Genomic DNA, 288,358 nt, shown 5'->3' with positions numbered 1-288,358 from the left:
GATTGCCTTTATTATGTGGAGATATATCCCCTGTGTTCCTAGATTCTATAGGAATTTTATCACTAAGGGAAGTTAGACTTTTGTCACAGACCTTTTCTGTTCTAATGAGCTGACCATATGGTTTCTGTCTGTGACTCTATTCATGTGGTGGATTACCCTTGTGGATTTATATATGTTGAATCACCCCTGCATCTCTGGGATGAAGCTGACTTGATCATTGTGGTAGTTTGAATGAGAATGTCCCCCATAGGCTCATATGTTTGAATGATTGGCTCCCAGTTAATGGAACTGTTTGGGAAGGATTAGGAAGTGTGGCCCCATTAGAGTATGCATGGCCTTGTTAGAGGAAGTGTGTCAATGGGGGTGGGCTTTGAGGATTCAAAAGCCCAGGTCAGCCCCAGTCTTTCTCTCATACTTGAGTTTGAGGATCAGGATGTATGTTCTTGACCACTGTTCCAGTGCCATGTCTTTCTACGGCCATGCTCCCCTCCATGATGGATTAACTCTTTGAAACTGTAAGCAAGGCCCCAATTAAATGCTTTCTTTTATAATTTGCTTTGGTGTCTCTTCACAGCAAGAGAACAGTAACTAAGACAATAATGATGAATTATTTTTTTCATGTGTTCTTGAATTGTGTTTGCAAGTATTTTATTAAGAACTTTTTCATTTATGTTTATCACAGATATTGACCAATAATTTTCTTTTTTTGGTTGGGTCTTTGTCTTGTTTTTATATCAGGGTGATACTAGCTTCATAAAAATAATTTAGAAATGTCATATTTTTTTCTATTTTGTGAAATAATTTGAGGAGTATTTGTGTTAGTTCTCTGAAGGTCTGGTAGAATTCTGTGCTGGATCTATCTGGCCCTGTGCCCTTTTTTTGGTTAGAAGATTTTAAATTGCTGCTTCTATTTCATTGGATGACACAGACCTATTCAAATTATTTATTTCATCTTGATTTAGCTTTGATTGTCCATATAAGTCTAGAGGTTTATACATTTCTTTTATTTTTCCAAGTTTGGTTTGGTGGAGTATGGATTTTAAAGTATGTCCTTATGATTCTTTGAATTTCTTTAGTGTCTGTTGTAATACCTCACTTTTTGTCTTTAATGTTATAAATTTGGATCAATTTCCTCTTTCTTATGGCTAATTTGGTTAAATATTTGAGAAGCTTGTTAATCTTTTCAAAGAACAAACTCTATTCCATTGAGTTTTTCTTATATTTTTTCATTTCTGTTTCATTAATTTCAACCTTTATTTTTATTATTTGCTCCTATCTACTTTGGGGAGTGTTGTTTTCTCTTATTTTTCCAAGGCCTCAGGTGTGTCATTGATTTATTTATTTGAGATCCTTAAATCATTTTGAAGCAGGCACTCAGTCATATGAGAAAGTTTACAGCAGTGTTTTTATTGTGATTTTGGTATATTGTATTTTCATTTTCTTTCGATTCTTAATAAAATTCTTGATTTTATTATTGATTCAATTATTATCCAGTAGTGTGTTGTTTAGTTTGCATGAGTTTGTATACTTTCTATAGATTCTGTTGCTGTTGAAATTAAGCTTTATTCAATTGTGATCAGTTAGAATGCAGGATGTGATTATAATTTTCCTATATTTGTTGCTTTTTGTTCTAATATGTGGTCTATTTTGGAGAAAGATCCATGGGCTAGTGAGAAGCATTGCATTCTTCAATACTTGGGTGAAAAGTTCTGTAGATAACTGTTAAGTACACGTGATTTGTGAGGATTTTTAATTCTAGGGTGTCTTTGTATATTGCTGGATGACCTATCTATTGTTGAGAGAGAGTTAACTGAAATCATTGTGCTGGGATCAATCTTGGATTGACTTCCTTATTTCATTCATCTTTTTGTCTTCTTTGTTTGACTATAGTTATGTTGAATTCATTTACATTAGAGGTTGTTACTATGGGATTTGCATTTTTGGAAGGTGATGTATCTGTTTTTTGTGTTTACTTCTGTATTGGAATTTGTGTATTTCAAGTTACTTTGTTGCTTGAATTTTTTCCCTGTCTGTTAAAGTCTCCTTTCCTCTTTCAGCAGAGGTGTTTACAATGTTCATAATGAGACTAATTCATAGTCTGGTTGAAATTTTGACTTCCTCTGTCTAGTATTTGGAGATGTATCCTGATTTTCTGTTTCTCTGCTACAGCCTGATGTCATCAGCAATTTGGTCAAGAAGCCCTGGAACAAGTTTCTCCTGGCATTGTGGACTGGTTCTGGGTCTCAAAGATGGACAAGGCAACTGGAAAATCCCAGTTGGGCAACTAGCAGGGCTGTAGGACTCTGGGTCATGTGTGATGGCTGGAGGGTCCACAGTGGAGATTAGGCTGGGATGAGGTGAGCCTTGGAGGAAGAACCTAGAGGAGGTGTGCTGTGGAATAATATTGTTGTATACTGGAAAGATTTGTCACTTAAATTGGTTTAATAAAACACTCATGGGCCAGGCAGGAAGTATAGGTAGAGCGACCAAACTAAGAATGCTGGGAAGAGGAAGGGCAGAGTCAGTAATGATTAGTCAGATGCAGAGGAAGCAAGATGAGAATGTTGTACTTAGAAAAGTTATCAAGCCACATGGCTAAACATAGATAAGAATTACGGGTTAATTTAAGTGTAAGAGCTAGTTAGTAATAAGCTTAAGCCATCAGCCAAGCATTTATAATTAATATAAACCTCTGAGTGATTATTTGGAAGTGGCTATGGGACAGGGCAGGACAGAGAATCTCTGGTTACAGAGGTATGCATCCCTGAATAGCAGTCAAGAAAATTGGCAACCTGAATGGAGGGTGGCAGTGCAGGAGAGTGCTGGGTAGCTTACCTGGGTCTACAACATGTGTGGTGGCTATAGGATCCCTGATAGAAAATGGGACTGGTATAAGGAGAGTCCCAGAAGGAGGGAGACTTGCTGAGATGATGTATGTACTTAGATAACCCAAATGAAGGGTGGTATAGAAGGGGAGTTGTAACACAAATTTCTAAAATGGTCTTTTAATAAAAAACCTGTTGCCTGATATGGGGGTAATTGCTGAAAGATCAGAGAGACAAAAGAACAAGCCACTGCCACCTCTTACCTCTAGGACTCCTCAGCCTGAAAAAACATTAGTTCCTGTCTCCTCACGCCTTATATACCTTTCTCTGCCCAGCCATCACTTCCTTCCTAGTGCTGGGATTAATGGTGTATGTGCTTCTCAACTACTGGGATTAAAGGCATGTGATTCCCAAGTAGTGGGATTAAAGGTGTGTGCCACCACTGCCTGGCTTCTGTGTTTAATCTAGTGGCTTGTTCTTTAGGCAAATTTTATTGGGGCACACAATATATCACCACATTTCCCCCTTTTGTCTAAAATAATAAAAGAAGATTATAACTAATATAAGTAAAACTATTAAATAAGTATATACAATATATACAGTCAAGAATTACATTAACAATGTCCAGTTGACAGAGTTGACAGATTCATAGAAAATACTCCATTATTTATCCTATTTTGGTGATTCCAAAATGTACCTAATTCATTTTCTATCCTAATGTATATTACTAACCCCAAACTATTTTTGATGTCTTTCAAACTTATACACTTTACACCTTCTTTAGTGAGATTCTTTTCTGAATTTGTTAACAAGGAAAATTATAACTATAACTATCTAATCTGAAACTCCCTCAGAAACCTGAGTAGGAAATAATATTTACTGAAAAGGCAGGAAGTGCAAACAAGCAACTTCCAAAAAATGTGAGAAATGAAATAAACAGCTGGCTTCTTAGACAGTCACCCAAGTTTCCTCTGCAATGTTGGGGCATCTGTTTTCAGCCTATGTGATTAGCATATTTGACAGACTCATCTGTGAAGCAGGATTTTCTAAAGGGACTCCTTACCTTGTCTTGGCAAAGTTCGACGGTTCTTTCTTTTGTGTCCTGCTTCTCCATTTAGACAGCATACTGTCAGCAGTCGAGGCAAGTACACTTTCTCGCCCAGTGGCTAACTTTTGCCACAAAGAAAGTAAACTCTATAAGGAGTTTCTTTGATGCCCATCATCTTCTCTGAAGTAGATTGGTGCTGCCAGAAGCAGATATGTATCATTATAAAAAAAGAACCTATGTTATTAAAACATTTTAAATGCCATATTCTGTAGATCTCTGAAGTGTTTGAAGATGACTGTTTATATAAAATATATATGTTTAAACTTGAAATATGCCTAACCTGACAAGTTCCATTGTAATAGGTGACTAACAACTAACCTGCATTTCTTTATAATCCTAAATATTTGGTAATAATATTTTTCAAGGATTAGCAATTTACATTACATTGTTAAATGAGTTATATAGGTACAATACCTTGAACAAGATTTGAAACATATGTACAGTATGTTCTAATAAATTTAATCTCAAATTTGTATCAACATACAAAATTTGTATACAATATACAAAAATATTTAAAACTAGTAGTTGCTTTTTAAAATTAGATTCAATAATCTACCTTTTAAACTTACCATATCTATATCCTTTTTTTCTTTTCAGAGCAGATTCAATAATCTACCCTTTTATCCTATTATTTGTATATAGTATATTTCTATATCATATCCCCCTTTCTCTCTCTTCTTTTAGAAAGAGATTGACTATGCCCAATAACAATTTTTAACCAACCCTTAAACAAAGACAAACATCCATAATCCATTTTTTTGGTAATGTGAGTATAGCTTTCTAGGCTACTTCCTGCTGATTGGGGGTACTGGTAGATTTATGGGGACACAAAGAAAATTTATGATTATGGTCAAGTCCTGATTTGAGTAGTCTGTGAGGCTGTATCATCTCATCTAGCCATCTCGATATTGTCCTGAGCAGTTTGTAGTCCAAAGGTGATCTTTGTGTGGTGTTTGTTGGCTTTGTGGCTCTATCATAGTCCATGTGGAGACATCCTTGTGGGATTGCATCATCTTTTTGGATACTTCAAAGTCACTGTTAGTCATGGTCATGGTTCACTGCAGAAAATCTTTTTTGTGGGAAATTTTTTTTCTGGATGATTTGTCCTTTTTCTTCAGATGTCTCATTTGTACAGTGTTCTTCATATTCCTTAGACTTTATTCTCCTGAAAGTCAAAAACAAAACCCTTCCCTAACCCTAACTTTGGGGAGGCTTCCAAATCTAATCTTTACCATATTTGGAGTTATGGTTTCTCCTGATTTTTTTGTTCTCTCTTCTATTTTGTTCTATCATCTAGAGCAGTATAGTCAATAGGCATTAGGTTTTTAATTGCTCTGAGAAGTAGTTTCTTCCATGATTACAGGAAGGACTAAACAGAATTTGACATGGGGACTGGCAAGAGACCCCTCAGGGCATTTTCTGACAGCAAAGGAAAGGGATTACCTTGTCTGTCCCTTGTTGATCTACATTCGTTAGTCCAATGTCTGCCTTTGCCATAACTTCTGAATAATCCAGAAGGGAGGAGTGTTCTATTGGGATTATTCCTTGAAAAAATATTGTTTCTAGGAATGCCCTGTATACAATACCTTCTTAGGTGACCTTGTTTACTGCAATTGAAACATCTGGCATTACTATTTTTCTTCAAACCTTTGGAAATCACCTCTCCTATCCAAGCATCACCATGGTCGTGAGATTCAATATTAATTGTATCCCAGATGCATTCCTCCAAGGGTGCTAATCATGCCTTTAATGGCCTAATTACCCCTTTGCATTCTACATTAGCCTTTTAAAAAGCCAGAGATTCAATTATTATCTGTCTAGCTTCTGAATTTGGTATCATTCTATTTACTGCTGAAGTCAGTATTTGTAAGAAATCAGCGAAGGTTTCTTTTGGACCCTATTACAAGTTGACCAGGAGTTTAAGATCTGCTTTACAAAAGATGAGTGGATGCCATATGAGATTATTGCTTCTTTGAATTTCCTCAAATATAACATTTGCACAGGAGTACACAATCAGCTCATACACAGCCTTGAGGATATCTATCATTTGGTAGTTCCTGGATAAGTTAAGGTTGGCTGTTTGAAAACCTTAGGCTGTTTCTCTGTAACTTTATAATGCAATGTTGAGATTGAGTCTCCCTTAGATTCTTCTGTCTGGTTCTGAATATCTCTATGATCTGTTTTCACAGATTTTCCTAAAACTTTTATCTTGGCACTAATATTAAACAATTTTTTTTTTGTTTTTCGAGACAGGGTTTCTCTGTGTAGCTTTGTGCCTTTCCTGGAACTCACTTGGTAGCCCAGGCTGGCCTCAAACTCACAGAGATCCGCCTGGCTCTGCCTCCCGAGTGCTGGGATTAAAGGTGTGCGCCACCTCCGCCCGGCTTAAACAATTTTTTAAATGATAAAAACAGACATGATCAAAAAATAATATTTATGATTGACATTACATAAATCCCATCAACATTAATTATCCTCCCATTTAATTGTTCCATTTTCAGACTGTCAATCATATTATCAGAGACCAATTTCCATCCATTGTAGAAATGTTTCCCATTTTTTTCTTTTTTTAAATTTTATTTTCTAATTTTTCATTGGTGTTTTGCCATGGGTGTTGGGTCTCAGGAACTGGAGTTACAGACAGTTGTAAGCTGCCATGTGGGTGCTGGGAATTGAACCTGGGTCCTCTGGAAGAGCAGTCAGTGCTCTTAACCACTAAGCCATCTCTCCAGCCCCCCCCCCCCATTTTTTAATATGAGAAAAAATCCCTCTTTTAAATAATTTCTTCCTTTAAGATATCCCAATTGACTTACCAAATCTGCTGACTGACAATTCAGATGATGATGTGGCAGAAGCCCAAGAAGGGGGCCCACAGAAAGCCAAAACTCATCAGGAGAGAAAAGAAGCAAAATATCCAGCGGTCTGCACAGGGCAACATATGAAAGTGGTTAACTCCTGTGGGTTTGGGAGCCCCAAAGCCTATGGAGTTTGCTGCAGAGAAGCTGCAACAAACACTTAGCCAGCAGGTTAGGGAGTCCGGCTCAGGCTGGGTGGAGATTCTGGACATGTGTAGCTCCAGCATGAGCAACAGGCAAGCAGCTTTTTCATGAATTTGTGCCCCATGTTGGGCCCAGATGTAACAAGAATTTCTAAAATGGTCTTTTAATAAAAAAAAGAAAACCTGTTGCCTGATATGGGGGTAATTGCTAAAAGTTCAGAGAGACAGAAGAACAAGCCACTGCCACCTCTTACCTCTAGGACTCCTCAGCCTGAAAAGACATTAATTCCTGTCTCCTCACGCCTTATATACCTTTCTCTGCCCAGCCATCACTTCCTTCCTAGTGCTGGGATTAATGGTGTGTGTGCTTCCCAAACACTGGAATTAAAGGTGTGAGATCTCAAGTGCTGGGATTAAAGGCATGTGATTCCCAAGTAGTGGGATTAAAGGTGTGTGCCACCACTGTCTGGTTTCTATGTTTAATCTAGTGGCTTGTTCTGTCCTCTGATTTTCAGGCAAATTTTATTAAGACACAATATATCACCACACAGAGTGCTGGGGATCAGGATGTAAACTCTCAGCTACTGCCCCTGGGTCTCTACCACATGTGGTGCCCACCCTGACTTATTTAACACAATATTCTCAATATTTTATCTATGTTGTTACATATCTTACTATAGTTATTAATACCTTTCTCATTGCTGTGAAAAAATACTTGACCAAACCAACTTAGAGGATGAAAGGGTTCTTTTGGCTTACAGGCCATCAGGGCTATGAAAGCAGCTCTACAAGTGGCAGCAGGTGCGTGAGGAGGCTGAGCACACTTTGTATGCAGTGAGGAAACAGAGAGACGGATTCCACACCATTTAGTATCCACACAAAAGGTGCAACTAGGGTTCCAGTTTTTGAAGGTCTGCAGCAATGCTGCTTGCCTTTCGGTTTCTGGTTAATGGCTATTCTGACCAAGGTGAGGCAATATTTCATTGTGGTTTTGATTTGCATTTCTCTGTGGTGATTTAGAGCATCTCTTCCCATATCTGCTGGTCATTTCTATGTCCTCTCTGAAGGAATGTCCCCTCGAATTCTTAGAGCAGTAAGAATTAAAGTATTACTTTGTTTTGCTACTGAATTATAGGAGGTGCTTATGTATTAAATGTATCATGTCAGTTCTGGTTCAGTTATCACTGAGTGATACTTCTTTTCATTATCTATCATATACAATGTTATTTTTGGATTACCGGATATTTGGGTGCTGATACCTTTTATTTCTGTGTATATAATTTATCTTTATTCTGGGAGAAAGTTAATAAGGAAATGCTTAATTATTTGAACTGTAGAACATACTTCATTTGTTGCTCATTTTTGAGGATACTTGTCTTTTGCTGCCTGATAACTGAGATCTTCAAACCTGTTGTTCCATTAATTTTGACCTTTGGGGTCTTCATTCAGGTGGTAGAACAGATCAAATTATTGCTTTTTCATGTTTTCCAGAAGCAATACCATGAACAAGTATTCTTAAGCCCTGAGTTATAAATGGAAACGCCTATTAAAATCTAAAAGCTAAGGATAGAAACTATCCTATAGGAATAAAACAACAAAGACTTCTGGAAGGAAGGAAGCCCAGGGAATGTATGTGAGCAGGCGCCTCAGAGCATGGGGGCTCGGTTTGCCCCTAAGCTTCCTGACAGCTGTAGCAGGAAGGAGGGGGGAGCAGAATTCCCAGGTCTCCATTTTCTGGAGAAAAGGAGGCCCCGAGACATTTCTAAATGGACACTTGTCTTGGACTAAAATTCCAGAGGAGTTGATCTTGCAGCCGGTTCAGCAAATGTCCAGAAGCAAAAGTTGTGAGTGATTTCACGAGACTCTGAAGGGCTCATTCACACACATGATTCTGGGTGACAGGGGGAAGAGGGAGAAGAAGAGCCAGGCGGTTGTGTCCCAGAGGAGATCCCTGCTAGCCTGGCCTGTCCCAGAGCAGGAAGGACAGGAGAGGAGCCCAGCCCTGCCACTGTGTCTGTCTCTGTCCTCACCACCCACTACACTGCCCCTCTGGAGGAGGACACTGAGGCTCCTGGGGGAGCTGGGGACATGCGAGTCCTCAGAGACAGGCCATGGGTTGGGTGGGAAGTGAGGCAGGGTGAGGTCATGAGTGAAGGACAGACCCTCTACCTCCAGTGCGGGGAGCTGAGGGAGGACGGGGTCTGGCAGCAGGGTGTGATGAGCGGGGCAGGGTGGGAGCTGCCACAAGGCTCCTGACAGAGTGGCCATGGGGCAGCTGGAAGGGCATGCTAGGCTGGTGGAGCTCCTGGGAGTGCGGGGACTGCACCTCTCACTCTCCCCACACATGGCCCCGTCACTGTCTCCATCCATGGCTTTTCTCTCCACTGAGCCTCCCTCCCACCTCAACACCCATACAGGTGAGGGTGACGCGCCCCCATCCACCAGAATACAGAGGGGAGAGACCTGTGTCCGCATCACCTTCTCCCCAACACTGCACGACCAGTCTGCCTTCTCCAGATCAGGCATCATGGCCGACTTCACGGTCCACTATGTGGGAGGCAACAAGCAGTGCTGTGGGATGTCTTTCTGTATGCTGTGAATATGTGTGGCTCCCACTGGATAATGAAAAAGCTGTTTTGGCATATGGCAAGAAAGCTTACAGCCAGTCAGTAAATCCAAGCAGAGATATAGAGAGAAGAAGACAGAGTCGGGAGAGAAACTAGCTGCTGCCCAAGGACAACAACATGCCAGCAGACCAATAATGCAATGGCCACATCGCAACATATAGATTAATAGGAATGGGTTAATTTAAGATGAAAGAGCTAGCTAGCCAAAAGCTGAAGCCATAGGATATACAGTTTATAATTAATATAAACCTCTGAGTATTTTATGTGACTGTGGGACTGCAGGGCCAGGTGGGACCAAGAAATTTCTGGTTACATCTGTCATTCCAATGTGGGACAAGAATTTCCACCTAAAACCTGAGAGGGCTTTAAAAAGGGGTTCTAAAATGGAGCCAAGAGCATCTTTCTAGCTGTGTCTCTCATGTGAGCCATGATATAGAGATGCCTCAGCATGTGGGCTTGAGCTACAGCATGGCAGATTGCCACCACAGTACACAGAGGCATCTCAAAGCAACACAGCACGTTATGTGGTGGATTCAGCTTTTCCTAATACAAAGAAAGGTTTCTGGGCTACATGCTGCCTAATGGAGACATAGACCCACTGCTTCCCAGAGTTGGTGGTGAGCATGGCTCCCAGAGCTGGCAGTCAACATACCTCCATCATGTTGGTAAGCTGAATGGGGTGGAGCCGGCAGCCAAAGCTACAGATTTGATCCTAGTCATGCAGCTTAGCAATTTAAAATCTCTCCTGGCCAGAAAAGGATTATAGATACACAATAAGACAGATTCAGATGGAATAAAGATTTCATAACTGGATGTCAATATGTAAAAGATTACAAACAGATCCATATCTGTCATCATGCACAAAACTCAAGTCCAAGTGGGTCAAAGACCTCACCATAAATCCAGGGACACTAAACTTAATAGAAGAGCAAATAGGAAGTACTCTGGAACGCATCGGCACACCAGCAGCACAGACACCGAGCACAACAATTGATAAACGGGACCTCTTGCAGGGCAAAAGACACGATCAGTAAGACAAAAAGACAGCCTACAGAATGGGAAAAGACCTTCACCAACACCATATCTGACAGAGGATTGATCTCCACAGTATATAAAGAACTCAAGAAACTAGACATCAAAATACTGAACAATCCAATTTAAAAAAAATGGGCTGAAGAGCTCTTCAGAGAATTCTCAAAAGAAGAATCACAAATGGCTGGAAGACATTGAAAGAAATGCTCAACATCCTTAGGTGGATCTCTGTGAGTTCGAGGCCAGCCTGGTCTACAGAGCTAGTCCGGGACAGGCTCCAAAGCTACAGAGAAACCCTGTCTTGAAAAAACCCAAAAAATTAATCAAGAAATCAAAAAACGAAATAAAATAAAACTCCAGGAGCAACATTTTTTCTCTCTGTCTGTTTTTATTTTCTTCTCCTGTTAACTTTTTAACATTTTACATTTAGTTTAATTTCAAAATGTGTTTATTTATGTGTCTCTGGGTGTGCCTCTCTGGGTGTGTGTGCATACATGCCTGGGGTGGGGTGGTGGTCATAGCTCTAAACTTTTCAGGTACACTGCTCTTTTCTTGGCTATTGACCTCACCAACATGGAAGCATTCACGATGATGTCAGCCATCTTGGCCGGGGACCTCACCGAGATGGAAGCTACCATGTGACATGCTAGGCAAGGTCCTTTTTGTTCTCTTTGTTTCCTAGCCTCTAGAGGGCCAGAACTGAAAACAGAAGGTCACAAAGCCCTTCTCTCTGCCTCCTGAATGCTGGAATGAAAGGCATTCACCACCACCTCCCTGCAGGCAAGAAATGCGTATTTACAGACCTGGGAAAACAACAACAACAACAACAACAACACACACACAAAAAAAAAAAAAAAAAAAAAAAGAGGAAGAAGAAGATAGATCCAGAGACCCTAAGGAGCTGAAAAGATGGAGTGAGATCAACCTCACTCCCACCCACCAGCAGTTTTCCAGCTACTAAAGAGTCTTGCAAACTGTGGCTAAATATGATTCTCTGCTCATTTTATGTGCCCTCGGTGTCCTGTCTTTTTCTTTCATGATGACAGAACTCAACTTAGGAACTTATTATACTCCTGTATGCAGACAGACAGACAGACACATAGACACAGAGGGACACACACACACACACACACACACACACACACACACACACACACACACTCACTCACACGGAGAGAGACAGAGACATCCAGAAGAATCAGGATGACACAGCTAGACCCTGTCTCTCAAAAAAAGAGCAACAACCACCAAAAAGTTAAAATTAAATAAATAGACATAAACACAAATATATCACTTGGGATCAAACAAACAACAGACAGTAGTGCTGGGGGACTGATTTATGAGGGGAAGGGTAAGTCCCGGGCTCCAGGCAACTTCATGCCATTCAGGCCTCTTTTTTTTTTTTTTTTTTAACTCAGAGATCCAGCAAGTTGCTGGGGAGGTGGCTTGAGAGGGTTAGGGTTAGGCTCCTTTCCCAGAGATCTTTCTTGAGTCAATTCCCTGCAACCACACAGTGTCTCACAACCAACTATATTTTTTTTAAAAATACACAATGAGTCCAACATTCCTTACACAAGAGACTCAGCACCCATCTATATAAAATGCCCCCACCCCCATTCCCCACCAGAGAAGTCCCATTTGCTCTTTGAGAAAGCAGCGTTTTTGTGCTTGTCTCCCTGTTTGTGGTATGTAATAACAGCAGCAGCAGTTTACATTGTGAACAGTTTACATTGTGTGTAAAACTCTGAACAGTTTACATTGTGTGTAAAATGGTATATAGGCTTGAAAGAGACATGAGAACGGATATAGATAGTCATAAAAGAGTTGGCTTGCATTGTCTTTGGGATTTTTAACTTGAGAGGGACATGTGATTGTAAAGGCTGTGAACTAAACCAATAGAGATATTTTAAAGTTATCTTGACTTCAAAATTTGGGTATATAGTGGCTGTGGAGCCCCCATGGGACTGGACTAGGCCCTCTGGATACGGAAGATGGTTGTTTGGCTTGAACTGTTTGGGGGGCACCCAGGCAGGGGGATCAGGATCTGTCCCTGGTGCATGAGCAGGCTTCTGGGTATCCGGTGTGACGGCTTGCACAGCCTTGGTGCAGTGGGAAGGGGCTTGGACCTGCCTAGGCTCAGTGTGCTGGGCTCTGCTGACTCCCCATGGGAGACCTCAATTTGGGGGATGTGGGGATGCACAGTGGCTTGGGAGGGAGGGCTGGGGGTGGGAGGAGGGAGGAGATGGGATCTGCGGGTGGTATGTAGAGTGAGTAGAAAATTTCTTAATAAAGAAAAATGAAAAAAAGAACTAGCTGCAACACAGATGAAAAACCTCATCCTAGCATAATGGCTTTCTGTGATGACAGAGATAAATTTCGCCTTCAGTTAACCTTCTACCTCCTATATACATGGGTTCCTTCTATGAATAACATTTCAATAAAGGCACAAATTAAGTCATTTCATAAGCACTGAAGAACATACTTAATGGGATACACACAGGAGAAAGATATTCTTGATTATGATAGTACAGAGCCTTCATCCAGTAACTGATAGAAGCAGATGAAGAGATCCATAGCCAAGCACCAGGCTGAGCTAAGGGAGTTCAGTTGAAGAGAGGGAAGAGGGATTATATGAGCAAGGGGAGTCAAGATCATGATGGGAGAAACCTACAGAGACAACTGAATGAAGCTCGTGGAAACTCACAAACTATAAACCCACAGCAACAGCTATGGAGCATGCATGGGACTGGACTAGGCCCTCTGCATACACAAGACAGTTGTGTAGTTTGGTTTGTTTAAGTGGCCCCTGGCAGTAGGATCAGTATGTAACCCTGGTGCATGAGCTGGCTTTTTGGAGCCCATTCCCTATGGTGGGATGCCTTGCTCAGTCCTGAGGGAGGCATCTGCAGGAGGGAGGGGCTTATTCCTGCCTTAACTGAATGTACTAGGCTTTGCTGACTCCCCATGGGAGGCCTTATCCTCTTCAAGGAGGGGGTGGGGGTGGGCCGAGGGGGGCAGGAAGGCTGTGGGGGGAGCAGGAGAAGGGATGAGACAGGGATCTGTGGTTTGTATGTAAAATGAATAAAAAAATTCTTAAATAAAAAAAGAAAAGACAAAAAATTTGGGTCTAAGGATATGTTGCTTTAGAAAGGAGGCTCTGCTTTTATTTCCACAGGAAGCAAGAGGATGTGGATTTTTTCCAGGTTATGATGGATCGGATTTGATCAAGCAAGCCCTCCTGAACCTTGAAAGATGGTATTTATCAATAAAAGTTATAGCTGGTCTTCCCAGGACTTGACCATTATCTTGAATTTTCTCAGGATCACCATAAGATTAAAAGTGTCCCCAATCAGCATTAAGTAGCCTTGAACACTAAACCCAAATTCCCCAAAATGGATTATGGATATTTGTCTTTTGTAGCCAGAAGTTATTCTGTGTCCTGCCCGGTCCACAGCCGCTCAGACCCAAGGAAACACAGAGGCTTATATTAATTAAAACTGCTCAGCCATTAGCTCAGGCTTACTACTGATTAGCTCTTACACTTAAACTCAGCCCATTTCTGTTAATCTGTATGTTGCCACATGTTCCATGGTTTTACCTATGTGCCATTAAATGCTGATCCCTGCATGGCAGGCTGGCATCTCCTGACTCAGCCTTCCTCTTTGCAGAATTCTCCTTGTCTGCTTATCCTGCCTATACTTCCTGCCTGGCTACTGGCCAGTCAGCATTTTATTTATCAACAAATCAGAGCAACACATATTCACAGCATACAGAACATCCCACAGCAGTCTTTGTTTAGGGTGTTGGTTACAAATTGTTATTGGTCATAGTCAATCTCTTTCTAAAAGAATGGGGATATGATATAGAAATGAAGGATATAGATATGATAGGATAAAAGGGTAGATTATTAAATCTACTTTTAAGAAGCAATAACTCATTTGAAATATTTTACATTGCTATAGATTTTAGTTTATTGATACAAATGTAAGGTTAATTGTTATACTGTATGTATATTTCTACTCTTGTTTAAGGTATTATGTTTATGTAATTCATTTAAAATTGTAAAATATAATTAAGAAACACAGATTAATAGTCATCTATGATAATCAAAATTAGTCATGTTAGTTAAGTTTTTTTAGGTATAAAGAGGTATAGTTCAATTAGGTAAGTAATCTTTAAACACTTCAAAGACCTACAGAATATGGCATTTAAAATGTTTTAAGAACTTATACTTTTCTGGACAGTGAGACATGTCTGCTCCTGGCAGTACCAATTACTCCAAAGAGGATGATGGGCATTGAAGAAACTCATTATGGAGTTTGCTTTCTTTGTGGCAAGGGTTGGCCACTGGGCAAAAAAGTGCCCTTGCCTCGACTGCTTGACAGGATGCTATATAAACTGGACATGCAGGACCCACAGGAAGGTGACCACTAAACTTTGCAAGGCAAGATGGTCCTTCAGGTTCCTGCTTTGCAGAACAAACTGCCAGACATTCTACAGGACACAGAGAAGTGACTGATGAATTTTTTCAGAATGGGCAGAACAGTTCTTAACATTTCGTGCTTCACTGAAAGCTATACCAAGAGTCTAGGCTTGTAGGCTGAAGATAGATGCCCCAATGTTACAGAGGAAATTTAGATGACTGTCCAGGCAGTCAGATAAATCTGTCATTTCTAGAATTGTGGAAGTTGTTTGCACTGCACTTCCTGTTTACTCAGGTAATATATTCTTCTGGGGTCTTTGATGTAGTTGAAGACTACATAGTTATAATTATAGTTTTCCTTAGTTATGATAAAAGGTAAATTAGATACAAAACATTAGATTCACAAAAATAGGATAAATGATAGAATATTTTCTTTAATTTTGCCAAATATAAATAGGCTAGATATTGTAACTATAATTCTTGCTTGATAACTGTTTTGTTATATATAATTTTACTATGTTAAAGTTAAAACCTTCCTTTTTGATTAGAAAAGAGGAAGTACAGTGGGATGTCTTTTTGTATGCTGGGAATATGTGTTTCTTCCATTGGATAATAAATAAAGTTGTTTTGGCCTATGGCAAGAAAGCTTACATTCAGTCAGGAAATCCAAGCAGAGATACAGAGAGAAGAAGGACAGAGTTGGGAGAGATGTCAGCCACTGCCCAAGGAGCAACAAGATGCCAGCAGACCAGTAATGCCATGGCCACTTGGCAACATATAGATTAGTAGGAATGGGTTAATTTAAGATGAAAGAGCTAGCTAGCCAGAAGCTGAAGCCATAGGCCATACATTTTGTAATTAATATAAGTCTATGAGTGATTATTTTATAAGTGGCTGTGGGATCTCAGGGTTGGGCCAGACCGAGATATTTCCAGCTACAGTCAGGATTCAACTTCTCACCATCTCATATATTATTCCTCTTGATGTTTCTATTTCTGCCTTTATAAAAATCTATACATAAAAACAAAAAATCTGTACTTATTAACAGGATATCATCTAATGTTTCAATAGGTACACACTCTATAATACTTAATATATCTTAAAAATTTATCATTTCTTCATGATAAAAAATTTCAAAATTCTTTCTTTCCTCTTATAGAAATGTCTTGTATATTATCTCTGTTCACCCACCTGTTGCATGATTTTTAAATGGTCTTTTAATAAAAAAAACAAAAACAAAAAACAGCAACTAGTTATTGGGGTAAATGCTGAAAGATCAGAGAGACAAAGGAACAAGCCACTGCCACATCTCACCTCACCTACTCCACAAATCCTCTGACTGAATGTCTCTATGTCCTCAGCCCCAAGGGCTTCTGCCAAAAAAGTTTCTCAGCTGGAAAGGGCTTTAGTTCCTGTCTCCTCACAGCTTATATACCTTTCCCTGCCCAGTCATCACTTCCTTCTTAGTGCTGGGATTAAAGGTATGTGATTCCCAAGTACTGAGATTAAAGGTGTGTGCCACCACTGCCTGGCCTCTATGTTTAATCGAGTCGCTTGTTCTGTCCTCTGATCTTCAGGCAAATTTTATTAGGATTCACGATATATCACCCACCATGTTTCTTGCTCTAGTCTACCTATATGTTAAGATTCCCTTCCCTCCACACCCCCTTTCCTTGTCTTTTGTGTCTACTGAGTCCCCCCTTCACAATCACTCTAACCACCACTACATGCAGCTGAAACTGACTGGCTCCCATCTAATAAGACTGGGAAGGGAGAAGCCTATATTATATCATCTACCATTTACCACTTCAAGGCTCATGACTTTCACCAAATGAGACATCTTGGAAAACTTTAAGGTCCATCATTGGAGATATGTAGTTGAAGAGATCTGGAGAAATAGTGAGAGAATCGGCTCCGGAATTGATGTTTGTTCTCTGTTCTCTAGCTACATAAGTATAGCCAAGTCCCATAAAGGTCTCTAGATTCACGGGTGATTAGAATATTTAACATGAAAAGAAAACATATATTTGGTTGTGAGCCTAGCCTTTAACGGCTGAGCCATATCTCCAGCCCAAATATATAGTGGTGGCGCACGCCTTTAATCCCAGCACTTGAGAGGCAGAGACAGGCTGATCTCTGTGAGTTCAAGGCCAGCCTGGAGTGAGTTCCAGGAAAGGTGCAAAGCTACACAGAGAAACCCTGTCTTGAAAAACCAAAGGAAAAAAAAGAAAACATATAAAGCCACATTTGTACTAAACAAAGTGTAAGCTTCATATTACTGAATGGTATGAAGAATGTTGCCAATGATGACATCATGTTCTGTTTTTTTTCTGGCAGAATTATAGTAACATAAGGGCCAAATTCCAACCACCACAAGCATTAGAACAGAAAGTAGAAACATGCATTTATTGTAGACATTTATATTCTGTGATATCAAAACAGAGCACATCTAGCAGGAGAAATAGAATTGAATTAACCTTTATGTATAAAGTATAAATATATAAGTACATCTTTCTAATAAAGGACATTGATTTTTCTTTACATATCCATAAAAACATGTTCTTGAACAATCCTTGAGCTTTCGAAATCTTCCTGGCCTCTGCTTTCTAATTTGGAAACCTCAAGATTAGTTGGACTTAACTTCATGCCCTTGATGAGCTAACCGGTTATCTTTGAGAAGGCAGATATGGAAAACCAAGTGACAGCAATATTTGATCTGGATGACACTAAGACACCAATATTAACTTAATAGAATACAAGGGAGAAATTGTACCTACGCTGAAGGTGTGGAACCATAGATGGGGAAGCAAAAGGGGTCTCGCTTTCATTCGATGGACATAATTCTTCAAGGATGGTTCTAGTCAGAAAGGTTAATATATGAGAAACATACCACTTATAGAGGACCATGAAACAACATGGCAAGTAGAAAGAAGCCTTTCACCCCTCAAAACCGAACAGAGTATACTGCCACCAGGTGGCTGGAAGAGTCTTTTTCTTCCTCTCAGGCACATGTGATTATTCAACCTAGAAATGTTTGAGCTTCACCCCTGGCACTGCCTGGAGTGCCAGGATCCAGAGGCTGGATGACCCAGAGACCTAGGATACAACCAAGCATGACTGGAGAAAAAAGTCATTGTACTGATGCCTAATGATAGTCTGCCATACTCATTGATTGTGCCTAGCTAAATTATCACCAGAGAGGCTTCATCTAGCAACAGATGGAAATAGATGCAGACCCACAGCCAAACATTAGATTGAACTTGGGGCATCCTGCTGAAGAGAGGAAGGAAGGATTGTAGGATCCAGAGTGGTCAAGAATATCACAAGAAAACCCACAGAATCAACTAACCTGGGCTCGTAGGAGCTCGCTGTGACTGAACCAACAACTAGGGATCCTGCATGGGACTGACCTAGGCACTCTACATACACCTGACAGTTGTGTAGCTTGGTCTTCTTATGAGACTCCTAACAGTGGGAGCAGGGGATGTCCCTAATGCTTTGGTTGACTCTTGGAAACCTATTCCTCATACTGAGTTGCCTTGCTCAACCTTAATACATGGGGAGGTGCCTAGTCCTACCATAACTTGATATGCCATATTTTGTTGATAGCCATGGAAGGCCTGCCCCATTCTGACAAGAAACAGAGGAGAAGTGGATGGAGGGGGGGCATAAGGGAAGTGGGAAGGGGGGAATGGGAGGAGAGGAGGGAGCAGAAACTATGGTTGGGATGTAAAATAAATATTATTTAAAAAGTAAAAAGAAAGAAATATTTGGGCTTTTCCATTTATAACCATTTCTAAACTTACTTCTATCAACACTATTTCTAAACTTACCTATATTAACAGTACAAAATCATATCCATCATGTTAAAGGTATAAGATGTACTTCCTTTTCTTTCTAATGCTGATCCTTTCTTTTACTATCACATTGGATGGCAGACACTTAATTGTATCTACTTGTTGACCCTCGGCTGTTCATATTTAAAATCTGGAGTGGAAGTGTGGAGTTGAGGATCTAATAATCCATGTTCTTTATCTGCCAATGCTGGCATCATTGAGATATTTTCTTATGTGGCTTTTGGTCATTTGTTTGTGCTAATCTCTCATGTATCTTCTTTTTCTGATTATAGACTTCAGTTTCCTTTCCTAGGAAATATACCATTGTTTGTGTGCTGCTCTCAACTACAGGAAATATGAATAGGGTTTTTTTTTTTTTTTTTTTTTTTTTTTTTTTTTTTTTTTTGCTGAAATCCTACACAATTCTTTACTCTTGTAAAGTATGTTGCAACTGGATTTTGGAATCTTGCCAGATACTTGTGCTATATACTTGGGGGTGGGGTGGGAAAGGACTGTATTTTATTCTCTTTTCTGATGTTCAGACCAATATATAAGCTTGACATCTCAGCCCAGTTTTTACCAAGCTTATCGTTTCTCTCTTTAGAATCCATAGTGACACATAAACATTCTCTCTCTCTCTCTCTCTCTCTCTCTCTCTCTCTCTCTAGTTTTGTTATGAATTAATAAGGATTAAATTATTTTAAATAGTTTACCTCTATCTACTTTCTATCATTTTTCTAAATCTAAATGTTTCTTGGCTTCTTGGGCTAAAATACGGCTTAAATCTATATCCCCCTTCTTACACTGAAAAAAATGTAATCCAATGTTAAAGGAAAAGTGACTGACTGTGGGGGAGAGGATGCCTCACTGCTGGATCAAGGCTTTCCAGAATCAGAATTCAATAATTGACTTTGCTATTTTCTTACTTCGTCTTCAACATACTGGCTGAGATACAGCAAAGGCAGAATACATTCTAAATAGGGATATATCTAATAGAGCTATGTATCAGAATGGGACAAAAAGAAATCAAAAGAGAGGTATGGATGTGGAGAATATAAGGAGTTGTTAAGCAAAGAATTACTACTAAATTCCAGGGCATGCATATGAGGCCTCAGGAAAGTCTGAGACAATGGATAGGCATTGGAGTCATTCCAGGGAGGTGAGTGGTTCCAGGCAAAAGAATTGAGGGACAGCTAGCTGAAGAACTAGTATAAGATTGGGCTGTTTGGGGGGTATTTCTAAGGCCTATGGAGAATACTGCTAACATTATTGAAGACAGAGTACAGTAATTTATGTTTATCTTCAGAACAATGAGCCAGTTCAGATTCAAGCTGTTTATTATTTATATGGGCAATAAATGGAAGCATAATAAAACATGCCAATTCCTCACAGTTCTTGTCTCCTACATTAAGAAGAATGACATCACTACAAAAGTGGTCAGATTATGACAACACAAAGTGCGGTATATCCCAGTACTGAGGGGCCAGTTTTATACTTGAGCTACACAGTTTTCTTCATTACAGTTCTGAAGAAGGCAATGCCAGACACTCCACACCTTTTCAGAACCAGGAGAAAAGCAATTATTTCATGCACAGTCTCTCAGGAGAGTCAGGAAAGCACGTGGGAAATGGCTTTGTTTTATGCACCTCATAGGCCTCCCATCAATTCATATTTGGGAAAGATGGCTATTCAACCAAGACTCAGATTAAATAAAGTTAGACAGATATGTGGTATATAGGTTTGAGGCCAGTCTGAGCTTCATATGGAGCCCCAGTTTCAAACACCTACAATTTAAGCCTTTGCTTATACGAAAGGATGTCAGAGTGCCATGGCAGAGACTCTTCCCTACTGTCCTTCCATCTGTTTTCTTCTGAAAAAGGAAAAAGCAAGATCTAGCTCTGAAGTCACAGAGTACCCTAGAGCAGGGAATAACATGGAGTACTTTCCCAAGGAAGTCCTAGGACTTCCGGCCTCAGACTTAACACTACAGGGTGGTCTCAGCCATCAGGTAGCCGTGGATCCCCTGGCCTGAGTAGGTAGTGGACCTGAGAGGCAGCAGGGATGGTAGTGCTGCTGGCCTTTCCCTCTCCCTTCCCTCCACTAACCTAGCCCTCTGGCTCTGCAGAGGGAGAGATGGAGGGAGACCAGAGACCAGCAGCCAATCATATCAGGACAGCCCAAGGCATCCACACTTTATACAACCAATCCCCCCAGCACAGACAACTCACTTGTCCTTGACTGTCTCCCCAACCCCTGCTCTGTCCTGGAACTGCAGGAAGTGGGAAAAGGGATCTCTGCAGACTCCTAGCCCCTGCTAAAGACTCAAGTTGTACTCAAGACTTATATTTTTCTTTTAGTCAAATCTTGCTGTGTAGCCCGGCCTGTCCTCAAACTCACAATCTTTGGCCTTAGTCTCCTAAGTAGAATTACAGGCATATGCCACTATGTATGGCTTCCAGGCTCATTCCTTGGCAGAAAGAACATATTTGCTAGTAGTTCCTAGAGCCCAAGATCATTGTGGTAACATATTCATGGGGACAGTCGTGCATTCTTAACTCTGATAGCTTGTAGGAAGGACTGAAGAGTAGTGGGAAGAGTGAAGCATAAAAGAACCTCTATTCAAGGCCCACTAGCCTCCACGTAGCTGGAGAGACAGGAGTGTAAAACTGGAGAGGAACACATTTTCCATGTAGAGCCCTTGCCTTGCCTCAAAGAGTGATGATACTTCTCCACTACTGTGATGACCTGTACACTAACTCTCATTTCACCATTATAGCTCCAACTTGGGTTTGTAATAGAGAACATGTGCTATCAAAGGATAAGACAACCGGGAGGTGGTGCCACACACCTTTAATCCCAGAACTCGAGAGGCAGAGGCAGGTGGATCTCTGAGTTTGAGGCCAGCCTGGTGGTCTACAGAGTGAGTTCCAGGACAGTCAGAGTTGTTACATAAAGAAACCCAGTCTCAAAAAGGCTTAGAAATATGTCAAAATGTGTTCATCATCCATCAAAATTAGGAAAATGCAAATTAAAACTACCTTGAACGGGGAGGGCCTGGGAGGAGAGGAGAGGGAAAACTGTGGTCAGGACATAGTATATGAAAGAATTAAATAAATAAAAATTTCACCAGGTGGTGGTGGCAGTGCACGCCTTTAATCCCAGCACTCATGAGGCAGAGGCAGGCAGATCTCTGAGGTTGAGGCCAGCCTGGGCTACAGAGAGAGTTCCAGGACAGTCAGGGCTACACAGAGAAACCCTCTTTCAAACAAACAAACAATAAAAACAAACAATAAAAACAAAGAAAAAAGGACAAGACAGCCACACAGGGCCTGATGCAATGGGTTTTTTAGTTGGCACCACCAGGCTAGAAGGGATAATAAAATCTCTTGTGCCCCTGAGATGGCCCCTAGAAAGTACTTAGCTTGGGAGAAACACACTTCCAGAATGGGAGCCTGGATACAGGACTAGGAAAAAGTACCTTGGGATAAAGAAGAAAATGAAACCAATTAAAGGTTCTGTGGACTTGGCTACTGTACAGGAGGGTCCCAAAGATATATTGATAATTTTTCCATGAGAAAAAGAAAAAGCATGTCTTATTGTCAGGCCATGAAAGGGCTAAAAAATGGAAAGCAGAATCCCTGGTGAGCTTTTGTATTTACTATGGACAAATGGGGAACTAAGAGGAACCAGAACCTCTCACTGAGGTCTGTGATAGTAACACTGTGATAGTATTTACTGATTTCAATGCAGTCTTGACCTAGATCATCCTCCCCCTTCAAGAAAAAGCAAAATCAGGACACTTTAGTCAGGAATTGTTAGGGATTTTATAACTACATCATCAAAATTTCTCATCTTTGGGGCTAGAGGCTCAGCAGTTAAGAAAACTTGTTCTTGCAGACGATCCGGGTTCAATTCCCAGCAGCCACATACTTCTCAAAACTGACAATTAACTACAGTTCCAGGAGACTTGATCCCCTGACCTCTAGGAGCACCAGGCACCCATGTGGTGGTTCACAGACATACATTTGAGCAAAACACTCATACACATAAAATAAATAAATCCAACAACAACACCTCAGCTCTTTTGGAAATTGAGAAACAAGCTACTCTGGCATTGAGCTAAACCCATGGGCATGCTGGGAAAATGACTTTAACTAGATTTGGAACTGACTCAGAATGTACAATGGAATGATGAAATTTTTGAGTAGGTCCTCTGGGGCCAATGCATGTTCAAGTGCTGCTAAATGAACTAATGCTGCTAAATGAATTGCAGGAAGAAATGTGTTAAGTATGTATAATACTTCTCTTGCTTCTTGGGGATATTCCAAATGGGGAGCATTCACAATTATAATAGCGCTAGACGGATAAGTACACCATTGAGAGCCTACCTAGCTTCCCCAGCCCAGTCACACAGTATCAGTAAAACAGGTTAGGATAGCCAAAAAATGTAAGGTAATAGGGAGACACATCTCAGTCCATGGGCAAGAGCTATCACAGGCAGCAATTTCCAATCCCAATTCTGTTGTCTCTCTCAAAGAATAACGGACTCAACAACAAAATTGAGAGTCACAATGAAGGAAAGGTTATTCTTTGGACAGAGAATAAGGAGAAACTTGGAGGATTGGCTCACAGGTCAACTTCTAATCTGAACAAAGAACAGAAGTCCTTTTAAGAGCAAGGGGTTAGAGGGAAACACCCAGGAATCTACAAGGTGACCCCAGCTAAGACTCCTAGCAATAGTGGATACATAGGCTGAACTGGCCACCTCCTATGACCAGGAAAGATTCCCAGTGGAGGGATTAGGATACCAACCCAGATATATAACCTTTGACCTACAGTCTATCCTGACTATGGGATGTGCTGGGGTAAAGGTGGAGCAGAAATCATGGGAATGGCCAACCGATGACTGGTCCAGCCTAAGACCCATGCTATGTGAGTGAGCCCACCACTGACACTGCCTGGAGTGCCAGAACCCACAGGCTGGATGGATAGAACCAAATATGACTGGAAAAAAATGTCAATGTGATGATGCCTAACAATATTCTGCTACACTCATAGATTGATGCCTAGCCCAGTTGTCATCAGAGAGCCTTCATCCAGCAACTGATGGAAACAGATGCAGAGACCCACAGCCAAACATTAGGCTGTGCTCGGGGAATCCTGCTGGAGGAAGGAAGGATTATAGGAGTCAGAGGGGTCAAGGACATCACAAGAAAACCCACAGAATCAACTAACCTGGGATCATAGAGGCTCACAGAGACTGAACTGACAACCAGGGAGCCTGCATGGGACTGAGTCAGGTCCTCTATTTATATGTGACAGTTGTGTAGTTTGGTCTACTTGTGGGACTCCCAACGGTGGGAGCAAGAGCTGTCCCTAATGCTTTGGCTGGCTCTTAGAACCCTATTCTTTATACTGGGTTGCCTTGCCCAACCTTAATTCAAGGAGAGGTGCTTAGTCTTACTGCAACTCGATATGCCATGTTTTCTTGATATCCATGGGAGGCCTGCACTTTTCTAAATAGAAATAGAGGAGGAGTGGATGTGGGCGGAGATGGAGAGAGGGGATGGGAGGAGAGGAGGAATCGGTTGAGATGTAAAATAAATAAATTTTATAAAAAGTTATAAAAATACAGCAAGGGTTTGGTAATAAAGGAGAGGGTTATACATGACTTCTTCATGGAAGGTGTGAATATAAGGTCAATTTGACATTGTCATGTCTCAAGTCCATTTTGTCTGGCTCAATTCAGCATCTGGCTTTGCAGCAGTAGCAGCAGCAGCAGCGGACACAGCTCCAAATGCCTGTTTGGTTGGCTAGGTAGCATCTTGTCAGAAACAGAACACTGGTTAGTAAAAGGGATTGTCCCTCAGGGTTTGAGAGGGTGTTTTTCTAGTGACAGCAGAGACAAACATACTTAAGAAAATGCTTCTGCAGACTGCATAGACTACCTTCCAAGTTGCATCCATCATCCTCAAGGAGCCATTTAAGCTCCCAGTGTCAGTGACTAAAATGGTGACAGTACCTTGTGGCCAGTAGGCTATAGTGCTTCCTGGAGTACTGGACACAGAACCTGTCATATATGACCACATTATATACACCCCATTTAGCAGACCACTACTAGTTGTCATTAGAAGATATAAGACTATAGAGTCTAACAAAGTAATAACCAGTATTGTGACCCTTAGATAGTACTACCATAACATAAGTCATAAATGAGAACACCAACAAAGTGGTGGCTGCCCAGCAAGTGATTGCTATTAAGCAGAAGTGACATATCAAGAAAGAAAGGTGGGTGTCTTAGGGTTTCTATTGCTGTGAAGAGACACCATGACTATGGCAACTCTTATAAAGGAAAACATTTAATTGAGGTGGCAGCTTACAGTTCAGAGGGTCAGTGCATTATCGTCATGGTGGGGAGCATGGCAGTGTGCAGGTAGAGATGATGCTGGCTACATCATGATCAGAAAGCTACAGGAAGTGGACTCAGTATGTGAAATAGAGACCTCTGTTCAGCTGTGTAATTTCCATGGTTTTTATCCTAGACAGTGAGCCCGGTTGCACCTTCACTGATTCATGGGCAGAAGTGCAGAGGCTGACAGTGTAGTGCTTGGTAGTAAGAAGCATAAATGATGAAGCATCCTCCTGCATGGATGCACACATTACTGCAGAAAATTACACAAGACCCACAACCTCTGGTTATGACCTACATGAACATCCAGTACAAAGGAACTCTTTAAGGATGAACATCAAGGGCAATAACATGATAATCAAATCAGCACTACACAGAAGAGGACATCTGGACATGGCATTACACAAGATATGGTAATTGATCTGAAATTCAGAACTGGGCCCCCAAACCAAGATGTAGTGATTCCAGAACACAAAGCCTGAAAGTCTGGCAAATACATCTACACTAACAGCACATAGCCAGGTGAGAAAGGGAGAGTGAGAACACATATTCAAAGGTACAAGACCTAGCCAGTTATGGAAAACGGGGTAGCTATTCACAGCCTACTCTTTGGTTTTGTGGTGCTGGAGTTGGAACCCAGGGCCTCAAATGCTTAGCCATACGGAGCCACACCCCCAGCCTCCCTGCCTCTTGAAGATACTACTAGCTTCTACACTGACTTGTATAGATAACTATAAATGGTACATTGCTGCCATCTCCATATGCTTAGCAAATGTATAAAATTGTTCTAAACATAAGGTCAGACACTGGCACTGCCTTTATAGCAAAAGCTGTTCAATAGAAAGAAGGACCACAGATATGTTTTCATCTTTTAATAGTGTGTATCATCCTAAGTAGAACTTAAAGACAGGGTAGACACTTTTTAAAAATTGTGTATATAGTATGTGTGCACCTGAGTTCAGTGCACCCTGAGACCAGAAGAGGATATTGGCTTCCCTGGAGCTGAAGTTAAAGGCAGTTGCAGGCTACCTGACATGGATGCTTTATAAGAGCAACAAAAGTCTTAACCACTGACCCATCTCTCCAGCTCCTAGGTAAACTCTTAAAGGAGAAAATCAAACCTTGAGGATGACCATGACATATCCATCAGTGGAACATACACTCAATAGAAACAGTTTGGTTTGTGACCCAATAGGGGACATGCATTTAAATTGAATGTTAAATTATGAAGTTAGGCAGAGTAAAAAGGTCCCGACTATTTTCAAGAGAATGAATTCTTCCTCTAGTTTTCCCTGCCATATCTACCCATGTGGAAAATGGTCATTGAAATTTGCAAACATCAGACACAAGTGATGAACAAGTAGGTGATACTTCTAATTTTTTAAAATATTTTTATCAACACACATTAATAGGGGTTCTATGTAATATTTGACACATTCATATAATGTACACTTATCAAATCTGGTGTTTATCAACCATCTGCTTACCTTCCTAACCTCTACTGAGGACCATTCTACAGTAGAATACTTGTCTTCTTGTTTCTGATTTGTTTAATAAAACTTAATGTTTTCCAGTTCCATTTGGCTGAAAATATCCGAATTTCATTCTCTTATGGCTAATATATCTATGTCTATATGATCACATTTTTCATTACTCATTCATCCAAACACCTAGATTAATGCCATTTTCTTAGCTATTGTGAGTAGTGCTGGAATAAACATATAGGTAGCACTTATAGCATCATTTGATGAATACTTACTAGTTCTTATACAAAAAGAATGCAGATAAAACCTTATATATTTATTACAGTGTATTATTCTTATATAAATGGGAAAATAAGCTTAACATTTCTAAACCAAAATGGCTACTTACTTTTATACAATACCAACTCCATACAAGAAACTGGGATATTTTCCTAAAGTTGATAGTATAGATAAATTTTCTTCCTAAATCAAACTATATGCATATATGCCATTTATATGTATATAAATATATTTTAATGTTTTTATTTATTCTTTGATAATTTAACATAATATATTTTGATCATATTCTGTTCTCTCCCCAGCTCCTCTCAGATCCTGCACTGTGTATTAGGCAGGGTTCTCTAGAGGAACAGAATTACTGAGGCACACAGGGATAACATCAGAGAATTAGTAGATGCAAGACATGGGAAGATTACAAAAAGTAATGAAGTGACTGCTATGGGGACTAATCATATTGATCATGTGAGTGTAGAAAGAGAAAAGCATCCTTGAATAACATTAAGAGAACATTTCTTTAACTTGGGGTGATGGTGGGTCCATTTATGAGTTCACAGATGTTTGCACCATTAGGAAATGTGACCTAGTTAGAGGAATATGTCACTACATACATCCTTGGCTCTTTTTTTCTCTCCATCTCTGGCCATCCATAAGGACTACAAGCACTCACTATCATGACTTGCCTTGCCTCAAGTCTAAAAGAAATGGAGCCATCTGATAATGGACTAAAACTACTGAAAACATGAGCCGAAATAAATGTCTCCTCCTTTGAGTTGTTTTTCTCCAGTGTTTTGTCACAGTGATAAAAACTAAGGGCAGAGTATAAGTGTCAATGGAGTGCTCATCCACAAATGGGGCATCTATATTACCCCCTTCCAAGGCTCAGGACCATCACCGAAAAGGAGACAGAAAGATTTTAAGAGCCAGAGGCAAGGGAGGACTGGAGTGAAATAGTGTGTTTGTTGTGCTCAGGAACTCACAGCAGCGGAGGTGATCTGCATGAGACCTGTATAAGATCAAGCCAATCAAGATGCTAGCATGGGGAGGGGAGGGAGCATCCCCTCATAACTGAAGGGCTATTGATGGTTAATGGCCTCTGGGGGAGGTAGAGTCTATTTTCTTTAAGGGTGTGACCCCTAGTAGGTTGACCAAACTCCAGATGATGGCCCTACACCCATGAATAGGTATACAAATTGGACTTCATTTTTTTAAAGAAGAATGTAAGAAATCACAGGTAGATCTTGGAGGAGTTACAAGGAGGAGAAAGAAGTAAATATGATAAAAAATATTGTGTGAAATTCTCAAAGAATTAATAAAATATTACATCACACACTCCTTTAATCCCAGCACTCAAGAGGCAAAGGCAGATGGATCTCTGTGAGGTCAAGACTAACTTGGTCTCCATTTAGAAAGCTTTAGGCCAGCTAGGGCAATATAGTGATACTCTGTTTCAAAATACAAATAAACAACCATCTCATTAATACAGTTAGTTACCCACAGGTTAGCATTTAAAAAAAACCAACTCAATATTAACTTTCAATAAGGATTAACCTCTATCTAAAACAACAGAACAACTATATATAAAACAACTGAATTTCTGAACATTGATATATTATCTTTAGCCTTATGCTGTTGTCAGATACTTTTGTTTACATAACATTATTTTAAAGTCTTTAGAATAACTAATAACAGAAATTATATTGCTAAGGAGGGCTTTGATCAAGATGGGGAGTATGCAATTTTCAATTCTTGCTGTGCCTAGGTGACATACGTAACAATCCTGGCTCTGATTTATTTACAAAGTAGACCTGAGTGTCCTAAGGAGGGATCTAAGGGATCTAATCTAGTTACCCTATGTAATATATATATATATATATATATATATATGTAAAACCTAGGGCCTAGTGTATGCTACACTGTACTTTGAATTATTAACAATTTGCACCGAGTGTAGGTAAAAAAATATAGTACTAGCTCAGGCTATACTACAGTTATTGATCAATCTACTGCCCCTTGTAGTGTACTCAATAAACGATTATTCCTTAAAAAATAAGGAAGAAAAAGATAGCACATATTTTTGGGGGATTATGATTGATGCAGTCAATTGTTTTTTTTTTTAATGAATCTAAATGTTTACCGTGGTTAAAAACACAAGCCTGTGGAGCTCATTAAAAATATAGTGGTGCACTTTTTCCTAGGGAGGACTATTTCTTCCATTCTCAACATTCCTTAGTTGCTTATAGTTTATTGTCTAGGCTCCAAGAGCTTACCCCATCCATACTAGCATGTCTATTGGTGTCTGGCCTTGTTCTGGTTGGGGAGACTTGCATTGGTTATGCAATACCAAATGGTCATCCCTGAAAATATTTACAGACAAGTAACATCATATAGACTTAACAGGATATGTGTGTGTATGTGTGTATAAAACAACAATGAAAGAAAAAGAAGCCATGAATTTGAAGGAGAGTAAGGGAGTTGGTACATAGAAGGGGTTGGAAGAAGGAAAGGGAAGGGGGAAATGATGTAATTATATTAAAATTTCAAAAATATATTTAAATTTAGGGAAAGAATACATAGTGCTATTTTTTAATGTATCCAAATGGTTAAAAACAGAGGCCCGTGGGAATGGAGAAATGAATGGCTCAGCAATTCAAAAATACATACCATTTTTGCAAAGGACCTGAGTTTGGTTTCCTGCACTCATGTCAGACAGCTTACAAACACTGTAACTCCAAGTGAAAGGGATCTGATGACCTCTTGTGGCCTGCAAAGGCACTATACTCATATATGTGTGCGTGCACATGCATACACACACATTCAAATAAAATCTTTGAAAAATGTGACTAGGACTCACTTAAAAGCTGGACCTTCTGTTTGTTGAATTCAGGCTAATCAAATTTAACTTCATCTTTTTTTTTGATACAGGATTTCTCTGTGTAACAGTCCTTGCTGTCCTGGAACTCAATTTGTAGACTAGGCTGGCCTCAAACTCACAGAGATCTGCCTGCTTCTGCCTTCCGAGTGTTGGGATTAAAGGCGTGCACCACCATGCCCAGCTTAACTTCATCTTTAAGTTGTAGGAAAAATATCTTTTATAAGATTGGATTTTGTGTTGGGGATTTAACTCAGTGGTAGAGCGCTTGCCTAGCAAGTGCAAGGCCCTGGGTTCTGTCCTCAGCTCAAAAAAAAAAAAGATTGGATTTCAAAGTGATAATCTATGTGAAAAGTGAAGTTACTTTACCAGAAGCAAATCTGTATCAATGTTTAGTGCAGTATTATAATTTTTCATGATACAAAATTGTCAGCTGTGGTGGGTGGTTCATGCCTTTAATCCAGCACTCAGGAGGTAGAGACAGGTGGATCTCTGTGAGTTCAAGGCCCCCCTGATCTACATGGTGATTTCCAGGACTATACAGTGAAGATTTTGTCTCAAAACAAAACAAACAACTCAAAGCACAATCTTGAATTGATTATGTTGGCAAAGGTTAGTTTGGAGGACCATGCTAAGATGTTTAAGAGTGAATAAATTTATCTTACTATTTGGGTGAACAATATTCCAGTTTCCTGATTTTTAGTACTAAAAACCATAAATCCCAGGATAGATGTCTAGACCGAATAGGATGAAGACTGGTAATCATACCTATAAGCTACATTTCTAGCTGGAGTTGTTGTTTGTTAATATTATTTCCATGTCTATAATTTTTAGATGTGATTTTTTTCCTTTTTTTAACTGAAAAATTTTCATACAACATATTCTGACCATAGTTTCCCCTCCTCCAACTCTTTCCAGATCCACCCTCAACTCCCTATCCACCCAACTCCATGCCTTTTCTTTCTGGATGTCTATAATTTTTAATGGAGCAACTCCTGCATTATGGTATTCAATTTTCAAAACACACAACATCTCTCAATATGTTTACTTCAAGAATGTAAATATTTATCTTATTGGGATGGGCATAATAAAACGTCTGAGGCTGAATATTTTTCTTACCATAACTTATTTAATTTCGAGTATTTTGTATAAGTACAAGAAAAGGCTTTTGCCTATAGCTTAGTCTCAGTTGAACGTCTCTCAGAATGCAAGATGATGGAAGGTCTATAGAAGACTTTCATAAGGCCATATCACATGCCACACAGCCAGGCTTTATAAACTGCTCAGCTGAACTCTCAAGTTAGTTCTCAACACTGGTGTGTCTCATAGTTTGTGATATAATGATCTGCCCCCTTTTGTTTTGATATTCTTTTTAGTATACAGGCATACTGAGCTGGTACCTTTGGGTCTTCTTCCTACCATTGTCTGTGTGTTTAATAAATCATAAATCTAAAAGTAGCTATTTCAATCTATTGGTCAAATAAACCAAGCCTTTGCTTAGGCTCTTGTCTTCTGTTTTCTTTATCATTTTTTCTGACAGCACTGAAGGATTAGGGGCAGCTGGTTCTTTATCACATTCCATTCTAGCACTGTTTTCTGCGGGTGGCTCTTGTATGTTCTGGCCCTGGACTGCTAGGAATGTATGTTTATGTTTTAGTAAAACGTAGCCTACTTGCAACCTTTTAGTGCCTCCAGAACAACTGATCTAGACACGCCTCACCTCAGTGAGAAAATCAGGTAACAGGAAAACCCATTCATCTCACAAGGACCCTGTGAGACAATATTCAGTGACTGAAAAATATTTGGTAGTAAAATGGTAAGAAATATCTGTATACTTTACACAGTAGCAATTCTATGCCTAATTCCAATATAATAGGATTTTTTATGCATCCCATCATAACAAGAATATTACAGCAGTATTATTTTGGAATAGCAGAAAGAAATGCAAATAGCAGAAAGAATGTAAAAAATGTAGTGTTTTCACATAATACGAATTTCAATTCTTTTTTTTTCTTTTTAAGAAATATTTATTCATTTTACATACTAACCACAGAGCTCCCTCTCATCCCTCCTCCCACTCCCCTCCCCAGGCTTCCTCCACCCACCCATCCCTCATCCCCTCCTCAGAAAGGGTAAGGCTTCCCATGGGTATCAGCAAGACCTGTTATGTTCAGTTGAGGCAGGACCAAGTTCCTCCCCCTGTATCAAGGCTGGAATTTCAATTCTTACTGCCAATTCTGGAGTTTGAATCCCTATGAGTATTAATTTTCTATGGAAAATGTAAGATTGTAATAATATGTATATAAACATATTTTAAAAACAAAGAACACACATGTGAGGGCAGATTACCCTGAGCTTGAAATTTCTGTAATTTTTTGAAAGACTTTGTATTTTGGGATGAGTTCAGATTTACAGGAAAGTTGCAAAGACAGTACAGATATTTCCTGTATACCCTTCACTAAATTGTGACTAATATTATTACTTTGTATCACCAGGGTGCATTTGTGAAAGCTAAGAAACCAACACGGGTATATATTTTATGGTGGTTTGAAAGAAAATGGCCCTCAAAGGGAGTGGCACTATTAGGAGGTGTGGCCTTGTTGGAGTAGGTGTGTTCTTCTTTGAGGAAGTGTGTCACTGTGGGGGTGGGCTTTGAGGTCTCATACATGTTCAAGCCACACCCAGTGTCTCAGACCACTTCCTGTTGCCTGTAAGTCAAGATGTAAGAACTCCCAGCTTCTTCTCTAGCACTATGTCTGCCTGCATGCTGCCTTGCTTCCCACCACGATGATAATGGACTAAACCTCTGAAACTGTAAGCAAGCAACCACAATTAAATATTTTCCTTTATAAGAGCTGATGTGGTCCTGGTGTCTCTTCACAGCAATAGAAACCCTAACTAAAAATATCCCTAATTAAATTCTAGCCTTTTGTTTTTGCCAATTAGTGTGTTTTCATGTTTTAGAACCCAAACCAGGATATCATATTGTATTTATTAGCTATGTCTCCCAGTTTCCTTATGTCTGTAACTGTCTTTCCTTGTTCCTCATGATACTGACAATTATGAAGAGTACTAGACTTAAGAGTTATGAAGAGTTTGTTGACTGCCCTTTGATTTGGGTTTATCTGATTTCTTTCTTAGTTAATTAGACTATAGTTAAGAGATTTCATATTGGAAGTGCATGGTAGCTATATTAGTGGTGTTAGCCTTCTTCACTTGTGGTAGTATTTGTTAAGTTTATGTATTGTAAAGTTATTATTTTCCTTTTTTGGTGTATTCTTTTTAGAGTGAGCTCACTAAATGCAACCCAATTTTAAATGTGGGGGTGAGATTAGCACCACTTCCTGTAAGAGGGGACATCTGCATATTTTACTTTAAATTCTTCACCAAGAAGGGCTTCTACATTTAGTCATTCAGTTATTTACTTTCTATTGGTAAGGACATGTGGATGTTTGAAACTTTGTATATGCATTTTTTTATAATCTAATACTGTATCATTTACTTTCTCACTAAGAGATCTTGTGGATAGGCTGTAGTGTTCTTCTGATGTAACCCTTTTTGTGTTATAGTTTGGGTGGTGGAGGAAAGCATTTTAAACAGCTTTATTGAGATTTAAGCCCCATTTCAAATTTTTTCCCTCTTCCCACCTATTTTTCCCTCCTTACCTTTGACAAAAATAATTATTTACATTTTGCCTATTCAGGCTCATTGTTTATATATATATTTCCCTGTTCTGAATTTTTTTCTTTTTTATATAATTGTCATTGTATATTCTTGGACTAACATCTCTTTCCCAACTACATAACCCTTTAGAAACCATCATTGTATACTATCCTATAAGAACAGCTAATTTAGTTTCCACATGAGTGACATTATGTGGTACTAATTTTTTTGTGCCTGGCTAATTTCATTTAATGTAATATCTTCCATGTTCACCTATGTTGTTTCATATGACAGAATTTTATTTCATGTTGATATATGTATGTATTTATGCATGTGTATGCATATATGTATACACACATATTTCCTTATCTATTCATCTGTTGCTAAATACCAAAATTAATTCTCTGCCTTGGCTATTGTGAATCGCATGGTAATGAACATGGGAGTATGAGTATCTCTTCAACATGCTGATTTAATTTTCTTTGGCTATATAAACATTAGTTTATATAGCCAAATGGGTTATACAGTAGCTCTATTTTTAATTATGCAAGAAAGCTCCATATTTGTTGTTCTTGATACTATGCTGATTTATAATCCTATTAACTGGCTATGAGAGTTCCTTTACTCCACACATCATTGCCAGCATTTTTTTAAAAAGTACTGTTGTAGTAAGTACAGGATTAAAACTTACTCTGGTTTAATTTCCCGGATGATTAGTGATATTCAGCATTTTATTATATACCTGTTGGCCATTTGTGTGTTTTCCTTTCAGAAATGTCTATTCAGATCTTTTAGCCAATTTAATACAGCTGTTTGATTTCTTGCTATTGAGTGGTTGGAGTTCATTATATATTGTGGAAATTAACCCCTAATCATATGTATAGTTGGCAAATTCTGTCTTCCATTTCTAAGGTTGTATCTTTACTCTGTTAATTGCTTCCTTTGCTGAACAGAACCTTTTCTGTTTCAAGTAATTCCATTTGTCTATTTGTCTTTTTGTCTACTCTTTGGAGGCAATATTCCCCCCTCCAAAATCATTACTCAGACCAATAGCACAGACCATTCTATCATATTTTCTTCTAGTAATTTCAGCATTTAATCCATTTTGAGTTGTTTTCTCTATATGATAGTAGATGTGTCTAATTTTATTATTCTGTGTGTAGATATCTAGCTTTACAATATTCTTTCTTTTTTTTTTTTTTTTTAATTTTTCGAGACAGGGTTTCTCTGTGTAGCTTTGCGCCTTTCCTGGAACTCACTTGGTAGCCCAGGCTGGCTTCGAACTCACAGAGATCCGCCTGCCTCTGCCTCCCGAGTGCTGGGATTAAAGGCGTGCGCCACCACCGCCCGGCCACAATATTATTTCTTAATGAGATTATTTTTCCTCATCGTGTGTTCCTGTTATCAAGGTCAAACATCAGTTTTCTAAATGTTGTTTATGTATGGCATGAAAGTAGAAGGGAGAAAGAAGTGGTCTAAAAGGATGGGGAACAAGAGAGTTATAGGGGTAAGAAAGACAATATCACATTTGTTTTTTTGCTGAATCTGAGTCTATACTATCTATGACATGGAAACAGAGGAGAGGTCGTTTCATGAAGGAAAGGACCTAACAGGAGATGGGGGAACAGACAAGGAAAATGAGGGTGAATATGAGCAAATGACATATGTGTGTGGAAATATCAGAATGAAACCCACTATTTTGCATAAGCAGAAGTTAAATAAAAAGCATTTGGCTATAGAGGTGTGGGTTTATTTCTAAGCTTTTTATATTGTTTAAAATTTGTTCTATGTTTTATACCAGTACCATGCTGTCTTGCTCTATGTTACTTTGTAGTATATTTTGAAATCAGGTAAGAGTAATGTCTACAATTTTGTTAAACAGTGTTTGACTATTTAGGGCATTTTGTGGTTTAAAACAATTTTGGTTTTCTTTTTTCTATTTTTTTATGGAAAGCACATTTGGCATTTTAATTGGGGTTATATTGAATATGTACATTACTTTGGTTAGTATGGACAGTTTAGTAATCTTGGCTCTTCCAAGTGTTGAGCAACAAACAATCTGTTTATTTACTGCAATTTCTTTCATTCATGTTTGAGAGTTTTCAGTTCTTACATATAGTATGATATATAGTTTCTGATATTACATCTCTTCAGTCAGCGTTATCCTTAATTATTTTATTTTTATAGTTATTGTGAATGGGATTTTCAAACTTTTTCATTAATTCGTGTTGACCTTCAAGCCTGCAGCCATCTCTATTTATCTATTAGATCTAGCCATTTCAACAGATTCTTAGGTGTTTTTTTCTATAAGATCATGTTGTCTACAATCATGAACAATTTAAAATTTTCATTTCTAATTTGAAAGTCTTTTATTTTTCTCTCTTGCTTAATTACTCCGGCTAGTACATCCAGTAGTACGGTGTTAAATAAAGTCACAAAAATGAGCATGGCTGGGTTATTCCTCATAGGAAAGACAAAACATCTCCCCATTCAGTTTTCCCCCACTGGTATAATGTTGACAGTGGGTTATGTTATACATGGCCTTTATTTTGTTGAGGTGTATTTCTAGTGTCATGTTTTGAATATGGTTTGTTCCCGAGACGTTTGTGCTCAGCATGTTTGGTTCCAAGGTAATAGTATTGAGAAGCCTTCAGGGGTGTGGTCTAGTGGAAAGTTCTCATCACTTTTGGAGTAAATTAATATAGTTACTTTCCATGAGAGCATGTTCCTGTAAAGTGAGATTATTCCTTATGTATGTCCTATTTTTCTTATCTTCAGTTCCCTACCAGCTTCCACACTACGTTGTAACACAGTCATTATACTCATCAAGATGATAGCACCACACTACTTAGGCTCTCCAGTCATCATAATCATAAGCCAAATAAAGCTCTCTACTTTACAAGTTACTCAGATTAGGGTACTTGGCTGAAACAATGCAAAGCCGACTAAAATGAAAAATTGGTATTGAGAAGTGGAATGATGTTATGAAACTTGAAATTATAAAGACAGATTTGGAAGTGGATAATGATCAGAGACTGGAAGAATTTAAAGGAAGAGGCTTCAAAAGACATCTATTGCTTTACATGGGGAATTATAACAATTACGATGAGAACTCAGAAAATGAATACCTAGAATTTCTTAGAGATTGGCTAAGTCACTGTTATCAAAGTGATGAACGGAAATCAGACAGTAAGAGACATGCTGATAAAGTCTCAAGTGAAAATGAGGACTATCTTGTCGGAAATTGGAGGTAAAGCCATTCTTAGCACATCTTTGTAAAGAACACAGTGCATGTACTAGTCCATGTCCTGGGACATCGTGGAAGACTGAAATTTAAAATGATGAAAGTTCTGAACATCAAAGCACTCAGGCTGTTACTTAGTTACCTTTACCCAGAAAAAAAAAGAAGAGAAAGAATACAAGGACAAACTTTTAATAAAAGAATAGCAGAGCATTCGAATTTGAAAAATTCACAGCCTCTCTAGAGAAATAACAAAAGGTGGTTTGGTGACTAAATGCAAAAAATCATTAATAAAAGGGAGACAGGTGGAGAGGAAGGGACTTAGGTCATGGGGATCATCCACATGTATGGACCTTCTTTCATGTAGCCAGTTTCTTCTCTGCTTCAGTAGCATTTGTGGTGCAGTTTGGGGACCATTGTTTTACAGTGAAGGTTTCATGCTACTTGGGCCCTCCAACCAACAAGAATCATGAGCCAAAAACAGTGTCTTTCCTCTTTAAGTTATCTAGCCTCTTGTGTAATAGAATCACAAAACAAAGTCACATTATATATGTGATTTGCTAGGAACATACACACAACAATGAAGGGGTATAGAATTTTGTAAACTGCCTTTTCCACATCTATTGAAGAGATTAAAAAAAAAAAACATTTTAGTCCTTCATTTTGTTGATTTGATGTCGAATCATCCTTGTATGCCCAACATGCATCCTACTGAATTGTGCTGAATAATCTTTTTACATCTGGTTGAATTTGATTTACTAGTAGTTTGTCAAGGCATTTTGTAAATATGTTGATCGGACAGTGTCCTAGTAGTTTCCATTTTTGTTACTGTTGTGTCCTGAACTGGTTGAACTTATAAACATAATGCTGTCACTTTCCAGTGACTTTGGAATTATTTTTACCTCTTCAGTTCTTTGAAATAGTTTGAGAATAATTTGTATTAACTTCCTAAATATTAGGTAGAACTCAGCAGTGAAACCCTGATGTTACAGACATTTCTTTAATGAATGACTTTTTATTACTGAGTTAATATCTTTCATTACTAATCTGTTCAGATTCTCTCTCTCTCTCTCTCTCTCTCTCTCTCTCTCTCTCTCTCTCTCTCTCTCTCTCTCTCTCTCTCTCTCTCTCTTTCTCTCTCTCTCCAGGGTAGTTTTGGTGTGTAGTTTTTTTGGTGCCTATCCTGGATCTCACTCTGTAGACCAGGCTGGCCTCAAATGCACAGAGATCTGCCTGGCTCTGCCTCCCGAGTGCTGGGATTAAAGGCGTGTGCCACCACCGCCCGGCAGATTTTCTCTTTCTTAATAATTAAATCTTAGTAGGTGTGTCCAGAAATGTCTTCGATGTTATCCAACTTGTTGGCATATAATTGTTTGCTGTAGTGTCCTATGTTCCTTTCTCTTTCTGTGGTTACAGTTGTAATGTCTCATTTTCCACCTCTGATTTGATTTGGCTCTGAGTCTACCTAAAAGTTTGTCAGTTTTGTTTAATTTTTCAAAACCCATAGTGGTAGTTTGAATGTAATTGGCCCCCATAATCACACAGAGAGTGGCACTATTAGGAGGTATGGCTTTATTGGAGTGGGTATGACCTTGTTAGAGAAAGTGTGTCATTGTGGGGGTGGACTTTGAGGTTTTCTATGCTCAGGATACCACCCAGGGTCTCAGTTGACTTCCTGTTGCCTGCAAAATGTGGCACTCTCTCTCCAGCACATGTGCCTAAACACTGCCATGCTCCCCACCATAATGATAATGGACTAAACTTCTGAAACTGTAAGCCAGACCCAATTAAATGTTTTCTTTTAAGAAACATAAGAGTTGCCATGGTCATGGTGTCTCTTCACAGCAATGAAAATCCTAAGACACCCACTCTTTAACAGCTCACTTGAGTTCATGATGGGACTGTGAGACAGCAGCTTGGATCAGAGCACCTCACTGTGGGTTTTTCCTCTTAAGTAAAGCAGCTTTGTGTAGTCCAGACAATTCTATAAATTATGCTCAAGACCTATGAGGACATCAGAGGTGTACCTTGGCAGAGACCATAGGTGTCCACAGCAATAAAGAAGACTTCAGTGAGTCTCCTTTTTACCTTTCCCTCACAGAGAGAAGCCATTTGCACTCATGTTTCACCTGTGAAGACAGGGAAAAAGGCAGGCTGTTTTGATCCCGGATTCACATTGATGTGCTTGTGGAGTTCCTGCCGTTGCAGTCTCCTTTCACTAGTGTAGTCAACCTGTAGTTGTTTATTCATTGTTTCTTAATCCTTTTTGTGTATGAGCAATGAGTGTTAGGCATATCTAGTTAGCCATCTTGTTAATGATCTTTTTTTTTGGGGGGGGGAATGTTGAGACAGGGTTTCTCTGTGTAGCTTTGGTGGCTGTCCTGGATCTCACTCTGTAGACCAGGCTGGCCTTGAACTCACAGAGATCCACCTGCCTCTGCCTCCTGAGTGCTGGGATTAAAGGCATGTGCCACTACCACCCGGCTTGTGAATGATATTTCCTTGGTGTATTTTTGTTATTTTGTTCTCATTATTTTATTCTTCTTTTTAAAAGGCGTACAAAGCAGGGTCAGCCAGTAAAAGTGCCTGCTGCCAACTCTGACCACTTGAGTTTGAGCCTACATGGTGGAAGGATAGAACCAGCTTTCACAAATGGTTCTCCAACCTACCTGCATGCTGTGGCACTTTCACACACACACACACACACACACACACACACACACACACACACACACACACACACTTAACAATTTTTAGAATTAATTTACAAAGTAACAGTTTCCTATGACATTTCTATACATATTCAGCTTCGTTGATTCCCCTACTGGTTTCCTCCCATTTTGCTGTCCCCTTCCTTTCACACATGTATCCATCTGGCCTCAGTAATCCTCCCTGCAGTTTCATATTTTATGTGCTCTATGATCCTTCGCATCACCTTCCCTAACAGCTCATTTTTCCAGCCACATGGTGCCCTTCCTAGGTTCCTAGTAGTCTTTACTTATATTTACTGCCACCTAGATACATATATTTAATAATTAGAAGTTAGAATCCACACATGAGAGACAACATGGATTAGCATTATTTGTCTTTCTGAGCCTCACATAATAAAATGTTTGCAAGTTCCATCAATTTTCTTGAAAATTTCATTGTTCTTTATAAATTAATAAAATTCCATTGTGTTTATGTACCACATTTTCACTCTTGTTCATGTGTTGATGGATACCTAAACTTAATTCCCTTTCATTGTAACTGGGAAAATAGTAGCAACAACTATGGGTGTGTGAGTATCTCTGTGCTAAGATGTAGAGTTCTTTGGGTAGAGAAACTGTTAACAGAACGTACAGCAGCCTACAGAATGGTAGAAAAATTTTGCCACATTTCCCTCAGACAAGGAGTTAATATCTAGAATACATAAAGAACTTTAAAAATTAAACATGCACACACAAACCAGTGCCAACTAATAAAAAGGGGCCAATGTACTGAACAGTTGTCAAAAGAAAAACACAAATGGCTAGTAAATATTTTTTTTAAGTGTTCAACATCTTTAGCCATTAAAGAAATGAAAATTAAAACTACTTTGAGATTTCATCTCACCCTGGTCAGAATGACTATAGTCAGGAATCAAATGACAACAAATGCTGGAGGATGTGAGAAAAGGGGAAGCTTTATACATTGCTTTTGGGAGAATACGCCATTGTAGCCACTACAGAAATTAGGGTGAAAGCATCTTAAAAATTAAAAACTATTGTCTTCCCAATCCATAGCCCCCTCCCTCACCACATCTAACATCTCCACCCAGACAGATCCTGTATATCCTTCTCAAGGGTCTAGCCTGTTGACTCTGCCTGACCCTCCCAACCCACCAGATCTAGCCCAGGTCCCACAGCCAGCAACCTAGCCAAGGTAGGTCACCCCTGCCTTCACCATAGACAATATTTAGGCTTTGGCCAGGATCTACCCTACCTACTCCCCCAACCCATGGGCCCCTTTTATGCCACATACAACCTATCAACCCAAATCTATCACCACCAGCACGGTCCCCTCTGTCCACCAGACTTCATTCCACATAAGCCATTTCCAACTCAGAGGTCCAACATGCCCACACATCTTCTCTTCTGCAATAACCTGCTCTGTCAATGTCAGACACAGAACTAAAATAAGAACTCCACATGCCTAGATTGCATCACAAAAATATGAACCATATGAAAGGTCAAGCTAGTATCTCCTCTCTAAAGCATACCAATTCCTTAGAAATTTTTGTCAATGAGAACTACTTAGACTAACACTAGGACATGGAATTTAAAAGAAAGCCATAAACTTCATCAAGTAATTCAATGAGTTTAAAGAATATGTAAAGAATCATCATAATAAAATCAAAGAGAAAGAGCTGCTCTCTCAAGTCCTATTCTGCCATCCCGCCCCACCCCCACCCCCAGTTTACCCAGGAGATCTTTTCTATTTCCTCTTCCCAGGAAAATCCACGCATCCCTCTTTGGGCCCTCTTTGTTATCTAGTCTCTCTGAAGCTGTGGATTGTAGGTTGGTTATCCTGTACTTTGTTCCTAATATCCACTTATGAGTGAGTATATACCATGACTGTCTTTGTGTGTATGTGTTACCTCATTCAGAATGATTTTTTTTCTAGATCCATCCATTTGGCTGCAAATTTCATGAGGTCATTGTTTTTTAAAGCTGAGTAATACTCCATTGTGTAAATGTACCACATTTTCCTTATCCACTCTTCAGTTGAGGGGCATCTAGGTTGTTTCCAGGTTCTGGCTATTATGAATAAAATGGCTATGAACATAGTTGAGCAAGTGTCCATGTGATATGATTGAGCACCTTTGGGACTATGCCCAAGACTGGTATTGCTGGGTCGTGAGGTAGATTGATTCCCATTTTTCTGAGAAACCACCATATTGATTTCCAATGTAGCTGTACAAGTTTGCACTCCCACTAGCAGTGGAAGAGTGTTCCCCTTACCATACATTCTCTTCAACACAGGCTCTCAATGTTATTTTTGATCTTAGCCATTCTGACAGGTGTAAGATGGTATCTCAGAGTCAGTTTGATTTACATTTCCTGATGACTAAGGATGTTCAACAATTGCTTAAATGTCTTTTGCCATTTGAAATTCTTCTGTTGAGAATTATCTGTTTAGATCTGCATGCCATTTTTAATTAGATTATTTGGTATTTTGATGTCTAGTTTCTTGAGTTCTTTATATATTTTGGAAATCAGTCCTCTGTCAGATGCGGGGGGTGGTGAAGATCTTTTTTTCCATTCTGTAGGCTGCCATTTTGTCTTGCTAACAGTATCCTTTGCCTTATAGAAGTCTTTCAGTTTCATGAGGTCCCATTTACTAATCGACAATCCCAGTGTCTGTGCTATTGGTGTTATATTCAGGAAGTAGTCTCCTGTGCCAATGTGTTCAAGGCTACTTCTCATTTTCTCTTCTGAATCAGGTTCAGTGTAACTGGATTTATGTTGAGGTCTTTGATCCACTTGGGCTTCAGTTTTGTGCATGGAGATATATATGGGTCTATTTGCATTCTTCTACATGTCAACATCTAGTGATGCCAGCACAATTTGTTGAAGACATTTTGTTTTTCCCATTGTATATTTTGGCTTCTTTGTAAAAAATCAGGTGTTCATAGGTGTATGGATTTATGTAAAGGTATTCACTTTGATTCCATTAACCCACATGTCTGTTTTTATTACTATGGCTCTATAGTAAAGATTGATGTCTGGGATGGTGATACCTCCAGAAGTTCCTTTATTGTACAGGATTGTTTTAGTTATCCTGTTTTTTTCCATGTAAAATGGAGACTTTCTTTTGAGGTTTGTGTAGAACTGTGTTGGGATTTTGATGGGGATTGCAATGAATCTGTAGCTTGCTTTTGGTAAGATTGCCATTTTTACTATGTTAATCCTACCTATCCATGAGCATGGGAGATCTTTCCATTTTCTGATATCTTCTTCAATTTCTTTCTTCAGAGACTTAAAGTTCTTGTCATATAGGTCTTTCACCTGCTTAGTTAGAGCTACCCCAAGGTATTTTATATTATTTGTGGCTACTGTAAAGGGTGATGTTTCTCTGATTTCCTTCTCAGCCTGTTTATCATTTGTATATAGGAGGGCTATTGATTTTTTTAAGTTAGTCGTGTATCCTGCCACATTACTGAAGGTGTTTATCAGCTGTAGGAGTGCCCTGGTGGAATTTTTGGGGTCACTTATGTATACTATCATATCATCTGCAAATAGTGAAAGTTTGACTTCTTCCTTTCCAATTTGTATTCCCTTGGTCTCCTTTTGTTGTCTTATTGCTCTAGCTAGAACTTTGAGAATAAATATGAGAGTGGACAGCCTTATCTTATTCCTGATTTTAGTAGAATCACTTTGAATTTCTCTCCATTTAATTTGATGTTGGCTGTTGCCTTGCTGTAAATTGCCTTTATTATGTTTAGGTATGTTCCTTGTATTCCTGATCTCTCCAAGTCCTTTATCATGACGGGGTGTTGGACTTCGTCACCGGCTTTTTCAGCATTCAATGAGACGATCATGTGGTTTTTTTTTTTCAGTTTGTTTATATGATGGATTACATTGACAGATTTTCATATGTTGAACCATCATTGCATCTCTAGGATGAAGCCTACTTGGTCATGGTGGATAATTTTTTTGATGTGTTCTTGGATTAGGTTTGCCAATATTTTATTGAGTATTTTTGCAATAGTGTTCATGAGAGAGATTGGTCTGTAATTCTCATTCTTTGTTGAGTCTTTGTGTGGTTTGGGTATCAGGGTAATAGTAGCCTCATAGAAGGAGTTTGGTAATGTTCCTTCTGTTTCTATTGTGTGGAACAATTTGAAGAGCATTGGTATTATCTCTTCTTTGAAAATCTGGTAGAATTCTGTGCTGAAACCATCTGGTCCTGGGCTTTTTTTGGTTGGGAGACTTTTAATGACTGTTTCTATTTCCTTAGGGGTTATTGGTCTATTGAAATAGTTTATCTGGTCTTGATTTAACTTTGGTATGTGGTACTTATCCAGAAAAGTGTCGATTTCCCTTAGATTTTCCAATTTTCTGGAGTAGATGTTTTTGAAGTATGACCTGATGATTCTCTGGATTTCCTCATTGTCTGTTGTTATGTCTCCCTTTTCATTTCTGATTTTGTTACTTTGGATGCTCTCTCTCTGCCTTTTGGTTAGTTTGGATAAGGGCTTGTCTATCTTGTTAATTTTCATTGAATTCCAGGAAAACTTTAATTTCTTTATTTTTCTTACTTGACCCATTGGTGATTCAGTTGAGCATTATTCAGTTTCCATGAGATTGTAGGGTCTCTGTAATTTTTGTTGTTGAAATCTAACTTTAAGCCATGGCGGTCTGATAAAATATAAGAGGTTATTCCAGGTTTATTTATTTATTTATTTTTTATTTTTTTGTATCTGTTGAGGTTTGCTTTGTGACTGAGTATGTGGTCAACTTTAGAGATGCTTCCATGGGGTGCTGAGAAGGTATATTCTTTTGTGTTAGAATGGAATATTCTGTGGGTATCTATTAAGTTCATTTGAGTCATAACTTCTGTTAGGTCTCTTATTTCTCTGTTAAGTTTCAGTCTGGCAGACCAGTCCAGTGGTGACAGTTGGGTGTTGAAGTCTCCCACTACTAGTGTGTGGGGTTTGATGTGTGATTTAAGCTTTAGTAATGTTTCTTTTACAAATGTGGGTGCCCTTGTATTTGGGGCATAGATGTTCAGAACTGAGACTTTATCTTGGTGGATTTTCCACGTGATGAATATGTAATATCCTTCCCGACCTCTTTTAATTAATTTCAGTTTGAAGTCTATTTTGTTAGATATTAGGATAGCTACACCAGCTTGCTTCTTAAAACCATTTGATTGGAAAGTCTTTTCCCAGCCTTTTATTCTGAGGTAGCGTCTTTCTTTGAAGTTGAGGTGTGTTTCTTGTATGCAGAAGGATGGATTCTGCTTCGTATCCATTCTGTTAACCTGCGCTTTTTTTTTTTTTTTTTTTTTTTTTTTTTTTTTTGGTTTTTCGAGACAGGGTTTCTCTGTGTAGCTTTGCACCTTTCCTGGAACTCACTTGGTAGCCCAGGCTGGCCTCGAACTCACAGAGATCCGCCTGGCTCTGCCTCCCGAGTGCTGGGATTAAAGGCATGAGCCACCACCGCCCAGCTAGCCTGTGCTTTTTTATAGGCGAATTGAGTCCATTGATATTAATGGATATTAATGACCAGTGATTGTTAATTCCTGTTATTTTTTGTTGGTAGTGTTGTGTGTTTCTCTTCTTTGGTATTTGTTGGTGTAGGACTATTTATTGCCTGTGTTTTCATGAGTGCATCTAACTTCCTTAGGTTGGATTTTTTCCTTCTACTGCTTTCTGTAGGGCTGGATTTGTGGATAGGTATTGTTTAAATCTGGTTTTATCATGGAATATTTTGTTTACTTCATCTATAGTGATTGAGAGTTTTGCTGGATATAATAGCCTGGGTTGGCATCCATGGTCTCTTAGTGTCTGCATAACATCTGTCCAGGACCTTCTCGCTTTCAGAGTCTCCACTGAGAAGTCAGGTGTTATTCTGATGGGTCTGCCTTTATATGTTACTTGGCATTTTTCCTTTGCAGCTCTTAATATTCTTTCTTTATTCTGCTTAGTGGTTTGATTGTTATGTGGTGATGGGACTTTATTTTGGAGTCCAGTCTATTTAGTGTTCTGTAAGCTTTTTGTATCTTTATAGGCGTTTCTTTCATTATGTTAGTTTTCTTCTATGATTTTGTTGAGTATATTCTCTGTGCCTTTGAGCTGGTATTCTTCTCCTTCTTCTATCCCTATTATTCTTACGTTTGGTCTTTTCATTTTTCCCAGATCTCCTGGACATTTTGTGTTATGACTTTGTCAGCTTTAATGTTTTCTTTGACTAATGAATCTATTTCCTCTATCATATCTTCAGTGCCAGAGATTGTCTCTTTCATCTCTTGCATTCTATTGGTTATGCTTGCATCTGTTCATTTACTCATAGTTTCCATTTCCAGCATTCCCTGTTTCTGTCTTCTTTATTGCCTCTATTTCAGTTTTCAAGTCTTGAACTGTTTCCTTCACCTGTTTGATTGCTTTTTCTTGGTTTTCTTTAAGGGATTTATTGATTTCTTCCAAATTTTTATGTCTTTTTCTCGATTTCTTTAAGGGAATTTTTAATTTCCTCTTTTAAGTCTGCTATCATCTTCTTAACGTCATTTTTTAACGATTTATTTATTTGTTTATTTATTCATTTATTATGTATACATTGTTCTGCCTGTTCACCAAAAGAGGGAGCCAGATCTCAGTACAGATGTTTGTGAGCTGCCATGTGGTTGCTGGGAATTGAACTCAGGACCTCTGGAAGAACAGCCAGTGCTCTTAACCTCTGAGCCATCTCTCCAGTCCCTTAATGTCATTTTTAAGGTTGATTTCTTCTGCTTCTTCAGTGTTGGGATTTTCAGGTCTTGCGATGTAGAACCACTAGGTTCTGGTGGTACCATATTGCTCTTTATGTTGTTAAATGTATTTTTGCACTGGCGTCTGCCCATCTCTTCCTCCAATGGGTGAAAATGGTGTCTGTGTCTGAGGGAGCCTCTTTAGGTCCAATCGGCACTCTTGTTCCAACTAGAGCTCTTGGTCCAATTGGAGCTCTTGGTCCACTCAGAGCTGGCAGAGTCTGTGTCTCAGGGAGCAGCTGTGATCTTGGAGGATGGGTAGGTTTGGAGTGTGGGGTTGGGCTTGTGGTTACAGGGTCTGGTGGGGCATGGTAGTAGTCCAGCCTGCCTGGAGAAGTCCTGCCTGCTGGCCTGCAACTGAGACTGCAGTGGGTGGGGTGTGAGGGCACAGGTTGTGCCCCTGGGCCTAAAGACTAGAGGCTGGGGATATCAGCTAGAAGAACAAAGACTCACCTCTTGGTCCACTTGGAGCTGGCAGAGTCTGTCCAAATTCTTTATGTAGGTATTTAGTGCTATGAACTTTCCTCTTAGCAATGCTTTCATAGTGTTCCATAAGTTTGGGTATGTTATGCATTAATTTTCATTGAAATCTAGGAAGTCTTTAATTCCTTTCTTTATTTTTTTTTCCTTGTCCTACTGGTAATTCAGTTGAGACTTGTTCAGTTTCCATGAGTTTGTAGGTTTTCTGTAGTTTGTGTTGTTGAATTCTAACTTTAAGCCATGGTGATCTGATAAGATACAGGGGGTTATTCCAATTTTTTTTGCATCTGTTGAGATTTGCTTTTTGACTGAGTATGTGGTCAATTTTAGAGAAGGTTCCATGAGGTGCTGAGAAGGTATATTCTTTTGTGTTTGGGTGAAATGTTATATAGATGTCTGTTGAGTCCATTTGAGTCACAACATCTGTTAGTTCCCTTATTTCTTTGTTAAGTTTCTGTCTGGCAGACCTGTCCATTGGTGAGAGTGGGGTATTGAAGTCTCTATTAATGTGTGGGGTTTTATGTGTGATTTAAGCTTTAGTAATGTTTCTTTTACAAATGTGGGTGCTCTTGTATTTGGGCACAGATGTTCAGAATTGAGACTTCATCTTGATGGATTTTTTTCCTTTGATGAATGTGAAATGTTCTTCTCCATCTTTTTGATTAATTTTAGTTTGAAGTCTATTTTGTTAGATATTAGGATAGCTACACCAGCTTGTTTCTTAAGTCTATTTGATTGGAAAATCTTTTCCCAAACCTTTACTCTGAGGTAATGCCTGTCTTTGAAGTTGAGGTGTGTTTCTTGTGTGCAGCAGAAGGATGGACCCTGTGTCTTTTTTTTTTTTTTTTTAAGATTTTATTATGTATACAGTGTTCTGCCTGCATGCCAAAAGAGGGCACCAGATCTCATTGCAGATGGTTGGGAGCCACCATGTAGTTGCTGGGAATTGAACTCAGGACCTCTAGAAGAACAGCCAGTGCTCTTATCCACTGAGCCATCTCTCCAGCCCGACCCTGTGTCTTTTTATAGGTGAATTGAGTCCATTGATATTAAGGGATATTAATGACCAGTGATTGATAATTCCTGTTATTTTTTTTATTTTATTTTTGGTGTTGGTAGTGTGTATTTCCCTTCTTTGGGTTTTGCTGGTGTGAAATTATCTATTGCCTGTGTTTTCATGGGTGCAGCTAACTTCCTTGGGTAGGAGTTTTCTTTCTAGCACTTATTGTAGGGCTGGATTTGTGGATAGATATTGTTTAAATCTGGTTTTGTCATGGAATATCTTGTTTTCTTGGTGTATGGTAACTGAAAGTTTTGCTGGGTATAGTAGTCTGGGCTGGTATCTGTGGTCTCTTAGTGTCTGCAAAACATCTGTCTAGGACCTTCTGACCGTCAGAGTCTCCATTGAAAAATCAGGTGTAGGCCTGGCAGTGGTGGCACACGCCTTTAATCCCAGCACTCAGGAGGCAGAGGCAGGCAGATCTTTGTGAGTTCAAGGCCAGCCTGGGTTACAGAGCGAGATCCAGGAAAGGCACAAAGCTACACAGAGAAACCCTGTCTCCAAAACCCAAAAACCAAAAACAAACAAACAAAAAAGTTAAAAAAAAATCAGGTGTAATTCTGATAGTTCTGCCTTTATATATTATTTGGCCTTTTTCCTTTGCAGCTCTTAATATTATTTCTTTATTGTTTGTGTTTGATGTTTTGATTATTATGTGGCTAGGGGACTTTTTTTCTGGTCCAGTCTATTTGATGTTCTTTAAGCTTCTTGTACCATCATTAGCATATCCTTCTTTAGGTTGGGAAAGTTTTCTTCTATTTTGTTTAATATATTTCCTGTGCCTTTGAGCTGGAATTCTCCTTTTTCTATCCCTATTATTCTTAGATTTGGTCTTTTCATAGTGTTCCAGATTTCCTGGATGTTTTATGCTATGAATTTTTTAAATTTAACATTATCTTTTTACCGATGAATCTATTTCCTCTATAATATCTTCAATGCCTGATATTCTCTCTTCTGTCTCTTGTAATTTATTGGAGATGCTTGCATCTGTAGCTCCTGTTCACTTACCCAGATTTTCCATTTCTAGAATTCCCTAGGTTTCTGTTTTCTTTATTGCCTCTATTTCAATTTTGAAGTCATGAACTGTTACTTTTACCTGTTTTTTCTTTGCTTTCTTTAAATGATTTATTGATTTCTTCCAATTTTTTTGTTTATCTTTTCCTCAATTTCTTTAAAGAAATTTTTCATTTCCTCTGTAAGGGCCTCTATCATCTTCATAAAGTTATTTTTAAGGTCATTTTCTTTTGCTTCATCTGCGTTGGGATGTTCAGGTCTTGCTGTTGTGGGATTACTGGGTTCTGGTGGTGTCATATTGACTTTTATGTTGTTGAATGTATTCTTATATTGGCATTTACTCATCTGTTCTTCCAACTAGTGTAGATGGTGCTTGTGCCTATAGGGGCTGCTGTTCTTCCAATTGGTGTGGGTGGCACTTGTGCTTATAGGGTCTGCTGATGTTGCTGGAGAGGGCTGTCCATGGGGAGGATGCTGGGGTAGGTGTGGTTGCGTGGTGGAATGGGTCTTGTGGGAACAGAGTCCAGTAGGTGGCAGTGGGGGTGGTGCAGCCTCCCTTCAGGTCTCTCACCTGCTGGCCTGCTGCTGGGGTCTGCACCAGAGCAGTGGGGTTCCACCTGAGTTGGGGTCAGGGCCCAGCTGCCTTGCTGGGGCTGAGATGGGAGGGGGGTCATGGGATGTACCCTGGGGTTTAGGGTCTAGAGATCAGGGCAGTTTATCTTGGAGACCAGTCACTTACCTGTTCTTCCAACTGGTATAGGTGGTGCTTATCTAAAATTTTTAAAGAAACAGAATGCATACTCCAAAACTCCTTCTATGAAGCCAGGATCACTCTAATGCCAAAACCAGATAAAGAAATCTGTAAGTCAATATCCCTATTAAGTATAGAGTTAAAAAAGGCTCAATAAAATACTTGCAAACAGAATACAGACATACACCAAAAAGATTATACACCATGACCAAGTTGGTTTTATCTCTGAAACGCAGGAATGGTTTGCTAACATATGCAAGTGAAAAAAATGTAATAAACCACACGATTATTTCAATAGATGCAAAAATGCCTTAGACAAAATCCAACATGATAAAAATCCTAGGGAATGTTGGACTAGTGGGAATATACCTTAACATAAAAAAGGCTATATATGTGAAACAAACAGCCAAAATAATCCTAAATGTGGAAAAAATGAAGGAATTCCTTTGAAATCAGGAAGGAAAAAGGACTGTCTGTTAGCACCACTTCTTTTCAATACTGTGATCAAAGCAGGAGCTGGAGCAATAAGGCAAGAGAAAGAAATTACAGGGATATAAATAGGGAAAAAATAAATAAAATTATCCCTATTTGCAGATGGCATTATACTTCATAAATGTCAAAAATTCAACCAGGAAACTTTTAGGAATGTTAAAAAAATTCAGCAAAGTGGTAGGATACACAATCAACCTGCACAAATCAATATCTTTTCTATATACCAAAAACAAATAGACTGAGAAGGAGACCATAGGCACTCATATTCACAACAGCCTTAAGGAAAATAAAATATATTAAGAATGTATCTAACAAAGGAAGTGATGGTCCTCTAGAATAAAAACTTTAACCCTCTGAAGAAAGATATAAAGACATTAGACAATCGAAAGACAGCGCATGTTCATGAACTGATAGAATTAGTATTAGGAAAATGACCATTTTACCAAAAGCCATTTATAGATCCAATGGAATCACAACCAAAATGTCTATTTCATTCTTCACAGACACATATTTAAAAAAAAAAACACAACTATCCTAGAATTCATATGGAACCACCAAAACCAAAACAAACCAAAACAAACCAAAACAAAACAAAAAGCTTAGGTAGCCAAACAGTTCTGAGCAAAAAGAACAATGGTAGAAAGGTTACCATTCCAGATCTTAATATATATTATAGAGCCATGGTAATAAAAACAATACATTACTGGCATAAACACAAAAACATAGACCAATGGAACAAAATTGAAGATCCAGTCAGGTATGGTGACACATGACTTTAGTACCAGCACAGGAGGCAGAGCAGGAGAATCTCTGTGAGTTTGAGGTCAACTAGGCCATGTAGTGAGAATTTGTCTCCAAGAATAAGAATAAGGAGGAGGAGGAGGAGGAGAAAAATAAGCAAAAACTGTGTTTGCAGATAACAAGACTCTGTAAATGGAGATTACCCCCAATTTCATATGGTTAATTTCAGCAACATTTCAGGATATGTAAGATAGACATGTAAGATAACCTGTATTTTTTTAAATTGAAGATCTAAACATGAGTATACATTACTTCAGCCACTTAATATTTGAAAGATGCCAAAAACATAAGCTGAAGAAAAGTATCAAAACTGGATGTCCACATGCAGAATGAAATTAAACCCCTTATATGTAACCTTGCACAAAAATTAACTCCAAATGGATCAAAGACTTAAATGTGAAACCCAAAACACTGAACTGCTAGAAGAAAACATAGGCTGTACCCTACATAATATAGGTGTAAGAAAGGACTTCCTAAACAGGACTCCATTTGTCCCAAAATTAAGGCCAACAATAGACAGTGGGACTTCATAAAACTAAAAAGATTCTGTATAGAAACAACCAATTGGGTGAAGAGGAATCCCACATAATGAAAGAAAATCTTGTCATCTATGTGTCTGTCAGAGTATTAGTATCTAGACTATATAAAGAACTCAAAAAAAAAAGAAGAAGAAGAAAAAACCCTAACAACCCATTTGAAGAATGGGCCTGAACAGAGAGTTCTCAAAAGAAGAAAAACAATGGCTAAGAAATATCTCAAAAAAAAATGTTCATTGTAGCAATTAGGAAAATGCAAATCAAAACAACTTTGAGATTTCATCTTCACCCAATAAGAATGGCAAAGATCAATGGAACAACTGACAACAAATACTGGAGGGGGTTGAGGAAAATGTAATCCTCATTAACTGTTTGTGCGATTGCCAACGGGTACAGCCACTCTGGAAATCAGTGTGGAGACTTCTCAAAGAGCTAAAAATAAACCTACCACATAACCCAGCCATACCTTTCCTTGGCATATGTCTGAAGGACTTGATATCCTACTCCACAGATACTTGCTTAGCCATGTTCATTGTTGCCCTGTTCACAACAGTGAGGAAATGAAAACAACCTAAACGTCCTTTGACTGATGACTGGATAAAGAAAATGTGGTACATATATACTATGGGATACTACTTGAATTGCTGTAAGGAAAAATGAAATCATGAATTTTGTAGGTAAAAGGATGGAACTAGAAAATATCATATTGAGTGAGAAAACACAGACTCTGAAAGACAAATGTCACATGTTCTCTTTTATTTGAGGTCCCCTAACTATGAATTGTCAGATGTGAGTACATAGCCTGGAGTAACTGCAGAAACTAGGAAAGTGAAAAGGGACCATTGCCAGGATATGGTGGGCTGGAGATCAATAGAGAAGGGAATAGATGGGTACAAGATGGGTGCATGAGAATGGGAAATGGGGGGCTCTAATTAAGGAGGATGTAGGAAGATAAATATAGAGGAAGGAGACAAGGGTAACACGCCAGTAAGGATGTCTGAAAAACTCATAAGGAATAATACTACTAAAAAGAACTAAAATACACATTTGTCACTATATAAATATAGCTATATAGTTTAAATGCAATTTTTCCATCTGGGTAGACAATGCTCCTTTCAAACAACACTAACAAAACTGCAACACCAGGCATGAGAAGTCCTCTTTTGGGTTGTTGGTCAGACTTGTCCAAGAGATTCCCCAAGCATATAGGCTATTGCTATTGCCCTTAGGTGCTCCCAGAGGTAGAAGGTAAGTCCCTATTGCTGAAGACACTAGGCACTTCAGATGCAGGGTCCAGAGGCTCCTGAGCTAGAATTGGCTTGAAATCCTCCTTCTTGAAGACTAGCTTTCATGGTACCAGAAGGCACCATGCAAGTTCCCAAAGGAGGGAAGCAACCAACAGCAATAACCAGCTATAATGCTGATGAACCACAACAGAAACCAGCATATACCATAACTCTAAGGTGCAGTAATGGCACACATACCTTGGTGGTAGCCAACAGCTCTTTAATTGAACTTAAGACCCTCTCAACAAGAGGGAAACCATGGCTGGTACTAGAAACCTAGCCAACTACATAGAAAGGTTATAAGATCAGGGAGTTTGCTGTGATTTTTTTGTCTCTTAGTAATGTCAGAAGCCACACTCATAAAGTCTCACCAATTGGCTGCCTAAACATGAGCTGAACTGTGGAGGCCCACAGAGGCTTCCTAGAAAGACCTTATTCAAGGTCAGAGAATCTGAGCTTGCCTTACCCAGCAGGGCTGCATAAAAATAGGATGATCTGACCACGGGCATGGTTACCAGGTATTTTGAAGGGTCTGCACTTGACTATATGTAGTGCTTTGATATTGAAAGGGGGAGGTCTTTTGCCTCTCCCCTTGGCATTGTATAAAAAGCCCTTTGGAATAAACCTTGAGGCGATTGGGTATTGACCCAGGGCCCTCCCCAAGTTACCCTGCGTCTCTGTCTTTCTTTATTGTCTCTTTCTACCTTTCTATCATTTCCTCATTCCTCTCTCCTCCCCACAAGAATCCTTCAACAGGTAGGAGCTGGACTCTGGCAGACTGAACGAGGACAGAAATGGCAAAGTGGACAGTGGAAAGCCCATAAGATCTCAACCTACACAAAGAACTACAGGCAGATAAGGAACATTGAAAGTGGGAAAACTGTCCTCCCCAGTTAAAAGCACAGGGATTAGTTATCCAATACTAACGGTCAACTCTGAAAACATACATACAAGTAACATTATGCAGACCGAGCAGCATATATTTAGGAATGTGTGTGCGTGCATGCGTGCGTGCGTGCGTGCGTGCGTGCGTGTGTGTGTGTGTGTGTGTGTGTGTGTGTGTGTATACATATATATGAATGTAGCAACAATAAATGAATAAAGAGGCCATTCATTTGAAAGACAGCAAAGGAGGGTGGGAGGGGGTAAAGGGAAGGTGAACATGATATAATTATAAAGTGAAAAAATAAAAGCAATATTTTTTTTTTGGTTTTTTTGAGACAGGGTTTCTCTGTGTAGTTTTGGTGCCTGTCCTGGATCTTGGTCTGTAGCCCAGGCTGGCCTCGAACTCACAGAGATCCACCTGGCTCTGCCTCCCGAGTGCTGGGATTAAAGGCGTGCGCCACCGCCGCCGCCGCCGCCGCCGCCGCCGCCGCCACCCGGCTAAAAGCAATATTTTTAATATAAAACAAGAACTACCATATATCCAAGCTATACCACTCCCTTTATTTTTTGAGCAGTTCCTTACTTTCTAGTACTCTTAAGTTGTCTTAGGGTCATACTACGTTTTTCTCAGATGATCCCTGGAATTAGTGATTTCTCCACAATTTTGGCTCTTTTATTTGAGATTATTATTTAAGAACCAAGACCTAGATATCAGGGTTGTTTAATATTACGAACTTATCTTGAGAGAAAGATCAAGAAAATGCATTTTATGAATTAACTTGTATATATACACATATCATTGTTTTTATTCATACATCTTTGTATGAAGTAAGGTAAACATGATTTCTTCTAGAAGTTCCTAATTCCAATTCAAGAATACATTTATGTCTGTCTTTCTTGATTATCTGTAATTTCCCTTTCTGATGGCTTTCAGAAAGTTTGACCATCATCCACCACTCATTTACTCATTTGTTCCATCCTAGCATGTTTGTATAGGGGCTTCTGTTAACTGTTAATCCATGTTGTGATAATAAAGAAATGTATACTCTCTGTTCTCCCAGACCCAATACCACAGTCTCATCTCTAGCAGTGTAGCCTTCCCTTACCACTGCCCATATCTCCTGTGGATCCCACAAACCATTTCCTCCTAACTCCTTCCCCCCACTACTGCTTTGTCCCAGACCCCAACTCCAGCAAGGCACCTCTTCCCAGGGCAACAAGTAGGCTGAAGTCAGACCCAGACCTCTCTTACTGCTTGCTCCCGAGATTCAATTTCCCCAGTCTCATCCCCAGCTCTGTAGCTGGAAACCTGCTGTGGTTTCCCTTTCCTTTCTGACCTCATCTCCAAGGGATCACAGAGACATCCTCCTCCTCCTCTAACCTTCCTGCCCCCAACTCACTGCAGTACCCCAGCCTCCAACACCAGCAGGCTTTCCCTGTGGACACACCAGCAGGCTTTCCCTGTGGACACACCAGCTGAACAGGCCAGAAAAACAGGTAACACACTGCAACCACACCCTTGGAAAATCCAGAGAGGAAACAGAAACAAAGGAACAAAACACTCACCCAACAAAGACCAATATAGAAATCAGCACCTAGACCTTTAATCATCCCAAGCCCAGATGCTAGTGTAAAAACACAATCAACAAAAGCCAGGGTAATATGTCTCCACTAGAGCCCAGATACCCTACAATAGTAGGACTTGAATATAAGAACATAGCTGAAAAAGAACATAGCACAAGAAAAAGACCTTAAAACCAGCTATATGAAGATGATAGACGTACTTAAATAGGAAATTAATAAGTCCCTTAAAGAAATCCAGGAAAACACAAACAATTGGAGGAAATGAATGAATCTCTTAAAGAAAGCCAAGAAAACACAAGCAAACAGTTGAAGAAGATAAATAAAACTGTGCAAGACTGAAAATTGAAATAGAAGTAACAAAGAAAACCCAAACTAAGATAAAACTGGAAATAAAAAATTTAGGAGCTCAAACAGGAATGACATCTTCACCAACAAAATACAAGAGATGGAAGAGAGAATCTCAGGTGCTGATGACACATTAGAAGAAATGGATACATTGATTAAAAAAATGTTAATTCTAAAAAACTCCTGACACAAAACATCAAGGAAATCTGGGACACTATTAAAAGACCAAACTTTAGAATAATAGATACAGAAGAGGGAGAAGAAACTCAGATCAAAGTCCCAGAAAATGTTATCAATAAAACCATGGAAGAAAAATTTCCTAACCCAAAGAAGGAGATGCCTGTAAGGTACAAGAAGCATTCAGGACACCAAATAGGTTGAAAGTAGAAAAGAAAGTCCCCTCACCACATAATAATCAAACACTAAAAGTATAGAACAAAGAAAGCATATTAAAAATTGCAAGGGAAAGAGACCCAGTAACATATAAAAGCAAACCTATTAGAATTATACCTGACTTCCCAATGGAGACTCTAAAAGCCAAAAGGGCCTGAACAGATGTGCTGCAGACTCTAAGAGACCTCAGATGCCAGGTCAAACTATTATACCCAACAAAATTTTAATAACCACAGATGGAGAAAAAGAGATTCCATGATAAACTCAAATTTAAACAACATCTGTCTACAAATCAAGCCCTACAGAAGGTGATAAAAGGAAAATTCCAACCTAAGGAGGTTAACTATATACATTAAAACACAGGAAATAAATAATCTCACACCAGCAAAATTAAAAGGAGGGAAGCACATACCCACCACCACCACCACCACCACCACCACCACCACCAATACTGCCACTACCAACAACAAAATAACAGGAATCAACAATCATTGGTCATTGATATCTCTCAATATCAATGGTCCCAATTCCCCAATAAAAAGACACAGACTAACAGAATGAATGCAAAACAGGATCTATTCTGATGCATGCAAGAAACACACCTAAACATCAAAGACAGACATTACCTCAGGCTCAGTAGTTGGAAAAAGATATCCCAAGCAAATGGACCTAAGAAGCAAGATGGTGTAGTCACTTTAATATCTGACCAAATAGACATCAAACCAAAACTAATCATAAGAGATAGGGAAGCACACTACATACATATCAAACAAAAAAATCCACCAAGAGGACATTGCATTTCTTAAACCTATACCCAAACATCATGGCACCAAAGTTTGTGAAAGAAACACTACCACAGTATAAATCACATATTGACTCTCATACCCTGACAGTGATGGACTTGAATACCTCACTCTCACCAACAGACAAGTCATCTAGACAAAACCAGAGAAATACTGTATCTAACAAATGTTATAAAACAATGGACTTAACATATATTTACAGGACATTTTACCCAAACACAAAAGAATATACCCTCTTCTCGGCACCACATGGAACTTTATCCAAAATTGATCACATACTCAGATACAAAACTAGTCTCAACAGATACAAGAAAATTGAAATAACTCCCTGTATTCTGTCAGAACACCACAGACAAAAGATGGATATCAACAACAGAAACAACAGAAAGATTACAAACTCATAGAAACCAAGCATCTCTCTACTGAATGAAAAATGGGTCAAGACAAAATAAAGAAAAAATAAGACTGTCAAGAATTCAATGAAAATGAATACACAGCATACCCAATCTTATGGGACACAATGGAAAACAGTGTTAAGAGGAAAGGTCATAGCACTAGTCACTAGTCACTTAACAGCACACCTGAAAGCTCTAGAACAAAAAGAAAAAAATCACACCCAAGAGTAGACGGCAAGAAATGACCAAACTCAAGGCTGAAATCAATTAAATAGAAACAAAGAACAATACAAAGAATCAATGAAACAAAGAGTTGGTTCTTTGAGAAATCAGCAAGATAAATAAACCCTTATCCAAACTACCTAGAAGGCAGAGAGAATAGCCAATTTAACAAAACCAGAAATGAAAAAGAAGGCATGACAACAGATACTGAGGAAATCCAGAGAATCATCAGATCATACTTCAAAAACCTGTACTCCTACAAGTTGGAAAATCTAAAAAAAAAAAAAGGGATAATTTTCTGGATACATACCACTTACTAAATTTAAGGAAACTTATAACCCCTAGTAAAATAGAAACAGTCATTAAAAGTCTCCCAACCAGTTTGGAGAGATGGCTCAGAGGTTAAGAGCACTGGCTGCTCTTCCAGAGGTCCTGAGTTCAATTCCCAGCAACCACATGTTGGCTTACAACCATCTGTAATGAGATCTGGTGCCCTCTTCTAACCTGCAGGGATACATGCAGACAGAACACTATATGCATAACAAATAAATAAATAAATAAATAAATAAATAAATAAATAAATAAATAAATAAATCTTTTAAAAAAGTCTCCTAACCAAAAAAGTCCAGGGCCAGATGGTTTTATTGCAAAATTCTACCAGACTTTTAAAGATGACTTAAGGCCAATACTCCTCAAATTATTCCACAAAATAGAAACAGAAGGAACATTGCTCAATTCATTTTATAGGGCCACATTCACACTGATATCCAAACCACATAATGACTCAACAAAGAAAATTACAGCCCAATTTCCCTTATGATTACAGATGCAAAACTACTCAATGCAATACTTGCAAACAGAATCCAAGAACTCATTCAAGAGATCATCTACCATGATCAAGTAGACTTCATCCCAGAGATGCAGGGATGGTACAATATATGAAAATCAGTCAATGTAATCCACCATATAAACAAACTGAAAGAAAAACCTCATTAGATGCTGAAAAAATGTTAATGACAACATCCAACACTCCTTCATGATAAAAGTTCTGGAGAGAATAGGGATACAAGGGCTACTTACAGCAAACCCATCACCAATATCAAATTAAATAAAGAGAAACTCCAAGTATTTACACTAAAATCAGAAACAAAAGGTTATCCACTCACTTCATATCTATTCAATATAGTACTTAAAATTTTATCTAGAGCAACAAGACCACTGAAGGAGATCAAGGGGATACAAATTGGAAAGAAAGAAATCAAAGTATTGTATTTTGCAGATAATATGGTAATATACATAAGTGAACCTAAAAATTCCACCAGGGAACTACTACAGCTGATCAGCACTTTCAGCAAAAAGGCTAGGTACAAGATTAACTCAAAATATCAGTAGCCCTCCTATATACAAATAGAAACAGACTGAGAAAGAAATCAGGGAAATAGCACCTTTCATAAAAGTCCCCTATAATATAAAGTATCCTGGGGTAACTCTAACCAAGCAAGTGAAGGACTTTTATGATTAAAAACTTCAGGTCTTTGAAGAAAGAAACTGAAGAAGATATCAGAAGATGGAAAGATCTCACATGCTCATGGATCGGTAGGATTAGCATAGTAAAAATGACCATCCCACCAAAAGCAATCTACAGATCCAATGCAGTCCCCATCATAGTTCTAACACAATTCTTTACAGACCTTGAAAGGACTATTCTCAGCTTCATATGGAAAATAAAAAAAAACAGGATAGCTAAAACAATCCTGAATAATAAAAAAATTTCCAGAAGTATCACCATCCATGATTTCAAGGTGTACTACAGAGCTATAGTAATAAAAATAGCATGATATTGGTATAAAAACAGACATGTTGTCAATGTAATTGAATTGAAGACCCAGGCATAAATCAACATATATATGTTTTTGATAAACAGTCCAGAAATACACATTGGAAAAAAAACATAGCATCTTCAACAAATGGTGCTGGTCAAACTGGATGTCTGAATGTAGAAGAATGCAAATAGATCCATATTTAACAGCCTGCACAAAACTCAAGTCCAACTGGGTCAAGAGAACTCAACATAAACCCAGATACCTGATAGAAGAGAAAGTGGGGAATAGCCTTGCATTCTTTGGCACAGTAGAAGACTTTCTAAACAGAACACTGTTAGCATAGACACTAAGATCAACAACAAATGAATGGGACTTCATGAAACTGAGAAGCTTCTGTATGGTAAAGGTAAATGTCATTTGGATAAAACAGCAGCCTACGGAATGGGAAAAGATTTTTTTTTTACCCACTCCACTTCCAATAGAGGACTAATATCCAAAATACATAAAGAAGTCAAGAAACTAGATATAAAAATACTATAAATAATCCAATTTAAACATGGGGAATAGATAACCCCAAGTAAAAAATGGGGTATAGATCTAAACAGAGAATTTTAATAGAGGAATCTCAAATGGATGAGAAGCACTTAAAGTAATGCTCAACATCCTTAGCCATCAGGGAAATGTAAATAAAAAAGGCTGAGATTTCATCTGTAAGAATGGCTAAGATCAACATAACGTGATATAGCTCATGCTGGTGAGGATGTGAAATAAGGGAATACTCCTCCATTGCTGGCGGGAGTGAAAACTTGTACAGCCACTATGGAAATTAATACAGTGGTTCCTCAGAAAGTTGGGAATTGATCTACCTCAAGACACAGCTATACTACCCCTGGCTATATACTCCAAAGACATTCCATCCTACCACAAGTATACTTGCTCAACTATGTTCATTCTGGCTTTATTCATAATAGCCAGAAACTGGAAACAACTTAGATGTCACTCAATAGAAGAATGAATGAAAAAGTGGTACATTTACATAATGAAGTATCACTCAGTTGTTAAAACAATGACATCATGAAATTTGCAGGCAAATGGATGGGACTAGAAAAAATAATCCAAAATGAGGTAACCCAGACCCAGAAAGACAAATATTGTATGTACTCACTTATAAGTGGATATTAGCTGTTAAGTAAATGATAACCAAGCTACAGTCCATAGACCCAGAGAGGTTAGGTAACAAGGAGGGGTTTAGGGGTGATGTAGAGATCTCCCTGGGAGGGATAAATAGATTTCATGGGCAAACTGTGGGCAGATGGGGATAGGAGTGATAGGTGGGGTGGATGGCATCAAAGGAGTGTGGGGAGTGCCAGCTGGAATTGAGGGGGGCATTTGGGGTGGTATGGAAACCTAGTGCAGTGGAAACTTCCTGGAACCTATGAAGATGATTCTAATAAAAAGTCCTAGTAATGGGGGATAGAGAGTCTCAACTAGCCATCCGTTGTCACCAGGAGAGGCTGCCAGTAGCAGGACTAGGTTGCAGTCAATTGAGTTGTTGGCCAAATGGGGTCCCATGGAAATCCCCAAACAACCCAGGCTGTTGCTAAGACAGAAGAGTGCTCTCTGCAAACTAACAGCAGGGCCTCATTGCTGAGGACAACAACCACACAGCTCACTGTGAAGCCCTCACCCTATGTTCTAGTCTCCTTGGTGTGGGAAGGTATTCTGCAGGCTACCACAAATAGAAATATAGACAGCAACTGAGACACAAAACCTCTGACCTACAATATGTCCTGCCTGGAAAATAGAGTAGGGCAATGGTAGCACAGAACATGTGGGAGTAGCCACCCAATGTCTGATTAGATCTAAGGTCTCCTTCATGAGAAGGAACTCACACCCAGCACTGCTTTGGTAACCAAGAACCAGAGACTAGATAGCCCAGAGACCTATGGTAAAACCAAACACTACTGGTCAAAAAATTAATGAAATGATTTCTAATGATATTCTGCTATACTCATAGATCAGTGCCTTATCCAGTCATCATAAGAGAGGCTTCCTCTGGCAGCAGATGGGAACAGATGTAGAGACCCACAGCCAGACATTATGCAGAGTCTAAGTTCGATGTTTCCATCATATCCCTCCCCCTAGAGCTCAGGGAATCCCATGGAAGAGGAGGTTGAAGATTGTAAGAGCCACAGGAGATGGAGGACACCAGCAGACTAAGGTCCTCTGAATCAACTAAGAAAGGTGAGTATGAGCTCACAGAGACTGAGGCAGCAAGCCTAGGGCCTACACAGGTCTGCACCAGATCCTCTCTGAAGGAATGGGTCTCTGATTCTTGTAAGTATAATTGGGAGTCTCTTCCTTTTGTTGGCTTGCTGTGTCCAGCTTCAATGTGGTGTTTTTTTTGTTTTATCTTGTTATATTTTATTTGTTATGTTTGGTTATCTCTTAGGAGCCCATTCTTTTGTAATGAAAGACACAAATGGAGTGGATCCAGAGGGCAGGGAAAGTCAAGAGGAACTGGGTAGAGGGAGGGGAAACTATAATCAGGATATATTGTGTGAGAAAAAAATCTATTTTCAATAAACGAACAATAAGGGAAAAAGTAAAGAAATGTCCTACCTAGAGACAGTATTTAAAAGGTTTCCTTTGCCCTCATTTTATAGTTTCCAGTCAATCAGCTGTCCAATATAGTAAGGTAAATTGTTCCTTTTTTCACCTTTTGCAACATTACTTAGGTTCTTTCAATCTTCAGTTCCTTTTTCCTTTTTCATCATAAAAATGTGTAATTTCAGGATACTTTTTTAATAAAGTTAGATTTACTTGTCACAGATTTTATTTCACCAAGGGATCACTGTATGCTGTGGCTAATTTTGTTGTATATATTAAAGTTCACATTTTGTGATGTTCAGTTCTATGTGTTTTAACAAATACTCTCTTCTTAGATTTGTTAAGACTTCATTTGTGGCCCTACTTAGGATTTGCACTGGAGAATGCTGCATGTATATTTGAGAAGAATGTGTGTTCTGCAGCTGTTGGTTGGAATGTTCTGTAGATGTCTGTTAAGTTCATTTAGCCTAAAGTGAAATTCAAATCCATCTCTTCTTTACTGATTTTCCATCCAGATAATCCCTACATCGTTGGAAGATGGGTACTGAAGTTCTTTACTATTCTTCTACTGCACTCCATCCCTCCATTCATTATTAACATTGTTTCACATATCCAGGTACTTCAATGTGAATTCATATATATTTGTAATTTTTATGTGGTCCTTGTGAAATGTCTCTTATTATATAGTCTTTTGTTGTTTTGGGGGTTTTTTTGTTGGTTTTTTTTGTTTTGTTTTGATAGAGGATCTCACTCTGTAGCCCTGGCTAGGCTCTGAACTCAGAGTTCTGCCTGTCTCTGCCTCTGAGTACTGGGATTAAAAGCATGGACCACCATCCCCAAGCTGTAATGTCATTCTTTTTATAATGTGTCATTTTAGTTTTTGACTTCATATCTTTTTTATCTGACATAATCATCTCTACTCACTTTAACATAATTGAATGAAAAAGTGAATGCCACAAAATGTTTCTTGTACTGGGAATAGTGCACTATATCACAAGAGACAGCCTAAGTCCTTGCTCAGTGCATCAGTAAAAGAAGAACATGAAAAAAAAGACATTCATGTATATCTGTATGTCTATATAATACAGATGTACATGTGTATATATGCATTACATGTATACAATTTTTATTTATAGTTTCACTGTAGAAGGCTATACTTGAAATCAAGATCCTTTCACATCTTCCTCCGAAGTAGTTCTGGAATTACATCAGTGCTTTGTTAAATGCCCACTCCAATATTTTTCAAATAATTTGCTTTTTAAAAAGGCATCAATGCAATTATTTTGAAATAAATTGAAACATCCAGGGATTTCATTACATTTTTATTTGTAATAAATAATGTGTTTGTGTGCAAACAGAACTGCGAGGACAACTTGTGGGAGTAAGGTTCTCTCCCTCCACCATGTGGGTTCAGGGAATAGAATTCATGTCCTCAGGCTTAGTGGCAAGTGCTTTTACCCGCCGAATCATCTGACTGGCCCTAATTGATTTTTCTTACATCTACTTTTAAAAAATATATATGAAATATATATTTAATTTATATATTATATAATATATATGAATTATTTGGGAACATCCTGTTAATGTTTAGAGACTCTAAATATCTTAATCTGGTCGTATTTGAAAGTCAGCAATGAATGTGACATAATCCTCTGCTCTCACAGTGTATTATGCTATGTAATTAGTGTTGTCGGGGCAGGCGTGGGAGCTCTGAAGTCATTCTCTTCAGGAGAAACAGAAAAATCAAATAGAGCAGGGACACAGAATGGGGAACAGAGAAATGAAATGGAGAATAGGTGTGATGCTGAACAAGAGGTAGTAAACAGAAAAGAGGAGCTGCACTGAGGAGATCGGGAAGTCCTTAAGCAGGGAGGGGGTGGGGCGGGCCGGTAGGGACAGAGACCCCCCTCTGGAGGCGGAAAGAGGCAGGACCACTTCCGGCCAGGCGAGGGGGGGTAACAAGCTCAGACCTGAGCAGAGGCTTGGAGAGAGCAGACGTCCTCTGGACTCACGAGGGCGAGGTGAGCTGAGGTGGCTAGCTTTGGTACAGACCCTGTGGGGCCTTCAAAGCTGCGGCTTCGGGGTGACTGGCTTCACACAACATTAAGGTTTGAAGAAAATCTGCCGGGGTTTGGGATCTAGCGGTTTCGATGTGGTGGGTTTAGAGGTGCCTGGACCCAATTCTCAGGGGGAAAGGCGGAGGCGGGATCTCTGGGCTACGGGAAGGTCTGGACTCAGTTTGGGGATGGAAAGAAGGGATGCAGACCTGTTTGGGGTTGTGGAAAGGAAACGTTGAGAAGTCGTTCTGGCTGTAGCAAAAAGGGAGGAGTACCAAGTTCAAGAGGGAGGTAAGGGACGGATTAAGGACCCGGATTAAGCTGAAGAAAGACCCCCTTTGGGCTACGGAGGATGGATCGGATCGGGACCAAGAAAGGAGTGACAGAAGCCTTTTTAAACGGCCAAAGGACCAGGCTTGGAATGGAGAAAGGGCGGGCTAGGATCCGGTTAGCACTGGTTTGAAAGGGGGAATGACCTGGTAGGGTTAGGGAGCTGGGAATCCACCAAGGGTATCCCTGTTGAATTTGGGGGTGGGGTATCCATGTTGCAGAAAGGGCGGGGCTGGGCCCTTGCAGACGTGGACCAAGGTGGGGGGGCAGTGTCAGCAGAGGCGACTGCGGCGCGGGGGGAGGGGGCTTGCGGAGGGGTGGGAGGTGCAGAGGACTGCGCAACCAAAGCGAGGGTGAGTGGCTGACAGGCAGCGCGGACGCAAAGGAATGGGGGGGCTGCTGGGGGAGGGAGGAAGAGGGGGAGGCGCGAAGTGACCCTGCGAAGCCTGAGCCACTTCTGAAGGGAAAGGGTGGACTAGAAATGGTGTAGTTAGGAGGAGGCGGGTGGGACCGAGATGTTCTTTAGCTCAGAGGGGGAGGGTGGGCATAAGTGGAAACGAGATGGTGAGAGATGGTCCTGTCCACCAAAGCGCATGCGTACTGAGGGCCCTTAGGACCAAGCTCATTTGGGAAACCTGTGAGCATGCGGCATGCGTGTTGTGTGTGTGTGTGTGTGTGTGTGTGTGTGTGTGTGTGTGTGTGTGTGTTTCTGTGCGCATGCGCACTGTCAGGTTGCGGTGTGGTTGAGGGTATTTAGGTGTAGGTCGTAGAACTGATTTGCCATCTTGGAAGTGCTGGAACTCAGAAACCAGATACCCTGAGCTTCTAGATAGGCAAACCCAGAAGGGTTTGATGCCCAAAATTAGGTAAATTCTTTCACCATTCAGATTTAGCGAGACTTCTGATGAATCTCCCTGCTCCCTTATTTTCCTCTAACTCAGCCCTATTTCTTTCAGGCTCAGCTACTAGCCTCTCAGGAAGATGGATAGAAGAAATGACTATGGTTATCGGATGCCCACATTCCAGGTGAGACCTCTCTGTATTCTTACCAGACCATCTGCCCTGCCCCAAATTCACTTACCACTCTGGAGTCCACTACCACTGTGTAGTTCCACAATTCCCTACCTAACCTCCCTACCTAACCTGGCTCAATCTTCCTTTGCATGGGGCTGGGAAGAGGGAAATTTGCCCGATTATCTCCTGCTTCCTCCTTGTTTTCCCACCCCCTTTCAATCAAACTGCCCAGGAGGAGAGTCCACTGTAAAGAGGGGTGGTTGTAGGGAGGCCAGATGGCCCATAGGATCATAATCCTAAGTATGTAGGGCCCTCTGCCTCCCTCTGGGAGCCTAGGGCTTCCTTTCTCTCCAGATGTACAGACTGAGACCACAGAGAAGGACAATGTCCTGATGATGCATACCCTGTTGTCGGCATCCAAGGACCCCCCTGTTGCCAGCCGGCCTAAGAAAAACAAGACCAAGAAGACTTCTATTAAAGCTATTACTAAGACCACACCCACTCCCCCTCCAGTCCCATCTGCCAATGACATTGCTAGCAACAAGCCTAAAGTAACTCTGCAGGCTTTAAACCTACCAATGTTCTCCCAGATCAGCCAGGCTTCAGCTACTACTGAGGCAGCCAATATCCAGGCTTCAGTTACTGCTCAGACCAAGAAAGCCAAGACAAAGAGAGTTACACCTAAGGTATCCCTAACTGGCACTGAGGATGTCACTACACAGCTCAAGTCACCCTTACATGCCCTAAACCTGCCAGGTACCTCACCCACTATCCAGTCACCAATTGCCAATGAGTCAGCTAATTCCCTGGCCTTGATAGCTGTCAGCAAACCCAAGAAAGCTAAGGCTAAGAAGGCTGCCAATAAGACCATACCTAGTGCCACTGAGATCTCACTGGCTTCGACTGCTACACACACAGCTACAACCCAAGGCCAAACTGCTAAGGAGACAGCTAGTATCCAGGCCACAGCAGCTACTATCCGAACCAAGAAAACTTGCAAAGCTAAAAGAACAACTGCTAAGACCACTAATACTGACACTGAATATGTAGAGTCCTCAAATGCTGTCGAGGGATCTGGCAGACAGATTGAGGCCTCAACTGTAGTTCTAAGGCCCAAAAAGCCCAAGGGGAAGAAGGTTGCCAATAAGGGCCCAACTTCTGCTTCTGAGTTCTCTGAGGCTCCACCTGCCATTCAAATGGTCACAAACCATGCCCTATCAGTCACTGTACGGATCAGGAGAGGGTCCAGGGCTCGAAAGGCTGCCACTAAGACTCGGGCAACTGAAAGCCATGCTCAAATCACTGAACAAGGAGCTCAGGCCAAGATGGCTACCTCTCAGGCCAGCATTAGTGCCCTTGAGACTCAGGTTGCCGCTGCTGTCCAGGCCTTGGCAGATGACTATCTGGCTCAGTTGAGTTTAGAGCCCACAACCAGAACCCGGGGCAAGAGGAATCGCAAGGTGAGATCTCTGACATTATCCTTAACTTTTTGCTGCTTTCTCATTCCTATACTGGGTTGTTTATTTGTCTTATTTTTCCTGAGTCACTTAACTTCAAGAGTGACCCTGTGTTCACATAGGGTATAGGATAATGCTGAGAAGAATGTGATACAGTTGTGTCCACTAGTAGTTCATAGATTGGTAGGGAAATACATTTGTGTATTTGGTTAAGACCTATGTGTAACTCACTTTGTATTTACATCATATTTAACCATGTGCCATACTTTGTGTCATATACATTTACCCAGGTTATATGTGGATTTTTTGAAAAGAACTCTTACTAACTGGGGACTGTAAGTCCCAGTTTTACAGAGAAGAAAACAAAGTCCTGGAATGAAGTGATCCATCTAAGGCCTATAGCTAGCGGAGTATGGCGGTGGCCAAATCAAAGGGAAAACCCCCAGGCCATGGCCTTGTTTGGCTGTGTCCTTGAGGTTGAAATACAATGTTACCTAGAAGCCAGTGAAAGAAAAGCATGGGAGTCAGGGTAGCCAGTGATAGGGCCACACCCCTCTGTAGGAGAGAGTCTAGGCTTGCTAGACTCCAGGGGGACTTTCTGGAAGAAACAGCAATCTTTTTCATTTGGTAACTCCAGAAATTTTGTCCATTGATAAAGTCTAAGCATCTCAATGGAGAAGAAAGAACTGGGAATAATTTCAGGCGGATCCCATGGGGCCGGAGGCCTCCACCACCCCGAGATGTGGCCATTTTGCAGGAAAGGGTAAGAATCCAGTTTGCTCATGTCCTGCTTTTCTTTCTCTTCATTCTCTGAGATTCTTCCAAGTGGTTTGCCACTGTATTGATACCCCCTCAACTGTTCCTTTTTTTAGGCAAATAAGCTGGTGAAATACCTGTTGGTTAAAGACCAGACAAAGATCCCCATCAAGCGCTCAGGTAGCCTTCTTGAGCTCTCTTCACTTCTTTCCCCATGGCCTGTGGCTGTTTACTCATCACCTCCTCTCATACCACCCCAGCAGCCACACTCATATTTCACCATAGCTACCCTGACCACATCGGGCTTGTAAAAGACCACAGTCATCTGGCCTCTGTACAGTTTAGCATCTTCTGTCTCCCCTTTCTTGCAGACATGCTGAAGGATGTCATCCAAGAATATGATGAGTATTTCCCAGAGATCATTGAACGAGCAAGCTACGCTCTGGAGAAGGTGAAGGGGCAGCCCTGGGGGATGGGTGCACTGGGGAAACCTTAAACAGAAGAAAGGTATATGATCACCCTCCTGGGAGGAAGCACAGAGACCTAATACGTTCTCATTACTGTGCTGATGAGCACACAGTGGCCTAGGGAGGGGCAGCCACTGATCACTCAGCAAGTCAGCGGTGGAAACACAGCCAGTACTAAAGCTATGTAGCTCAGTCCTAGCTTGTGTCTGTTGCTGGATACACCGTCTCATGTATTGCAGATGCTCAATATCACAAAGATGCTGTGGATGACTATCTTATGTTTGTTACATGTTTAATATGTACTTGGTACTGAACTATGTGCTTTACAGTCATTTTCTATTTCATACAAAACTCTTTTCTGCAGAATGCCCAACATGCTAATTGATACCTAAGATATGTTTTGCAATCTCACAGGCTATTCTTTTACTTGGCAGATGTTTCGAGTCAATCTGAAGGAAATTGATAAGCAAAGTAGCTTGTATATTCTTATCAGCACTCAGGAGTCCTCTGCAGGCATACTGGGAACGTAAGCTGGGAAAGTGCTAGGGTGGGAAGGGGCTTCTGCTTCCTCTGAGAAGCTCAGGAAAGATGGTCTAAATGCCCATGTCCCAGCTCCCACACATGACTGGATCCCTGTAAGTGACAGTGGTACCAGATTATGACAGAAGGGTTTCAGAGCCTGGACTGGGGCATTCCTGCTGCCACATTTGCTTTCTCACAGGCTCCCAGGAAATCAGCCTCTTGTTACTTGTCTCTTCTACTGAGTGCCTGGCCTGGCTGTGGAAGGGTGGCTCTCAGAGGGACTTCTGGTGTGGATCACGATGCTTGAGGGCAGGGGTGTCACTGGGGTTCCATCTAGAACTTCTCGGGGCCAGGGGCTTTAGGAAAGGAAGAAAAGACTCCCATTAACTGAGCGCCTGTGTGGTTGACAGGGATTCGTCCATGTCTTGCTAACCCTGGGTAAGGATAGTATGTGGCTTCCCATTTTACTGGAGACCTTGACTCAAGAGTGAAAGCACCTTGCCTTGGGCCATAGATAGCTGGGACCACAGAGTAGGCCGAATTCTCTGTATCTGAGGAATCTAGGAGAGGCTGGCCTAATGAACTGTGTTGGATAGATGATGACTTATGATCATAAACTTTCTCTTTGTCCTGTTATCCTCTTAGGACCAAGGACACACCTAAGCTTGGCCTCCTCATGGTGATTCTGAGTGTCATTTTCATGAATGGCAACAAGGCCAGTGAGGGTGAGTGGCTGGGCGTGCAGTTGAATAGGTGGCTATTGTCTGAATTCCAGATGCTCATTTTCTCTCCTTGCCTCCTCTTATAGCTGTCATCTGGGAGGTGCTGCGCAAGTTGGGGCTGCGTCCTGGGTATGATTGGGCTCTCTCAGCGCTTGCTGTCCGTGTTGTCTTTTGGCAAGAGAGGACGGTCCCAGGATTGCATCAACCTGGTGGTCTGGGGAGCGTGGGGTGGGGGTGGGGATTGAGGGGTTTCTTACCCGGATGAATGACGAAATTGTTCTGAACTCTGCTTCTTTTCTCCTTTATGTCTTCTGTCTGTTCTGAGATGAGGTGTAAGGTGGACCTTCAGGCATCCCTGACAAAGTGCCATCTGGCCTCCACCGTTTTCTTCTAGTGGCCATATGCTCACTACTATCTTCACTTCGTTGAGACTGCCTCATTGGCTATAGAATCTGTTCCATGTTGGGAAATACCTCTACCTTCATCTGGGAAGTTCTGATCTGTATTCACTGATTATGTTTTCCTTTGCTAGGGTAAGACATTCACTTTTTGGAGAAGTGAGGAAACTCATCACAGATGAATTCGTGAAGCAGAAGTAAGTAGTGTTCAAGGTTTTGTGTACCTCTGAAGTGCTCTGGGTGTGGCAATTTGGTTCAAAAAATACTTAATGCCTTTCTCACACTCTTTATAGACAGATGGGCATCCTGTGGCCTAGACTCAAGTCCTATATAAAATTCTTGTGGCCAAGCCCCATTAGGACCCTTGCAATGGCATGTACTCATAGCAGGGGCCCCAAATGGCCCATTTATTAACAGCATACCCAAATGCAATCTGGGGTTAGTCTTCATAGCAGACAAAACACATGTCTTTTGTGGTATCATGTCCTGTATATGAATCACCATGGCTTTACATGGAACCATGTTTCCATGGGAATGAGTCTGGGGGGGGGGCTTGAAAATTTTTCTCCAGATTGTTGGTTTAGAGGAAATTGCTTCATCTGAGGCCTAGTGGTTAAACAATAGTTTTGCTTGTTTAGAAGCAAGTTTCATTTCCTTTCTCCAAGGTATCTGGAATACAAGAGGGTCCCCAACAGCAGACCACCTGAATATGAATTCTTCTGGGGCCTGCGGTCTTACCATGAGACTAGCAAGATGAAAGTCCTAAAATTTGCATGCAAGGTAATGAACTTCCTGAGCTTGGCACATTAAGGGAATGGGATTCTCCAGGCTGAGGTGGGCTGTGTGCAGTGAGACAGGTATGGGGCAACATATGCTTTGTATATAAATATATAAATCTACATTAATGTCCCAGATATATACTGCAAGATGTACATCTTTCATTGTCTAGTTAATTTTTACATTGCATCATCAGTCAGTTCAGGCTGCCATTAGAAAATATTAATAACTGGATGGCTTTAGATACAGAAATTGATACACTCCCAAAATGTATCAGAGATAAAAAACCTGAAAATAAAAACCCTATATCAACATCTAGTACAGTCAGTTTCTGGTGTAGGCTTTTTCTGACTTATAGATGCTAACTTTTTCTGCAACTTCACATAGAATAGAGCAAGCCTGAATTCATTTTCATGCCTTTTCTTATAAGGGCATTAATCCTATTTGATCAAGGCTTCACTCATTTCACTTAAGTTATACCCATAAAAGACCCTGTTTGCAAATACAGTCATGATTAGGGGGCGGGTGTTCAACATAAGAATTCTGGGAAAATACAGTGTATAACATACTTAGTCTCTTATCGTTTCCCGCATTACAAATGGGGACATTTAGGTCAGTGATATAAAGTAACTTGTCCAAGGACATAACTTGGGTGCCTGAGTTATCAGAGCTGAAGTTTGATATCAAGCCTTACTCATTAGAATTCTAGAAAGATTTTTATTTTTTAAATTTACCCTTTTAGTTTTGTGTGGATCCCATAAATGGGTGCTTCACACATAACTATAAAGGCTATTTTTCTTATAATAATTATAATTTCCATTTTAGGTACAGAAGAAAGATCCTAAAGACTGGGCTGCTCAGTACCGGGAGGCAGTAGAGATGGACGTTCAGGCTGCAGCTGTGGCTGTGGCTGAGGCTGAGGCCAGGGCTGAGGCAAGAGCCCAAATGGGGATTGGAGAGGAAGCTGTGGCTGGGCCCTGGAATTGGGATGACATGGATATTGACTGCTTAACACGGGAAGAGTTGGGTGATGATGCTCAGGCTTGGAACAGATTTTCCTTTGAAATTGACTCCAGAGCCCAAGAAAATGCAGATCCCACCAATAATGTCAACTTCAATCAAGGAGCTAGTACCAGAAATAGCTTCAGTGATGGTGCTAGTATTAGCTTTGGTGGTATAACCAACCCCAGTGGTGGCTTTGGTGGCATGCCCAGCCCCAGTGGTGGCTTTGGTGGCATGCCCAGCCCCGGTGGTGGCTTTGGTGGCAGAAATGGCATTACCTTTGGTAGTGTACCCAACACCTCTGCCAACTTCAGCAGTGCAGCCAGCATCAGCTTTGGTGACACATCCAACACTAGCACTAGTTTCAGTGGTGGAGCCAGCATTAGCTTCAGTGGTACACCCAGTACTAGTGCCACTTTTTGCAACACAGCCAGCATCAGCTTCGGTGGTGCACCCAACACTAGCACTAGTTTCAGCAGCGGAGCCAGCATCAGCTTCGGTGGTGCACCCAACACCAGCACCAGTTTCAGCAGCACAGCCAGCATCAGCTTTGGTGGTGCATCCAGCATTGGCAGTAGTTTCAGTGGTGGATCCAGCATTAGCTTTGGTGGTTCTCCTACCACCAGTACCAGTTTCAGTGGTGGAGCCAGTATTAGTTTTGGTGGTGCACCTTGTACCAGTGCCAGTTTCAATGGTGGAGCCAGCTGTGGCTTTGGAGGCACACTTAGCAGTACCACAGCTAGCTTTAGTGGTGCGCTCAGCACCAGCACCAGCTTTGGCAGCGCACCTACCACAAGCACTGTCTTCAGTGGTGCAATTAGCACCACCACTGGTTTTGGAGGCACACTTAGCACCAGTGTCTGCTTTGGTAGCTCTCCCTGTTCTGGTGCCGGCTTTGGAGGCACACTCAGTACCAGTATCTGCTTTGGTGGTTCTCCTAGCACCAATACTGGTTTTGGTGGTACACTCAGCACCAGTGTTTCCTTTGGTGCTTCTTCTAGCACCAGCTCTGACTTTGGTGGCACACTAAGCACTAGTGTCAGTTTTGGTGGCTCTTCTGGCACTAGTGCTGGCTTTGGCAGTACACTCAACAGCAGTACCGGCTTTGGTGGTGCCATCAGCACCAGTGCTGGCTTTGGCAGTGCACTCAATAGCAGTGCCAGCTTTGGTGGTGCCATAAATACTGGCTTCGGCAATGCACTCAACAGCAGTGCCAGCTTTGGCGGTGCCATCAACACCAGCACCGGCTTTGGCAATGCACTCAACAGCAGTGCCAGCTTTGGTGGTGCCATTAGCACCAGTTCTGGCTTTGGCAGTGCACTCAGCACCAGTGCCAGCTTTGGTAGTGTACTCAATGGCAGTACTGGCTTCGGCAGTGCCATTAGCACCAGTGCCAGCTTCGGTGGTGCGCTCAGTAACAGTGCTGGTTTTGGCGGTGCCATCAGCACCAGTGCCAGCTTCGGTGGTGCGCTCAACGGCAGTGCCGGCTTTGGTGGTGCCATCAGTACCAGTGCCAGCTTTGATGGTGCACTCAGTGGCAGTGCCGGCTTTGGTGGTGCCATCAGCACCAGTGCCAGCTTTAGTGGTACACTCAATGGCAGTGCTGGCTTTGGCGGTGCCATCAGCACCAGTGCCAGCTTTAGTGGTACACTCAATGGCAGTGCTGGCTTTGGCGGTGCCATCAGCACCAGTGCCAGCTTTGATGGTGCGCTCAGTGGCAGTGCCGGCTTTGGCGGTGCCATCAGCACCAGTGCCAGCTTTGGCGGTGCCATCAGCACCACCCCCGACTTTGGTGGTGCATTCAGTACCAGCGTTGGCTTTGGTGGGGCACTTAGTACCACTGACTTTGGTAGTACGCATAGCAACAGTATTAGCTTTGGCAGTGCTCCCACTACCAGCGGCAGCTTTGGTGGTTCTCACAGCACTAATCTCTGTTTTGGTGGAGCACCCAGCACCAGTCTCTGTTTTGGCAGTGCATCTAACACCAACCTATGCTTTGGAGGCTCTTCCAGCACCAACTCCTGCTTTAGTGGTGCTACCAGTGCCAATTACAGCGAGGGGCACAGCACCAGTGCCATTTTCAGTTTTGGGAATGGGCTAAGTACCAGTGCTGGCTTTGGAAATGGATTGGGCACCAGTACTGGCTTTGGCAGCAGCCTAGGTACCAGCACCGGCTTTGGTGGAAGCTTAGGCCCCAGTGCTAGCTTCAATGGTGGCCTGGGCACCAGCACTGGCTTTGGTGGTGGACTAGGCACCAGCACTGATTTTGGTGGTGGACTAAGTTCTAATGCTGACTTCAGTGCGGGACTGGGTACCAGTGCTGGCTTCGATGGTGGACTAAACACTAGCACTGATTTTGGTGGTGGACTGGGCACTGGCGCTGGCTTTGGTGATGGACTTGGCAGCAGCACTGGCTTTGGCGGTGGACTGGTCACTAATGGCTTTGCTGGTGACCTGAGTACCAATAATGGTTTTGGCGGCACACTTGGCACTGGTGCAGGCTTTAGTGTAAGCCTCAGCACTGGCGATGGCTTTGGCAGTGGGCCTAATGCCAGCTTCGACAGAGGACTGAATACCATCATTGGCTTTGGCAGTGATTCCAACACCAGCAGTGGCTTTACTGGTGAGCCCAGCGCCGGCTCCAGCTTCAGTAATGGACCCAGTTCTATTGTTGGCTTTAGTGGTGGACCAAGCACTGGTGCTGGCTTCTGCAGTGGACCAAGCACTGGTGGCTTTGGTGGTGGACCAAGTACAGGAGCTGGCTTCGGCGGACCAAGCGCTGGAGGTGGCTTCGGAGGACCAAGCACTGCACCTGGCTTCGGTGGGGGACTGAGTACCAGTACTGGCTTCGGTGGTGGACTGAGCAGCAGTGCCGGCTTTGGTGGTGGACTGAACAGCAGTGCTGGATTTGGCGGTGGACCAAGCACCGGCACTGGCTTCGGTGGTGGAGCCACTAACCTGGGTGCCTGTGGCTTCTCTTACGGCTAATGAAGTTTCAGGTAACTGCAATATTCCCATAGCCGGGACCCATGGGGAAGCTAGGATAGTTGGGAGCTACTAGACAGGAGGACCAAGGGAGAAGATGAAGACAAGAAGGGAAATGGGAGGAAATGGGCTTGGCGCTAACATGTCTCTGGGTATTCTGCTCTGTTTTTCAGGTTTGTTACCCATGTTTACAGATAACGCTAACGCAGCAGTACTTCCCATGGAGCCAATGTGCAGCTTTGGAATCTCTGTCCACGCAGCAGCATAAGCAGCTACTACCCATTAGCTGAGTGAAACACTATGAAAAATCTGCTGTTCCTGCTTTGTGTTTGCTTCCTGTGTTGTTGTCATATTTTGGTATCAGAGTTACATTAAATTTGCCAAAGGAATCTGAGTTTATTCCATCTTTTGATATGGCTAGGTGTGATGTTCAGGGTTTGTAGAACAACTAGAATTCAAGTTAGTTTTTTGGGGACTCTGGGGCTCCAGCTAAAAGGCAGGTATTTCTCAGGGTCAGAGAGCTCTGGGAAAGTATGGCAGGCCAATGGATAATAGCTTGAGCAAAGATATAGAAGGGGAAAGCCCAAGGTAGAATGCAAACAGAAAGAGCTATGGATAGTAAATTCACATTAACTTGGTGTAATTGTCTAAGAATAGAGGGTAAGAAGGGAAGGAATTAGGAGTTGACGTGGGAGCAAGAAGACATTCTCTTGGGATAGGAAAGAAAAATAAAAATGGACTGTAGGGACAAAGCCAAATGAGAGGCAGGGGATTGATATGTAAGAGTCAGGAATTGACTGAAGCAGTATGAGACAGTGGAAAGGGACAGAGTGCCAGAAAACACAGGGTGACCCCGACTTTGAACAGGATTCAAGGGTGGCTGTAGGAGTAGATAATAGACCTGTTTCAAGTAGTGATCTACAACCCTAGTAGATCCCAGAAAGAAAAAAAAAAGGTGTGGATGATTCAAGTCTTGGCTCTTACTGGGTGGTTGTGATGAAAGGACTAGGGAACAAAGGCGGCAGCAGCCAGGTTATGAGTCTGTTTATCACACGGACACTAGAACCTGGCCCATAATGATTAGTGTATGGCTAGTGGCTGAAGAAGTAGGTCCAAGTTGGTTAGGGATTACAAGAATATTGAGAGACTAAAGAACTAGGAGACAAAGGAGAGCTCAAAAGGAACATACTGATGAACCAGGGCAGATATTGTTCATTTAGGAAATACTACATGAATGCCTATGGTGTGGAGGCATACTGCTAAAGTCTTAAGGATGATAAAATTTTACAGACTTGAATGAACTGGAAGCTTCCAGCTAGTAAGTTAGCCCAGAGAGAGGATCCCACAAATGAAAACAGATAACCACTGAAGTTGAGGGGGTCACATGCCTAGGAGGGAGAGAGGGTGTTAATGGCATCATTAACATAGGCAATGAAATTATTCAGGATAGTAGCAAGAGTTGGAGGAGACTGAAGCTCTTCGCCCAAGAGCTAGATTCTTCTCTGAGTATAATGATGAATACATCTTGTCCCTGAGTACTTTGACTGCCAAGGGACAAAACCAACAGGAACTCACAAGGACCTATCTTTTTCATCTTTGAGAAGTGCTACCCCAGGACTCTTTGATCTCAGACGTCCTCACCCATTCTTCACCAACAGTACCAGAGTTGGGTTAGAATCAAGCTCTTCAGAACAATGGGAGAAGCCATATAGCCTCTTCCTGTCCTATAGGTAGTAAGACATGTCTTTATTCATTAGAAAATAGTTATTTAAGAAGAACTTTGTCCACGACTAAGTAGGCTCCTTAGGAATTGAGACTTGTTTGGGAGCTGCTACGGACTTCTTCACTGGAGGTAGGGCACTCTCAGGACAAAGCCAGAGTCTGCTTAGGGAGAACAAGGGCAGCAGTTCCTACAGGAGGAAAGCAACGAGGACAGAGGCAATCTGACCACTTGGAAAGGATTCAGTAATGGGCAGGGACAGTGTCCAGGGCTTCCTCAGGTTCACGGGTGATGTCCACATTCTAAGGAGAGAGCCCAGGGTTAGTAGGAGGTATAGGGTCCCAGTTCCTGCCTTGTCTCTTGTCCTCACTGCCAGGCATCCCTCTTTCAGCAGGGGATGGGTCCTGGTACTCTCCTTAGGCATGCCTGGGGAATCATGCCTGAGGCCTGTTTAGCAGGGATTGTCACAGCCTTGGCTGGGTCTCTATAGGCCTAGACTATGGTTCTTGCCATTTCTGAGTGCTGATTGATTTGAAACATCTGGGATGTCTGGGGCTGCAGACAGCCTTTCCATGTGTGAGGGTATTTTCAGAATGTACCTTGTTAATAGCCAGCTTGGGTACAGAGTACTCCACCTACCTCAGGCTTGTCCCGGTGTGTGTTCACAGCTTCCACATTCAGGTAGATGGACTCCACTCTGCAGCCTCAGAAAAGAAGAACTCATGTGTCCATCAACACTCAGGATAAGCACAGGTCTTCCCTAAGGTGTTATTTTCCCCTTTCCCGTCATCACTGCCCACACCCCAGGCCCATACTCTCTAGATCAGCAGTTCTCAATCTATGGGTCACGACCTTTTGGGGGGTTGCATATCAGGATCCTGAATATCAGGTATTGACATTACGATTCATAACAGTAGCAAAATTAGTTATGAAGTAGTGACAATAATTTTATGGTTGGAGGTCACCACAACATGAGGAACTGTATTAAAGGGTCACAGCATTAGGAAGGTTGAGAACCACTGCCCTAGATTATATCTCCCCTGAAGACAGGGGAGTTCAGAGGAGCTGTAGGATGTGTGGGAAAGATTTCGGGGCCAAAGCCCAGTTCTTTGTGTGTCTGTTTGCTTGGCTTCGATTGCTCATTTGTATATGGGGAAAGAAATGAGAGGAGATGATCTTTATGATCTCCCCCAACTTCTGCGACCTATAAGCCAGTGGTCTTAATCCATGTATGACTGACAGAGTCCTGTGAGTCCTCCAAGCCATGCTAAGTGGAAGAGCCCTAGGCTGTGGTACTGGGTACTTAAACCCAGGCAAGGTTTATTCAGAAGACAATTATAGCAATACTAAAGTTGTGACTCCTGGGAAGTTCTCGGGAACCCGCAGAAGAAGGTGCGTGGGGCTGACACAGGAGCTCCACTGTTCAGTGGTAACCCCTTCAGCACCATTCCTGTAGACTACCCTATCACAGGTCTCAGTTGGTCCTTTTATCCTGTTCACATCCTGGACTACATTTGATTTCCTTTCCTTGCTTAGGAACCTTTCATAAGTAACTAATGCCCCCATTCTTCGATATGGCCCCATCCTATAATTTTCCTGAGGTATCTGTTGGGGACACAGATAGAACAATGTTCTGTACTCAGTACCCAAGCAGAGACAGAAAGAACCAGGCTCTGGATCTGGATGCTAGCCTCCTCCTTCCCTCTTACCCTACTGTCACCAGCTGCACCTTTACCAGGACATCCTGCCAGCCACCTAGGGAACCTCACCCAGGCACCTTCTAGAGCAAATGGTAGGCACTGGAGGCATGGTCCTGGCTTCTATGTGCCCTTCCTTAGATGAGAGTGAGGGTACTTACCATAAGCCACAGGTGTGAGTTTGAGCACTGTGTGCAGAGGACACTTGAGATAGGGCAGCTCATCTGGAAAGGAGGAAGAAACAGCCTTGAGAGGCGCAGTACTGGGCAGAGGACCACATCCAGGCTGCTGGGTGCTCCTTCTTCTACCTCTGCTTCCTACTTGAGTCCCAGTACAGACTTACAGCTGGTATTCTATAGGGTGGGTAGTCACAAGAGCAAGCTAAGCAGGGCAAAAGAGAGCAACCTAGCTGCCTGGAAACAGGAGAAAGACAGCCTTGGGAAAGGTGGACAGAGTGTGAGTCCCATGGTACGGCTAGGTACCCACCTAGGGGCCTCAATTCTTTACTCAGAATCAGCAGGAGATGAAAACAAGCCTCCCTCCTGCCCTAGGCCGCCTTTCCACAGCCTCTTTACACCCTCTACCCCCAGCAGAGTCCACAAATCTGACACCTTTCTAAGTACTACTTCTGTGGCAGAGGCACATGTACTAGTTGACTACTCCTATACTCTTTCCTCCAGCTCAGGCAGCAACCCCCACTTCCCATCTGTCTCCCTGTCTTTGTCTCTCCCTCTTTCTCTGTGCGATTCCTACAACTTGTTTATAGACAATAACTGTGATTCACTGGTTTCCTGTTATTGACGATTACGCAGAAAGTGACTCTGAACATTTATGTACAATTTCCTTTCAAGACCAGTGTTTCTACTTTTCAGACAGACAGAAAGGAAGGGTGATCTGGCTCATTCCATAGATAAGGAAATGGGCTTCAAGGGGAAATGTACCATGGCTAGGAAGGGTACTCTGAAGACAAGATGCCTACTCTGCCCTTGGAGTTTCTAACTGCCACCATGGAGAGCCTCACAGAGTACTGGGGATGTCCACCTTTTGGGGCACTTTGTCTTGATATCCCCCTCACCACTCTCCAGGCTGCATTACATATCCTTACTTCCCTTGTTTAGCTGGAGTACCATCTCTGGAAATGACTTCTTGTCCCTTAGGTTAAGTATAGGCTTTAAAGCATGCCACCATCCTCTCAATCTCCTGCTATATCAAAAGAGGGCATTTTCCTGGAAATTGACTCTCTTCCTCCTCACTGTCAATCATTATAATTAAGCTCTGGGCCAGCAACATTTTTTGTGTGTATGACCACACTGTACCCTCATTGATGATCTGAGTCCTGTCCACTGTTACTTTCCATATGAACAAACAGCTTTGGAGAACAGAAGTAACTTATCTACAGTCTCTGACCCAGCTCTACCACTGTCTCCTCTCTCTGGCCCTCAGTGTCCCCATTTTACAGAACAAGATTAGATTAGGTACAATCTGAAGATGCCCTAGCCCTGCAGTCTGCGGGTATGCATTCTAACTCATATAATTTCTCTGCGCATTCTTTATCTCTCTCCTGACTAAGGGTAAAACTATCTGCCTAGCTCTGTGTAACCTTGCTCCCAGGAGAAGTGAGCAGCTAGAATGGCCTCTGTGTGAAAGATGGTAAGAAATGGAGACATTGGGAAGTAACTGCAAGGCCCCTGTGTATATTTGAGAGGGCAGGGCCTCTGATAAGCATCTGGAATTAACTCCTATACCATGAACTTGGGCAAGTCATTTCACTGCTCCAAGCCTTGGTTTTCTCATCTGAGCAATGGGAACAGTGCTCACAATCTCAAAGAAATGCTCTGAAAAGCAGAGATGTAAACATATCAGAATTCTAAGACTAAAAGGACCTCCATCACATTGTCCATCACCTATTTCAAGTAAGGACATTTTTAAGGGAGGATGTTGAAGACCAGGTAGAAAATAGGACTTATCCAATGTCAAGTTCTCAAGTTCCTTGGATTCCAATCTTGAATTATTCCATAGTTTACATATTCCTTATTTTGAAATTAGCATAACAGAATTGACTCAAGAGTTTGGGACACTGTAGGCATTAAAAAATAGCATTTAGCATTGCTCCCAAATATTTTCAAAATATTTTGGATATGCCAACATTTCAGCATCCACATTAGAAATGGATTGTCATATGAAGGTGGTACCAAGCCACCTGAGAATTAGATGTAGTATATATATATACTTTGTATACATATATATGGCAGGATTTGAAGTCTGTGTATACATATGTATGGCAGCATATATAGTCTCTCTCTCTCTACACACACACACACACACACACACACACACACACACACACACACATATGGCTATATATGAAGTCTGTATGGTAATATATGAAGTCTTAGTGTGTGTGTGTACATATATAATATATATATATATATATATATATATATATATATACACATATGGCAGTATATGAAGCCTGTGTATATATGTATGACAGCATAGCATAAGTAGTCTGTGTATATATATGTACAGCAATATATAAAGTCTGTGTATACATACTTTCATAAATACAGGGTCTAGATAGTTTTTAAAAATAAATTACCACTTGAAAAAATTAAATTATAGACACTGCTATCTTGGAGAAATTATTCCTGAGTGTGCTTCAGAGACATACTGGCTCAGCATGTGAAGCTGTGGCAGACTGTTTCTGCTGGCTTTCAGTATGCAGATTCTACAGATTAGCTAAGAGTATACTAATAATGGCAATATAGCCCATAAATGCATCATCTGTTATTGGCTTTTAACATGTTTATTTCAATTTTACCATTAATTCTTTCCATTTTATAGTTGAGAAAACAGGCTGGTGGGGGGTGGGATAACAGTACTTACTGAAGGTAGCACAGACACGTGTAACAAGCCTGAACCTAGATATCCTTGTTTTAAATATTGTGCTTTTAACCACTAAGATATAAACTCCTAATTGCTGACATCAGCATCTCAAATCATATCCAGCTCTTCACCCAGGAACGGGGGTGGGGGGTGGGGTGGGGTGGAGTGTTACCTGAACTTTTATCCAGGAAGTATGCCAGGAGACATCGCATGACAGCCTGGTGACAGATCACTAGTACATTTTCTTGTCGTTCTAGCTCCATTATAACTGGCTCAAGACGCTGAACCAGATCCTCATAGGACTAAACAAAAAAGAAATACTTGGTGAGAAGTGGGAGTGGGGGTGAAGCATATTTACCCAGAGAAAAAAACTTGGTTTGGGAGCCAGTTGAATTGTTGACCCAACAGTATGACTAAGGCAAATCACTTGTTTCCTAGGGTTTTAGTTTCTTGTCTATTAAATGAACCAATCAATAAGTGTGGGCTAAAAGACAACACTATACCCCTCACTATGAAATGTGTACTTAACTGTACAACTGGAATTTCAAAAAATAAGGAAAATTCTGACCTGTAGTATTCCAAAATGAAAACAAAATAAGTGGGTGTAGACGCCACAGCTCTACTGGGATATTTGGCAATCTCATTAACAAGAAGCTGGGATTTCAAAAACCTTATAGAAATAGCAGTTAAGCTAGGAGTTGGGACTCAACACAAATCTGAGACTCTCTGAGGACAAATCCTTATATTGATGCAAGCCGCAGGAAAATGTAATGGACTTCGGCTATTATCACAAAAGCTACTACTAAGGTCAAGCCATGGCTTAAGAAGTCTTGGTGATATTTTAGCTTTTGTATAGATATTGTCCGATTCCCACAATGATTTTCTTGTATGCTTGTGTGGTTCCAAGAACTCCTAACAGTGTATTTATCTAAAATACCTATCAAGCATCCAAGGCCAAACGATTTCCTAAACTAAGGTAACACCCTTGTGGAAAGTGCCTGTTTCCTAGGTCAGGCAATAGCTTTATTTCTTGTGCAATTTAAGGTGAGACCCTCCTTTCTTATACAGCCTTACTAACATTATAGACTCCTGACTTCTTACCTAACCACTTCCAGGGATGTAGACTGAGCACATAAATTCCCCTCTTGATATACTAACCGATCATTAGTTCTCAGTTGACCTCCTCCTTTACCACTCCCCTATGGGGTGGTAAAAGAAAGCCTGGTGGTTATTGCCTGAGGAAAACTCTTATCTGCCTTTATGACCCTGTAAGAATTCAAGCCTGGTGACCTTGCTCTGCCAGAGGATTGCTATTGCTTGAGTTTATAGCTGAATAGCTTAGAGAACTTGAGGATGGAGAACAGAGAGGTATAAGGACACTTAGAGGAGGATTTGACATATAGAACTTGAAGATGAGATGAAGAAGACAAAAGAGAATGGAAGAACTAGATAGGTAAGAACTGGAGAGGAACTAGATTGAAGGGCTAGAAGAGAGTACTAGAGGAACGAGATGGAAGATGAAGGAGAGCCAGATGGGGAAGAACAAGATGAAGAAGATCAAGATGAGAAAGAAGGAGATGAGAGAAGAGCTAAAATGGGAAAGAACTAGATGGATGAGAACCTACAAGGGACAGAACTAAGATGAGAGAATTACGATAGAACATAGAGGGGACAGCACATAAATGTAGAGAGAAATCAGGCAAGAAAGGAGCTAGGCATGAGAGCAGAATAGAAGCTGTGTAGAGAGAGAACTGACACAGAAGAATAAAGTGTATGGACTAAGGAGTTTCATGTACATAGATTCGTTTCTTTTCATCAAGGATTAAATTATCAGCTGGTTGTAGATTCTTCCCAGACCCCCATAGTTCTCGATATTATAGCCTCAGTAAAAGTTTAAATAGAAAAAGTCCATCTACAGGAAAAAGGGAAATAGTAAGAAAATGTATCTGCCTCTCTGATTCTGATGGGAAAACATGAAAAGCTTCCTGTAACAATTTATTTTAAAAGGCTGCTGGCATAAAGAACATGTAGGAAGTTTTGTAACCTCAGTACCAGAAAAGAAGAAAGAAAGAGAGAAAGAAAGAAAGAGAGAAAGAAAGAAAGAAAGAAAGAAAGAAAGAAAGAAAGAAAGAAAGAAAGAGAGAAAGAAAAAGGAAGGAGTGGAGGGATGTTGAGGAGAGGGGAGGAGAGTGGAAAGGAAAAGGGGAACTAAGGAAATAGAGGAGAGAAGTGGAGGGGAGAGTGGGAAGGAAAGGAGAAGAAAAGGGGAGAAAGAAGAGGAGATGAAAGGAGAGGAGGGGAGAGAGATGAAGGGAAGTGAGGGGAGGAGGTGGGGAGGGTAAATCAAGTAAGTATCTAGACATAGAAGAGTGAAGCTTAAAGGTAACAAAGATATAAAGGCTTTTTTTCACTTAGCCAATGAGCAAAGAAACAATAATGAAACTGAACAATTTCTTAGCCATACTGGAAACAATAAAACAATGAGAGAAATATCTTTAAAGTGCTGAGAAAATGATAATCAACTGGGAGTTTCATATGTAACCAATTAACATTGAGGATTGAGGATCCACTCCCAAGATAGTTTTAGATAATATGAAGGGTGAAAGTACTAATGACAGAATTTCAGTAGAGAAACTTCCATAACAAAATGGAAAAATGGAACTTGAGATAGAAGCAAAAATGATCAAAGGATCAGTAAATATTTAGTTAAATGACTTATAAAGTAATAATAACAGTTACAATGACAGCAGGGATTAAGAGATTGAGGCTACATGAAAATATAAGACACATAAGTAAGGAGAGGAAGTTACTGAAGCTTGAAAGATCCTATACTACTTAGGCGGATAGCAGAGACATTGGTTTTTAGATCATTAGTCATGTATATTCAAATACTAATTGCTCCTATTCTAGTTTCACCTTTGTGTCTCCCTAACACTATGTTCTATTTCCTCTTCCTTGGGGAGGGGTATGAGAGAGTAGGGTAAAGGAGGGAATATGGGGAGGGACAACTAACTATAAAGGCCTTTTGAAAAGCCACATGGAACCCTTCTACTGTAGAAGCTTCCTAAAATATACACATACATGAAAGGAATTTAAATGGAGTCGCCGTATAATAAGAGAGACAATGTCCCAATTAGACATCTTATGTTACCAAGTAAAAACTCCAGTCCCAGGAATGGGTTACATCTTGTTGAATCATTGGCCAAAGGGGTCCCACAGAAGGCCACAAAACAATGCAGGCTATTGATTTTTCTCTACAATCTGATAGTAAGGCCCTATTTCTGAAAACAAAACTTACTTATGTCATCAAACACAGAGAAGTTGAGTTGGTGCCCAACTAAGCTTTACCCCTACTGACTAGCATTCATGGTGCTGGAAGGTACTCTGCCCACTACCAGAGGAGAAAGGTAACTGTCAATGTTATTCAGCTACAAAACCTGTGCCTTATAACAGTGACCTACCCGCAAGATATACTAGTGCAATGGTGGCACAAACATTAGGGGAATAACAAACCAGTTTTTAATTGCATTTAAGCCTAATTCTATGAGATGAAACCTATACCTGACACTGCTAAAGTGTCCAAGAACCTGACACTAGATAGGTCATTGGCCTATGGGATAAAAAATCTAACACTATTATTCTGCTAAAGGGGCATAACTATAAATGACTCCTAGTGACATATTGCTATACTCATAGATCAGTGCCTCATTCAACTCTCATCAGAGACGCTTCCTCTTGTAGTAGATGGAAATAAACACAGAGACCCACAACTGGACAATGTGTGGGTGTGAGAAACTTTGGAACACTCAATCCTCAATGGGATGTCTTCATCAAACCCCTCCCTTCAAGACTCAGGGATCTTATGTTGAAGAGGAGGCAGAGAGATTGTTAAGAGTCAGGGGTGATGGATGACTTCCAGAAAATAGTGTCTCCCAGATACAACAGGACTGATGCACATATCAATCTATGGTAGCATGCACAAGACCTACATGGATTCAAGTCACTCAGGGTCTCAGCACTGAGAGGAGGAAGTGGACACGGAGTCCCACCCCCTAACCAAGAAGCTATTTGCAACTGATACCCACGGGCAAAATCGAAAATCAATTTTCTCCAATGTATTGTCACTGGTATATCAAGCACACTTCGGAGCAGACCCTATGCTCAAGAGTAGCTGGCCAATGCAAAATTAACTCCATGTTTTATTTGTTTTGTTTTTGTGAGCTTTTTGTTTTGTTTTGGCATTTTCTGTCTTACTGGTTTTTTGTTTGATTTTCATTGTGTTTTTTTTTTTCTGAAAGAGACAGAGAGGAGAGAGATAGAATGAACAACATAAAGTTGGGCAAGAGGGAAGGTAGGGAGGATCCGGGAGGAGTTGTAGGAGGGGGAAACATAATCAAAATATATTATATGAAAAAATTAATTAAAAAAGAAATATAAAAAGTTAAATGTTCAAGTTGATTGTATAGCAATACACAACAGATTATTCGGAGTGACTTTAAAGTACAATATTTTGACCTCATACCCTTAGTGGGATATCTTCAAAAACAGAAAGAACCATGATGGATTTTTTTTAAAGTTAGCGTAACCTCCATAAGAATCTGGAAACAGATTATAACACATACTGATGAAAAACTCAATCCTAAGGAAAGCAAGAGAAAAATAAAGTAAGCATAGAAAGTTCAAGACAATAGAAACAAATGTTAAAAAGTCAGTAATACCAAGAAAAATATATGTACCACGCTTAGTATTCAAAAGACATATTTCAGTTTGGATTAAAAACAACAAAATTCAACTATAAACTGCTTATAAGAGACATAAATAAAAGTACTCAGAGAAGTTGAAAGTGAATAAATAAAGATGAACTCAGAAAATGGTTAGAAGATACCATGTAGAGCTAGATTTGTGTTAGGTAAATAGCATTAGTAAGGGAAAAATAGCTAAGTCATTCTTAATAAAAATATGTAATTCAGTGAGAAGACAACACTGCTTTTAATTTGTATGCCTCTAATAACACAGCCTAAAATATATATAAAGGAAATGAGAACAAATTAACATTAACTTAATAAAGTCCCTTCTGAGAATGAAGATGAAAATATTAAAGTAATTTGTGACTGAACATAACATCTACTGTTTCATCTTCCCAGATGTCCTTATTTTCAGATAACTGTTCATAGGGTTTTGGATCAGAGATGGAGTATGACTAATAATAAATTAAAATGCAGAACTGGCTAAGTAGAGGCTGTACTGAAAGCAATAAGCATTCATCTCATATAGAGACAGGAAAATTATGGTCTGGCTCACATGGTAGCCAAGAAGTTGATTAAACTAATAGCTTTTGTTCCTTGCCAACTGCTGAGAGAGCCTGGAACTTTAGGCAAGTTGGCAATAAAATATTACAGAATTAGAGTATATTGAGCTACTTCAAGTTGTCCAATGAGGACATGACAAATACAAGGCATTGGATAAAGTGTATTCTTCTACAAGTACATAATACCTATAAGCTTTAAAAAAAAAAAAGGAGTAGCAGGTCATACATAGCAACTGTCACTGAGCCTGACGACCTGAGTTTGATGCTCAGGATCACATGGTAGAAGGAGAGAATTGAGTCCCATGGGTTCTCTGACCTTCACAAGTACACAGGGCATGGCATGCATGCACGCACACACTGAATGAATGAATGAATGAATGAATGAATGAATGAATGAATTTTTTAAAAGAAGAGAGCTAGGTTGCCTAACCACTAAGGATCAGATGATCATGTACGTTGACCAGTGGCAGCTACTGAAAACATGCTTTGCCTTGTTTCTAAAGCTATTTACAAAACTCTGGCAATTGGAATGAAGATACAGGGAAGAATCCTAGGAGTGAGACCACCCCTTCAACTTTACCTCTCCCTTTGGATAGCGGTAACGATATTTATCTTGGTCCCGTAGTGCAAATTCTTCAGGGTAGTGTTCTTGGATTTCTTCATAGGTCATCTCCTCACAGACACCCTATTAAAAAGTATTTGTGAACAATATAATCACCAAGGGAAATCCACATAGCTTTTCACACAGTTCATAGACCAATGATTATAGAATAATATAACACCTGGGTTTCTGTGAGTGTAGCTCTTGAGTTGTACCTGTTGCCTGTGAGGTGTGTTGGCATGTGTGTGTGAAGACAAATGGAAGGGTGTGTTCAGACTGAGTATATGGTATTTTCCTATGATTGCCTCAACAGTTCTGTATGTGTACATTATATATAGGAATGTATACAATAGGGACTTGCTACTGTGTTTGTAAGCATGTGCAGCATGCTTATTATGTGTGCTGTTGTGTAATATTGTGATCGCATTCTGATGATAAAGTTTGCTTTGAGTCAGAGGGCGGAGCTAGCCACTAGCTGACCAAATTAACCAGGGAGGTCTTCAACTGAGGACAGAGAGGAGACAGGAAGTAGTAAGGTGGGGCTGAGAGAGGATCTCAGGCCTTTTGGATGGAGGAACTGAGGAGAGAGGAGGTGACTGGTGGCTTCTCTGCTTCTCTGATCACTCAAGTTCTTACCCCGATATCTGACTCCTGATTTTTTTATTGATAATTAGATAAACACATCAGTGTGCTTGAGATATGTTCAAAGCCTTGTGTTTGTGTATATATTGTATATCTATTTTTGCATATGTAGTGCACTTGTATTCTCTGTGTGTATGTACAGAGTGTCTAAGTATCTGAGAATATGCCATGTGGGTGATTCTGTGGCATGTGTCTTCATGTGTATTGTTGGCATATATCCATGAATATGTGCATTCTGCATTATATTTCTGCTATATATTTATATCTGTGTGACTATGTCTGACATCTATGAATTTGGGTACTATGCCTGAAGCTATGTATTAGTGCTGTGTACATGTCAATGGCTTGCTCATCTGTATCCGTATGAAATGCATATATGTATATGATGTGCCTCTATTTATTTCTAGATGTGTGTGCATATATGGTGCAGACATGATTGGCAGAAGAGGGTTGCTGTGACTGTGAAGTGCATGTGTATACCTGTAAGCATACTTGTGGCAGATGTCTGAAACTCTGTATGCAAGTACACGTTACAGTACAACTCTCCCATTGGATAGCCTTCCTTAACCTTCCTGTCCTGCCCTCTATTTTAATATCTCTGGGAAAAATCTATCCACAGATACTTCAGAAGGCAAAAACTAGGAAATTTTTAATGGTTTCAGAGTGGGTCTAGGAAGATAAATTCTGAGAGCTTCCAAGTCTACTGAGAAATCCCCATAGGCAAGGCTGCTGGTGCTGGTGGTAAAAAGTGATATTGTTTCTGACATTTCCTTCAAAGTGTGTGAGTTTTAATTAAACTCTGTTTGTTTGGTGCCTGGGGTCACCAGACTCGGCTGTTGTCATTTTGGACTATCTACCAGGCTTCCTTCAGGGACAGGGAATAGAACACTTACAAATTACAAACAGCTCTGCAGTATCAGGCTTTCTGAATGGACATTACTCACAGGAAATAAAGTGCACAAAGATCCTTTTAGACTGTTTTAAGCTTCTATTCTGAGGCTTATTGTGAGGCTTTTGCCTATGGAAATGACAATTGCCTTCTTATTTTGATTTTAGGCAACATGTTTAACCTCTCTGACTTTCATTTTCCTCATCTGCAAAATGTAGAAAATAACAACTACCTTATCTAAGTTGTCTATTTGGTTCTCTTGCCATGATAAATCATGACCAAAAGCATTTGGGGTAGGATGACAGTCCATCATCAAGGGAAGTCAGGGCAAGAACTCAAGCAGGAACAGAGGCAAGAACCATGGAGGAAACATGATTACTTGCTTGTTGCCTTTAGGCTCACATTAATATGCCTTTCTTATACAGCCCAGATCTACCTGTGTAGGGATGATACTGCCATGTGAGCTGGCCCCACTATATAAATTGAAAATCATGAAAATGCCCCACAGACGTCCCCACAGGCCAATCCCATGCTGAACTTCACAAGATCTCCAAGACACAAAATGCTCTCTTATACATGGCTGGTTGACAAAACACAAAACAAGGTTTGATGAACTAATTAGCTCCCTGGAATAGAGGTAACCCGTGAGATAATCTTAGAATTAATTACCACCTCCATACATACATGCCAGGACATTAACCCTTTCCATCTTACCGCATCAATCTCATTCAGGGCTTTCCACTGTTCATAGGGGACACCTAGGGCCTCAGCAGTCTGAATGGTCCTCTTCATATGGCTAGTCCACACCTTCAGGGAGCTGATGCCTTGAGACTGAATGAAGTTGGCCAGGGCATAGGCATACTAGGGGTACAAAGGAAAGAAAGGGAAAAAAAGTGAGAAGGGAAAGACCATGGGAGCCATAAGAACAAGTTTAAATCTCTCGTGAATGGTGAAGTACTGAAGGACAAGCAAGAAAACGAGGATTAAATTTATATAAAGATAAGTCTGGGACTATAGCTCAGAGGTAGAACATTTGCCTAACAGATATTGAGGTGCTGGGTTCTATTCTTAGCACCACAAAAAAAATTACACAAAGACATACTCTTGAGAAGGTGTGATACAGAGAGGCTGATCAAAGGATACAAAGTTATGGTTAGAGAGTGATCAATGGGTACAAAGTTATAGTTAAGAGAACAAGTTCTAATATTCCAATGCACAGTAAGGTGGCTATTGTTAAAAATTGGTGCTGTATATATCCAAACCCTTAGAAGATTTTGAACATTCTCATCACATACAATATTAAACACATAAGATGATGGGCCAATATACAATTATCCTGGAAATAGTAAATTGTATCTAACAAATATGTGCAGTCATAAAGGGTCAAAAATAAAAGCCCTATCTTTTCCTGAACCACTAAGGATAAAAGAAAGTGAAAAAGAGTATCTATGCTTAGGGTAGGGGATACTGATGCTTGTTCATTGAGTCCCCTAATAGGTGAATCATTCATTCAAAGAGGCCCACCTCTAACATGTGGAGGCTAAGAACAAATGGAACACCCTGTGGTCTGAATCCTTTCTCCTTCCATTTCTGATGACATCCAGCACTTCTAGGTATCTTTACTACATGTCCGAGGTTAATCAAATCATATCACAGAGTTCTGGTTATGCTCCATCTCCAGTGGTCCTCTTCCACACAAAGAGTAACCTTGGGGCTACACTTGGGCCTGAAAGTTAATATTCCTGTGACCATAGCCTGTCCTCAGTTGGAGACTGGAGGAAACTATCAGCTAGTTAGTTGCACTGAAGCAGATTTCAGGCCATTACAATGGGGTTCTAAGGTTATAAGTGCCCACAATACAGTCTGGAAGTATGGATTGAAGGATCTGAAAGACAGTGCTCTGATGCTGTGAATTCCTATTGCTTGAATGGGGATCCTGGTACCCAGCTAAAAGGCATTTACACATGCATTGAGTATTCAAAGCCCTGTTTTGGATGCTGGAGTGTTAATCCCTCCAGATCCAGCCACTTAGGGAGAGAAACAATGGCAGTGCAGAAGGGAACCACAAAGGGCCATGGGAGCCCTGTGTACAAGGTGCTAATCAAACATGGCATGTCCTAGGTAAATCTGCACAAATGGTCATAGGCACAAATTTGTGTGATAGATGCAAGTCAGCAGTCAGTGTTTATGGGTAGAAGAAGCCCTTGCCTGAGAGAGTAAGAGAAAGGCAAATCCCTAATAGCTCCCTTACACAGTGCCCATCTCTGACCTCATATCATACCTATATAATGTAAACATCATGCACTTATCCAGCCTTGTCTCTGAGCTATTTCCTGGTACACAGTAGGTACTAGTTAAGTGAAAGTTATAGAGATTAGATTAGGGTGGCTGGCCTTTAAAACCAGGCCTGGTGCAGGTGGGCTGAAGAATGTAAAGGTTTAGGTCTGACGTGTGCATAAACACACACACACACACACACACACATACACACACACACACACACACAATTTGTGTGTGCAGGAGGTACTCATGTGGACATGGCCACTTTTCCAATGAGCTGTGCAAGTAAGAAATGGACTAACTATAGCAAAGAAGTCCTGGAGATGAAAAAAAATACCTCAAGTGATCTCAGCCTCTGTTCTGGAGAGCATGAGAAGTAAGAGTCAGGTCAGAGGCAACTTCCAGAGGGAAGTTTCCAGTCCACAGGGATCAGAAAGGTTCTGAAAACAGGGCTTCAGGGACAGACCCAGTTTAGGACATCTCCCACCTATCAAGCGGGGGTGCTGAAGTAAGGCAGGAAGGCCTGGTTTTCAGTCCTGCCTATGTTATCTTATACTGACCATGTGACCTGAGGCTGCTTTCTGTCTCTGTTGCTCAGCTTCCTCATCCATAAACAATGACAGTTACGCTCAGTTCACACTGCTGATGGTATTCAAAAAATACATGTGGAAGTTGATGATACTGTGGCTGTATATAGGTGTCTAATAAAAAACAGTAAGGGGCTGTAGAGTTGGCTCAGCAGTTAAGAGCACTCGCTGTTATTGCTCCCAGCACCCATATGATGGCTCACAACAATCTATAACTCCAGGGGATCTGATGCCCTCTTCTGGCCTTTTTGGACACCAGGCATGCACAGGGAATACAGACACACATGCAGGCAAAACATATATACACATAAAATAAAAGTAAATAAAACTTAAAAAAAAGACACTAAGAACCACTAATGCCTCTCCTGTACTTCATTTCCTCCCTATGCTATCCCTAAGTGGTTTTCCCCAGCAACATTTGTGATAACAAGCCTGGGTAAAGGACCAGAAGCTGAGAAGTAAATCCCTTTATAAAACCAGTACCCAGAATGGAAAGGTTTCTATATCAGGCTGGGAACAGGGAGAGTAATGACCAGACAGAGTCAGTAATAGACCACAATTAGGAGAGATGTTCCCAAAGACCAGTGACCCATGAGATAAGGAGTGAATAGGGAGGAATTCCAGGATGACTAGATCTTAGAGCAGGAGCAGGGCCTTGGAAGGAAATGGAGTGATGAGAAGCAGTAGGGTGGGGGCAGTGTGATTTGTCAAATGAGGTAGGGAAGAACATCAACACTGAGTCATAAAGAAGAGGGATTCAGGCTGAGACCCTCAGATCACCTATCTATGTCCTTGACAGTTACCAGCTGACAGAAGGACCAAAAGGGACAGCAAGGTGAGCATGAGCAAAGGACACAGTGGTGAGGATGATGAGGGGAGACATCAAGTATGGGAAGGGTGGTCTCTGTGATAGAGCTTGAGAAGCAGCTAGATTTGAGTAGCCTTGGAGGACCATGCTACTGATTTTGCAGAAGCAGTAGGCATATGGGAACCATTCAATGTCTGTGACAGGATTCAGTGACTAATGGTAGAAGAAAAGGATCGATCATAATTTGCTCCTTTCCCATCAAAGGATACTTCTCTTCAAAACCCAGGCATTGGTCACCCCACCTAGTCTACCCACCTGAGTCTTTGGAGCCCTCCTTACCTGTTTGCCCCGAGCGGAGAGGCCAGAGTCACCTCCAATGCGGCCTCTGAGGTTGAGTTCACTCTCACCATGCCGGCATAGGTAGATGGATCGAGGTGTGACATGGATGTTCATGAGGTAGTAGGCTGTGCGGCTCTGAACATGGTCCTGCACTCGATTTACCATGTAGCGTGTGCCCACATCGAAGATCTTGATGTAGGACAGATGACTGGGCCAGACCCAAGCAGAAACAAACATCTTAGGTGCTGATGGTAGGGAGAGTTGATCTCAAGAGAAATTCCCACTCACACATCCTGCTTCCAATCCTCCTCTGGAGTTCAGCTTCTACTTAACAAGATGTTATATCTAGTCTTGTTCTAGGTATATGTCCTAGAGATTTTGTTCCTGACTACCCCAAGGACCTCATCACTGTGGGCTACCATTTCCTTTCTTCAGCTTGAGTCAACCTGCCTTTTTACCTTTCCTAATCACAATGCAATTGGCTGTGGTTCTTCTCTATAGTCTACACCTGCAATTCACAAGTACTTTCATCTGAATTTAGGCACTGTGCTTTGGGTAGAAGTTATCTGCCCTTTGGGAACACTTAGAGCAGTCAGAAACATACACTTGAAAACACGTGGATAATAGTCAACATTCTTGTCACAAACAGCACAGTATGCCAAGTATTGGTGTGAAGGGATACAGAAATGGTGCAGAACATCATTAGCAAACTTGTGGTCATGGCCCCAAGTTCCTGGTGGTCCCCTTAGTTATGTGTTCAGTTCTAGTAACTATATACTGAGTAATAATCAAATACAACAACCTATCTGGGAGGCAGGGTGAAGATCCAACAGATTGGAAGACTTAGAGCCATGAAGTAAGACTTCTACAGCTTCTGTACAGCCATAAATTTGACTGTAAGAATCTGAGAGAGCTCCATGGGAAGAGAGAGGTGTGGAAAATGGAGTCATAGGGTGACACAAGCAACCCAGGGCCCATAAGGCTGTTGATGGTTTTGGTTTCAGAGAGCTGCTTCCTTGATCTTCTAGAGAAGTCCTTTACATCTACAGTCTCATCCTTCACAGCTCTGGGATCCATATGCAGTGGCTCCCACAGAACACTTGCATTTGTTGAATATTTTCTGTGTATCTTGCAGAGACTGGGAGATTTTAAGATGTATGAATCCTCACAGCCATCATTCAGAGAAGAGATCATCATGTAGAAAACTAAAGCACAGAGAGAAGCAATGTGCCACAGAATGTGTCCCACTTCAGTGATCTCTTTAGGATCCTCAGAGCCTAAAAGCAGAAGATCTCTGATGTAATCATGTTGCCTGGCTATTGTCTGTTCCTAATACTAGACTCTATGTATTTCGAAGGGAATTCTCAAATTCCATAGCTTTGTCTGTCTGACATCCTAAGTGATTTCACACGCTATCTACTATTGGTCTCACCATTCTCAGCACCACACTTTACCCATGACTTTTTAATTCTTGTACTGCTGTTATACTTGGAATACTCTCAGTACTCCTCTCCTCTTTTCATACTAAGAGCTAATTAGGCCGGCTGTCTCAAAGTACTTTTCGTTTTACTTGAAATGATGTACCCTGCTGATTTCCAAAGTTGAGCTCCTATGCATACATCTTTCAAAAGCTAGGAATTTACTCTCTCCAAGAAATCTTGGAGTTTAGAGCTATATAAAGTTATTTATAATTGCTCAATAACAAATTATTATAAAAGTTCATGTTCATCTCATAACATGTGCAATTTAATATAAAATACATAAACTATACTAATGAGGAGGCCTTGGTTTTATTTTTGCCTACTTTTTGTTGCTGCTTTTAAATATTAATTGTCAAATGGTTGTAGAATAGTTTTCTTTTTATTTTTGCAAGATCCAACATTGCTGATGCCCGGAACACATGGTTAGCTTGCCTATTGAATAATCCAGTTCTTCCAGGCATTCTTCCTTCAAGGTGGGCCAAGTTCCCTGTTCTGAGTTCTTTCAATCATCTGGCTTACTGTTCCCACACTTGGGGTCAACTGTATATACACCACCTTCTCCACATTACTGGGCATTAAAGCAAAACAGGGACAGCCTTGCTTCTTTGTCTTCCTTAGGCACTGCTAAAGCTGGTCATGATGCATGAGCTATAAATGTCTATTAATTGCATAAATTAATAACTAATTTTATTAACAATAATTAAACAAAAGTGGCCTTCTACATCTATCTTCTTCAGGCTCAATGGGCTTATCAAAAGAATAACAGAAACAGACAAAACCCAACAGTGCCCCTCTAGGTGTCTGGACTTAGGTCTATGGGTTACCTTAATGTCATTCTTTCCCTTCAGCCCTCTTTCTGCTTATGATGTTAGCCTACACAGTGCCTTTGTGGAATCTGAAAAAGCCCCTTTTCTCAAAGCATAAACAACCAAGTTCCATTACATGTCTTCCTGAGAGAAACAAGTGTATCTTTGATTCAGGGAGCATGCACAGTGAGTAATCTGTAAAATTACACATGAAGGCCATGCCCCTTACACTGAATTTTTAAGTCTCATTTGATATTTCTTGTAATAGAAGGATGTGGAGGGGTGAAATCAGGCTGAAATTTGGGAAATACAGGCTTCATTCAGTATAGACTGTATTGCTGACAGTATAGACTGTATAGCCTCAGGCAAGTGTTTGACCTGATCAATCCCTAGTTGTCTGTTTCCCAAACTATAAAGTGATAATACCCATTTTTCTTACATTTTCATTGGATAAGACTGAAAGGATGCTTTTAAACTTCTTAGAGTAATAATGACCATTTACAGCCTTTTTACACTTCATACTTGGGTCTCAAAGAGTATGGGTAGCCAGACTCTCTTTTCATAAGAACCCATTTTGAAAGAAAGAGAGTTTCTTTGAACATTTTATATCTAAACTCACATCTGCTTTAAACTGCGAACCAATACTTCCCTATCTGTAGCTGGTATTATGAAAGCAAATTTTCTTATTTTATTGCTTTATAGACTTTTCATATGTTGAGCCTCTGTAAAAGCTACCTAAGGACAGAACCTGTCTCATTTGGCTCTATTTACACCTTCAACATGCAAAGTTTCCAAAGACTTGCTGATTGAAGAGATATATGATAGTTATGAGAGGAGAAACAATAGGAGACAGACTATGTGATTAGACTTCTAGCCTCACCTATGACTTATGGTAACAGTTTGGGAAGTAGCTTCAGCTCCCTAAGACTCAGTTTCCTCTTTTTGGAAATTTATGATCTCAGCTCTACCACAGCCTCTTTTATGGAGGTACTATGGGAATGTGATGGAAAAAAAAAAGCAAATCTGTTTAGATACTGAGGTGACAGTCATGTGACTAGTATTTCTGCAATAACAACACAATATCCACAGAAGGGAGGCATTTGTTCTGGGAGCAAGTCTCGATCTGTGCCTATTACATAGGAAGGCACAACTTTAGTCACCTTATGAATACATCCCACATCAAGGAATCACTGCTTCATGGAAAATTGGACTACAGGGGGTCATAAAGACCTATCAATCCCACTTCTGATATTATGGATAGAAAAATTAAGGTCCCCAAAAGGTGGACATTTCCTTAGGTCCCATAAGACATCAAAACTGGGCTAAGGCTCTAGTCCTTGACTTTGGGGTGTTGTTGGGTTCTTACCTGTCCAATTCCTCATCCAAGGGTTGGTAGTTGATCTCATAGCACTCGATTCTCTTAAGAAAGTCTTCCAAAACCTTTTCTTGATCACAGTCAATGTAATCAGGACTGCCTAGTTTCACTTGCTGTGAGAAGGTGGGAAGAAGATAAATGTGGAGAAACAGAGACCCTAACATTGTACTTGGAAAGGGCTCTTACAGACAAATGACTACCACACACCCCATTATAAAGGCATGGAAACTTAGAGTTTGACAAAATTAGGCAACCAAAGAGAAGCTGGGCTATATTTTACCATGTATTTACTCCCAGAGCACACACTGCTTAAAAACATCTGTAAGAGAACAGGAAACTGTGTTGCAGAAGAGTTGCTTGCTTGCTATCTTGACTTGCTATCATAAAGGCTGTCCTGTATTTAGTCACTGCTGAGAAAATAGGCATATGTTGTCATTGGCTTTCTCAAAGACTGGCCCTTCCTAATCCTTCAGTATCCATCTTCTCCTCCTTTATTCCCCACCCCTCCACTCAATCATTTGAGCCTACATGGAATCTCACTCACTAGCAGAAACTACGCCTCTCTAATCTCTTTTCTAAATAGCCAATCTCTTTGGCCTATGCTCACTAGAGCTTTGTGACTGATTGCTGGTAGTCAGAAAGGTATTCCTTTTTAAATTTGACATCATTATTTTATTATGGTTATTGTGTGCATGTATATGTGTATGATGTGGTATTGGGGGACACATGCATGCCACGGGGAGTGTGAGGACAACTTTGTGGAGTTGGTTCTCTCCTTTCACCTTTATGTGAGTTCTGGGGATTGAACTCAGGTCATCCAGCTTTTGTGTTGAGCATTTTGACCCATTGAGCCATCTCACTGTTCCCAGAAGGATATTTATTTATTTATTTTTCCCAAAAGGATATTTATAACATGCACATTTGACAATGGGACTCTCCTATTTCTTCACCATTTCCAAGTGTCTTTTAGGACAAAGTATAAACTATTTTAGCAAGTGGATTGTGACAGATCCAATTGCCTTTTCACTACCATCCCTTACTGTTCTCCTATTTGGACACACATTCTGCTTTATCAGATCCAAACTACTTAGTTCCCTGGATGTATCATATTTAGTATATGTTATTCCTCATTTCAATTCTTTACCTGTAAAAACTCCTGTGCACACATCAGGATATTGCTGTTATCTCTACTAGGAGGCTTTCCATTGCATCCCCTGACATGCAAGATTGGCCCTTACCACTGTGTTCCTACAACCCCTTTCCCCTTACCTTATCTCTAATCTCAAGGGCTCTATCTATATATCTGTCAGTGTCCCTAACTAGACTGTGAGTTCAAGAGAAGGGTTTTCACTGTTTCTATATCTTTAATGCCCACAATGGCAATCCAGGTGTACAGTTTCTCCTGAATCAATACATGGATGGATAATTGTGTGGATGAAGAGGATAAAGATTTGAACATACTATATATCCCAAGAGATAAAAATAGGACAAATGTGTAGCAGTTACAGGGAGATAAATTTCACTTTGATTGGGCTACATTTTTTTAAGGACAATGAGTATTGCTACTATAGGTGTGAACAGAAATGTAGACAAATACTCAGCTGAAAATTTAAGTACTTGATGAAAGGTTGAAAGAGATGGCCTTTAAGGTCTCTTATGCTCCTGAGCACCAATAATCAGAAGGGGCAGGGAACAACAAAAGTTTGTTAGTGATCTAATTCTAGACCATGCAGTTAAGAGGTTAAAAGTAGCAATGATTCTGATGTGCAATGTGGGGCACAATACAGAATATGGGTCTGTGAGAAAGACAGCCAAGCTGGGGTGCATTCCTACTTCCATTTTTTTTTTTTGAGTTGTACCAGTCTTTGCCAACTCAAATTTGCCAAAACAAACATGTAGGTTTGTTGTGAAAAAAAACTGAGAGAGTCAAGCTTAGTGCTTGATGCATTCTAAGGGCTCTATAGATGCTGGCTTCATCTAACTTTACAGGAACACTGTGGGCAAGGATGGTCAGGGGAGTGCTTCTTATGCAAAGTGGGAGGAGCACCTCGGAGAGGAACACTTTCTTTAAGTTTATAGTGGTCTAGGTATGAGACAAACCTAAGACAGAATCAGGAGGATTGAGGGTTAGGGAGATGACTTAATGGGTAGTTTGCCACACAAGGATGAATACCTAAGTTTGAATCACCGAAACCCACTGGATGTAGTGGTATGCATCTGTATTCCCAGTGCTTCTATTGTGAAATAAGAAGTGGAGACAGGAGGATGCCTTAAAAGCTTAAGGGCCAGCTAGCTTGGAAAATGGAACAGAGAACAAGAAGAGACCCTATCTCAAATAAGGTAGAAGGTGAGGACTGACACCTGAAATTATCTTCTGACCTCCACATACACACCACAGCATGTGCATTCCACATTTCACACATTTCTCTCTCTCTCTCTCTCTCTCTCTCTCTCTCTCTCTCTCTCTCTCTCTCTCTCTCTCTCTCACACACACACACACACACACACACACACGCTCGTATAATGTATGCGTGCATATATAAAGATACATACATGAGGATTTAAATGTAAATTAAATTAAAACTTTTTTAAAAAGACTAAGGAAGAAAGGCAATTGGTGTTCCTTACCTTGATGTTTTCTGCAATGATGTCAGGGTCATTACAAATAGACTCAATAAAGAAGACCTAGAAGAGAAAAGAGAGCTTTTTGGCAAGCCAAATAAGCATACCCATTCTTGATACCCCCAAGTCATCCCTAAGGACATTCCTAAAAAGAAAGCTTTCACACAATGGTGCTTACAGGATTCTGACTCCTATGAGGCAGCCTGGCTCTAACTGAATCGCCACCGATTTCTGCTGGGTTTTGGTTCTTACATGTTTCTCATGACTCCTTCATCATTGCCACCTCACTATCCCCAGTATCAGCCTGTCAGTAACCAGCTTCCACTGCCTAACCTGGATATCCCCCTGTTCTGTACTGCTCAGTTGTTTCTGAATTTACCAGGAAAGCTAGATGTTGAGCCCATGGGTCCAAACCGGCTGCTCTAAGAGCCCTAATTTGTACTTCCCTGGGATTTGCTCTAGGTAAGCATGGATGTGTCACTCTACCTTGTAACCATGCTCTTTAGCAAACTGCAGAATCAATGATCGTCGCTCTCTGGTAGTGTTGGTGGCATCAAAAACCTAGAGACATGTAATAAGATTGGTTTACTCTCAATCTAGTGTTGATAGAATACCATTCTTCATTCATCTTTGTTCCAAGTGGAGGGCTTCCAGAAGGGGGCAGAACTTAAAGAGAGTCTTAAAGAAAAAGAAGGGTTTGAAATTGGCTTGTGTCGCTTTCAAAAGCATTCATTGAGCCCTTACTGTCTGCTCAGAAATGTCCTCCACCCTACACATGTAATAAGGCACGAGAAAAGTTTGGGGATTTTTCTTAGGATCATGTTATAGGTGAAGTAACAGGCCTAGAAGAAGGACTTGCTCTGATAACAGCCATGAATTAGCGATAGAGCAATTATACAGCTGCTTCTCCAGATGAGACTTGTCCTTCCTAAAAAGCCTTAGAAAAGCTCAGGAACAGGAAAATTTCCCTATCCTTAGCATCCACATATTTGAGGACCTCTAACCCAAGGATTTAAGTAAGACATTAAATTGCCAAGATGTTTGGGCAAATCTTTCTGTAAAAAAGAAAAGAAAAAACAACAACAACAAAAGACATGCTTCACAGCTTATGTTCTACACTGTATGGAAGTCCATGGAGTTGTATGGACTTTGGGTCTTATTATTTTGGTATGGTATGTTTGTAATTGTTTGCAAGGATTTTTAATAAGAAAGTTTAAAACATTTTGATAGAAGAAAAGACAGTAATGTTTGTACTGCAGTCTAAAATTTTTATACTGCTAAATCTTGAGGACAAATCAATGAAGCATGGGGCTTGAGAGTATGGATTCTACAAATACTGCACCAACCTGGGAAACAACTAAATTTTTCTATGGTAATTCTTTTGGAATCTAAAATACAGCATAATAATGACAACTCTCTCATGGAGCAATGTGAATTAAATTATTAATATAAACAAAATACTTGGAATAATGTATGGCATAAATAAATGCTTAGTACATATTATCTATTTTCCATAATGACAGCTTGAGGGGGAAAAATGGAAGATTATTTACCGCAACATGACCCTCCTCACGGCTGAGATATTTATGGACGTCCTTTAGGGCAGCCAGAGCACACTGCCTGAAAAACAGAGAAAGAAGCAGACAATCCCCATTCTCAGGATGAGTTCCCCTCACCACTGTTCTCTTATGGACCATCTCTCATATGTTTTACACTAAATTATTCATCTGTTAAACATCTACACAGCCCCTTTTGTTCTAGGCATCATGTTAAGTACAGAGGGGTCACAGTTGAAACTGGCTCTGTGTGTACAGCTTAAGATGATGTATAAGATGACATGCACAAGAAAAGTTGAGCAATCAAAGCATCCTAGTTTTAGGGCTCTGTGTGCTACTGGAGCTCAAACTGAATTGGTTGATGAACACAGGTAAGGCCTAGGGATGTGGTATTTGAGTTAATGAATTTCCAGCATAGGCAACATTGTAAACACAGGTATGATAGGCATAACATAATATACTTAGGCTTTCAGCAAAAAATCTCTTTACTGGTTTTTGGTTACTGGGTCTATAGTGCGGACTCAGTTGAGAGCCAGGTTGCACCTAGGAGTATTTACATCCATATAGGTAAAAGAGACTTTAAAGTTGAAATGATGACACTGAAGAGACTGAAGAGGGCTGAGCTACTGAAACACTCAATCTCAGATGCTAGGGTAAGAAATTTCTATGTTCTCTTACCAGAAACAGAAGACTGTAAATGCTTCTTGAGAGAGAATGGCTATTACTAGAGCAGACTTCAAGTAGGCTGGCAGAAAGACTGGACACAAGGGTGTTCAGCTCATGGCATAGGATAATTATGAAATGTGGCCCAACACAAATTGTAAGCTTACCTAAAACACTGAGACTGCATTTTTTCCTATTTTTTCATAACTTGACTGAGTAATTCTCAAGCATGAACATTGTAGATGACCACACTATGCAATGTCAAAAGCTTGGACACCCATGGAAGAGCAGGTTACTCTATCCTACCCCCCTAGGAGGATATGAAGAAAGGTCCCCCTCAGGTGAAGGGCAGCACAGGTCCTTAAATGTTGGGCACTTACTTCCTGATAAGCTGGGCCTCCATGTTGTCTGGGAGAAAGAATTCATAGTTCCTGTAGCTCACTGCCTCTCGTCGATACTGGCCTAAATTAAACACTGAAAACAGGAAACCCTAGTGAAGAGGTTGGGAAGATTGGAGTGGCCAAAAATATGTTCTTGCTGGAAGGAACCTCAGAGGTAGATGGCAGAATTTATAGGAAATTGTACATATAAAAGGAAAATATACATATAAAACTTCAAATTATGGGTACCAACTCATTTTCTTCCTCATATTAGTCCTGCAAAGTAGGGTTAAACATTTCATCTTTACAAATGAGGAAAGTAAAGCTCAGAGGTACAAACCAGCTTTCAAGTTAGTAACTGGCAATCTGGAATTGAAACTCAAGTCTGTTTGATTGTAAGCTATGTTACTTTATTATAAATTCCAATGTTTAAATGTCCTATCCAATAGGGAAGATAAAGAAGTGAGATACAGAGAATAAAATCAGTTATCCAAGGTCAAACCAAGAGTGAATTGATAACATATACAGTCTGGGTCTCCTGACTCCCAGTTACCAAGGTTATTTTACCATTTTATATCATAAGGGATAATCTAAATGTAAATCTCTAAAAAGCACTTTCCCACTTGTGATGGGGAAAAAAAACAGAGAAGGAATGGAGAAAGAGGATAAACAGCTAAAGAAATCACATTTCATTAATTCATGCATCCAAGAAATAAATTTAGGATACTGTGGTGGTTTGAATAAAAGTGGCTCCAATAAGCTCATATATTTGATTTATTAGTCATCATGGAGTGGCACTATTTGAGAAGGATTAGGAGGTATGGCCTTGTTGGAGGTGTGGCCATACTGGAGGGAGTATGTCACTGGGGATGGGCTTTGAGGTTTCAGAAGCCCATGCCAAGTCCATAGTCACTTTCTCTTCTACCTGCTTGTCGATCCAGATGTAGAACTCTCAGCTACTTTTCCAGGCCATGTCTGCCTTGCTTCCCACCATGATGATAATGGACTAAACCTCTGAATCTGTACACCAGCCACAATTAAAAGTTTTCCTTTATAAGAGTGCCTTGGTCATAGTGTCTCTTCACAGCAATAGAACAGTGACAAAGAAAGGGCGCCTAGTATTGCTATGATGGGCCTAATCATGTTGTTATTTGGAGGAATATGAAAGATTTTGGGTCTTTGAACTAGAAAAGTGGTTAGATGCTTTAAGCAAGGCTTAATGGGCCATCCTAGCAGGAGTATAGAAGGCAGTGCTGAGGGTGATTTGAATTGTTGGGGCCCAGCTCAAGTTTCAGAGGGGAAGATATTTAGCAAGTGACATAGAGACCATTCTTGTGATATTTTGGCAAAGAAATGTGGTGGGTTTTTGCCCTTGTCCTAAAAATCTGCCTGTGGAGGCATACAGAGGTTTCCTAGTGAGATCTGAGCTTGCTTTACCCAGCAGGACTGCATTAGAGGATGGATTAACCATGTGCATGTTTACCAGGTGACGGGAAGAATCTGCACTTGGTCATGCTAGGGGGAGGTCTTTTGCTCCACCCCTTGGCATACCTATAAAAAGCCCTTTAGAAGAGAAAGAAGGGGCTAGTGAATATTGCCCTAGGCCCTCCTGAGGCTATCCTGTGTTTCTATCGGTTTCTCTCTCCTCTATCTTTCTATCTAAATATTTCTCCCTCCTCCCTCCTCAAGAGTACTCTGGGGAAAAGTAGGAGTGGGCCTCCCAGAGAGAAATGGGTAGGTCTCTCACATCTGCCTCAGGATAAACTGAAGAATTTTAGATTAATGAACCCAGCAGAGGAGATTTCAAGGCAGGCTAGTATTGACTGTGTCATGTAGTTATTACTAATTAGTCTTATGTAAATCTATAATGAAAAGGAACAAGCTGAGCAAGGAAAATCACAAAATGTATAGTTTGAGGAGAAAGGGGGCACCAGGAAGTGTAATGGAGCTAAGTTTTGTGCTCAAAGAGATAAAAAGTTTAAAGAAAAGCCTGATGCTAGATGAAATAAAGGGAGTGGTGACCTCAGGGAAAGGCCCCAGCAAGTTAAGCTTCCAAATTGTGAAAAGGAATTAAGAAAAGCTTAAGCAGTGGAGAAAATGATCAAAAACAGAAAGAAAATGAAAATGTATTTGAATGAGGGACCATGTTCCAGCTCCAATAAGCATAAAAACTTGGCAGCTTTGGCCATGTGGTTCTGGCTATAGAGTCCAGGATACAAGAAAAGGGATATAGAATTTCCCTTTGTGGCTAAGGAAAGTAGCTGAGGGTAGGCCTGTAGCAGGAGAGCCCCGGCATGGAAGCCCAGAGAGGCCATTGTGTAAAGCTGTAAAGGTAAAGCAAGGATTGTACTGCAAACCCCAAGATGTTGGTGATGTCACAGTTGTAGGATACCTGCTAAGGAGAACTGCAGAGCAGGTATGGAACCAGCCCAAGAGATAGAGAGAGGGGTGTTACAGTTGACAGGAATTGGAGATCTGAAGAACACTTTGACATGTTGATGTAGAATCTGGAGTTTGCCCTGCTAGGTTTTGGTCTTGCTTTGGTCCAGTACTTCCTCACTATGCTCTCTTTTGAAATGACAATACATAGTCTATGCCACAGTACACTGGAATTATATGACCTGCTTTTTTATTTTGATTTTACAGGGGGTTAAAATTAAGAGATTACCATGAGTCACAGAAGTCTTTGAATTTTGAACTTTTAAACAGTGTTGAGACTGTGATAGATATGGGGACTTTTGAATTTGGACTGAATGCACTTTTGCATTATGATATGTCTACAAGGCTATTGGGACCAGGGAATGGAATATGGTGGTATGAATAAGAATAACCCCCATAAGCTCATATATTTGAAAGCTTAGTCATCAGGGATTAGGAGGTATGGAATTTGTTGGAGTAGGTATGGCCTTGTTGGAAGAAGTGTGTTACTGGGGTGGGCTTTGAGATTTCAAAATTTAAGCCAGGCTCAGTCTCTCTCTCTATCTCTGTACCTGTGGATCAAAATGTAGAAGTCTCAGCTACTTCTCCAGCACCATGTCTGCCTGCATGCTGCCATGCTCCTTGCCATGATGATAATGGACTAAACCTCTGAAACTGTAAGCCAGCCCCAATTAAATGTTTTGTCTTATAATAGTTGTTGTGGGCATTGTGTCTCTTCACAGCAATAGAACAGTGGCCAAGAGAGACACCTACTCTGTAAAGAGTGGTATGACTTTTGGGACGGACGGATGGAGGGATAGGGACACACACACACACACACACACACACACACACACACACACACACACACACACACCCCTACCTAGATTTTTGTGTTTGGGCTCTCAAGCAGCTTATAAACTAAAAAGTTAGACAGTAACCAAATCAGGCAACAGTGGAGCTCCTACAGAATCCTTTAAGTGCCCCAATAGAGACAATAATGAACTATGAAGAAGAGTGAGGGGGAAGGAAAAGGTTACATTTTGGGTTAGCACTATTTGAACAAGGCCTTTTGGGGTAGGTATCTTTTACTGGTGGGTCAGAGGGTGATGGTGGAGAGCAAGGACATTATAGGTAGATTACAAGTAGTTAGACACTCCTTCAAAAAAGGTATAACTTTTGCAGAAAGCAAAGTATGTTTGGGGGAAAGGGGTCAACCACTGTGGCTGGGGCCTGAAAATCTGGAATAGGTGAAGTGTGGATGGTCTTGAACAGAAGTAAAAGGACATGGTTTCAAAACTTCAGACCAAGGAGAACTTTGGAGATCACAAGTGTTATCAGTCTTGTACTTTGGAATATGACTCTGAAGACCTATTTGAGCAGTTAAGTTGAAGAAACAGAATAAAAGGGGGATCAGGACAGAGGCACATCTGCTACTATGTCATGTGCTTCTTCATTCAGTAGAAGCTCCTCAGGCTTGCAATTCTGTAGACAATGGCTCTTTCCTACCTTCCTTGCCTCATCAAAGTTTCCCCTCCTCCCACAGGACCCATGTTAGATATATTCTTACCCATGAAGGTTTTGATGCCTGTCAGTCAGCAATTCCCTCTGTGAGCACCCTCAGCATGCATCTGAGAAGCCCTTGTCCAGCCTAGGACTTGTTATGTATACCATTCAGGGTTAGAATTCTTCAAGGACAGAACTTGAGTCTCACCCATTTTTATTTCTTTCCTAATGCTTGGCATGGGTTTTGGCACATGGAAAACTTTAGTGAATTAATTAGAGAAAGTGGGTGAAAGGCAAGGAAGGATAAATGGGGGGTGGGGTAGGGAAGAGAAGATTTGGTGCCAGGTATAACTTGGTAGTAGAGTATATGCTTATTATAAACAAAGCTCTGAATTCAATCCCTAGCACACAAAAAAGAGGAGAAACAGAGAGAAGGCTTGATGGGAATAAGGGAAGGGTGACTGGATAGATGGAGTAGATACAATGATGGGACAAACAAGAGAAAGGATAAGAGGAAAATCATGATTGAAAGGAGAGTACAGGATCCCTCTCTTCCCTTCAATAGAGTCATGCATTAGACCTAGCAGTCAGATTTGAAATCAATTGTATCTTGATCCTGTCACTTATAACTGTGTCCCTTTAGAAAGGATATTTCACCTCTTTGGCCTTATTTTTTTTAACTATGAAATAGTGAAAAACTATAATGATAAAAAGTGTTATTGGGGACTGGAGAGATGGCTCAATGGTTAAGAGAACTGACTGCTCTTCTCAGAAGATCTGGGTTCAATTCCCAGCACCTACATGGCAGCTCACAACTATCTTTAACTCCAGTTCCAGGGGACCCGACATCCATGGCAAAACACCAATGCACATAAAACAATAGTAATATTGATGGGATAATGTAGTTGTGATAAAAAAAATACTTGAAGTACTCAGAGGATTGCTTTGAGTTTGCGAGCCTTCTGAAGAGCAGATTTAGTCTTAATACTAGTTTTTCTATGCCTAAAACACAGCATAGTATTAGACACAGAACATAGTCTCATGAAATGATATAATTTATAAGACTGCTGTGACAGTGGTAATAGCAGTGGTAGAAGATGTTCTAATCCTGGAAACAAGGGTGTGCAGCATTTTCTGTACTGAAAGGTATGGCCTTCTACCTTCCTCAGTTTTCAGTTAGTGGCCTGTGGTGGGGATGTATAGCAAATGATTTCTGAGACATACCTTTAGTTGGTGTTCCTATCCAGTTGAGATAGCGTGTGAGCTTCGTAGAGATGTAGGTCTTGCCTCGAGCTGGTAAGCCCACCATGATCACCATTGTGGGAGAATTGGTGAACTGTGGTATGGATGCTGGAAGACAAACAGATCCTCAAAAGCTTATCCCTACACTTAGAGGCTCATCTGCTATTAGCTTAGAGATGTAGAGTTGGAAACCACACTACTTCCATCATTATGAGAAAAAAGGGGGTGTTTAAATGGGCATCACAACTTTTCTTAGAATCATCAGAAAATTGAGGTTGCAGTGCAGATAGTCAACTTAAACTTGTAAAAAAAAGGCATCTGCAGAGGGCAATAGAGCTCTGGCATTTCTTAGTTGATACAGACACTGCTGAACAACATACAAACTCATAAGAAGATCCAGCTAAAATGACTAACGAATTGCTAGGACATTGCTAATGTGACATTCATAAGGACTGCAGACAAACAGCTTTAAATACTTTTTTCAATTTTCCTCTAGGTGCTGGCAGAGAAGAGTGAGAGAAATCCTGAGAAAAGTATTGTATAGTTCTGGCTTGGGGAAGACAACAGAACAATAAACATTGCTCACATTCTGCCCAAAATATTTGCTCCATATTCCTGTGGGGAAAGCCTTACTATTCCAAGGGAAAGGCAAGAGAAACTGTAGCTTGAGAGCACTGGTGGTATCTTACTGAACCTGAAAGCCAATCCTGATCAATCTACCCCTTCTCTCCTGGAACTCGGGCCAGACCAATTTACCTTCTCTTACCTGGGAGGGAAAATATTTCAATCTGCAGAAGGAGGCGAAACAAAAGTTAAGGGCACCGATGAAACTCTCTGAAGTGGAAAGAAATACAGAAAATATACCTGCCAAGCAGGGTGCTAGGCCTACTCATTACATTGGGAGTACAAAAACACTTGTGATGGTCACACCTTCCATACTCAAGGGAAGCCTGCCCAGGACTGAGACTTAATAACAGAACATCTTAGTTCCCCATTCTTCACTACCAAACTAAATAGCTTCAGGAAAAGTAGTAGTGAAGGGGGCTGGAGAGATGGTTCAGCAGTTGAGAGCGTTTGCTGCTCTTGCAGAAGCCCCAGGTTTAGTTCCTAGCAACCATGTGTCAGCCAAAACCCACCTGTAATTCCAGTTCCAGGGACTCTGTTGCCCTCTGCTGCCCTCTACTGCCCTGCACAAGCACATACACATGCAGCAAAGCACGCATACATGACAGCCATATCTGAATGGAATGGCAGAAGTCATAAAGCCAGCATAGCTGCCTAGCAAAAGATCCAGCAAAGCTGAGTCACATGATGGCCGTCATGCCACCTTTGGTTTCATCCCCACCTGTTGCATACTCGAGGGACTTTTAATATTTGTACAATTTGGGGATGTTGGATTGATGGAAAACTTCTTATGAATCATTTATGCCTTCTCCCAGGAATGCTGCTTCTAAGCTTCCCCAGGACAGCCCTGAACATACTATTCCCCCCACTTTTAAAAAGATATCCTTATCTACTTGAAGGTCTTCCTTACACCTTGGAGGTTGTGACACATAAAGAAGCCAGAGGTCTCTTCATGAAGCTATGAGACATTCTTGAAACATCTGTCCGTGTACTTACACAGGAACAAGATATCAAAACAAAGTAAACTCAAAAAGTCAACAAGATTCGGTGGGCTAAAGAAGTTGGCCACAGTTCAGATTACAAGCCTCTTCCCACTATACAACTCAGACACTTATGTGGCATATACCTCTGCCCTACACAGAGACATATTGAGCAAAGTATGAAGTGGGAAGATGATGTAAGAATGAGATGTCAAAACCTCCCTCTCTTAGGACAGTTAGCACATGCAGAGCCACTGTGGTGGAATATGACCAAGGAACAACAGAATGCCAGGATTAGACATATAGACAAATTCTATAAAGATATAAAATATAAACATTGTATTATGTCAGAATTTGAATGATAACTGCAGCAGCTTTAGCCTGAGGATTTTTCCTGGGCACTCTGACCATTAAGAGTTAATAATATACCGGGTGGTGATGGCGCACACCTTTAATCACAGCACTTGGGAGACAGAGCCAGGTGGATCTCTGTGATTTGAGGCCAGCCAGGTCTACAGAGTGAGATCCAGGACAGCCACCAAAACAACAAAGAGAAACCCTGTCTCGAAAAACAAAAACAAAAACAAACAAACAAAAGAGTTAATAATACACTGCTTGGGGCATGGCAATATGCCTGGCTGTTTTGAAGATTTTGTTTTGGTCTAGCATCCTGGAAACAACCAAAGCTACCAGCCGGAGAACAGGCTGTCATATGCCTCTACATTCTTAAAAATTGGGTTATAGGGTTAATGCATAAACTCTGTTTATTAGTGATGTCAAAATTTGAGGAAAAATGTTTGGAAATGATAACTGTTCTGTCATAGTTTATTAATGATGACTAAAAGATGAGCAAAAGGAAGTGAAACACATGTCTAAAACAAAAAATGATATGATCTACGTTTTGGAACATCATGAATGTATCCCTGCTTACTAAATCCTGTATAAATAAAGAAGCACCCTGGCTGCTAGTCAGTCAGGCTGCAAGATTCTCCTGACCACCATGGCCTGGCTCACCCCCTTCCCTCACCAACTCCTTACATCCTCCCTGGGACCTGTCCTGCAGGGGATGGTTCCTGTCAGAGTAGGACAATCCATACCGAGATGTGCCTCCTCTCTGTCCATCTCTCCTAAAATGAAACTAAGAAGTGTCCTGTATCTGATTCCTCCCATTGCCGGCCACTCTTGCATCTACCCATCTTCAGACCCTGCTGTCATCTGGAGCTGGACTCTGGCACATACACATAAAATGTTTAAAGAAATCTAAAAAAAAAAAAAAAAAAAACCAACAAAACAAAAAAACCCAAGATGAAACAGTAGTGAAAATATCTTTATGAGATAAAAGAGGTGGACTGTTTCTAGGGGGCAACACAAAAGGACAAGAATCAAGACCATATAAAAAGTCTGAAGAGAGAGAAAGCATCAGAAACAGTTATGACACTGATGCTGGAATCATCAGACTGAGGATTTAAACTGGCTATGACATCATGTTAAATGCTTTATTTGAAAGGTAATCACATAAGATGAGAGAGCTATCTACTACTACTTTACTACACCAGCATAATCTCTAACAACAATCTAAACATTTGCCCTTATATTCACAGGTAAGTACAGTCCTCTCCCTTCATCAAGGGAGCTTATCTCTGCAACGTACAAAGACCACTACAGAAAAACACAACCAACCAAAATGTAGAATTGTGGACCCCAGTTCCAATGAATACAGCTACAAAGTAACTCTCTCACTCAAGGCTTGGGAAACAGTGAGGAAAAGTGGGCAGAAAGAAAGTAAGAGCCAGAGGATCAGGATGTCTGCAGTGAGACTGTGCCTCCTAGTAATGTCAGGAGCTATACTCATTGTATGTCTCCATTACAACCCAGTAACCCAATCACAGCAGAGAATTCCAACATAGTTGGAGCACAAGTAAAAGACCTTAAAACAGCCTTTATGCATATGATAGAGTTCTTAAAGAAGGAATGAACAAATCCCTTGAAACCTGAAAGTAGAAATAGAATCAATAAGAAAAACCCAAGCTGGAGGAAATCTGCAAAAGAAAATTTCAGGTATTCAAACAGGAACCATAAAGGCAAAATTTACTGAAGAGTGAAAGAAAGAATCTGAGGCACTGGAGCCACGATCAAAGAAATGGATACCTCAGTCAAAGAAAAGATTAAATATAAAAAAAACTCGGCACAAAACACCCAGGAAATCTAGAATACCATGAAAAGACCACATCTATGTATAATAGGAATAGAAGAAGGAGAAATAGCCCAATTCAAAGGCACAGAAAATACTTTTAACAAAATCATAGAAGAAAGTTCCCCTAACTTAAAGAAGGAGTTTCCTACCAAAGTACAAAAAGCATACAGAACACCAAATAGACTGGACTAGAAAAGAAAGTTCCCTCAGAACAAAATAATCAGAACACTAAACATACAGAACAAAGAAAGAATATTAAAAGCTGAAAGGGAAAAGATCAAGTAACATATAAAGGCAGAGCTATTAGAATCACTCCCGACTTCTCAATGGAGACCTTAAAGCCAAAGGAGCCTGGACAGATGTGATGCAGACTCTAAGAGACCACTGATGCCAGGCGAGAATACTATACCCAATAAAACTTTCAATCACCATAGATGTAGAAAATAAGACAGTCCTGAAAAAAAAAAAACAAATTTAAGCAATATTTATCTACAAATTCTACAGAAGGGGGGCTAGAAGGTAAACTCCAACCTAAGAGGGTAACTACATCCAAGAAAACAGAGGGAATAAATAATTCCAGACCAGCAAATCAAAAGAGGGGAAACATGCGGGCAAGCACTATACACATATACACACACCACCACCACCCCCACACCACTAAATAACAGAAATCAAAAATCATTGGTCATTGATATCTCTCAGCACCAATGGTCTCAATTCCCTAATAAAATGACATGGACTACCAGAATGGATGTGAAAACAGGTCCATCCTTCTGATGCATCAAAGAAACACATGTTAACATCAAGGACAGACATCACTTCAGGGTAAAGGGTTGGAAAAACACATTTCAAGCAACTGGACCTAATAAACAGGCTGGTGGAGCCATTTTCATATCTGGCAATATAGACTTCAAACAAAAACTAATCAGAAGAGATGGGGAAGCACACTACATATTCATCAAAGGAAAAATCCACCTAGAGGACATTGCAATCCTTAACATCTATGCACCAAACACAAGGGCACCCAAATTTGTAAAAGAAATACTTCTACAGCTTAAATCATATATTGACCCTCACACACTAAGGGGGAGAATTCAATACACCACTCATACCAATAGACAGGTCATCCAGACAAAACATAAAGCATAAAAATGTTAGAGCTAACTGACACCATAAACAAAATGGATGTAACAGATCTATACAGAACATTTCACCCAAACACAAAAGAATATAACTTCTACTCAGGTCCTCATGGAACTTTCTCCAAAACTGCCACATACTTGGACACAAAGCAAGTCTCAACATATACAAAAGAACTGAAATAACACCCTGATTCCTATCTGACTACCACGGATTAAAGCTGGATATTAGAAACAACAGAAAGCTTACAAACTCATGGAAACTGAATAACTCTCTACTGAATGAAAATGGGTCAAGAAATAAAGAAAAGAAACATGACTTTCTAAAATCCAATGAAAATGAATACACAAAATCTCCAAACTTATGGGACACATTGAAAGCAGTGCTAAGAGGAAAGTTCACAGCACTAAGTGGTGACATAAAAAAAAATCAGAGAGATCTCCAACTAGCCACTTAACAGCACACATGAAATCTCTAGAACAAAAAGAATCCAACACACACAGGAGGAGTAGACGGCAAGAAATGATCAAACTCCGGGCTGAAATCAATAAAATAGAAACAAAGAGAACAATACAAAGAATCAATGAAACAAAGAGTTGATTCTTTGATAAATCAACAAGATAAACAAACCCTTATCCAAACTAACTAAAAGGCCGAGAGAATATCCAAATTAACAAAATCAGAAATGAAAATGGGGACGTAACAGGAGACACTGAGGAAATCCAGAAAATCATAAGGACATACTTTAAAAACCTCTACTCCAACAAAATTGGAAACTCTAAAAGAAATGGATACTTTTCTCAATACATACCACCTACCAAAGTTAAATCAAGACAAAATAAACAATTTAAACATTTATAACTCATAGTAAAATAGAAGCAGTCACATGTCTGCCAACCAGGGGGGGAAAAAGATCCCAGGGCCAGGTTTTAGCACATAATTCCACCAGACTTTTATAGGAGAGTGTCTTAGTTAGGGTTTCTATTGCTGCAACAAAACACCAAGACCAAAAGGCAAGTTGGGGAGGAAATGGTTTATTTGGCTTACACATTGCTGTTCATCACTGAAGGAAGTCAGAAAAGGAATTCAAACAGGGCAGGGTCCTGGAGGCAGAAGCTTATGCAGAGGCCATGAAGGGGAGCTGCTTACTGGCTTGCTCAGCCCACCTTCTTATAGAACCCAGGACCAGCAGCCCAGAGATGGCACCACCCACCATGGGCTGGATGCTCCCCCACTGATCGCTAATTAAGAAAATGCCTTACAGCTGGATCTCATGGAGGCATTTCCTCAGTAGAGGCTCCTCCCTCTCTGATGACTCTAGCTTGTGTCAAATTGACAAAAAAAAAAAAAAACCCAGCCAGTACAAAGAGTTAATACTCCTCAAATTGTTTCAAAAAATAAAAACAGAAGGGACATTCCTCAATTCATTTACAAGGCCACAGTTACCCTGACATCTAAACCACATAAATACCCAACACACAAAGAGAATTAAAGAACAATTTCCCTTATGATCATAAATGAAAAAAATACTCAATAAAATATTTGGAAACCAAATCCAAGAACACATCACAAAGATCATCCACCATGATCAAGTAGGCTTCACCTCAGAGATGCAGGGATGGTTCAACATATTTAAATCTATAACTGTAATCCACCATATAAAAACTGAAAGGTGAAAACCACATGATCTGAGATACCATCTTACATCTGTCAGAATGGCTAAGATCAGAAACACTGAAGACAGCTTATGTTGGAGAGGATGTGGCATAAGGGGAACACTATTCCACTGTTGGTGCGAGTGCAAACTTGTACAGCCATTTTGGAAATCAGTATGGTGGTTTCTCAGAAAATTGGGTATCAATCTACCTCAAGACCCAGCAATACCACTCTTGGGTATATACCCAAGGAATGCTCAATTATACCACAAAGACACATGCTCAACTATGTTCACAGCAGCATTATTCATCATAGCTAGAACCTGGAAACAACCTAGATGCCTCTCAACTGAAGAATGGATTAAGAATATGTGGTATATACACACAATGGAGTACTACACAGCAGAGAAAAACAATGACATCATGAAATTTGCAGGCAAATGGATGGAACTAGAAAATATCATCTTGAGTGAAGTAACCCAGACTCAGAAGGACAAACATGGTATGTACCCACTCATAAGTGGATACTAGAAGTAAAGCAAAGGATAACCAGACAACAACACACAACTCCAAAGAAGCTAGCTAACAATGATGATCCAAAGAGGGATGCATGGATCACCCTGGCAAGGGGAAATAGATGAGATCTCCATGAGTGAACTGGGGGTGAAGGGGTGGGCAATGAAGGGTAGGGGATGGGGGATGAGAACATAAGGGAATGGGATGGTCAAGCTGGAACAGGGATGGAGTAGGAAAGCAATGAGAGAGATACCATGATGGAGGGAGATATCATGGGCATAGAGAGAAACCTGGTGCTAGCTAAGTTACCAGGAATCCCCAAGGATGACCCCAGCTTGGACTACTAGAAATAGTGGAGAGGGTGCCTGAACTGAACTGGCTTGCCCCAGAGATCAGATTGGTGAATGCCCTAACTGTCATCACAGAACTTTTCTCCAATGACTGATGGAGGCAGATGCAGAGATCCACAGCCAAACACCAGGCTGAGCTCCAGGAGTCCAGTAGAAGACAGAGAAGTTATTCTATGAGCAAGTGCATCAGGATCATAATGGGGAAACCTGCAGAGACCACCAAAGCAAACTAGTGAGAACTCATGAAAGTTGGATCAATGGCTGTGGAGCCTGCATGGGACTGGACTAGGCCCTCTGCATAGCAAGACAATTGTATAGCTTGATCTGCTTCGGGGGCCCCCAGCAGTATACTCAGAATCCATCTCTGGTACATGAGAGGGCTTTTTGGAGCCCATTATCTATGATGGGCTACCTCGTGCAGCCTTGAGGCAAGGGGAAGGGCTTGCACTTGCCTCTACTGGATGTGCCTCCCCATGGGAGGCCTTGCCTTCTTGTGGGGGGAGTGGGGAGTGAGTTGGGGGAGCCTGGGGGATGGGAGGAGAGAAGAGGGGAGTCTTTGATTGGTGTGTAAAATGAATGAAAAAATTTTCTTAATAAAAAATTTAAAGTAGTTAAATATAATAAGGAAAAGTAGGAAAATAGAAAAACAAAAACAAACATGTGAATAGGAAATGTAATACATGTATACTTAATATGTACATATGGAAGAAAGAATGGGCAGAAGAAATATTTGAAGACATAATGAAGAAAAGTGAATATATACTATGAAGAGGAAATAGCAAGAACAAATATAATGAACAGACAATGCTTCACAAGATGCGAGGATTTTGCAAAGAAAGTTATGTATATTTTGAAATAGGTTCTTGCCAGGTACCCCAGGCTGGCCTGAAACTTATGAAACTCTTGCCTTAGACTTCTGGGTGTTGGCTTTACATGTAGGCACCCCAATATCCACCAAGATGGTGAGTTTTAATCCAAGTATATGAATAATGAGTTTCAATATAAATTGCCTACCTACATCAAAGAGAGAGATTCCAATACCAGATAAAGAAATAATAACCAAATATGTGCTTTCTACAAAACACATACAGCCCAGTCTTATTTGGTATCTTTTATCTATCAGTAACTAAAATATAAAACCCTAAAAGAATGTCTGAACCTCTGCATGAATATTGAAAATAGGCATAGAAAGTGAATTAGGAAAAAATACCAGAGTTTGAAGGAATAATTAAACATGTCTAATGGCACATACCTGTAACACCAGCACTTGATAACTAAGGAAGGAAGATCATGATCTTGAGACTTGCCTGTCAAGACTTCACTTGGGCTACACAGTGAAACCCTGTCTCAAACAAGGGTTAGTGAGAGGGCTGAGCAAAGAGACACTTGTCATCAAGTTCAATTCTGACCTGAATTCAAACCCCAAAGCCACATGGTGAATGAAAAGAACTCTCACTAGATGTTGTCTTACTTCCCCTTACAGACCATGGTATACATCTCACCCCTAAATAAACAAATGAAAAAACAAACAAACAAACAAGCAGGAACATCTAGAGAGTTACACAATTAACACTATTTTTATAGCCTTCACTATCCTGAGCCTGAATTCAATATCACATGAAACACAGAAATGGGCACTGTTTAATGGACAGAGTAAGTCATAGAATAAAGCTTGTAGTTTGGGCTTGAGCAAAGAATCCCATAACTTTGTATAAATAAATACATATTAATATACTTTAAAAAAACAGAAACAGAAGTGAGAAATAATGTTCAGAGACAATGGGAGAAATCCTTTGAGCTTATTTTCTTTTCTTTTTGTTTTGTTTTTTTGAGATAGGGTTTCTCTGTGTAGCTTTGCGCCTTTCCTAGAACTCACTCTGTAGCCCAGGCTGGCCTCGAACTCGCAGAGATCCATCTGCCTCTGCCTCCTGAGTGCTGGGATTAAAGTTGTGCACTGCCACTGCCCGGTGAGGTTATTTTGTGTGTGTGTTGGGGGGTGGTGGTGGGTTAGCTACTAGAGACTGAATCAAGTGCTCCATCACTGAGCTACATCCCAGTCTCCTTTGGGTTTTTATTTACTCTATTGTTGTAGAATATTATTTTAAGGGGTGTTACTTTTGTTTATTTTGCATTTGTTTAACTCTGTGAAGCTGTGTTACTTTGCCTGTCTAAAACATCTGACTAGTCTAATAAAGAGCTGAACGGCCAATAGCAAGGCAGGAGAGAGATAGGCAGGGCTGGCAGGCAGAGAATATAAATAGAAGGAGAAATCTGGGAGGAGAGAGAAAAAGATGGAAGAGTAAAGGGAGCAGCCAGAGAAGGAGGAGGACTCCAGGCCAGCCACCCAGCTACACAAACAGCAAGCCACAGAGTAAGAATAAGGTAAGAGAAAGATAAAAGTCCAGAGGCACAAGGTAGTTGGAATAATTTAAGTTAAGAAAAGCTGGCTAGAAACTAAGGCAAGTTAAGGTTGGGCATTTATAATTAAGCATAAGCTTCTGTGTGTGATTTATTTGGGAGCTTGGTGGCAGGCCCCCTAAAAGAGCAGAAATAAACAACAAGACTCTACAATTTAGTTCTATAGTGAGGGAAGCAACCTCAAGGGCATCTCAGAAGTAGAAGTGGTCCAGAATGGGAGCTTATAGGAATCAAAACGCTATGGGTTGAGAATCTTTCTGGAGTTTGAGACAGTGTCAGCAGGACACAAGCAGATTTCGTTGCTGTGGGATGAGTGCTGTGGGATGTCTTTCTGTATGCTGTGAATATGTGTTGCTATGATTGGTTAATAAAGAAGCTGCTCTGGCCTATGGTGAGTCAGGATATAGCCAGGCAAGAAATCCAAGAGAGAGACAGGAAGAAGAAAGGCAGAGGCAGTGGAGATGCCATCCCGCTGTCCAGGGAACAGCATGTAATGGCACACAGTAAAGCCACGGAACATGTGGCAACATACAGATTAATAGAAATGGGCTGAGTATAGTTATAAGAGCTAGCTAGCAAGAAGCTTGAGCCATAGGTCATGGCCATACAGTTCATAATTAATATAAGCCTGTGTATATTTACTGGGCAGGACACAGAAAAACTTCTGACTACACTTCATAGGCGTTTTCCCTCTTTCCTTTCCTTCTACATTGCTTCTAGAAGGAGTACAACCATTACAGTGAGTAGTTTCTGAACAGAGGACAGAAAATGGTAGCCTAAAAAACTGGAAAGCACTGAAAAGAAACAAAAGAAGAACGAGTTTATTTATGACTTGCTAGTGTTTTGGTGCTAATTAGAATACCAATTCAGAAGCTCAACTAACTACCTTTTAAGACTTCTATCCAAGACCCAGATAGACCACTGGAGGGGTACACAGAAGACAGGTCTAAATAGTATTTCTGAAAAAGCTCTGAAAATATTATATATAGAAAACTAAAAGAGAAACATTAATATTTCCCAAAAGAGTTAAATAAGATTTGGAATCTCTAAACAACTTTTAAGAGATCCACTACACAAAACCCTATGAGAAACAAATTCACCAACGACAGTAGTATCTATGCACTGATACTTTCTGTTATTAGTCTTATAGTATCAATCAAACCATTAACAATAGTTATTTATTTCTAGCTCCATCCCATTTGGTAAGGCTGTTCTATATACTTGTAATACAGTTCAGATTTGTATGTCACAAACTATATTCAATGCTAGATTATCCAAATACTTTACATGATTTGTTTAAAAAAACCAAAACACTGGCCGGGCGGTGGTGGCGCACGCCTTTAATCCCAGCACTCGGGAGACAGAGCCAGGCGGATCTCTGTGAGTTCGAGGCCATCCCGGTCTACGGAGCAAGATCCAGGAAAGGCACAAAACTACACAGAGAAACCCTGTCTCGAAAAACCAAAAAAAAAAAAAAAAAAAAAAAAAAAAAAACCAAAACACAAATTCAGCCCTCTGAGTTTTTACAAGTATATAAAGTCAAATATTCACTTCCATAACACCATACAGAACAATTCCATTCCTATAATTTTCCCTTACATAGCTGATTGTAATTAGAACTAATGACATCCCACCCTCAAGCCCAGATAACTATGATCTATATTCTATTCCGATAACCTTGCTTTTCCCAGGATTTCAAATAGATTGAATTATATTCTATGTCAACCTTTGATTCAGGCTTTTTTTCTTAGTACAATAGATTTTAGTTTGTAAGGCATTTGAGATATATTCTAATTGTTGTATGACTCAACAGTTCTCTTCATTCCTGAGTGGTATTTTAGTTTGTTAATCCAGCATCAATTGAAGGCATCTTGGTTATTTCTAGTTTTTTCATGAATTTTTAATAAAGCTATATATTGTAATATATATTTGGTATAAATATTTTTTCAATTTTCTTTATGAGAAATGAAGTGAATTATTATATCTAGGAGTAAAAATGCTAGCTCCTATGCCAAATGTATAGTAAATAAAAGTACTAATTGAACTGTTTTCTGGTTTCTAAAATGCTGTTGGGAGGCAAGATCTACTGGGAGATCCCTCGGTCAAACAGAGCACATGCAGTAGTTTGTATGGTAGTTCTCATGTGAACTCTTGTGCTTTGTAAATAGATCATGACCCTTGTCTCAATCTTGCTGGTTCTCTCTTGCTCTCTACTTGGTTCACTTTATTAAAAGCCAGTTGTCCCATTGGGACTCAGGGACAACAAATGAAGGCCCTAAATGCCAAAAAGCTAGTAAGAATTCTTCAATAATGATTTTGACAAACTTTAGCACAAGAGTAAGAAGGCCCTATAGGAACCTTTGGAACTCTTTGGAGTCGCCACACTTTTATTAAATATTTTTACAGGAATCTCACATGCTTTTTACAGAGCAGTTAAAAGGGCACTGGACAGAAGAACATGTGGCACTGGACAGAAGAACATAAGCATAGCGACTGTGAGTCTCTCTCTAGCTCTTTTCTCTAACAGAGGTCTGAGATTGAAAAGGAAGGACTTTGTAATGTTAGCATTTTTGAACAGTTAGAGGAAGGTAAATTTGTCCCATAACAATCCTGTTCCAGCCTTCATGTCTCATCTAAGGAAAAAATTAAAGTCTATCATCAGTGGGAAAGAGAGTTTTAAGAAAATACGTTGCAAATGCTTTGGACAGAGAAGGGAGAGGAATACTCATGATGGCCAGAGCTGCAAGAAACAGGCCCACTGCGCTAATCAATTATATAATTTTAACTTAAAGGACAAGAGAACAGTCATCTGTCCCCATACCCTAGCAATATGCCAATAAACATTCAGTGCTGTGATTACAACTGGGAAAGCTGCAAGAGAGAGAAGAGACTCTCTCTGAAATGTGACCAAAAGGGAAGCCCAAAATAAGTGACTGAACAATTTTCCAATCTTTGGCAATTATAATTCTAACTAATTTCACAAAAAGCAAGAAAAAGATAATCTTGAAGGAGGTCATAAAGAGAGTAGGGAGAGGCACTTAATCAATAAAAGAACAATGATGGAGACTTCAGAGACTTATTAGAAGACAGAAGACAGTGAAAGGGAATTAAAAAAATAAACTGTCAACCTAGAATTCAATATTTAGCAATATGTTCTTAAAAATAAATTCAGTGTTAACAGGTCTGTCCTATAATCAACACTGAGGGTGCTTTAGACAATGCTGAAGGCTCTTTAGCTCATTAGATAGAGCTCAGAAATCTGGATCTATATAAAAAAGGAAAAGAGTTGGAAAAGGATTTAATAAAGGGATTTTTCACAGTTTTAATGAAGGAAAATAGAATTCTATGTTTTAAAATTTGGGCTATTCTAATAGGCATATAGTAATATATCACTATTGTTATGATTTGTATTTTCCTGAAGACTAATCCCTTTGAACAGAGGTCTTTTTTGCATGTGTGTGTGTGGATGAGTATGCCTATGCCTGTGCATATGGAAGTTAGAGTACAATGTATTGGGTGATTATAGCATATAGATAAATGGAATGATTAATGATTAATGGCAAAGCCCAAGGGTAAAGTCAGAGGAATTAGGAATCCTTGGGCAAAAGGTATCTATGCTATGCATGAAGTGATATTTGAAGATAAACTTGTCATTTGAATATAAACTTAAATATTTAAATGTACACTGTAAATCCTAGGGCAAATGCTACAACTTGAATATGCTGCTTCCAAAACGGACACATTGAAATTGTGTGGCCAGTGGGATGGAATAAAAAGAAATGAAAATATTTCTGAAATACCAAAGCCAGACAAAGATATTAGAAGAAAATTACAGATCAATATGTGACCTCAACAAAATACTAGCAAATTGGTTCCAGAGAAGCATTAAAAAATATTACATACTGTGACCAAATTTGATGTTTATAGGAATGCAAAGTTGGTATAATTTCTGAAAATTGGGAAAAGTAATACTGCATAACAAAAATTGAAAATGAAAAGCCACACAATCATGCCACATGACAAAGAACAGAAGGTTCAGTTTCATAAAGGATACTGTGTTGATCAGACTTTCTGTTCCTGTAGCAAATACCTGAGGAAAACAACTAAGATAGGAGAGACTGACTGACTTTGGCTCACAGGTTCAGTCCATCATGGCAGAGAGCATAGGGAAGAGCAAAGCAGCTCACACTGTAATATGAAGCAGAGAGAGGTCTGAACTAGGGAGCTTCTCCTCTGCCTCTTTTATTCTACCTGGGTCCTTAGCCTATGGGATGGTGTCATCCCATTCAGGGAAGAACTCTGATTGGTTAATCCTCCCTGCATGTGCTCTCATAGCCAGACGCAATGCTGTACTTTATTAATCTCCTAGGTGTTTTTCAATCCAATCCAGTCGCCAATCAAGGTAATCATCACAGGCTTCTACAAAAAATTCACAATAGCTTTTCTCTCTCCTCCAGCCAAGCAAGATGCCCAAGGGAAAGAAGGCCAAGGGGAAGAAGGTGGCCCTGGCCCCCGCTGTCGTGAAGAAACAGGAGGCCAAAAAGGTGGTGAACCCTTTGTTTGAGAAAAGGCCTAAGAACTTCAGCATTGGGCAGGACATCCAGCCCAAAAGAGATCTCACACGCTTAGTCAAATGGCTACATTAGGCTGCAGCGGCAAAGAACCATCCTCTATAAGCGGCTCAAGGTACCTCCTGCCATTAACCAGTTCACACAGGCCCTGGACCGGCAAACAGCTACCCAGCTGCTTAAGCTTGCTCACAAGTACAGGCCAGAGACAAAGCAGGAGAAGCAGCAAAGGCTGTTGGCCCGTGCTGAGAAGAAAGCTGCTGGCAAAGGGGACGTCCCAACTAAGAGACCACCTGTCCTCCGAGCAGGGGTCAATACAGTCACCACCTTGGTGGAGAACAAGAAGGCTCAGCTGGTGGTGATTGCCCACGATGTAGACCCCATTGAGCTGGTGGTCTGCCTGCCTGCCCTGTGTCGAAAGATGGGGGTCCCCTACTGCATCATCAAGGGAAAGGCCAGGCTGGGGCGGCTGGTCCACAGGAAGACATGCACCACTGTTGCCTTCACACAGGTTAACTCGGAAGACAAGGGTGCTCTGGCTAAGCTGGTGGAAGCTATTAGGACCAATTACAACAACAGATATGATGAGATCTGCCACCACTGGGGAGACAATGTCCTGGGTCCTAAATCTGTGGCTCGGATTGCCAAGCTGGAAAAGGCAAAGGGCAAAGAACTCGCCACTATATTGGGTTAAATGTACACTGCTAAGTTTTCTGTACATAAATATAATCACAAACTTCAAAAACAAATTCACAATAATATCACACTTAATGGTGAATGATTGAATGTTTAGTTACCTAAGATTAGGGCAAAAGCAGGGTGTTTGTTTTAACCTCATCTGTTTCTCTCTTTCAAAAAGTAAGATAAATTTATTTTCTCACAGTTCTGGAGGCTATACATATGAAGAGGATACATTTTTTCCCCTCTTCTAGAATGTGGTGGCTGCTGACATTGTTGGACTTGAGTCTGCATTACCCCAGTCTCTGTGTCTGTGGCCACACGTTTCTGTCTTAACATCCAACTAGAGGTTCTAGACAACATAATTACCCAAGAAAAATAAATTTTAGTAATCCAGATTGAAAGGAAGAAATAAAACTATCTCTGTTGCAGATAACATAATCTTATATACAAAAAAAGCTAAAGGAATACAATAAACTATGGAACATGATTACTTCAGCAATGTCACAGGAAACAAGATCAGTACATAAAAATCAGTTACACTTCAATAAAGTAGAAATGAGGTAAAAAAAAATTTTTTTAGGTAAATGGGTGGAACTAGAAAAGATCATCTGGTTGCATGAGGCAACCCAGACTCAGAAATAGAAATATCACATGCTCTTATCCATGGTCCCTAACTCCAAATCTTCATATACGATCACATAACCTAGAGCAAATGCAGAAATCAGAAACATAATAATGGGCCATTGCTGGGGTTTGGGAGCAATAGAGAGGGGAACAGCAGGGTACAATTGATCTGACTGTGAAAAGTGAGAAAAATGGGGGGGGGGCTTTCCTTAGAGACTAAGAGGGAGATAAATACAAAAGAAGGTGGGAAGAGGATAAACTAACAGTAAGGATGTTTGAAGAGTCATAAGGAATCATACTATTAACTACCTAAAAATACTATAATATACATAAGTTGGTATATAAACATACATATGTAGTTTAAATGAAAATTTCCCATTTTGACTGACAATGCTCCTGCCAAGACCCAACGACCATCTAACAAAACCCCAACACCAGGCATGAGAAACCCTCTTTTAAGTTATTCATCAAGATTGTCCAAGGGACTCCCAAAACATTATAGGGTATTGTTAATGCCCTTGATTGCCCTCATAAGTGGGCATACACACTACTGTTGAAGATGCCATGCACTTCAGAAAAAGTACCCAGAGGCTCCTGGGCTGGAACTGATCCAAACGCCTCTTCACTGAGGACTAGCTTTTATGGTATCAGAAGAAGGGAAGCAACCAACAAGGGAAGCAACCATCTTACCCACCTATGATGCCTATGAACCACAACAATGGCCAGCATGGCACAATAACCCTAAGGGTGCAGTAGTGGTACTCATACCTTGGTGGTAACCAACAGCTCTCTAATTGGACCTACATCCCAAACAATGAGAGGGAAATCATGCCTGGTACTGGAAACTTAGCCAACTACACAGAGCTAGTGAAGTCATGGATCTTAGAGGAGAACCTATGAAGTGTCACTTTACTAAACAAGTACAATCCCTAAGCACATAATAAATAGCTGTCCTTATACCAATAGATAAGTGTAGTTCTCATCCCTCATCAGGGAAACTTACCTTTGCAATAGAGACCATTACAAAAAACCACAACCAAATGAAACAGAGCTGTGGAGCCCAGTCTCAACAGATACACCTACAATAAAAAATCCCACACCTAAGGCTCAGGGATTGTTGAGAAATAGGGGTGGGGGAAAAGATTGTAAAAGTAAGAGGAATAGAGTTTTCTCTGAGATTGTGTCTCTTAGGGATGACAGAAGGTATACCATAAAGTCTTACCAACACAACAGGATTAGCTGTGAACTAATCCTCTTGTATACTGTAAAGTTCTGTCACTTGAACTGGTTTAATAAAATGCTGATTGGCCAGTAGCCAGGCGGGAAGTATAGGCGGGGTGACTAAACTAAGAATGCTGAGAAGAGAAAGGGCAGAGTCAGGAGTCACCAGCCAGACACAGAGGAAACAAGATAAGAATGCCATACTGAGAAAAGGTACCAAGCCACATGGCTAAACATAGATAAGAATTATGGGTTAATTTAAGGTAAGAGCCAGTTAGTAATAAGCCTGAGCATTTATAATTAATATAAACCTCTGTGTGGTGATTTGGGAAGTGGCTGCTGGGTATTTGGGAGTTGCTGCTGGGACAGAAACTTCCGCCTATACAACAGCCTAAACATGAGCTGAATATGGACAGCAGCAGATATGCTAACATGGATGAGGGGAAGCCCACAAGACCTCAACCCCACACAAAGGACTACAGGCAAATAAAGAAAGCTGAGAGTGGTAAAAAAACAGTCTTCCCCAGGAAAGATCACATCAATTGACTGTCCAGTAGCAAAAGTTCAGCCCTGAAAACATATACAGAAGTAACAGTATACAGACTGAGCAGACTGTATTAATGTATTTAGGAATATATACATATATGCATATATATCAATTAATGAAAAAGGAGACCATTGAATTTGAGAGAGAGCAAGGAGGGGTACATGGGAGGGTTTGAAGGGAGGAAAGGGAAGGAGGAAATGATGTAATTATAATCTAAAAAATAAAATAAATATTTTTAAATGTAGCAATAAGAAAAAAATTGAAATTAAGAAAACCAATTCCATTTATTCTGCCATAAAAATTAAATCTATAAACATGAAAGTGTACTTTGAAAATTACAAAGAAGTTCAAAACAACCCAAGTAAATGAAACAGCTCAAAAGCCAAGATTCAATATTGTTAAGATGGCAATACTCCCAGGCTGATCTACAGATCAAAGGCAGCCCCTTTGCAGAAATAGACCAATGCATCCCCCAAATACATATGAAAATGCAAAAGATGAATAAAGTAGCCAAAATGATTTTAAAGAACAAAATTGAAGGACTCATGTTTCAAAGTTTCAAAATTTATTATATGTAAATTTTACTATGTGCTAAAAGTATAGTAATGAAGACTGTGTAATTAATGGGGGCTCAGTATAATTAAAAGCCCAGAAATAAATCCTTTCTTTAATTTATGGTCAACTGAATTTCATTAATGGTCTCAAAATAATTCAGTGTGGAAAGAAATCTTTTCAGTAAATGCAGTTGGGATGACCAGGCATTCACTTGTAAAGACAAAATGAAGTTATGTTACTGTTTCATTCCATATGATAAAATTATTTCAAAATGGACTAAAGATCTAGATATAGGAACCCAAACTACAAAATTCTTAAAGTAAAACCTAGGTATAAATCTTTATAGCATTCAATTAGTTTCTTAGAAATGATACTTAAACTACTAGCAAGAAAAGAAAGTAAGTATGTTGGACTTATCAAAATTAAAACAATTGTCTTTTTGAGACACAGTATTATAACCAAGACTGACCTGAAAGATGCTATGTAGCCAAAGCTAGCCTCAAACTTGTGATCCTTCTGCTTCTATACTGTTCAAAATTAAAAATGTTTGTACTTACAAAGACACTGTAAAAGCTAGGCATGGTGGTACATACCTGTCAACCTAGCACTAGGAAGGTAGAGACAGAAGGATCAGAAATTCAAGGCCAGTCTAAACTACCTGACACCTTATCTCATTAAAGAGAGAGAGAGAAAGGAAGGATACTATAAAAGAAGTGAAGAAGCCAGGCAGTGGTGGTGCATGTCTTTAATCCCAGGACTCGGGAGGCAGAAGCAGGTGGATCCTATGAGTTCGAGGCCAGCCTGGTCTACATAGTGAATTCCAAGACAGTCAAAGCTACTTAATAGAGAGACTCTGTCTCAAACAAAATAAAACAAATTTTAAAAAGGAAAATATACCTGGCATATATTAAACTTAGAACAACTGAGCGTAGGTATATTAATATCAAAGGAAAATAAGATTGTAGGGCAATATGACAACAATAATCAACTATTTGATATTGCCAAAGATATAGTAGTTTAAAAAAAAGAAATAAAGAGGAAAGAAAAGGATATGGCTGCTCCTAGGTATGGTGGAGAAGCAAGTTTATTATAGATATGTGGGAAAGCATAGTCAGAGGCAGGAATATCTGGAGGAATCTAGAGTGGACATGACCAGACCGAACTGGGCTATGCGGGAGAGGAGGAATATATGGGAAAAGGGAGAGAGGGGAACCAGGTTCAGCAGCCAGGAGGCCAAACATACAAAAGGGCAGGTAACCAAAATGTCTAGATCATATAGAGAAAAGCCTCTGGGGGAAGGGTAGCCCATCCCCGGGGCTGGAGAGTTCAGGGCAGAGGGCATGGTATGCTAACCATACCCTGTAACAAGTCTGGACTGAGGGATGCTAGGAGAACCTGGCTGTCAGGTCCAGCTTTGATATGTTAAAGGCACCTCAGCCATTTTTCCAAGGTTGGAAACTTAACCAGCAGTCTAAATATATTTGTAACTATCAAAATTATTTGTAACAAGCTGGCAAATTTGGCAAATTATTAGGATACTTTAACAAATTTTCCACAATGATAGGCAGCCCAAACTCCAGTAGAATAGTGGGACATTTCAACCATATTAACAAGCAAGATTTAATTAAGATAAACACAACACAAAGGTAAAATATACAGTCTTCTCAAGTGCTCAAAGAACAGTCACCAAATGCTCCATAAAGTATATCTCAAGGACCTGGGATCATCCAAAGTTTGTTTTCTGGCAGGAATGGAATTTGAGTGGATATGACCTATCTAAACAGAAGCTGGCTCAAGGGCTGGCACGAAGTAGAAGAGGTGTCCTGCTGTTCTAGCAGTCCTGAAATAGAGACTAAGACAATGAGGGCAACTGGTAAGTGATAGACTAAGCAAATCTATGGTAGTGTCTGGTTATCAAATGGTCTAGAAAGATTTATGCATACATAGAACACAAGCCCTGTTTAGTAGGCCAATTATATATCAGAAAAGAAAAAAGCCTGAAAATAAATGAGACGAACATCTAACTCAGTTTAAAAAATATTCAAAGAGAATAAGATATGAATAGCTACTAGAAAGCTGATTAAGCAAAAAATAAAGATACAGAAGGAGCAAACAAAAAAATGAAGCTTAAAAAACAAAACCCAAAGCTGATTTTTTACTTTAAAAAGAACCATACAGTTTATAAACTGTTCACAAGATTTGTCAAGGGAAAAAAACACAAAGGTACAAGTAAACAATGTTGTTAGAGAATACAGTGTGTGAAAAAAAGGTTTTTAAATACAGAAATAATAAATGAATCTTAGAAAAAAAGAACATATAAAAAGAAAACACCTTTTAAAAGATGCACACACACAAACTTTCAATAAACTTGAAAACATGTGAAAGGGAAAATTCCCAGAAAACCGTAACTTAGCAAGTCTTACACAAGGACAGCAGCAAGCAAAACAAACACCATAACTTTCACAGAAACTGGAGCCGTTGAAAGGTTTAAAAGACACACGAGGACTAGACTGTTTGATCTGGAAGTTCTGCCAAATATTTGAGGAACAGATAGTTCGGGGACAAACTCTGTCAGAGATGGAATGAAAGAAAATAGTTCTCACCTCATTGCATGATGTTAGTATAACCTTGACACCAAAACCAGAAAACGACAACATGAAAACAGAATCTCTCCTGAAGAAAATACTAAAGTACTGAACAAAATTTTACTGAACTAAATTTAGAAGTACTTTTATGTCCTAGGACTGCAAGATTAGCTCATAATAAGAAAAAACATGTAGCACAAAAAAGTTGAAAGTAAAATAATCATGCTGTATTTCAATAGATACAGAAATACAACTCATAAATTTCAACACCAACTCACTTTTAAAGAACTATGTCGTTAGGAATAAAAAAGAACTTCCTTACCTTCTTAATAGGTATCTGCCAAAAAACATTTAATTACTTGATGGTCAAACTTTCAAAAACAGTCCCTTTAAAAACAGGATCAACCTATAAATGCATATTATTAACATACTTTTTAACATTGCACTGTGTTGTATGTGTGTTTGTATGTTTTGGAGGTAGGGAGGGTCTTAGTAAATTATTAATATAAAAAAGATATTTAAGAATCATAAGGATAAGGATTGCTGGGGGAAAAAATGAAAGCTGTAATTTGCACAAAAATTGCCAAAACTAATAAGAAAACTTAGGTTTGTCAGTTATAAATTCACCATATAAAACTAATTGTGTGTGTGTATATATATATATATATAATCAAACTACTATAAAACACAACTTTCTACAAAGGTACTCTTTATAGTAACAATAAAAATAAACAAGAAAAAATCCTTAAAATGATGTGCAAACCCTTCCTAGAATAAATTATAAAATGTCACTCCAAATAACATGAAAAAAGTCAAAATTTGTCAAGAGATATAGCATGTTCAAGGATAATTAAATATCACAAGATGGTTATTCTCCCCATATTGATTTACAGATTGAGTGTGATTCCAAACAAATCTTTAAAATATTGCCTCTCTGTGTGTATAACTTGAAAAGATGATTCCAAAGTTTATGAGAAGAGCAGTTGGCCAAGAATAGCCAAGATACTCCCTAAGAAGGGCAAGATACAAGAATTTACTAAGATAAATGACCACTTCACTATTGTTTAAAGCTAAAATTTCAAAATTATCTAATGGGCATCAATAGTAAAATAGGTTAACTACAAGATAGTCAGTCACAAAATATAATTGCACACAAAAAGGAAAAATAAGCTAGGAAGACACAACAATAATATGTGTAGCTCATCTACATATAATGTTGGTAGGAAAGTGCAGCTATCTAAGGACTCTATACATGGCTATACATTTTAATAGTCAGGACAAAATTATTGATTCTATCTTCCAGAGAGGATGCTATAAGCAAAAGGTGAGTCAGACCTTTCTGGGGACAATAGCCTGCCTACCTAGCCTGGGAGGAAAGGCGGACATTGCTGAAGGCCCTGGCCACAAAATTCAGTTAATCATTAAGGAGTGTCTTGTGAAAACGGCAATGATAAAAGTAAAAGTAAAAAGTTAAGTGATCACTTAGAGAGCATCTGTCCTGGGCCAGGCTCAGGATTTAACACAGGGTATGATATTGAATAAGAGTAGGCAACCATGTTTTTGTTTAATAACATTTACTGAGTGCATACTATGTGCTGGACATTCTTCTAAGCACGTTACCCACTTCAGCTTATCTAACCTTTGCAAAAGCACTGTTAGCAACATCAGTCTACAGGTGAGAGAACAGAAGCAAAAAGAGGCTTGTCTACATTTACTAACACAGGAGGTGGGACTCAATGCTACACAGCCTTGCATCTGGTAAGTGTTACTCTTATGAAAAATTAAGGAATGTGGAGCTCATAATTAAAATAAACACATATTTTTCTGTTTTGTGCGGGGTTTGTTCTTACATTGTTTTGGAGATGGAGTTTTTGAGATATAGCTTTGGCTGGTTAAGAACTTACAGTGTAGCTAAGACTAGCTCTCAAACTTACAGCAATCCTCCTGAATCTGCCTCCTGAGTATTGGTCAGATTTCTTAGGAATATAAGGGTTTTCACTCTGGAAGAGTTTTGTATGCAGAATGGCTTCACTGTTTTTCAGCTAAACCCAACAGGATCAAGAGTGGTTGGATGGGTAAGGATGGAATGAGGTTCTATCTCATATAGACTCCTACATTGCCAGATGAGTAATTGGGATTGCTGATGGAGAGACCAATGGAGAACATGACACTGGGTTTTATTCTCCAGTCTGCTTCTTGTATACATATCCTATATCCTATGCACTAATCTAATATTGTACATCTCCCTGGAACTGCTATGATGAAGTATTGCCCCTAGTATGCCTTAGGCCTACCCTCCTCTAACATTAAGAGTCTGGAAGCTTCCTCAGCGGCTGCTTGAGCTGTCCGAGTCCTGCAGTTCACAGATGTCTTATCTCTAACCCCCTTCTGCTCTCTCAAGCTGGGCTGCAAACACCTTGTTGCATGATTATCCTTGGTTATCTATGAGAAATGGCATACTTCGGTTTCAAAGCTTATTTCCAAGCTTTGCTTACTTCCCCTTAGTCCCTGTTCCTTAAAATTTCAAAGTGAATAATACACCAGCAGACTTGGCATTGCAATACTGTCTTTCCCCTCAACTCCTGAAAACAGCAAGACTGTCTAGAAATGTCAAGGCCAGAGAGGCACTACAGGAGCCCAGTGTTCGGTCTTTCCTAGCGCAGGCAGGTACAGACTTATTTCGAAAAGGACAGTGAAAGAGGAAGGGCAATGCTGGCCAGTGACATGGTAGTGCTGTGGACTCAGCACCTCTCCTCTGAGACACCATGCCAGGAACCATCACCTTAGTTCACCCTGGCATGAATTAAACAAAATTCATTTCCAGATCCTTCATAAAAGACGCCAAAATAAAATATTCTGAATAGTACTATACTAGAATGCTCATATTCTAAACAAGAAGCATTCTAAACAAGCTCCCGATTCAAGGGGGAAAGCCCTTAGTCAGGGGTCCCTGTAGTTTCGGTGCTCTTTATCTAATCCTCATTCTTTGTCTTCTTCTCTACCTGCCTTTCTCTCTTACCTCCTTACCCTTTCTCATATTAGCCTCTTGCTATGCTCTAGCTATTTTATTCCATTGCTCATCTATTCCAACTTCTATGTGGGGGCAGCAGTGGACAGGGAGTAGCGTTTGTTCTTCTAACCCCACCTACCCCCACCACCCGCAAATGTAAACCCCACTTACAGCCCCTTCGCCGTTGCAGCCCGCTGCTACTGCTGCTGTGTGGAATCCAGATCTTCTGCAACCTGGTTTGAGTGAGCTCTCCCATCTCTTGAGCCATCTTAGTCGTTGCAGCTAATGATAGCACTGCCCACAAGGTATTGGACCTCTCTTCCTATGTTCCTAGTTGTCCTTTCTGTTGTCGTGGCCACAGCAGCAGGTGGCAGGGCTGGGCCAGGGGGATGCACTGGGTTTCTAAGCCTCTCACAGACTATCTCCAGCTCCCTCTTTTCCTTCTGCTCCTGTATGTACAAGTGGGGACGTGGGTGCTGAAAGCCAGAGGCTAGGCAGAAGTCAGCAGAGGCCTCTGAACTCTAAGGGCTATGTACATAGAAGATAAGTTGGAGCCCAGCAAGGAAGGCAGCCAGCAAGACAGCCCAGGTCTGACCAGCTACTTCCCGCCAATGAAGACAGGACTAGTAGAGTATGCAAATGAAAAACCAAAGATCATGTGCTTACATCCTGTGTGGTGTGGCATGGCAAAGGTGATGGAGATAGGTCTCAGCTTTGAAATAAAAAAGCAGGCGTAATAAAAATGTGAAGCTCCAACTCAGAAACAGACTCAGGGCCCGCAAAACAAACACACAAACATAATGTCCCTAACTCAAAATGCAATGTTTGGAGCTAACAATTTAAGACCTAAACTGGAAGCAGACTTTCACTACCTCACTGCTCACCCTACTCAACAAGACATTGCAAAACTGTCCTTCCCTGGAGTCTGCTGCCTCCCTCTCCACAGGCCCTCTCCCTCTTAAAATGAGCTGTCCAGGGCACTCCAAAGAGATTGGCACTATCTGATCATCTTTATACTCTCCAGCCAAGGTTAAATAAATCAGAGTAAATCTGACACCTTGGGAATAGGAGTGAGTGCAGCCATTGCTAGGCAGAGAGCCGATAAATAAGCACCGTTCACATGGCTGCCAATGCTATGAGATGATCCAGCAATAAAGGCAACCCAATCTAATCCAAACCCCAGCTAAAGCTCTTCATGCCAAGATGTTGGGATGGGGGCTTAGGAGAGTGGAAACTGCACTGAGGACAGTATGTATGAGGGACAAGAGGCAATGGCCTCTAGCTAACTAGCACACATCCACAGGCCAGGGCCACCTCATCCGCATGTCTCCCTTTCACTTGTCCCCACTCTTCTTGCCATTCCCCTGGTTATTTTGAGACTTTTATCTGTAGAATTCATGCAGCTGCACAGCTTGCCTGGAAGATGTCCAAGTGCCCTTTTACTTCATTCTTTGTAACCTTCCCACCCCCAACAAACCTCCAGTGATTGGGTATTAGGACGCTCAACTTTCTTCCACTGAGCTGGACTACGACAGGGCAATCTCTCAGGAAAAGAAATCTCTAGGTCCTGCCCTCAAATGCTCCCAGCTCCACTCTGCCATTTAAGAAGCTTCCTAAAATATCTTCTCAGAACCTTAGTCTATACAAGGGTTAGAGTCACTCCAGTTGCTGTGTATACATCATATAAGACTTTCAATACCAAAGCCTACCTATGTCAATGCACCTACTGTGGCAGTGGATCACAACAGTTAAGAACAATGGAATCGGAAGCCATACTGCCTGGATGGAATCTCACTTTGCCCATTGCTGGATCTGAGAAACTGGGCAGAAGGCTAACTTTCCAATGACTCAGTTGTTTCTGTTTTGTTTTGCTCTTTCATTTGGTATATAGGGAAGGGAAGTAGTGTTTATTCCTTCAGCGTTAGTGAAGATCCAATGTATTGATATACATAAAGAAACCCAGGGAATGCTGAATATATATTATCGAACATTGATGTTTCCTTTGTGCAGTAAATGAGTCGTCTTTTTTTTTTCAAGTAATCTATAAGCTCTATCATGATATTATGATGCCGAATTAACACTTACACTGTAAGGAGTTCCTGAGAATCAATTAGAGAGGTAAACTTACTTTTGGTTTCTGTTAACTAAGTCTGGCATAGAAAGTCAAATACTACATGTGGTCACTTACTGCAGAACCTAGAAGATGTTGGTAAGAAGCTGAGTATAGACTAGTGGGGAAGGGAGAGGGGAAAAGAGAACAACAGGTATAGGAGGAATAACTTCGGATGTTCTAGAGCACAGCAGGATAACTACGGTTGACAACAGATAATTATATACTTCAAAGTAGCTGGCAGAGAGGAGAAATGATAAATATTTGAGGTGATACATATGCCAATTAATCACTGCACATTATATGCATGTAATAAAATGTCATACAGTACCACACAAGTATGTACAATTATGTGTCAATTTAAAGTGAAAAAATACTAGGTCTTTCAGATTAGCAGAGAACCCCTAAAGTCTCAGAAATAGACTTTGCAAGACATAAGTTTCTTAACCCTAACAAGTCACATGAGTAGTGTAAGTCTGTCTGAAGCATCTTACCATGTCTCTGTGGTTTCCAATTCCCACAAAGCACTATTTCATTTATCTCACTTGTTCCTTGCAAACATCCACAGTAAGAACAGGGAAATGAGGCTGAGGAGGGGATGGTTTGTCCAAGGTAATCTAGCCAGTAACAGGAACATATCTTTTGTGTTTACAAATTTGTCCTTATGACACTGCCAAGTATCAAGAAGATAATTTTAGTAGCAGGAAATCTGAGCTAGGTGGCTAGAGGGCCTCTGACAAGGTCTGAAGGGGTAAAACTCAGGTCTGGGTTTGATAACCTAATTTAAATCTGCCTATGAAACTTTTTACCACTGTTATCAATTCTGAGCCCAGAAACAGAAAAAAAAATCAAATCTTCTAGAAATGCCTCAGACTAGCATTCAAACTTCTTCTAAATCAGTCTCAATCTACCTATTCAGTCTCCTATCCCCAGACCCCCATGTTTAACTGCACTGGCTGATTCACAGGGCCCCAAACCGCAGCATTTTCCTATCTTTGGGCTTTTGCTCATTCTGGAGCATCCTCTATTCTTACTGAGCTCTGTCTTGCTCATCAAGACCCGTTTTAGGGTTTACCATCTCTGAAAGTCAGCCTTGTAGCCTTGAGAGAGGCTTTGCCTTTGGTTCTCATATTGCCCACATGCCTCCATGCGAGCAAGGGTTTCTCTTTACCTAACTAGAATGTGGGACCCTTGAAGGTGGGGCCTAGATCCCTGTGATCTACTGACTCTTCATCTCAGGCTCTGGTATGGAGGACACTTGTTCAGTGACCATGTTCACAGTCTACATCTCTCTGCTGCAAATGAGATAAACATGCAATAAGAAACCCCAGTTCACTGTGGTAGTTATTATAACAGCTTTCAGGGAAATGGATGGGGGAACTGATTTGTCTGAGGTAAAAAGTGGCATCTAAGAAAGTTTTAAAATTTTGGGATAGACTAGAATAAATAAAATTATGAAATTCCCTGAGAAGGTTTATGTATTGGTTATAGACACGGGGTTCACTCAGCATCAGATTAATATTCAAGGCTAAAGGTTGAACCATAAATTTTAAACTGGGACTATTTCTAGGGAAGAAAACTATGAATTTTGACTTTTGAAGACCTGTAGAGTTTGCTCCTACCTCCAATTACTGAGTGTGGAGAGGAATCTCATTTAAAGCATCAAAGTAGTACATATGGGCAATAAAATCATAAATGGGATCTTATTGGTAAGCCTTGAAATGCGTGGTTGTGAATGCATTTGTGACAGGCTAGAAGGCTGACAGATGGTTGATCATATGCTTACGGGCTAGATTCATGGATGAGCACATATCAGGACTTCTCTGACAGTAGCCACCCTAGCCTATTGTTCCACTATTTTCAGACTCATGTCTGGTCTGCAAAGCTCACTGTATTCTAGTCATAGGAGTGGCTCTTCATTAACCATAGTCAGTCAGGAAGGAGCGCATGTGGGTGGTACTACCTGTGGATGCCACATAAAAGCCAAGAGTACTAATCTCAGACACAGCAGAAAAGTCCTGAAGTGTCTCCAGAGAGCTCTGGATTCTGCCTCCCCCACCCCCACCCTTGCTTGATCATCAGGTTAGACCTCTGTGGGAAGTAGGCTAGGATCTTTAATTTATATTTTACTAAGGTGTCTATTGACACCCAGAGAAACTAAAGAACTTGTCAAAATTTCATAGCAGATCAACCCTACTTTATACACTAGAGGAGAGGTCAGAGATCTGGTCTCTATTGTACACTGAATTAAAAATATACTACGTAGCTGGAAGGTAGGCTGGGAGGATCACACAATCACAGCCAGTCTGGGATACACAAAAAGTTTCAGGCCAGCATGGGAAACATAGTTAGACCCTGTTTCCAAAATTAAAGAAAATAAAATGAAAATTGGAATTTCAAAGATAGCAGGGGATTGTCCTTTAGGCCAGTATCCTACAAAGTCAAGTACAACTGGATTTTAAAATACTGACAGATAGATTAGATATACATATCATCTTTTCCCAGTTCTCCCACACCCTTTAATATAGCCCAATCAAACGCCTATGCAAAGAAAACTTTCCCAAGAGCCTGAAGCAAGGATTTTGACCTGTGAAATACCTGTCTACTTTTCCTTTTTTCTCACCTACCTGTTCTCTTAGAGGCTTTTTCTTCCATCACTAATTATCCGATGGCTCTCCTGCATTTACAGACCCCCAAAGCAGGTCCAGTGGGTGGCATCAAATAGGAAACCCGGAGACATCCGTTGGTTCCTGGGAAGGCTGAGGAAGCGCCCTTGTTAAGGGGTGTGTGCAGTGTTGAAATGTTAGCTGCTGTATCTGCCAAAGAAGTTCCTGAGCCACCCAGAGCCTTTTCTCTTCAGTCCAACCATGTGTTCACCTTGCCCCAAAGGTCAGTACTAATATTAACAAGTCACTGGAGAATGAGGAAATTAAAACCAGCTATTGAGGTGAGCAAGAACTGGATTTCCTTGGAGCTGAGCTCCATATCTGACTTCAGTGCAGGATGGGCAAAATCTCTTGTTTAAAAGAAATCTGGCAATATGAAGAAAATGTTCATTTCCCTTGTCCTAGTTAACCCACTCCTGGGATTCAATCCTTAGCCAGCAACTCCCAAAGCATGGAAAAGCTCAAGGCACAGACTTTTCTTAATTACAGAGCTATTTTCTGCCGGCACTAACTAGCAACCTTTAAGTCCCCTGGGAGTGGGGGAGCAGCCCACTGTGGCTCTTTCTCTAGCCATAGAGGATGCTGGCTCTAAGGTTGTGAAATTCTGAGGGTGTCTGTGCTTGCGTGCAAATAACTCTGCAGCCATTTCCAGTGAAAAACCTTAGGGTGGAAAGTTATACTTTCCCCTGGAAATTGGCCTATGCCTGTTAATTCTGTTTCTGTGCACTCAAAAATAAGTCAGGAAGCCATTGACCTGTTTATATCCATCTGCTAAATACTTACTCCCTTATCGTATATGCTAGGCAGAGAAGGCCACTGAGGCTGTTGGCAGTCTAGTGACAACAGAAATCAATGGGAGTTGTGCGCTGTGGTAAATGCTGTGACAGACTGGATCATAAAGTGCAGCGGTGCCCACAGGAAAATACCTTAAATGCAGAGGTGCGTGGACAGAAAATATTAACTCACAATAAATCAATCGTTTACCTGATTAAGAAGGGTTTAAATCTTGGCTCTACCACTTCTGTGAGACTGAGACGAATTTACTCAACTTCTACTTAGCTTCAGCGCCTTTTCCTGGTTTTTCCTAAGAATGAAATGACACAATGTAGACCGGAAAACCACAGCTGCATTGGGAGACAATAATACTATTCTGAAGTATAAATTCTCCAGGCCTCAATTTTGCTCATCTGAGAAATGGAGCCAAATGCCACGTTATGTTTTCTGTCTCATCTTTTACATGCTATGAGAGCCAAGACAAATATGGCTATACAGGGAGGATTTGAGGCAGTCTCCTGCCTCCAGACTCAATCTTAACTGCTCTATCTTTCGACTGAGAAAGTTCCCTTTGCCACTGCCCAAAGGACTCCGGGGACAGAGGCCCCTCAACCACCGCCAGAGGCCGCTCACTTAAACTGGAGTTCGGGCTCCATGTGGGGGAGGGGAGGGCAGGGCTTGGGCAGAGTTTCTTTCCCCAGCGGTCCAACCCTTGGCAAAGTGACAAAATCCCATTTGTAAGTAACCTGACGCATCACGGGGACTTTTGTGTCGACAAAAGGAGTCAGAATCGGGCGTCCAGGCCAGCGTGCGGCCAGAAGGAAAGGAGCCCAACCAGGGACGCGCTTCTCACCAGTCACTCTTCCCAGGTTTTGGACTGGGTCTCGTTATGTAGCCCAGGCTGGACATGAATTCATGACTGCCCCTGCCTCAGTTGCCTGAGTACTGGGGTTGCAAGCGTGTACCACCACGCCCGATTTTCCTACAGCTTCTCCACCTCAGTTCCGTCTCCCGCCTGTGAGAACTGAACTCGAAGCCCCGCCCTACGTGCGTCCCGCACGTCCGAGGGGGCGGAGGAACCAGATGAGAGGACGCCTGCGCAAACGCGTGAGGAAGGCGGGGGAGCTAGCTCACTTCCGGGCGGCGCTGAATTTCCGCGCCTAAGCTTGCTTCCTGAAACCGGCCCGCTTACCAAAATGTTGCGCGTGGTAAGCTGGAACATCAATGGGATCCGGAGTCCCCTGCAGGGGCTGACATGCCAGGAACCCAGCAACTGTCCCACGGCCTTGCGACGCATTTTGGACAAGTTGAATGCCGATATTGTCTGTCTCCAGGAGACCAAAGTGACCAGTAAGCGTTTGAGAATCCAACATTTTTACCGTGTTTTCCTTCTGCTAACTTTCGCTCCCTGCTCCACCTCATTTCACTTTTCCGTTTACTCGTACTTAGAATCCTGCCCCTTATACCCACCTGAAAGTACTGATCCCTTTACTCTTAAACACCCCCACCCCAGCTAGAGCCCCCAATTCCCACTCCTGGCCTGCTTTCCCAGTTGAAACCCGCAGGCACAGATTCCCGCCCATTCTACCGCCCCACCTCGGTGCCTTGAACTTGCTCCTAGGCCAGATTCCTCCGTTCTCCATCTCTCCTCCCACTTCAGTCCTTTAGTTCCCACCTAATCTTGGTCCTCAACCCAGACTCCCAATTTCTCTTTTCCATATCCCCGATTCCTCTTTATTCTTCCACCTCAGAGCCCCAGATTTCCTGTTTCGTGTCTTACCCCAAACTTGGAACTCCTAATTTCTTCTCCTATCATCCCCAACTCATATTCCTAATTCCCTCTCCTGCCTCCTACCCTCACTTCAGATCCCCGGTCCACTGCCGCCATCCTCCCACCAGTCCTCCCATCACCTGGACCACAAGACTTAGCTCTGATTCGCTCTCCTCAGCTTTCCCTGCTTCCCCTTTTAATTCGAATATCAGTTCCCGTTCTGACCTTTCCATCTTTCTACCTCCTGTCATCATAAATACATAAATCTCTCTCCCCTCCCCCTGCTAGTTATGGCTCTGATGTATGCTAGTAATTAGCCTATAACTGTAATTCCAGCCTTTCATGGGTCCACAGTACTAGTTTTACCTCTAACTTTCTATTACATTTTTTCCCCCAGGAGATGCACTGACAGAGCCCCTGGCTGTTGTTGAGGGCTATAACTCCTATTTCAGCTTCAGCCGCAGCCGCAGTGGCTATTCTGGTAAATGGGGTCTTCTGGGGTATTTAAGTTAGTATTGGTGATGGAGGCAAGTAGCAGAAAAGTGTTTTGGTATTTAATGAGAAGGTAATATATTCCAACTTTTCATCTCCAGAGCTAAAGCTGCATAATGTGAGGTTATATAAAACCTAATATTTATGTACCAAATTATCCTTTTGGCCCTCAGAAGTACAGTAATGTCACGGTTAATTGTGTGAGCTCTGGGGCTGAAGTGCTAGGGTTCAAGACATGGCTCACTTCCTAGCTATGTGTTCTCTGGCAAGTTACTTGACCTTTGTATCTCAGGTTTGTCACCGCTAAAATGAGGATAATGCTTACTTTCTAGGTTCTTACAAGACTTTAGATATTCAAGCATGTGATAATACTAATAGCCAATATTTTATCAGCATTTGTCATGTATCTGTGGAAAATACATTATTACTGTTGTTATTATTTTTTTTTTAGATGAAACTGAGGCCTCGGGGTATGGGTTTACTTGTTTTAGGAATTTAGCAGAGTTGCTGTATCTGGGGTAGACATTAGAATGAATAGTTGTTTTCTAGAAGTACTTTGACCTTGAAGAATCATTGTGCAATACAGTAAAGAATCTTTGTGGAAATCAGTGATTGTTTTCCATGATTTGTAGAATTGTTTTTCTGAAGGGGTGTTGCAGCTTTGCAGGATTTTGGTCACAAGATGCCTCTGGCACACCTGAGGCTCTTGGAGTGTTGTGTATTGCAAATGATACACAATAAAGGAAAGTCAGGAGGGCATGTGATGCTTTCCTTTAGTGAGACATATAGATTAGATTATGGACCTTGGTATGAGGAAATGCTTTACCCCCAAAACAACTTTGTGTAACACTCAGTAAATACGCCTTTGTATGGCTGTTCAAGGTTTAGTCCATCAGAGAGGCTGAACCTTCCTCCTGCCATAAAGGCCTTAAAAGTTCATCTTGGAGTACCTTCTTTCTGCAACTGACCCACGCTACACAGAACACCCCGGCATTTCTCATCCAAGTTGCTTTGGATTCTACAGAGCCATATATGGCCCATGAATTAGGAGGATTGTTAAAAACAGTTACATTTAACAAAGATAACCAAAACTATTCCTTGTATGGGGATATTTGGAGTTGAACAGGCTGTACAGTAGTGTTTGGGCTGCCAATCCCATTCAGGATACTTTGTCTGTCCCCAGGTGTGGCTACCTTTTGTAAGGATAGTGCTACCCCAGTAGCCGCTGAAGAAGGCCTGAGTGGTGTCTTTGCCACCCTAAATGGGGATGTTGGTTGCTATGGAAACATGGATGAGTTCACCCAAGAAGAACTCCGGGTTCTGGATAGTGAGGGCCGGGCCCTCCTTACACAGCATAAGATCCGGTAATAGCCCATATCCTCCTCCTACAGACCATCTCTGGTTCTAGTTTTAGTGTCCAGGATATAAGGCCCCCATTATGGGTATTCAATTGCTATAGTACTGGCTGTGCTAAGTGATGCTGGCAAATCATGCTTCCTTCTGAGCATTGTGTTCCCCTTTCTACTGTGGGAGACTAGCCTGGGAGTACAGCTCTCTAATTACCACAGGCTACTCAAAAGCAGCTTAGCCAGCACAGAACTCATGGCCCCAATTTGGTTTCTTTCTGGGTAACTTATCTTCATAAATGGCAGCATTATCACCCAGTTTCCCTGGGTACTATGCTCTCCTTGCCTCACCTAGAGTCCATTCCTAAGACGTGCTTGTGCCTGCTCATTAGTGTCTCCCAAACCCTTTTTCTTCCATCCCGTGAACAACCATTAACTGGAAGCTGCATGGTGTGAGTATGGAAGGGGAGTCTTGAAACTGACCTCTTTTGGGGGGTGCTCTTTTCTCCCCAGTACATTGGAAGGGAAGGAGAAGACCTTGACCCTGATCAACGTGTACTGTCCACATGTGGATCCTGGGAAGCCTGAGCGATTGACTTTCAAGATGCGTTTCTATCGCCTGCTGCAGATCCGAGCAGAAGCACTCTTGGCAGCTGGCAGGTATTGTTAAGTCTAGGCAGCCAGACTGGTTGAGCTCATCTTGGTGACTAACCTTATGTCGTGCTCCATAAAAGAACATAGAATTTTGTCTTTGAGTTCCTTTACAGTCTAGTTTCGAACATTGTCGTCCTGACCTGAACAAGCCTTGCCGGCTTAAGAGGTATGAGGACAGAGTAAAGTGACATGAACACAGGCTTTGTACTCTGAGCACTTGTTCAGGCTCTTGACTTACCATAAGCCTCAAGGGCAGCTCTGCTCCATGTTCTCTTTTGTCAGATGCCTGTGTGAATCCCTACCCCATAGAAGAGTTTTGAGGACAAAATGAGGCGAGGGTAGTAAAGTACCTAGTTCCAAGGACAGACAGGAAAAAGTGGGAGTAACCATGGAGCGCTTCCTCTCGGCAGGGCTGTCCGAGCTCAGCTTTGAAGGATGAGAATGATGGATTAGATAGAGGTCATTGAAGCATTCATGTCATACGGAGCAGTGTCAACTTTGCCACTCAGAATTTGGTTCCTACTGTATGAGAAGAAGCATCCAGAATGTGTCAAAATGGGAGAATGGAAGAGGCACACCGCTATGAGTAATTGGTAGCAAGGGCTCTAGCTGGAAGGTTGCTCCTCTGAGCTCTCGGTGTGGGGAAGAGAAAGTATGTGGGACTCCTCATTCTGGAATGTCCAGCTGACAGTCCCACATTGTGTTTTTCAGTCATGTGATAATCCTGGGAGACCTAAATACAGCCCATCGACCCATTGACCACTGTGATGCAGGCAGTCTGGTAAGGCTCCCTCTAAACCCTACACCCCACTCTGGTTTACCCAGCCAGCCAGTACTGGAAGTTTGGCACTGGAGGTCACTTCCTTTATGGAAAAATAGTGCTTGGTTTGAATATATTCTTTTTTCATTTTGAAATTACATGTAATAATTGTACATATTTATGGAGTATGATGTAATATTTTGACATGTATAATGGTCAAATGGGGTAAATTACCTTATCTGTCACTTCAAACATTTGTCTTTCTGTGTGGGCAAACATTCAAAATACTACCTGGTTTGAAATATAAAATAATTTCTTGCTAGTTATTACTATATTATAGAACACTAGGCCTTTATCTTCCTGTCACACTGTTCACATTAAGCAATCACTCTATCCCTTTCTTCCTCCCTCTCCTGGACTCTGGTAACAACTGTTCTACTCTGCTCCATGACATCAGCCTTTCAGACTTCCATACATGAGTGAGATCACATGGCATCTATCTTTCTGGGCTTGCCTTGTTTTCATGAGTCTTCCAGTTCCGTTCATTTTGCTGCAAATGACTTATATATAGTCTTCTTTTTGGCTAAGTCATATTATATTCTGTATGCATGTTATATTTTCCTTATTTGTTCATTAATGAATGTGTAGGTTGCCTGTGTATCTTGGTTGTTGTAAATGCTACTGTAGTGAACATGGTAGGTTATCTGGATCACGTGGTAGTTTCATTTTAAACGTTTTCAGTAACTTTCATACTAGTTTACATTCGTACCATCAGTGTATGAGAGTTCTTCTTTCCCTGTATCCTTGCCAGCATTTATTTCTTGTCTTTGATAATAGCCATTCTAACAAGACTGAGAGGGAGATGCTATCTATTACACTGGATTTGGTTCACATTTCTCTGACAGTTATGTTCAACATTTTGTCATATATATATTCGTTACTTCCATATCTTTTTGAAAATAATTTATTCAGATTATTTGCAAGTTTTTTTTTTTTTGGTTGGTTGGTTGTTTCGTGTTTTTGTTTTTGTTTTTTTTTGGAGACAGGGTTTCTCTGTATAGACCTGGCTAGTCTGAAACTCACTCTAGAGACTAGGCTGGCCTCAAACTTAGAGATCCACCTGCCTGTGCCTCCCAGAATCTCTTAGGTATAGACCCGTGGTAATGGTTTGTTTCAAAAATTCCTACAGGAGACTTTATTATACGCACAAGCTTGAGAAGCACTATCTTAGAATGTATATGAAACTTACCATCTTGACCATCCTCACAGAAAGGACTGCTATGCTAGAAAAGCAAGCTGCCTGTTTTTCCTCTGCTCTCATATTCTGATAACCAACAGAAGACTCCTGTGAGCTAAAAGATGTGGGGATTTCTCTTTACCTCCATGCAAGCAAGCTGCTCTTCATATGTGCGTATCAGCTAGTTGTCCTTTAATGCTGTTCAGTTATGACTTGTCTGCCCCAAACATGGTCAGATCCCACATGTTGAGGACTACTCTCCAAGACTGTCACTTCAGACCCAGTCACAGTTGGAGCTTCTGAGCTAGAAATTGAGGTTCACACGACCTCATCCAGGGGTTAAGTTAATTTGCTAGAGCAAAGCAAGTACTCAGGCAGCCACTATAACTTATGTCCAATGATTAGCCATAAAGATTATTGGAAATGATGTAAATAGACAGATGAAGAAGTACATGCAGAGGAAGGTCTGGAAGGGTCATCAGTGCCAAGCTTCCATTGCTGTGGAGGTGGGTAGGCCATTCTGCCAACACATGGACGAGCCATCCTTTGCTGCCTTGTGCCTCCAAGGCATGTTGAGCTGTCCAGAAGGTCTCCGAACCTTGCTTTGGGGTTTCATGGAGACTTCACTGCATGAGCATAAATGCCGCAGTGGGATAGGAAAACCATGAAGGCCTGTGGCAGGTTTTCATCCTTCCTCAGTGGTTCAGACGCGGATCCTCTGGAAGGAAGCGCTTTTATTTTATTGAAAATAGATTTGTTTATGCAATATATTCTTATCATGATTTCCCCTCCCTCATCTCCCACATAACCTCCCCTCTTCCCCACCCATTCAAATCTACGCCTTCCTTCTTTCTCGCTCTCTTTAGAAAACAAAAAAAATAGAATAGAACAAAACAAAGAGCTGTAGAAGCTCACGTGCATACACACACACACACACACACACACACACACACACACACACATACAGAAAGAGAGAAAGAGAGAGAGAGGAACCATAAAAAACACAAAATTGGAAACCATAATATGTAAGCAAAAGACCAGTAAGGTAAAAAAAAAAAAAAAAAAAAAAAAAAAAAAAAGGCTTAGACAAAGAGCTACAAAAGTACCATGGTGTTTGTTTTGTATTGGCTACCCGCTGCTTGGCATATGGTTAACATATCCAGGGAGACTCCATTGGAGAAAACTAATTTTCCCTTTGTGAGCAATTGTCTATTGTAAGTAGCTTTGTGTTAGGGATGGGAGATCACGTCCATTTCCCACTTTCAGTGTTGGACGCCATCAGGCTCAGACCTGTGTAGGCCCTGTGCAAGGTGCTCCAGTGTCCAGGAATTCGTGTGTGTGTCTGGATGGCATTGTTTTCTTGCTGTCTTCCATCCCCTCTGGCTCTTACAGTCTTTCCTCTTCCTCCTCCACATTATCTCCCTGAGCCCCAGGGGAAGAGTTTGATGAAGACACCCCCTTTAGGATTGAGTGTTCCAAGGTCTGTCACTCTCTATACATTGTCCAGATGTGGGTCTCTATATTTGCTCCCATTTTCTGCAGGTGGAAGCTCCTCTGATGATGGCTGAGCAAGGCACTGATGGGTATAACAGAATATAAGAGTCATTATATTGCTACATTCCTTTAGCGGAACAATGGTATTTGGTTTTCCCTAAGTCCCTGACCATCTAGTCGCAGGTCCTTGGCCACCAAGGTAGTGTCAGGCATGGGTTCCATCTCATAGAGTGTAACTGAAATCCAGTCAGAGTGGTTGCTCCCTCCCAGGACTTTGGTGCCACTTGAGCACACGTGTATCATGCATTCAGGTTACCACCGTTTACCAAAGGGTTTATAGCTGAGTTGATGATTATCTCTGTCCTTTGGTATTGTGCGGAGTACTGGCTCTGGTTAGGCACCAGCTTGACTTTTTTTGTGTTCAATAAGATATGTTTGTGTTATCTTTGGCAATAGGGCTTTACCATCAATTTGTAGAGAGCAATCAATAGCCTTGGAAATAGCCTGAATTGTTTGAGGGTTTCCATGGGGCTCCTTTGGCCAACAATTCAATTATATGTAACTTATTCCTGGTACTGGAGGTTTCGGTTGGTAGCAAGAGATGTCTAGTTGGAGCTTTGTTTCCCCCATTATTTGGTGATTTCATTTATATTTCTTTTGGTTGTGTGTATATATATTAATAAGCTTCTACTGTAGTAGGTTTAATGTGGCCCCTTGGATGGCCTTTAGTTTTAGCTGTCACCGTATTCTTTCTTATCCTCCTCTTCCCTCCCTGTCTCTATTTAATCCTCTCATTTCAGGTCCCACCCACCCATCACTGCATTGCCGTAATTGTATTCTATTTCCCCTTCCTCAGGAAATCCTCCCATCCCTCCTAGTCCCTTACTCTATATCTATCATGGACATTGAAAGCTTTAAAACTAACATACACTTATAAGTGAATACCTGCTGTATTTGTCTTTTTAGGTCTGGGTTACTTTGCTCCAAATGACTTTTTTTCTAGCTTCATGCATTTAACTGCGAATTTTATGATTTCATTTTTTAAATATCTGAGTAATATTCCATTGTGTGAATATATCACATTTTCATTATCCATTCATCTGTTGATGGACATTAGGCTGTTTCCAATTTCTGACTGTTATGAATTGAGCAAAATTGAGCATGGATAAGCAGTGTCTCTGTAGTAGGGTGTAGAGTACTTTGGGTATATTCCCAAGAGTGATGTAGCTGGATCTTTTTTTTTTTAATTTTTATTTAACTTTATTTTATGTGCATTAGTGTAAAGTATCAGATCCCTTGGAACTGGAGTTACAGACAGGTATAAACTGCCATGTGGGTGCTGGGAATTGAACCTGGGTCCTCTAGAAGAACAGCCAGTGCTTTTAACTGCTGAGCCATCTCTCCAGCCTCTGTAGCTGGATCTTGATGTAGATCTATTCCCAATTTCCCAAGGAACTGCCACACTAATTTCCATAGTGACTGGACAGTTTGCAAACCTACCAGCCATGGATGAGTATTCCCCTTTTTCATACCTCTCCAGCATGAGCTGTCATTTGTTTTATTCATTTTGGCCATCCTGACTAGTGTAAGATGGAATCTCAAAATGGTTTGGATTTGCGTTTCCTTAATGACTAAGGATGTTGAACATTTCTTTAAGTGTTTCTCGGCCATTTGTATTTCATCTTTTTGAGAACTCTCTGTTTAAGTCTGTACCGCATTTTTTAAATGGGTTATTTTCTTGACGTCCACTTTTTTTTTTTAGTTCTTTATATATTTTAGCTATTTGCCCTTTGTTGATTATGTATTTGGTAAAAGTCTTTTCCCGTTTTGTAGGCTGCCGCTTTGTCAGAATGATGGTATCCATACAGAAGCTTTCAGTTTGATGAGTCCCTATTTATTAATTGTTCTTAGTTCCTGTGCTGTTGGTGTTCTGTTTAGAAAGTCTTCTCCTGTGCCATTGAGTTCAAAGCTGTTCCCCACTTTATTTTCTATGACAGTGATGGATTCTGGCCTTATATTAAGGTCTTTGATTCATTTGGAGTTGAGTTTTACGCAGGTTGATAAGTATGGATCTATTTGTATCTTCTACATGCAGCCATCCAGTTTGATCAGCATTTGTTGAAGATGTTCTTTTTTTCTGGTGTGTAGTTCTGGCTTCTTTATCAAAGATCAGATGTCCATTGGTGTGTGGATTTATGTCAGGGTCTTCAATTCTATTCCATTGATCAACATGCCTGTTTTTATGCCGATGCCATGCTGATTTTATTACAATAGTACAATTTGAGATCAGGAGTGGGCAAGTCCTTCAGTAGTTTTTTTTGTTTTTGTTTTTTTGTTATTCAGGATTGTTTTAGCTATCCTGGGTGTTTTGTATTTCCATATGAAGCTGAATATTGTAGTTATAATTTCTATGAAAAATTTATTTGGAATTTTGATGAAAGTGCATTGAATCTGTAGATTGCTTTTGGTAACATAGCCATTTTTACTATATTAATCCTATTGATCCATGAGCATGGGAAATCTAATAATCTTCAGTTTCTTTAGTGACTGGAAGTTTTTATCACACAATACTTTCACTTGCTTGGTTAGAGTTACCCCAAGATACTTTACATTATTTGAGGCTATTATGAAAGGTATTGTTTCCCTGGTTTCTTTCTCAGTCCATTTGACATTTGTATATGGGAGGGCTACTGATTTTTGTCTGTTGATTTTATATCCTGCCACTTTTCTGAAAGTATTTATCAGCTGTAGAATTTTTCTGGTGGAATTTTTAGGGTCACTTATGTATACTATCGTATCATCTGCAAATAAAGATACTTTGACTTCTTCCTTTCTTATTTACATGCCCTTGATCTCCTTCAGTTGTCTTATTGCTCTAGCTAAGACTTTAGGTACTATATTGAATAGGTATGGAGAGAGTGGACAGGCTTGTCTTGTTCCTGATTTATTAGAATTGCTTTGAGTTTCATTCTGTTTAGGTTGGTGTTGGCTGTGGACTTGCTGTAAACTGTCTTTATTGTGTTTAGGTATGTCTCTTGTATTCCTGATCTCTCCAATACTTTTATTATGAAGGGGTGTTGAATTTTGTTAGTGACCTTTTCTGCATCTAATGAGATGATCATGTGGTTTTTGTCTTTCAGCATGTTTATGTGGTGGATTACATTTATTGATTTACATATATTGAATCATCCCTTCATCTCTGGGCTGAAGCTCACTTGATCGTGGTGGATAATCTTTTCAATTATCTTGGATTCACTTTGAAAATATTTTATTGAGAATTTTTGCATCTGTGTTCATAAGGGAAAATGGCCTGTGTAATTTTCTTTCTTTGTTGGATCTTTGTGTGGTTTAGGTGTCAGAATAACTGTGACTCTTAAAAAGAATTAGGCATTGTTCCTTCTGTTTCAATATTGTAGAATAATATAAGAAGTATTTATACTAATTCTTTGAATATCTGGTAGAATTCTATGCTGAATCCATCTTGCCCTGGGCTTGCCTTGGTTTGGGAACTTTTAATTGCTGCTTCTATAGGTTTCACCAGAGGTTATGTGTATGTTTAAATTGCTTATCTAGTTTAGATTTAACTTTGGTAAGTGGTATATATCAAGAAATTTATCTATTTCTTTTACGTTTTCCAGTTTGGTCCAGTATAGATTTATGTCCTTATGATTCTCTGGATATCCTCAGTATCTGTTGTTATATCCCCATTTTCATCTATAATTTTATTTATTTAGATCTTCTTGCTCATCTTTTGGTTAACTTGGGTAATGGTTTCTCAGTCTTACTGATTTTCTCAAAGAACCCACTCTTTGTTTTATTTGTTCTTTGTTTCTATTGATTTCGTCCTTGGTTTGGTTATTTCTTGCCATCTATTCCCTTTATGTGTGCTTTCTTTATTCTTGAGCTTTCAGGTACGCTGCTAAGTTATTAGTATGAGATCTCTCCAGTTTTTGTTTGTTTGATGTAGGCAGTTAGTCCTATGAACTTGCCTCTTAGAAACACATTCATTGTGTCCCATAAGTTTGGGCATATTATGTATTCATTTTCATCCAATTTTAGAATTTTTAAAATTTTTTTAAAAATTTTCTCTCTTGACCCATTTTTTTTATTCAATAGAGAGATGTTCAGTTTCCATAAGTTTGTAAGCTTCCTGCTGTTTCTATTTATTGATATCCAACTTTACTTCATGGTAGTCTGATAAGATGCAGGATATTATTTCAATTTTCATGTTTCTGTTGATACTTGCTTTGTGTCTGAAATGTGGTCAGCTTTGGAGAAAGTCCCATGAGATGCTGAGAAGGTATATTCTTTTGTGTTTGGATGAAATGTCCTGTAAATGTCTGTTAGGTCCATTTGATTGTGATGTTATTTAGCGCCAGCATTATTTTTCTGTTTAGTTGTGTGGAGGACGTGTCTGCTGGTGAGAGTATGCTATTGAAGTTTCCCACTATCACCGTGCGAGGATCAGTACATGATTTAAGCTGTAGTTGCATTTCTTTTATGAACTTGGGCACCTTTGTGTTTGATGCATAAATGTTTAGAATTGCATTACCCTCTCAGTGCATTTTTCCTTTGAGTATGTAGCTCCCTTCACTATCACTTCTGATTAGTTTTGATTTGAGGTCTGTTTTGTCAGCCAATCAAATAGCTCTACCTGTTTGCTTCTTAGGTCCATTTGCTTAGACTCTTTTCCAACCCTTTCCCTGAGGCAATGTCTATCCTTGATGGTAAAGTATGTTTCTTGGATGCAGCAGAAAGATGGATTGAGTTTTCAAATCCAATCTGTTAGTCTGTTTTTTTATTGTAGAATTGAGACCAATAATGTTGAGAGTTACCAATGAGCAATTAGTTACCAGTGGTTATTGATTCCTGTTATTTTGTTACTATGGTGTGGGTTCCCCCCCCCCTTTGATTTACTGGTCAGGGATTATGTATTCCTTATGTTTTCATGGGTATAGTTAGCCTCTTAAGATTTCAAGATTTCCTTTTTAACAGCGTCTGTTGTGTTAGTTTGTTGATACATACTTTTTAAATTTGGTTTTATTATAGAATGTCTTTATCTGTTGTGAGTGAAAGTTTTGCTGAGTATAGTAGTTTGGGCTGGCATCTGTGATCTCTCAGAGTTTGTAGAACATCTGTCCAGGTTCTTCTGGTTTTAGAGTCTCCCTTGAGAAGTCAGGTGTAATTCTAATGGGTCTGCCTTTATATATTACTTGGTCTTTTTCCCTTGAAACTTATTTTTTTTTCTTTTCGAGAGGTTTTCTCTGTTGTTTTGGTCCCTGTCCTGGATCTCACTCTGTAAACCAGGCTGGCCTCGAACTCACAGAGATCTGCCTGGCTCTGCTTCCCAAGTGCTGGGATTAAGCATGTGCCACCACCAGCCACAAATTTCTTCATTTTATTTAACCTGAAACTAGATCTCTGTAACTTTGATACTGGGATTAAAGGCGTGTACCACCACTGCCCGGCTCCCTTGCAACTTTTAATAGTCTTTCTTTGTTCTATATGTTTAGTGTTTTGATTATTACGTGTTGAGGGGACTTTCTGTTTTTTCTTTTTCTTTTTTTTTTTTTTTTTTATTTTTCGAGACAGGGTTTTCTGTGTAGCTTTGCGCCTTTCCTGGAACTCACTCTGTAGCCCAGGCTGGCCTCGAACTCACAGAGATCCACCTGCCTCTGCCTCCCGAGTGCTGGGATTAAAGGCATGTGCCACCGCTGCCCGGTGAGGGGACTTTCTTTTCTGGTCTAGTCTGTTTGGTGTTCTGTATGCTTCTTGGACTTTGGGCATCTCTTTCTTTAGGATGAGGAAATTTTTTTCTATGATTTTGTTGATAATCTTTTCTGTGCCCCTGATCTGGGTTTCTTCCCCTTCTCTAGTCCTGTTATTCTTAGATTTGGTTTTTTCATAGTGTCCCAGATTTCCTGGATGTTTTGTGTCAGAAGTTTTGTTTGTTTGTTTGTTTTTTGTTTTTTGAGACAAAGTTTCTCTGTGTAGCTTTGCGCCTTTCCTGGAACTCACTCTGTGGCCCAGACTGGCCTCGAACTCAGAGAGATCTGCCTGCCTCTTGAATGCTGGGATTAAAGGCGTGTGTCACCACTGCTCAGCATGTCAGGATTTTTTTATATTTAACTTTTTTCTTTCCAGAGCTGAGGACCGAACCCAGGGCCTTCCGCTTGCTAGGCAAGCGCTCTACCACTGAGCTAAATCCCCAGCCCCTGGAATTAACTTTTTTTTTTTTTGACTGAGGTATCCATTACAATGGAAATTATATCTTCAGTGCCTGAGATTCTCTCTTCCATTTCTTGTATTCTGTTGGTGAGGTTTGTTTCTGTGTTTCCTGCTGGAGTTCCTAAGTTTTTCATTTCCAGTTTTATCTCAGTTTGGCTTTTTTTAGTGATTCTAGTTCTACTTTCAGGTCTATATTCATTATTTGATTTTATTGTTTGTTTGTGTTTTCACAGACTTCAGTAGGGGATTGATTTATACCTTTTTTAAGGTCCTTGGACATATTCATAATAGCTATTTTGAAGTCTTTGTTTGGTTTGTGCTTCAGTTATATTACATTTCTCAGGGTCTACTGTAGTAGGGTTGCTGGATTCTGGTGGAGCCACACTCTCCTGGCTGTTATTGATTGTGTGGTTTTGTTGGTGTCTAGGCACCTAGGATTAGGAAGATTGTAATTCTGTGTGCTGCTATCTGGTCCTGTCTTTGTTGGGTGGGAAACCATTCCTTGGTTTCCGTTGCCATTTCTGGATCTTCGGAAAGTGTGGTGGCTGTGCATTGCCTGATAGAGTTTCCTCAGGCACTCTGCCACAGTGGGTGGCAGAGAGGAGTAGTGGTGGGCTAGGAGAAAAGACAGAGAGAGGCTTCAGGAAAAAGCCAGGGGATGCTAGCCACACTCCACAAGTAGAGTTCACAGGGAGTTAGGAGGTGTGGTGTGAAGAGGCGATCTATCAAGTAGGTTGCAGTATGGCAAAGAATTATCTAGAAAGACAGGCATGAGTGGGCTGGCTTGACTCTGGGTCTGAACCAAGAGTTGGAGTCTCCAGTGGATGGAGTTGACTAAGAGGAGGAGCACTGTCAGTAAGTTGTTCCAGACTAAGGCTGAGAATGAAGCGCTCACAGTGGAGGACAGGAGCTACAGAGTGGGTCACCTAATTGAGTCCCTCCCAAGTGTGGCCACTGCAGTTTCCAGTAGAAGGTGCGTTTAGGTATTGGGGGCTGACACATAGGAAGGGGTGATGAAAGGGTCCACAGGAAGGGGACAAACCGGGTCTGCAGCAAGGTTTGGTGGAGTCCCCAGGGACCTGAGGCAGAGTGGGAGGATAGACCCCTGCAGGTGGTCTGCTACAGGGCTGAGGATGGGACCGGAAGAATTGCAGTGGAGGACAGGTTGGAGGGAAGATGGCCTACCTGCTTCCCAGGCCAGTGTGGACTCTGGGTTACCAAGTAGAGAGTGTTTGGAGGTATGTATCAGCAGTTGATACAAAGGAGCGGTAATGGGTTTGAAGGGGTGGGGAGCTGAGAGGGTCCACAGGAAGTAGTAAAGCTAGAATCGCCTTGAGGTTTGCTGGAGTCTACAGGGAATGAAAGTAGGGTGGGAGGACCATCCCCTGCAAGCACTCTGCCACAGGCCTGGGGATGAGGCTGAGGAATTGCAGTGTAGGACAGGAAGGAGAATGAAGATGGCCTACCTGCTTTCCGGGCCAGCATGGCCACTGGGTTCCCAGGTGGAGAGTCTGGAGTGAGGGTCTTGTGCCCTAAGATAATACAAGGGTCAGTTTCATTGGCTACCTAAAATGTGGGGAAGGGTTAGTTTATGTGGTCTGCCTTCCTGGGAAGAAAAGTTGTAGTTTCTAGGATTTTCTGTGAGGAGGAATTATGATCTAGAAAGCATGAATGAAAACAAAAACTGTATATCAACATCAAAGGCATGGTCAGTGTTGACACAGTACTAATCATCCCTGGAGGTGCTTCAGAACGGGGGCAGGGCAGGGCTCCTTGATTGGTGTTTAGGAGAGCCCCAGAAGTGTAGGTGTGGCTCCTAGCAGAACTTGGCTACTCTGAAGTGGTGGCAGTGTGTCGAAGATGATAAACTCCACGACGTGCAAGCTTCTCCCAGAGCGCTCTTCTAATCTTCTTGTCCTTCTCTACCCTTCCCCAGAGCCAGCCAGGCAGCAGTGTTTGTTCTAGCTCGCATTATCTCATGTTTGCATCTTATGGCCTCTTTGGCACCATGCTAGTCAGAGTAGCCATCACCTTTTATTTGATGGACAGTGGCAGTCTTACCCTACTGGAATCTTCAGTCTGGTGTCCCTTCGGGTCATTTAGCTATTTTGCACAAACCTATCACAAAAGCTGTTCTTTGAGTTTGGAGTGTCCTCTCCTGAAGTTAGTACCACATGGGCTTCACATCTTGTTCCCAAATCATTTCCCCAAAGTAAGCATCCTTTGTTCCCAAGACTGTATCTACTTGGCCCCAGCATCAGTTCTGTCACAGAACAGGTGTTGTGTGAATATGTTGTTGCACTAAATCAATGGGTGTGCAAGTAGGTGAACTGGATAAAGACATGGGTGGATGGATCAGGGATCGGAGACAAAGGCCACACACACACACAGACTTGGATGCCGGAATTCCCCAACCTCCTAAGGAAGGAGGGATGTCACTGAGGACATTGACACACCTGAGATAAACCAATCAGCATGGAGTGGGGATCTTAAAGGAAAAGTAGCATTCTTCCAACTCCTGATTTTGGCTTACTACTCTGTAGAGGCAACCACTTTTCTTGTTTATTTATTGCAATGGGGTCTTACAATATACCCAAGGAGGCAATCATCCTGCCTCAGCCTCCCAAGTACTGGAATTCCAGGTGTAACTACCATGCTTAGGTTTTTTTTTTTTTGAATCTTTTGTAAAGCATTTCTGGGAACTACTTTGATTAAGCAAACAACAGGCCTTTAGATTTGGCATTTATGTCAAGGTAAGCATAATGTGGGATGGAGAGAGACAAATAGGAACTTCTTTAATGATTTATTTTTATTTTAAATTATATGCTTGTGTGAGGGGATCTGCACATGAGTGCAGGTGTCCACAGAGGCCAAGGGGCACTGGATTCCCCGGAGTTACAGTGGTTTTGAGATGTCTGTATGGGTGCTGGAACCAAACTCAAATTCTCTGCAAGAGTAGTACACATTTTAACCACTGAGCCTTCTCTCCAACCCCAGGCTTTGATTTCTAACACTATTCATTTCAAAGCTCATGCTTGTCAGAGCTGGAGAGATGGTTCAGCTGTGATGAGTGCTTAGTCCTCTTGCAGTGGACCTGGGTTAGATTCCCAGCACCCACATGGCAGCTAAGAACCATCTTTAACACCAGTTTCTGAGAACCTGACAACTTCTGACCTCCGTGGGTACTGCATGCACATGATACACAGATACACAGGGAGGCAAAACACCCTTTCACAAAAATAAATAAAGGGAGGAAGGAAGGGAGGGAAGAAAAGAAAAGAACAGAATAGAACACCAAAACCTAGTTCTGCATGGCCTGGGTTATATGGCCTTGAACAGGAATCTTCTTTAGAACAACCAAATTTTCTTACTTGTAAAATGAAGCAGTTAGTCTCAATTTCTTTCTGTTCTAAGGATCTAGTTTTGGCTTTTCATTCCCTTTCCCTTCCCCAGGAGTGCTTTGAAGAGGACCCAGGGCGTAAGTGGATGGATGGCTTGCTCAGTAACCTGGGGATGGAGGCTGGATCCCACACAGGGCTCTTCATGGATAGCTACCGCTACTTCCATCCAAAACAGGAGAGGGCCTTCACCTGCTGGTCAGTGGTCAGTGGTGCACGCCCTCTCAACTATGGCACTCGAATTGACTATGTACTGGGGGATAGGACCTTGGTCATGGACACCTTCCAGTCCTCCTTCCTACTCCCCGAAGTGATGGGCTCTGACCATTGCCCTGTGGGAGCTGTCTTGAATGTATCCTGTGTGCCAGCAAAACAGTGCCCAGCTCTGTGTACCCGCTTCCTCCCTGAGTTTGCAGGCACCCAGCTCAAGATTCTTCGCTTCCTAGTTCCTCTTGAACAAGAACCTGTACGAGTTCAGCCAGTACTGCAGCCCAGCCATCAAATCCAGGTACAGAAACACCCAAGTAAAGCTCGCATGCATTCCACCAGGCCTCGGAAAAGTCAAGGTGGCTCCAAAAGAAACCAGAAAAACCTGATGAGTTACTTCCAGCCTTCCTCTAACCTTCCCCAACCAGCTCCTGTTGTGGAACTACCTAGCGTACCTCTGGTGGGCACTCTTACCATCCCAGAGACTCCAGAAGAGGTCACAGTGGCCACAGTGGTGGAAGAGAAGGCCAAGGTTTCAGAGGCCAAAGATGAGAAAGAACTACGGACCTCCTTCTGGAAGTCTATGCTGAGTGGGCCCTCACCCATGCCCCTCTGTGGAGGCCATAAGGAGCCATGTGTGATGCGTACTGTGAAAAAGGCAGGACCCAACTTGGGCCGCCATTTCTACATGTGTGCTAGGCCCCGAGGTCCTCCCAGCGACCCCTCTTCCCGCTGTAACTTTTTCCTCTGGAGCAGGCCCAGCTGAAACAACTGAGTCCTAGGGACGTCAGGGACGTCTGGCATGGTTACCTCATGCACGGGGTCTGATGCCAGGTCCTTGCCTCTGAATTTGCCTCCTCCCCTGAGGCTTCCTTTCTTTCTCTGCTTTCTCTTCTCTCATTTCCCTCCCTTTCTTCCCTTCTTCTCACATCTCTGTTCCTTCCTCTTTGTACTGCATAGGAACCAGGAACTAGTTTAAATCCCTTCTGCCCTTGCTGAACACTGTATTCGTTCATAAATAAAGTCCGACCTTTGTTTCAGTGTGCTGTGTTGAGTAGATATTTTGATGCCCTCTAGAAAGTTGAGTCAGGCTTTGTCAGTACTAGGCTTTCTAGCCTCCCATAGCCCAGTGTCATACTGCCAAGGCAGCATGTTGGAGGGAGGAGCTGTGTGCCTCGTGAAGGAGTCTGCTGAGCTCCAGGGATTATCCGAGACTCTGAGATTGGATCAGTGAGGAAGGTGGGTGTGGTGTGGGTGTGTATACTTAAGCAAGAGCTTCCCAAGTTGTGGGTTCTTCAGATGTAATAGGTAGCTCATCAGAGAGAGAGAGAAGTGGTGTTTTAACCCTCCACGTCACAGGGCCTGAGATACCTTAAGTCTCGGGAGATGACCACCTCAGCCAGTAGAGTTATAGTTCCCTGTTGGAAACCTTGTGTGAAGACATTGTGTACTATAGCCAAGCCTCTTCCTTTACCTTGAGAAAGGCTTGTAAACCCTGTAACATGCTTTTGGAAGAAAAGAGGATAGTGGATCAAGAAAGAAATTTGTTCCTCATTCTGGAAGATTTCTTGGTGTGGGAAAGCCATCATTTCCAAAGGACAGTCCATCTTTAGTTGAGACCTACTTGGTGTTCTGATGTCAGAGGCTACCTGCGGCTCAACTTTCCAGGTGTACCAGTGAAGGGGAGAGCCCTGTATTTTTGTTGAAACCATTGAGAAAGCCACTTCAAGTCTGCTAAGGGGTTTAGCTCTTTGTACAACTTCCAATGCTGTTTAGGAGCATTTCTCTCCTCTTCCTAAATGTGGCTTTTTCTGTCAGTAAAATAGAGTGGTCAGACCACCAAGTAATCTGTGGTTTCCTTGTGGGGCTGGGACTTGTCTGAATGAGTCAGTATAGTACAGTTTCCTGTCTTTGTCCACCAAAGGGCTACGAATGCTTCAGGTTGCTCTTTATTTTCAGAATCAAATCAGCTAGAAGCACACAACAAAGCAGAGACTAGAAGAAGGCCAGCCCTAAATGGAGTGCAGGTGGTGTGGGCATTCAAGGCAGCTGCTGCTTAGGCATAGGTGGTAACATATTGGGGCCCCATGTTCCCAAAGTAGGATCGCTCCCACTCACTCATAAGCTCAAAGTGTACAGGACGATGACAGAAATTGCATGCAGCCACAGACACATCCTGGAGGGGCAGCCCCACCTCAGTCCAGGCTAGCAGCAGCTTCTCTGCAAGGGGATAAAAGAAGAGGGAAAGAATTAGTTAAACGTGGTCTGCCAAAACCCTTGTTGCTGCAAAATGCACCAAGATCTTGACTCCCACAATCCTTTGAGGGAACTTGGGTCCAGAAGTGAATTTGTTTGTTTGTTTCAGTGTGATTCATGAATACCACCATTTGTCTATTGATGCTGAGATGTATAAAAGACAGGAAGTCATGCCTATGACAGGATTTAAAACCATGCTGTACTAGCCTGTACCACTCCCTACATAAAGGACACGTATAAGCTCAACTGTGAATCTCTCTGCTTAGAAAATCCTAACCTGATTAAGATGGCACTAAAAGTAATCATACTGTGATATCGGTGTTGTGAGGCAGGGTAGAGGCCGCATTCCTGGGGTGTGTAGGGACCCAGAGGAGGGACTGTGACCCAACTGTAGGAAGTACTTAAGGTGTGTGACTGGTCTCTGTTTTAAACCCCCTTTTTCCCCCATCCCTTGCTGGTACGATCTAGTCTTAGGTTCTTAAACACCGTCTGTGTGCTGATGGTTCTGAAATTTTTATTTCCAGCTTTCCTAGAACTCTGTGTCAGTTCCCAGACTTGTATATCCAATAGCATTTCTGCATTTCTGCTTGGCTGCCTAATAGCTATATCTAACAACATGGACACACCTGAACTATTCATATCTCTGTCCTCCATATGACTGTTCTGCTCACTTTTTGGCTCACTTACGTATACCATCCATCCACACCCATCTTCTTGTTCTCCCAATATAGGAGGACTATTTCTGTCTTTGGGTATTTGCCTTGGACTGTTCTCTGGGATGTCCATTGGATATTTACCCAGCTAACCTCTTTGTCTCCATCAAATCTTTGCTCTAGTGTCACCTCGATGTTTTCTGCCCTTGCCATTTCAAACCTATGGCTCTTCTCTGAGCCAGTGCCTGCCTGCAGGACATATTGTCACCCTTTTCTGCTTTTTGTTTTCCCTTAACACTTTGAACTAGAGTGCTGATTGATTGATTGATTTTTTTAAAATTAAACATCCCTTTCGACTCGAGTTAAGCTCCGGAAGGGTAGAATTTTGTGTTTTGTCTATTAGTAGGTCCCTAGCACAATGTCTAGCCCATAGTAAGTACACAATAGATATCTGTTGACAGGATAAATTAAGACTAGAAGATGCAGAGAAGGAAGCCACTGCTCTTGACTGAGTCAAGAGAGCAAAGCCCAGTAGGGGAACTTGAATTCATTGGACGTAGCTAGAGAAGTAAAATGCACATGGCAGGAGAAGAGGGAACAAGACAGGGCACAAACAGCACCACGTACAACGCCCTGACTGTCATACTGAGGAGCTTCAACTCTGGTCTGTAGTCTAGGGGTCTCTACAAATGTGGGGCTACACATCCGCAGCAGTATAAATGGTTTAGCAGGTCCCTCCAACCTGTATTTACTTGTATATTATGGACATTTGTTGTTGTCATCTTGCATATTAAATGGTGATATATTTTCTCAGCCTGTGGGTCATCTCGAGTCCCTTACTTTAGATAGAGGTCACTGTTCCAGAGGATAGATTCTAAGAGCTTAGAAAATGTTAACAACAGGCAATGAAGAGGTTTAGAAAGTGGAGCAATATTTTGGGGTTTTAGAAAAACCCCAAAGAGACGCAAGGAAATGGGGGGGGGGAGTATATTGATATATTTTTAAGAAATAGCAACAGAGAAAGGAAACTAGGCTTGAAAGAAGTTAAAGAGAAGATGTGCAGGATTTCAGGATGAGTTGGCTATGAGATTGAGTAGTGGAAGACGTCTCTAGTATGTCTTTCCTGCAAAAGTGAGCACTCAGAGACCGAAGCACTGAGAGCTCTCTGACTAAATCCCAGAGCTAGAGCAGAGACTGAAGCATCCACTCATAGAAGCCTAGTAGCGGCTGGGTGGTGGCGGTGGTGCACACACCTTTAATCCCAGCACTCGGGAGGCAGAGGCAGGTGGATCTCTGTGAGTTTGAGGCCAGCCTGGGCTGCAGAGTGAGTTCCAGGACAGGCTCCAAAGCTACACAGAAGACACCCTGTCTTGAAAAATTAAAAAAAAAGCCTAGTAGCTATGACCACAGAGGTAAGTCAGGACCCTAGTGTCTATGTGAACCAGTAACTTTTTATACTTCGACTTGTACATAGTACAAAATGAAAACTATAAAAGTATCTCTAGTCTGTGTATCAAGTGGGTTAATACATTTAAAACAGTGCTTGGCATAGGTTAATAATGGATATTAGACAGCTTTATTTGATGTTTTTAAGTGAATGAATGGATTAATAGCACCTAACTATCTTCTTCAGATTATCCTGCCTATGTGCTAGACAGAATGACTTGTCAGTACATGTCTTCTGCTTTCCTATCTACTTAGTGCTCCTGGAATTCTTTTATTCTAGAATCTTAGCACTGTGTCCACATATAGTTCAATGTGGACCGCAAAGACTTGCTCAACTATAAATCCTTTGTAGTTTTGCTCGTATTCCATAGCCCCCCAGCTGATATCAGACTAGTCTGTATCTGTCTCCTCTGCCATTGATTGCTTGCATATATTTCACAGAGCAACTTGTATGTGCTAGGTTCTATGTTAAAAAATATACCCTGCCAGCATGCATACAAGTAACATTATATATATATGTATATGCATGTATGTATGCAGTAACAATTGATGAAAAAGGAGGCCATGAATTTGAAGGCCAGTGAGGAAGGGTAAATGGGAGGGTGTGTAGGGGGGAAATGAAGGGAGAAATGTCATAATTAAATTGCAGTCTCAAAAATACACCCCAAAGAAATACAGTAAACATTGGGTGAATATACCAAAATGTCATCTTTCAGGATAAAACCCAAAGTACTCAACTCAGCTCTACCAGCCTCTAAACCTAGTCCTTGTTTATGTTGTCTTTGTAGCTCATACATCAACACCCTCTCATCCTACTATCCTCCATTCCAGCAACTCCTTTTTTCATTGGTGCTTTTGAGACCTGGCCTCCTTAGTCCATACACTGGCCTCAAACTAGCTGTGGTCAAGAATGACCTCGAACTCTTGATCTTTCCACTTCCAGCTCCAAAGTGCTGGGGTTTGGGGCATGTTCAGGCAAGCTCAGCTGTTACTGTTCTTCACATGAGGCGCCTCCTCACCTTCCTCCTTGCCTTTCTTTGTGTTCCTTCCTCCTCTAGGAATACTCCTTATCAACCCTCTTCTTTTGGTTCAAAACCACTCACTAGTAAGGTTCCGGTCAGAGGTCCTGTCCCCTAGGAAGTCTATCTTGAATCCTGACGGTTAGGTTAGTGCCCTCCTCTTTGCTTCCACAATTTCCCCAGGTACTCTATTTCTTAATCTTTGATGTCACCTGATATCATTGTTTGTGTCCACTATTATTTGTGTCTCTATGATCTCCCCAACCAAACTAGAACCCAGTGAATCTGTGGACTGTTTCCCATTCGTGACCCTGGTATAGAGCCTGGTAGGAAAGTGTAGACACCCATGCTGCCTACTTACCCACAAAGTTTTCCATCATCTGAGGGCTGTGGTGGGGGGAGGGTGCCAAGCGCAGCAGCTCCTCACCCCGAGGCACAGTTGGGTAGTTGATGGCCTGCACATAGATGCTGTGCTTGGAGAGCAGGAGATCACAGATCTTGCTGTTGAGTGCCGCATCACCTACCTGGGCTCAAAAGAAAGGCCTTTCAGTACCACTCACCCTGGGCCACCATTGCACACTAGCTCCATTAAGGAGGTGGAGGGAACCAGATCAAGGCACACCACTGAATTTGGGGGACAGATTGTTTTTTCATAAAGGGCTTAGGCAGTAACAGCTCCAGAATCTCTATCACATGGAGACCAGAGCCAGCAATGAGATTTGAAGGAGGGGTAGACCTGGTATCTTTGTCTTGATACTCTTTGTACAACAAGCATGTTGGTTAAGTTGGGGTGGTTGGAAAGCCAGGGTACCTCTGGGCTGCTGTCACTAGGTTAATTTAAAAATTAGACAGTTAAACAGAGTGACTCCAGTTGGTCCTCTGTATCTCTGTATTCTTCATTCAAGTATTCACCCAGCCTCAGATTAAAAAGAAAAAATTCAAATATCTAATTTATGGATTCTCTTTGTTGATACTTCCCAGACAATACAGTTTAGTGGCTAAGTAGTTTTTGTTTGAATTTGGTATTGGTGATCTAGAGAAGATTAAATGTATCTTGAAGGACTGAGTAGATTATATGGAAATGTAACACTGTTTTATACAAACTGATGAGAACATTTATGGATTATGATATGGGCCGTGGGCAAGGCTGGAACCAATCCTTCATGGATACTAAGAGGTTACTATTCTTTCCTTCTCATCCACAAAATTGTCACAAGGAGTGTCCTTTTTACACCCTGACTTAACGTAAAAGGACATAAATAGATGTCCTTTAAGAAAGGAGCAGTGGTTGATTTTAGAAGTAGGAAACATTTAAACACAGCTAGGGATCCAAAGTACCAGCTATTTCTGTGGCTGGTTTTTTTTAACCTCAATTGTTAGTAACAAGTATGTTTTACAGTATAATCAGGGGTGAGTATATATAAGCCTGAACAAATTGGCAATCTTGACTGTGTGTTGTATGCTCCAACATTTTCTATTCTGTATGTCCCTATTTTTAGTGCTTAGTATAACCCACTAAACTGATTTTATGATCCACTAACAGTTTTTATAAGCAACTTAAAAAAGACTAAATTATAAGCTCAATATTGTGAGGATCAGAGCAGTTTAGTAATAGTGGGGCAATGATTGGTGCAAAAAAGACAGGTTAATCTATAATGGCTAAGTTTTCAAAACGGAGCAAAGTATATTTGTCGGGGAGGGTCATAAGAAAGCAAAGTGTTGATTGAAGGGGTAGGAAGCAGTCTATTGGAAATAGGAAGGCTCCAGGAAAGGGAGGTGAGGAAGGCAGGGGGCATGATGGGTTTCTTACCCTGATGGGGATGATGTGGCTGGGGCAGGGGATGACGGGAAAGCCCCTGTCCATTAGTAGCTGGCGCATATGCTTGACATTGCGCTGGTGTGCCCGCCTCAGGGCTTGCCCCTCCTCTCCCTTGAGTAGACGCACAGATTCTAGAGCCCCAGAGAGCACCATTGGAGGCAGTGAAGTGGTGAAGATGAAGCCTGCCGCATAGGAGCGCACCATGTCCACCAAGTCCCGAGTGCTGGCGATATAGCCACCGACGCAGCCGAAGGCCTTGCCTACAAACAAGCAATACAAGTTAGGCATAGACCGGATGATCAGACCTCAGAGAGGCAGGGTAAAGCCCCAGGTAACACAGGCAGGTACATCATAAGCTGGGGCTCTCGACTCCCTTCCCAGTCCACTGTGCATCTCTCCTGTGCGTGTCAGAGTTGATAGTTCTGTGGTCTGAGATAGGACTGCCTCATACTGCCATATGTGGTGACGAGATAGGCAGGAGCAGGGTGGGGACCTTTAGTTGGTTAGGGCCTGGAGACTAACTAGGATGAGACTTAGGGCTGGTGTTGGGAGGGAAACAGTTTTCTTCTTATTCTAGCTGAATCCAGCTGTTTGGTCCATTTCAGGAACCTTTTAGAAAAACTTTTCCAGAATTTCTCAGTGACTGTACAATGCAATGGGAAAGAGATGATTTGGTAGGATAAAAGCCTGGGATAATAAATTCTTTCCAAACAACCCCTGTAGCTGTAAACAGGAAGAAGAAATAGGTCTGCTGGAGGCCATTCTCTAGATTACATCTAGGGGAGGCCCAAAGTATTTGCTCACTGCTGGCTAGTTTTATGTCAACTTGACGCAAGCAAGAGTCATCTGAGAGGAGGGGCCCTCAATTGGGAAAATGCCTCCATAAGACTGGGCTGCAGGTAAGTCTATAGGGCAGTTTCCTAATCAGTGATTGATGTGGGAGGACCCAGCCCATTTTGGATAATGCTACCCTGGGCTAGTGGTCCCGGGTGAGAAAGCAGGCTAAGGAAGCCATGAGGAGCAAGCCAGTAAGCAACACCCCTCCATGGCTTCTGCATGAACTCCTGCCTCTACGTTTTCACCTGGTTTGAATTCCTGCTCTGGCTTCCCTCTTCCTGCCTTGGCCTGCCTCAGTGGACTGATTCGGGATATGTAAGCCCAGTAAACCCTTTCCTCCCCAAGTTGCTTTTGGTCATAGTGTTTCATCACAGTAACAGTAACCCTGACTAAGACACTCACCAAGAGTTCCAGAGATGATGTCAAGCTTGTGCATAATTCCATCACGCTCCCCAATCCCTGCACCTCGGGTTCCATACAGTCCTACAGCATGGACTTCATCCACGAAGGTCAGGGCCCCATACTGGTGGGCCACATCACACAGTTCCTCCAGAGGACAGATGGCACCTGAGAAAGACCCAGGGAAAGGAGTGGGAAATCATAACCCTTCCCCAGCTCCATTTCCTATATGGAATTAATTGTCTTCTCATTTAAGCCTACTTTGACTTTGAAAAAGGTGTTGTAGACAAGGAGGAAGGTGTCTGCCCTCATTTGGGAGTGTTCCAAGCATCAACCATTTGAACCCCACTCACACCCCAGTTCTTCGTGATTGTGTTCACCCCCTCCCTGTGTATTTCCCCATTCTGTCATTATTTTTACTTCATTTTGACAATTTTGTTTCTATCATTTGTAGCCTCTCTGCTGCCCGCATCACTTCCGGGGTTATACATTTCTATCTAGAGGTAGCAGTCACCTATATTATACCTGTGTTTAACGTAAAAAACACCATGTTCTGCTCGAATTTACCACCGCCCTCACTTCAGAGCCGCTCGCCCCCTTGGCCAGCTACAGTTGGTAACCTATCAACATTAGTATTCGTCACTGGCCCTCTTCTGTCTGTTTGGATTTCTGTCACTGTCTTCTTTTGTGTCCATGCTTGTTTCTGTGTCTCTGTCTCTCCCTCTGCTCTATCTCCTTACTTTCTCATCTTTTCCTCACTGTGTTCCTTTCTTCTGAATGCTTTCTCTGTACCCTTGTGTTTCATTCCAAGTTCCTTTATGTTTCTGCTTTATTGAGTTTTTTGGGTCTCTGTAAGGGTGGTTTTTCTCCAAGGAACCTCTTCCTCAGGTTCTGTCACAATGTATCAAATTAGAAGCTACGTCATACTCTTCCATTTTCCATACCTATTTAGTATTTTTCATGCTATTTTAGATGTCATCTGAATAGACTTTGTGGCCATTCTAAGACCATACAACTTCTACTATCCCTCTGCTTCCTGGAAATTGCTGAGGTAAAGAAAATTGGAATATAGAAGAAACTTTTTCAGATGGAAACAGAGGCCCTGGACCAGAATAAAACCTATAATGGGGGAAAAGGTAGCAAATGATAAGGACAACCAACAACAGAAGATGGAACTTGAGACAAGACAGTTGTGATGATTCTGGTATCATTTCAGAAGCAGAAATCCACCTCTAGACTTGACAGGTTAGGCACTTTCCACCAGGAAAATAAGGAGCAGTTCATTTGCAAGCAGAACTAGTGTGATTGCAGCCATAACTTCCACTAGGAAAACTAATAGTTGTTCCATGTTAAAAATATGCAGATGTGCTGGTTTCCCTTTCCTTATGATTGTAGAAGTGTGCTGATGGGCACGACAGTGAGTACCTTATGTGTGTGAATTCATGTAGTGTTCAGGGATATTCTACCATTAATACCAGCATTTTGCAAATCACCTAACTGCAACATAAGGCAGCTTTAAAAACTGGCACTAGGAGCTGTAAAGTAGCTGAGCAGGCGACAGTGCCTGCAGTACAGCCTGGTGACATTTCCAGAACCTGATAGATTTCCACAGCCAAGATGGAAGGAGTGAACCAACTTCACAGAGTTGTGCTGGGTCATGGGTGCCCACATACAAATCATACATAATAATAGATACGTCTTTTTTAAAACTTGCCCAAGCTAATAGTTATGCTAGTATTTGAACATGGACAGTTTGTGATTGCATGATATTTATGGTGCTTGTGGTTATATAAATCAGGGAATACCAAGGATCCTCTTGGAAAAGTGGCACCTTGACGCAAAATGAGGACCTCTTCCCTTAAGTAAATCCAGAAACAAATACCTAAACACATGACTTCTGATGCACAGAACCATTAATAGACAGCTCTGGGCATCATTTCAGTTGTATAAGAAAGGAGGGGAGAATAAAGTCATTCATTTCTGTCAAAGTGTAATAAATGAAATGACTTCCATCACCTATAATTCTACAACCAGACATTTTATCCTGGAGAAAACTGGGGCTCAGAGAGTTTGAAAATTCCCCAAGTTCACACAGATAATATATATCAAAGGTGGGAGTTAAATCCAAATCTGTCTGGCTTGAAAACCTGTTCTGACTGTAGTGTTTCCTAGTGGACCATGGAATCCTAGGCAGGAGTTTGTAAACCTTGCCACTGTAGAGAGCAGACACTGCCATGACTAACTTGCATATCCCTCCTTATGGAAAGAGTGTCATGCAGGGAAATAGAGTTATTTATGTAGCCTACTAAGAAAAGAATCATTTTGCCATCAACTTGATAAGGCACTAAAACAAACTTTGATGCTCTTTGTGGACTTCAGTTTCTTTGTGTATAAGAATGTAATAGCTTGTGCAATCCTTCCTCCCAAAAGAAAACCCACAGAATCAACTAACCTGGCCTCATAGGAGCTCACAGAGACTGAACTAACCTCCAGGGAGCCTGCATAGGACTGAATTAGGCATTCTGCATGTATGTGACAAGTTATGTAGCTTGCTCTATGTGTAGGACTCCTAAGAGTGGGAGCAGGGGCTGTCTGTAATGCTTTGACTGGCTCTGGGGAACCTATTTCTCATACTGGGTTGCCTTTCCCAGCCTTAATACAAGGGGAGGTGCTTAGTCTTACTGCAACTTGATATGCCATATCTTGTCCATACCCATGGGAGGCCTGCCTCTTTCTGATCAGAAATGGAGGAGGAGTAGATTGGTGGAGGCAGAGGGAAAGTAAAAGGAGGGAATGAGAGGAGAGGGGGGTGGGAAACTGTGGTTGGGATGTAAAATAAATAAATAAATTTAATTAATAAAAAAAGAATGTAATAACTGCCTCTCCTTTGGCATTTGCTACATGTATGACCTATGACTCCACTTGTTCATGTCTCAGTTTCTTCATGCAATAATAATAATAATAATAATAATAATAATAATAATAATAGAACCTACTTCATAGACTCATCATGAGGATTTAGTGAATTAATACATGTAAACTAATGAATAATTGCATAGCATACTAAACATTATATAAATGTTAGTTGTTATTATCTTCATGTTTTTGTGAGATATCAATAATAGTCAACATGCACTCAAACACATATATACATACCATCCATGGAGTGAACAGTCTCAAAGGCCACAATTTTGGGTGTCTTGGGATTAGACTTCTCAAGAAGTTTCTTCAGGTGGTCTGGGTCATTGTGCCTGAAGACAAACTTGGCTACACCACTATTGCGAATGCCTTGGATCATGGAAGCATGATTGCCTGCATCAGAGTAGATCTCGCACCCTGAGGAAACAGAGGTGTAATTGTTAAGCTTCTGTCTCAGTACTCCCACTTTACACTCCGGGTGTGGCCTGGCAGGAGAAGAAAGACTAATAACCCCTTTCCCCTCCGAAGACCTGCTCTTCTTCCTCCTCCTGTGTTAACCTTTGTGACACACCTCTTCCTCCCTTGTCTGTCACAACTCCCCTGCCCAGGCACTCTTATACTCCTCCCTCCAAGGACGCCTAGCCATGACCTCTGACTATCTTTAGGGGAAAGAAAATTAAATTTCCCAGGCTTCTTAAGTTTCTCAGTGACAGGGTTTAGATCATTCTCCTCGATACTTGGAAAGTCAAAGCTTGGAAAAGGATTCACAGAGAAAGCTTATAGACTTGGACTGACGCTGCTAGGTTCTCCCTGAACTCCTTGACACTCCATCTTTTCCAGGTAGCACCCATGTATTTATATTACAGGGAAGGATGCTTATCAGGTTTCACTGGTAGACTCATTCACAGCAAAAAGAGCAGAGAATGACCAATGACAAGCTCAGCACCACAAAAGGGTTTTCTTCAGAACAGGAGTGCAGAGATTCTTACAAGGCTACACTGGGAGGGTAGGAAGGTCTGGAATGTGGGGAAGGGTTTTATCTGTACTATAGAACCTTCAAATTTCACAGACACCAAGGATCTGTGGTCTTTAATAAAATAAGGAACAACTTCTATTTGAGAAAAATGAATCATGGTTTCTTCCAGGACTTGGCTTGCCTAGCTAGAAGTTACTTGAGAGCAAAGCCCAAACATTTTTATCTTTATATCCCTTGTTCCCAGTATAAGGTACATATAATGCTAAGGAAACATTTTTAGTGAGTGAATGCATAAACAAATGAATAATTTATAAATGGGTGAAAGAGTAAGAGAGGGATGTCAAAAGATGAGGTTTAAAAGATATATGTATGATAGAATTCAGTTTTTGAGTTAGAGTCTCATTCTGTAACCCAGACTAGCCTGTAATCCACTATGTAGTCCTTGGGACTCAGCCTTCCAAGTACCATGATTACAGATGTAGATCCATGCCCTTCTTAAAATTTGGGTTAGTTAGAAGCCATCATGTAGAGTTTACATTTGATCCTAGGGGCAAGAGGGGTCCATTAAAGAATTTTAAACAGGGAAAGGACAGAGATAGATTTATATAATGAAACATTGTTCTGAAGGTGACTTGGCAAAATTGTCCCAGAGACTTGAAAAGCTCTGAGTAGAGGTTAAGGCATGTGGCAATTTAGTGGCTTCTCTCTGAGCACTTAGATGAGCCCAGGATTGACATAGATGTGGAGCAGTGGATCCATCTAAGATTCAGACTGATGGAAGGCATATGACGGGATGACATGAACTGGAGAGTGGAAAATTGGGAAGAAAGGCTCTAGTGCATAGTTGAAGGGATGCCTTTAGCAAAAGGGAGTATTTCACGGTAAAGGGAAACAGTGAAGAAATGTCGATGAACAGATAGATTCAGAGGTTACATGTCGATAAGTAAGGAAAAGCTATCCAGTGGTTTCTGTAGTATTTGTGTAAGACCTGGGTTTTTTGTTAAGAGAGAAGGATGCAGGTAAAGGTTTCAGAGAAAAGTATTTTTAGATCTCATGGAGACAAAAGACTGTGTATTAGAAATGAAGAATTTATGGTGTTACCGTTCTGTGAGGTTAGGCGCTGTTCCCTTGGTGCTGGCCCTCAGCCTAGTGTGGTAGGAGTGAAAGCAGAGGGATGTACTCATCCACTGTTAAGACCATGCATGGCAAGCGAAAGGGAAGAGCAGAGGAAGCAAGGGAACTCAATAGAGGGGCCGCAAGTGAGGCTGGAGGCTCTACTGCAGGAAAGCAGCCTTGCTCACCTGGCAGAAGCTTGGCCAGTGTGAAGAGAGTAGAATCGTTGGCCACAAAACAGGAGGAGAAGAGCAGGGCCGAGTCCTTCCGGTGCAGTTCAGCCAGCTCCTGTTCAAGTTCGACATGAAACTTGCTGGTACCTGAGATATTGCGAGTACCACCAGCTCCAGCTCCATGATTCTGCAGGGTCTCCCTGGCCCCAAGAAGACAGAAGACAAGGAAGAACAAAAACAAAAACAAAACCTTGTTAGGCACTGAGCGAATATGAAATCCCTCCTTAATGTGATCAGTGCTAACTTAAGTAGTCCTGTGTAAATGGTGTCCTGGGTAATGGGTTCTTAACCTTCCTAATGCTGAGACCCCTTAATACCCAACCATAAAATTATTTTCATTCCTTCATAACTGTAATTTTGCTGCCGTTATAAATTGCAATATAAATATCTGATATGGAGGATGGTTATAGGCGACACCTGTAAAAGGGTCGTTCAAGCCCCAAAGGAGTCATGACCCACAGGTTGAGAAGCACAGAAGTAGGGGAAAAAATGAGAAAGGTAGAGATGGAAGTAGAAACTAGATATAGCCTGGTGGGGATGGTGCATGCCTTTAACCCCAGCACTCAGGAGGCAGAGGCAGGCGGATCTCTGTGAGTTTGAGGCCAGCCTGGGCTACAGAACAAGATCCAGGACAGCCAGGGCCGTTACACAGAGAAACCCTGGCCAACCCCTCTCCCCAAAAAAATCAAACTAGATATAGCTTCAGTGGTTTGGAAAAGCTAAAGGACGTCCTGTCTCTCTTGCCCCCTGCCCCCTCCCACACCACTCTATACTTTGGTTTCTGGCCCATGGAATCAGGGGGCCTTCCTTGATTTCCATTATCGTCATGCACAGCAAACACAGTAGTTGAGAAACTGTGATGTGTTGACTGATTTAGTTTGCATCTGAGGACTAGATATATTGGGGAGACCTTGTACAGAAGAGATGGTGGTCAGACTAACGAGTCCACTGATAGCGTGGTTCTCGATCTTTAGATGTGCCCCACAGCTCTTAGTGCACACTCTACTACTCACTGTATGGCCTGCAAGACACGAGGGTGCCTGCTTATGCCCAAATAGTCATTACTACACCAGACTGAAACATCCTTGGAGGCCATAGATGCCTCGGAGAAGTGTTGGGCAAAGGGGTAGGCATCAGCCCAGCGATTCACAGTCTTGAACACACGGTAGGTGTGGTCCTTTTTCTTCTCCATGATCTTGTCTCTGAAAAATTGATCATAACCAAAGGCCTGGCTTTCTGCAGGAATAGAAATAGAGATAATAATTCAATTCAAATCTCTTCCTGACTAGTCTTTATTTTACTCATGTTGTTGATTTTGAGTTTTCTAATTCTCTTCCCATGTATTATCATTTATTTGCTCAACAAATACCTTACTGGTTCTCATTAATTCTCCTTTTTCTTCTATTGTTTAATATGATATACGTATATGGCTGTGTGTATGCAAACCTTCAGGTGTGTTCATGCCATGGTGCATGTGTGGAATTCAGAGAACAGCTGCAAATGTCAGTCCCTCTTTCCACTCTGTTTGAGACAGGGTCTCTGGTTCATAATGGCATGCAGCAGCCTAGCTGGTCCTTCAGCTTCTAAGGATTTTCCTGTCTCTGCCTTCCATCTCTCCCCAGGACCATGCAGAGATTATTATGGGTTGTGGGTACTCAAATGCAGGTTGTTGTGCTTGCACAGCAGGCATTTTACCCATGGAGCTATCACCCAGCCCTGGTTCCCACTATTTCATTCAACCATCCCTTACTCACTCATTGACTCAATAAGTCATTCACAGATTTAGTCATGCTTTCCACTCTTAGCTTGGCCTCATCTTTCTTTCCAGAGTTAGTGTGGAAGATGCCTTCCAGGAGTGACTATTTCAGTCTCAGAGAAGGAAATATTGCTAGATCTACTTTTTGCTCATGTCTCCTCACCTGATAGCTATGTGACTCTAAGCCAGCAAAGAATCTTCTCCACTGCAAAAATTAAACACAAAAAACCCCCACAAATCTTCCAGTTGGTAAATGGGCTGGTAAACTGAATAGACAATTCTCAAAAGAAAAATTCAAATGGATACTAAATACTTTCCATCCTTAGCCACCAGGAAGATGCAGATTTAACCTACTTTTCAATTCCATCTCACTTCAGTCAGAATGACTAATGTCAGGAAAACAAATGACAACAAATTTTGGCAAGTGTGCAGTCAAAGAGGAACTTTTATACACTAAGGGTGGGCATATAAGCTGGTACAGCAACTATGGAAATCAGTGTGGAAGTTTCTCTGAAAAGTAACAGGGGTTAGAGAGATGACTCAGCAGCTCATGCTGCTCTTGTAGAGGACCCTACATCAAGTGTTCAGCAACCACATCAAAAGTGGCTCACAACTTCCTGTAACTCCAGCTCCAGGGGATCCCACATATCTGGCTTCCAAGGGCACTATCACATAGGTGCATGCACATGTAAATGCATGCATGCATGCATGCATGGTTTAAAAATGATAAAAATAAAACTTCAAAAGAATCAATTAAAAATAGGACTACTATATGACTTATCACTCCTGAGCATAAACCCAAATGACTCTAAGTCAGCATACCACAAACATCCTTGCACATCCATGTTATAGCTACACTGTGCACAATCACTAGCAAATAGAACCAGCCATCAACAAATGAATGGTAATGAAGATATGGTACATATAAAACTATATAATTTTGTGCAGCTATAAAAAATGAAATTATGATATTTGCTAGAAAATAGAGCTGAAAATCATTATGTTAAACAATATAAGCCAGACAGAATGAAAAATGTTCCATATGTTCTCTCATATATATGTGGGCCCTAAATTTAAAATTGTGTATATAGTGTATGTGTTTGTATATGTTTATTTGTAGGTCAAAAGCTGGAAAGGGGACCATAGGTGGAGGAACAGATCTTAAGGGAAGTAGGAAGTAGAGAAGGCAATAGAATACATGTAATAGGAAAGCAAAAAGAGAGGGCCAACTAGTAAAAAGGGGGAACATGGTAAGGGAGGAACAAAGGAGAATGAAATATAATAACACATATGTATGATGATGCCGTGCAAAACCCATTACTTGGTATGCCAGCCAAAAGAACTCAATTTTAAAAAATCTTTTTGAAAGAATCCTTTTTTGTTTTAATATCCTCATATGTAGAATGGAGCTTAGAATTCTTTCCTTGCTTAGTTGTGAGAATCCTATGACAACACTATTTTGTATATGGTAATAATTGTGTCAAAAGTATAATAATACTGGTTGTAATTAAAAATAGCTAGTATTTTATTATATTATCATAGCCAGCATGAATGGATGCCTAAAACATGTAAAACTTACTTCCAGGAGCCTTAAAAATGTTATTTCGTTGATTTCTCACATCAACACTATATGGAAAGTTCTAATAGTCTCTCTATTTTCCATTTGAAGGAACTCAGGTATGAAAAGATCAGCTAAATTGACCAAGGTTATATAGCAATTAAATGCCCAGCAAGTAAGTGACGCATTGGTTTAAATAATGAAAAAGGTAAAACCATGAATTGTCTTTGGGTATATTCATATGGATGTAAAATTAGCATGCAGTTTAATTGGAAGAATACAAAAGCAATAGAAACAACCTGAATTATAGGTTCTTGATGAAATGAATAATGATACAGTCACATTACAAAACACACTTCAGCCATTAATAATTGTTATGCAGCTCTGTGTTGATGGCCATGAAGTAATAAGTGATATGAAGTCACATAGTTAAGTGAACAGAGCAGCACAATACACTCTGGAGGTAATAAGGCCATATTTCTGAAAAATCACGAGTGTGATTAAGAGAGTGCATGGGAAATTCTCTCTCTCTGTCTCTGTCATTCTTTCTGTCTATCTGTCTCTCTGTGTGTGTGCGTGTGCGTGCGTGCATGCGTGTGTGTGTGTGTGTGTGTGTGTGTGTGTGTGTGTGTGTGTGTGTGTAGCCATAGGAAGGTGTGCCTGGGAGAAAATACAACAAAAGGTTAATGGGAGATGGTAATTTACTCTTTATTTTCCTATATCACTTAAAGATAATTCCTTATTCCTATATTAGAAAAATGAATCAAATTCCATTATGAAAAAATGGATATTGGAGATGGAAAGGGAATCTGTGAAGGGTGAGAAACTTTGAGGGAAATATGGAAAAGAAATAATGGAGGTAAGCCTAATTTTTAATGAGACCTCATAATAAGCTAGGAATACTATATTACTATAAGTGTAATTTTATTTTTCCTTATAAACAATTGAGGTAAGTGTTGAATGAAGTGACTTAGTTACGAAAGCCATGGATCCAGCAACACCAGCACTGAAGCTTAGTTTTAAAGTCTCTTTGGTTTAAAATCTTCCCATTTCCTATGCTGTCCTGTGCCATACACCCTTTCAGTGGCTACTTCCTGTTCCCAAGCCCTTTATTTCCATCTTGGCAAACTCACCAGTCATGTTGTTCTGAATCAGGTGTGTAATCGCCCCTTCAATCTCCTCTGGATCCTGGAAACTAGGCAATGGTTGGCTTGGGATGGTTGAATCCAAGGAGCTCAGCAGGTCTGAGAGGGAATATGGAATTCATTGGCATGAAGAGAGAAAAAAGTATTTGTTGTCCTCTTTAGGTTCAGTGTGATGTATAGAAATTCAAGTTTAGGAAGTATAGAAGCCTCCTGGAGAATGTTTCTGCAGAGTAAGCTTTCACTCATCTCTACAAGTAGCAACTCCTAGAATGTCCAGAACCTTCTATAAGGTGACTCACACTTGCCACTGAGAGTTCCCTTTGTATAAGGTAACCAGGAAAGGCCCCCTGGGCCCTGCACTTGAGAGATTGGTGCATTTTGGTCTTCTGAACATCATTCAGTTTTCATCTTGAACTTTTTTGTTCTTAGTGATAACTCGAAGTGGCCTGTGAAAGATGTCAATAGGACGGCCGTCCCTTAAGTGTGATTGTCTTTGATGTTCTCTCTGGCCAGGTTGTCCTTGAACTCTATACCCTTACAAAGAATAACTTATTGGCAACCAAAGTTTATTTGAATTTGTTTTAATAAAATTGATAATTCAAAGTACTTTTCAGGGAATAAAGGCTGGACTTAAATTACTGGTCTATATTGTGTGAAAGCTAAAGGATGTATCTATTCTCTAGCTCTTTCCTTCATAGGACTCTCATAATATGGTCCTTCTAAATTTGGGGTTCCAGCCTTTTGGATTCCATTTAGCTGCCTGGGAGAGAGGAGGGCCCATTTTAGACTGACAGCTAAAAGTTATGGGAGTTTGCATGTGTACGTGTTGAGGTGGATGCACTTCAGTGCCTGGTCTAATCAACTGCCTATTACGGCTCCCATGCAAAAGGCTCAGAGTGCCCATCCTAGAATGTCTACTAGCTTCCCTTGGATTTGCTTAGCTCAGGAGTATGATAAAGTGGGATCAGTATTTGGGAACAGAGGTTGGATAGGGTGGAGGTTGACTCCAACCTGTCTTGAAAGTCTTGACATCCTCTTGGACTTCTGGAGCTGCCTTCTGCACAATCTTGCTCTTCCCATCTTGGAGTTCTGACATCATGAAAGGACAATGGCTCTTGGCCCAAGATGGAGAGTCTAACAAAGGTAAGAGAGTAATTGGAGGTTCATTCTTAGCTATACATTGTACTTAGCAATGATTCCTGGGACTTACTGAATCCCAGAGTCCTATTACAGGCAAGGTTATTAGAGACAAGGAGTTAAATAAATCTGGTCTTATTGCTGGCAAAATTCCTAAGCAGGGAGAAGTAGCACACACTAACAGCACCTTGGGAACTGTGGAATGGGAGAAAGGGCAGGACAAATGAAATCCAGACCATATAAAGGATGAGACCAAGAGTTGGTACTGGATAGGCTGGGGGTCTAGGCAGTCTTTGCAGAAGCAATGATGCCCAAATTCAGTTTTAAATGAGAGGTATGAGAGGAGATAATAGTATAGGAGAAGGTCATATGTCAAATGCAAACTCAAGGAATCATAGGCCAAGAAAATTGATTTGAGCAATTTTAATCTCTTTCAGCATGGATGAAGTATAGTGTGTGAAGAACATGGAAATAAGACTATAGCAGTGGTTCTCAACCTGTGGGTCACAACCCTTTGTGGGCATATCAGATATCTTGTATATCGGGTATTTACATTATAATTCATTGGCACTTTTGTGTGACTCCTAACAGTGGGAACAGGGGCTCTCTGACTCTTACTGGCTTTGGGGACCCTACTCCTCATCCTGGGTCACCTTGCCTACCTTAATACAAGGGGAGGTGCTTAGTCTTACTGCAACTTGATATGTCATGCTTTATTTATATCCATGCAAGACCTGCCCTTTCCTAAACAGAAACAGGGAGGAGGAGTAGATTGAGGGTGGGAACAGAGGGGTGGGGGGGGGAGGGACATGGAGGAGAAGAGGGAGGGGAAACTGCAGCTGGGATTTAAAATAAATTTATTAATAAAAATTCATAACAGTAATAAAATTATTACTGCTACTGTTATGAAGTAGCAACAAAGATAATTTTATGATTGGGGTTATCACGACATGTTATAGTTGGGGGTCACCATGACATCAGGAGCTGTATTAAAGGGTCACAGCATTAGGAAGGTTGAGAACCCCTGCTTTAGAAAGACCCTGGCAGAAGACACAGCCTGGGTATCTTTTTTTAGGTCTATTCATTCTGTCTTGACATTTTTCACACTAACTCTCCAAGCTCTTAAGGAATGATATCAGACCTGGACCCTTGTCTTTATGACCCAGACATTTGCTTTTGCCAATAACCTCTTCTTACCTCCTCCAGCCTTGGTTGCCTTAAGGTGGATTTGAGAGCAGGTTGGTCCATGGGTGGCCAGGATGGGGCAGCGTCCAATACCAAATAGAAACTGGTAAGTCTTAGCCGCTTTGCCTAGGACGCCTGTGGGGCCCCGAGAGAGCACTGGGCAGGACCGTAGCAACACAGCTGCTGCCACCATCTTGAGCCCAAAGTCCTGTAGAAATTGTGGAAGAGATGAGATTTCGTCATGAGGGCCTGGCCAAAAGCCAGGTAACTCATGCCTGTGGTTAATTCTTTGCTTTAGTTTCCCACTCAAAGTTTGCTGCCTTCCTCAGAGGCCCTCTTGTTACCCTTCTCAGAAAGGACTCCTGCTGTTAAAATGGGAGGGAGAAATGAGAAACACCCTAGATGAAGGGACAAGGGAGAGACTTCTAAACAGAGGCCAGAAAGCCTGGATTCTGACTCACTCTGCCACCAGCTGCTCAGGGATCCTGAGCATCATTGACATGCCTCTGGGAATGGCAGAATGACATCTGACAATCAACCTTTGATCCACACTTGAAATATTATCCTCAGCAAGGTGTGGTGGCACACACCTTTAATCCCAGAAGTTGGGAGGCAGAGGCAGGCCCATCTCTGTGAATTCAAGACCAGCCTGGTCTACAGATTGGGTTCCAGGACAACCAGGGCGACACAGAGAAACCCACTCAAAACATAAAACAAACAAGCAAACAAAAGACTATTATCCTGAACCAAATCAAACTTTGGCCTGCTAATGCAAACAGATCCCATTCACCAGAGCTCCTTGAGGATGGATATTCCTGCTGTGTCCTGAGAATATTCTACCAATGAGGGAGAAGGAGCTGGAAGCCAGCTGTCAACTTAAAGAGATCCAGGAAACAGGAAAGCACAGGCATGCACCCAACGGATTGTGTACCACCAGGTTGGTATTTTTATATATTTGAATTTTCTCCTGACTTTTGGTTAAACACAGATAAAGGTAGAGGTGAAAATAAGACCCAAGAAGGTTGAAAGACATAATCTGTATAGGTCAATGAAGAAGACAGAGGCCAAGGTAAAGAAAGATAGGGGGAAATGACAAAGCAAGTGACATGCAACTGTCCGGGAGCATTGTCTGAATTTTGGAGTAAGTTAATGAACAGGTATGATCTTCAGTAGAGAGAGAAGGGACATAGGGACGAATCAAGACTACTTCAGAAAGATAGACGAAGAAAGGTAGTGGAGGAGGAAGACCAGAAACTGAGGAAGAGAAAGCCTTCAAAGCTTGAAGGAAGGGCACAGGGTAGAGATAAAAACAATGGAGACGAAGACTGATACTGAAAGACAAGACAAGAGGATGATGGGCAATCCAGGAAACAGGGAGCGATAAGAAGACAAGAGAAAGAGAAGCAGGGAATGTACCCGTAGGGACAAACAGGGACACAAAGGGGCGGTCACGTAGCAGGAGAGGGGAACCGAGCAAGGGCAGAGTGGGACACCAAGATAAAGGCGGAGGGTTAGACAATACAGACTTAGGGGAAGGAAGGGGACCATGGCCCTACTGGGGCTGGGGGGAGAAAATGAATGAAAAAGAGAAGTGGGCTTGTTAAAAACTCCAAAGATCAAGAGACAGTGGTAGGGGCAGAAGAGACGGCTCAGTGCTTAAGGTTTGATCCTCAGCACTCATGTTGTGTGGCTCACAACTGCCTGTCACTCCAGCTCCAGGAAGTCTGATGCCTCTGGCTTCCACAGGCCTGGCATTCACATATACACACCTCTGCACAGATCCACACGCGCGCGCGCGCACACACACACACACACACACACACACATACACACACACACATCGAAAATAATAAATCTATATTTAAAAAGGAAACAGGTAGGTATAGGGGAGGAAGAAGCCTATAAGGAGGTAAGATTGAGAGATACCAAAAAGAAAGACATAGAACAAGAGTGAGAAATAGATTGAAAGAAAAGGGCCAGTTGGAGAGCCAAGATCAAAGGGTGGACAAGATGAAGACCAGTACAATAGGAGAGATAGGAGGGAAAGTGGGAAGACTGAGGCCCAGCCCTGCCAAGAAAGCTACTGAGTACAACCCAGCAGCCCCTGCAGTGTATAGAGCCTTACTATGTGAGGGACAAGGGAGTACGAGGAACTCACGGCCTAGCCTGTCGGTAACTTCCTTCATCTCCCGAATCTCACAGAGCAAGCACCCACCTCTAGCAACCCAGTCATCTTATCCCGCCTTAGAACATCCTCCCTGTCTCCCAGGCTTGTCACAGCAGCCTGAGTTAGTCTGTGGGCCTGGGCATATGGACCCGGGAGGGGTAAAAAGCAGGAAGCCGCTTGGAAGGATTAAATGAAAAAACAAAAACTCAACTAAATACATGCGAACCCTTGAGCATAAAAAGTTTGATTTTCTTCTTTAAATTCTGGCTTCCTAGCTTCTTTGTTCAATGTTTTGGGGTAAGGCACTCCTCCTTTCTAGGTCTTGCCTTTGATGAGTTGTCAAATGTGAGGTAATTATGCCTCCATCATATGGTAGGCCATTGATTGGATCCAGTGCCTACCTCACTCATATTTGGAAATAAGAGTCTCCCTTCTGCAGGCTAAAGCACCCAAGCCTGAGCCTGCAGACCATAGATAAAGCCCCCAGAGTTTATCACCCCTGGGGTCTGGCCACTCCCTAAGATGAGCCCAGGGTGTGGGAGAGAAGAAGAAACCCTTCCTGGAATCACGTCTGAGCATCTGGCCAAGGCTGGCTCTGGCAATCTGTAGTGAGTAAAGATGGATGGCCTAGGTCCTTGCAAGTTCCTACAAATGTCTCCGACATCAATACTGACAACAACAATTGCAACAATGTTGAAGTATGTAGTGAGAAGGAAAGCCCTTGAGATTAGAGGCAAAGTACAGTCCTGCCCTGAAATGATGGTGGATTGAGGCCTGCTTCCCATGTAAAAAAACTGAAAAGGTCAAGTATATTTATCATCTCTATGGAGCTATTGGCCATAATGTACTGAGGGTCCTGGGGAAAATACAGAGTCCTTCTTGACGTGGATTGAATTCTTGATTTATTTTAACGCTTCAATTACAACTTCTCTTGTCCCATCCTGATCTTCCTGAACATCATTATGACTTATAACTTTGTAGTGCAGTTACTTTGGACTCTGTGTCTTGTCCACTGCAGAATACTACTTAGTATGAAATGGGAATGACTGAAATTAAATGGAGGAAGCATTTTAAACCATTGAGAGTATTAGGAACATAGACTCTTAGCTGGGCATCTTGACACACACAGGAAGCTGAGACAGGAGGATCCTGAATCCCATGCCAGCCTAGGCTGCAGAGTTCCAAGCCAGTAAGGACTTAGTAGCAGATCTTTTCTCAATAGCAAAACATACACTGTGGAGCCAAGGAGTCACATCATGAATATATCAGTCACATCATACATATATATAAGGCCAAGAATGGAAAGTTGGAGATGAGATTTTTGTCTCACTTTTAATACAATCTACTGTGTGTAAACTTGGGCTCCCGCTTCAACCTCCGCCACACCTTCTGGACCTTAGTTTCTCCACAGACATTGGATTAGATAGGAAATTTCATAATTTCCCTTCTGGCTCTGATATTCAAATATTAACAGAGCTCTCACTGTTACAAATGCCCTACATACATTGACTTATTCAGTCCTCAGGACAGTGCTGTGAAACTGAGGCCCCCAAAGGGCTAATGACTCATCCAGGTCCCAGAACTGGTAAATGAAAGAAGCAGGCTTTCAACCTAGGCAGTCTGCCTCAAGAGAACCCTAGCTTAGCCACTGTGGATCTGCGATCCAAACATTACATATTTTTTTAGCTGAAAGCTCGACTCTAGACACCAAGGCACTCTGCTACACCAGTACGGGCCCCTTTACTGTGCATTTATCTTTTATGACAAATGCTTTCCTCAAATGTTCTAAAGTAGAATTTGAGGTACTATTGAACATTTATTAATTCATTCCATCATTTAATGATTTCTACAACCCACTGCATAGAAAAGATTGCCAAGTATTCTTAAAACAAAATCAAAGAGATTATGGTGAATTTTCAGGCCAAGTGGCATCGTTACTCAAAGGTTTTCCCTGCATGTCTCCAATTCTACAATTTTATGTCAGCACTCCATTTACAGCCCCATAGACCAGAAAGACCAGCTACAACTCTGTCCCTGCGGAAAGCCAGAAGCCACTCATGAGCTTTTCTTTCCCATCTCCCATTACTTGTGGCCTGCTTTTAAGATCATTTCATCTGAAGGAAAGTCCGCTACTTCTTCCAGGAGCTGGAAGCATCAGGCCTTGCCTCCCCTCCTAGCAACCCTCTTTCCTACCACTGGAGAGTCAGAAGAGAATAGAAACTGAATTTAGATCACAAAGCCAAGCCAAGAGATTGGTGGAAATTGTGGGCAGCCCCTTTGCCAACTTGCCTGGGGTCTCACAGTGAAGTAAGACTGAGGCAATCCAAGTCTCTTGCCTTTCTGCACACTGACAGCGTTCCTCTTCACCTTCTTCCCTTTATTTCTGCTGATTTGTCAACCTCTCAGTTTCTCCCATCCTGCCTTACCATTCTTAACCACCGCCACCAAACCCTCCATTTTTCCTTCCCTAGGTCTGACCCCCACCCCACCCCCGCCCCCAAGGCTCTGAAACCTTGAGCTCTGCTCTAGGGCAAGCAGACAGAAAAGGGTCAAGTGGGGGCGGGGGTGTGGAGAATTTTGGAAGAAATGTTAAGATGCCTTCTAGAGAGACAGGAGAGGAAGAGAAAGAAAAGACAGAAACAGAAGGAGACTAGTCGGGAGAGTTGAGGAAGGGGACAGAAAGGGAGTGGGTACAGAGAAACGTCCATTGAGGAGAAAGTAGGAGAAAGCATGAATGTCAAGGAGTAAGTGAAGTGAGATGAATGATACTGAAGACTAACAAAAGAGAGGGGAAGGAAGAAAACCCAAACCAGAAGAGAGAGTTTGAGTGAAACTCCAGAGTCAGGTCTAGTCAACCAAAGTCACCATGCGGCAGTGTGGGTGGGAGCCCTGCAAGCCCTGCATGCAGCTCTTACCTGTTGCCCTGCACTGAGGACGAAGCAAAGACGGTGAGTGCTGTGGGCTAGGACACCCGCCCGGTTTACCCCAGCCTCTGGCTCGGCCCCGCCCACCCCGCCTTCTGCCTTGGCCCTAAGGTGTCTGGTCTCTGCTAAAGATAAAAAACCAAGTAGTCTCCTTTCACTTTCTCACTCCCGGTATCCTTTCCCCTTTCCATTTTCTTCCTCTTCTCCCTCATACAGAGCCATACAGAGCCAGGGCACCTTCAGCAGAATCACACCTCTGAACCTTCCCTTCCCTCAGCCATAGAGTGCGGCAGTAAAGGCCAGAAAGGCTAGTAAGTGGAGAGGGTCCTGAAGTCAGACCTAAAATACATTGGCCCTTAAGAGTTCTAGCTGCCAGCCTCCGTGGGGAGCCATGCCAATTCAAAAGATGTTGCATCACTTCAGTAAATGTATGAACATTTGGCACAGTGCCTAGTCACTAATAACAGTAAGTGTTGATTTAGTGCCATTACTCTGTACCCCACGCTGTTAATTGCTTTACATCGATTACGTAGCCACATAAAAACCTTAAGACAGAGGCACTGTTATCTCTATGTTACAGATAAAGAAACTAAGGCTTGGGAGGGGGAAGAAAACCTACTGATAATTACCCAACCAGCAAGTACATAGCCCAGCTACAAACTTAGAATGTACAGTTAAAATTTTGGACTTCTCTGTTTCCTAATACCTCTTCCTTATCCCTTTTAATTTTTTCTCTCATTTCTTATTCTCCATTCCTTTCTCAAGCCTAGAGCAATGGGACTATGTTATAACTAGGTAATTTCATCTCTGTAGCAAGTTGTTATCATTAATAGTATATACATAAATAAGATGATGTTCAACATATTATGTGCCATTCCTTTTTCCACATGGCCATATGCCAATAAACAATGGAGGTCTTTCCATATAACTCCACTGTTCAGTGGAGTTGTCATACTAAGGCATCCAAAGGTGTGGTAATTCATTTAAACATTCCCTCATTGATGGAAATGTAGAAGAGTCCCAGGGATTCCCCCTCTGCTTTTGGAATAACATTGCAATACATAACTTGGAATATTGATGAAACTGTTCTCCTGGGCCTGTGAAACGGCGCATCAAGTAAAAGTGCTTGCAACGCAAGCCTGCTCACCCGAGTTCAGTTCTGGGAAACCATGTCAAGTTAGAGGAGAGAACCAACTCCACAAAGTTTCCTATGACCTCCACATGTTCTGTGTTGCCCCTCTCCTACACACATATAAAATAAATAGAATTTTAAATAATTTCTGCTACAAAAGCATAAAGAGATTTCGATGTTGATATGACAGTTTGCCCTATACATATGGTATATTTCCCCACCACACACACACGGGGCAGGGAGAAAATTTACCAGTTCTATTATCAGATGCATAAATCATTGTTAAAACTATACATACTACAAGTACCTATTGTCTCTGTGTTACTTTCATTGTTTTTCTTTGATTATTAATAAGATTGGACATCTTTTCACACATTTCTTGTTCATTTGCCTGTTCCCCATCTGAACCACTCAATTTACTTTTTCCCCATTTTGGGGATGACTTGGCAGTATAAAAGTATGTGTGCTGGAGTCAAACTCACCCACATTCTAGATTATTAGCTATAGCAGTCCTGTATGTAGTAATATTGTCTTAATTAGGGTTTCTGTTGCTGTGATAAAACTCAAAGGCAACTTGGGAAGGAAAGGATTTATTTCATCTTACACTTCCACATCACAGTCCATCACTGAGGGAAGTCAGGAAAGGAACCCAAGACAGAACCTGATGCAGAGGTCATGGAGGAGCACTGATTACTGGCTTGTTCCTCGTGGCTTGCTCAGCCTGCTTTCTTACGGCACCCAGAACCACCAGCTCAGGAGTGGCACTGCCCACATTGAGCTCCACCCTCCATCAATCATCAGTCAGAAAATATACCACAGGTTTTCCCACAGGCCAGTCTGGTAGCATTTTCTCAGTTGAGGTTCCCTCTTTCAGAATGACTCTAGCTTATGTCAAATTGTCATAAAACTAGCCAGTACATCTATTAAACCTTTTTTCGGTGCTATTTGTTACCCAGTCTGGATTCATTCATTCATTCATTCATTCATTCATTCATTCATTCATTCATTCACTCAGTAAATGTTTATTGATTGCCAACTAGTGTAACATTGTGGAGTTGGTGTGCTAAGTGCTAAAAATCGTGTTGCATAGAATTGGAAAGTGTGGGTATGTTGTGGTATAGTTAACCATCTTTTAACAATTGAAGATGGTTCCCAATTCTTCTAGAAAGTATCTAAAATAGAGATACAGTGGGCAGGTTAAGTGGGTAAAGGTGCTAGCCACCAAGCCTGACGTCCTGAGTTCAATCCCTGAGAGCCCTATGGTAGAAAGAGAAAAACAACTCCTGCAAATTTTCCTCCCTCCTCCTCCCATGTGCTGGGGCACACATACTCTTTCCCCACACAAAATCAGTCAGTCAGTCAGTGGACTAAGCAGAACTATAGTAAGTCCAACCTCCAGTGCTTTATCTAGCCAACCATTTGCTGCATTGGCTATTGAGTTCAGATTATCACCCTTGAGAAACCCACCCTAACCCCACACAGGATATGGTCCCTCTTTTGTAATATCTCCCCTTCCAGAATTTTATCACATTGTGTACTAGTTAAATTACTTTATGTCTTTCCCCCCATCAGACCCTAAGAAACTAGAGAGGGATCTAAAATTATTAACAAAAGTGTCTCATAGAAGAGTTTGTTGTATTCAGTTGTATTTTTTTCTAATCTTCTCACCCTATTCTGCCCCTGCTCAGGAAAGGACTGGAAGAATAAAACCCACCCAGACTGGCATACCTCCAGTAGAGAAGAGGAAGAATGTTATATGACCTCGTGGGAGAGCTGGAGCTTCCCAGGTTATTGGGAAGGATGAGTAAGTTGAAACTAAGGTGTTGTGTGGCAGGCTGAGAAAGAACACTTTCTGTTGTAATTTATATACCTAATGAAATATCTTACAAGCCCAGTATGGTAGTGCGTGCCTCTAATCCCAGAACTCAGGAGACAGAGGCAGGAAGACCTCTCTGAGTTCAAAGCCAGCTTGGTCTACATAGCAAGTTTCCGGATATCTAGTCCTATGTAGTAATGCCATGTCTCATATAAAGATATTGGGGGCCTAGAGCAATGGTTCTGTTGGTCAGGTCACTTAATGCTCTTGAAGAGGACCCAGATTCAATTCCCAGCACCCACAGGGTAGCTCAAGACCTCCTTGGTACTTTTCCTGCTTCATGCGAGTGCTTGCTTGAGAATGGGTGGCTTCCTCCCTCCCCTCACCTCCCCTCTCACTCCCTCTCCTCCTTTTTGTCCTCCTTCTCTGGTGGTTATGTGGTTCTCATCTCCCTCAGAGACCAGGCTATTTGGGAAACAGACCACATTCTAGTCCCAGATCTCTGTGTGCCAGGTGCTCAGGGAATGCTTCTCTAACTCCTTTCCACAATTCCTGCTCTACTTGAATTAACTTGTTCTGTGTTTTGGTTGATGTCCTACCAGCCTGGGAATTCCTCCAGATTCAGAGTCAGGGTGCCATTCCCGGCTGCATTTCTGGTACCAGCATGACAAACGGTAGCTCTTCAGATGATGTGTAGTTGAATAGACGTTAGTGATCTGGCTCTTGCAACTCTTCACAGTGCAGTTAGCTGTGCAGCAGTGACTATCATAGTACTCAAAGCATCGTCTGCATTTTATGTTATTTTTACTATGAAATTTCCATAGTTCATGAACCATAAGGTAGACTCATGATAGAGAAAAGGAGGCTTCAAGAGGTGGGGTGTAGAAGACAAGAGAACACGTGAGATAGTAAAGTGGAAGGCGAAGATTGAGAGGGAAAGGATACAGTGGGGAAACAGAGGGTCAGAGAGATGGGCAAGAGTGGAGAATCAATCAAAACAAAGTCTTGTGTTAATGAATAAGCTAATTTAAAAAACTTTAACTCTTGTTAAATACACAATTCAATGATTATTTGTATATTTACATAGTTGCACAATCACTGCCTCCAATGCACAACTGTTACTGTTGGTTTTTAGAAATGGTGTTATTTGTTTAAGGTATATGAACAGTTCAGAAATGAAATGCGTTCTTTAACAATTTCATACGTATATGCCATGCATTCTGACTGCTCTCAGCCCCTGCACTCTTATCTCCCTCCCTCCCCCGTCCACCCCTGCTTCACAACTAATCTCCTTCCCACATTGATGTCTTTGTTTTGTGTCCCTCTGGATATGAACTTCTTCAAGAATCTTATACACGTTATCTGCTATTTCTTTTAAGAGCTGCAGCAGCTAATGATAGTCACTATAGTATATGACAAATCAGAGTTGAGAAAGATACATGGAGCTTTGTTGAGCACTCTGGTGGGTCAGACTCACCATTATCTTTCTCTTGTGTTGGCTGGAATGCCTACCCAGATTCTAGAGTGAATGTCAACAAGTAGTCGCTATCCTCATGAATCCTTATGATCTTGTTTCAGATGTGCTATAGTTTCTGATTCTTGTGAAATTAGTCTGTGGTTTCTAGGTGAATTTAAATAATATACTTGTAAGATTTGATAGAACAAGCCAGTAAAGTTATTTAATATCCCGGCCATTTGGTATTGGCAGTTAGGTCACTTTTTAACAGCTTTCCCCATGAGTCCCTTGATTGTTTATGTATTTACCTCTTTACTTATAAGTTTTGGTAATTGATGTTCTTAAAGTGCTATAGAGTAATATTGGGAGTTCATTTTTGATATTTGGTTAAGTATATATGGCATTTCAGAGTACAACACTCCCACTCAGAGTGTTGTAAATATTGTTTCATGAGTATATAAACTTGGTATTACAGCTAAAGTGTTCTATGACATGCTAAGAATGAATAATTTCTTCTGTAAGTAATTTATATACCTAATAAAAATATCAACCAGGCTTGGTGGCCCATACCTTTAATGCCAGCACTCAGGAGGCAGAGGCAGGCAGGCCAGCCTGGTCTACAAAACAGCATCCAGGACAGCTAGGCTGTTACACAGAGAAACCTTGTCTAGAAGAAAATAACAAAACTGAAAACAATTTACCTAGTCCAGTGTAGTGACACATGCCTTTAATCTCAGAACATGTGAGGTAGAGGCAGGAAGATGTCTCTGTGTCCAAGGCCAGCCTGGTCTACATAGCAAGGTTTGGGATGTCTGGCGTTACATTGTGAGATCATGTCTCATAAAAATATGGGGGGGCCAAAGAGATGGTTCAGTGGTTAATGGCACTTGTTGCTCTTATACAGGACCCAGATTCAGTCCCCACGTGATAGCTCAAGACAGTCTGTATCTAGAGTTCCAGAGGATCCAATGCCACCTTCTGACCTCCACAGGCATTGCACACATGTGATAGGCAGACATACTTGCAGGCAAAACACCTATACACATAAAATAAAAATAATCTAAAACTCATTTTTAAAAACTGTTACTTTCAAGCCAGAGATAGCTCAGTGGGCAAAGGCATTAGCTGTGCAAGCTGAATGACTGGAGTTTGATTATATATATCTGCTTTGCCAGCACCGTGATATTTTTATCACAATAGATCTATAATATAACTTGAAGACTGGTATGGTAATCCCTCAAGTACAGCCATCTGATATTTGACAAAGATGCCAAAAATACACACTGAAGGAAAGAGTGCATCTCAACAAATGGTATGGCAAAAGGTTTACTCCCAGCACTGAGGAGGCAGAGGCAGGCGGATCTCTGTGAATTTGAGACCTGCCTGATGTACAGAGTGTAGTGCCTTTCCTGTGGAAATCCTTCCCTCTCTTACTCACTAACTATACCCAACCTTTCTGGATATGCAGATTGAGCATGCCCATCTAAGCCCTAAAAGCTAATACTCAGATATAATATGAGAATAAATATAATTCACAAACTGTGAAGTCCATTACATGTTGGTCTACTACTCCTGAACAAAAGGCCTGCCCCGGGTATACCCAGTGCCACTCCACCGGGGGAAAATGGTGCTCCTCCTCTCTCAGCAGGTAAAAGTGATAGTTGAGTTGTTAACCTTCGCCCCAGTGGTTAGCTTTTCATTCATTCAGTCTTAAAAATATAACAAAGTAAGTATAAGATAAAAACAAAAGCTATCACATTGAAGTTGGACAAAAAGAACCAACAGAAGGAAGAGGTTCCATCTAGAGTGCCCCGTAAGTCAAATCAGTTCTTAGTTGGTTTCTCCCACAAGCTTTGTGCCTCCATTGCACTAGCACATCTGCAGGCAGGACACATTGTAGACAGAGGGTTGGTGGCTGGCTTGGAGTTTACATTTCTCTTGTGAGAGCCTGCAGAGTACATTTCTGTACCACAGATGCTGGAACGTAGTGGGGAAGGCTCCATGTAATCACCAGCTTGACTTCTCCGTGTTCAGTGAGTTGTGTGGGTGTTGTCTTCAGCAATGAGGCCTTGCTGTCCAGATGTGGAGAGCAACCTATAGTCCTGGCAACAGCCTGGGTTGTTTGGGGGTTCTCATGGGTCCCCTTTAGCCAATAACTCAATTAGATGTAATCCAGTCTCAGTACTGGAAGCTTTGTTCTGTGACAACAGATGTCCAGTTGAGACTCTTGTCTCTCCCATTATTTGGTGATTCCATTTCATTATAAGTAAATATTTTAGGAAGTTTCTACCATATTAGATTTCAATACTATCCCTCAAATGCCCTTTAATTTTAGCTGTCTCTCCTGTATTCTCTCCTCCCACCTCTTCTTCCCTCCCAAGCCCCACTTGATCCTCCCTTTCAAGCACCCCTGATTGATCCATAACCATCTATTCTGTTCCCTTTCCTAATGAGATCTGTCTGTTCCTTCTAGTCCCTTATTCTATACCTACTATCTGTGGTTCTATGGATTATAGCTTGGTTATCATTGACTTAACAGTTAACATCCACATACAATCTATCACATACCATATTTGCCCTTCTGAACCTGGTATACCACACTCAGAATAATTTATTCTAGTTTTATCCATTTCTCTGCAAATTTAATTGTCATTTTTTTTTTTTTTTGGTTTGTCGAGACAGGGTTTCTCTGTGTAGCTTTGCACCTTTCCTGGGACTCACTTGGTAGCCCAGGCTGGCCTTGAACTCACAGAGATCCACCTGCCTCTGCCTCCCGAGTGCTGGGATTAAAGGCATGCGCCACCACCGCCCAGCTTATGTCATTTTTTAACAGCTAAATAATATGGCATTGTATACATGTAACAAATTTTATTTATTTGTTCTTCTCTTGAGGGACAACTAGGGTGTTTCCAATCTGGCTATTATGAATAGAGTAGCAAAGAACATGGTTGAACAAGTATCTCTGTGGTAGGAAGAAGCATCCTCTAGGTATATGCCCAAGAGTGGTATAGCTGGATCTTCCTAAGCAACTGTCATACTGATTTCTATAGTGACTTTGCAAGTTTAGACTCCCACCGACAAAATTTGAGTGTTCCTCTTACTCCACATCCTCAGCAGCATGAGCTATTATGAATTTTATTGGTCTTACCCATTCTGATAAGTTTAAAATGAAATCTTAAAGTGGTTTGGATTTGTATTTCCCTGATGGCTAAGAATGAGCATTTTGTTGAGTGTTTATTAGCCATTTGAGTTTCCTCTATTTAGAATTCTCTGTTTAGGGGTTGGGGATTTAGCTCGGTGGTAGAGCGCTTGCCTAGCAAGCACAAGACCCTGGGTTTGGTCCTCAGCTCTGAAAAAAAAAAAAGAATTCTCTGTTTAGATCTGTACCTATATTTTAAATAGGTTATTTGTTTTCATAATATGTAGTTTCTTGAGTTCTTTATCTATTTTGGAATTTAACCCTCTGTCAGATGTATTCTTGGTAAAAATATTTTCCTGTAGGCTGCCACTTTGTCTGAATGACAGTGTCCATTGCCATAGAGAAGCTTCTCAGTTTCATGAGGTCCCATTTTTTTTTAAAGATTTATTTATTTATTATGTATACAATGTTCTGCCTGCATGTATGCCTGCAGTCCAGAAGAGGGTACCAGATCTCATTACAGATGGTTGTGAGTCACTAAGTAGTTGCTGGGAATTGAACTCAAGACCTCTGAAAGTGCAGCCAGTGCTCTTAACCTCTGAGCCATCTCTCCAGCCCAGAGGTCCCATTTATTAATTGTTGATCTTAGTGCCTGTGTTAATGATGTTCTGTTCAGAAAGTCTTTTCCTGTGCCAGTGTGTTCAAGGCCATTGTCTACTTTCTATGTGGTTCACTGTATCTGGTTTTATGCTCTAGTCTCTGATACATTTGGAGTTGAGTTTTGTGCAGGATTATAAGTATGAAACTATTTGGATTCTTCTACATGCAGCCACCAAGTTTGACAAGATTCATTTATTGAAGATGCTGTCTTTTTTACTGGCTTCTATATCAAAACTCAGGTGTCATAGGTGTGTGGATTTATGTCTGCGTCTTCTATTCGATTGATCAATATGTCTGTTTTTGTGCTGATACAATGCTGTTTTTATTACTATAGCTTTATAGTACAACTTAAATTGGGGCAGGTAACACCTCCTGCAGATGTTTTATTATTTAGGATTCTTTTAATTATCCTGTTTTTTTGTTTGTTTCCGTATGAAGATGAAAACTTCTTTTCAAGGTCTGTGAAGAATTGTGTTGGAATTTGGGTGGATATTGCATTGAATCTGTAGATTGCTTTTGGTAAGCTGGCCATTTTTACTATGTTAATCCTACTGATCCATGAGCTTGGGAGATCTTTCCATCTTTTGATATCTTCTCCAATTTCTTACTTCAAAGACTTGAAGATTATCATACAAATCTTTCACTTGCTTGGTTAGAGCAAGATATTTTATAGTATTTGGGGATATTGTAAAAGTTATTTATTTCCCTAATTTCTTTCTCAATCCATTTGTCATTTGAATATAGGAGGGCTACTGATTTTTGTGGGTTAATTTTGTGTCCAGCTACTTTGCTGAAAGTGTTTATTAGCTGTAGACATTTCCTGTTGGAATTGTTCAGGTCACTTATGTATACTATCATGTCATCTGCATACAGAGACTCTTTGACTTCTTTCTTCCCAATTTGTATCTCCTTGATGTCCTTCAGTCATCTTACTGTGCTATCTAAGACTTCAAGTAGCACATTGAATCAGTATGGGAAATGTGGACAACCTTGTCTTAGTCCTGATTTTATTGGAATTGTGCTGAGTTTGGTTCCATTTAAGTTGATGTTATCTATGGGCTTGCTGTAAGCTGCTTCCTCAATTAGGGTTTCATTGCCATGAAGAGACACCATGGCCACAGTAACTCTTAGAAATGAAAACATTTCATTGGGACTGGCCTACAGTTCAGAGGTTTGGTCCATTATCATCATGGTGGGAAGCATGGCAGCATGCAGGCAGACATGGTTCTGGAGAGGAGCTGAGAGTTCTACATCTGGATCCACAGGTAGCAGGAAGAGACAGTGACACGGGGCCTGGCTTGGACATTTGAAGCCTCAAACCCCATCCCCAGTGTCACATGTCCTCCAACAAGGCCACACCTCCTATTAGTGCCACTCTCTATGGGCATATGGGGCCATTTTCATTGAAACAATCATAGCTGCTTTTATTTTTGTCCTTTTTACTGAATATAGATTCTTTTCTCAAACAATTTATCCTGGTTACAGTTTCCCCTCCTTCTATTCCTCCCAGTTCCTCCCCACTTCTCCTGCCATCTGGATCCACTCCCTTTCTGTCTCTCATTAGAGAAGAACAGGCTGCTAAGAGATAAAAAACCAAACATGACAAAAGAAAATATAACAAGATAAAACAAAAACCATCACATTGAGGCTGGAAAAGGCAACCCAACACAAGGAAAAAAGCAGGGCCTGAGAATCAGAGATGTACTCCTTCACACACTCAGGAGTCCCATAAAAGTACTGAACTGAAAGCTTTAAGGTACATGGAGGACCTGGTGCAGACCCGTGCAGGCCCCATGCATACTGCTTCAGTCCCTGTGAGTTCATATGAGCTTTGCTCAGTTGATTCAGAGGGCCATGTTCTTCTGGTGTCCTCCATCCCCTCTGGCTCTTATATCACACTCTTTCTGCCTCCTCTTCTCTGGGGTTCCCTGAACCCTGTGTAATGTCTGGCTATGGGTCTCTGTATTTGTTCCCATAAGCTGCAGGAAGAAGCCTCTCTGATGATGGCTGGATAAGGCACTGATCTATGAGTATAGCAGAATATCATAGGAGTCATTTTATTGATACCCCTTTTTTTAGACCAGAAGTGTTTGGTTTTATCCTAACACTTTTATCCCAATACTGGGCTGTGTAGTCTCAGGTTCCTGGTCACCCACGCAGTGTCAGGTCTGGTTCTGTCTCGTGGAGTGAGCCTTCACAGCAGACATTGGTTGGCTACTCTCACATGTTCTCTGCCACCAATGCCCTGGCATATTTGTGGGCAGGACAGGTTGTAGGTCAAAGGGTTTGTGGCTGGGCTGGTGTTTACATTTCTCTTTTGGGAGCCTGCAAGCTACCTTCCTCCACTAAAGACACTAGACTATAGTGGTGAAGGCGTCCTATAGTCACGAGCTCCAATTCTCCATGTTCAGTGAGTTGTGTGGGTGTTGTCTTCAGCAGTGGGGCCCCACTGTGAGATTACAGAGAGCAACCCATTGTCGTGGCAACAGCCTAGATTGTATAGGGATTTCCATGGGACCCCTTTGGATGACAACTCAATTGGACATAACCCAGTCCTGGTACTGGAAGCTTCCTTTGTGATAAGAGATGGCCAGTTGGGACTCTGTCTCCTCCATTATTAGGAGACCTCATATATTCTAGGAACTTTCCACTGGACTCAATTTCCTTAAAAATCCCTCAAATGCCCTGCAATTCTCTCCCCACATTCCCTCTGTCAACCCTATCTTCCCACTTCCTCCCCACCTGATCCCGCCATTTCTATCCCTCCTGCCCCTAGTTCTCCTGGAAAATCGATTTCTCTCTCCCAGGAAGATCCATAAGGTCCTAGTCCCTTCCCCTATACCTAACCTCTCTTGGTCTCTGGATTTTAGGTGGGTTATCACTTATTTAATGGATAATATCCACATATGAGTGAATACATACCATATTAATCTTTCTGGGTTCAGGTTACCTCACTCCGGATGATTTTCTTTTCTAGTTCCATCCATTTACCTGCAAATTTCATGATTTTATTTTTTAAACAGCTGGGTAATACTTCATTGTGTAAATGTTCCACAGTTGCCTTGTCCATTCTTTAGTTGAGGAACATCTAGGTTGTTTCCAGTTCCTGGCAATATTATGAATAGACCACCAGTGAACATGCTTGAGTAAGTGTCTTTGTGGTAGGTGGAAGGTGTATGCCCAAAAGTGTTATAGCTGGATCTTGAGGTAGATCGATTCCCAACTGTCTGAGGAACCACCTATTGATTTCCATGGTGGCTGTACAAGTTTGCAACCCCCACAAGCAATAGATGAGTGCTTCCTCACTCCCCACCATCACCAGCATGAGCTGTCTTATAAAACTTACATTTTTTTAACTTAGCCATTCTGACAGGTATAAAAGGGAATCTCAAAGTGCTTTTGATTTTAATTTCCTTGATGGCTAAGGATGATGAACATTTGTTTAAGTGTTTCTCAGCCATTTGACTGTCCTCTATTGAGAATTCTATTTAGATCTGTTCCCCACTCTTAATTGGATTATTTGTTTTTTTGCTATCTAGTTTTTTTGAGTTCTTTATATATTTTGGATATTAGTCTTCTATTGGATGTGTAATTGGTAAAAATATTTTCCCATTCTGTAGACTGGGGCTTTTTCCAAATAACAGCATCCTTTGCCTTACAGAAGCTTTTCAGTTTCATGAGGTCCCATTTATTAATTCTTACTCTTTTTAAAATATTTTTATTTTATAATTAATTTAACTTTACATATCAGCCACAGATTCCCCTGTCCTCCCTCCTCCCACCCCCCAGCCTTCCCTCCCAATCTACCCCCCATTCCCACCTCCTCCAAGGCAAGGTCTCCCCTGGGGAGTCAGCCCAGCCTGGTAGACTCAGTTGAGGCAGGTCCAGTCCCCTCCTCCCTACACCAAGGCTGAGCAAAGTGTCTCAGCATAGGCCCTAGGTTCCAAAAAGCCAGCTCATGCACCAAGGGCAGGTCCCGGTTCCACTGTCTGGGGGCCTCCTAAACAGTTCAAGCTAATTAACTGTCTCACTTAGCCATAGGGACTGGTGCAGTTCCATGGGGGCTCCTCAGCTATTGGTTCACAGTTCATGTGTTTCCACTAGTTTGGCTGTTTGTCCCTGTACTTTTTCCTATCATGGTCTCAATATCTCTTGCTCATATAATCCATCCTCTCTCTCGCCGAGTGGCTATGCTATCAGTGTCCTGTTTAGGAAGTCTCCTGTGCTATTGAGTTCAGAGATATTTCCCACTTTCTCTTCTATCAGGTTCAGTGTATCTGGTTTTATGTTGAGATTCCTGTTATTTTGTTGTTGTTGTTTGTGTGTGTGTGTGTGTGTTTCTCTTCTTTTGACTTTTCTGATTTGGAATTATTTCCTGTGTTTTCTTGGATGTAGTTAACCTTTTTCGGTTGGAGTTTTCCTTCTAGCACTTTCTGTAGGGCTTGATTTGTGGATAAGTATTGATTAAATTTGGTTTTTATTATGGAATGTTTTATTTTCTACATCTATGGTGATTGAAGATTTCCTGGGTATAGTAGTCTGGGCTAGCATCTGTGGTCACTTAGAGTCTGCAGCACGCCTGTCCAGGCCTTTCTAGCTTTTAGCGTCTCCATTGAGAAGTCAGACATAATCCTTATTGGTCTGCATTTATTTGTGGCTTGGTCTTTTTTCCTTGCAGCTTTTAATATTATTTCTTTGTTCTGTATGTTTAGTGTTTGATTATTATGTGCTGATGGAACTTCCTTTTCTGATCCAGTCTATTTTATTTTCTGTATGCTTCTTGTACTTTGATGTGCATCTCCTTCTTTAGGTTAAGGAAATTTTCTTCTATGATTTTGTTGAAAACATTTTCTGTAACTTTGACCTGGATTTCTTCTCCTTCCTCTATTCCTATTACTCTTAGATATTGTCTTTTTAGTGTGTTTCAGATTTCCTTGATGTTTTGTGCTAGGAGTTTTTTGGATTTAGCGTTTTTCTTTGACCAATGTATTCATTTCTTCTAATGTGTCTTCAACATCTGAGATTCTCTCTTCCATCTCTTGTATTCTGTTGATGAAGTGCAGTGATATGTAAGTAAAGCCTTTATGTCTGGCTTTAATTGAAATGTATAGTAAAGCCTTTGTGTCTGGCTTTAAGTGAAATATATAAAGCCTTTGTGTCTGGCTTTGAGAGAAATATTTCAGCAAAGTCTTTGTTATGTTTGGGTTAATCAGTAGAGGCTGAGAAATTGTTTTGAGACTGTTAAGATCTTGAAGAAATGTCTCTGGAAAATCTGCACTTGGTGTTACTGCTACGTGAGAGCTTACAGATGCACTGACCTTGGTCCTAAGATACTCCTGGCAAACCTGGAGTTCTTATATTTGATTATGGCTTGCCATGATCAAAAGGGACTGAGATTTGTTTGGGTTGTCTGCTCTCATGGCCAGCAGGAACAAGATGGCTTTGGTGGTTGGAACCTTTCCCAGCCCCAGTTAACCTTGTACATGTTTGCTTAAAGGAACTGGAGTGAGCTAGCTGGGTGTCAGTCTTTTCCAAGAAGGCTGTGTCCCTCTGCTCCTTCGGAAGATGAAGACTTGACATCTTGGTGAGCTCCTAAAGTTTTCATTTCCAGTTTTATCTCAGTTTGGGTTTTCTTTATTGATTCTATTTCCACTTTCAAGTTTTACACAGTTTCCTTCCTTTCCTCCCACTGTGTTTCCCTGGGTTTCTTGAAGCAATTTATTATTGTTCTCTTTAAGGACCTCTATCATATTCATAAAGGCTGTTTGACAGTCTTCCTTCTGTGCTTCAGCTATGTGGAATATTTAGGGTCTGCTGCAGTAGGGTTGCTGGGCTCTGTTGGAGACATGTTGTCCTAGATGGTATTGATGTATTTTTATGCTGGCGTCTAGGCATCTGGGCTTTTGAAGATTGTAATTCTAGGTGCTGAATTGTCTTTGTTGAATTTTCTTGTTTTTGTCGGATGGGTGTTTCATTCCTTGGTTTCTGTTTCCTCTCTGGTTCTTGGAGAAGTGTGGTGGCTGTGTATTGCCTGTAAGAAAATATTCTGGGGTCCTGATAGATATCGACACTGGGGGTTCCAAGTAAAGTGAGTTTCTGGATATTGTACTCAGAGACTTATCGATGGGGGTGGACTTGGGTTGGTGGAGGAACTTCACAAGAAGCAGGGTGTTCCACTAGGATCGTCTTAGTTTGTCCCCTGGGAAGGAGAACAGAGTGTGAGGAGTGGCTACAGCAGCAGTCTGCTAGGGAGCTGGGCATGAGACTGGGGAACTGGCCTTGGAGGAGTGGAGGGAGAAGTGAAGATCTGCTGTCAGTGGACTTGCTTCCCTGGTTGGAGTGGTCTGTGTGTTCCCAGGGAGTGCCTGCTGGAGTTTGGGGCTGAGACAAAGCAGTGTTTGGTGGAAGGAAGGTTGAAGACGATCTGTGTGATCCAGTGGAGATGGGGGCAGGGGGAAAGGAGCCTGCAGCAGTTCTTCTACAGAGCTGGGGATGAGACTGGGGGATTAGACTTGGGGGAACAGAGGGAGAGGTGAAGATCTGCAGTCAGCCTACCTGTTTTCCTGCCCAGTGTGGCCTGTGACTTCCCAGGGAGTGCCTGCTGGAGGAGGTGGGGGTGTTGACAAAGCAAAAGAAGGGAAGATCTAAGGGGTTCCCTGGAGATGGGGACAGAGTGAGAAGGGATGTTGCAGCAGGTGCTCTGCTGCAGAGCTAGGGATGAGACTAGGGCATTGGATTTGGAGGAGCTGAGGGAGAGGTGGAGATCTGACCTTAGCCTACCTGTTTTCTTGGCCAGTGTTGTCTGTGGCTTTACAGGGAGTGTCTGCTGGATTTGGAGGCTGGGGCAACACAGTGAGTTGGGGGAGTGAGGTTTGAAGATCTGTGGAACCCATTAGAGATGAGATAGGGGCAGGCTGCCACAGGTTTGTTTATTTGTTTGTTTTCTGCAGAGGTGAGGATGAGAATGGGGGTTGAACTTGCAGAAATGGAGGGAGAGGTGAAGATCTGCAGTCAGCCTACCTGCTTCCCTAACAGGAGCATGTTTTCTTTCTCCATTCCATATTGAACAAGCAGGGGAAAACATATGGATACATGAAAATGTTGAAAAGCACTTACTGTACTCCAGGAAAGACAGCAGAGGACAGATGACATTTCAAATGGTGTTTAAAGCATGAATGTACCAGATAGCGAAGGGGAAGTGGGCAATCCAGGTAGAGTGTGTTACATCAATACAATCAAAGAGGGATGATCCAGGAGCCATGAGTTCCCTAGATGTTGAAAAGGAAAGAAGGTCTGTGATTACCTGCTAATTCACTTCTGGTGGGTGATCTAGGTCCTTAGTTCTTCTGCATGTCACTGCCAGATGAACATTTGCCAAGAACTTGGTATCTGCAGTCCAACTTACCCACATGAGGCATACAAGGCTGAATCATTGCAAAACTTAAATTGTCCTTGCTATAGTTTAGGCTTCATCATCTATACCCTCCCTACTAGCTGTGGGTACCTTTCTATCTCAGAAATCTGAACGTAAAAATCTACTGTAGATGCCTTCTCTAGTGGTCAGAAAACAACCTTTGTGAACTTTTTGGAGTTTCTTATATCTTACTTGTTGTCCTGAATCCACCTCTACTTCTTTTTCTACTATTTTTATACTTCTATTTCTATTGTTTTTTATAGTTTCTTCCTACTTAGAACTGCTTTTTCCAATCTTTTTTAAAAGTCATTGTCATTTTGGTCGATTAAATGTCACTTTAATACTCAATTCAGATATCATTTTGTTTTGGGGTGGGTTTTTTTTTTTGCCCTTCTAGTATTTCTTATTTATATTAGTTCTTTCAGGATTTCACAAATATATTTTGATAATATTCACTGCCCTCTCCCAACATCTCCCAGATTACCCCCTCCTACCCACCCAACTTTGTGTATTCTCTTTAAAAATATCAAGTCTAATTTTTGCTACTCATGTATTCTCAGATATGTGGCCTTACAGTGAAACTTGCTTAACCTACCCAAGGCCATACCCTTAACATGCTTTGTTCAGCCCATGGGAGGCCTGCCCCTTTCTGAATGGAGACAGGAGGAGTGGATGGGGAGGGGTAGATGAGAGGTAGTAGGGAAGAGGAGGTAGGGGAAGGGAACAGAGGGATAGGAGAGAGAGGAAAGTGGTCTGTATGTAAAATAAATGGAAAAATGTTAATGAAATAAAATCAAGAAAAGAAAACTGACTCTCCCTCTGATTATCCATTGCCAGTAGCTTCTCAGCTGGGGATGGGTATTCGTGCCCTCCTCCCCTCTCCATGCTGGGATTTTATGTCTTGAGCTTGTGCAGGCTCTGTGCATACTCTCACAGCTGCTATGAGTTCATATGTGAACTCAGTTACATATGTGAGTTCAATTACCCTGCTATGTCTCAAAAACACTCCTCCCTTGCAGTCATGCATCACCTCTGGGCCTTACAGTCTTTGTCCCACCAAAGCCATATCTGCTGTCTTAAAAGACTTGGAGCCTTTTAAGAACTGGACTCCTGTGTTATTTGTTTTTTGTTTTTTGTTTTTTTTTTTTTTTTGTATTCTTAGCCATCTAAAACATACTAAGCTTTCAACGCATGTCTGTTAAAATAATGTATATAAAAAAGAAAATAAAATATTTATGACAATGGTTATCTATCTGATACTTATCCCTTATCAGGGTTCATAGGATTTTTTGAATGGGACACTGCTTTAAGCATCCCAGACTTAGAATTCTGTCATCAGTCCCTAATACATGTTCATACCCCTATTCTCTAAGTTCTTAAAAGTCTCTAGTCTATCTCTGTTTTTCTATATCTATATACTCCATATAGACAGAACTGACGTTTTTACAAATTTTTTTTTATTTTTTGAAATTATAATTACATCATTTCTCCCTTCCCTTCCTCCAGTCCCTCCCATGAACCCCTTGATCTTTCTTTACATCTTGGCCTCTTTTTAGTTGTTCATACACACACACATACACACACACACACACACACACACACACACACACACATTCATATATTCCCAAATATATAAATACAACCTGATCAGCCCGTATAATTTTACTTGGATATATGTTTTCAGGGATGACCATTTGGTGTTGGATAATCAGTTGGTGTAATCTTCCCTGGAAAAGACTCTTTCTCAGCATTCCTTATTTGCCTGTAGTTCTTTATGTAGGCCTGGGGACTCATGGTATTTTTCAAACCATTCCATTTTGGCATGTCTATTGTCCTGATTCAGCTCATGTTTAGGCAGTCATGTCTCCTATCTCAATAAATGGTCCAGTCATCCAAGCCTGGGTAAGAAGCTTCCTGACTCTATTTTACCAACATTCACATTTATTCTTGTCCAAAATGCCACGGAAATGTCTATGATAATCTCTGTGCCCTTGAAATTAAGGGCTTAGTCGAGAAGAAAAGCAGATGCATGAAAATTATATATGTATGTATGATAATTGCTAAGAAATAGAGCATAGGATACAGTCAGCACAAGGAAAAAGGAGCATCTAGCAAAGGCCACATCCAGCAAAATTGGGAATGATTTATGGAGTGCTAGATTCTGCACTAGCTCTACTCAGCAAATGGTGGAAACTTACCACTCACTACGAAGGAATGCACAACCCTTTCTAAAGCCTGATCTAGTCATAGCTTATTTATTGTGCTTACATTTTACTCACTATTATTATTTTCAAAGAGAACATTCTGATGATAACAAAAAGTAGAAATTTCAGGTGAAGAAACCAGTGAAGAGTTTGCCCCCCCCCCAAAAAAAATACATGAGGCTTGAATTAGTAGAAACCAATACTCGTACTATCCCTTCAGTGACTTACTTCAGGGATGTTCTGGTCATTCATAAGCTTGCCCTTCTGATTAAGGCTCACCACAGTTCACAGGTTTTTCTGTTACAGATTGCTGATGCTTAACCAAGGCCTGAGACCTTTCAGTGCACAGATCCTGCTCAGGAAGGCTTCTTCACACCTGCGAAGTTTCTGAGGTTTATGAAGTCTGACCCTTAGGTAAGAGCCCCACCTCCCAGATACTGTGTTCCTAAGATAGGACTCCACTGTTGGTTCTTTTACGTTTGGCAAGATTAAATGCTCTTGCTCACTTAAAGAACTTTTCACGGTTATGAATGTTTGGTAGAGAATGAGAACTGAGTCCCAGCAGTTTCTACCATTTGCTAGGTAAAGCTAGTGCAGAATTCAGTACTCGGTACGTCATTCCTAATTGTGCTGACCTCAGCCTTGGTTAGATGTTCTTTTTCCATGTGCAGGGCTTAGGTGCACAAGTTGTGCTGTAGATGTATATCATTGAATGTAATCATTTTCATGAAGGAAAAACCTGGACTGGGGCTGGAGTTCAGTTGGGAGAGGTCTCACCTAGCATGGAAAGCCCTGAGCTAAGTCCTCGGTATTGAGTAAATGAGGTGGGGTGGTACATGTCTGTGATCCCAGCACTTGAGAGGCAGAGGCCGAAAGATCAGAAGTTCAAGGTCATTTTCAGTTATATACCAAGTCCGGAGCCAGCCTGGGCTACAGGAGATTTTTGTCTCAAATGATCATAAAATAAATTAGACCGAACTGCAGGATTATAATAGAGAATGAAGGCATACAAATTCAGGAGAGACACCACATCCATCCTTATTTTATAATTATATTATAATTTAGATCTTTAGCTATATGTGTGGATACTGAACTTCTTAATTTTATTTTGAGCCGAGAGTATCTCTAGAAAGTTGTGCCAGGAAAGGAGGCCACTGACAATCATCTTAAAATGTCAGACTCTGATATGAATCCAGTGCCTCTGGGCTCCAGGCTGCCTCTCGGTCCCTCTTTGGCAGCAATACCTGTCCTTCCCAAGGACAGACAGACGGCAAGGACATCCAGAAGAAGGAAGCAGCTGGCAACTGATCAACAGCAGGTGAGAGAGACTTATTTTTTTAGCTTTTAAAAGCCAAACAGTCCCAGGCAAGACACACACACACACACACACACACACACACACACACACACACACACACACACTGGCAAGGAAAGCTGTGGGGTGGGGGTGGGGGGAGCAGAGGAGGGAAACCCAGGGAACCCTGCATGCCCTGCATGAGCACAGCTCTGTATTGACATATGAGTCCCTAACTGTGTAATCATCAGCACCGTAATGTGCTAGGCCTATTCTGGGATACACACCCCAGCTGCTGGAAAGGCTAACACACCTGCTACTCACTGGGCATGCTGTTCCCTTTCGATCCTTATGGATGAGGAGTTCTTGAATTCATCCACCGGTGCCCTATCATCTAAGACACTGGAGCCCCAGTAGGGCTGACTTGGGCATCATTGATTACTGTTGCTGCCACTGTATTTTTTTCTCCTTCAAGAAATCCCATGTCAATTAAGAGCTTTTGTATCCTTTGTGGAAGGCAGTGGGGTTGGGAACAAGACATGTCAGCTTCATTTATAAAAAGTTTTAAGAAATATAAACTACAATAATATGCAGCTTGTGCTTTTCTTTTAGTATTTCCGGTTAGGACACAAACTGGAGTGTGATTTAGGAGTTTTACAGGATTTCATTATTGTTGTTTGATTTTTTGTTTATTTGTTTTTCTTGATGGATTTTGGTTGCTATTGTTCTGAGAGATAGTCTCCTGAGGCCCAAGCTGACCTATGTCACTATGACCAACTCAAGGATAGTCTTGAACTCGTGATCCTCCTGTCTCTGCTTCTGCTGGGATTACAGGTGTTCACCACCACACCTTGCAGTGCATTTTTTACAATTTTCATTAATTTAATGGAGTCCAAACATAACTATCTCACATAATCCTACATTTACAGGTTGGATTTTACTACAGAGCGAAATGTGATCCTCCATGTACTAGTTACTTTTTTGCTGCTGTGATAAAATACTGTGAACAAAAGCAATTCAAGGGACAAATAGCTCATTTGGCCTTACAGTTCCAAAGGGCTAGAGCTCTTTCTTGATGGTGGGGAAAGCGTGGCATGTCACGAGGCATTCCAGCAGGAGCAGGAAGCTGGATGACCACATTTGAAAAATCACAAGTAAAATCCAAATTAATCTTCTGTTTTTCTACAACTGCCTTTTGACATTCTCATGTCTGGAAGTCATCTTCAATGTGTGAAAATTCATTTGCCTCCATCATCCGTAATAATATTGAGTTTGTCACCAAGTCATGTCTCCTGTAACCCAACCTTCCCCTCCATCAAGGGGCTCCTTTGTCTTTGACCTGAAGTGTTTCTTCTCCTGCTTCCACTTCCTAGGTGCTGAGATCACAGGCATGCCCAATGTGTCCGATTTCAGGTGATGCTGGGAATTAAACCTAGGGCTTCATGTATGCTAGGGAAACACTCTATTGACTGAGTTATATATCCTCAGTCCAAACTTGGAAGTGTGTTTTGTTAGAACTCAGACCTGACCCCACCCAACCCCTGTAGCCTCTCTCCCTTCCCAGCTGCTTTGAAAAGCTGACCTTCCACATCTAGTTCCTGAAGCCTTTCTCCTTCACAGCTGTCACAAAGACCCAAGTCCCCAACAAGACCCAAGTCCCGAATCCCAGCTACTGCCAGAATGAGAAGCAGCCTGATTTTGGTAACACAGAGCAAGCCACGTATTATGTAAGTCTGCTTTCTGCTGATGTGGGACCTGAAGATGACAGGTGGGTGTGTGTGTGTGTGTGTGTGTGTGTGTGTGTGTGTGTGTGTGTGCCCGCACACTTTAACAGTATGCCAAAAATAAGAGAAATCAGTTCTACAAATGTCTTTCAGGAGAATGATTGTCAGTGAAGAAAAGATATCTTGCCAGCCATGGTGGCGCACCCTTTAATCTCAGCACTCAGGAACAGAGGCAGGCGGATTTCTATGAATAGGAGGCCAGCCTGGTCTAACCTACCAAGTCCCAGGCCAGCCAGGGTGACATGGTAAGACCCTGTCTAAAAACAAAGACTGAGAAAGAGAGATGTCCTATATAACCTGTACCTATACCAATGGGGCAGGGATAGTGAGGCAATATGTGTTTATTTCTAATTAGTCTGGCTGGGGATGTTCTATTAAAACATGGCCTTTCTTGTTCTAATAAAAATTACCTTTGTTTTTTATATAAATTATTCCATAAAACATAAAGGTGTTCTTAACATTGTCACCATTTCTTGTTAACTACAAAAGCCTCTTTCATTTAATAATGTAAAAATGTTTGAATAAATATTATCAGTGTATTTAGTGAACATAAGACATGATTTATATCAATCATAAAATCTGTATGGGAATAGACCTGTGCAGTCCCACACCTACTATGTTATATGTACTCATTAAATCATATCCATAAGGACAAGAAGGGGGTCAAACAAGTTTGCATGAAAATCTGGAAGAAGCCAGAATGACTGTTGAGCTTCTAGCATGGGAACAGTGTACCCTGGGTAGGATATGGCATTCTGGGTTGTCTGGTGCCACTCCTCATTTTGTCTGCGTTAATTGTGATGGCTGAGAGTGGTACAAAACAAGTTTTGCTCATAGATACATGACTACATCTAAAACAGGCACTTAGAAGAAGCTGCTTTTGCTAAAAAGGCAATGGCGCACCTCACTTGGGCCCACAAGGTAGTAAAAGCCAGATGGGAAGCCAGCTCTCTGCTTTCATTTGGGGTCTGTCTCCTTTACTTTATGTTAGATTCCTGCTGCATGCTGCAGACATGATAAGACTCAAAGATGGTCTTCTGTCTAACCCATCTCATCAAAAATAAGTCCTGGTCATAAACCTGTAGCACCCTAGATGCCAAGAACAAGGAGGACCTGGCAGGAAGGACCACACTCCCACACGAGGGCAATTGTCTATGACAGGAGGCTGCACCCCGGAGCAGGACTTGATTATCTCAGAAGAATCGGATCAATCCCCTCCAGCTATGGCTAGGATAATGTCTTAGATCACCCGGCTGAACCAGAGCTAATATAATGATTTACCAGGCCACACTTTGACCAGGGCTGTTTAATTATACAGACCTCTTGTTCCTTGCCTCAGACCTTCCTCTCTTTAAACCTAAAGCTCTTGTCAGTCCCCTGAAGCCGACTTGAGAGTCACTGAACCCCTTTATCTGTTTGTCCCCACTGCAGCCACATTGAATAAATCTCCACTCTGCTTTTCACCATTTCTCATCCCTTTAATTGGCATATTGCGATGATTGCCTGAGCCTCCCTTGTCAGAAATGCAGGAAACTGAGGCTTTTACATTAAAACACTGGTTACAAAATCTGCCTGGTAGCATTTCAATTGATCCTTCAGCCATACCTCTGGGGGACAGGGCCGTCACCAGTTTATGACCACTTGTAAATTCACCTCAATAATCTTTACTCTACAGAAGTCAATGCTTCATTAACTCTACTTGAACTGCCTGTAGTATGGTTTGATTAATGAGTTTCATCAAATATTTTATGAGTTCATTTTAGATTTGCATGAGATGCATGGATTTACCCTTTGTTTTAAAGCTATCTTTTGGGGCTGGGAATACAGTTCAGGCAGCAGAGTGCTTGCCTAGGATGCAGAAAGCTGTAGGTTCAATCCCAAACACCATGCAATGAATGTGATGTAGAACTCTTGTAATCTCAGCATGTTAGAGGTGGAGGCAGAAGGATCAGGGGTTCAAGGTCATCCTAAGCTCCAGAGTGAGTTCAGAATTGGCCTAGGGCAGGGGAACAGGGAAGAGAAGAACAGAAACTTTAACTTTTACTCCGGAAGCTGTGGATATTCAAGAGATACACAGACAGATGATACCAAAAGTGGAATTCACCTAGATCTTTCTGGTAGCTCACCAAATTGCCAAATCCCACAGCATTTCTAGAAAGGAAGAGTAGGCTATGCAGTTAAAGCAAGTATTCAAATGTTCTTGAAAATCAGAGGTGTCAGTGTAAACAAATAAACTGCTGCTGTGTTCATAGAGCAGTCTCTTGGGAGTGGGGTAAGGCTTCACATGTGGGCTGACTGTCTCAGAGCAACACACAGTCAGGATACACACACACACACACACACACACACACACACACGGGGGGGGGGGGAATCCACACTACAAACCTGTGGATGAGATCCTGCAGCATATGTTAGTAGTGAGCCTCCTGCTTTCTGTAAAATTCTATCTCAGTTCGAACTTTAAGGTGGAAAAAAAAATCTTAATGCTCTGAAAATGTTCCAAGTTTATTTAGTGAAAGGCCAAGGATGAAAAGGAGAAAGAATAAAGATGCTATTTAAAACCAGTGCAGAGGCATGTTGCAAAGAATTCTCTAAGCCAAGAGGCATGTGAAGGCCACAGAAATTGCCAACAAACAATAAAATACTAAGCAGTTCTAAAGGCTCATTTTAGTTATCCATTTATTCAAGTTTTCTCAAAACCATCCATAAATTCTAAGTCCTTCTGCCTCCACCTCTCCAGTACAGGGATCATAGACGTATGCTACCATGCCTGGTATGCTGTGCCAGTAAAGGAACTCAGGGCCCCATGCATGATAGGCAAGCACTCTTCCAACTGAGGTCCAGTTCCAGCCCTAGAGGCTAATTTTTAAAGAGCATGTATTTATCATGGGATCATAGCACCCAAAATCACAGCAAGGGTAACCTAGTTGTATGCTGACTGTGGTGTGAGCACCTTCATTATTGTATTGGTGTCTTTTATGACTGGTTTTATGTATGTGACTAATTCATGTTCTATAAAGAAGTGGTCTCTTTGCCAAGCTTCAGATACATTGTTAGCTGATTTGATCATAATGCTCCCTTTTGGAAATCAAGAACACAGTGGAGAGAGTCACGGTAATGTCCAGCCAGGGCCAGACATGCAATAGAGAAACAGAAGATGCAAGTACCAAGTCAGAGCCCTGTGGGGATGTGAGACTTAGAGACAGCTCCATTGTGGTGGATGCATCAGAGATCAAGCACACAGTGGTAAGAAATTTAGAGCTGTTTTTCCAGGGACTGTTCTGCTTGCCTGCCTGCTTGCTTGCCTGCCTGTCCACCTGCTTGCTTGACTGCTTGCCTGTCCACCTGCTTGCTTGACTGCTTGCTTGCCTGCCCGCCTGCCTGTCCACCTGCTTGCTTGACTGCTTGCCTGCCTGCCTACCTGCCTGCCTGTCCACCTGCTTGCTTGACTGCTTGCCAACCTGTGTCAGAACTGACTCCATAACTTAGCAGAGATGAGCATGAAAGGCAAAATCATGTAGTCCATACTTCAGAGATGCTGGAATCAGAAATCTGTCTGTGCAAAACGGGACTCCATTGTTCACTGTGCATTTTAGACATTTCCTAAAATGATTAGATTTAACCTTAAATAAAATCAACCTAATAAGGTACATTGGGGCTGCAGAGATGGCTCAGTTGGTAGGAGTGCTTACTATGCAAGTATGAGGACCTGAGTTCAAAGCCTTATCACCTATATAAAATCGGGGCACGGCCACATGTCTGTAAACCCAGCATTGGGTAGGTAAAGACAGGTAGATCTGGTAACATGCTGGCTAGCGAGCCTTGCCAAATTGATGAACTTCAGATTCAGTGAGAGATCCTGTCTCAAAGCAACAAGGCAGACAGCAGTAGAGAATGATACCCAATGTCTTCCTCGTGCACACACAGGTACACAAATCTGCACACCATTCCTAAAGAAGAATTTGCCATTTGTATAACCAACTTGTGGTCCTATAGTATAGGACACAATGATAAAGAATAATAGCGCAAAACTATCTAACACTGCAGCAAGATCCCAGGATAATATTAGAAAGCATTTATTTATTTTTATGTGTGTACTGGCTGGTTTTCTGCATTTCTATCAGTTGTGCTTGTCAGTAATGATCTCCAGATATGTTACATATATGCATGCAATAACAATTAATGGAAAAAAGGTCATAAATTTGAATGGAGAGGTATGGGGGGTGGTTAGAGGGAAGAAAGAGAAGAGAGAAATGATGTAATTATCAAAGCCTTTCAGGAGGTATCCTGGCTTTGGTCCACTGGTGACATCTCTCTTCCACTCTCCTTAGTGTTGGAGTGCTTATTCCACAAAGAATCATGCAACCTATGTACAGGTGCACATGCATGTACATACCCCCGTTTGCTCATAAATGTGGAGGCCTGAAGTTCACATTAGCTGTCTTCCTCCACTGCTCTCTTTACCGAGGCAGAACCTGAGGATTGAAAGTACAGTTCACCAAGTTAGCTAGTCTGGCTTGCCCTGGGCATCCCATCTCTGCCTCTCAAGTGCTGGTAATGCAGGCAGCCAGCAGGACTGCTCAGCTGTTGCTTGAGACCTTGGGATCCATACTCCCATCTCTAGCTTATGGGCAAAGCACTTTATCCAGTGAACCATCTCCCCAGCCCTGAAAGCTTAACTTGCCTCCTCTCTTTCTTTTCTTTTCTTCGTCTTTTTGTTGTTTTTTGAGACAAGTTCTCCTTATATAATCGTTTTTGTTTGTTCATTTTTTTGGTTTTACATTCTAATCCAAGTTTCCCTTCCCTCCCCTCTTCTCAGTTCTTCCCCACCCGCTCCCCTCTTCCCACTCCCACCCCCATCCCATCTACTCCTCCTTCTCCTCTGTTTCTCTTCAAGTACAGGCTGGCCTCCCATGGATATCAGCCAGCCATGGTGTATCAAGTTGAAGTGAGACTAGGCACCTCCTCTTCTCTGAAGGCTGGATGAGGCAATCCAGGAGGAGGAATGGGTCCCCAAAGCAGGCAACACAGTCACAGACAGCCCTGCTCTCACTGTTAGGAGTGTTGCATGAAGACCAAGCTCCACAGCTGTCACATATATGCAGAGGGCCTAGGTCAGTCCCATGCAGGCTCCCTGGTTGTCATGTCTCTGTGAGCCCCTTTGAACCCAGGTTAGTTGATTCTCTGGGTTTTCTTGTGATGCCCTTGATATCACTGGGTCATGCAATCCTTCCTCCCCCTTTTCCACAGGATTCGCTGAGCTCTGCCTAATGTTTGGCTGTGGGTTTCTGCTTCTGTTTCCATCAATTGCTGGGTGAAGGCTCTCTGATGACAGTTGGGTTAGGCATCAGTCTATGAGGACAGCAGAATAACACAAATCATTTCATTTCTCCGGGGATCCCACCTCTGGGTCCTGGTCATCAGGGATGGGCTCCCTCTCAGGGTCTCCAGATGGACCAGTCAATGGTTGGTCACTCCCACAATCTCTGCACCATCTGTACTCCAGCATCTCTTGTGGGCAGGACAAATTGTAGGTTGAAAGGGTTTGTGGTTGGGATAATATCCAAATCCCTCCACTGGAAATCTTGACTCGTTACAGGAGATGGTTGGTTCAGGCTCCATATTCCCTTTGCCTAAGAGTCTTATCTAGGGTCACCCTTATAGTTTCCTGGGAGTTTCCATTGCTCTAGGTTTCTAGCTCATCGCAGAGATGCCCCCAGATTTCAGTTGTCTCTTCTAGTACTCTCTGCCTCCGTCCTCCCCCACATCTGATCCCTCCTGTTCCCATCCCCATCCCACCTTACAGGCCCCTCACCCCTTCCACTGGCAGTGTTCATTCTACTTCCCCTTCACAGTGAGCTTTATACACACACACACACACACACACACACACACACACACACACACACACACGCCGCTTGAGCCCTCTTTGTTACTTAGCTTCTCTAGGTGTGTGGGTTGTAGCATGGTTATCCTTTATTTTATTTTACTTTACTTTACTCATATTTACTTATGAGTGAGTACATACCATGTTTGTCTTTCTGGGTCTGGGTTACCTCACTCAGGATTATCCTTCCTAGTTCCACCCATTTGCCTGCAAATTTCCTGATATCTTTTTGTTTTTGTTTTTTCGAGACAGGGTTTCTCTGTGTAGCTTTGGTGCCTTTCCTGGAACTCACTTGGTAGCCCAGGCTGGCCTCAAACTCACAGAGATTGGCCTGGCTCTGCCTCCTGAGTGCTGGGATTAAAGGTGTGCGCCACCACCGCCTGGTCATGATATCATTTTTAAAATTTATTTATTATGTATGTAGAGTTCGGCCTGCTTGTATGTCTGCACACCAGAAGAGGGCACAAGATCTCATTACGGATGGTTATGAGCCACCATGTGGTTGCTGGGAATTGAACTGAGGACCTCTGGAAGAGCTGCCAGTGCTCTTAACCTCTCAGCCATCTCTCCAACCCCTGGTATCATTGTTTTTCACAGCTGACTAATACTCCACTGTGTAAACATACAACATGTTATTTATCTATTCTTCAGTTGAGGGATATGTAGGTTGTTTCCAGATTCTGGCTCTTATGAATAATTCTGCTGTGAACATAGTTGAGCAAGCATCTTTGTGGTATGATTGAGGATACTTTGGGTATATGCCCAGGAGTAGTACAGCTGGATCTTGAGGTAGATCTATTTCCAATTTTCTGAGAAATTGCCATGTTGATTTCCAAATTGGCTGTACAAGTTTGCACTCCCACAAGCAGTGGAGAAGTGTGCACCTTCCTCCACATCTTCTCCATCATGAGCTGTTATTGTGACTTCTTTTATTGCTTTATTTAAAAAAAAACAACCTAGGGAGTTAAATATTAAAACCTGAGAGATCCATGGAAGATGGAGAAATGATCACCTGCTCTCTTCTCCACCTTCCCTGCCCAAAAAGACCCTCACATCTTCACTAGCTCCTCCTTCTTTGTGTCCCTCTAGCTTCTTTCAGTCAGCCAGAAAAATCTATGGTCCATTCCAGCCAGCTTAGTGTGGACTCCACCCTTTGAACCAAGGTCTGACTCCATTGGCAGTCTCAGAGCAGCAGCACAAACAAATCTCCTGCAACATTTACCTCTTTTTGTCTAAATAAAAAGGAAAGGCTTTAACTCTAACATAGTAAAACAATATACAATAAGAACAATTACCAAGTGAGAATTATAGTCACAATATCCAGTCCATTTGTATTTGGCAAATTCAGAGAAAATACTCTATTATCTATCCTATATTATAATATCTATCTTGGTGAGTCCAAAGTTTTGTACCTGATTTACTTTCTATCATAACTATGTAAAACTGCAACTATAACTATCTAATGTTCAACCCATCAGAGACCTGAGAAGGATATGATATTACCTGAGTAAACAGGAAGTGCTTAGCAAGCAATTTCCAAAACTATGAAACGACAGACACATCTGGCTGCCTAGATAGTCACCCCAGGTTCCTCTGCAACGTTGGGGCATTCATCTTCAGCCTATGGGACTAGAATATTTGACAGACTTTTCTGTGAAGCAGGAATTTTGAAGGCCTATCCTAGCTTGTCTTGGCAAAGTTTGGTAGTTGCCTTCTTTTATGTCCTGCTTGTCCAATTTGGACAGCACATTGTCAGCAAAGTCAAGGGCAGTTTCTGTGCCCAGTGGCTAACTTTGCCACAAATGAAAACAAACTACATATGGAGGTTCTTGGATGCCCATCATCCACATTTGAAGTAAGTCCATGCTGCCAGTATGAGACATGTCTCACTATCGTGAAGTCTTATGTTACTTAAACCTTTTAAATGCCATGTTCTGTAGGTTTCTGAAGTGTTTGAATACCATCTATCTATTTAAAATATGTCTCTGTTTGACCTTGAAAGCATACTTAATGTGACTGTAAGTTTGATTCTTACAGATGACTAATTGTATTTCTTAATAATCCTAAATAGCTTTCAAGGAATAGAACTTTATATTTGTAAATGGGCTTCATAAGTACAATACCGTAAAAAAGAAATAGAAATATATAATATAATCTAACAAATATAACTTTAAATTTGTACAATATACAATAATTCATACCAGTGTAAAATATTTGAGACTAGTAGCTATTTTTTTAGTTTGAAAGTAGATTCAACAATCTACCCTTTTATCCTTTCCTTTATCCCTCTTTTCTTTTCAGAACGAGATCCCTGAATCTAATTTCCTTTGCTTAGTTTCCTCCCTGACCATGACCAATAACAACTTGTAACCAACGCCCCTAAACAATAACAAATATCCATTGAACAACCGAAAACCATAAGCCCCATCTCTTGGGAATGTGGGTAGTTCTTAAAATCACTTCCTGCTGTCTGGGGGCACGATCATTAGGGGACCCTGAAATAGTTGAGATAAAGATCAAGTCCTCAGAAAGTTAGCTTTCACTTGTGTTTTTTATCCTAGCCATTCTGACAAGTGTAAGATAAAATCTCATTTTATTTGCATTTCCCTGATGGCTAAGTGTGGTGATATATTGTGTGCCCCAATAAACTTGCCTGAGGATCAGAGGGACAGAGCCAGCCACTAGATTAGACATAGAGGTCCGGCAGTGGTGGCACATGCCTTAAATCCCAGCACTTGAGATTTCGTGCCTTTGCTTGGGAAGCACACGTGCCTTTAATCCCAGGGAGTAATATGACAGGGCAGAGAAAGGTATATAAGGCGTGAGGAAACAGGAACTTGCTGTTTTGAGGCTGAGGATTTTGTAGAAGTAAGAGCTAGTGGCTGGTTGTTCTGCTTCTCTGATCCTTTAGCTTTCACCCTGATATCTGGCTCTGTTTTTTTTTTTTTTTTTTTTAATTAAAAGTCCATCTAGATTCAAACAGCAGCTTAATATTTTAAACATTTATTTAAGTTCTTCTTGGCCATTTGAGATTCTTCTATTGAGAATTCTGTTTAGATCTGTACCCCATTTTTTTAAGTGTTTTATTTGATTTTTTGATGTCTAGTTTCTTGAGTTCATTATATATTTTGGGTATTAGCCCTCTTTCAGATATGCATTTGGTGAAGATCTTTTCCCATTCTGTGTGCTGTCAGTTTGTCCGATTAATGGTTTCTTTTGCCTCACAGAAACTTTTCATTTTCATGAGATCCCATTTATTATGATCTTAGTGCCTGTGTGATTGGTGTTCTATTCAGGAAGTTGTTTCCTGTGCCAATGCATTCAAGGCTATCCCTTCTCTCTCTTCTATCAGATTCAGTATATCTGGATTTATGTGGAGGTCTTTGATCCACCTGGACTTGAGTTTTGTGCAATGTGATAAATATGGATCTATTTACATTCTTCTACATGTCAATGTCTAGTTAGACCAGCACAGTGCTTATTTATTGAAGATGTTTTCTTTTTTCCATTCTATAATTTTGGTTTGGTGTCAAAAATCAAATGTCCAAAGGTGTGGTAGTTTGAATGTAATTGGCCCTCATAAGCTCATAGGTGGCACTTTTAGGAGGTGTGGCCTTTTTGGAGTAGTTGTGGCCCTGTTGGAGGAAGTGTGTCACTGTGGGAGCAGGCTTTGAGGTCTCTTGCTTAAGCTTTGTTCAGTATCGCAATTGATGTCCTGTTGCCTTCTGATAGAGCTGTAGCCAGCACCATGTCTGCTTGCATGCTGCCATGATCTCTGCCATGATGATAATGGTCTGAACCTCTGAAACTCTAAGTCACCCCAACTAAATGTTTTCCTTACAAGAGTGGTTGTGGCCAGTGTTTTTTCACAGCAATAGAAACCCTAGCTAAAATAGAAGTTGGTACCAGGGGATGGGGCATTGCTGTAATAGGCCTGAGCATGTTTTTGTTTAAGGGGATATGGACATTGAGACTGGATTAGAAAAGCAGCGGAATGCTTTAAGCACTGCTTAATGGGCCATACTCATAGAGGCATGGAAGACAGTGGTGCTAAGAGTTATTTGAACGGTTGGGGACTGGCTCAAGAGGTTTCAGAGGAGAATCATTTTTGTATGTGGCCTAGAGATTGTTCTTATGATGTTTTGGTGAAGAATGTGGCTGCTCTTTGCCCTTGTCTGAAGTCTGTCTGAGACTAAAGTGAAGAGTTTTGAATTAATTCTTCTGGTAGAGGAATTAACTAATCACTCTGTCCTGTGGTTATTAGTGGTAACTCTAATGAAGATTTATAATGAAAAGGAGCAAGCTGAGCAAATAAAAATATAAAATGTACAGATTGAGAAAAGGGGCACCAGGAAGTGGAATGTAGCTAAATCCTGTGTTCAACGAGATAAGCAGATTAAGAAATGGAATAAAGGGAGTGATGACCACCCAGTTAAATTTCCAATTTGTGAAAAGTAATTAAAGAAAAGCTTAGAGCCAGGTGTGGTGGTACACACCTTAATCCCAGCACTTGGAAGGAAAAGGATGGTAGATTTCTGAATTTGAGGCCAACTTGGTCTACAGAGCAAGTTTCAGTACAGCCAAGCTTAGGCAGTGAAGGACAGAAAGCTGATGAAGATGTAATTGAACAAGGGGGCCATGTTCTAGCCCCAGGAAGCAGCAGAACTTGGCAGCTTTGGCCACGTGGTTGTAGCTTTAAAGGTAAGAATAGAAGAAATGGGACATGGAATTTGCCTTTATTATGATTAGGTAGGTCCCTTGTATCCCTGATCTCTCCAAGACTTTTATCAGGTAGGGGTGTTGGCTTTTTCAGCATCTAATGAGATGATCATGTAGATTTTTTTTTCTTTCAGTTTGTTTATATGGTGGATCACATTGACAGGTTTTCATATGTTGAACCATCCCCTCATCTCCGGGCTGAAGCTTACTTGATCATGGTTGATGATCTTTTTGATGTGTTCTTGGATTCAGTATGTGAGTATTTTATTGAGTATTTTTGCATCTATGTTCATGAGGGAAATTGGTCTGCAATTACCTTTCTGTGTTATCTTTGTGTGGTTTGGGTATCAGAGTGATTGTGGCCTCATAAAATGAATTTGGAAATGTTCCTTCTCTTTCTATTTTGTGGAATAATTTGAAGGCCCTGGGCTTTTTTTGTTTGTTTGTTTTGTTTGTTTGTTTAGTTGGTTGGTTGGTTGGGAGACTTTCAATGACTGCTTCTATTATTTCCTTGGGAGTTATGTATCTATTTAAATTGTTTATCTAATCGTGATTTAATTTTGGTAAGTGGTGTCTATTGAGAAGATTTTCCATTTCTTTTAGATTTCCCAATTTTCTGGAGGACAGGTTTTTGAAGTAGGACCTAATGATTCTCTAGATTTCCTCAGTGTCTGTTGTTATGTCCCCCTTTTTGTTTCTGTTTTTGTTAATTTGGATGCTCTCTCTGAATTTTAGTTTGGATAAGGGTTTATCTATCTTGTTGATTTCCCCAAAGAACCAACTATTTGTTTCATTGATTCTTTGTGTTGTTGTCTTTGATCCTTTTTATTGATTTCAGCCCTCAATTTGATTATTTCCTTGTGTCAGTTTCTCCTGGGTGACTTTGCTGCTTCTTGTTCTAGAGCTTTCAGTTGTGCTGTTAAGTCACTAGTGTGAGATTTCTCCAACTTCTTTATGTGGCATTTAATGCTTTCAATTTTCCTCAGCACCACTTATTTTCTCCCATAAGTTTGGGTATGTTAGGCCTGATTTTCATTGAATTTTAGGAAGTCTTTACTTTCTTTCATGTCTTCCTTGGCCCAGTGCTGGAGAGTTCTTCAGTTTCCATGAGTTTGCAGGCTTTCTATTGTTTCTATTGTTGAAATCCAACCTTAATCCATATTGGTCTGATAATCTGCAGGAGGCTATTTCAATTTTCTTGTATTTGTTGAGACTTGGCTTTGTGACTGAGTATGTGGCCAATTTTGGAGAATGTTCCATAAGGTGATGAGAAGAAGGTATATTCTTTTGTGTTTGGGTGAAATGTTCTGTAGATATCTGTTAGGTCCATTTGAGTCATAACATCTGTTAGTTCCATTATTTCTCTGTTTAGTTTCTGTCTGGATGACCTGTCCAATGGTGAGAATGGGGTGTTGAAGTCTCCTACTATTAACGTGTGGGTTTGATGTGTGATTTAAGCTTAAAAGCTTAATAATGTTTATTTTACAAATGTGGGTGCCCTTGCACTTGGGGCATAGATGTTCAGAATTGAGATGTCATCCTGGTGGATTTTTTTCCTTTAATGAGTATGAAATGTTCTTCTCCATCTTTTTTCATTAATTTTGGTTTGAAGTTTATTTTTTTTAGATATTAGGATAGCTACACCAGCTTGCTTGTTAGGTCCATATTTTTGCAACCCTTTACTTTGAGGTCATGTCTATCTTTGATGTTGAAGTTTGTTTTTTGTATGTGGCAAAAGAGTAGATCCTGTTTTTATATCCGTTTTGTTAGCCTGTGTCTTTTTATTGTTAAAAGATATTAATGATCACTGATTGTTAATTCCTGTTACTATGTTGGTGATGAGTGTGTGTGCGTGTGTGCGTGCGTATGTTTCCCTTCTTTGGATTTTGCTGGGTGAGATTATCCATGTTTTCATGGGTGTGGTTAACCTCCTTAGGTTATAGTTTTCCTTCTAGTACCTTCTGTAAGGGCAGGATTTGTGGATAGATATTTTCTAAATTTGACTTTCTATGTGGAATATTGTTTAACTATGTAAAGATCTGTTGCATTTGTTTAATTATGTAAAAATGTGTTGCTCTTTTACCTTGCCTGCCTAAGGCACCTGATAGGTGTAATAAAAAGCTGAATGGCCAACAGTGAGGGAGGAGATATAGGTGGGACTTCCGGGAAGGGACAGTAAGGAAGAGGGGGAATTTAGGCTTGAGGGAAGAAGAAAAAGAATGAGAGCCCAGGAAGATGCCCGGGGCCAGCCAGCCAGACAAGGCAAAAGCAGGAAAGTAGGACATACAGAATTAAATAAAGGTAAAAAGCCCCAAGGCAAAATGTAGATGAATATAAACAGGTTAAATTAATTAATTTAAAAGAGCTAGTGGGATAAACCTAAGCTAGGCCAGGAATTTCTTTTTCCTTAAAAACTTTTTTAAAAATGTATTTATTTTTAATGTTTTTTTTTTCAGTTTACATACCAACCCCAGTTCACCCTCCCTCCCCTTCTCCTGCCCCCCCACCTCCCCCATCCCAACCCCCATCCATTCCTCAGAGAGGGTAAGTCCTCCCTTGGGGGGTCAACAAAGTCTGGCATACTAAGTTGAGGCAGGATCAATCCTTTCCCCACTGTATCAAGGCTGAGCAAGGTATCCCACCCTAGGGAATGTGTTCCAAAAAGCCATTTCATGCACCTGGGATAAGTCTTGGTCCCGCTTCCAGGGGCTTCCCAAACCGATTTAGCCACATAACTGTCAAGCACATTTAGAAGGCCTAGTTCGGTCCCATGCATGTTCCCCAGCTGACAGGCCAGAGTCCATGAACTCCCACCAGCTTGGGTCAGCTGTCTCTGTGGTTTTCCCCATCATGATCTTGTCCTCACTTGCTTCTGTGATCCCTCATCCCTCTCTCTTCAACTGTAGTCTAGGAGCTCAGACCAGTGCTTGGTTGTGGATCACTGCATCTGCTTCCATCAGTTACTGGATGTAGCTTCTATGATGACAATTAGGGTAGTCACTAATCTGATCATAGGGGAGGGTAAATTCAGTTACCATCTCCATTATTGTCTGGCATCTTAGCTGTGTTATCCTTGTGGATTCCTGGGATTTCCCTAGTACCAGGTTTCTTCCTAACCCCATAATGGCTCCCTCTACCAAGATCTCTTTCATTGCTCTCCCTCTCTGTCCCTCCCTCCATTTGTAGGCCAAGTATTTATAATTAATAATAAGTCTCTGTGTCTTTATTTGAGAGCTGGTTGGCAGCCCAAAGAAAATTCCAACTACAAATGGCGCCAAACATGGGGCACGAATTTCCACATAGGGCCTGAGAAAGATGATTTTAGAAAAGGATACGGCTCCTTTAAGAGGCACTACTGTGCAGCAGAGCACTTGAGAAACAGCAAGCTAAGTAAAAATGCCTGCCATAGTGCAGGCACCAACTTCCTAGAGCCGGGGCAGTTAAATACAGCTCTTAGTTAAACACAGCTCCAGGCCAGAGCTGCAGGCTTAAGGCTTGGTTCTCAGGGACCTGAGGAGGGGGTGGAGCCAACCACCAAAGCTGCAAAGTAGAGGGGCCTAGCTACCCCTTAGCAGTTTAAGGTTTGGCTCATGTGGTCAGAGAACTCTATAGGTGCACAGTAAAACAGGTCCAGACTGAAAAACACATTTAAACACGTTACAGTATGTGTAGGTGCTTAAGGAAAGGAAAGAAAATGGGTATAGACAATCATAGGAAAAATTAGCTTAAAAATAAGTAAAGTCTTTAAAGAAAGAGTAAAGTAATATAAAAAGAATAATCCATGTAATGATGCGAAATCCATGGGGAGTCTGGATTCTATATGGTGTTTTGTTGACTTTGAATTTTTTGAATGCTTCTGAATGAACGGCAGCTGCTGAGAAACATAGGATTGTAAAAGGAACTGCTGAATTAAACCAGCCTAAGTACTTTAGGGATGTATTAACTTTAAAATGGAATTCAGAAGATGTATTGCATTGGTTGAGAGGTTATGCTTTTGTTTCCACAGGAAATGACAGGCTGTGAATTACTTCAAAATTAATAGAGACCAGATTTGGTTGGGGAAGACACCCTGAAAATCTTGGCTACAAACATAATGAAATAAACCTAGAAAAACTACAAGACAGGTGATGTATATGCTGACCCCTTGGCATGGAAACAGCTGTGAGAATGGATGAGACATGATCAATATTGTTGGCTACAGAGTCCCCATGCCTTTTATCACATGCCATCCTTTCATATGGCATGGATAGTGGTTTGGTTATACAGTCCAAACAAACTTATAAAGTTGACAGATGTCTTTTACCTACTCAAACATAAAACAAAAAATTACCTTTGGCAGGCTTGTTTACAACATGCAGTCCATACTTGTGTTAATACAGATATGTATGTTACCTTTGAAAGTTTATGTGTTGTCAGAGCAAGGGAACCAGACACCAGTGAAAATGGTTGGCCCAGGTGATGCAGCCTTTCAGAGTGCCTTTGCTGCAGTTTCCTCAGAGTTCTGCATTCAGAAATGGTTCAGGCTCATGGATTATTCTAGCCAGGACTTTAGATAAGCCTTACAATTTCCCATTACAAAGAGACTGAACAACAAACGTTACAGCTAGTTTTCATATAGGACTTGACCATTATCTCAATTTTCTCAGGGTCTATTGTGGATGCCATCAACCCCAGAAAACAGAAAGCAGTCAAGAGAACACAATGCCCACATTCCCAAGATGGGGTAGGTAGTTTTTTGGTCATTTGGTGGGTTATGGATGTTTGTCATCATTTAATGGGTATATAGGAATATAGGATAAAAAGACAACTATTCATCTCAAACGTTCTATATTGGTATGGATTTTTGTATATTGATACAAATTTAAAGTTATTTTTGTTATGCTGTATATATGTTTCTTCTCTTGTTTAAGATAGTGTACCTATGCAGCTCTTTTTAAAATGTAATATAAAGACCTAGTCCTTGAAAGCTATTATTACAAACTGTTTAAGATAATTAAGAAATGCAGGTTGGTAGTCATCTATAACAATCATACTTATAATCAGTCATGTTAAGCATGTTTTTAAGGTTAAACAAGTATAGTTTAGATAGACAGGAGATCATAAAACACTTCATAGATCTACAGAATATGGCTTTTAAGATGTTCAATACCTAAGGCTATTCATGAAGGTAAGACACATCTGCTCCTGGCAGCACTACTTCATAAAAGGATGATGATGGGAATCCACAAACCTCCATATTGAGTTTGCTTTCATTGTGGCAAAGTTAGCCATTAGGGTAAGAAACTGCCCTGTCTCAGTTGCTGACAGTATACTGGATAAACTAGACAAACAGAACACAAAAGAAAAAGACTGCCGAACTTTGCTAAGACAAGGTGATACAGTCCTTCAAAATTGCTATTACACAGAAAAATCTCAGATATTCTAGGCCTGTAGGCCAAAGATGGATGCTCTAACATTGCAGAGGAACCTTGGGTCCAGGCAGCCAGATGTCTTTGTCATTTATATAGTTTTGGAAGTTTCTTGCTCTGCATTTACTGTTTACTCAGGTAATATATCCTTCTTGGGTCTCTGATGGAGTTGGAAAATGGGATAGTTGTAGTTTTCCTTGTTACCAAATTTAGGGAAGAAACTTACATAAGAGATGTAAAGTTTATAAGGTTGAAAAACATAAAAGCTTAAATTGTTTATCAAAAAATATTTTGCGATCTAAAAGATAATTTGGAGTTGGTAGTACAGGTTAGGATAGAAAGTAAATTAGGCATAACACTTTGGACTCACCAAGATAGGATAGATAATGGAGTATTTTCTCTGAATTTGTCAAATGTAATGGACTGGATATTGTAAATGTAATTCTTACTTAATAATTGTTCTTGTGTATATCATTTTACTATGTGAAAGCTAAACTTTTTTTATTTAGACAAAAAGGGGGAAATGTTGTGGAATATTGTTTAACTATGCAAAGATGAATTGCATTTGTTTAATTAAGATGTGTTTCTATTTTACCTTGCCTGCCTAAAGGCACCTGATTGGTCTAATAAAAAGCTGAATAGCCAACGGCAAGGGAGGAGGAGGAGGTATAGGTAGGACTTCTGGGCCAGGACAGTAAGTAGGATGAAGAATCTAGGCTTGGGGGGGAGGGGGAGAAGAAAAAAAGACGCCAGGGAGGCACCACGGGCCAGACAGACAGACAAGGAGGAAGCAGGAAAGTAGAACATACAGAATTAAATAAAGGTTAAAAAGCTCCAAAGCAAAACATAGATGAATAGAAACAGGTTAAATTAAGTTAAAAGAGCTAGTGGGATAATCCTAAGCTAGGCTGAGTATTTATAATTAGTGATGAGTCTCTGTGTCCTTATTTGGGCACTGATTGATGGTGCAAAGAAAATTCCAAACTACAGACTTTGTCATGAAATATCTTATTTTCTCCATTTATGATGTTTGAAGATTTTGCTGGGTACAGTAGTCTAGGATAGCATCTGTGGTCTCTTAGTATCTGCAAAACGTCTATCCAGGGCCCTTCTGGCTTTTAGCATCTCCATTGAGAAGTCAGGTGTAATTCTTTTTTCTTTTTTTTTTTTTTAAAGATTTATTTATTTATCATGTATACAGAAGAGGGCGCCATTACAGATGGTTGTGAGCCACCATGTGGTTGCTGGGAATTGAACTCAGGACCTCTGGAAGAACAAGCAGTGCTCTTAACCTCTGAGCCATCTCTCCAGCCCTGAGGTCAGGTGTAATTCTAATAGGTCTACCTTTATATGTTACTTAGCCTTTTTCCCTTGCAGCTTTTAATATTCTTTCTTTATTCTGTATCTTTAGTGTTTGGTTATTAAGTGACTCAGGACTTTCTTTTCTGATCCAATCTATTTGGTGTTCTGTAAGCTTCTTGTACCTTTATAGGCATCTCTTTCTTTAGGTTAGGAAAATTTTCTTCTGTGATTTTGTTGAGTATATTTCTGGGGTTTTGTGCTGAGATTCTTCTTCTATACCTATTATTCTTAGTTTTTGGTCTTTTCATGGTGTTCCAGATTTCCTGGATGTTTTGTGTTAAGAGTTTTTTTTGGATTAACATTTTCTTTAACTGATGAATCTATTTCTTCAATTGTATCTTCAATGCCTGAGATTCTCTCTTCCATTTCTTTCTCTTCACTTACCCCGATTTTCCATTTCTTAAATTTGCTCAGTTTGTGTTTCCTTTATTGCTTGTATTTCTATTTTCATGTCATGAATGGATCCATGTCTATTTCTATTTTCTTTTTTTTTTTTTTTTTTTTTTTTTTTTTTGGTTTGTCGAGACAGGGTTTCTCTGTGTAGCTTTGCTCCTTTCCTGGAACTCACTCTGTAGCCCAGGCTGGCCTCGAACTCACAGAGATCCGCCTGCCTCTGCCTCCCGAGTGCTGGGATTAAAGGCGTGCGCCACCACCGCCCGGCTATATTTCTATTTTCATGTCCTTCACCTGTTTGTTTTTTACCGGCTTTCTTTAAGGGATTTGTGATTTCCTCTAATTTTTTGTTTGTTTTTTCCTCGATTTCTTTTTTTTTTTTTTTTTTTTTTTTTTTTTTTTTTTTTCTTTTTTTGGTTTTTCGAGACAGGGTTTCTCTGTGTAGCTTTGCGCCTTTCCTGGAACTCACTTGGTAGCCCAGGCTGGCCTCGAACTCACAGAGATCCGCCTGGCTCTGCCTCCCGAGTGCTGGGATTAAAGGCGTGCGCCACCATCGCCCGGCTTCCTCGATTTCTTTAAGGGAGTTTTTCATTTCCTCTTTAAGGACTTTTATCGTCTTCATAAAGTTGTTTTTAAGCTCATTTTCTTGTGCTTCAGCTGCGTTGGAATGTTCAGGTCTTTCTATTGTAGGATAGCTTGCTATTGGTGGTGACATATTGCCCTGGCTGTTGTTGATTGTATTTTTACACTGTTGTTTAGGTATCTGGGTTTGAGATGCTTAGTTCTGTCCCTGATTTCTGAGTTTGTCTTTGTTGGATAAGTGTTCTCTTCCTTGGTTTCTGTTTCCTCTTTGGTTTTCTCTTCTTCATGGCCTAGATTTCTAGTGGCCTTTGGTACAGCAGGGGGTCTCTATACTTCTGATTGGTATGGCCTGCACCCTTTTTCTGACTGATATGACCTGCACCTAAGTAGCTGGAGCCTGATCAAGCTGGTGTTTCTTGTGCCTGTTCTGACTGGTGTGGCTTGCACCTGAGTGGTGGAAGTCCATGGGTTGGGGCTAGAGACCAGCAGAGGGGCCAGTGATGAGCTGGGATAGAGGGGGCTGTGGGAAAGGTCTTGGGATACAGAATTTAGGGAATGGTGCAGTTTTTCCAGGTCACTCACTGGTTCTGTTCTGACTGGTGTGGCCTGCCCCTGAGTGGCAAAAGTCCACTGGGTTGGGGGCAGGGCCCAGCAGTGGGACCAGTGACAAGCTGAGATTACCTTAGGTCCCTAGATCAGGTCTGGCAGCTGAAGGTTTGGGCAGGGATATGGACCCCAGGGGAGGAGGTGCAGTCTGGGGTTATTATTCAGGCTTAAAAATAAGTGTTAGCAGGCGGTGGGTGGTGTCTTATCTTGGGTCACTAGATCCAGCCTGGCCTCTGGTAAAACATAAGTCTTCTGCCAAAGTTGTTTGCCAGAATATGGAGCCCAGGGGAATGGAGTGCAGTCTGGGGTTGTTGGGCGGGCTTAAGTGGTGTTAGCAGGCTGCAGGCCAAATCTTACCTGGAGTCCCTAGGGCCCACCTGGCCTCTGGTAAAGCACCAGGAGGTGTAGGCCTTCTTATATAGTCTTGCCTGGCCTGAAACTTGCTATGTAAACCAGGCTGGCTTTGAAGTCATAGAGAGCCACCTGCCTCTTCCTCTGCCTCCCAAGTGCGGGGATTAAAGGTGTTTGCCACTACACCCAGTTTAACATGTCTATTTTAATGAGAATTAGAAATTATAAAAATAAAACAGTTATTTAAGTCTTTATCATCCAACAAAAGTTACTGAACACTTAATAAGGTTAAGGCTCTGAGGGCAACACTGTGTACAGAGACCCTGATATTCTGATTGGATAAATAACATTAAATACTGTTTCACTATGTAGGAACTAAAGGCAGTTAAATAGAAACTCCCAAAGTACATAGAACATCACAGTACTCACATTAGATTTAGAGTTTTGAAAAAAAATCCCAAACCAACCTTATGGAATTTTACATAGGTATTGTTACTTCTTATTATTATGATAAAGCACACATGATTAAAAATTTTGCCGTATTAGCCACTTTGAGACATACATTGCAACTGTTACAACCATCCATTCCATTTCCCAACTTTTTCATTTTTCCAAACTGAAAACTATACCCCTAAAATAATCCCCCAGTCTCCCTTCTACTTTCTGATGATTACAGCAGACACCTCCCTCATGCATATGGAATCAGATAGTATTTCCCCTCAACATAATGCTTTCAAGGCTCATCCACTTAGCATGCTCAGAATTACTTACATGATTGTCCCCTTTTACCTATACAATGTTTAAAATTTAACACTTTGATCTCTTGGTTAGTCTTTATTTTTCAGAGAAGATGGCAGTCCTCTTGCCTGACCCTCCCTCGTGCTACTCTTACAATAACATGATGATTCTAAGTATATATTCCATTGTGGAAAAATTAAATCTAGTTCATCACAGGTTATCTGTGGTATGTATGTGTGAAGTTTTCCTTAACTGCATATCCTTCAATGGCTCCCTGGGCCAGCTTAAAATAATTTACAGAGGAACATACTAGGTATTATTAAGTACTCCAACAGCTGTCTGGCTCTAGAAAATTACTGTTTTCATTTTTCTAGGATAAAGTCCTATTTTCCAGGGCCTGAAGGGATGGCTCAGTGGTTAAGAACATTTGTTCTTTCAGGGGATCCAGGTTCAATTCCCAGCACCCATATGGTGACTCATAGCCATCTGTAACTCTAGTTCCAAATGATCCGGTGTCCTCTTCTAACCTGCAAAGGCAAACGGCACACACATGTACATACATACATGCATACATGTAGGAAAAACACTCATACAATGAAATCTATAATAACAATCCTATTTTCCTGAATGTGGTACTAGGTGACATACTAGAGAACCCTATTAAAACCAATTGAGGACCGTAGCTACAATTTTCTCTTCAAAAGGGACCCGCAGAGCTGAGTGCTGGGATTAAAGGCATGATCCGATATGTCCAACTTACTTTTAATTTTTAAAATCTTTCATAGATGGCTAGAGAAATGGTTCAGCAATTAAGAATGCTTATTGTTCTTGCCGGGGACCAGAGTTCCGTTTCAAACACTCGTTGTTGGGTGCCTCACAACTGCCTATAATTCCAGCTCCAGGGAACCCAACCCTCTTTTGGTCTTAGCACATGCACACACACACACACACACACACACACACACACACACACACACACACAGAGAGAGAGAGAGAGAGAGAGAGAGAGAGAGAGAGAGGGAGAGAGAGAGAGAGAGAGAGAGAGAGAGAGAGAGAGAGAGAGAGAGAGAGAGAGAGAAACAGAGAGGAGGGGGGGGAGACAGAGAGGGAGAGAGACAGAGAGGCCAGAGGTTGACATCTTTCTCAGTGTCTTTTCTGCATTATTTTTGTGGGCTCTTACCTGTCTGACTGGTTGCTTAGCCAGCCCGTCCCAGGGATCCAGCCATCTCCACCTCCCGAGCACCGGATGACAAGCAGGAACCAGCATGCCTGCCATTGACACAGGTGCTAGAACTCCCAAATCAGGTCGGCATGCTCACGCAGCAAGTGCTGCACCAACTGAGCCGTCTCCACAGCCCCCACATGGCAGATTTTTAAGGTTCACCCATGTTGTCGAATGTATCATCATTTTACTTCTTTTTTAGACTCAACATTATCTTTATCTGTCTGTCTGTCTGTCTGTCTGCCTGCCTGCCTGCCTATGTCACATTTTGTTTCTCCATTCATTTTCTGGTGGACATTTGGATTATTTCTACCTCACATATCAAGACCCTGCTTATGTCCAGTAATGAACTTTATGAATCATACTATAATTCTACATTTAATCTTTTGAGAAAAGCCAAAGTATTTTCTATAATGGTTACAGTATTTTATATTCACACCAGATTTAGAATAGATCTTCCCCACTCAAATTATCCACTCAACAAATATTCCTCACAGGTGTGCTCAGCTGCTTGGGTTTTTAGTTGATTCCAGTTGTGGACAAGTGGACAACCAGGATTAGCCATCACAGTAATTTTCTGTGTACAGGTTTTTGCACATTCTTTTTGTTTTTACTCTTTCACATTTATTTACTTAGTACATTGCAGCCTCAAGTTACTACCTGACAACCTTTAATTCAGCCTTTACCATTTCATGTAGGAGAAGGCAGTTCTCATATTTTTTTAAAATATGGAAATGTCTTATTTGTTTGTTTGTTTGTTTTGCTTTCAAAAGAACTATCTGTTTTCCTGGATATAAAACTGTCTCTTTGCCGGGTGGTGGTACATACCTCGAATCCCAGCACTCAGAAGGCAGAGGGAGGCGGATCTCTGAGTTCCAGGCCAGCCTGGTCTACAGAGTGAGTTCCAGGACAGCCAGGGCTATTACACAAAGAAACCCTGTCTCAGAAAAACCAACCAACAAACAAAACGAACAAAAACTGTCTCTTCTTAGACTTTTTTTTTCAGCACTTCAAATGTCACCTCTTGTCTTTTTACCTCTAAGATTTCTTTGAGATCAATGATGGTTTCGTCTGTCTATGGGGTCTTTCTTCTCTCTAGTTTATATCAGTATTGTTTCTTTTGTTTGTCTTTCTAGGTCTCTGTGGTCTCCAGTAAGACTCTCTTATCCCTGGGTGATGGGTCACCTTCACTTGTGTGGTCTTCTTTCCCTTTTGTGAGCAGTGCCCACCACTTTTGCTCCTCTTCTGACTTATGTGAGATAAAGATGGGCGAGCATGTTCCTTGAGTATCTAAGGTTAGGATGTATACATAGAATGATTTGTTGAACTAAGATCTGTTCTGCTGCTGTTCCTTTGATGAGAAATACTAGAAACAACCAGGCTGCCATTGCCCAATATTATGACTGCTGGCACTTCTGGAGAGAAATGGGCAAGACTGAGTTGAAAGTATCCAAATCTTTCTTTCTGTTGGAAGACTTCTTTTTCTTCATTAGGCTTATAGAAAACAGAACATATAAATCTATACACAGATGTGGCTTTCTTGAGTCATTACCTATGTGGGTGGACTTTTCAGTGATGCAGCTGCCTTTGAGACATCCCTTCTATGGTTAGTGTGGTAGTTTGAATGTGATTGGCCCCCATAAACTCATAGGGAGTGGCATTATTATGAGGTGTGGCTGTTGTTGTTGTTGTTGGTGGTGGTGGTGGTGTGTGTGTGTGTGTGTGTGTGTGTGTGTGTGTGTGTGTGTGTGTTTCTTTTTAGGGGGACCCACCACCCAGCTCCTACATAAATCACACATGGAGTCTTATTATTACTTATGAATGCCCGGCCTTAGCTTAGCTTGTTTCTTGCCAGCTTTTCTTAACTTAAATTATCCCTTCTATCTTTTGCCTCTGGGATTTTCCTTTTCTCTTACTTCTGTAAATCTTACTCTTACTTGTGGCTTGCAGTGTAGCTGGGTGGCTGTCCCCTGGAGTCCTCTTCCTTCTCTGGATATTTCTTCCTCTCCTCAGATTTCCCCTTCTATATATTCTCTCTGCCTGCCAACCCTGCCTGTCTCTCTCTCCTGCCTTGCTATTGGCTGTTCAGTTCTTTATTAGACCATCAGATGTTTTAGACAGGCACAGAAACACAGCTTCACAGAGTTAAACAAATGCAACATAAACAAAAGTAACACACCTTAAAATAATATTCTACTACACGTGGCCTTGTTGGAGTAGGTGTGGCCTTGTTGAAGGAAGTGTGTCTCTGTGTGGGGTGGGCTTTAAGGTCTCCTTTATTCAAGCTGTTCTCAGTGTGGTGCTCAGTTTACTTCCTGTTGCCTTTAGATCAAGATACAGGACTCTCTGCTCCTTCTCCAGCACTATGCCTGCCTGCATGCCACCATGTACCACCATGATGATAACAGACTCTGAACTATATGTCAGTCCCAATGAAATGTTTTCCTTATAAGAGTTGTCACAGTCATGATATCTCTTCACATCAATAGTAACCTAACTAAGACATATCCCAATAAAAAGTCATTGGTTCTCCAAATTGGACTTTGGTATAAGCATTACTTTGTCTGTCATGGGCTCCCTTTCTGAGGTGAGTAAACCTGTGTGTGTTTCATCTTCCCAGGACAAGTCTCTCACAAAACATGTAGCATCGATCTTATGTATCATAGTTTATTATAGACTGAATTCTTGGGTCTCATGCCAAGAAATTCATATGCTGAAGCCCTGACTGGGAATGTAGCTGTAATTAGCAGACAAGGCTTCTACAGTTATGCTATAATTTTAATGTTTCTGCCTTCTACCAAATTTCTGTTGAAACTTGCTATTCAATGCAACAGTGTTATGAGGTGGAGCCTTTAGACCATGAAGGCTCCACCTTCATTGATGGTAAAAAAAAAGTCTTGAGGAGTGGAAATATGATTCTGCAGATAAAAACACATGGTGCTCTTGCAGAGAACCTCAGTTAAGTTTCTAGCACCCACAGCCATCTGTAACTCCAGTTCCAGGGATCAGATGCCCCTAGCCTCTGTGGGCACCTACACTCACATGTGCATACCCACACACAAATTCACACACATGCACATAGTTAAGATAAAAATAATGCTGAGTGTCGGGCGGTGGTGGCGCACGCCTTTAATCCCAGCACTTGGGAGGCAAAGGCAGGCCGATCTTTGTGAGTTTGAGACCAGCCTGGTCTACAGAGCGAGATCCAGGAAAGGCGCAAAGCTACACAGAGAAACCCTGTCTCAAAAAAACAAAAAACAAAAAACAAAAAAACAAAAAGCTGAGTCATTCCTCCCCCCCCCCCCCCCCCCCCCCCCCCCCCCCCCCCGCCATTGTCCTGCAGCTGCCTAAGTAGGGGGCAGCTACTAGCATGCCCAGTGTTCTTGCCTCTATGGGGCTTTTATACCTAGGGAAACACTCCCCTCCCCTCTGGGCCTCCTTTGACTCTGAGCTGTGAATATTTTTAACCCTGTAAATAGGACCAGCTTGTCGAACACAGAGACTGTTTTATCAGCTATCAGTCCCTTCCTTGTTCGATGACTCCACAGCCCATTCCCACTCAGGTTCCAACGACCAAATAAAAGGTTTTGTTTTGTAAAAATTAATTAATAAGGAAGATAATAAAATCTTTAAAAATAAAAGAAGTTAAAAGGCTCGCAATGCTGTATTTGGCCCTTTAATCCCTTCTACCTTGTGATGTTCCCCTCTAGAAGATGAGGCACTAAGACACTATCTTAAAAGTCGCCAGCAGCCCTCACCACACAGCAAACCTACTGGAACCTTTATATCGCCCTTACCGCCTCTAGAACTGTGAGAAATCACTCACAGTTCTGTTTCTCTCTGTTGTTTACAAATGACTCAGTCTCTGGTACAGAAAGAAAGCCGTGCTCTGTCGTATCAAATAGCTGAAAATGTGGCTTCAGCTTTAGAACTGGGGAAGCTAAGGGCTGGAGTAGCTTGAGGGAGCAGCTTAAAGATCTGTATTTTGGTGAACAGACTAGAGAGGTTGATTCTGGGAAGGGCTCAAAAGTTGAGAACTAAAGAAATCACCTCGAATTTCTCAAGGCTTTTTTGTGTGATGTTGATTAGTATATTGGTAGAAATATGAAGAGCAAAAGGCCATTTTGATGAGGTTTCAGTTGGAAATGAATATTTTATTATTGTAAACAAGAAGAATAATCATCCTAACTGCAAAGTGAATAAGAACTTTGCTGAATTATGTGTGTGGTCTAATGTTTTATGGAAGACAGACTTAATTATGATGAACATAGAAATGAATGCTATGAACATTAGCACATAGATTCTTTTTTCAATTTAATTTAATTTTATTTTACAATATAATTTAATTCTACATATCAGCCACGGATTCCCTTGTTCTCCCCCCTCCCATTTTTTTCTTTTTTTTTAAAGTATTTTTATTAAGAAATTTTCTATTCATTTTACATACCAACCACAGATCCCCCTCCCTCCTCCCACCCCCAGCCTTCCCCGCCCCCCCCCCCCACATCCCAACCCCCATTCCCACCTCCTCCAAGGCAAGACCTCCTGTGGGGAGTCAGTAGAGCCTGGTACACTCAGTGGAGGCAGGTCCAAGCTCCTCCCCCTGCACCAAGGCTGCCTAAGTTGTCCCACCATAGACAGTAGACTCCAAAAAGCCCATTCATGTCCTAGGGATGGATCCTGATCCCACTGCCAGGGGGCCCCTTAAGCAGATCAAGCTACATAAATGTCTCACTTATGCAGAGGGCCTACTCCAGTCCCATTGAGGCTCCACAGCTATTGGTCCACAGTTCATGGGTTCCCACTAGTTTGGTTAGGTTGTCTTTGTAGGTTTCCCCATCATGATCTTGATGCCCCTTGCTCATAGCATCCCTCTCCTCTCTCTCTTCGACTGGACTCCTGGAGCTCGGCCTGGTGCCTGGTTGTGGATCTCTGCATCTGCTTCCATCAGTCACTGGATGAAGACTCTATGATTGCAGTTAGGGTAGTCACTGATCTGATTAGCAGGGTAGGCTAGTTCAGGCACCCTCTCCACTATAGCTAGTACTCTAAGGTGGGGTCGTCCTTGTAGATTTCTTGGAACTTCCCTAGCACCCAGTTTCTCCTTATCCCTATGGTGTCTCCCTCTATTGTGGTATCTCTTTCATTGCTCTTCCATTCTGTCCCTGTTCCAGCTTGACCATCCTGTCCCCTTATGTTCTCATCCCCCATCCCCTACCCTCCATTGCCCACTCCTCATCCCCAGTTTACTCATGGAGATCTCATCTATTTCCCCTTCCCAGGGTGATCCATGCGTCGCTCCTTGGGTCCTTCTTGTTACCTAACTTCTCTGGAACTGTGGGTTGTAGTCTGATTATCCTTTGCTTTACATCCAGTATACACTTATGAGTGAGTGCATACCATGCTTGTCCTTCAGTCTCCACCCTTGGGAGACAGAGTGAGGTGGATCTCTATGAGTTTGAGGCCAACCTGGTCCACATATCCACTCCCATGACTATCAGAGCTGCATTGTGAGACACTTCCCATTATTCTAATGAAGAAGCAGCATACAGAATGGGAAAAATATTTGCCAAATATATGACTGACAGAAAATTAGTGTCTAGAATATACAAAGGACTCAAAAAATTAAACAAGAAAAACAACCCTTGGACAAGGGGCTTGCAGATCAGAGGCATTTTTGTTTCATGAATCTCTTAGGCATAGTAATTAAAACTTAAACTGTAACTTTGCTCTCACATTTCCCCCATGAGTTGTATCCTGAGTCAAATCCTTGACTCTGCGATGGGTACCTGTTTATCCTGGGATCTAATAGCCATCAGCTTAATGGTACCCAGAAAGGAATTATCATTTAGTTAAAGCATCAATGATGCAAGAGCCAACAGTAATTAGCAGAAAGGCAAAAGGCCTGTGATGCATGATGAGAGATAACATGCCACATGTTTTCACTCCTCTAAACAAGTTTGTTTGACCAAGCTGTACCAGATGTGCCTGATCATACATGGGCAGGAAATATGTCAGGATGTGCCCCTGCCCCTGATTGGATGTAGGCAGGAAGTACATACATCAGGATATATGCTTGCCCCTGATTAGACCTACTAGGAAATATGGTGAATTATGGGTTTTGCCTTGTTATGTCGCTGCAAAATGTGACTTGGGGCCATTTTCTAGTAAATCAGAGATGGACCAGGCTGGAGAGTCCATCAATCTGGCCAGTATTTAATTAAACCTTACTTCAAATTTTACTTACAAAAAAAAAAAAAAAGAAGAAAGAAAAGAAAGAAAGAAAAACAACCCGATTTCAAAATGGGGCATGAAACGAAACAGAGTTCTCAAAAGATGAAATACAAGTGGGTGAACATTTTTAAATGTTTAATATCTTTAGCCATTAGGGAAATGTACCTAAAACTATTTTGAGATTTCATCTTACTCCAATCAGAATTGTTAATTTTTTAATTACAATAAGTGTTGGTATGGATATGGGAAAGGGGGAAATACTTATTCATTGCTGATTGGAATGCAGGCTTGTGCAGCCACTATGGAAATCAGTGTAGGGGCTCCCCTAAAAGCTATAAATAGATCAGCCACATGATCCAGCTACACTGCTCTTGGTCACATACCCAAAGGACTCTATTCTACCACAGAGATACTTACTCATCCATGTTCATTGCTGTTCTAGTCACAACAGTCAGGATATGGAAACAGCCTAGGTGTCCATCACTTGATAAATAGATAATGAAAATGGGGTACATTTGCATAATGAACTTTTAGTCAGCTGTTTAAAAAAATCATGAAAATTTCAGGTAAATGGATAGAGCTAGAAACCATCATTCTGAGTTAAGTAACCCAGACCCAGAAAAACAAACATTGCATTTTCTGTCATTTGTAGATGTTAGCATTGAATCATTAAATATGTGTGCCTCAATTGAAATACCCATAAAGATAAAAATTAGTAAGGGGACATGGGTTGGGGGGGTGGTTTTCAAGGAAGATGGGCTATAGCTCAATAATGTAAGAGGCTAAATGGGAATAAATAGGAAGGATTAAAGTGGGGTGGAGTGGGAAGGCAGGGTAGAGGAAGAAATATAAGTAGAGAGAAATAATGTAAAGAGCCTTGGAAAAGGTCAGATGGAAAACCACTGCTACCTATCTATCTATCTATTTATCTATGTATCTATCTACCTACCTACCATCCATCCATCCATACATACATACATACATACATACATACATATGTACATCTATCTATCTATTGTTAAAAACAGAGTTATAACAGGGTAACAACACCCTTACTAGACACTACAAGCTTACAAAAATGCCAGTGCCAGGTAACAGTTACCTCTTTTAGAGTTGCTGTCCAGTGAGGTCCCATAGACTCCCAAACATGTCAGAATATTGCCAAGTCCCTATTGCTAAAGACACTATAGACTTGAATCATAGAACATGGAGAAATCAATTTGCTAGTGTTCACTTGGAAGCTTAAACTATACTGGCTAGCTGTCATAGTGTTGGAAGATGCTATGTTCCCTACTGGAGGAGAAAAATAATCACTAAGCTTATATGACTGTGAACCCTGCAAGCTATAATAATCCCTGGTCTAGCAAGACATACTCACCAGTTCAATAGTGGCACGAACATCGTAGTAATAATCAACCACGTTCTGATGGGATCTAAGGTCTGCTCCACAAGTTAAAGCCCATACCTGGCCCTGTTATGTGAACCAGGGCAATTGCCAGCATGGAAGGATATGTATGAAGGTGCAATAAGTGGCACTCACATGTCGGTGGCAACAGGTCATAGGCCCAGGGGAGAAACTACTAGTGTTATTCTGCTAAGTGGAAATAGTAGTAAACTGATTCCTAATGACTTATTGGTATGTCCATAGGTTAATCTGTATCTCAACCCTCTTCAGAGAAGTATACTTGGCAATTAACAGGGATCCACAACCGGTCCTGGTACAGAAAATAAGAGACTGCAGAATGTTCAGCACTAAATGGAACATATGTGCCACCACCCCTCCTCCCAAGGCTCAGGGATCCTTGCAGAGGAAAGATCAGAAATACTGTAAGAGCTGTAATACTGTAATACTGTAAGAGGTGGTGAATAACTCCGAGGAGATTGTGATTTGTGGACACAGTAAAGACAGTTGTGCAAAAGAACTGGCAAAGTTTGTGGCAGCATGCTGTGCAAGCTCAACTCAGCCCTGCTAGCTGCGAAGCTATTGGCAATTGGTAGCAGTTGCAAGAGGGAGAGACAGTTTGCTTCACAGGTGTGGCCTCTGATAGGTCAACCAGGCTCCCATGGAAGGCGACACACCCAAGAATATATGGGCAGCACAAATGGGACTTGATGGGTGTGGTGGTTTGAAAGAAAATGGCCCCCAAAAGGAGTGGCACTATTAGGAGGCGTGGCTTTGTTGGAGTAGGTGTGGTCTTGTATGAGAAAGTGTTTCACTGTGGGCGTTGAGGTCTCCTTTGCTCAAGCTTTGCTCAGTATGGTAGACAGTTCACTTCCTGTTGCCCACAGATCAAGATGTAGAACTCTCAACTCCTCTAGCACCATGTCTGCCTGCATTCCATCCTGTTTCCACCATGATGATAACGGACTAAACCTCTGAACTGTAAGCCAGCCAATTGACTATTTTCCTTTATAAAAGCTGTCCTGGTGTCTCTTCACAGTAATTGAAACCCTAACTAAGACAATGGGTTTTAAAATAGGAGGACAGCCGGGCGGCGGCGGCGGCGGCGGCGGCGGCGGCGGCGGCGGCGCACGCCTTTAATCCCAGCACTCGGGAGGCAGAGGCAGGCAGATCTCTGTGAGTTCGAGGCCAGCCTGACTACCAAGTGAGTCCCAGGAAAGGCACAAAGCTACACATAGAAACCCTGTCTCGAAAAACCAAAAAAAAAAAAAAAAAAAAAAAAAAAACCAGGAGGACATAAAGTTGGATAGGTAGGGAAAGGAGTGGATCTGGGAGAATAGGAGTTAATATGATCAAAACACATGTTACAAACATCTCAAGGAACTTATAAAAAGAAGAAATAAAATTTAAAAGGAAAGACTTGTTTGCTGTACAATTTTTATACATTTATTCATGTGTGTACATGCACACATGTGCATGCACATGTATGTTATGACACATGTGTGTGGAGGTCCAAGAGGACCTTTTGGAAGTTGGTTCTCTCCTTCCACCACATGGATGCCAGGAATAGGATGCAGGTCTCAGGCTTGAGGTCGTGTGCCTTCGCCCATTGACCCATCCCACTGGCCCTCGCTGTATTGCTACACAGTTTTTAAAACGCAGTTTATTTATTTTTCCTTTTTCTTATTTAAAAATAAAATTCCTGAAGATGTAAATTAAGCAGAGTATAGACTTGGATGCTTCAGTTAATTCTGGGGTGTTTTTTTTTTTATTGACACTGATTCAAATTAATACATAGAGAAAAGTGACTCCTGCAATTTGTCCTACACACACACACACACACACACACATACACACATACACACACACACACACACACAATCAGCTGCCATGCACACATGAAGTAAATTTAAATGTAGTCTTAAAAAGCTTTTCATGTTTATCCCAGGATAATTTAAGGAAAGTTAGTTGTTAGTATCTGTGAGAACGGATGGAGGTTGTTGATATGGCGTACACTCTGGGGTCTCAGCACCAGAATAGGAATATGGACATTGGGGCTCTGAAAAGCAAAGCAGGAATAGGTTTGGATGAGTAGAGGTGCCTGGCTCATTTGGAATTTGGGGGTGGGGAGGAAATTGGGGACACATTGTCAAGCTTTACCCCCACACAAGCTTTCTCCTCTCCCCTGCCTCTTCCCTGAGGCCTTATGGATGGTGGAACCTGGAGAACTTGGGGAACAGAATACATAAGAGAGAGGTGACAAAAGATGTGGGAATTCTGAAATCCGGGTCCCTCCAGGAACGAGACGGGAGAGACAGGTTTTCTTTACAGGTGTGGTCTCAGGCTACACAGGAGAAAAGGAGCCTTTTTGCAGTAGTAATTTAGACCAATAAAGAGAGGGCCCAAGGGTTTCCTGTGGCAGCTGAGGATTAGATCCCAGAAATGTAGAGCCATGACAACAACATATTTGGGGCTTGCTAGCACTGAGGCATATCCTGATAAGTTAGATTTGTTGTGTGTGTTTTGCTGAGACAAAAGCTTGCTGTGTATCCCAAGTAGACCTCAAGTCATAATCCTCCTTCTACCTTGCAAGTGCTGGGATGAAAGTTATGTACCATCACACCAAGGTTTTAATTTGGGGGGGGGCAGTGAGTAGGTGTGGCAAGGTCTCATTGTGTAGTCCAGGCTCGTCTTGAACTTGTAATCCCCATGCTTCCATCTCTCCAGTGCTGGGATTACAGTGGTGCACCACTGTACCCAGCTAGAAAGTTGGGTTTCTATGAAAGCCTCAATGGATATCATAAACACCGCAGAAAGGACAGTTGTGGGCAGGGTGGTGATGAGCCTAGAGGAGTGGAAGGGTAGGGCGGGATGATTTCAAGTGAGAACACATGCTGGGCTGGAGCAGATGGGGGCAAGACTCCAGCAAGAAGCTTCTCTTCAGAGAACAAAGTTGGGGCTGGGCGGTGGTGGCGCACGCCTTTAATCCCAGCTCTCACGAGGCAGAGGCAGGCAGATCTCTGTGAGTTCGAGGCCAGCCTGGGCTACAGAGTGAGTTCCAGGACAGATACCAAAGCTAGAGGAAACCCTGTCTTTTAGAGAGAGAGAGAAAAACAAGGTTGTCTCAAATCATAAGATTCTATAATTATGTAAAAATTATGCAGAAGAGTATATGTAAGTGTGTGCGTGTATGTGTGTGTGTATTAAAGAAAGTTAAGCCACTTTGCTTTCCACAAGAAGCATGGACTAATAAATACCCCAGTACCAAGTATGAGAAACCTCCTTTCAAATAGTTGGCCAGGGTAGGCCAACTGACTCCCAAAATAATACAAATTATAGATGTAGCGCTTGATTGCCTCTAAGGGATTAGAGGGTGCACCCCTGTTGCTGAAGACACCACACACTTAGGACACAAGACTCAGATGACTTGAGCTGGATGTGACCTGAGAGCCTCTTTCCTGCATCTAGCTGCCGCTGTTCCAGAATTACTATGCAAGCTGCCAAGGGAGGGAAACAATTAAACCAACCTACCCAGCTGCCCCACCTATGAACCAGGGCAATTACAGCATGGAAGGATATGCATGAAGGTGTAGTAAGTGGCACTCACATGTCAGTGGCAACCAATAGCCGTCTAATTGGACTTAAGGTCCACTGAGCAGTAGAGAAACCATGTGTGGTACTGGAAACCTACCCTGCTTCTCCAAGCCAATGAGGTCATGAACCTTAGAAAAGAATCCACTACCACCACTTTGCTAGACCAGCATAATTCCTTCTACACTGTAAATCTTACCCTTATATCCACAGCCAAGTGTAGCCACCACCCCTCATCAAAGAAGCCTCTCTCTACAGCAGATGGAGACCATCACAGCAAACCACAGCTGGACACAGTGCAGAGATCACTGGATTGTGGGGAGCCCAGCCCCACAGATACACCTCTTCACAGCTCCTGCCTTTATGGTTCAGGGAACATCAAGGAAGAGGGGCTGTAAAGATGTTAAGAGCCAGGATTCTAGTAAGTCTGCTGTCAGCCTCTCCTAGAAATGACCACATAACCAGAACAATGGCGTTTTCAGTGGACATGTTAACATGGAAGGGGGAAATTTCACAGACAATCTTATTCGGATTTATTAGACACGGTGCATGTGTGTGTACCCGTCAGAGTTCAATGAGGATGTAGTAGTGGGAGTCCCCAAAGCATGGCTTTTAGAAAGCCACCACCCAGGGATCCCATGAGTAGTAGCTGCCTCTGTCTCTTCTGTGGCTCATGTCTCTTCTCTCCCTCACTTATTTCATTAAGACAGAAAGGGAAGAGGCAGGAGAAAAAAAAAGATGGAGGATCATGCTTGTGACTGATCATGAGAATCATATATTCCAGAAATAAAGAGAGGCGAGGTGGAGCACAAAGAAAGACATCTGTTTTGCTGAGGATTTGACTAGCTAGGACCAAACTGCTGCAGAAATGAAGGCAAAGATACATACAGGTGGATGTCATCTCACTGGACCTCACCAACAGCCTTTGCTGATTTTTTTTGGTGGTGGGGGTGGGGTGATGAGAAAGGCAGAGAAATGGACTGCAGTAAGAAGTTGGGGTGGGGGGGGAGAAGAGATGACATTTTCTAGCCTGCTCGCTATAGTCCTGTATTTTTCCTTTTCTCTCTTATGACCACAAGTCTAGACAGCAAGCAGAGGTCGGTTACCAAGGAAACTGAAGCTGAGTGTGTTTGATTGGTTAACTTTGAGATAAAGACAAAATTGCTATTCAGAATGCAAGCTCTGTGGAGGATGGGCATTAAGCATCTAGACATCTATTAATCCTTACAATTATTTTTTCACGAGTGAACGCACACAAAAACAGACAGTCACAAATACATAAATGATAAAACCAGATTTTCCTTCGTTAGTTGGGACTCTTCAGAAAGGTCTTGAATTCTACTCCTGGTGCCTTCTGTTCTTTCTTCTGGCCCCACACTATTACTTCTCATTGTGTCCCACGCCTGAGTCTGATGAAATCCCAATAAGACTGTGTCATCATGGAGTCAGCCAGAGGGGAGGGAGCCAAGGGAGGAAGAATTATTTCTTTTAGCTTTAAAAACAACAAAGATATGAATTCCGGCACCAAAACATTTCCCAAAAAATTCTTCTTAAAATGAGGAAATATAACCAAATTATTGATCTTTCATATGTCTAATTAATAGGTGAGCTAGCAGAGTTCTATACAAACATAATTGAAATGCTTACTTTGCCATTCCTTATACACTGCTGCCCCTAGTGGAACAAATAGTTACTGCAGCCTTGGACTGAAGGCCATTAAAGCTGGGATTTTTTTTTCTTCCCTACTTGAATGTTATATACAGAGCTTTAGACTTGTATCTGTGTTTTTCGATGTGGTTGAATATCTCTGTTTATAGTTTTTATTATGAAAGACCAAAAAGAGGCATTCATCCAGGGTCTTACAATTCTTCTGATGGGAAAATAATATATGGCAACTACTTTCTGATATGAACAGATGTATGAGAAACAATGTTCAATTTTGTCAAGCCATCCTTTGTATACTCTGAAATGACATCAGAAATTCATGCTGATGTCAAATGTGTTCTAATATTGTGATTCCCAGGGAATTTGGAAGTTAATGTGAAGCCTGCTTTAAAGTTTTAGGCAAACAGGGTCTGTTCATATCTGACTACAGTGTCTTCTGAGACTGGGGGACTTGCCCTAGTAAACCAAAAGCTTAGCTTTGAGTAGGTGTGCGTGCGTGCGTGCGTGCGAGCAGGTGCGTGTTTGCGTGTGTGAAGAGCATAAGCTTATAGTGATGAGAATGTGTTGTGCTCCACTAGCTTTGCTAGAACTCACATTATTTTATGTGACTATTATAATCAGGAAATGAGTTGGGTTTCTTAACTAAGTTGACTCTTACAAAGAAAATTGCTTGCTTGTCTGAGGCTGACTTCTTGTGAATGGCAAGGTGAACAGAATTGTTACTGATGCTAAGACCTCTTGGATACTTCTAGTTTTTGAGACAGTGTCTCACTAAATTATCCATGCTGGCCTTGAACTTGTGATCTTTCTGCCTTAGCCTCTGAGTATTTAGGATGACAGGCCTGGACTATGGAGTCCAGCTACTTCAAAACTTTTGAGGAAGCCCCACACTGTTTTCCATAATGACTTTGCTAATTGACATTTCCAGAACCACTGTGCAAGAGTTCACTTTTTTTAATCCTCCTCAACACTTGTTCTGTCTTTTTGATCATGGCCTTTCTAACAAATATGAATCTCTATGTCACGGTGGCTTGAATTTGCATTTCTCCCTCATGATTAATGATGGTAAGCACATTTTCATACACGTTGACAATGTAGAGGTCTTCGTTTTACTTTTCTCATTACTGTCAGCAAATCCCTGAGAAGATGAAGAGGCATCTATCTGCTTTGGCTCACGGTTTGAGGATGTAGTGCGTTACTCAGTGGAAGACATGACCACCAGAGTGGTAGTGTGGCTGTAGTAATAAGGGTGCCAGACTGTGTGCCTGCAGCCCAGTGTACCAAGAAGGAAGGGGGACAGGAGACAGACAGGCAGACAGACAGACAGAGACAAAGAGAGAGATGCATAGGGCTGGGCTTATAACCCTCAAGACCCGATCCCCAATGAACCGCTTCCTCCAGCAAGGCTCTGCCTTCTAAAGGTTCCACAACCCAAGTATGAGCACCAGCTGCAGATTCAGTGTGCAAACATGAGTCTGTGGGCTGTGTTTCACATTCAGCCTTAACAGTCTTCTCCGGAAAAATATTCATTCAAATCCGTTGCTTCTTTTTTTTTTTTTTTTTTCCCCTGCACTGGGGATTGAACCTAGGCTTCACCCACATGCTAAGTAGGTGAGCTATCACTGAGCTATTAATGCGCCCTCGGGGCCCCTCTGCTCACTTTTAATCAGGTTCTTTTATCACTATTGAGTTGTCTAAACCCCTTACATATTTAGGATATTGATGCTGTATGCAGTACATGGTATATGACAGATGTTCTCTAAGAACATTTCTGATGGACTCTGAGGCAGTGATCAGGTACTGAATGTTCTAAGCTAGTCAATAAATAACTGCTTGGGTTTATAGTATGATGGTATTATTAGGAGATGGGCATATTTGGAGGAAGTAGGGTTTTGAGGGATACCCTTCTTCACTGCTCCTGCCCTGCCCCTGCCACCCACCCCTACTCCTGGCTGCTATGAAATGAGCAGCTTTGCTCTGCCCCATGTTCTCTGGTAGTGTAGACTGTCTTCGCACTGTGTTGATTGTTCATCATTTAGAAACTCTTTGGTTTGGTACCATTTTGTTTGTATAATTTTGCTTCTGTTGCCAGTGACTTGGGGGGCACATCAAAAAAATCTGCCAAACCCAATGTCCAAAGGCTTTTCTATAGGTTTTCTTCTATTACTTCCGTGTCTTAAGTATGAGTCTTTAATCGATTTGAATTGGGTTTTGTATATGGGGTAGGAAGATTCATTCTGCATGCTTTCCCAATTTATGGTAGAGACTCTCCCTTTCTAATCCGTTCTTGGCATCTAGGATGTGCAGATTTATTTCTGTGATTTTTTTTTAATAATGCTGCATTAGTCTGTCTGTATGTTTGTACCATGCTGAGACCTTTGGAGGGGGATATTTGGGATTGAACCCAGTACCTTGTGCAGCACTCTTCCATTAAGCTAGATCCTCAGCCCACTTTGTATTTTATTTTATTTTATTTTTTACTGTGTGTGCATGTGTGGTAGCTGCCATTTTGCTTTCCACACACAGAATTTTAAACTGGTGCTGGCCTGTATTCTGTACAGGAGGTGCCACTTTGCTATGCAATAAAGGCAGAGCTACCAAAAAGCATCATAGGTTCCTGGGGCTCAGCTATGTCCCAATGTGAATTATTATAAACAAAAAGAAAAGAAGCTGTATTTTCTTTTAGGTAAGGCTTGCTTGATAATCCTATATAAACGTGGATTAAAGTAGGACATGGATGTCAAAATGAGTCTTAAAAGGAAATACATGATCTTTTTAAAATGATATTTCTCCTATTTACTGTCTGGTTCCTCTGCTTTTCCTGTTTCACTCTCTCTGACCTTCATTGTGCCCTTGTGGTTATGTGTACAGAAAGAAACACTTGTATGGACACAACAAAACCCTTCAAATGAACACAGAAGAGTCTCAATCTATGATTGTAGGAGGATGAAAATGGACCTACCATCCATTTTGTATTATACTTGACATTTTCTCCCTTATGGCCTTGATAGATTCTGCTTTGGTTTCCCTGGCAACATTCATTATCTTTTTGTTTCAGCCTCTTAGCACTGAACAACAAAGAGGAAGGTAGGCTATTGCCTGCTCCTGGTTGCCAAGCACAATGTCCCTGCCTGGGCTGAATCACTCACTAGAGATGGGAAGCAGAGCTGTTACTAAGACAACAGATCACGAATCCATCTCCTCTGTAAGGCCCCTTTTCTTCCTCTTCTCTCATATCAAGTAAGAAAGGGAGAACTCTGGGATAAAAATACTGGCAGTGAACAATGGAATGATGCTTTTCTACATATCAGTAATGGAGGGATTACTTTAGAATAACATTTAAAAAGAAAAAAAACCTTTAAGATGAAAATTTCTTTATAAAACATATAATTGATGTATACTTGCATGATAACGAATATAATATAATATAAAATCAGACTGTCAAAAATAATGACAATATAAATGGAGAGAGTGCTTTGATCTATCAAAATCTCCAATAGGGCATCATGGAAAAGTGATGTCTGAGCCCCATCCTCCGAGATACCTATTAAGTGCATATGGGATGTGGCCATGCAGTAAGCACCAGTTTAAAATTCTGTGTGTGGAAAGCAAAATGGCAGCTACCAGCTAGAAGAAAAACCAGCCTTTAAGAATGTTGTGGGGTATCCACCAGAGAAGACTGGTTGGACATGGGTTTAAGTCAATAGAAAGTCTTTTATCCGGTCTGTGACTACACTGAGTTTCAGGATCCCAGTGTACCCCAAACCTTTTTCAGGAGGAGCTTTTAAGCACAAAAACTATGTTCTAGGTTGACATACTTCAGTTAACAAGAACAGTTAGTCAGAAGCAGAACTACAGAAGCCAAAAGGAAGGTTAGTACATTTAGAGACTTTCCCAGAACTATGGACTTTGATGGATTAGGTCTTTGTTTTAGTTTGGCAGGTGATGCTGTGTTTGAAAGCCTAAAGAGCACTTCCATCATGGAGTCAGTTTTGCTAAAGTATGGGGGTGTTATAAAGAAGATGAATTATATCTGACTGATATTAAGTATCAGGTTAGGTAGGGCATAGTAGTACACACCTTTAAATCCCAGCACTCACAAGGCAGAGAGGCAGGTGAATATCTGTGAGTTCAAGGCCAGCCTGGTCTATGTGGTGAGTTCCATGTCACCCAGGGCTGGATAGTGAGATTCTCTCTCAAATAAATAAATACATATCAGATTAGGCACACTTGAGAACAATTCCCAGTCTGATCCCCATCCCCTCACACACATATATTGAACTTGATGTCCTCTAAGTCCCTAAAACCCAAGATCTAGAAAATACCAATTCATTAGGAATGAAATGTGACACTTTCTTTTCTTATGTAGGCCTCTTGTACCTGGGTAATTTCAAGGTTTGTCACACATTGAATAGATAGTTGTGTTCAATCTAAAACACCAATTAGCCTGGAAATTAAAACTCCAAATTATATTACATGGTTAAGATGAATTACTATTTATGCTAATGCTTATTAATTCTCTTTTTTGTTTTGAGATGAAGATCTGGCTATGTAGCCCAAGTGGCCTGTATTAGTCAGGGTTCTCTAGAATAACAGAACTAATATATATATATATATATATATATATATATATATATATATATATCACAGATATTCATTGTGTATGTGATTTCTTATAGTGGTTTACAATCTATAGTCTAATTATTCCAATAATGGCTGTCTCCTGGTAGAAAGTCCGAGAATGAATGTCTTAGCTGGTCTTTGTTGGGGGTAGCCATCAGAGAAGACTGTTAGATGTGGGTTTAAGCCAATAGAAAATCTCATAGCCAGCCTGCGACTACATGGAGTGTTGGGATACCAGCCCCAACCCTATCTCAGGGTGAAATTTTAAGCAGAAAGGCCATGTCTGGATTGACATACTTCAGGTAATAAGAACAGCTAGCCAGAAGCAGAACTACAGAAGCTAAAAGGCAAGGTTATACATTTAGAGACTTTCCCAGATCTACGGATTTTGGTGGATTAGGTCTTTGTTTTAGTTTTGGCAGGTGGTGCTGTCTATGTGCTGAGTTTTACAGCCTGAATGTCACTTTCATCATGGAGTCAGTTGTGCTAAGGTGGGGGGAGGGAGCTTATCGACGTCTGGGGCCCTGTTACATTCCCTACTGGTCTTAGTGAATGAGTCAAATTGTGGACTCATCCTGCTCTGAAGAGGTGGAGTTGGTCCTAAGAGCAATTAATTTTATTTAATATATAATTGGCCATATAGTTTAAGATTCAGGACCCACTGTTAATCCAGTCAGAATGAGAATTAAAGGCCTCGCCAGTGCTGATAGCAGAGTAGTTAGTCAGGGTACCAAGAAAATACAGACTGGTACCAATTACATAATTAATTCCTGTGGTGGTTTGAAAGATGGCCCCGAAAGGGAATGGCACTATTAGGAGGTGTGGCCTTGTTGAAGTAGATGTGGCCTTGTATGAGGAAGTGTGTCACTGTGGGAGTGGGCTTTGAGGTCTCCTATGCTTAAGCTACACCCAGTGTTACAATTCACTTCCTGTTGCGAGCCAATCAAGATGTGGAACTCGCAGCTCCTTCGCCAGCATCGTGTCTGCCTGCACGCCGCCCACTATGACGTCAATGGGCTAACCTTCTGAACTGTAAGGTGGCCTCAGTTAAATGTTTTCCTTTATAAGAGTTGCTGTCATCCTAGTGCCTCTCCACAGTGATAGAAAGAAACCCTAACCAAGGCAATGTCTTTTTTAGTTTTTTCCAACCATGGCAAGATTTTTCTAATTACTCCTGATTGATTGGCATAGAAACAACAGGTTTTCCCCCAAAGCCATGTATAGTCTCCTTTCTCTCATGAGAAGTGCGTTTGAACCTCTCTTATTTGTAGGACCATTCTGTAATTAAATCTAATTATTAATTTAGAAATGGTAACTGTCAATATTTCTATGTATGATCAACCTGTCTGCTTAGTTTGGAAAGTATCAGAAGAGGCACATTTAGTCAAACCATTAGTATATGCCACCAAGTAGTCTCAAGGGCTCAATAGTATTGCTGTTGTCCAGATGAATTAACCCATAAGTCAGAATAGCAGGCATCAGAATAAGGGCAAGTGCCTAAGTTAAAGGTTTTGGATATTAGACAAGTTTCAGCCCCTTGTAAGTCCTCTCACATTAATTTGGGCTGCCCCCAGTCATGATGAGTTTTGTCAGTCAATGGGCTGACAGTCTGCTTAGTTTCTATCCTATGTAGTACGGGAGGGCCAAGTATATAAGCATAATCAGCAATACATGCTGCTTCCTGGCTGTGAGTGATTAACTCTACCCCTAGGGACCTTTCCTGTGGCATGGAGTCTGATTTCCCAGGTTTTTCCTGTTTCCCAAAGGCCAGAATGGTTTCTAAGGAATTTTTCTCGTAGCCTCAGTTATACAATCCCAATTTTTGCAGTGGAAACTCCCTTGTTTCTGGCCTACTAGCGGCCTAGCTGCAGGGCGTGCATAGAACTGTAAACTCTTTATTCCTATCTCAAAAGATAAACTCCCACATTGTTCATATAACCAGATACTTAAAGTAGGCATCAGTGAACAAAGGTCAAGATGGAATACATGTTGCTGGTCTGTAGTCACACTAGCTTATACCTTCCCTGTATCAGTTTTCCTCAGTTTCCAGTCCAGGCCTGAGGGCAGTGGGTGTTGGTTCATAATCCTATATTCATATCTGTAGTATAGAACACAAGACTCAGGAGGAGGTGGAGAGGCAGGGGGTGGAAGAGCCCAGGCCCAGTGAATCCTTAATTTCAATGGGACTGTAGTCCAGAGACAGTCAGTCCATTGACAGTAGTGTCTGTGGCTTCTGCTCTCTTGACCTGGGTGTGGTGGATCCATGGTGTGATGCCAGCTACCTTCACTGATGTAGGAGTGGAGAGGATCACCTGGTAGGATCCTTTCCAGGTTAGTTTCTGTGCCCCTTTGTCTACCCACTTGACCCAGATGGTATCACTGGACTTGAGCAGTGGGAAACTGGTGATGAACTCTCTGGTGGGTAAATGTCTCCCTATATGGGGTTCAGTGGGCCAGAGCAAAGTAAATGAAGGAGGCCTATCCATCCTTTGTTGGACTTTAATGAGAGTTTTGTTAGGCTTTCTTTTAACGCCCTGTTTATTCTTTTTACCTGGCCAGAACTCTGAAGTCTATGTGCACAGTTAAGTTTTCAATCTATGTATAAAGCTATAGTCATTAATTGAGAGGTTTTGGCTATGAAAGCTGGGCCATTATTGGACCCATTGCTAGGGGGAGGCCAAATCAGGGACCAGTTCCTGGAGGAGATTTTAAGCTACTATTTGAGCAGTTTCAGTTCAAAAAAGGTATCTATAAAAACTGGCAAATACTTTCATCCTCTCCCAGAAGACCAGGTCTTGGTTGAAGTCAGTTTTCCCAGAGTTCACCAGGGTGTTGGTCTCTCGTTTGTACCCCTTCCTGGGTAAGGTCTCTGTTTTAGATTCACTTGAGCACAAACCTGGCATCTGGCTGAGACATCCCACAATAGCCTGTCCGATCTAGGTATAACATACCTTGGTCTGATCAACTCAGAAAGTTTTGTGGACTCCAGATACGTAGCCTAGTGAAGGTCAGTTACCAGAGTCCTGCCACTTGTTTCTGGGAAAATGATCTTTCTCTCTGGTGTCCTCCATCATCCTGTGGGTTTGAGCTGTCTGTTTTTTCTTTAACATAGAGTCTCAGGCAGCACTGAGTCAGGGGTATGTCATCAAAAAATCAGTAGTTTACTGGACAACCAGGTCAGTGGCAGGCATGGAGGACAGCAATTTGGGGAAAGCCAAATAGCCTCTAGGAGGGCCAGGATTTTCTAGTGTTCTTTTTCCCAGCAGTGAGAAACCTTCTTTCTCTATAGATCATATGGGCATGCATGGTAGTAAAAGTATAGTGATGGTCCATGTATATGGTGGTGGACTTTCCTTTTCCCCAACTGAAAGCCTGGGTCAGATCAATCAATTCTCTTTGCACTGTGGTACCTGGCTTGGGCCCAAATCAATTCAGTTAAAGTAGCTGCCGCAGCTTCCACGTATCTGGTTTCATCTTTTACCTCATGATAGTTAGTGATGTGCACCTGCAGGTTGTCATCAGGCAAGAGGGCAACAGGATTGATGGTGGTGGATTTCTCAAACCAGACTCGAGGATGGTCCAGGAGTAGGGCCTGGTACTGAGTCACACAGTCATTAGACAGACAGACAGCATTGGTGCTTGTCAGAGGAGGGCCTCAGTTGCATGGGGTGTTGCGTGTATAGGATCTTGACTCAGAGATAGCTTGTTTTTGTTTGCTGGCTTGCTTTTTCATCAGAATAGCAGTAGCTGCCACATCTCTTAGGCAGGTGGGCCATCTGGTGGCTACAGGGTCCAATTGTTTGTACAGGTATATCACAGGGCATTTCCATGACTCCAAAGTTTGGGTTAAAATTCCTTTTGTAATGTCTTTTGTTTCATGGGCAAACCAATGCAAAAGTTTTGATTCATCTGGAAATTCTAGGACTGGTGCAGAAGTCAGAGCTTCTTTTAAAGCCTCAAATGCCTTTGTTTAGTCTCAGTCCGGATTAGGAGCTTAGTGTCTCCCTCTGTGCTGGCATATAGAAGCCTTGCTATTTCCACAAACTCTGGTACCCAGAGGCAGCAATATCCAGCTGCACCTAGGAACTCTGGAACCTGTCTCTTAGTCTTTGGAGTTGGGATCTGAGGATGGCAGCAATCCTACTCTGAGACAGGCTCCTTTTACCTCCCCTCAATTAGGTAGCCTTCTACAAAATTAGGCTTTCTTAGCTGACATTCTGTAATCCAAGGTCTGTAAGTCTTGTAGCAGTCCCTCCATGGCCCTTTTAGAATCTGTTTTTCCAGGAAACCTCTGACAGAATTGTGTCTTTAACTCCTGGGACAACCTGGTCTAGGTATGTTGTCCACTGTAACCTCCCTCTGGGTCTGTCCATTTAAAGTCAAAGATGGGTTGACTCACCTCTGCCAATGGGAGGCTGAAGAATGCATCTTTCAGGTCCAAGACAGTGTACACCTCTTTCTCTGGAAGAATCAGACTCATGAGAATCAGAGGTCCCAGGTTTCTTCACAGGTGGGAGAGCTGTATTCCAGGGTGACTGACAGGGCACCAGGATGCCTGTCTCTTCAAGCCAGGCATTATGGACTGCAATTTCCCTTTTGTGTCCAGGGCCATTGGGTATTGTTTAATCTGGCTGAGGTAGCTGAACTGGTTAGTTGAACAATTATAAGAACTTGGTATTGGGCCAGTCCTGGAGTTGGTTTTTGCCCATACCCCAGCAATCTTTATTGTCAATCTGAGAGACAGTCCAATTGTATTTTTTGATTGGAGGCAGAACTTTCAACTAGGTGATACCTGTAGCGAGTCTTTCTCTGTCCCACCAGCCATCTCCCAAATCACTACATCGAGACTTAATATTAAATATGAAAGCTCGGCTGAGCTGGGAAGTGGTGGCGCAAGCCTTTAATCCCAGCACTCAGGAGGCAGAGCCAGGCGGAGCTCTGTGAGTTCAAGGCCAGCCTGGTCTACAGAGCGAGATCCAGGACAGGCACAAAAAAACTACACAGAGAAACCCTATCTCAAAAAAAAATTAAAGCTCAGCTGATTAAGCTTGTTTCTAACTAGTGCTTAAAACTTAAATTAACCCATTTTTATTAATTTACTTTCTGCCCCATGACTTTATTACCTCATCTCTGTAGTACCCGTCCTGCTTGCTGTGCATCTCCTGGTGTCTTCTGTTCTTCTCAGCATCCTCTCTGCCCCAAAAGCCCTGCCTAGCTTTTGGCCTCTCAGCTTTTTATTAAACCAATTCAAGTGACACATCTTGACAGTGTACAAAAAGAATATGCCACAACAGATATTCGTCTGACAGAAGGAATTTTGTCACCAAAATTTTGCTGGGTATCTGTAAGTCCAACTGCATCTCTTCATCAGAATGTGAAGTGGTTTCAGTTAGGCAAAATGCCTTGTCCCAGTCAGTTCTCTGTTGTTAAACACCCTTTACACTACCTCAAGCAACTGGGAACTACATACACATTTAAAATTTTAAACGTTATAACTTTTAATATCTGGGGCCCAACTGGGTGACAAAGGAAATCTTTTTAGCAGCTGTCTTTAATCCTTCTTAAAAGGGCCTAGCAAAAGTTGTCTCCTTGGTCTGTATTGGACAGAAGACAGATCTGTTCTATACAGGCTGCATTGTCTGGCAGTGATTGCCCTGCCTGATCTGGGGATAGTTTCTCTTTTTTCTTTTTTCAGAGAATGATGGGTTTTGAATTTTTCAATTATTCAAATTACTGGTTGAAATGGAGATATAAAACATGAAAGAGGAAGGAGTGAAACTTTCTTTTCTCCTTTGGGCTCAGCCCAGGGGAACTGTTACCCCCTACCTTGGGGCTTCTTAGGAGGGTATGTGTATCTTAGGAATCTATTTCCCCCTCCCTGTGTGCATTCTGCTTAGATGTCAGGGTACCCTCAGAATGACAGGCCTGACCCTTCTTCACTTCCATCTGGGGACCAGGACCAACCCTGACTATGAGCAAGAGTCAAGTGATGAAACTAGTGAGCACTCTGCAAATGGAGCAAGCAGAGCCTTTTTCCCTTTCTGGGCAACTTGGCAGAGCCAAAAGGATTTGAGTCCCCAACAGGAGGGAGCACAGGTCTTATGCTGGTTGAAAACTAGAGAAAGCCACTGGATACAGGGAAACAGAACTGACAGAAACACATAGAAAGATATGTAGTGGGTAGCTGTTCCAGCTTTGACCTTGAAGCACTGCCCCTAGTGAGGCAGCAGGTAACTCCCACACCTGCCTATGACCTGCCCCTGAGGTGGGGCCAAAATGGGACCCCTTAAGACCTGAGATGCATATGTGCCCACTCTCTTGGCTCCTTGTGATCCTGGATGCTGGATTGTAGATTAAGTTAGAGTTCTCCAGAGAACCACGCTGGACTGCACCTCACCTCTCCCGTATCCTATAACTGGCCCCTTTACTAGTTGTAAGTTATCCTGAAATAAACCTCTTTTAACTACCAGATAAACTACGTGGAATTGCTTCATTAATTGCCACTTTATCTGGTGCCCAATGTGGGCGGGAGGTGACAGACCAAGTGACTTTCTAATTTATTTTGGGGTGGAGGTGTCAGGCTCCTCCAAAGCATTAGATAGCAATTGATCAAAGGGAATCTTAGGGATGTGGAACTCAGGTTGTGCACTCCCTAGGAATCCCTAGACCACCATACTCTTCCCTGCTCCTAAGGGCTCTGAGACTCCCTCCCCAGTGTCTCAAGGTTTGGTCTCTGGAGATCTCAGTGGAACCTCCAGAAATGTTGTGGGGTATCCTCCAGAGAAGACTGCTTGGACATGGGTTTAAGCTAACAGAAAGTCTTTATTAGTTGGCCAGTGACTAAACTTCGTGTTTGGGATCCCAGTGTAGCACTGAGCCTTTCTCAGGGTGAGCTTTTAAGTACAAAAACCATGTTCTGGGTTGATATGATTTAGATAATAAGAACAGTTTTAGCCAGAAGTAAATTACAGAAGCTAAAAAGTAAGGTTAGTACATTTAGAGATTTTTCCCAGAACTGTGGATTTTGATGGATTAGGCCTTTGTTTTAGTTTTGGCAGCCAGTGCTGTCCATGTACTTAGTTTTACAGCTTGAATGGCACTTCCATCATGGAGTCAGTTTTGCTAAGGTCTAGGGGCTTCCTAAGGCCTGGGGCCAGTAAAGATACTGGTAAGCCATGAGCTGTGTGGCAAGGTATAGATTTATAGAAATGGGTTAATTTAAGATATAAGAACAGATAGCAAGAAGCCTGCCATGGCCATACAGTTTATAAGTAATATAAGTCTCTGTGTGTTTACTTGGATCTGAGCAGCTGCAGGAGCCAGGTGAACACAGGAAAACTCCAACTACAAATGGTACCAGAACATGGGGCAAGAGATTCCACCTAAAACCTGAGAAAACTTAATTTTAAAAAAAGATTCTAAAATGGAGCTAAAAACAGCTTCCTAGTTGTCTCTCTCAAGTTAGCCACAGCCTGCGGGTTTGAGCTATTCTGTGACGGGTTCATGGCATGCGAGCTTGACCTACAGCATGGCGGGAATGAGGCATCTGCAAGCCACACATTACACTGCATGGTGGATTTAGCCTTTGCTAGTATAGAAAAAAAGAGGTTTCTGGGCTACACACTGCTTTGATAGAAGCATAGACCCACTGCTTCTGAGAGTTGATGGTACACATGGCTCCCAGATCCAGAGCTGGTGGTAAATGTACCACCGCCATGTTGGGAAGCTGAGGTGGGCAGAAAATGCTGCAGTTTAAAGCAATAGATTCACAATAAGACAGATTCAGATGGGATAAACCTCTAAACCATTTACAATGTGTGAAAAGTACATAGGCTTGGAAGAGAGAAAAAAGTAATATGTGCAGTTATATAAAGAAATAAATCGTTTTAAAAAATAAAGTCTTTAAAGAGAAAGTAAAAGTAATATAAAAAATAATCCACTAAAGATGGATATCACACAGAGAATATGGATTGTTATGTCTTTGGTATTTTTAACTGCAGAGAGACATTTGATTGTAAATGCTGCTCAGTTAAACCAATATGTATATTTTAAAGGTACCTTGACTTCAAAATTTGGATCTAAGGATATGTTGCTTTGGAAAAGAGGCTCTGCTTTTGTTTCCACAGAAAGCAAGAGGCTATGGATTTGTTCCAGATTAAGATACATCAGGTCTGACCAGCCAAGACCCCCCTGAAAGGTCTCCGATGACACCATGGCACAGATGATCCATCATCCAGAACGGTTTCAAGGCAACTGGCTCAGACAATACAGCCTCACAGACTACCCCATAATCCTAAAATTTTCTTTATGTCCCCATAAGAATATAGCACCCTCATCCAGCAGGAAGTAGTATGAGAAGGTATGCTCAAATTTCCAAATATACCAAACTGGCTTTGGAGATGGAATTGGCTCACTCCTTCTCTAAACCCAAGCATATTGCTAAAATAAAAGGTTGAGAGATTCTCCTGTCCCATATCAGAAGAGCCCTCTGGTGTGGGACAGAGAAAAACCAATATTTTTATTTAAAACAGGTTGATTATAAATACAATCTCTTTCTAAAGAAGAAAAGGGGATAGTATAGATATGATAGGATGAAAGGGTAGATTAATGAGCCTACTTTTATAGAACAACTTGTTTAGAAATGTTTTGTGGTGCTGGAGAGAAGGCTCAGAGGTTAAGAGCACTGACAGCTCTTCCATAGGTCCTGAGTTCAATTCCCAGCAACCACATGGTGGCTCACAATCACCTGTAATGAGATCTGGTGCCCTCTTCTGGTGCGTAGACATGCATACAAGCAGAACACTGCATACATAATAAATCTTAAAAAAAATAGAAATGTTTTGCATTGCTATGAATTTTAGTTTATTGATACAAGTATAAACTTAATTTTGTTATACTGTGTATATATATATATATATATATACATACACACACGTGTGTGTGTGTGTGTGTGTGTGTGTGTGTGTGTGTGTGTGTGTGTGTGTGTCAGGAATCTTAGAAGGTCTAATTAATAAAATCAAACCTGAGGCCAGGTATTGGGGTAAATGCTAGAAGATCAGAGAAGCAGAACAAGCCACAGCCACCTCACCTCGCCAGTTCCTCAGCTGATCCTGTTTCCTCAGACTGGAAGCCTCTGAGTCCTCATATCTGAATGGATCTCAGCTGAACTGCTGCTAGAAGCCTAAAAGCTTAACCAGCCAAATGCTTCTAGTTTCTGGTCTTCATGCCTTATATATCTTTCCTTTCTATCATCACTCCCTGGGATTAAAGGCTCGCTTTCTGGGATTAAAGGCGTGAGTAACCATGCCTGGCTATATCCTTGAACAGAAGGATTTCTGCCTCTTGGAATGCTAGGATTAAAGGCGTGTGCTACCACTGCCTATCCTCTGTGTTTAATATTGTGGATATTCTGTCTCTGACTCCAGAGAAGTTTATTAGGGTGCACAATATTTTAGGGAACACAATACCACTACACACACACACCACACACACACACACACACACACACACACACACACACACACACACACACTGGTTTGAGGTATTATGTTTATGTAACTCATTTAGATTGTGATGGATAATTAAAAATACAGATTAATAATTAGTCTTCTATGATAGCCAAACTTATAGTCATGTTAGGTTTTCTAGGTATACATAGATATAATTCAATTAGGTAGGTAGTTTTCAAACACTTCAAAGACCTACAGAAGAATATGGCATTTAAAATGTTTTAAAAATTTAGACTTTCTGGACAGTGAGACATGTTCCTGGCAGCACCAATTTACTTCAGAGAGGAAGATGGGCATTGAAGACAGTCTATATGGAGTTTATCTTCTTCTTGGCAAAAATAGCCATTTGGGCAAGAAACTGTTCTTGCCTGGACTGCTTTCCAAAATGATGTATCAGCTGGACATGCAGGACCCATAGGAAGGTAACCACTGAACTTTGCTTGGTGAAATGGTCCTTCAGGTTCCTGCTTCACAGAGGAAACTGCCAGACATTTTACAGGACACAGAGAGAAGTGACTGAGAGACTCTAGGCCTGTGGGCTGAACACAGATGCCGCAACTTTACAGAGGAACTTTGGATGACTGTCCAGGCTGCCAGCTGTCTCTCTCTACTCTCGCAAGACTCCTGAAAGTTGCTTGTGTCCTTCTCCCATTTCTCAGGTAATATTATATCCTTCTGAGGTCTTTGATGTAGTTGAAGACTAGATAGTTATGATTTCCTTAGTTATGATAAAAGATAAGTTAGATATAAAACCTTAGACTCACAAATATAGGATAGATAGGATATCTTCTTTAATTTTTCCAAATACAGATAGACTAGATATTATAACTATAATTCTTGCTTGATAATTGTTTTGTTATGTGTAATTTTACTATGTTAAAGTTAAAGCCTTCCTTTTTGAAAAAAAGAAATGGGGAAGTGCTGGGGATGTCTTTCTGTATGCTGTGAATGTGTTGCTCTAATTGATAAATATAACGCTGATTGGCCAGTAGCCAGGCATGAAGTATAGTATAAGCAGGATAAGCAGAGAGGAGAATTCTGGGAAGTGGAAGGCTGAGTCAGGTTATGCTGCCAGTCATAGCCACCATGAGATGTAAGATGTAAAGATACCGGTAAGCCATGAGGCACATGGCAAGGTATAGATTTATAGAAATGGGTTAATTTAAGATATAAGAACTAGATAGCAAGAAGCCTGTCACGGCCATACAGTTTACAAGTAATATAAGTCTCTGTATGTTACTTGGGTCTGAGTGGCTGCAGGAGCTGGGTAGACACAGGAAAACTCCAGCTCCAGGAACCCTGTTACAGTCTTCAGTATATGTCAGAATCCCAAAGAAGTAGGCTCTAATACAAGTGGGGAATTGAACTTGCCAGTGAGAGTGAGGGCAAGCAGGCAAAGAACAAAAGCTTATTTCTTCTATGTCCTTTATGTAGGCTACCACCTGAAGGTGTGGCCCAGATTGAAGATGGGTCTTCCAACCTCAAATGATGCAATCAAGAAAAACTCTATACATTTATACCCAGCAGCTTAGGCTTTAGTTTATTCCAAATATAGTCAAGTTGACAACCAAGAATAGCCATCACAAATTCACCCCTTGTCAGCTTGGCACACAATTGTATCTACTTATGTTTATTTTCTAAGTGAAAATAATAACCAGGTTATAATTATACCTGATTTGATATAACTGTCCCATGTACAACTGCAAACACATTTTATATTTTAGAATGTCCGTTGAGGGACATTCTTTTAGTATCTCAAAGCTTAAATATGAATATGAACCACTGATATTCTCTTCATTGATGTTATATAAGGAAAAGAAAACACAAATAACTTCACATATATATTCTCAACAAAATATGACAGAATCCTTGTTTCTGCAACTGGTCATGTGGCCTTAGATGATATTTATAACTACCTTCCTCTACTGCCCATTCTGTATTTCCTCCACCCTTGGCAAGTACCTCAGCAGCTCTTGGTCTTTTCCTGGAGTGACCCAGACCTTCATTCCTGAAGGGTCTGTGTCCTTTGTCATCCTGCCTGGATTAGGGTGTTTTAGTTTCCTGTTGACTTTAATCACAGGGCATGGTAGCACCAAGAGACTCCCTAAAAGATCTGCTTACTCCAAACATAATACTTCTTACCTCCATTGTGAAGAGGTAGTCCTTTCTTAGCAGGCTGGCTTAAGGGTATCAGAAGCCCGAAGAGGAAGTCTGAGCATCCAGTTCAATGAAATGTTTGTTGTGGCTCCTGGTAAGAGTGTGCCCCACTCTGGAACCAAAACTTCTAGGCCAGCAGAACTTAAGGTCATGGGAACAGGGAGCAAAAGTATTCCTAGTGGGTCACTATGGGTGATAGTGAGTGGAACTATTCCCTTTTCCACCCCTTGGTTCCTAGATCCTGGCTATGGGAGAAAACGTATCATGTATTGGATGCTGATTCAAAGCATATACTGCCAGATGGAGAACCCTGCCCCAGCCCTCCAGGCTGCTGCTACTTAATTGGCACTGTAACTGTGTCTTCAAAGGGTCGTTCCATCTTTCTGTCAGGCCATCTGCTTCAGGACTACATAGTGAACTCCAGGTCAGCCAGGGCTACATAGTGAGATCCTATCTCAAATAAATAAATACATAAATATATGTCATGTTAGACACATTTGGGATTTGGGAAACGTCTCAGGTTGATAGTCCCCCCCCCCCCGTCCCGTCCCGTCCCTTCCCCGCTTAATTATATTGAACTTAATGTCTGCAAACTCCCTAAAACCTAAAGTCTGGAAAATAAAAATTCGTAACTTTTGGAATGAAAGTGACATTCTCCTTTTTTATGTAGACTCCTAGTACCTGCGTAGCTGTCAGGTTTTGGTAAACATTGAATACACAGTTGCATTTGACCTAAAACATCAATTATCCTGTAAGTTGAAGACTAAAGATGGATTATGTGGTAAAGATGAATTAGTGTTTATGCTAATTCTTACTAATTCTCTTCTGTTTTGTTTTGTTTTGTTTTGTTTCGTTTTGTTTTGTGATGGAGGTCTGACCTGAGTTTCTTGAGTGACTGAGATTCTAGGTATGTGCCATCATACCTGGCTTAATTCTTTTTACTAATCTTAAGTGATGTTGTGGAATGTTAATTAAAGATGTGTTACATTGGTTTATGCTGTGGAACATTAGTTTAACAATGCAAAGATGTGTTGCATTCTTTTTTTTTTTTTTTTTTTTTTGGTTTTTCGAGACAGGGTTTCTCTGTGTAGGTTTGCGCCTTTCCTGGAATTCACTTGGTAGCCCTGCTGGCCTTGAACTCACAGAGATCCGCCTGGCTCTGCCTCCCGAGTGCTGGGATTAAAGGCGTGCGCCACCACTGCCCGGCATGTTGCATTCTTTTATGTTGCATTTGTTTAACTCTGTGAAGCTGATACTGTGCCTAAAATACCTGATGGTCTAATAAAGAGCTGAATGGCCATTAGCAAGGCAGGTGAAAGGGATAGGTGGGGCTGGCAGGCAGAAAGAATAAATAGGAGGAGAAATCTGGGAGAAAAAGATCAAGGAATGAGAAAAGGAGAAGAGGATGTAAGGGACCAGCCACCCAGCTGTACAGCCAGCCATGGAGTAAGAGGGAAAGGTATACAGAAGTAGAGAAAAGTAAAAGCCCAGAGACAAAAGATAGACAGGATAATTTAAGTTAAGAAAAGCTGGCTAGAAATAAGCTAAGCTAAGGCCAGGCATTCCTAAGGAAGAATAAGACTCCATGTGATTTATTTGGGATCTGGGTGGCAGGCCCCCAAAGAGTAAAAAGAGAGAGGGAAAAAGAAAACAATAACTACACATAACTGATAGGATTAATAAAGTAAAAACTACCATCCAAACAAAAGCAATCTACAGATTCAATGGAATCTTTATCAAAATTCCCACAAAATTCTTCACAGAAATCTAAACTCACTGGGTAGACCAGGCTGGCCTTGCACTCACAAGGCCCAGCTGCCTTTCAAGAGCTGATGTTGAATATGTGGACCAACATGTTCAATATGCCCAGCCCACTGTATGTCTTTAGTCTTAGTATGATTGCCTTCCTAGTGGTGGTCCCCCTGTCCTGGTCCCTTGGCCAGATGATTGACATGCTCAGCTGGAATGTAAGTCTACCCAAGCCAGAGATTCTGTTCTCTTGACCAGAACTTTTCCTTAATGGGCCTTTATTGCTGCTCTAATATTCCTTTTCAAAAGAGATGACCCCAACATCATTTAGGAAGTAGATCAGGGACCAGAGCCACCAAATATTAACTTGTATTTTTTACTATTTAAAACAATTATAAGTTTAAATTTATTTTGATGGCTGGGTGGTGGTGGCACACATCTTTATTTTTTTATAAATATTTTTATTTTATAATTAATTTAATTTTATATATCAGCCACAGATTCCCCTGTCCTCCCTCCTCCCACCCCCAGCCTTCCACCCCCAAACCACCCCCCATTCCCACCACCTCCAAGGCAAGGTCTCCCCTGGGGAGTCAGCCCAGCCTGGTAGACTCAGCTGAGGCAGGTCCAGTCCCCTCCTCCCTACACCGAGGCTGAGCAAAGTGTCTCAGCATAGGACCTAGGTTCCAAACAGCCAGCTCATACACCAAGGACAGGTCCTGGTCCCACTGCCTGGGGGCCTCCTAAACAGTTAAAGCTAATCAACTGTCTCACTTATCCAGAGGGCCTGATCCAGTTCCATGGGGGCTCCTCAGCTATTGGTTCATAGTTAATGGGTTTCCACTAGTTTGGCTATTTGTCCCTGTCCTTTTTCCGATCATGGTCTCAATATCTCTTGCTCATATAATCCCTCTTCTCTCTCACTGATTGGACTCCTGGAGCTCCACCTGGGGCTTGGCCGTGGATCTCTGCATCTGCTTCCATCAGTCACTGGATGGGAGTTCTATCATGACAGTTAGGGTGTTCAGCCATCCGATCACCAGAGTAGGTCAGCTCAGGCACCCTCTTGACAACTGCCAGTAGTCTATAGTGGAGGTATCTTTGGATTTCTGGGGACCTCTCTAGCACTCTGCTTCTTCCTATTCCCATGGGGTCTTCATTTATCATGGTGTCTCTTTTTCCTTGTTCTCCTACTCTGTTCCTGATACAGCTGGGACCTCCCACTCCCCTAAGCTCTCTTCCCCCGACCCTTGCCCTCCATTACCCCCAACCCACCCCCAGTTTGCTTATGTAGATCTCATACATTTCTCTGTTGTTGGGTGATCCTTGTGTCTTTCTTAGGGTCCTATTTACTAGGTAGCCTCCCAGCATTTGGGAGGCAGAGGCAGGCAGATCTCTGTGAGTTAGTTCGAGGCCAGCCTGGGCTACAGAGTTAGTTCCAGGACAGCTAGGGCTGTTACACAGAGAAACCCTGTGGTGGTATTGTGTCCCCCAAAATATTGTGTATTCTAATAAATTTATCTGGGGTCAGAGAACAGACAGCCACTAGATACAAAGGCTAGAAAATGGTGGCACTCACACCTTTAATCCTAGCATTCCAGAGATAGAAATCCCTCTGGATCTCTGTGAGTTCAAGGCCACATGGGAAACAGCCAAGCATGGTGACACGCCTTTAATCCCAGAAAGCCAGCCTTTAATCCCAGGGAGTGGTGGTAGAAAGTAGAAAGATATATAAGGCGTGAGAACCAGAAACTAGAAGGCTTTTGGCTGGTTGAGCATTTGGCTTGTTAAGCATTCAGGCTTTTGAGCAGCAATTCAGCTGAAAGCCATTGGGATGAGGACTCAGAAGCCTCCAGTCTGAGGAGAAAAGACCAGATGAGGATCCAGTGAGGTGAGATAGCTATGGCTTGTCCTGTCTCTCTGATCTACCAGCATGGACCCCAATAACTCGCCTCAGGTTTGATTTTATTAATAACAACTTTCAAGATTCATGCAACATCTGGCGCCCAACGTTCGTGTTACGAATTCATGAAAAAGCTGTTTGCCTGTGGCCTTGTGAGCCCCAGCTCAGACCCAAGCTACACTCAGCCGGTTGTGGTGGTGCATGCTGGTTGGATTTGCTGAAGGAGACAGAGGCAGGAAGATCCGGAGTTTGAGGCCAGCCTAGGAGGCTTGGGAGAAGCTTCGGTCCTGACTGGGCCACAAACAGTGGTGGGACCATGGAAGCAGTGGCTACTGCTCCACGTTGCCAGCTCCTTCTCATCATGTTGGTGACTGCAGTGATGCTGCTACCTGGGACAAAGGGTTTACTGCTGCTGGTTCAGAGAAGAATTGCCAGGACCATCGTGTTACAAGAAAGCATCGGCAAAGGTCAGTTTGGAAAAGTTTGGCAAGACAAATGGTGGGGAGAAATTGTTGTGAAGATTTTCTGTTCTAGGGAAGAATGTTCATGGTTCCGAGAGACAGACATTTATCAGACTGTGATTACTCCAAACCACAGAGGAGGCAAAAAAAAAAAAAAAAGTCTGCAGGAAACCATGACCATGCCTAACAGTGACTTTGAAATCTTCAAAAAGATGACAGGATCCTACAACGATGATTCCACATGGACTATGATAAAGTCATTAAGCTGATTAACACCATGGAAAAATCGACTTTGGACTACAAACTGGTCAGGACAATTTCGAGAGGACTAGCTAATATGATCCAGCCTGACAGACTACTTGAACAAGGACTTGAAACAAGCCCTGAACTTTCCTTTTATGCAGAGAATGGACAAATGATACAGGACTTGACAATTAACCCAAAAATTTTCTTTTCAAGATTCCCTAAAGATATCTTCACCCCTAGAAAGCAAAAAGAAAAAGAGAATATAGATATGAGATAGATCATTGAATCTACTCTGAGAAAAAAGATACAGAAATAATAGGATAAATAGGTAGATCATTGAATCTACACTGAAGAAAAAGGGGAAGATATAAAAATGACAAAAGGTAGACTACTGAATGTATTATGAAAAGAAAAAAGAGAAAATATGGATATGATAAGATAAAGGGGAGATTATGGAATCTACTTTTAAAAAGAAACTACTTGTTTTAAATAAGATAAGTAATGAAAATTTTTTGGTCTGAGTTTATCAGATGTTACTGGACTGGACATTGTTAATATATATATAATGGAGTTTTTATCTGAATCTGTCAAATGTTAATGGACTAGACATCATTAATGTAATTTTGGCTGTATATATTGTATATACTTATTGGATAGTTTTTTCTTGTATTAGTTATAAGCTTTTTTTAATTTTAGACAAAAAGAGAGGAGATGTGGTGGTATTGTGTCCCCCAAAATATTGTGTATTCTAATAAATTTATCTGGGGTCAGAGAACAGACAGCCACTAGATACAAAGGCTAGAAAATGGTGGCACTCACACCTTTAATCCTAGCATTCCAGAGATAGAAATCCCTCTGGATCTCTGTGAGTTCAAGGCCACATGGGAAACAGCCAAGCATGGTGACACGACTTTAATCCCAGAAAGCCAGCCTTTAATCCCAGGGAGTGGTGGTAGAAAGTAGAAAGATATATAAGGCGTGAGAACCAGAAACTAGAAGGCTTTTGGCTGGTTGAGCATTTGGCTTGTTAAGCATTCAGGCTTTTGAGCAGCAATTCAGCTGAAAGCCATTGGGATGAGGACTCAGAAGCCTCCAGTCTGAGGAGAAAAGACCAGATGAGGATCCAGTGAGGTGAGATAGCTGTGGCTTGTCCTGTCTCTCTGATCTACCAGCATGGACCCCAATAACTCGCCTCAGGTTTGATTTTATTAATAAGAACTTTTAAGATTCATGCTACAAAACCCTATCTTGAAAAACCCCCAAAAAAGTATTTCGATCATATTCTTACCCTCCCCCAAGTCCTTCCAGAGCCTCTCTGCCTCCCTAACCACCCAATTTTAAGTTATTTCTTAGAAAACAAACAAAACCCCAAAACCAAGAAAACAAAATAAAACAACAGTCAAAAAGAAAAAAAGCAGACACTTAACTGTAACCAAATATAAGTATACATACACACACACACACACACACACACACACACACACACACACACACACACAATGTGGAGTCCATTATATGTTAATCAACTTCTCCTGAATATGAGGCATGCCCTGGAGTGGTTGCTATACCCAGGTCACTCCATTTGGGAAAATTAATTTTTCCTCTCCCAGAAGATATAAATGACTGTTTGGTTGTTAACTTTAACCCAGGAGCTAGATTTTTATTCATTTTTTTTAAATATGATAGCCGGGCGGTGGTGGCACACGCCTTTAATCCCAGCACTCAGGAGGCAGAGGCAGGCAGATCTCTGTGAGTTCGAGGCCAGCCTGGTCTACAGAGCGAGATCCAGGAAAGATGCAAAGCTACACAGAGAAACCCTGTCTCGAAAAACCATATATCTATATCATATATATATATATATATATATATATATGATAAAGCAAAAGCTCTCACATTGAAGTTGGACAAAAGAAACCAACAGAAGGATCAGAGCCCATGAAAAGGCACAAGGATCAGAGACCCACTCGTTCACACACTCAACAGTCCCATGAAAACACTAACCTGGAAGCCATAATATACACTCAGAGGACCTGGTGCAGACCGTGCAGGCCCTGTGCATGCTGCCTCAGTCTATGTGAGTTCCTATGAGCTTTGCTTGTGTTGATTTAGAGGGCTTTGTTTTCTTACTGTCCTCCATCCCCTCTGGCTTTTTCCACTTCCTCTTCCTTGGGGCTCCCTGAAATCTGAGGGAAGGGATATGATGGAGACATCCCACTTAGGGCTGAGTGTTCCAAGGCCTCTCAGTCTATGCATAACATCTGGCTGTGGGTCTCAGTATTTGTTCCTGTCTGCTGCAGGAGGAAGCTTCTCTGATGATGGCTGAACAAGGCACTGACCTATGAGTATAGCAGAATGTCATTAGGAGTCCTTTTATTGTTTTATTGTTTTTAAGAACAGTGGTGTTTGGTTTGACCCTAGGTCCCTGGGCTATGTAGTCTCATGTTCTTGGTCACCCAAGTGTAGGATATGGGTTCCATCTCATGTATTGGACCTTAAGTCAAATAGGACATTGGTTGGTTTCTCCCACAAGCTTTGTGCCTCTATTATACTAGCATATCTTGCAGGCAGGACACATTGTAGATAGAGGGTTTGCGGCTGGCTTGGAGTTTACGTTTCTCTTTTGAGAGCATACAGAGTACATTTCTGTACCAAAGATGCTGGAATGTTGTGGGGAAGGCTCCATGTAAGCACCAGCTTGACTTCTCCGTGTTCAGTGAGTTGTGTGGGTGTTGTCTTCAGCAATGGGGCCTTGCTGTCAGTTTGTCAGTTGTCTTGGCAACAGCCTGAATTGTTTGGGGGATCCCCATGGGGCCCCTTTGGCCAACAACTCAATTAGATGTAACCCAATCCCTGTATTGACAAGGGATGTCCATTATTTAGCAATTTCATTTAGATCACCTTTGTATAGGTATATATTTTAATAAGTTTCTTCTGTATTACATTTCCATACTACCCTTTCAAGATGTTCCATGATTATAACTCTCTCTCTCCCTGTATTTCCCCCCACTCCTCCTTTCCCCTTTTTCACTTGATCCTCCCATTCCAGATCCTCTTTCATAGCAAGGTCTATCTGTTCCTTCTAATCCCTTACTCTATACTTAAGCTCTGTGGCTCTATGGATTGTAGCTTATTTACCATTGACTTCACAGCTAATATCCACATATAAGTGAGTGTAGCAGGAATCTTAAAAGTTCTTATTAATAAGATCAAACTTGAGGCCAGTTATTGGGGTGAATGCTGGAAGGTCAGAGAAGCAGAACAAGCCACAGCTTCCTCACCTCGACAGTTCCTCAGCTGATGCTGTTTCCTCAGACTGGAAGCTTCTGTGTCCTCATCCCAATGGCTCTCAGCTGAACTGTGCTGCTCGAAAGCCTGAATGCTTAACCAGCCAAAAGCCTCTAGTTCCTGGTCCTCATTCTTTATATACCTTTCTGCTTTCTGCCATCACTTTCTGGGATTAAAGGAGTGAGTCACCATGCCTGGCTGTTTCCAATGTGACCTTGAACTCACAGAGATCCCAGATGGATTTCTGCCAATACCACTACAAGTGGGTGCATACCACATTCATCTTTCTGGGTCTGGGTTACCTTGCTCAGGATGATACTTTTTTCTGGTTCCATTCATTTGCCTGCAAATTTCATGAACTCATTTTTTAAGGACCGAGTAATACTCAGTTGTGGAAATGTACCACACCACATTTTCATTACCCATTCTTCTATTGATGGACATCTAGGTTTCCAATTTTTGGCTGTTATTTGGAGAGCTGCAAGGATCATGATTGAACAAGTTTCTCTGGGGAAGGATGAAACGTCCTTTGGATATTTGCCCAAGAGTGGTATAGCTACTCTTGAGGTAGATTGATTCCTATCTTACTGAGGAACTACCACACTGATTTCCTTAGTGGCTGTACAAGTTTGCACTTCCACCAGGAATGAATGAATGCTCCCCTTACTCCACATCCTTGTCAGCATGAACAGTCACATGTTGTATTGATCTTAGCCATTCTGACACATGAAATCTCAGAGTATTTTTGATTTGCATTTCCCTGCTGAGGATGTTGAACATTTCTTAAGTGCTTCTTAGCATTTTGAGATTCCTCTATTAAAATTCTGTTTAGATCTATACCCCATTTTTAACTTGGGTTATTTGTTTTCATGATATCTTGTTGCTTGAATTCTTTATATATTATTGGATGTGACATTGGTGAAAATCTTTTCCCACTCTATAGGACGCTGCTTTGGCCAAATGACAGTGTCCTTTGCCATACAGAAGCTTCTCAGTTTCATGAGGTCCCATGACTAATCATTGATCTTAGTGCCTGGGCTAATGGTGGTCCGTTCAGAAAGTCTTTTCCTGTGTGAATGAGTTCGAGGCTATCCCCCACTTTCTGTTCTGTCAGGTTCACCATATGTGGTTTTATGTTGAGGTCTTTGCAAACTCTTAGACTTGAGTTTTGTGCAGGGTGGTGAGTATTGATCTGTTTGGATTCTTTTACATTCAGACATACAGGTTGACTAGCACCATTTGTTGAAGATGCTGTGTTTTTTGAGAGTGTATTTCTGGATTGATTATAAAAAATCAGGTATACATATACGTGTGTGTGTGTGTGTATTTATGCCTGGGTCTTCAATTCGAATTCATGTCGGTCTTTGTGCCAATAGCATGCTGTTTTTATTACTATACCTCTGTAGTACAACTTGAACTCAGGGATGGTGAAACCTCCAGCAGTTCTCTTGCTTGTTTGTTTGTTTGTTTGTTTGTTTTTTGAGACAAAGTTTCTCTGTAGTCTTGGCTGTCCTGGAACTCTGTAGCCCAGGCTTGCCTCAATCTCACAGAGATCTGCCTGGCTCTGCCTCCTGAGTTCTGGGATTAAAGGCGTGTGTCACCACCCGGCTTCCAGCAGTTCTTTTATTGTTCAGGATTATTTTAGCTATACCGGGTTTTTGTGTTTCCATATGAAGCTGAAAATTTTCTTTCAAGATCTGTGAATAATTGTGTTGTAACTTTGATGTGAATTTTCCTGAATCTATAGATTGTTTTTGGTAGGATGGCCATTTTTACTATTAATTCTACCACTCCATGAGCATTGGAGATCTTTCCATATTATGATACCTTCAATTTCTTCAATGACTTTAAGTTTTTAATCATAGAAGTGTTTCACTTGCTACGTTAGAGATACCCCAAGATATTTTATATTATCTGAGGCTATTGTGAAAGGTGGTCTTTCCCTGATAGCATTCTCAGTCTGTTTGTCATTTGTATATTTCAGAGGGTTAATTATTTTTTAATTAATTTTGTATCCAGCTACTTTGCTGAAAGTGGTTATCAACTGTGTTTCCTGATGGAATTTTTAGGGTCACTTATGTATGCTATCATATCATCTGCAAATAAAGGTACTTTGACTTCTTCCTTTCCAGTTTGTACCCTCTTGATCTCCTTCAGTTGTCTTGTTGCTCTAGCTAAGACTTTAGGTACTCTATTGATTAGATATGGAGAGAGTGGACAGCCTGTCTTGTTCCTGATTTTAGTGGAATTGCTTTGAGTTTCTTACCGTTTAATTTGATGTGGGCAGTAGGCTTGCTGTAAATTGCCTTTATTATGTTGAGGATTGTTCCCTGTATCTCTAATCTCTCTGTGACTTTTATCATGAAGGGGTGTTTGATTTTGTCAAAGGCCTTTTCTGAATCTAATGAGATGATCATGTGGTTTTTGTCTTTCACTTTGTTTATATGGTGGATTACATTTATCAATTTACATATGTTGAACCATGCCTGCATCTCTGGGATGCAGCCTACATGATGATGGTGTGTGATCTTCTTGATGTGTTCTTGGATTCTGTTTCCAAGTATTTTTTGAGTATTTTTGTGTCTATGGCCATAAGTGAAATAGTTCTGTAAATTTGTTTTTTGGGGTCTTTATATGGTTTGGGTATCTCGGTAACCATGGCCTTATAAAATTAGTGAATTACCATCATGGTGAAACATGGCTGTGTGCAGGTAGACATGATGCTGGAGAAGTAGCTGAGAGTCCTACAGCTTGCAGGCAACAGGAGGTGGTGGTCTATATATTACATGGAGTGAAGTTGAGCAAAGGAGAATTCGAAGCACGCCCCCACAGTGACACATTTTCTCCAACAAGACCACACCTCCTAATAGTGCCACTCCCTTTTGTAGTTGGACTTTCTTTTTACCACCAGTCCCCAAATAATGACACTGAGATTTATTATTATTTATGAAAGCTTGGCCTTAGCTTAGGCTTGTTCCCAACCAGCTCTCATACCTTAAATTAATCCATTTCTATTAATCTATGTTCTCGTTATCTCATCTGCATTCTCTACATCCAACTCCCTCCATGTCTGGTTGGTGAAATCCACACACCTCAGATTATTCCCCAAGTTGCTGTCCCACCTAGCTATTGGCCATTTGGCTCTTTATTAAACCAATCAGAAGGTTCCTTGGCAAAGACACATCTTCACAATGTACAAAAGGATTATCCTACAACACGCTTTGGGAGCCATTTTCTTTCAAAATATGGGATGCAGGGTGTTATTTTGATTTTCTTATATCTCTTGAGACTTGCTTTGGGTTTGGAATATGTGGTCAATTTGGAGATAGTTCCATGAGGTCTGAAGAAGAAGCTATATTCTTTTGTGTTTGGGTAAAATGTCCTGTAAATATCTGTTAGGTCCATTTGGTTTATAAGTCTGTTAGCTTCAGCATTTCTCTGTTTATTTTTTGTCTGCATATCCTGTCTGTTGATGAGAGTCAGGTTTTGAAGTCTCCCACTCTCACTGTGTGAGGGTCAATGTGTGCTCTAGGCTGTAGTAGTATTTCTTTTACAAACTTGGGTGCCCTTGTTTGTCTCATAGATGGTAAGAATTGCAGTGTCCTTTTGGTGTATTTTTCCTTTGATGAGTATGTAGTGTCCTTCCCTAACTCTTCTGATTAGTTTTTGTTTGAAGCCTACTTTGTTAGATATTAAAATGGCTACACCAGCTTGCTTGTTAGGTCTTTTTGCTTGGAATATTGTTTCCTCATTCTTTACCCTGAGGTCATGTCTATCTTTGATGTTAAGGTGTGTTTCTTGAATACAGCAGAAGGATGGTTCCTGATTTCAGATCCATTCTGGCAGTCTGACTTTTTATTGGGGAATTGAGACCACTGATTCTGACATATCAATGACCAATGATTTTTTATTTCTCTTCTTTGTTGTTGTTGTTGTTGGTGGTGGTGGTGGTGGTGGTGGTGATGTGTTTGTGTGTGTACTTCTTTTCTTTTGATTTTGCTGGTCTGGGATTATTTATTTCCTGTTTTCTTAGATGTAGTTAACCCCTTTAGGTTGGAGTTTTCCTTCTAGCACCTTCTGTAGGGCTGAATTTGTAGGCAGAAGTTGCTTCAGTTTGGTTTTATCATGGAGTGTTATTTTCTCTATGTATGGTGGCTGAAGGTTTCTCTAGATATAGTAGTCTGGGCTGGCATCTGTGGTCTCCTAGAGTCTGCAGCACATCCGTCCAGGTCCTTCTGGCTTTTAGAGTCTCCATTGGGAAGTCAGGTATAATTCTAGTAGGTCTGCCAAATATGTTACTTGGTCTTTTTCTCTTGCGGTTTTTAGTAATCTTTCTTTTGTTGTGTACATTTAGTGTTTTGGGTATTACATGTTATGGGCACTTTCTTTTCTGGTCCAGTGCATTTGGTGTTCTCTAAGCTTCTTGAACTTCGAGAGGCATCTCCTTCTTTAGGTTAGGGAAGTTTTCTTCCATGATTTTGTTGGAAATATTTTCTGTGCCTTTGACCTGGCTTTCTTTTCTTTTCTCTTTTCTCTTTTCCTATTATTTTTAGATTTATTTTCATAGTGTCCCAGATTTCCTGTATATCTTGTTTCAGGAGTTTTTTACATTGTATCTTCAATGCCTGAGATTCTCTCTTCCATCTCTTGTATTGTGTTGGTGAGTCTTGCCTATGTAGTTCCTGTTTGAATCCCTAAATTTTTAGTTTCAAATTTCCCTCAGATTTCATTTTCTTGCTAGGTAAGTAGGCTTGCTGGGCTCTAGTGGAGACAGATACATTGTCCTGGCTGTTACTGATTGTGTTTTTACACTCGTGTCCTGGCATCTGTGTTTGGGAAGATTGTAATTCTAGGTGTTGATATCTGGTCTTGTCTTTGTTGGGTGGGTGTTTTGTTTCTTGGTTTCTGTTTCCTCTCTGGTTTTTAGGAGTATGTGGTGTCTCTGTGTTGCCTGCTAGGAAAAACTTCCAGGGTCCTGGTAGGTGTGGGCACCGAGGGTTCCATATAAAACGTGTTCCTGGGTATTGGTACCTAAGACTTAGGAGTGGGGTTGGGCTGGGGTCGGTGAGAGGGTTCACAGGAGTTAGGGAAAGCAGGGTGTTCCACCAGGATCTGCTTAAGTAGTCCCCTGGGAATGAGGGCAGAGAGTGAGGAGAGGCCACAGCAGGTGGTCTGCTACAGAGCTGGGGGTGGGACTGGGGGATTGGCCTTGGAGGAGTGGAGGGAGAAGAGAAGATCTGCAGTCAGCCTTCCTGCTTCCCTGGTCAGAGTGGCCTGTGGGTTCCCAGGGAGTGCCTGCGGAGTTGGGGGCTGAGATCAAGTGATGAGTGGGGGGGCAGTTATAAGGGGGAAATCTGTGTGATCCACCAGAGATGGGGGCCTGGGGGGAGGAGGGTGCAGCAGGTGTTCTGCCAGAGAGCTGGGAATGAGACTGGGGGATTTGATTTGGAGGATCAGAAGAAGATGTGAAGGTTTGCAGTCAGCGGACCTGCTTCCCAGGATGGAGTTAAGTTGTGCTTTTCAATAGTATATTCATTTCACCACCTATGTGTTTGTATATAGTTTACAAATAAGATGTTGCTGCATCTTTACTTTGCAGGGAAGATACCATGATGAAGAAAGCGGAGAGATTTTCCATCACACTCTGCTGACCCTGCACTTTCTCTAAATAGAGGAAACTCCACTCACTACACATTCTGTGGTAATTGGGACTTGCATTGACACTCTTCCTGCAAAAGGGAAATGTTAGCACATAGTGAGGAATGTGTTGAAAAGATTGCTTTCCCCTCCTTTTGAGTTGTGAGTCAGGGGAGTCCAAGCAACACCCTTCCCCAAATCATATAAAATATTGCCGTTTGTCTTGGTAGCATCTCGGGATCTGAAGAAAATGCACACTTCAGATCCAGAACTTAGAGGAGCTGAGCTTGATGTCCTGAAAGCCTCTTGCCCAGGGCTGGCTCTCACAAGAACTGCCATGAGTGAAAGTCCTCCCCACATGTAAAGCCTACAAAGTACCATGGCCAGCATGGCAAGATGTGCCCAAAGATGCACTAGTGGCACTTATATATTGGGGGTAACAAAATGCCACCTAATTGGACTTAAGGCCAGCTCAATAAAAGGGATTTCATGCCTGGTTCTATAGACGTAGCCAACTGCCCTGGGCTGATGAACCTCGAGGAACTACTACTGCCACTTTCTTAAACTAGTATAATATTTAACTGCATTCGAAATATTTATCTATATACACACAGACAAATGTAGACCTCACTCCTCATCAAAGACACTTCTTTTTACAGCATATAAAAACTATTACAAAGATCTCTAATGCTGTGGAATGCTCTTGTACACTGTAAAGATTTATCACTGGAATGGGTTTAATAAAATGCTGAGAGAGTCCGCTAGCGCCGATTGGACTAAGAGGTGAGTCTTTGTCCTCATAGCCAAATACCCCAGCCTCAAGGCTTATGCCCCCACACCACCACCCATTGCTGTCTCAGTTTCAGGCCAGTAGGCAGGTCTGCAGACAGACAGACAGACAGATTACAGCCATCCCCCACTAGATCCTGTAACCCTCAAGCCCTACCTCCTTCAAACCCCGCCCTCCCTCTGAGACTGCAACTGCTCCCTGAGACAGAGCCTGCCAGCGCCAATTGGACTAAGAGCTGCTCCCTGAGACATAGAGTCCATCAGCACTGATTGGACCAAGAGCCCTAATTAGACCAAGAGTATCAATTGGACCAAGAGAGGCTCCCTCAGACACAGACACCACTTGTACCAAGTGAAGGAAGAGATGGGTAGACGCCAGTGCAAAAATACAGTCAACAACATAAAAACCAATATGGCTCCACCAGAACCTAGTGGTTCTACGTCAGCAAGACCTGAACATCCCAATGCAGAAGAAACAGAAGAAATCGACCTTAAAAATGACTTTAAGCTGGGTGGTGGTGGTGGTGGTGGTGGTGGTGGTGGTGGTGGTGGTGGGCACACGCCTTTAATCCCAGCACTCAGGAGGCAGAGCCAGGCAGATCTCTGTGAGTTCAAGGCCAGCCTGGGCTACCAAGTGAGCTCCAGGAAAGGCGCAAAGCTACGCAGAGAAACCCTGTCTCGAAAAAACAAAAAAACAAAAAAACAAAAAAATGACTTTAAGAAGATAGTGGAATGAACTATGAACCAAAGGCTGAGAGGCTCCCAGCTGGATCAGGCCCTCTGAATAGGTGAGACAGTTGATTGGCTTGATCAGTTTGGGAGGCATCTAGGCAGTGGGACCAAGTCCTGTGCTCATTGCATGAGTTGGCTGTTTGAAACCTGGAGCTTATGCAGGGACGCTTGGCTCAGTCTGGGAGGAAGGGACTGGACCTGCCTGGACTGAGTCTACCAGGTTGATCGTAGTCCTCGGGGGAGGATTTGCCCTGGAGGAGGTGGGAATGGGGGGTAGGCTGGGGGTAAGGGGAGAGTGTGGGAGGGGGGAGAATAGGGGAACCCGTGGCTGATATGTAGAACTGAATGGTATTGTAAAATAAAATAAAGATGGTGGAGGCCTTTAAAGAGGAAATGAAAAATTCCCTTAAATCAAAGAAAAGACAATCAAAAAAAATGGAAGAAATCAATAAAGAAGTTAAGGAAAAGACAAACAAAAATTGGAAGGAATCAATAAACCCCTTAAAGAAAGCCAAAAAAAGCAATTAAACAGGTGAAGATTTAAAAACTGAGATAGAGGCAATAAAGAAGACACAAACTGAGGTAATGCTGGAAATGGAAAATCTGAGTAAATGAAGAGGAACTACAGATGCAAGTATAACCAACAGAATACAAGAGATGGAAGAGAGGATCTCTGGCATTGAAGATATGGTAGAGGAAATAGATTCATCAGTTAAAGAAAACACTAAAGCCAAAAAAGGTCACAGCACAAAACATCCAGGAAATTTGGGACACCATGAAAAGACCAAACCTAAGAATAGTAGGGATAGAAGAAGGAGAGGAATACCAACTCAAAAGTACAGAACATATATTCAACAAAATCATAGAAGAAAACTTTCCCAACCTAAAGAAGGAAATGCCTATGAAGATACAAGAAACTTACAGAACACCAGATAGACTGTATGCAAAAAATAAAGTCCCCTCGCCACATAATAATCAAACCACTAAACATACAGAATAAAGTAAAATATTAAGAGTTGCAAAGGAAAAAGGCCAGGTAACATAAAGGCAGACCCATCAGAATAACACCTGACTTCTCAAGGGAGAGTCTGAAGGTCCTGGACAGACATTATGCAGACACTAAGAGACCATGGATGCCAACCCAGACTATTATATCCAGCAAAATTCTCAGTCACCATAGATGAAGTAAACAAAATATTCCATGATAAACCAGATTTAAACAATACCTATCCACAAATCCAGCCCTACAGAAAGCTCTATAAGGAAAAAAATCCAACCTAAGGAACTTAGATGTACCCATGAAGACACAGGCAATAGATAGTCCCACTCCAACAAATACCAAAGAAGAGAAACATACAACACTACCAACAAAAAAAATAGGAATTAACAATCACTGGTCATTAATATCCATTAATATCAATGGTCTCAATTTGCCTATAAAAAGACACAGGCTTAGCCAGGCGGTGGTGGCGCACACCTTTAATCCCAGCACTCGGGAGGCAGAGCCAGGCGGATCTCTGTGAGTTCGAGGCCAGCCTGGGCTACCAAGTGAGTCCCAGGAAAGGCGCAAAGCTACACAGAGAAACCCTGTTTCGAAAAACCAAAAAAAAAAAAAGACACAGGCTGACAGAATGGATACAAAAACAGGATCCATTCTGCTGCATACAAGAAACACACCTCAACTTTAATGACAGACACTACCTCAGAATAAATCGCTGGGAAAAGACTTTCCAATCAAATGGATTTAAGAAGCAAGCTGGTGTAGCTATCCTAATACCTAATAAAATAGACTTCAATCTAAAATCAATCAAAAGAGATCGGGAAGGACATTAGATACTTATCACATGGAAACTCCACCAAGATGAAGTCTTACTTCTGAAGATTTGTGCCCCAAATACAAGGGCACCCACATATGTAAAAGAAGCATTACTAAAGCTTAAATCACGCATCAAACCCCACACACTAGTAGTGGGAGATTTCAACACCCCACTCTCACCACTGGATAGGTCTGCCAGTCAGAAACTTAACAGAGAAATAAGGGACCTAACAGAGTTTATGACTCAAATGGACTTAATAGATACCTACAGAACATTCCACCCTAACACAAAAGAATACACCTTCTCAGCAACCCATGTAACCTTCTCTAAAATTGACAACATGCTCGGTCAGAAAGCAAATCTCAACTGATACAAAAAAAAAAAAAAAAAAAAAAAAAAAAAACCTTGGAATAACCACAAGGTACTACTGGACTGGCCCTCTGGATAGGTGCGACAGTTGTTTAGCTTGAACTGTTTAGGGGGGCCCCCAGGCAGGCAATGGGATCAGGACCCAACCCTGGTGCATGAACTGACTTTTTGGAGCCCAGTGCCTATGGTGAGACACTTTGCACAGCCTTGGTGCAGGGGGAGGGGCTTGGACCTGCCTCAACTGAATGGTACCAGGTTCTGCTGACTCCCCAGGGGAGACCTTGCCTTGGAGGAGGTGGAATGGGGGGTGGGTAGGGGGGAAGCCTGGGGGACGGGAGCAGGGAGGATGGGGCAATCTGTGGTTGGTATGTAAAATGAATAGAAAATTTAATAATAATACATAAAAAAGAAAAAAAGAAAGAAAAAAATTTAAAAAAAAGTCTCCCAGCCAAAGAAAGCCGTGGGCCAGGAATTTTGATGCAAAATTCTAGTAGAATTTTTTTTTTTTTTTTTTTTTTTTTTTTTTTTTGGTTTTTCGAGACAGGGTTTCTCTGTGTAGCTTTGCGCCTTTCCTGGAACTCACTTGGTAGTCCAGGCTGGCCTCGAACTCACAGAGATCCGCCTGCCTCTGCCTCCCGAGTGCTGGGATTAAAGGCGTGCGCCACCACCGCCCGGCATAGTAGAATTTTAAAGAAGAGCTAATAACAATACTTCTCAAATTATTCCTCAAAATAGAAACAGAAGGAACATTCTTAAATTATTCCACAAAATAGAAACAGGAGCATTGCCTTTTTTTTTTTTTGTTTGTTTGTTTGTTTTGTTTTTCGAGACAGGGTTTCTCTGTGTAGTTTTGGTGCCTGTCCTAGAACTCGCTCTTGTAGACCAGGCTGGCCTCCAACTCACAGAGATCTGCCTGGTCTGCCTCCTGAGTGTTAGGACTAAAGGCGTGCGCCACCTCCACCAGGCTTGCCAAATTCCTTTTATGAGGCCATAGTCACCCTGATACCAAACCACACAGATTCAACAAAGAAAGATAATTACAGACCAATTTCCCTCATGAACATTGCTGTGAAAATACTCAATAAAAGACTCACAAACTGAATCCAAGAACACATCAAAAAAATCATCCGCTATGATCAAGAAGGCTTCACCCTAGAGATACAGGGATGGTTCTACATATGAAAATCTGATAGAGCAACTAAAGGAGATCCTAGGTATACAAATAGGAACAGGAAAAGGCAAAAGTATCACTATTTGCAGATGATATGATAGTATACACAAGCAACCCAAAGAATTCTATCAAGGAATTCCTATAGCTAATAAACCCCTTCAGTGAAGTGACTGGATACAAGATGGACTCAAAACAATCCGTAGCCCTACTGTATACAAACAATAAATGAAATGGGCTGAGAAAGAAATCAGGAAAACAACACCCTTCACAATAGCCACAGATAATATAACTTAGGGTAGCTCTAACAAAGCAAATGAAAGACTTGTATGACAAGAACTTCAAGTCTTTGAAGAAGATATCAGAAAATGGAAAGATCTCTCATGCTCACCTATGGATAGGATTAACATGGGATAAAAACGTCCACCCTACCAAAAGCAATCTACAGATTAAAATAATCCTCATCAAAATTCCAATTCTTTACAGACCTTGAAAGAACAATATTTAACTTCATATGAAAAAATAAAAAGCCCAGCTAACACAATCCTGTACAATAAAAGAACTTCCAGAAGTATCACCATCCCTGATGTCAAGATGTACTACAGAGATGATGTAATAAAAACTGTTTGGTATTGGCATAAAGGCAGGCAGATTAACCAATAGAATTGAATCAAAGACCCTCAGGTAAATCCAGACACCTATCAACATTTGATTTTTCATAAAGAAGCCAGAAATATACAATGGAAAAAAGAATGCGTCTTCAACAAATCATCCTGATCTAACTGGATGACAGCATGTCAATTCAATCGATCCTTATCCATCACCATGCACAAAATTCAAGTCCAAGTGGATCAAAGATCTCAACATAAAGCACTGAACCCAATAGAAGAGAAAGTGGGGAATAGCCTTGAATGCATTGGAACAGGAGACAACTTCCTGAACAGAACACCAGTAGCATAGGCACTTAGATAAATAAATGGAACCCCACATCTAACAGAGCGCTAACTAACATCTGAAATACATAAGGAACTTAAGAAACTAGACATCAACAAACTAAATTATTCAATTAAAAAATGACGTACAGATCTAAACAACAAATTAGCAACAGAGGAAACATAAATGGCTGAAAAACACTTAAAGAAATGTGCAACATCCTTAACCATCAGGGAAATGATGCTGAAATGACGCTGAAATACCATCTTACACATATCAGAATGGGTAAGATCAAAAATGTAAGTGACAGCTCATGCTGGCAAGGATGTGGAGCAAGAGGAACACCACTCCATTGCTAGTGGGAGTGCAAACGTGTTCATCCACTCTGGAAATCAATATCAATATAGTGGTTTCTCAGAACATTGGGAATCAGTCTACCTCAAAGACCCAGTTACACCCTCTTGAGCATATACCCAAAGGATGCTACATCATACCACAGGGACACATGCCCAACCATGTTCATAGCAGCACTATTAGCCAGAATCTGGAAACAACCTAGATGCCCCTCAACTGAAGAATGGATAAAGAAAATGTGGTACATTTACACAATGGAGTACTACTCGGCTATTTTAAAAAATCATGAAATTTGCAGGCAAATGAATCAAACTTGAAAAAAATCATCCTGAGTGAGATAACCCACGCCCAAAAAGACAAACATGGTATGTATTCACTTATAAGTGGATATTAGCTGTAAAGCAAAGGATAACCATGCTACAACCCACAGACCCAGAGAAGCTAAGTAACAAGGAGGGCTCAAGGGGGGATGCATGGATCTCCCTGGGAAGAAAATCTATAATAGATATTGCTGATGAACAGGGGGCAGGTGGGGTTGGGAACAGGAGATATCAACTGGAGGTGGGGGAGTAAATGCTGGGAGAAACTAATGAAAATGGATGGCATTTGTGGGGTGAGGTGGAAACCCAGTCCAACAAAAACTCTTTGGAATCCATGCGAGTAACCTTAGCAAAGACTCCGAGTAGTGGGGGACACAGAGCCTGAACCAGCAATCTTCTGTAACCAGGCAAGGCCTCAAACAAAGGGAATGGGACACCAACCCAGCCACAAAGCCTTTGACCTGCAGTCTGTCCTGCCTGCAGAGTGTTCTGTGATCAGAGCCTAGCAGAATCATCATCAAAGAGATGATAGGGACTTCATCCAGCAACTGATGGGAGCAGATGCAGGGCCCCACAAGCAAACTTTAGGCAGAGCTCCAAGAGTCCTGTGGAGGAGGAGGATGACAGATCAGAGGAACCAGAGACATAGGGACACCAAGAGAACATGGCCCACAGAATCAATTGGCTGGGACTCATGGGGTTGGACCTAGGTCCTCTGCATATAAGCTATGGCTGAGTAGCTTGGTATTCTTGTGGGACTCCTAACAGTGTGTGTGTGTGTGGGGGGGTTGTCGCTGACTCTTTTGCCTACTTATGGGACCCTTTTCCTTCTACTGGGTTGCCCCATCTAGCCTTGATGTAATGGTGTGTCCCTGGTCTTATCGTAGCATACTATACCGTGTTTGGTTATGTCCCCAAGTGTACGAGCCAGAGGAGCAGGAAGTCAGCTGTGAGATAGTGCCTTCTATGTATGACTGGGAAGCTGCACCCATGAACTCTCAATAATATGATCACCTAAACAAGACCCAAACAAAGACAACAACACCTACATGCCAATGTGAAAGGGGAAAATCTCACAAGGCCCCAAATTTAATGGAGAGCTACAAGCAATTTGCTGACTGCCGGGAGAAGAATCAGTCTTTCCTAGGGATGAGCTCCCCACCCCAGTTCCTTATCCACTCACTATCAAATGATCATTCTTAAAAATGCACATTTGAGCAGCACTAAGTGAACTCACTCATTGTATTTATGAATGTGTGTGGTTATATGTATATATGTATTATGTGTGTATATAATAATAATAAAGGAAATAAAATAAATAAAAGTAAAAAAAAAATTATATCCCTCTGGTCACTGGTATCTCCTCCCTAAACTTTTAGATATTTCTTACTTGCCTCTTCCACTGCCCTCCCTGTCCCCATCCTCCTCCTTCTCTCATGGTGTGTGTGTGTGTGTGTGTGTGTGTGTGTGTGTGTGTGTGTGTGTTCCATTATCCACTCCTTCCCTCTCCCCCACCCCTTACACCTGTTCCTCCACTTTTATAGACCCCCCTTTATACTTTTGCGTCATATACACATGTATGTATGTGTGTACATACGTATGTATATGTATGTATATTTAAATCTAGTTTCCACATAGGAGAGGAAATGTGATATTTGTTTTTCTGTGTCTGACTTAGTTTGCTTAACATTTATTATCTCCAGTCTGATCCATTTTCCTGAAAATGTCATAATTTCACTTTTCTTCACAGCTGAGTGAAATTCCATTTGGTGTGTGTATGTGTGTACCACATTTCCATTGTCTGCTCAGGTTGGGGAACAGCTAGGCTGATTCCATTTTCTCAGCTCCTGTGAACAGCGCAGTGGGAGACAGGGCTAGGCTAGTGTCTCTGTTGCATCCTGACTTGGTGGCTCAGCCCCCATGGGTGTGTAAGTATCTCTTTGTTCGCTGCCTTTGATCCCTTTAGAGTAGACAGCCTTCTGTGGTATATCTGGATCGTGTTGTAGTTGTAGGCTTCTGAGGAACATCCACACTGCTGTCTATGGTGATTAGACTAATTTACATTCGCACAATCAACGCATAAGGCTGTCTATTCCCCACAGCCTTGCTGGCATTGGCTTTCTTAGTCATTCTGGTGGGACAGCCATAATTTACATTTTCCTCTCGAAGCTTTGAATGTTGTCCCTTCGTGTTTTTGACATGTTGACCATAGTAAGCTATGGAGAGGCTCTTCTCTGGCCATGTCCCTGTTTGGGTACCTAACTCTCTCTATACATTTCATTGAGCATTGAGCGTACTTTAGTCTTTATCTCTGCTGCTTCTATCTCTTTGGGTTCTTAGGCTTCTTCTGTTGATCATATTTTGATGTTTTTAGATGACGTAGTCTGCTTATTCATAGATTGATTTTTATTTTACAGTTCTTGAGAGTGAACCTAGGGCCCCATACATACATACTAGGCAAGCAATTTACTACTGAGCTACATCCTCATTTCTTTGTTTGGGGTTTTTTGTTTGGTTTGCGACCAAGTCACACTCTGTAGTCTAAACTGGCCTGTAACTGTAATAATCCTACCACAGCCTCCAGAGTGCTGGGATTACAGGTATGAGCAACCTACCTGACACTTTTTCTACTTCTGTCTCTGGAAAACTTTCTTGATCAGTGTTGCATTCCCCTGTATATTATTTGAGTCACTGACTTTTTTTTTTTTCATTTCCAACATTTCCATTCACTTATCATTTTTCAAATTTCAATTTCCTTGCTGAATTTCTGCTTCATGTTGCTGGCTTTTTTTTGTCCATATTACTGACGTTCTCATTCATTTAGTAGGTTTTCTTGTCGGTGTTGATGGCTTCCCTCCTTGAGAGACTTGTCCTCAGCCCTGGTGGGATTCCAGGAGTGCACCAAGAAGCCCTCAGCGACGCCTTCTGTGAACACTCGTGGGTTAAATGACACTCACTGCAATAACATTAGCCACAAACCCATATCCATAAACCATAAGCCCATAAATTCAGGACAAGTTTGAAAAAAATAGTACTTACAGAGAAATGGAAATAAATGTAGCTGGGGTGCTTAGGTGGGCCCATAAGAAAAATTGCCAATATGAAAAGCAAAGAAGTTTGTATGGAGGCAAATGAGCAGAATGTGGTTTATTCTATCCTCAGTTTGAGGCTGGGCCGCACAGAACAGTGGTAAAGAGGAGAAAAAGAAAAAAGCGCTCTATGGAGTTTTTTTCAAACACAAAGGGCGGGGGAAGAGGACGCAGTAGTCGCTGCCTTGTGCAACACTGCCACCTAATGGCCAGAGAAACTGAAAATCGCTTACATCCTAATAAAACTGCTGCTGTAGCTTTTACAGATAAAGCCCAGAGGAAAAGCTGCAACAGCCAAGCAGGATGAAAGTTTGGAGCCTCGAAAAGGATATCTAGCTCGGAAAGAAAGCAATAATCGCGCCGCACTCCCACTATCCATTAGTAATGTTTTGTTGTGATTTTCCCACGGGCTTTTTAAATCTATAAAGTGGCCACACAAAATACAACTCCCCCCTCAAAGCAAATAAAAGTTTGTTCTTAAGCAAAATGTAAGCAACTGTTTTATGGGTATGTGGTATTCAGGGCATCCTGACTCCAACGTGGAAACACTTCATGAAGTTTCTATAGTTATGAAACAAAAGACAACCACAAAGCATTTTAAAAATAAGTAGGTGGATTGCAACCGCTTTGGGTTAAGTAAGTGAAACTTTCGGGAAGATGGGGGTCCTGTCCTATTCAGATAAGTCTGGCGACTGTCCACTACTGGACTTCACAGAAAGGCGTGGTATCTGTGCTGCCCAGGGCGTGACCGCGGGTGGGGAGACCTTTCAGAGAAAGAGCACAAGACCCCTGAGAAGGAAAGATGAGGTGGCAGCCTTCTCAGCCCCGTGGGCACGGAGTTGGGCTGTTAGGGTCAGTGGACATGGTGGGGGTGGGGGCTTCGAGGAACACAGCGATCCTGAGCCTGCAGAAGATTGGGTGTACGGATCGAAAGTGGGGGCGACGCGGGCATTAGGTCAGCATGTCACCTGCCCTACCCCCTAGGCTACAAGTAAAAACTCATAGAGAGGACAACGGCACAAGCAAAAGGCAGGAAAATGCCCACGATCCCACTGCGGACCTATGCGCCCACCCGCCGCCTGCCAAACCAAGGACTTACTAGCCTTGTCTGTCCTTTGTGTCCCGGCTTCTGGCTGCTATTGTTATAACTCCGAGGTCGGGACTAAGGAAGGCAGCCTGGCCCGGGCTTGTTCCCCGGGCGCACTTAGTGCCCACGAGGCTGTGTTCTGTGGTCACTCTTATTTCTCCTGTTTGGCTACCTGAGTCCTAGCCTTTCTGGCGGTGACTGGAAGAACCGAAGAAAATGTCGACTTCCTTTATGTGCCAGTAAATTTAGGTTTCTCTGACCAGTAGATGGCAGTGTAGCTCCGGATTAGTGCCGTGTGCTCGGTGCTCCCCCGCCCTTCCTGCTTGAAAAAAATTGGCTGGAATTTTTTTTCCTCTTTCCTCTTCCCTGCCTGGGTAAGGCCTGCTAGACTTAGACAATTGTTTTCTCTTTGTGAACTGTCTCCCGCCTAAAACCCAAGGCCTGTGCTTTTGAATGTTTTTTTTTTTTTCCACTAGTTGGGTGGTCTGGGCACCCCACCTCCTCGGGTTTAGGCTTCTCTGAAAGGCCTTTGCCAATCTTCCCACAGCTTGTCCTTTGTTCTAGGGTCAGTTATTAAGAAATAATTTCAATGTAGGCTTCACTTAATCTCTTCACGTTTCTACAGAAGCATATTGATGAAAATTCTTACAGTCCCATTACCGCATGGTCGGCATTAATTATATCTTATTATAATTGTTTCCCTTTTTTTCACTTATACAACACATGGAAAATACATGGACGTCAGTATTTGCCCCATTGCTTTATCATATTTTTTAAATCATTACACTGAATCCCATTGATATGAGTAATTGCTATGTGTAACTTTAAATTTTTCACACATTATATTTTATGTGGTTCCTTGTCTTAGTAATCATTTTGAAAGAGTGGACATTTTTTTCTTCTAATATGACAAAATTGTTCAATAACTGATATGAAAAACAGAAATAAACCTTAACTTCCTATCTCAATGACAGGTATCTTAAAGTGTTGCTTTGCTTTCTTGCTCATCTGTAAAAAAATTTTTTCTACCACACCAACAGAACAGTACCTAACAATTCTCTCTCCCAATTTCTCTCTCTCTCTCTCGCCTTAAGAAGCATCGGTGCGGCAGAGGTGGCCCATTTGGTAAAAATTCTTTGTGGGAGCATGAGGACCTGAGCCCAGATTTCCAGCACACACTCATGTAAAAGACCGGCATTGTAGCATGTGGATAAACTGAGGCCATGACTTTCCACCAAGGTCTGGTTGAAGGGAAGGCTTTCCGTGTGTATATGAGGAAGAAGACAGCCAGAGAAGATTCCAGAGCACCGAGAGAAAGTCCAAGACTAAATATGGCCAGCAGAATGGACAGGGCGATGAGGGGTTGGGGGAGCAGAGAGGAGGACCCAAAGAGGAGACAAAAAAGACCAAGAGAGAGGGGGCCAAGAGAATGGCGGCTAAAATGGCGGGTTATATAGGAATGAGAAGTGGGGACGGAAGCCCTGGAGCTGGAGAAGATTAGGTCGGAGTCAAGATGAGAAAGAGAGCTCCGCAGTGATACTGAGAGTCTGGAGACCAGCAGGCTCTTTGCTACGCTACTAGACACCACAGACAGCCATCTCTGAGTTTCTTTTGGACCTGACAGCATGGATCTGAAGCCCTAGTCCTGGGTGAGTGGAGACAAAACAGCCCTGGGGTTTTCTGGCCTGTGACTTCCAGGTTCAGTTGGAGTCCCTGGGGACTCACCGATCGAAGTAGCCGGTGGTGTGTGCAGAATCCCGCGGCCAGGCAAATGGACAGTGGGCTGTCGTGGATGGAGCAGACCCCCCCATCCCTCCCCAACCCCCCCCAATTCCACCCCACCCCACCCCTGGTATAGCGCGGGGAGGGCCTGCTCTGCACATCACCAATGATGGTCTTTCCCTGGGAGGAAAAGTCACTGAACATGACAAACCCACTAACAAGAGTTTAATAAGGAAAGGAGAAGGGACAGATGTGTTCAGGCCTGCTGAAAGGACACGTGAAAGGGGCAGGGCAGGGTGGACATGGGATTTGACTTTTAAGGTCCACCCGCACATGACCACACAGGCCCACACGGCTACTCCACACAAGCCCATAGATCACATGGTCAGGCTGCACGCGATTCACATGACCACTCAGCCCATGGGTTACATAGGTTGTATGACCCAGAAATGACTAAGTGTCGGCCCAGGGCATGCATGATCATGGGGGCGAGGCTGGAATTCCGATCATCCTGGACTCTTTGTTTTTATAAAAGATGGAGGATGAGCGGGTATGGGGCGTTGTTTCTCCCGAAAACTGCTTCCAGCTGACTTGGTAGGCGTTGATTGGCTCCTGGGGGGATAAGGAAGGGGGCTTCTAAGGTACACAGGTGTCCTGGGATGGTGGGCTATTGTCTGCTGCCCTGGAGTTGCCCATCCTCTCTGTCTTGAAACTCTCTGGCTGCTCCTGTCTGACAGGATATTGGTGTGCCAGAGAAACGCTTAGGAAAAAAATCATTATTATTATTTTTTATTTTTTCCTTTGGAGGGTTCCCAGGGTGACAGAAGGGGCCCCAGGACTGGGAAAGGTTGGATTTGGCAGTTATCTTGAAGTAGCTCTCACCTGTCCAGATGGAGTTAAGCTGGTTTCTGAAGTTCGGGAAAAACTTTGAACATATTAAGGAGCAGCCATGAGAAAATTAGTCTTGGGCTGATGACCATTGTAGTGTTTTAGAATTCTGCTTAATTTTTACCTGAGACAAGCTTTATTAGAGACAGATTTTATTTTATTTTATTTTATTTTTTTTTTTGGTTTTTCGAGACAGGGTTTCTCTGTGTAGCTTTGCGCCTTTCCTGGGACTCACTTGGTAGCCCAGGCTGGCCTCGAACTCAGAGAGATCCACCTGGCTCTGCCTCCCGAGTGCTGGGATTAAAGGCGTGCGCCACCACCGCCCAGCCGAGACAGATTATTTTAAGGCACCTGTTTCCTTTCATAGTTTAGCATCCAGGAGACACAGGTGATCAATTGCTGAGAGCATTCAACAGTAATAGATTGTTATATTAAAATCTGTTCCGCAGAGCCCACTCACTTTTGGGTCTGGGGGTGTAAATACCTTTTGCTTATTACTGTTTTTTTCCTTACTGCCTGGATGTATCAGATGGTCCTTTTGCCTCCAGCTCTGTGGTAGCCCTATAACAATTAGCTGAGTAGTTAATTAGGAAAGGGACAGCTTGTGGGGTGATACCTCGTTCCTCTGGAATTGGTGACAAGGCAGTGGATCCTTGTGTCCTCTGGAACTTGAGAGAGCAGGGCCCTGTCTGTGTCGCTGTGTATGAAGAGAGACTTTTCTGGGATGGAGGTGAGATAAAAGGTTTCAGGTGAGACAGGTGGACCCGGTGAGGAAAGCCCTCGATCTTAGCAGCTGTGGGGATTACAAGAATTACCTTGAAGGGTCCTTGCCATTTAGGGGAAAGGGCTGAGGAGTGCTGGCCTGGAAGGGAAAGAAAAACCTGATCCTCAATGTGGATTGGGGGTGGGCAAGGACTGTCACATGGCTGAGGTAAGGAATGGTCTGCAAAGTTCCACAGAATAGACCTGAGATGACAGAGCAGGAGAGTTTACAGGCTGTCTGGAATTGTTCCAAGATTGGATAGAAGACCTGATGTTAGAGCTGGTCTCACAACATTAGTTCAAATGCAGAAATTGAAAGAAGCTTCTTAGGAAGAGCCCTGAGCCTGAAAAGAGCTAGAGGCAATGATCTTACCCAATTGAGGGGAAGTTCCTGTGACATCTTAGTAAGAATAGATTTTAAAGACCAGTTGGTCTGCTCTGCCTTTCCTCAGGACCGAGGACGGTATGGGATATGAGGGTGCTAAGGAATTCTAAGAGCCTTAGCTAGTGTCTGGGAAACCTGGGAGGTGAACTCTGGACAGTTGTCAGACTGAAGAGAGGCAGGAATCCCAAACCGAGCAATAATTTCTCGGAGAAGGAGATCTGCAACTGTCTGAGCCTGCTTATTAGAAACCAGGTATGTGTCCACTCAATTTGAAAATGAGTCCACTATCACGAGGAGATATTTAATTCCCCTGATGGTGGGCATGTGGGTAAAATCAAGCTGCCAGTCAGTCCCTGGGAGGAAACCTCCAGCCTGATCAATGGAAAAAGGCTGACTTCTGTACTTGGTATTGGGGTCTGCTTTTTGGAAGATCTCAAAGAGGCAGTAATAGTTCTCAAGAACTGTAAGTCCTCAGAGGTGGGCTGCAGGTGAGCTTTTACAAATGGAGACAGAGCAAGACTAGTAGGGTGAAAGAGCTGGTATAGAGAGGAAAGAATTTGCCTAGTGTCAGGAGTTCCCTGTGAGGGTGTAAGCTGTACTGTATGGATTCCCTGTGGTGGGTGTGGTGAGACTTGGCCCTGGAGGACCGCTGTCCTGGCTGCCTGGTCAGCCCGGTTGTTTCCCTTAGGGATGATGGAGCTATCGGTCTGATGAGACCAGCAGTGGAAAATTCCTATAGCCTTGGGGAGGTGGGAAGCCTTTAGCATGGCCATTATTTGGCCTGAGTTAAATATGGATCCTCCTTTTGCTGTGAGGAGGCCATGCTCTCTCCAAATAGCAGCATGGGACAGGAGGATATGAACAGCATATTTGGAGTCTGTGTAAACATTTAGAGATTGCCCCTGTGCCAATTGGAAGGCACGGGTGAGAGCTATCAGCTCAGCCTGTTGGTTAGTGGTGTATGTGGGTAATGCCTGTGCTTCTATTACCTCAGTATCTGACACTATGGCATAGCCCGCTTTACGGGTCCCCTCATGTAAAAAGGAGCTGCATCTGTGTACCAGGTATAAGTAGCCTGGGGCAATGTGCCCTCCTGTATGTGTGAAGGATGGGGCAGTATTTCCTCTAGGTTTCAGTGCAGGAATGAGAAGGAGAAGAGTTAGCATTAGGTTGAGGGAAGAGGCTTGAAATATTAAGGGGTGGACAGGTCTGGAAAGTAAGTGTGGCATCCTCTAGAAACGCCACCTGGAGAGAAAGAACCCAGGAGGGAGGTAAAGTTTGTAAGCCTTTATAAGCTAAGAGATGGGACAGGTTATGATGAGAGAAGACAGTAATAGGTGACCCAAAACTTAGCTTTTTTGATTCCCGAATAAGGAACTCAGCAGCTGCTAAGGCATGAATACAACAGGGTGCCCATCCCTGAGTGGTGAGGTCTAGTTCCTTTGACAGGTATGCTACAGGTGCAAAGAAAGGTCCCAGCTGATGCCCTAGGTTTCCAAGGGCAAATGCCTCCTTCTCTGCTACATAGGGGGAGAAGGGACGGGTGACTTCTGGGAGGTGAAGTGCTGGGGCCTGGAGGAGAGCCTGTTGGAGCTTCTGGAAAGGTTTAATGACAGAGTGAAGAAGAGGATTGTGTGGGCTGCCTGGTATAAGGGGTAAACAAGGAGAGAAAAAGATGGAACCCAAGACTGTAGGAAGCCAGTATTCCTAGGAAAGACAGGATCTCCTGTTTAGTAGAAGGGACTGTAAGAGACTGGATTACACGCTTTCTGTTTACAGTAATAGCCTTGTGGGTTGGGGTAATGGTTAGACCCAAGCAGGTGACCCGGGGAGTGGACAGCTCAACTTTATAAGGGGATACCCTGTAACCTGGGCTGGATAAGAAATTTAGGAGAGCAGAGGTGTTAGTTTGGCTAACTTGTAAGGACATGCTGCAGAGTAGAATGTCATCTACATACTGTATTAATTTAGAGCCAGGGAGAGACAGAGAGAGCAGGTCAGAGGCCAGAGCCTGACCAAATAGGTGTAGACTGTCCCTGAATCCTTGTGGCAGAACAGTCCAGGTCAGCTGTGTGGACAGGTGAGTGTCAGGGTCAGTCCAGGTGAAAGCAAAGATATTTTGAGACTGAGCACTGAGAGGAATAGAAAAGAAGGCATCCTTGAGGTCTAGAACTGAGAAGTGAGAGGTTCCTGAGGGGATAGTGGACAGGAGAGTATAAGGGTTAGGCACTACTGGATGGAGGGGGACCACTGCAGAATTAATGAGCCGGTGGTCTTGAACCATGCAGTAGGTTCCATTAGACTTTTTAACTGCAAGGATGGGAGTGTTAAAAGGTGAAGAGGTTGGGCAGGGCAGCTTTTTCCTGAGAAGGTCAGAAATGACAGGCTTAAGTCCTCTCAGGCTCTGTAGTGAGAACAGGTACTGAGCTTGGGTGATATATCTGGTAGGGTCCTGTAGCTGGATAGTAATAGGCTGACGGTGCCTAGTGATAGAAGGGTTCTGGGTGTCCCAGACTTTTGGGTCCACCTGAGAGGCTGACAAGGGAAATGAACTGTTAGTAGGATGGGTGGCTAGGAGAAGAAGAGGAGCTGCTGGTGAGTCTGGGGTGAGGCGAATGTGGGGAGCAAAAGAAATGGACGCTCCTACCTTAGCTAGAAAATCTCTTCCCATTAGAGGTACAGGGCAGCTTGGCACCACTAAGAATGTGTGTGTGTGTGAGAGGGGTGCCCCTGAAAATACCATTAAGTGGTGGGGTCTGGTGAAGTAGGTAAGGCTGTCCCCCAACCCTGACAACAGGGAGACAAGAAGAAGTAGGGCTCCAGTAGTCTCTCAGGACAGAATAGGTAGCTCCGGTGTCCAGAAGGAAGGAGATTTATTATCACTACCCTGGGTTCCCTGTGTGAGATGGGAGTGGCCAGGGCATGACCCGGGCAGCGTCCATCATCATTGAAAGCCAAGCCTAGACTGTCAGCTGGAGGGTGGTCCTGATCTGGCGGTCCTGTGCTGCTAGCGTATTCGGACAGTCAGCTGACCAGTGGTCCTTTTGGTAGCATTTTGGGCAAGGCCCTATGGGTGCCCCCTGTGGGGTGGTGGTGCAAGCCTGGGCCCAATGGCTGTCTTTCCCACACTTGAAACAGGGACCTGGTGGCTTTCCAGGAACTGGTCAGACAGCATGTCCCAGCATCTGGCAGTTTCTTTTTTGGGGCTTTTTTTCATCTCTTCCATGGTACACCTTAAATGCCACCATTAACACTTCTGCCTGTGGGGTCAGAGGTCCTTTCTTCAAGCGTTTAAGTTTTGCCCTTAGGTCGGGGAAGCTCTGTGAGACAAAGTGGGTCATAAGGAGCTGCCTGCCCTCTGGGCTTTCAGGATCTAGGCTAGTATATTGAAGAAGAGCCTTAGTGAGCTGTTCTAAGAAATGAGATGGATTTTTATCCTTATCTTGAATCATCATTTTCAGTTTTTCATAGTTTGCTGGTTTTATGGTTTTAGGGCTGCCTTATGGAGGCCTGCCAGGAAGCAGGTAATAAACCTATCTCTGGCTAGAGACCCACCCTGAGTGTTATCATCCCAGTGTGGGTCCTGATCTGGAGCCACCTCAACCCCTGGAGGGTGTGCGGGGTTAGTTTGGTAAACCTCATCTGCATGCATCCTAGCCTGCTCCCAAACCCGACTGTGTTCCTCAGGAAGTAGATTATTAGCAAGTATCATATATACGTCATGAAGGGTGAGACTATAAGATTGGGTAATATATTGAAATTGTTTAATAAAGGAAGCAGAATTAGAAGTATAAGAACCCAGTTTCTTTTCTATGTGAGAGAGTTCTGCAAGAGAGAATGGGGCATGGACCTTAACCAGTCCATCCACTCCAGCCACCTCTTGCAAAAGGAGAATTCTTGGCGGGTTTCAATGGCTGTCTGAGAGTGGGTAGTAGGAGGTGTGAAGGTTGGAGCCAGAGCTGGGCCTTTGGAAATGCCCTTTGTTGAAGAGGAGGAGGAAGCCAGAGGAAGAGTCGAAGGGACAGGCGCCCTGGGAGCAGGAGTGAGAGCGAGAGGTCAGCTAGGCAGAAGTTCATTTGCAGGATCTAGAGTTAGAGGCTCCGCAGTCAGAGGTTCGTCCTGTTCAAGCATAGCTAAGAGCATATGGGCAGGAGAGAAGGAATCCAGAAGAGAAGGTTTAGAAATTAAATAGAAAAAAAGCTATGATATAGGGCAACTCCTTCCATTTGCCTGTTCGCTGGCAGAAGTTAGACAATTCCCGTAAAATATCAGGCTCTAAGGAGCCGCTCAGCGGCCATTTTTTGTTATTTTCTAAGGCATATTTGGGCCACCTCTTAGTACAGAGATGGCCAAGCTTAGGAATCTTTAAATTAGGCATTAAGCTGAGAGGTTTTAGAGATTCCAGAAGGTATCCTAGGGGAGAGGTGGGACTGATAGGATTGGAAGCCTTATTTCCCATGTCTGCAGTAGAGAGACAGGAAAAATGTGATCGCAAGCCAAGGCCTCAGGTGTCCCTAAGGCCAAGGACAGATCCATACCAGGCACAGGCCACCAGGCATCTCGTTAGACATAAGGCGGGGGCCTAAGGCGTGTGAAGGCAAGGACTCCTGGGGAGTCCAACATCATTTACTGCTTCTTCAAGCTAGAAAAATGTGTTGGCCTTACACAGCCTGAGGACGCACCTGAGGACGGGGGTCTGACTGTGAGAATTATATCTCAAACTTCAGACATGGGAGATGACTAGAAATTTTAGCCTGCGATAGGGACCAGCCATAGCCGGTGAAGACCGTGGCCAGGCATACCCCGAGTCTGAGGGACACCAGAGGGGCGCTGGACACTCGACAGTCCTTCCCATGGGTCTAAGAGACTGTTTACACGGCTGAAAAGTGGGGGACTCACCAACCGAAGTAGCCAGTGGTGAGTGCAGGATCCAGCGGCCAGGCAAATGTACAGTGTCGTGGATGGAGCAGACTCTCCCGCCCCTCCAATATAGGTTCCTGGGCGCAAAGTGCCAGGAGGGCCTGCTGTGCACAGTACCATTAATGGTTTTTAGTGGTGCTCTTAGCCTCCGAGGAACATGACAAACCCACTAACAAGAGTTTTATTAAGGAAAGGAGAAAGGGACAGATGTCATCAGGCTGGCTGAAGGACATGTGTGGGAGAAGGGGGCAGGGGGACGGACAATGGGGACAATGGGGCCTGCCTTTTTAAGGGTCAGCTTGTACCTGTGCACACAGGCCCACGTGGCTACTCCTCACATGCGCATAGATCGTGTGGTCACGCTGTGTGATTACATGACCACGCAGCACATGGGGCATGGGTTACACAGGACATAAGACCTGGAAATGACTAGGTGGGAATGACTAAGTGTCCCGCCTGAGCACGCACAACCAGGGGGGCGTGGTTGGGATTTCTATCAGAGATAGCCTCGTGTAATGTGCTTTATCTCCAGTATTGGCTATTATATGGATAGTATATGTGTGTGGGGATGGTGAGGGTGGTATGTGTGGTCATGTGTATAACTGTGTGTGTGCATGTGAAGGTTAGAAGAGAACACTGGGTGTCCTGCTCTATCCCCTCTACCTTATTCCCTTGAAAGAGAGTCTCTCACTGGACCAGCAGCCAGGGGGGCAGTGGAAAAGCCCAACAATTCTCCTCCCTCTGCGCTCTCCCTTAGAGCTGCGGTTACCGGTGTTCATTGTGGATGCTGGGGATTTTATCTCAGTTCCTTGTACTTGCACAGAAAGCTCTCTTGCCCTCTGAATGTAAAGGTTTGTAAGCCTCTTTTGTTTTAGAGCGAATGTTGATGCAATTTAATCTTTAAAAACAGTCACAGCAGACGGGGAAGACGAGATAGCTCAGTGGTTAAGAGCACTGGCTGCTCTTCCAGAGGACCCAGGTTCAGTTCCCAGCACCCATGTGGTGGCTCATAGCCATCTATAACATCAGTCCCAGGGGACCCATTGTCTTCGTTTGGACTCCTCTATATCTAGTGGCTATTCTGTTCTCTGCCCCCAGATAAGTTTATTAGGGTGAACAATATTTTGGGGAACACAATATCACTACAATAAAATTCCTTAATAAAAAAAAGTCTCACTTTGTAGAGACTGGTCTGGAGCCTACAATTTCTGGGCTCAGCTTTGTGAATGCTGGGTTTATAGGCTTGGACCTTGCCTGGCAATTCATTTGTATTGTAGACCGTTTGCAATATACAGGAAAGTTTAAATAAAAAGAGTCAGATGTGGCCAGTCTTTCTTTTTGGACTTTCTTTGGGCACTGCCAGCCCCCAAATAACGACAAGGAGACTTCTTCTTATGAAAACTTGGACTTTAGCTTAGGATTGTTCCCAACTAGCTCGTATAACTTAATTAACCTGTTTCTATTAATCTAGGTTCTGCCAGGTGGCCCTTCACTTCTCCTCCATCCTCTATATCAAACTCCCTCCGTGTCCCATCTAACCTCTCCTGCCTAGCTATTGGCCATTCTGCTCTTTATTAAACCAGTCAGGTGCCTTAGGCAGGCAAGGTAAAATAGTAACACATCTTTACATAATTTCTCAAATATCCCACAACAGTCATAACTCAAGCATTCATAGACATCCATTTAAAAGTAATATGACTATCATTTTTCGTATTTGAGATAGTATATTGTCTGATATTGAATTCCGAAATTGTGTTGTGTAACATTAGGTATTTGATATATTTTTTGGAAATTTAAATTTTGCCAATAGTCCATAATATAAATTGTGGTGGTTTGAATACAAATGGACCCTATAGGCTCATATATTTGAATGCTTAGTCATGGGGGGTGGCACTGCTTGAGAAGGATCAGGAGGTGTGGCCTTGTTGGTGGAAGTTTCGCTGAGGTGGGTTTGAGGTGTCAAAAGACCATGCCAGTGGTTGGTACCATGCACTTCAAAGGGAGCATCACTGCTGTAGATGTGATAGCCTAGTTCCTCCAAGGGTGGCTCTGGATCAGCTGTAGCAAACTGGGCAGCATTCTCAATTTCTTTCCTCACTTCCACATCAATCTTTAATTCTTCAACACTCACAATATTGCTGTTCATCATCCTATCCTTAAGAAGCGTAATAGAGTCGCTCTTACTTCTTACTTCCTGGATTTCTTCTCGAGTGCGGTAACTGACTCCAGGGTTGCTCATACTATGTCCATGGTAACAATGTCTGTAGTTCCATCAGAATGGGCCCCTACCAAGACCTACAATAGGCAGCTGCAAACTTTGTTGCCTCTCAGACATACAAGATATCCATTCCATCTACCCTCAGTCCAGGAGTAAAATCTCCTCTTTCGTAGTAATCTGTGCTGGCCGCTGCTCTCTCATCAGATGTCCCCATGCCATAGCGGTTATTTTCACAGATGAAAATACAAGGTAATTTCCACAATGCTGCCATATTGTAAGCTTCACATATTTGACCCTGATTAGCAGCACCAACACCATATAAAGTCAAACAGACCTCATCTTTTCCATTATACTTGAAGACCAGAGTAATCCCTGCTCCTAGGGGCACCTGAGCTCCAACGATGCCATTGACCCCATAGAAGTTCTTGGCATACATGTGCATTGATCCACCTTTCCCTTTAGCACAACCTCCTCTTCTTCCTGTTAGCTCTGAAAGAATTGCTCAGACAGACAGGCCCCGAGTGAAGGTGAAGTCATGCGCTCGATAGGCTGTGATGAGATGGTCAGTGAGGTTTATGCCAGCCTCGAGGCCCACACAGTGGCTTCCTGACCATCACACAAGAGAAAGAAACCACGAATAATCTTTTGTTTATACAGCTGATCTGCCTTTAGCTCCATTCGCCGCACAGTCTGCATCATCCTGTAGTACTCGAGCCCATCCTCTCTGATGAGCTCTGTGGTGACTGGAGGGCCCTCTTCTAGCCGATGAAGGTCACATTTCTTAATGTCAAATGTAGCATCATTTGCAAAATTATGGGAAGCTACTAGCACTCTGCTTGCTGCCTTCTGAGCAGCACCTGCCAACACGCGGGACACGGGCGAGCATCTTCCTCATGGAGTGCAGCAGACCCACGCAGTGGCCAGCAGTTAATGGGAGACTTTAAAATGGATGGCCGCTCATCATCCACTGTAAGAACTCTGTGCTTTCAACTTTAAGAACATGAAATACCCAGACAAAAAGTCTTGAAAACATGTAAATTGAGGAAGAATAAGTTGCATGGAGTTTATACGTTGTTGTACGCAGTGTATCCATGTGAATAAGAGTGTATTGGATTTGTATAGGATTTGAAATGGGTAATGCAGAGTTTATAACTTCCCCTCATCATATCCTACACCAGTTACTACATGGAACAACTCTGCCATTTTCTGTGGTGTGAGGCATGCTGGGATTAATGCAATTCACAGGTAGAGTGGCAGCCACCCTGTATTGTAGAGGCTAACATCTGTTGGCAAAGGCTCTACATAATCATGTATTTAAAAAAGCTACTTCAAAGGTAAAACAATTTAATTTTCTCTATTTAGACATTTAACAAACATGAACTTGTAATCCCATTGCAAGGCACACTTTTTTTTTCCTTTCACATTTAAGTATTATGCTTTATCTTTCCAGCAGTTGCTATAAGGTATGCTAACTTTTAAAATGACATATAATCCTAAGAATTTAATAAATTAGATCATGGTTGATGTTACATACAATCCTGTTTATAAACAAGGATGGTCTAAATTTATACATGCTTGGATTAAATGAACAAGGGTCCTTCTGTGTAAAGGCAGGATTTGTGTGTACACGAACAGATGAGGGGAAGTTATAAACTCTGCATTACCCATTTCAAATCCTATACAAATCCAATACACTTTGACCATAAGTAGGCAGGATATTTGCTCATTTGTTCAGCTGGGTTCAGTGTGAGGAATCCTGCGTTTGTCTTCTGTGCTGAGAGACTGCATGCCAGAGCCTACAGAGGACACCACCGCTGCAAAGCAGGAGTTTCCATAAGAAAAAGCAAACTTAAAAACAGCAACCTCCCAAGCAGGAGAAGCAAGCATTTGATCTACAGGATTACATTTGCCAGCTACTCTTTCCAATATAATCTTATCAAAGTGTGTTGTTTTTGTCTGGACCTGGTGCCATAGGAGAGTGTTGGTGGCTCTGTGTAGAGGTGTGGGCATTTTAAACAAGAGTGAAAAGAGGATTTCATTAAGATCGGAGGAAGCTACCAGCATTTTGTTTTTGTACTTCATTTAAAAATATTCACTAAGACCTATTATTCAAACCATTTGGAAGCTCTTACCGTAGTCTGAGGCACCTTAGGTCTTCCTTAGTAATGTTGAGAATATCAGAAAGTGTATTGTCCTCTTCAACCATCTGAAACAATGATTCAGTGTATGAGATAAGCAGCTTTTCAACAGTATCATAGGAATACTTTGATTTAGAAATTTACCTTTTCTATTGTACTGGCATCCACTCCTTGTAGTTGCAACCAGTCTATAAGTTCTCTGTCTGTCCCCAGTTCATCCGGGGGTGCTGGATTCTCCATACCACCTAGAATGATTCCAATTTTGTTTTATTGTCTAGTAATGTATAGCCATAAACTGCTTCAAAAGTAGCCGGGCGGTGGTGGCGCACGCCTTTAATCCCAGCACTCGGGAGGCAGAGCCAGGAGGATCTCTGTGAGTTCGAGGCTAGCCTGGGCTACAAAGTGAGTCCCAGGCAAAGCTACACAGAGAAACCCTGTCTCGAAAAACCAAAAAAAAAAAAAAAAAAAAAAAAAAAAAAAAAAAAAAAAAAAAAAAAAAAACTGCTTCAAAAGTAACAAAGCGGATGTAATGACATATCCAAATAGAACGTAAATGTGATGTGAAAAGGAAATGAATTAAACTTTTTTGATTTAAAAAAAAAAAAGCCCATGCCAGGCCCAGTGGCTCTAGTTCTCTCTGCCTGTGGATCAGGCTGCAGGTCCTGCTGCAGCCCCATGTGTGCGGCCATGCTTCCCACTATGATAATAACGGACTAAACCTCTGACACTGGAAGCCGGCCCCGATGAAATGCTTTCTTTAGAAGAGTTGCATTTGGCCATTGCGTTTCTTCACAGCAGTAGAACGGTGACTAGGACATAGACATCTATCTTCTGCATCACGTTTAAGTATAAAAAACCAATGCTACAACTCTTTTTTCCTTTCCTTCTTATTAGAAAAAGTCTAAGTACTCCTGGCTATCCTGGAGCCTGCTGTGCTGGCCTTGGCCTCTTGAGTGCTGGTATTAAAGGTGTGGGCCACCATGCCTGGTACTCTATAACACTCTTAGCCAACCATTCCCATACTCTGGATGACCTGCCTTATGTGGAGAGCTTAGGTTACAGAGCCTCGAGCTGCTCTCACCTCCAAACTGGGCCACACTCCCTGTAGCCTTTCTCTCAGAGAGTGGATGTGACCTTGCACCTCTGGTGCAGTCATTTCCTTCCCCCAGACAGCTGCAAACTAAACAGAAGAACGAGGCCTCTGTAGAGTCTTACCTAGTGCCCATTTCCCCAATAATTCCCAGGCTCAAAGTGGCCTTGGACTAAAGCCCTAATTCTTATCAGGTGCTTTGCTTGTCTTCATATCTTATGGCGTGTATGTTAAGTCACATGGCATGGGATATCCTTTCCCCAACCCTAAACCAACAGGAGGAAGACATTCCCTTTGTTCTTTGGAACTGAAGGCTTTTCCTTCAGTACCTCATCAAGGTTGCCCATGGCCTGATGCTTTTAACTCTCCAAATAAAACTCTTTTAAAGGGTGGTAAATCATCTTGGTTTTCTTTCTTTCAAACCTAAAACATATTTTTCTTTCTTTCTTCCTTTCTTCCTTTCTTCCTTTCTTCCTTTCTTCCTTTCTTCCTTTCTTCCTTTCTTTCTTTCTTTCTTTCTTTCTTTCTTTCTTTCTTTCTTT

At 41.6% G+C, this 288,358-nt stretch overlaps 4 protein-coding genes, 2 long non-coding RNA genes and 2 pseudogenes across 20 annotated transcripts; 5 read left to right on the top strand and 3 right to left on the bottom strand.

Annotated features, from left to right (window-relative positions):
- Positions 1-63,278: 63,278 nt before the first annotated feature.
- LOC114702866 (trophinin-like) lies at positions 63,279-74,645 on the top strand. Of its 7 annotated transcripts, none has more exons than XM_028883448.2 (13): positions 63,279-63,581; positions 65,110-65,179; positions 65,476-66,627; positions 67,262-67,387; positions 67,497-67,560; positions 67,752-67,831; positions 68,282-68,373; positions 69,015-69,094; positions 69,178-69,220; positions 69,624-69,686; positions 70,155-70,269; positions 71,092-74,267; positions 74,427-74,645. In XM_028883448.2, exons 2-12 carry the CDS (start codon positions 65,135-65,137, stop codon positions 74,254-74,256), a joined length of 5,025 nt encoding a protein of 1,674 aa, XP_028739281.1. In that variant the 5' UTR covers positions 63,279-63,581; positions 65,110-65,134; the 3' UTR covers positions 74,257-74,267; positions 74,427-74,645. The 7 variants fall into 7 exon arrangements, with proteins under 7 accessions (XP_028739281.1, XP_028739282.1, XP_028739277.1 ...); XM_028883449.2 differs by lacking the exon at positions 63,279-63,581 and adding an exon at positions 63,649-63,787 and having other exon boundaries at positions 67,283-67,387; XM_028883444.2 differs by lacking the exon at positions 63,279-63,581 and adding an exon at positions 63,649-63,787.
- Positions 74,646-75,282: 637 nt separating this feature from the next.
- Positions 75,283-136,218, bottom strand: Pfkfb1 (6-phosphofructo-2-kinase/fructose-2,6-biphosphatase 1). 5 transcript variants are annotated; one of them, XM_037199003.1, is made up of 15 exons: positions 136,131-136,218; positions 135,488-135,587; positions 106,042-106,167; positions 100,894-100,987; positions 99,848-99,914; positions 98,781-98,855; positions 98,301-98,357; positions 95,664-95,785; positions 92,011-92,218; positions 88,711-88,857; positions 86,445-86,549; positions 80,729-80,858; positions 77,832-77,894; positions 76,613-76,677; positions 75,283-76,275 (listed from the first exon to the last, which is right to left on the bottom strand). In XM_037199003.1, exons 3-15 carry the CDS (start codon positions 106,133-106,135, stop codon positions 76,216-76,218), a joined length of 1,287 nt encoding a protein of 428 aa, XP_037054898.1. In that variant the 5' UTR covers positions 106,136-106,167; positions 135,488-135,587; positions 136,131-136,218; the 3' UTR covers positions 75,283-76,215. The 5 variants fall into 5 exon arrangements, with proteins under 5 accessions (XP_037054898.1, XP_028739288.1, XP_028739289.1 ...); XM_028883455.2 differs by lacking the exons at positions 135,488-135,587; positions 136,131-136,218 and adding an exon at positions 134,465-134,633; XM_028883456.2 differs by lacking the exons at positions 135,488-135,587; positions 136,131-136,218 and adding an exon at positions 129,899-130,978 and having other exon boundaries at positions 76,613-76,670.
- On the top strand, positions 120,397-121,213 carry LOC114702872 (annotated as a pseudogene).
- On the top strand, positions 136,163-153,907 carry Apex2 (apurinic/apyrimidinic endodeoxyribonuclease 2). Of its 2 annotated transcripts, XM_028883452.2 has the most exons (6): positions 136,163-136,627; positions 137,446-137,529; positions 138,724-138,904; positions 139,400-139,546; positions 140,252-140,321; positions 152,713-153,907. In XM_028883452.2, the coding sequence occupies exons 1-6, from the start codon at positions 136,474-136,476 to the stop codon at positions 153,628-153,630; spliced, it is 1,554 nt and encodes a 517-aa protein (XP_028739285.1). In that variant the 5' UTR covers positions 136,163-136,473; the 3' UTR covers positions 153,631-153,907. The 2 variants fall into 2 exon arrangements, with proteins under 2 accessions (XP_028739285.1, XP_028739286.1); XM_028883453.2 differs by lacking the exons at positions 136,163-136,627; positions 138,724-138,904.
- Positions 153,908-154,791: 884 nt separating this feature from the next.
- On the bottom strand, positions 154,792-178,503 carry Alas2 (5'-aminolevulinate synthase 2). Its single transcript, XM_028883451.2, has 11 exons — positions 178,398-178,503; positions 173,328-173,523; positions 172,005-172,127; positions 170,982-171,092; positions 167,548-167,770; positions 166,490-166,674; positions 164,450-164,629; positions 161,297-161,461; positions 160,049-160,317; positions 158,600-158,762; positions 154,792-155,084 (listed from the first exon to the last, which is right to left on the bottom strand). The coding sequence occupies exons 2-11, from the start codon at positions 173,506-173,508 to the stop codon at positions 154,921-154,923; spliced, it is 1,764 nt and encodes a 587-aa protein (XP_028739284.1). The 5' UTR covers positions 173,509-173,523; positions 178,398-178,503; the 3' UTR covers positions 154,792-154,920.
- LOC119086632 lies at positions 173,978-204,163 on the top strand. 4 transcript variants are annotated; one of them, XR_005089966.1, is made up of 7 exons: positions 173,978-174,252; positions 181,227-181,342; positions 196,534-196,641; positions 197,466-197,545; positions 199,142-199,248; positions 202,399-202,551; positions 204,125-204,163. It is a non-coding gene; the product is annotated as an uncharacterized LOC119086632 (long non-coding RNA). The 4 variants fall into 4 exon arrangements; XR_005089963.1 differs by having other exon boundaries at positions 197,341-197,545; XR_005089964.1 differs by having other exon boundaries at positions 197,341-198,934.
- Positions 204,164-210,128: 5,965 nt separating this feature from the next.
- Positions 210,129-214,583, top strand: LOC114702865. The gene is made up of 3 exons (XR_005089952.1): positions 210,129-210,166; positions 213,918-214,035; positions 214,558-214,583. It is a non-coding gene; the product is annotated as an uncharacterized LOC114702865 (long non-coding RNA).
- A 69,645-nt stretch (positions 214,584-284,228) lies between these two features.
- LOC114702836 lies at positions 284,229-285,483 on the bottom strand (annotated as a pseudogene).
- Between the last annotated feature and the right edge of the window lie 2,875 nt (positions 285,484-288,358).

The sequence above is a fragment of the Peromyscus leucopus genome, chromosome X, assembly GCF_004664715.2.
Source record: "Peromyscus leucopus breed LL Stock chromosome X, UCI_PerLeu_2.1, whole genome shotgun sequence".
NCBI lineage: Eukaryota > Metazoa > Chordata > Mammalia > Rodentia > Cricetidae > Peromyscus > Peromyscus leucopus.
This window is presented reverse-complemented; position numbering and strand designations above follow the sequence as displayed.

Excerpts from the sequence above, each read along its gene's own strand:
- LOC114702866 (XM_028883448.2), top strand. The coding sequence starts at position 65,135 with ATGGATAGAAGAAATGACTATGGTTATCGGATGCCCACATTCCAG. Across the intron at positions 67,832-68,281 it reads CAAGCTACGCTCTGGAGAAG|ATGTTTCGAGTCAATCTGAA; the intron begins GTGAAGGGGCAG and ends TTTACTTGGCAG. Across the intron at positions 68,374-69,014 it reads TCTGCAGGCATACTGGGAAC|GACCAAGGACACACCTAAGC; the intron begins GTAAGCTGGGAA and ends TTATCCTCTTAG.
- Alas2 (XM_028883451.2), bottom strand. The coding sequence starts at position 173,508 with ATGGTGGCAGCAGCTGTGTTGCTACGGTCCTGCCCAGTGCTCTCTCGG. Across the intron at positions 166,675-167,547 it reads CGTGTCTTGCAGGCCATACA|GGAGACCCTGCAGAATCATG; the intron begins GTGAGTAGTAGA and ends TCTTGGGGCCAG. Across the intron at positions 164,630-166,489 it reads ACTGGCCAAGCTTCTGCCAG|GGTGCGAGATCTACTCTGAT; the intron begins GTGAGCAAGGCT and ends CTGTTTCCTCAG.
- Pfkfb1 (XM_028883454.2), bottom strand. The coding sequence starts at position 129,995 with ATGGCTCAAGAGATGGGAGAGCTCACTCAAACCAGGTTGCAGAAGATC. Across the intron at positions 106,168-129,898 it reads GCTGCAACGGCGAAGGGGCT|CATCCATACCACAGTTCACC; the intron begins GTAAGTGGGGTT and ends TTTGTCTTCCAG. Across the intron at positions 76,678-77,831 it reads ACTCACACCTGTGGCTTATG|GCTGCAGAGTGGAGTCCATC; the intron begins GTAAGTACCCTC and ends TTCTTTTCTGAG.
- Apex2 (XM_028883452.2), top strand. The coding sequence starts at position 136,474 with ATGTTGCGCGTGGTAAGCTGGAACATCAATGGGATCCGGAGTCCCCTG. Across the intron at positions 137,530-138,723 it reads CAGCCGCAGTGGCTATTCTG|GTGTGGCTACCTTTTGTAAG; the intron begins GTAAATGGGGTC and ends GTCTGTCCCCAG. Across the intron at positions 140,322-152,712 it reads ACTGTGATGCAGGCAGTCTG|GAGTGCTTTGAAGAGGACCC; the intron begins GTAAGGCTCCCT and ends TCCCTTCCCCAG.